Raw genomic sequence first — 288,358 nt, 5'->3', positions numbered from 1 at the left:
AGGGTGGGGCTAATTGACCTCATAAGAGCCGCCAGCTAAGAACAAGACAGAGTCAAAGGCCTGCACAAACTAGCATATGCTTTTGCTGATTTGCATGCTAACAAAACAATTTGAAAAGAGCATGGTCAAATAACTGCAGCCAGCAAAGACATAAAGAATATAAATCTACTTTTTAAATTGTTAAATGCAGTAATGCATCCCAAGAAATTAGTTGTCTACTGCAAAAAACATCTACCCATGGATAAGAAGGCTGAGATGATGGAAAAAAAACAAAAACAAAAAGAAAAAAACAAACAAAAAAAACTAGCAAATAGATTGGCAGTCAAGCCCAAAGTCCTTTGAATCTCCAAGTATTTGCTTGTGTTTGTGGACACTTTCACTAGATAGGCAAAAGCTTTTTCCTTGTTAGACTAAAAGCACAAGTTGTAAAATGGTTACTTCAAAAAATTCCTAAATTTGGACTTCTGCTTTCTGTTCAAAGCAGTAGACCAGCTTTCATAGCAAAATTGTTAAACGTGTTTCAAGACTTCAGCATCGACTCGTGCCTGCATTCTGCTTACTGACCACAGTCTACAGGAAAAACAGAATGCAGGAATTGGACTTTAAAAAACAGCCTCGCCAAAATCTGCTTGAGAAATGGGACAAAGCTCTACCTAACGCCCTTTTGAGAATGAGAGTAGCACCCTGAAGTGGGCTGGGTTTGAGCCCTTTAAAATAACATTTAAAAGGTCATTTCTAAAGGTTAAATGGGCAGGTAACATGCATCACAGTTCAAAATTAACTACAATTCAATATGTAAAGTTCTTAAGTACAACTTTAGCTAAAATTAATAATTATGCCTCTAATGCCTTAAATTCCCCACAGGTGTACCCCCTAACACCATTACCAGCCTAGAGATTAAGTCTGGATCTGCACTTAAAAGGACAAGTATCCCCAGGTTCAACGAAATCCTAAATGGGCTAAGCCTTAGTTAGTGTTACTTGTTGCTCATTCTTTTCTTAAGTCGCAGGGAATAAAGCCTTGGAATTCACCACACCAGAGTCAAGCTGCAACTGTTCCAGGGTAAAGACACACCTGTTAAATGAAAACGGTGGTAACAGTAAATGCTCCTAATAATCCAAAACATCCATGTACTTGTAAACCTCTAGATGGGCTAAAATATTTGTTTAAAAATCTTTTTAGTCAAATTAGTTATGAAGTTCTTTATCTATTTTTTCCATAACCTTAATATACCCTTTAGTAGCAACTTACCCAAGTAATCTCTCCTTGCAAAAGTTCTATTCATATTCTACTTTTAGAAACCAGTCTCAGCTGTTGTATTTGTATCCAGCTGCCTATCTCTGGTGTCAGAATGCTGTACCTATATTCCTAATAAATCTGATAACATTTCTTCTTTTTAAAAACACCTACATAATCAAGTTCTAACTATGAGTACACCAGTTAATAATTCTGTTTTTTTCCAATCTATTCAGTTAGCTAGCTTTAGAAATAGGGTCATGTTTATGGACTCTTCTTCAAACCATGCTTATAATGTTCCTGATTGTTATGTCTACTCTTGTCCTAGCCAAATACTTCTTGTCTCTATGTACTCAAATAATAACTCAAAATGTAAAAAACCCTTTTCATCTTCCAGAACTCTGGCTAAGAATGATTCATGGTGACTTAAATGTAAAGGGTATGAGGGGTGTTTTTATTAGAGGAGAAAAAAAGTGTTTTGTCCAAAATGACTGGTTGTTTCAGAATATGGGACAAAACCTGAATGGATGCAGAAAGTTGCAAAAAGTTTGTGGAAAGGGAAATTTATTTCTGTGGTCAAGGTTAAAAAATAGTAAAAACTAGCAATATCACTACTTAATGGTAAAACCTCACAACTTAAAGAGGTGGTTTTGCAAAACAAAATAGCATTATATATTCTGGCCACCACCCAAAGCAGTACTTGAGCTCTAATTAATGTTCAATGCTTTATGTATGTGCCTAATAATTCACAAAATGTAACCCTTTACATCTTCCAGAACTCTGACTGAGAATAATCTGTTCTCCCCTAAAGGAAATCAACAATATCTACAAGTTATGAGTCAGAAATTTCACCAGATGACCCCTTAATTACTTCACGCCATTTTCCAGCAGGAAGCAGCCAGAGCAAATGACAGCCCATTTCCCAAAATTAGAAATGAATATTATTTTAAGGGGAATTGTAACAGTAACTTTTAAAATATAACTGAAAACTGTAAACAAGCAAGAAATTATAAATTAACCTTGGAATGTAACCTAAAGCAGCTTTGAATGTAATCTTGAAATGGGAAGTGGGTGGGGGGGTGAGGACATTTGGCCTCACAGGAGAGCAAGATGTAAAGTCAAATGTAGAGTTTGCACCTTTCACAGGTGTCTCCAAGCTCCTGAAGAAAAGAGGAAAACAGGAAATAATTAAATTACTGAAGTTCTCCAAACCTGTTACATGTTAACATGTTAACTAAAATGATTAACTCCGTTTGTCTCTAATGGGTTTAGCCAATTAAAGAATCACTGGGAGATTGCCCCAAAACTTTTGTCTATCACTCCTGTTGCATGTTGATTGAATGATCATCTCTCTTTGTCTCTGAACATGGGTATAAAACCCAATTGGAGAAACACTTTGGGAAGGCAGATTTGGGAAAGCTTCTCCTGTCTTCCGCTGGCATAATAAATCATCTTTTTCTCTTCAGCCTGGTTCAGTGTGACTTCTATTGGCTGCACGGAGCAACGAACCCAGATTTGGGAAGTGCCCCTTCTTCAGACCACACCTTAACTAAAAATAACATCCTCAAAAAGTCCTATTTACAGTGGGCTCACAGCCACAGGAATGGACTATGATTAAGAACATGTTGTTTTAGGGTACACAATTCAACCTACCACATATATGTAGATGAAAAAAATATGCCATATTATTTTGTGGGGTCATACCATGCGTCTGATTCTGCATTTTGCTTTTACTGCCTATCAGTATTTTGGACTTCCCACCTCATTATGTATGGTCTATCTCATTCTTTTTAACTCTTGCATAGCAATCTGTAGAAACTAGGTAAGGGTAGGATCGGTTTAAATAAAAAAGGAACATATTGAAGGATTTTAGGCAGTTCACAGAATTTATGATAAGGCAGGGGAACTAGACCCTGAAGACATTCGGCAGGGACCATGTTCAACCATACCCTGTATGCATGTGTTGGGTGAAGTGGGTGGATAGTTGTGGTTTCTGTAGTGAAGACTCCATGGCCACCACTTCCAAGTTTGGAACTCAGGCCTGAACTTCTGGAACTTCTCCACTGCCACCCTAAGGGACCCAGATGTCTCCACTTCACACTTACTAGAAAATTGCTTCTCCTCCAGCAACCTCCTCTCGGGTTTTGGTGTCATCATCTGGTCATCTTTGCATCCTCAAGGGAACAAAGCAATAGAATGATCTTTGAGAGAAGAGCAAATCTTGGGTTGCCAAAAGGAGCCATGGACATGTAATGGTACATATTAGCAATAATCAGAAAACCATTAAGTAGTAGAGTGGATCCTACACACAATGGCAACCAAAACTATGAACTATGTAGGAACAAAACACCCAACTGAATTAGATTCCTGGCTTCTGGTATCCAGGTCCCACCTGGAGAACAGAGAAGGGGTAGAGTCAGTGGCTGCAGAGTTTATCCTCCTTTATTATTGTGCCAGGGAAGGAAAAATGTAATTTCCCATCAGCACCTCTCACAAGCACTAAACTTTATTGACAGAATCATAATTAAAATAACAGGCATGCTTTTGAATTAATTAAGTGCTCACTTTTATGGGGGATACACTGTAACCTAGAGCTCATTTTACTGCCCAGCTACTGAGGCTTAGGATCCCTTCACTAACCTCCACCCCATTTAAATACACACACAGACCCTGGCATATTGCTTCTCCAGAGTGACAGTATGGAAAAATCTCAGTTTTAACAAGCAATTTCTATGATTTCCTATTACCATGTTACATTTACCAGGATCATATTTTCTGCACCCAAACTCAAAATACACCCTTTGAGAAAAAATTTTAAAAGACTGAGGATATTTCTCTTGTTTCATTTGTTCTCTTCTCCCACAGTCTTGAGTTCAGCAACTTGTGAGGATTATTTGTTTTGCATGCATTTTGCTATGGTATACATACCTTTGAGTCATTTTCACTTAAAAAAAAGTCTGTTCTGTGCTGGATGCAGAAAAATCTGTTCTGTTCTGGGCATATCACTTGGGATCTCCTAGTCTCTTGGAGACCAAGAAAATGTGAAATCAGAGGTGGGTAAGGTTGGGTAGGGGTGGGGATTACACATACCTGGCAAAGGTGAGAGGGTTAAGTGAGATGATGTATGGAAGAACATTTTTTGGGGAATGGGAACTATGCTGTCTAAATGAAAATGGTTTTTCTCTAGGCTGAGCTCCTCAAGGTCCCTCTCTTTGCCCAGTGCAGTGCCTGGCACACATAGCACTAAGTTAGGTATATGCACTTTCTTATTTCAAACCTCAACATTTTTTCTGTGTAGGTATTACTATAATCTGTATAAGAAAATCAGGGATTTTTATTAAATTAAAATATTAAATCCATACAGAATCTCCCCCTACAAACTCCTCAAAAGGAGCCTCTGTTTCTACTGATGCCTGAAATTGCACAATTAGAGATTGCTTCATTTGACATGAAGCTTTGTGGCTTCGTAAGATGCAAACACTTTGGGAGGGGAGTGGCACGTAAACAGGCTTATCAGATCTTCTTCTGGGAGTTGGTTGGTTTGCAAAGAGTGAGACCAGAAATAATGAGAGACTAAAGAGTCCCTTGTAGTGGAAAGAGAGTTTGTCCCTGAGGGAATTTTGAGGTTGATGGGTAAAGAAATGAGATTTTTCTCAGAGCTCTCAGAACAAATGACCACAACACTGACGGAAATAAGATGAGAGAGAGAGAGAAAAGTGGGGGCTAGAAAGCAGGCTGGGCTAAGTAAGTCAGCTGTTGGGATGCCCTGTGGAATACAGACAAGAAGCCAAAGACACAACAAGGACACGCACACATACACAGCTGCACTACAAGCTTAATGACCCATTGAGCACACACAGATGCATACCCGTCTCTGAGGCACAGGCCCTGCAGAACCAACCCATCAGTCTATGATCAGAGGCCTTAGTCCTTCAAATTGTTAGGTACCCAGGCCCTCATTTCCTGCTGGCAGAAAAATATTTTCCTTTCCTCCTGTTGGGAATTGAAAAGCATACCCCACAAAAGACATGCTTAAATCTTAATCTGTGTTCCTGTGGGTGAGAACCCATTTGCACATAGGACCTTTGAAGATGTTATGATAAGTGAAGGTGTGCCCAAACTGAATGAAGGCAGGCCTTGATCCAGTGTCACTGAAGTCCTTAAAAGCAAAGGAAATGGGATGAGAAGTAGAAGCCAGAAGTCAGCAGAAACCAGAGGAGCAGACACAAGAGAGAGATTGCCTTGTGACAGAGGATTGCCAGAACACCACAGACTTCCAGAGAGAATATGCCAATAGCTTGATGTTGGACTTCTAGCCTCCCAAAGTGTGAGACAATAAATCCATTGTCTAAGCCAAGCCCCTGTGCGATATTTGTCATAGCAGCCCTGGCAATCTAACACACCTCCTTTTTCTACCTTCTAGTCACCTGTCACAGAGCCAGTATGAAAACAGGTTTGATGTGGTTTTATTTACTCCTGCACAAGGCCACCCTCAGGCAACTGAATTGCCTGGTTAGGGAAGCACAGTTAGAACAAGTTTCCGCATGAATTACAGTGAGGAGCAGGCTCCCCTCGCCCAGCGCATTACCTGGGGACCTGTCGGATGGGAGTTCCTCTTTGACCCAAGCTCCCCTTGGACAGGGCCTCTGTTTCCTATTATGCTCATATATTCAATCCAAAGGCTATGCTGTCAGCTGTAAAAGAATGGGATGCTCATCATATACCTTACACAGAGAGGACTATGCCACAGTTATGAATTTTAAAAAATAATAAAAATCTTCTTTTGAATAGCACAATTACACTGTCCCTTTTTCAAATGTTAAAAAACATTAATTTGTTAACTATAAACAATTACAATACACCACACTTCTGAGAACCTCTTTTGGCATTTTTTCATTTTTTTTTTATACAAGGAGTCTTTCTGAGAAGCCCAGAACATTCCTTGGCTAGCTTTATTTTCCATTTTAAAATTAAGAAAGCAGGGAGAATAGTGATTTGTTTGTTTACTACCCATCACTAATTTAAAAAACTCTTCTTTTAATTCCATGAATGTTGTTTTCCTTTTATTTTTCTTCTCTCACCAAGGGCTGTCCAGGTCATCTTCATGTCCCACATAGTCCAGCTGTGTTCCTAGTTGTTAACTAGAACATAGATATTTAGCTAACTTTTTAATACCTGCTGAAATCTTTCTGAGGTTTGAAGTCTTGCAGGTCCCTTTGGGCTTTCTCACCCTATCTCATCCCGTAAATGCTCTGGGGTTTTCCACCAACTTTCCTTTGTTTCGTAGTAATTTTTCTATGGTATGCATACCAAAAGAATTACATGACAGTTACATTTATTAAATAGAACCAATAGCTAGGTCAGAATAGTTAAGAATTTCATAGAAATAAACACAATGCAATATAATGTTGAAATGGTGAACTCCTTTGAGGTAGTAGTTTGCACAGTATCTATCAGATGCCAAGTATTGCTGTGTTACCCTGGAAATTTGGAAATATCGCATGACACTCCTGTGAGTTTGCCATGGCACTTCAGGTACTTCAGAACATAGTTTGGATATTGTGGCCCTCATCTGTTAATATTTATTACCTGAGGGCTTGAAAAGTAGAGCATAGTGAGAGGAGAGATAAGACCAAAAAAATACATTAAATATTATGTTCATGGTGAAAACTGTATGATATGGTCTTATTTGTAAAAAATCATGTTTGATTGTGTACACATAAATATATGCCCAAAAAGAATATCACCCAAAGATTAATAGTGATTATATTAGAATGTCAGGATTTCAGGTTACTTGATTTTCTTATTTAGTGTTTTACATTTTTGTGTGGATTTTCCATATTTGCATGGATTTTTCAAGGCAAAATGTAGCTATTTTCATTTGAAAAAAGAAGAAACTAAAGGAATAAGTCACAAGATCTCTAGAAAATAGTAATGAAGAAAATACTATGTGGAAATACTTATAATGATACAGCCAAATCTATATTAACAAGCAATTTAATGCCTTAATCATTTGTATTATCAATCAAAAAAGAATGAAAAAAATGAATTAAGCCTTCTACTCCAGAAATTAGAAAAATAATTTTAAAAATTTAAATTTATTAATAAATGGAAAAGATTTTGATACAATTCACATATACACATGTGTGTGTATATACTGTAGCAAGCCTATTTTTCTTTACTAGGGAGGTGGAGAATTCAAGAATACACAAAACATTAAGGGATAATGGGGAAATAACATGTACTAAGGCAATTCAAAGAATGTTAAGGGGATGCCTTGGAGAGTACAAAATTTGGATAAATGGATTAGTTCCCAGTTTCTGTTAAGAAGAGATAGGAACTAGACCAATAACCTCAAAGAAATTGACAAATGTTTCAGCTCCACCTCTAAAACAATCCTGTTTCTCAGGTGTATTGTTTCTATCCTCCACAGAACAGATGTCATTTTAATGTCTACATCATTTTAACTATTCCAGAATATAAAGAATACTATAAATGCTTCCAAATCTGTTTTTCATATATTTTAATGACAACTTCATGCAAAATATCTGAAGGATTCTTATTAAAGCTGGATCAAGAGAAGAGGGGCCACAATCACAGCTAAGTTTCATTATTCAGAAGCCCTAGTCAAGGCACTTGGGTCAATAAAGAAAAGGAGGGTGGAGTAAATATGGAAAGGGAAAATAAAGGAGTTGGGAAATTTTTCCATAAGTGTGAAGTTATATTTGTATAACTGAAAATTCCAAAATGTATTCAATTGAGATGATTAGAAAAAAATGAAAATTTAGTAGTGTTACAGTATTCAGAAATAATAGATTATGTAGTGAAATAAAATTAGCTGTGCAAAATGGCAATAAAAATTGAAAAAAAACCTTGAAATACACTTAAGGCAGAAATAGTTAAAGTCTACTGAAGGACTTTATAGAAAGCATGAGCAAATAGAAAGATATAACTTCATGGATCAGCATAGTGAACAGTGTAAAGTTGTCAGTTCTTGATAATATTATAAATTTAGAGACATCCCATTCGAAATTTTGACAGGGATTTGTTTTGTGTATATGTTTTGTTTTTACAATTGACAAAATGATTCTAAAGTTTATCTAGAAAAAATAATGGATGAATAAACAGGAAAATTATGTAAAAGAGAAATCAGGGAACCAGTTCCATTGGATATTAAACAAATATATATATGTGTGTGTATATATATGTATATCTGTATGTATGCATGCAAGTATGAGTGCATTATTACAGTATGGTACTATTGCAAGAAAATATAGACAGAGAATGTAACAGAAAAGATGGTATGGAGTAATTCCAAATACATATGTCACATTAATACGTGACAGTAGAGGAAAGAGGGGTAATTCAATAAACAGTGTCAATAAAATGAACCAGTCCTGGGCTAGTGTATCCAGCTGACTAGCTGAGGACACATGCCTATGACCTATCTGGCAGGAGTCAGGGGAAAGAACTATCCGGCTTCTTCATATCTCAGTCAATGGGAGGAGGAGCAAATAAATTATTTTGTATACCAGGCAGCTTTGGGGAAGAACTGAAGTAGATACGTAACTGTAGGGAAAGAGGTCCAAGATATGTTATAATATTAAGTGGAAAAAAAATCAAGTTGTAGAATAATATATGGAGTAATGTCATAAACATAAACAAAAAGTTTGTGTGTTTATCTGTCTGATTGTAATTTTTTTATCATTACAGTTTATGTATTTTAGATCCTGTAAGAAGTAAATAGTGGAGTTACAAGCCAAAAATACAGTAGTATTGGTATTTATATTTACCATGTGATCTTTACTGGAAATCTTTATTTCTTCATGTAGTTTCAGTCAGCTGTTTAGTGTCCCTTCCTTGCAGCCTGCTCGACTCCCTTTAGCATTTCTTATAGAACTGATCTACTGGTGGTGAAGTCCCTCAGCTTTTGATTATCTGGGAATGTTTTCATCTCCCCCTCATTTTTACCCTCCAGGTGTTTGTGAATTCTCCAAGTCTCTGATGGTTATTGACTTCTATTTGTATTCCACTGTGGTCAGAGAATGTGCTTTGAACAGATTTATTTATTTATTTATTTATTTATTTATTTATTTATTTAATTTATTGAGGCTTGTTTTTATGTCCCAGCATAAGGTCCATTCTGGAGAAAGATCCGTGATCACTAGAGAAGAATGTGTGTCCCGGTAACCTGGGATGTAAGGTTCTATATATGTCTGTTAAAATTCTCTATATCTCTCTCTCCTTTCTTAGTTTCCCTGTCTGTAGGGCTCCCTTTAGTATCTGAAATAGAGCAGGTCTTTTATTAGCAAAATCTCTCAGCATTTGTTTGTCTGTGAAAAATTTAAGCTCTCCCTCAAGTTTGAGGGAGAGTTTTACTGGATAAAGTATTCTTGGTTGGAAATTTTTCTCTCTCAGAATTTTAAATATGTCATGCCTCTGCCTTCTCGCCTCTTTTGTGGTGGCCACTGAGTAGTCACTACTTAGTCTTATGTTGTTTCCTTTGTATGTGGTGAATTGCTTTTCTCTTGCTGCTTTCAGAACTTGCTCCTTCTCTTCAGTATTTGACAGTCTGATCAGAAAATGTCTTGGAGTGGGTTTATTTGGATTTATTCTATTTGGAGTTCGCTGGGCATTTATGCTTTGTGTATTTATATTTAGAAAGTTTGGGAAGTTTTCCCAACAATTTCTTTGAATACTCTTTCTAGACCTTTACCCTTCTCTTCCCCTTCTGGGGCACCAATGATTCTTAAATTTGGACATTTTATTTTATCTATCATATCCCTGAGATCCATTTTGATTTTTTTTATTTTTTTCCCCATTCTTTCTTTTGTTCTTTCATTTTCCATTCTGTGGTCCTCAAGGAGGCTGGGTCATTGTTCAGCTTCCTCTAATCTTGTATCATGAGCATCCAGAGTCTTTTTAATTTGGCCTGCAGTTTCTTTTATTTCCATAAGTTCTTCTATTTTTGTATTTACTCTTGCAATTTCTTCTTTATGCTCTTCTAGGGTCTTCTTTGTGTCCTTTGTACCAGTGCCATGCTCTTCTTCATGTCCTTTATATCCTGAGCCATGCTCTTGTTGCCTGTCTGTAGTTCTTTGATTAATTGCGCCAAGTGCTGTGTGTCTTCTGATCTTTTGATTTGGTTGTTTGGGTTTGGGTTCTCCATATCGTCTGGTTTTATCATATGCTTTAAGATTTTCTGTTGTTTTTGGCCTCTTGGCATTTGCTTTACTTGATCTCTAATTTGTCAGAACTGCAGCTTGGTGGCGTACACTTTCTCTGACTAACCAGCAGATGGCGTCCGTGAGTCACCTATTCCCCTCAAGTCAGTTCTCCCCAACTTTGTCTTTGTAGTGTGTGGGGATCTGATTCTTGTGAGATTCAATTGGTGCACTAAGTTTGAGTGTGTTGTTGTTGCTGTCCTCCCTGAATGTGGGACATGTGTCTGGGTGGTTAGGGAGGCAGGGCCGCTTTAATAATCAAACCTCCCAGGTGTTCCTGGAGGTTTAAGGCTGTTGCAAGAGTCTAAGCCTTCATTTCAGTCTTGCCACAGACTATCTCTGCCACTGACCCACAAGTCCTTGGTATTCGCGTAGGGTCCCTGGGATTTCCGAATGGTTCCCCCTTCCCAGCTGTGTTCTTCCAGGACCTCTGCTGGGGAAGGGCCGTGCCATGTCACTAGTGTGCGCCGGCCTACCAGGGAAGCCCTGGGTCACTGGGTCGTGCAGGGGCGCTCCCAGCCTGCTTCAAAGATGGTTGAATGGGATGCGTTAACTTCCCCCTTTTCGCACAGCTCTGCCCTCCCAGCTCTGGGACAATCAGCCGTGGGTGTATTAAAGGCCACTGTCCATGGCTGATATTGTGGCATGTGCATGGTGCTGCAGGAAAGACTCCCCGTCACACTGGGTTTCCTGGAGTGGCTCTGGGTTGTGGATCCAGCCCTGGGCGGGAGTGTCCCCAGCCCACTGGGGAGATGGCTGCAAGAGGTGTGGTTTTTTCTCTTTTTGGCTTCCCTCTGCTCCTCTGGTCTCAAGACAATCAGCATCAAGTGTGGGAAGGGGTATCCTCCACGCCAGACACCGAGGCGTTAGCCCAACCTGTTCCTGCTGTGCTTCACTGTGTGGCTCTCCCTGTCATATCTGCAGTCACTCCCAGGCTTTTTATTTTTTTTAAAGAACTAGTCCATCTCCAAACACCAGCCCACCATTTCCCCACACTACAGCATGGCAGCTGAATTTCAGCTGGCTCACTCACTCGTTTCGGAATGCAGACTCCTGGTTTCACCAAATGCATGGTCCCTGTGGATTTAGCAGACCTTGTCTGGCTGGTGCATCGCTGGAACTGGTGTTCTGGGTCACTTTCTGGTTTTTATCTAGTATTTTTCATGGAGGTGTTTTATTGCCCTGTCTCACCTAGCTGCCATCTTAGGTTCTCTGATTGTAATTTGTACTAAAAATTTTTGTAAAGATGCACAGTAAACTAAGCATGGCAAGTGAGACTAGTGTGAAAGAGGAGAGACTTCTATTTTCCATTTATTGCCAGTACTATTTGGAATATTTTATAAAAGAATGTCTTACTTTTTTTAATAAAAAATTTCATTGACTAAATTCCAATTGAACTTTCACTTATGGAAAAGAAACTTTTTATTAATTAGATTCTGAAGTTCTTTGAGAAATTCCTTAGACAGTATTTGACTTATAAAAGTCATAAATATAAAAGTCTGTTCTCTTGGAGAAAAAAAACATTTGGCCAAGTGCACCTTTATTTTGCTCAATTTCATGAACTTAAACATGCTGAGTCTAATATAGCTCATGAACTAAAAAAAAATATTATATGCTGATTGATTTGTGAGTTTAGTGAGTCCCTATTAGATTCTAGAGTAAACAGGCCCTGGAAAAGCTAGGGAAAATGAAAACTCTTCCCAATGGAGAATTTCAGTCAAGAATGATTTTGTTCAGGAGAACTTCCAGAACCAGTCCTTTGTGTCTGTACAAGAAGTGTAAAAGCAGGTGTGAGCAGGAAGCACTTGGGCCAGAATTCTGTGTCATTTCCCACTGTGACTGGTCAGAACTTGTTGCATGGGATTTTATTGGAAATTTCAGCTATTGGTAAATTTAACAACTTAGGCAGGATTTTTAGATTATTTTGAACTGTTTACAAATATTTTATATTTGGTGTTTAAATAAATTTGGGTTTATGTTACTCTCTCAGCAGCATTTGGTCACAGTTGACCACTTCTGCCTTGAAACACTATTTTCTTGACCTCCATGACATTATGTTCTTCTGGCTTTCCTCCTAACTCATGACTGCTTCTTCTAAATCTCCTTTGCTGGCTCCTCCACTTCTACTTAACCTCCAAATGTAACCTTTGGGGTTGGTCTGGGGTTCTCATCTCTCTCTACACTCTGTCTAGGTAACCTCACTTATCCCATCAGCTTTAGGTACCATCTTCATACCGGTAGGCCCCCAAGTTTTACCTCCAGTCCAGATCTTTCCTTTAGAACTACAGAATTGTATTATGCACACTGCCTTTTCTACCTCCCTGCTTGAGTATCTCAAGTGAAATCTCAAATGGGAACTCACACTCACCCTCATCTAGTCCTACCTATTGCCTCCCCATAAAGGCATCACCATTAACTCGCCTGCTTCAGCCAGAAAATGAGATATTCTAAAATCTAGCTACTTTTTCCTCACCTGCTACATTCAATCTTTCAGCCAATCTAGACAGTTCTACCTGCTAAATGTATCTCAAATTTGCCCACTTCTGCCTAGTTCCATTACTGCTTCTCTACTTTAGGCAGTCACCTTCTTTCACATCTATGCTGCCATTGAGTCCTAAATGGTTTCACCACTCCAACTCTTGCCTGCTCCAACTAGTCTCCACACAGCACCAAGAGTAATCTACTTGAAAGCAAAACAAATATTGCCAGATGGTGCCTAAAATTCTTCAATGGCTTCTCATGGTATATAGAATATAATTCCTGTTCCTTAATGTGGCCAAACTGAAACTAAACACTCTAGCCTTTATCTAACTCCCCAGTCTCAGTTTTTGTCTGTATTCCCCTCTCTCTCCTTGTTCTCCTGCCTCACCTTTCCTTCATCAGTTCATCATTTATGATAAGCTAATTTCAGATTCTAGGCCTTTCTACAAGTTGTTCCTGCTTCCTGCCATACTGTTGCTTCACTGACCCTTCCTTGTTCTGAAGTTTATATTAAATGCTATTTCCTCAAAGAAGTCTTTCCTGACCATCTTATCTAGTTATTCTTGGTGTTTCCTGCCCAGGACATCAAAGAATTTTAAACCATTTTACTTACAAACCTATGTATTGTCTTTGTCTATTCTGCCGCCTTCATTCGGATATAAGCTCTATGAGGGCAGGACTCATGTCTATCTTGTTTACTGTGGAATCTACAGAACCTAGCACAGTATCTAACTCAAATTAGACTCAATAAATATTTGTTGAAAAATACAAACCATTACATGATGAAAGTAGAATTCTTGGTTGAATGACTGCATAATAGCCATGTCAGCATCTCTGTTCATCTTCTCTATCTTGTGAACTGTGCTCCCACAGCACTGCTTAACTACCCAATACCAGTGCAAATTGATATGGCACTATCGTTATTGACAGCTCTGCCTCCTTCTCTGGACTTGGAACTCCATGGATAGGGATGGAGTCATATTACTTGTAGCCTCTGAATCCAAGAGTTTCAAACTGACTGGAAGGCTTAACAAATGTGTTTTATTTGACCTACATGGTTTTGTTTTAAATTTTAATTTCTCTGCATTTCGTCACAGACTCCACCACTCTCTATTATATTGTATTATACCCAGTTTAAGTCATCCATTTATTGCTTTAACAGCCTTGCTGTTGTAGGAATTTTATTTTTCTACCACTGTGTGAATCTAGTGTATTTTTTCATATGTAATACATAGTAAGTATTCAATAAATGTTTTAAGAATTTTTAAGTAGTTAATTAATGATTAGAGCACCATTTTCAAATAGAATACCATTTACAAACTAATTCTGCTATTTAAATATGTTGATTATAGTTGGAGTTCTGAAAGAAATTGTTCTCAGATCAGATTTTCATTCATTATCAAAAACTAAGGAATTTCCACCTTTCTCTGTGCTCTTTTCCAAGTCACATTTGTGGAGACCAAACACCATACTACCTGGAATGTAATATACAGTGTTAGGCCTCTTCCCCCCTGTTTTTTGGAAACTCCATTTATCTATTACATTTATCTCAGTAGTTAATGTGGATAACTTTAACATAATCAAAATCTCATACAAATTTTCACAAGCATATCTGTTTTAGTCTGCCAGGCTGCTATGACAAATTTCACTCAATGAGTTGTCTTTGACAATGGGAATTTATTGGCTATGGTTTTGAGGCTAGCTGAAGTCCAAAATTGAGGCATCAGTAGGCAATGATTTCTCCTCAAAGTTTGTAGGATTCTGGTTCCCCCTGCCAGTGATCCTTGGGGTCCCTTGGTTTGTATGCCTGCCTCATGTCATGTGGTGATGTCCTCTCCTTTCTCTTCTGGGTTCCGTTGACTTCTGGCTTCTCTCTGTGACCTTCTCTGACTCTGGCTTCTGGTTTCTGCTCTTTATAAAGCCTCCAGTAATCTGGATTAAGGCTCACCCTGCATCAGTTGGCAACACCTTAACTAAAAATAACATCTTTGAGAGGTCGTATTTATTTACAATGGGTTCACACCCACAAGAATGCAGTTTAATATTAAGAACCTGTCTCAATTGGGGTACGTATTTCAATCTGGTAGAAATCCATTCATATAGTTGCCCTTTTGTAAAAATCTAATTGACGGGGTGGGGGGTGGGATGTGGAAGGTGGTTGGAGGAGTGGAAGGGGGAGTTGTTACTTAATGGAAGCCAAGTTTCTGTTTGAAGTAGTGAAAAAGTTGGGGTAATAGATGTTGGATGTAATTAATATCATGGAATTGTGCACTTGAAAGTGGCTAAAATGGGAAATTTTTAGTTGTATATATGTTACCGCAATGAAAATTTTTTAAAAACTAAAATTGATATGTAAAATTAATTGTTATATTGCTAAACTGACAGCAATTTAACAATTTCCTTTCTTTGGAAAACTTTCCAGGCTCCTCTGACCAAAGAAAACCACCCTCTCCTCTGAGTTCCCAAAGCAATCTGCACATATCTTTATATAGCTTATATTGTACACTATTACTATGATTAGTTTCTATGTCAATCTCCACCATAATTACCTTTTTTATTTTCTAGTATGTAGTACAGTGCTTGATGCATAATAAACACAAAATATCTGTTGAATTAATTGATTAATTAATTAATTAAATGGATGAATGAAAAGCATCTTTTAGGTATGAGAAAATATATGATGGTGTTTTTCCATTTTATGATATGGTCAAGGAGTATATCTGCAAGGACTGGGACTATCTAGATATTTATTACTGGGAAAAGTTTGTTAAACTGAAAAGATAATGAGGTCATAAACCCTTTGAATGAACACAGGATTTAAAAAGGCTGGTAGACCTAAGTCCCATTTGGATTAATAGTAGTCCAGTGGCAGGGACTCAGTTATTCTTTTAGAAATATGTTTCTGCCACATATATGCATTGAGGCAAATGTCTTCGTTAAACTGAATCATATGGGAATTCATCACAGTGAGAATTGCTTCAGGTGTTCCCTATGTTATTAATGAAAAAGGTCACTGCTAGCTTTGACAAGACCCACTTTACAAGGCTACAAGCACACCCTAGTAAGTGTGAGCCTCACTATTCTCGGTTGTTGCTGGAAAAACTATAGGTGGTTTTGCAAATGATGTGGGAATTGGGTTTCAATGTTGATGAGAAAGTGAAACCAAGCAGTATCAAAACTGCTTTTGAATTCCTTAAACCACCCATGCATGATTTTGTGCAAATATTCTTGGTCCATAAACGCATACATAAATGCATGCTATGTATAGTAACATCCATACTGGAATTTTAGGGAATGATTTCTTTTCCCTTCATGATTTCAGACCCAATTAAGCAGCAAACAAAAAGCCACTTCAATGGAGATTAAACATCACCTTTATTATTAGACGGATATTGGAAAATGCAGTTAGGGTGTGTGATTACGATGTACTTCCTAATACTTTCCCCTTAATTAGACAATGTACACATTCAGTCATAAGCAGGATAGACAACTACAGGCCCCCCTCATGAGGACAATCCCCTAAATACGTGGCAGAGAAAAGATTGGAATGCATGCCTTTCGTGGACAGGGTGGGTACAAATAAAGACACATGGCAGAATGTGCTGAGCTGAGTGTGTTCAGTTCCTTCTCATAAAATTCACCAATCTCATAAGTCAGTCTTCCTCCTAAGGGAAGGAATAAGTAAGGAGGGAGAAGAGAGGCCAGGAGTATTACTTTAGCTGAAGTTCTCCATGTGGAAAAATCAGGCCAGGAGAGTTGATTAGCCCCCTAATACAAGTATATAATTCCACAGAGGGGCTATTTTCAAAAATTAAATAATCAAAACATTTACTGTTTGGACCACTTCAGGAAATTTATGAATATTTTAACTTGCTGAGTCTATGTATTCATAGTCACCATTGTTATCTAAAGACAATCTACACGCCCTTGTCCTTAGTAAGTGTTCTTTTATGGCCTTCAATTAATTTTTAAAACATGTCTTACTCAAACATATATTACAGGAACATTGCCCAGGACTGAAGGAACTCAAGTTTCCAGGTTGAAAGGACCAGTGGATAGAATGAAAAAAGGAGGTAAAAATAGAAGGCAGCAGGAGAATATGTTAAAATTTCTGATTGAAAAACATTTCCAAGTTAGAATTCTACATTCAATCTGGTGTAAGAGCATAATAAAACATTTTCAGACAGCAAAGATTCAGTATTTACCTTCCATGCATCATTTTTCAGGAAGCTAATTAGAGCATGTGCTCCAGCAAAAAGAGGGAATAAACTAAGAAATAAGAAAAGTTGGTGTCCAGCAGCACAGGAATCACAAACTGAAGACTATAAACCACATGACATTAGCTCTGCACAGACCTGGAGAACAGGTAGTCCAGACTGGAGAAGGAGAGAGAATGTGCAGGTGAGAGGAGAATGGAACTGATATTTTCTGACACATTTGAGCATTTGGAAAATTATGCATTCAAGTACGTAACAGATGTTTGAACAAGTGGACAAAGGTAAGGTACAAAAAAACCCTAAGCAAATACGTTTACAAGGCATTTATTAACTTTCAGAAAAGCCAAAGTTTGTACCAAAACTAATATACTTATTTGACTCAGAAGCAAACAATATTTACATTTTTATAAGACGGGAGATACTAATTATTGACTTAATAAAAAACTATAATTATATTATGAGGATAGGAGGAGAAGATTTGAGGGATAAAAGAAAGGGAGTTCAATCTTCCATGATAGGAAGTTAGTAGATAACATACAATACCAACAAATCCAAAATGGCAGCAAAAACATAATATTTAGAAATATGTATGTAAATATCAAGTTAAACAGTTGGAAGAGTTAATTGGGATTATTTTGAAAATAAAACTGTTGGAAAAAAAATACACTGAAGGACAGCACTGTGCAGACCAGACAAAATACATTAACAGAATCACTTAATCTCGAGGTCCACCATGTGTGACTCTGTCCCCATGAGACCTTCACACCTGGGTTTCCACCAAGACCTTAGGGTGCCATTCCAAGCGAGGGAACAGGGGATGAGCGGCACTGAGCAGGCAAGGCTCCAGGCCCCATCTCTGAATCAACCAGAACAACAACCCTTTTATCTAGTTTACCCTTTGGGCTACCAAAGATTATATTTGAAGAGCGGCTCACACTACCTTAACAAATAAATGTTTGAAAATTATTGGCCCAGAAATGTGGCACTGGAGAACACTTCCAAAGAAGATATGCTAGCCAATAAACCACCCAGCTTTTATTTTTATTTATTTATTTTTATTGCTGCTTCCTGGAGTGTAGCTTTAGATTGGCTGGAGATACTAGTGAGGGAAAAACAATCAGATTCAGACAAGGCCCCTGGCACTTAGGTAGTAATAGTCACAGGACATGGGGTCTGCTGAAATAATCTTCTGGCTCTCACAGTTATCACCTAAGTGGTTTGGAACTTCGTCTTCAGCAACTTGAGAAAGCAACAGCCTTTTAAAGAACAGAGGAAGTCTACATAAAAAGAGATCAAGCATCCATTGAATCCAAGTGAAGAAACTCTGAATATAAAGAAGTTATGGGTAAAAAGAGTGATCTTTGAAACCCTAAATTCAAAGACACGGGAATATTTATAATCATGGCTTAAGAAAAATTTTTAAGGTAGTCAAAACTGTAAAAGGCCAATATACACATGGAGGTTAAACCAGAATTGACTGGAAAGAGCACATTTCAAACCTGAGGTAGAGGATTGGAAATTTCACATAATTTACTCTTTTTAACAAAGATGATTTACTAAAAGTGCAATAACAAATTTGGAAAAAATTATTTTACCAAACAAAGATTGGAGGTTGGTAAAAACGTGGTTCTTTGCATTGCTTCTTTGAGAGGCCATAGCAGCCAGAACCCAAATAAACAGGAAGAAATTTTAATATTCCTTGTATACAAGAAATGCTAATAATCCCTCTAATATTAATGCTTTCATAAGAAAGGGAGGCTGGCACTGGCAGTTTGTGTTGGAAAGTGGACAAAGTAAAACAGCAGGAAAACTGCCAAGGAGGAAAGTTCTGTGCAACAAGAGAAGGATTTATGACACACCTGGGACAAAGAGTAAACTTGTTGACGTACAGAGAGTGCAAGGCTCTGCTTCCAGAAAGCTCCTCTCCCAGAAAATTTTTGGGATAGCTTCATATTCACATGGGTGAATGACAGATTAGCTTCAGAGCACTGAAATCTCCCAGGTACTGAAAATTAAGCTGGTTTAAGGATCATATATTGTGAGAACTTATTATTTTTTAAAGTAGTGTAAGGAAATTTTTTGTGATAAGAATACTTTAAAAAAACCTTAATTTTGAAATTGGCATTTGGATTCCTAATGCCAAAGTAACATAATACTTCAATATTAAAAATTATATTGATATAGTTTACCTTATCAAATGGTTAAAGGAGAAATTATATGATTATCTTAATAGATTGTAAAAGCCAAGTCTTATACATATTCTAAATTAAAACCTTAACAATATGATTTCATATCTAAGTACATGTATATGTATTATATACACACACAGGCATATATATGTATGTACACACATACATATATATATTCTTCCTTAACATATTAAAAAATCCATCTTAAACCAACTGGCATTATATTTAATGGTGAAACTTTATAAGCATTCCTGTTATAAGCAGGGGCAGTTTACTACCATTACTATTATTTTATCATATTCTATATCTAGGAGCCACAGATATTAGTCAAGAGAAATAACAGTGAAGATAAACAGATATCAAGACCCTATTATGTGTCAAGTACTCAGTTATGCTCTTTTCCTGGAGTATTTATCTCATTTAATTTTTACAACTTCATGAGCTAGATACTGTTATACCAAATTACCGATGAAAAAGGAAACTGAGGCTAAGGAAATTTAACTCAGTGGTGTGGTAACACATCCAATAAGTGGTGGAGCCAGATTCAAACCCAGGCAATCTGACTCCAGAGCCCAGGCTCTTAGCTATTATCCTTTATTAATTTAATCAACAAATTCATATGCTATGCAATCATGTATCATGCAGTGAGAACTGGGGTATAGCAGTGCATAAAGAGACAAAAATCCCTGCCCTTATGGAGCTTACAATATAGGAATAAGAAAGATTGATTTTGGAAAGAAAGGCAAACTTATGATTAATATGATTGCTATAAATGAAAACCTATAAATTTCAAATGAATAATTATGAGAAGCAAAAAGTCTCTGTTATCGATTAGCTTCAAATTAATATACAAATCAATTTTTTCCTATATTCAAATAATGTAGGAAAATAACTTAAAAAATCAGAAAAATAATGGAATATTAATTTCTATTTATAATAGAAAAAATGATAAAATATTCATGAAAAATTTTCCAAGGTGTACATGAATTAAATAAACTGAACTTTAAACAAATGAGGTTTATCAAAGAAGATAAATGAAAAATCTCTCTAAATTTTCACTTATTTTTCTCTAAATTTAACCATTTGATAAAGTAAACTATATCAATATAATTTTTTATATTTGACACTTTTTGTTACATGTCAAAATTGAACGAAGCCTCCTTACCTGAAAAAGAATAGACATGCACAAATTGGCAGAAACATTCTGAAAAATAAGAGAGATAGCAAATAGCAAAACAGATCATTAAAACACAGTAGAAAATTAAGAAATAGGCCCACAAGAGGAGATTTAATATTTGATAAAGGTAACAATTAAATGGGTAGACAAAAGATGGCTTATTCAAAAATTGTGTTGGGGCAACTGGCTAGCCGTTCCAGTTGTCTAATGATTTGCAGCAAACTATCCTAAAACTTAGCAGCTTACACCACCATTTTATTGTATCTCATCAGGAATCAGGGTAAGATTTGGCCAGGTGATTATTTTGCCCCACATGGCAGTGACTGTCTCCCAGTGGTGTTCAGCTGGCAGCTGAGGTAGTCTATAGGGTTCCAGAGGCTTCACTCACACGCCCGGCACTTGGCAGCGACAGCTGGAAGGCTGGGCTCCTCTTGGCCCTCTCCTCCTCCAGGTAGTCTCAGGGCCTCTCCATACAACCTCCTCAGCAAGGTGGTCAGTATTCTATCACGGCGGGTTAGGGCTCCAAGAAACCACTAGTGCTATCAAATGCTAAACCCACAACCGGCAAGAATCTCTTCTACTGTACTCGACTGGCCAAAGCCATTACTAAGCAAGAGATTAAAGAGGAGGGGAAACAGAACTCGCTGCTCATTGGGAACACAATCAACAAATATGTGACCATCTTTACCTGCCACACTAGCTATCTGCAACAAAACGAACTGTAAACTACCTCACTCCTTACTCCAAAATAAATCCAGAGAAACAAGAGTTTTAATTGTAAAAAAGTAAACCAATTAAAAAGCATGGATGGTTTTTAAAAATACTTTATTGGGAAAGCTCTTTCATAGCATTAGAAGAAACCAAGATTGATAAATTGAACTTTTATAAAATTTTTAAACTCCTAGACAGGTGAAAAAAGAAAAACACCACAAAATTCAAAAGACAAAGGATAGACTTCTGTTTCTCTCCATGTCAGAGTAACTGGTACTGAACTAGCACTCCCAAAAGAAATCGTTTTTTCAGATATTTGACCACAGGTAGTACAGAACTGTGATCCTTGGGAGAAGGGAAACAGATGAGGTGAGCCCTATAATTGCCCTAGCTCTCTGCCTGGGCACACTTTCTGGACCACGGCAGAGGGTGAGGTAGCCAAATAGAGCATAGTCTTCCTACTGAGATGAAGAGGCAGAGATGGGAATTTGGGAAGCTAAAGCAGAAACTGTGGGACTGAGTACTAGAGAGGAAGAGCCACCTAGAGAAAGCACTCCAAAGATCTGCACTGGGGTATCATTGAGTCCTTGGCTGAACAATAAGCTATGCATATGTAGGGTGAGACTCCACGATACTGGGCAACACTAGATTTAGCAAATAATAATACAGGATGCCCAGTTAAATTTGAATCTCATATGTACAACAAATAACTTTTGAGTATAAATATATCTCAACTGTATTTTATCTGAGAATTCTAACTACTAGAGAATGATAAACTAAACAATTAACAAGCACTTGCACTTGCACAAGTTCCAACCAACCTAAGTGGGAACCAGAGTGGATACCTGGGAAATTCAACTGAGCTCCAGAATATCTACTCCTTAACAACTGTGAAAGGTAGCAGAGAAATGGGACTGTATCTGGAGGAGAGATTGGGATAAAACGTTTTGTTTCATTTTGTTTTTAATGGAAGAAAAAATATAATGGTTAGTGACTGGTGGAAATGATGCAGTAAAAAGGAAATAAATAATGCTGTAGGGGAAGGAGGAGAAATTTGCTGGAGTGATGTCTTTGCATATGTGTGAGAGGAACCATGATCAATACACGTATGGAGATGTTCGCATTAGATAGGTGCATGGATAGCCATCTCTAGTAAGAGGCAAGAAGGCAGTGTACATGGATGCAGATGCTGCTAGAGGGTAAATGTGCAGTGGGAGCCTGTGAAATACTCTTCTGAGTGCTTCACTTTTCCCAAGGAAGTAGGAAGGAAGGTCACTGCCTGTGAATGAGGATGGGGAAGGACGGGGGTTAAGGGTTTGAACAGAGAGGATTAAGTGGGAAATGGTTGTTTGGAATGTGGAATGGTGAGCAGACCAGGGAAATACAGTATTAAGGCCGATCAGTATTTGTGGTCATGAATTTAAGGTGGGACTAACCAGAGGGTAGTTTGTTTTCCTTCAGCTGGATGTTATGCAGGGCAGGCACACAGTTAGATTTAACCAGGGTTGTGTTTTGCCAAAATAATACAACAATGTGAGAGAGGGGTGAAGGAGTCGAGGGTATATGCATGGCATGGTGATAGCAGTTGTCATGGATTTTAAGCTGGGAAAGGAGGGAAGTGAATGGGATGAGGGACTGGAGGTACAGGATCAATGGACTGGAAATCTTGATGAGGTCAAAGGATTGTTGCAGTTGAACTTTAGACAGAGTGAACTGGAAAGAAGAGATGTAGGGGAATGAAACTGAGATCATGAAGGGGTGGCAATTATTAGTAATAAATCACAAGATACACAGTATGATCCCAGGAGTAAGTGGCTGAGGCAGAGCGGAGCACAAGATCCTAGGAGGAAAGGAATTCAGTAGAACTGAGAGATCAGGTGATTGGAAGAATCATTTATATGTAAACTACCTAGAATTAAGACAGGAGATGCATTGGAAAGAAGGACTCTGAGTCAGGAAATTAAGGTGTTTGATTCAATTTCCCAGCCAAATATATTTAGGCAAGATGTTCTAAATTCTAGTTGGTCCTCAGAGGGCTTCAGGTTTATGCTACTGTGAGAAGCGAAAGTTAATTTTTCTGGGGCTAACCCAGGGCAGGGGTTGGCTTCCTGCAGGGTGGGACTCTTTGGCAAGCACCCTGAGAGATTACTGAGGTGGAGAAACAGCTGCAGGCCAAGGTTCCATGTCACACACCTGAAACTGCAGGCTTGGACCTGAGTTCCTGATCACACCAGAGAGGACTCCCCCAACCATGAGCACTGAGGTGGCAGAATGGAAGCGATCCAACAAGGCTTGAGCCCCAGGCCCTCGTCACACCAGGGGAGACGGCGGTGCTTGTAGTCAGTTGGAAACACTAGCCCAGGATTGGGTGTGGTTCGTTTTATTGACACTAGTTATTGAATTACCCCTCTATCCTCCACTGCCATATATTAAAGTGACATAGGTACTTGGAATTACTCCACACTGTCCTTTCTGTTACATTCTCTGTCTATATTTTCTTGCAATAGTACTGTACTATAATAATACATTCATACATGCATGCATACATACAGATAAACATAAATATATATATATATATATTGCTTTCTATCTAATAGAACTGGTTCCCTGCAGTTCTTCCTTTATATAATTTTACATAATTTGTCTATCATTTTTGCCAGATAAACTTTAGAATCATTTTGTCAAGTTTAAAAACAAAACCTATATGGAGTTGGGACTGCAGCTGCTAGACGGCTTCTCACTGCAACAGTCAACGGAGGACCTGCACATTTCACCTATTCCTGCTCTGTATGTTTCTCTGAATAAATGTCCCAGGCCTATGTGTGTGTATCAGCCCATTCATTCTGTGTGCTCAGTCAGCAGATACTGGTGAACTCCCCACTTTTCTTCTTCCTAGCTTGATATATCAAGAACAAAAAGAAAAAAATAATGAAAGAGATAGAAAGAAAATAGTATGTTTTTCCTCCTAACTATACCTCTAGAATCATGCATTCTAATGGCCTGTTTTGTAAGGATTTGGGGTAGTGGTCTGGAAAAAAGACTAAAACTAGGCTTTCTTTTCTAACTAAGTGCTAGGAAAGAAAAGGAACTGGCCTAGAAAATCCAGGAGAAGAAGGAAATTCAAAGCAGTAAGGCATTTTCTGTACTAGCAATGGGTTGCTAAGTCAAGATGGCAAGTGTGAGGCTCTTCTGCATCCATCTGTACCCCAAAAGTCATGGCAGATGTCCCAGTACATTTTTCTGCTGATTCATACCCCAGCCCACAAGTTGTTTGTTTTGCACATTGCCAGTAAGTTGGAGCTGGCACCAAATATCTATCATATATGCCTTCTTGATAAAGAATGTGTTGATCATATAACTCAAAGAGGATGTATGTATCCTGGGCATCCAGCAGCTGTAGCTGGTGCAACACATCTCAAATTTTTATTTAAACAACAATGACAACAGCAACAAAAGTTTTTGGAGATCTATTAGCATTCCCAAGAAATACCTACACCAATAGGAAGCTGTTAGACCTCCTGCTACCAGATTGCCACCAGTCACATATTAACAGTCCTGGCTCAATTCCTGATGATAACTAAAGCTGAATATAATTCAAAGCATAGTTTGGCAATGCTTGATTCCACCTGAAACTGAGCTATTATGAGATAACTGACAAAAAGGAGATAGTGTAGTATGGTATCATGGATTTTAAAGTCAGACAGATGTGAATTTAAAAAAAAAATTGTGATAACATATCTAAAACATGAAAGCCATTTTAAATGTACACATCAGTGGAATTAAGTATAATTATAATATTGTGCTACCATCACCACCATCCATTACCAAAACTTGTTCATGCTCTAAACAGAAACTCTATCCAGTAAGCATTAACTCCCCATCCCTCCTTCTCCTCATAGATATATGTGAATTTGTATGAACTTACTATCTCTTTGACCTTAACTTAAGTAAGTTTCATAATATCCCCAAACCTCAGTTTTTCTTCTGTAGAATGGGAATAATAATACCAAGAACCCAGAAGGTCATTTTGACCTACCATGAAAATTTAATGATAATATACATAAAGTATTTAGTACAGAGGCTGGAACAGGATTAATACCCAATTAATGGTAACTATTACTGTAAATATATAAATAATGTAAATTCCAAATACACTCAGCTCACATTAGGTCACATGCAATTTTCTATGCCAAGGGTAGACTTCTCTACTCACTATTGTTAGACATAAAAATATAAACAAAAATTAAAAAAAAAAAAGGCAGCTGCTTCCATGTGGATTTCTGATCATGTGAGTCACTGTTATAAACCTTGACTGTCCTGACAAAACTTCGATAGGTCTGCAAGCAGTTCCAAAAATGGGTTACAGTGTTTTGTTGTTTTTGCTCTCTGTTAGTGAGAAAAAGAAGGATGGGGCTTTTGTATGTGAATGCTACATTTGTTACACTCTGTCTCATAAATTTATGACCTCCCAAGAGGAAGAAATTAGGTCAGTTTTAACTACAACCACACCCCAGTGATCTGAGTAGGAGCCATTAAACTGTAAGGGCTGTGTCCCCAGCCCATTATCCAAGGCCCAAAATAAAGGAGGGGGTGTTATCACCATGTTTCCTCTAAGGCCAAAATACTAAAGCCACAGAGGAGTCATCACTACTCCTAAACCAGAAATAAAAGGGAGGGAAGTTTCCTAAGATTCTCTCTTTTGCCCACGGTATTAGTCAGGATTCTCCAGGGAAACAGAATCAACACGGTATGTGTATATTACACACACACATAATATACATACACATATACATTTATATATGTATGTGTATAAATATTAAATATTATGAGATTTATTATAGGAATTGGCTCATGCAACCCTGGGAATTGGCAAGTCTGAATTCCACTGGGCAAGCCACAGGTTGGGAACTCCGATGAAAGTTTTGATGAATTCCCCAGGAGAAGCTGGCTGGCTGAAGTGGAGATAGAAATTCTTTCTGACTGCTGAAATCATCAGTTCTCCCTTTAAGGCCTTCAACTGATTGGTTGAGGAGACTCCTCTCATTACTAAGTGCAGTCTCCTTCATCGACTGTAGATCTAATCAGCCACAGATGCACTCAACTAATGATTTAAGTCCATGAAATACCCTTATGGTAACAATCAGGCCAGTACTTGCTTCACCAAACAACTGGACACCATAATCTAGCCTAATTGACATATGAACTTAACCCTCACAGCCATTTTCCAATCTCCTACTAACCCTTCCAACTGGCCTAACACAGCAGAGCCACCTAACAAGAAAGCTTGGAAAACACAACCTGTAGGAATCAGGCCGCTGTAATATAAGCAGACCAGATCTGAGGACCAACAGGAAAACAACTGATATACAGGCCACCTTTCAGTTCCTTGAAAAGGCCAAGCTATTTCCAATTTCATGATATTTACATATTTCATGGCCTCTGCTTTTAAGTCTTTCTACCACTGTTCACCTGGCTGCCTCTTTCTTATCATAGTTCATGTCACCAAAGAGGCCTTCCCTGACTACCTATTTAAAGTAGGCCTCCCCATTAGTCTTTCTTTAATACCCTTCTTTCTTACTAACCTTTATAATTATATATATATCTGTGCAATTATCTGTTCAATTTCTACCTCTCCAGGGGCAAGGCATAATTGTTTTTCTTCCTACTGCATTGCCAGAACTTAGCACAGTGCCTAACATATAGTCAGCACTCAGTAAATAGTAGCTGTAATTATTGCTGTCTATTATTTTTAACATTAATCAATTAGATGGAGATGTCAGCCCTTTCTGCAGCAGACATTAATTTCTTTCTGACACCGTTTTCTATTTTTTTCTTGCTAATATTCAGTAAACACAAGTTGTATGTTTCAACTCTACAAATACTTTTTAAATGCAATCTAGAATACCAAATTTCTACATCATGAGGCTTCTATGGTCATTAGGGGAAAATTGATACATTCCTTGAACTGTCAAAACAAAAGCTATGTTGGCAAACTTGGAATAAACAAATTCTTTCCATCAAATGCTCTGTAACTGAAAAGAGAAAAATGTATACAGCGGAGCAATTTATCATCTGCAAAATCCGTTTATGTTTCACACATTCTGGATCTTTCAATTTTTTTAAAACCCATTGAATGATACATTTTCCTTGACACTTCCTAGGAGATCTTGATTACTCTTCTTCTACAATCAACTCATTTTTTTCCTCAATAAATTCAGGTCCCTCTTTTTTCTTAGTATTTGCTTCTTTCTTCTTCCTTTGGACTAGAAGAATGTCCTGTCTTTTATAGATAAAATAAATCTGGACTCCACACAAAGAAGGGCTGTTTTGTCTTCAGAGACTTTGTCACTTAAGTTCCTAGGTTTATTTCCCTCAAGTTTTCTAACTCCAACTATCACCATCTCCAAACATTATCATTCAGAGACAAGTTCCTGCAAGCTCAGGAGGTGAGACCACCAACAATGCAGCAACAGGGTGACTAAGGTGCCCATTCTGGGGCAATGGGCGTGTGTGGAGCTGAAGGGTCCACTTCCAAGTTCATGTGTGTTAACCCTCTTACATTTATTCATCAAACATTCATTAATACCTATTGTTTGTTAGACACTGTGCTACAGATGGGAATTCACTTACAAATAAGACGTGGTTCCTGTTCCCAAAGAGCTCACTATATAGTACCGGAAGGCAGGCAAGTAGCAAATATTTATAATACATATTCCAAGTGCTACAAGAAAGGTAAGCAAAGAGCACTGTGGGAGAACATGGAAGGTCCCTAACCCAATCTTGGGCAGGTGTAGGGTTGTGAATAGTACAACAAAGGCTTTCTGGAAGAAGTGATGCTTGAGCTGAAAGATTAGTAGTACTTATCCAGACAAAGAGCAGAATAATGGTCCAGGAAGAACAAATAGTTCATAGATGAACGACAGCAATGCATGATTGGGTAACTGCAAGTAATTTAGGGCCAGGGCTGGGGAGGGGAGGGAGAGATGAGCTGAAGAGATAAGTAGGGGACAGGGCATTGGCAGTTTTTACATCTGGTGAGAACCAATTCTTTAGAATCATACCCTTCGGGACCAACTCAGATTAAAAGGAATTGATTACATACAATGGAAAGAAAGATTTTTGGAGTCAGGCAACTTGTGTTTGAAACTTAGCCCTGTTGATAGTTTGTGATTTGGGGCAAATTACTAAGAGTCTCTTGGCCTCAATTGCCTCAACAATAAAATAGAGATAATAATATCTATCCTAACAGGTTATCATTAGGATCAAATAATATAATATGTGTAGTATCCAGCAGATTGGGTGGTATCATGTTAAACACCAATAACTCAAAAGACAAATAAATTTCTATAATGAAGAATATCTACTGAAAACCTTGAGTAATTTAGTTAAGTGAACAAAACCTAGACACTGGTTTGTCTGTAGTTACCAGAAAAACGTTTATCCTGTCTGAACCTGTTTGGATCGTTTGGTCTCTCTTTTGGCTCTGTGCTCTTAATGGTAAAATACATTTCACAATTTGGTGCTATTTCACAGAAGTGAATGAATGAGTATGTCCTCATACTCAAACCCGCTGCATTTCCCTCGTGCCATTTTAAAGCTAAAAGAGGCAGTAGAACTCATCTATGGTGACTGAGAACAGAGCAGCATGTTGGAATAGAAACATAGGTTAAGTGAAAACCACCTGAATATCTATCAGTAGGGACATGGCTAAATGAACTTGTATCTCTATGATCTGAGATGCTATGCATCAGCTAGAAGAAATGAGGTAGCTCTCTATGGACAACATGGCTAGGTTTCCAAGACACATTGTTAAAAGAGAAAGAATGCTGCAGGAAGATGTTTGCAGAGTGATACCATCATTTTTATAGAAAACACACACATGCATATAAACAATATTCTCTTTCTTCTATGGCTACATGTCTATGTGTATAAACGCATAGAAAAAGTCAGAAAGACACACATTAGAATGATAAGAGAAGTTATTTAGGATGAGATGAGAAGGTTTGGGGTGGGGAACAGTCCAAGGAGATTTTAGCCTTCTCAGAGACATTTTAAATTTTTTACAAAGAGATGTTTTAATTGTATGTGTAATTGAGAATTTATTTTCAAAAAGAAACAAAGATAGAGTGAGGGCTTTGAGATTAGATGAAACTGGGCTCAAATCCTGGCTCAGCAACCTGTAAACTTTGTGACTGGGAAAGACTTGATTCCTTTGTCTCAGTTTCTTCGCCTACAAAATGGGAATACCACCACCTGTTTTGCAGTTTGTAGTAAAGTCTGAAAATAAAACTCCTTGTATATTATCAACACTGCAAGTGTTGGTTGTTACCTTCCCATATTCTGTGTTTTTGTTTCCTTGGTTGCTCAAGCAAATACCATGCAACGGGTTGGCTTGACTATAGTAATTTATTAGCTCACAGTTCTGAGGCTAAGAAAAATTCCAAATCATGACGTCTTCAAGGTGATGCTTTCTTCCTAAAGACTGATGTTCTGGGGCTGGCTGCCTTGGTCCTGGGCTCTTCCGTCACATGGCAATGCACATGGTGGTCTCTCCTGGCTTCTCTGTTCTCTTCCAGGTTCCAGTGACTTCAGCTTCTTGCTTCTGCAGCTTTCTCCCTGAGTTTCATTCCACTTATAAAAGACTCCAATAATAGGATTAAGATCCATCCTGACTGTATTGAGCCCCACCTAACCTGAAGTAACCTTATCAAAAAGTCCTACTTATAATGGGTTCACACCCACAGGAATGGATTAAGTTTAAGAAAGTGTTTCTCTAGGGTACATATAGCTCCAAACCACCACATCCTGAGTCTAATGGCCTTTTCTTTCTTTCTTCCTTTTTTTCACCACAAATTAGGAAGCCAAATACAAAGTGGTTAAGTCACTTACTCAAGGTGACATAGTTAAAATGAAAGCAAGTTAATAGTTAATATGAGAGCAAGGGCTATAATCCCAGCATAGCAGTAAAATCAGCATTACACTCTACCAGAGAGTCAGACTGCTATGTGTAAGGCCACTGTTTCCAGCAGTGGTCCCAGTTTTCAGATTCCCTGTGGTAGGTTTGTTTGCATATTTGTCCTGCAGAGAATTCATTTTCTCGGCTTCAGCAGCTGTTGTACAATCAAACCAAAGAAGGCCAGGCAGGGGTTGCTGGGTAAACCTACAAGATTAAATATACTTTGTATGACTGTTCTTTTGACCTTACTAACCATGAAGGAGATCTAGCTGTAGATATTAGAGACTTAGCTACAAAGGGAGCAATGGTCCTGGGCAAAGAATTAGTCAACAGGAAAGGGAGTGGGGGCAAACATGGAACTGAAGTGGACATCTGATGTTGTTTTTGGTCACCTAGAATCTGAAACCTCTTAGGTATAGAGAATCCTTCCACTTTATGAGGCAGAGATTGCCACACACCAGAGATAATTGAAAACGACTGACACACACTTTCCTGTCTGTCCTTGCAGTTACAGTGCAGTCAGATGACCTAGCTCTAACAATCAGAAGTACCTTCTTCAGCAGGGTTCACTTTCCTTAGAACTACAGGGAGTGATTCAGCCTTCTGGAGAGTTACCTACTAAGGGCTGTTGTTACTAATTTTAACTAAAGCCCTGCATTTTCATTTTAACTGAAACTAATTTTAACTGCTGCAGACACCAGTAGTTTGTGGGCTTATGGCTGATACTATCCTGTTGTTGAGTCTAAAACACAAAGGAGGTTTTGCTTTCCAGAGCCATTGCAAGTCATTTCACCAGACTTTAGCTTAGGGAGCTTTACTCTTCTGAAAAGAGATATGCAGTAGCATCCTTATGCAACTGAATGGTCTTAACCTAGATGGTTCAACCCAGATGAAACCACACTATAGCTGATTGGCCTACAGCTCCAGGAAAGAGGGTGTAATACCTGGGAAACTCCAGGAACTTTCTTGGAAGAATTACTAAGTGGACACTTTCAGATTCCTTTCCTATACTTTTGGTCCTTTTTTGTGCTTTAAAACTGCTGGTTGCCCAAGGCTCCTGAAGACTGCTTTCAGAACCCAGGGCATGAGAAATTGTTTTGATGCCTACCTGGGACTCCAAGATAGGTTTCTGTACCTTAGTCATTAATAGGCATCCCAACCACTTGTAACATTCTAGGACCAAGTTACTTCCTTCTATCCTGCAGAAAAGAACACGTGTTTTTCAGACCTGTCGGAGGCACCACTTCAGATCCTCTCAGCTTTACCTATCTCTTGTTTCAACACTGCTGAAGCCATCAGTTCTATATGGGCTCCCACTGACTTCATTCAGATATATCCTGATGGAACCCCACCTCAAGCTGCACCCGTACCTCTTGTCTCCCACCCCAGGGATTCCCTGTGATGCCAAGATACAGAACGCCACAGGATTCTGCTTGTGTCCCACTTATGTGTAACCTTGGAGTGCAAAAAGTTAATGTTCCACAAGGCAAACTTTTGACAAAAGGAGAAAGAGGTAATACATAAATCCCCCTACCCCCTTCCTCTTTCTAGATGGACTGTTTCAAGACACAGTTTATAAGACTTCTTGGAGGTCAGTCCCACGGATTTGAGAAATCAGTCTCAGCAGCTACCAACTTAATAATGTATTCCCATTTTGACTCCCTCTTCTTTGCTTCACTTCCCTTGTCATTGACATTTGTAACGATAGTCACTAATGAAGTAGAAATACCAAAAGCTCCTTGCCTCAGCATCTACTTTCTGAGGGGCCCAGGCTAAGACAACATCACAGAACCCCAGAGACAATATTATGCCAATTTCACCAACATTGTTAGCTTTCCACACTTGGTTTCCCATTCTGTTATATCATAAGTATGTGGCTTTAGGATAAGTTATTTCATCTCTCTGGGCTTAATATTCTTCATGTTAATATGGAGGTAATAATAATGCCTATTTCATGAAGATGCTGGGGGATTAAAAGAAATAATGATTGCATAGTGTGTGGTGCGGTGCCTGGTTCATAGTGAATGTTCAGCAAATGTTAATGTTTTTGTTGTTGTTATTCTTATCGTAATGAAAAATCAGTCTTATTTGCAACATGATGGAGCACTAGGAGAGATGGAAACAGGAAAGAGGGCTCATTTACAGATATCTTTAGGAGGTTGGAAAAGTATGTGTATACCTTTAAACACATCTGTATTAGTTAGGGTTCTCCAGAGAAGCAAAACCAGCAGGATAAATACATATATATATATATATATATATATATATGCATATATATATATATATATATATATATATATATATATAAAGGTTTATTACAGAAATTAGAAATTGGCTCACATGACTGTGGGATTCGCAAGTCTAAATTCTGTAGGGCAGGCCACAGGTTGGAAACTTGATAAATGTGACATTGATTTCCCCAGGAGAAGCCACAGGTTGGGAATTCTGATGAAGGTGATGATGCGTTCCTCAGGAGAAGCTGGATATCTGGAGTAGAGATAGAAATTATTCTTTCTGACTGCTGAAATAATCAGTTCTCCCTTTAAGGCTTTTAACAGATTGGATTAGGGGACTTGTGTTGACCATAGATATAATCAGCCATAGATGCACTCAACTGACTAATGATTTAAATGTATGAAATACCTTCACATTAACAACCAGGCCAGTGTTTGCTTGACCAAACAACTAGACACCATATCCTAGCCAAGTCGACACATAGAATTAACATCACAACATTTAATAATGTCATACAATAAATCCTCTAGATTCCATTCCATTATTCAAAGAAAATTGATTACAACTTCCTCCAGAGTTAGACTTTTGTGGTCATGGTGAAAGTGTTCATTTTGAGCAGAAAGAAGTGCTTGATAATATTAAAGTGAATTAGGACCACAGTGGTGCCAGGCTTTGCTAGGTTTTTTCATCTGTCACTGTCTCTCAAGGGGATAGCATAGCTGAGGGATGGTCCAGATAATGGTCTGGGTTTCTCTCATCTGAAGCTCTCTCTACCCATCAATTCTGAGCTGCGACTGGGGCTCTTGACAGTAGGCCACTTGCCACCTCATCTTCCCACCCTTGGATCTCAGTTTCAACTGTGTTGTTTTGGCTTTTACATGCTGATGAAGAGGTTTATGTGGATTTAATTTTCTTCTGTCTCTGGCTGCTACGGATTTGGGTGTTGGTAGTATTTGCAGGGAACTAGATTAACTATGACCAGTTCTTGCTGGATGGAGGTTTTCACAGTAGTGGGAAGTAAGGAGTGATCTACTAAATCAGGGACTTTGTTCAGCATTAATTTTTACAGCAAGTGAGAGTGAGTCATGTTCTAATATTGCAGAACTTCATAGAGGAAGTAAGCCAGAATGAAATATTACACTATCTACCAACCAAACCTAGCAAGTGCATAATGTATCTTAGAAAACATATTCCTGACCCCTCCTCCAACCTCATTTTTGTCCTCCAAGTCTGGAATTTTTTTAAATGAAATTTTGTTGCTTGTTTTTATTTTGTAATGTAGCAAGTATAAAATGTCCCTCAGACTACCACAAATGTGCAAAGCAGATGTAGTTTCTTTGAGTACATCTTGACTGATCTTCTCTCCCTGATATCTCTTAGCCTGCTAGATAATGGAAAATTAAAAACCAAGTTGTAGTCCAAGTATGTAACCTTAGTCTGGTCCAATCACTTAAAATCACTTTAGGCAAGTCAATCTTGGGTTAGTTGACTCAGTAAATGCTAAGTGCTTCAGAGTTCTGCCCCCATCTTCTGTTCCTCTCCAAGATATTGTCTGGATTGGGGGAGTACAGGAGGTATGGTTTCGGTGGCAGGATGGGGATCCTCAAATCTGTGCAGTTCTCTGAATCATCATGATCTTGGATGTACAGTGGCTGGAAGGGGCTGCTTTCTCAAATTGCATTCACCAAGGGGCCACTGGCCCTATTTGTCTGCAGTCTTGAAATCTTGTCCAGCAGACTCTGCATCCTAACCTCAGGCCTCTATAAGTGTTTTAGTTTTCTAGGGATTGCCATAACAAAATACCACAAACCAGGTGGCTTAAAGCAACTGAAATTTAGTCTCCCAGAGTTCTGGAAGCTAGAAGTCTGAAATCAACGTGTGACCAGGGTCATGCTCCCTCTGAAGGCTCTAGAGAAGAATAATTCCTTTCTCTTCCTAGGTTTTGGTGGCTCCCGGCTATTCTTAGCATTCCTTGGCTTGAAGTTCCATCACTCCAATCTCTGCCTCTCTTATCACACAGCCTTCTTCCCTATGTCTCTGTATCCAAATATCCCTCTCCTTTCTCTTATAAAGATACCAGTCATTGGATAGGACTCACCCTAATCCAGTGTGACCTCATCTCAACTTGATTACAACTGCAAATCTTATCTCTCCAGATAAGATTACATCACAAGTACTGGGGGTTAGGATTTGAAATATCTTTTGGGGAGGACACAATTCAACCCATTTCAATGGGCCGTCCACCCACCCTCTCAGCACACAGAGTCTGCCTCTTTGGGGTTTATAGGAACTTCAGAGCCCTTCACTTCAAGGGGACTCAGGAGCCTTGCTTCTGCTTATTGTGGTAGATATGCTGATACTCAGCCCAGGTCTCCTTCAAGGAAGAGCTTGTTGCCAGGCAGCTGGCAGAGTGGTGAGCAGACAGTCTGTAGCTGTCAGCTCCTTCAGGATCTGCTTCAGCTGTAGAAAGCCCCCTTACCTGAGGTCATGCCCTTCACGGAGCAGTCCTCACAGTCACAGGGACTGTGTGAGGTGGAGGTATAAAGGTCTGGCCAGTTTAGCAGATGGCAGTACAACGCTGACCTGACAGGCAATTGTCACTCCAGAGCGCACCTTCAGGTTGGCTGAGGCTTTGCCACATCACAGTTCAACTTCTCCCTTTGCCCAATCCTGCTTCCTCCCCCCTTTTTTCCACAGGTGTTGATCCCTAGTAAACATCTTACACCCCAAACTCTGTCTCAGATCAAATTCCAGAAAGGCCCACTTGTAACTTGCCTCTGTTCAAGTGCCTTCTGCCTCTAGCTGTGAGCCATCCACTATACATTGTGGGAAAGACCTTTGTGCAGGCCCCTTCCAAAGACCTCTGTGCAGGCCCCTTCCAAAGACCTCAGCCTCCCTATGTACGAAGGAAGATGGCATGGCACCAGCCCAATGTTCTAGCCTCCCATTCCTGTCCATATACTTCTAAAGAGAGCTCCTAACCTCTGCTGAAAGCCTGGTGTTGAAGGTGACAGGGGTCAGGACAAGAACCTTGACGTTATCACTTCCTTGATTTCTATTTCTCTCTCTCTTATTATTTGTAAAATCCCACCAGCCAGAAGGAGTGGTCTTTTGGCTCCTCTTTTTCTCTTTTCTCTCTCCTGGACATACTAAAACTCTATGATCTGGTTCACCAAGTCTGTCTCTTGACATGATAAAGGTAGGTGCTAAATAAATTCAGAAAATATTTTCTTTATCAATAAATATTCTTTATCAATTTGGCTTTCAAATCTATTGTCTTCTTTCATATTTAAAAATCCTTTTTTTTGCATGCCAGAAACTGCACACTAAACTCTTTCTCTCTGCATTTTTATATGACAACCTTACCTTCCTCACTCCTCTTTTTTCTCATAGACTCAAGGCCTTGCCCCCAAGACAACACTGCATTCTAATTTTATAAGAGTTCGTAAGCAATCTTTGGTATAACTATATACTATACATTGATTTATTTTATTTTTTTTTTTAGAGAAGTTATAGGTTTACAGAACAATCATGCATAAAATACAGGATTCCCATACACCACCCACCAACAGCTCGCATTAGTGTGGAACATTTGTTAAAACTGATATACATCAATTTTTAAGCATCCCTCACAGGCTCTTACATGTGGCAAGATGTTCAAAGAAACTACTTCATTATTTCCTAAATCTTATCTATTCTACCCCAGGAAATCCAACCTATCAGGTAGTATGAGAAAATAGACTATATTTTGGATTCAATCCAGTAATGTCAATTTGATCCATGGTTTGATCTCTGCAATCTCTGCCAGGACACCTCAGGTAGATGTTCAGTCTATTCAGAGTTCTGCTCCTTTTCCCTGCTCCTCTCTAAGCTGGTGCTAAGAGAAAAGGAAAGGGAGGTCTACAGGTTTACCTTCAGCCATGGGGAAGAGGATTGCCAGATCTTTCCTGATTTGGACTGCTTCCCGGCCTCGTGGTCACTGAGATGTAGCTTTAACTGCCAGTTCCTAAGGAGATATTCCAGTCTCCCCTATGGGAATCTCTGTTTTCCACTATAGGCCCCTAGGGTAGAAGCCTCTACTCTTTGCTTTAACCCCAGGCTCCTGCTGATTCTCTAGCCTCTCCAGTGCCTCTACTTGCTTTCCTGCTTGCATTCAGCTACCTCTGGGCTCAAGCGAACAAGTAGCATTGCAAAGGCTCATTGCCTGGCCTCCTGCTACCATCACCTCCATGCCTTTGCTCCCATGCCACATAGATGCAACAATTAGTCTCAAACTGGGCTTCTCCCAGAGGTCTGCAGCACCCCCACCCCACTCCACCATTATGCCCAGGCCAGGGAAGCTGATGACTAGCCTTGATGTTCTTGAATATTTCTTTCCTCTCTGGGTGTTTCTGAAAGTTCTGCCTTCCCCCTGTCTTCTTGAGGTGCTTCCTTGTACCCCTAACCTTGAGGAGGAAGGGTTGGTACAAGAACACTGTTACCTGACATCCTTACTCTCCTCTTGCTTTGCTTCTTCCCATAGCCCTACTTCCTCTGTTGTGTCCTCATTCTAGTCTAGACAGCAAGCCCAGACTTCAGAGGAATATCTTCCCTACTCAAAGAAAGAAATTAACATTTTAGACATTTAGGCCTAACTCTCTATATGCTAACAGAAGCGGAAGGAAAGTAAAAAGTCATTTCTTTCTAATCAGAACTTGGCTTTCAAGCCTATTGTCTTTTTTAACCTCAAACAAAAAGCTAAGCAATAAGCTCTATGTTCTAACAAGTAGGTATCCTTCTCCCGAAGCACTTGAACCCCCTTCTTTACAGGATGAAAAGCTGCCAGTTAACAAGATTTATGGGACATAGAAATGTATTTGAATATATTTAAAAAATAACTGTTATAAGAATAATACATTTAGTATCTATTTACTAGGCTCCAGGAACTATGCTTTGCTTATAATAGGTCAGGTTTTCATAATAACCCTGTGGGAAAATTGTTGTTATCCCAATTTTGCAGATCCTCTACATGAAGAAATAATGCTAATCAATTAAAAAGTCCAGAATAACCCTACAAATAGGCAAAAATATATAGGTAGAAAATTCCCAGAAGAGTACAAGAACAAATATAAATGACTAGAAGCTTATAAAAATATTCAATCTCAATAAAATATATATAATAACAAAGATAAAAGAAATTTTGCCTACACTATTAGAACACATTAAGAAAAGTTATTTTCAGTTCTAGGGAGGGACACGAACATGCAAAACACTGTAGATTTGATTGAATGAACAAATAATAAAATAAGTGAATAAATGTATACAAAATTTTCAAAAGCTTTTGACAATATGTGTCAATAGCCTTTAAAAAGTTTTAACCCTTGTCCTCATAATTGAACTTCTAGTAATCTATACCAAAGCAATCTATAATCAGATGCAAACGAAGATTTCTGAACAAGGATGCTCATCACAGTATTAGCTATAATGGTTTAAAGTAAAAAGTAAACTGGAAATTATGAAACAAAGAGTTAAATAAATTAAAGTGCACCCATAAAGTGGAATATTTCATAAGCAATATAACTGGCATTTAAAAGAAATTTTAATTTGAAAAGAATCTTATTTTACTTTTTAAAAATAATTTTTAACTTGTAGAAAAGCTATAACAGTAGGACAAAGAATGCACATCTACCACTTAATCAAATTCAAAAATTTTAACATTTTATCCAATGTGCTTTATTAGTTTGTGTGTGTGTGTGTGTGTGTGTGAGTGTGTGTGTGTCTACATGTATAGTATTTTGCCCCATAAGCATTTGAGAGTAGGCTGCATTCATCATGCCTCTTCACCCCTTAATATTTCAGAGTATCTTTCCTAAGACCAGGGTTATATAAGACCAGTGTTATATAACAACAGTATGGTTATCAAGTTCAGAAAATTGAACATTGATATAATTCTTTTATTTAAATTGCAATGTTGTCAATTGTCCCAATAATGTTCTATATAGCAATTTTTCCCACAGTCTAGGGCCCATTCATAATCACCTATTGCATTTAGCTGTCACATCTCTTTAGATTTTTTTAATCTGGAAGAGTTTTTCAGCCTCTCCTCATCTTTCATGACATTGCTATTTTTGAAGAATACAGACCAATTATTTTATTGATTGTCTCTCAATTTGGGTGTGTCCAATGTTTCCTATGATTAGATATAGATTATGCATTTTTGCTCCACTAGAAGCCACCCACTGTTTCCTGACACATGGCCTTCTCCACAAAATGACAGTTTGTCCCTTCAAAGGCAGTAGGAGAAGCCCCCAGCAAGCCAAGGTGGACTCATATAATGTAACATAATGACAAGAGTGACTATCCCATCGACTTGCTCACATAATCTAACAAGGGAGATACTGCTGCATTCTATGCATGGGTCCTGCCCATAGTCAAGGAGAGGGCATTGAGTGTTCATGATTTGTACACCAGGATGGAAATCTTGGGTACCATCTTAGAATTCTGCCTAACAGTGTATATTAAAATGTGTTATTCAAAAGCAACTTGGATTAGTTCTTTTTTCACTAATACCCCTTTCAGCATGGTTATGTTATTTATTTGAAATATAGTGGGTTCATTTGTTTCTGTTTTTATTTAATTCTAGAGATTTTCCCCATCTTTGTTGATTTAATTTTTTAAATATCCAAAACAATTAACATGCTTCCAAAGTAAAAATTTTACAAAACCGTACATTCAAAAAAATCATTACTCCCTACTCTATCTCTTCTACCCCATTTTCCACCACCTCTCAGGCAACAAATTTTATTTAGTTTCTGGTTAATCCTTCCCATTTCATTTTTTACAGAATTAATTTTATAAATAATAAATGCAGAATGTTTTCTTATTTCCCCAGGTTTCTTACAGATAAGGTAGCATACCACAGATACTTTTTTGTACTTAAAATATCCTGGAAATCCATTCCATGTCAGTTCACAGAAATCTCCCTTTAAAAAATTTAAATATATATGTATCTATACATATATATATTATAGCCTGTATGTTACTACATTATATGTTTGTATCATAGTTTATTTAACCAATTTTCTATATTTGGGCACATATGTAATTTCCAATATTTTGCAATTATAAATAATATTGCAAAGAATAACCTTGTGCATAAGTGTTTCATATTCCTGGAGACGCATCTTTAGGGTCAATTCCTAGAAGTGGGATTGCCGAGTAGAAGGATAAATGCATGTTTACTGATGTTAGAAATTGTCATATCCTTCTGCTCCATAGAGGTTGTACCAATTTGCACTGGTACATTCCCACCAACAATGTATGATAACATCTGTTTTCCCTTAGCCTTGCTTAATTTTTAAATTTGTGCCAATCTGATGGGTTCGATATGGCATCTCAGTGTCATTTCCATTTGTATTTCTCCTATTATGAATAAAATTGTATATCTCTTTCTATATTTAAGGCCCATTTTTTATATTCATTTTATTGAGATATATTCACATACCATACAGTCATACAAAACAAATCATACATCCGATTTTTCACAGTACCATTGCATAATTGTACATTCATCACCAAAATCAATCCCTGACACCTTCATTACCACACACACAAAAATAACAATAATAATAATTAAAGTGAAAAAGAGCAATTAAAGTAAAAAAGAACACTGGGTGCCTTTGTCTGTTTGTTTGTTTGTTTGTTTCCTTCCCCCATTTTTCTACTCATCCATCCATAAACTAGACCAAGGGGAGTGTGGTCCTTATGGCTTTCCCAATCCCATTGTCACCCCTCATAACTACATTTTTATACAATCTTCTTCAAGATTCATGGGTTCTGGGTTGTAGTTTGATAGTTTCAGGTATCTACCACCAGCTACCCCAATTCTTTAGAACCTAAAAAGGGTTGTCTAAATTGTGCATAACAGTGCCCACCAGGGTGACCTCTTGGCTCCTTTTGGAATCTCTCTGCCACTGAAGCTTATTTCATTTCCTTTCATTTCCCTCTTTTGGTCAAGAAGATGTTCTCCATCCCACGATGCCAGGTCTACATTCCTCCCCAGGAGTCATATTCCATGTTAAGGCCCATTTTTATATATTTTTAAATAAATTGCTTATATTTTATGTCCATTTTTCTACAGGCTCTTTAATATTTTTTCGAATCTTTAAAAGCTCTTTATCTACGATATGCTGCAATTTTTTAATAATTTATATTAATAATCATTTGTTCTTTGGTTTTGCTTATGGTGTTTTCTGTCATGCAAAAAAGATTTTATTTTTATGCAGTTAAGTTTATCCATCTGTTTTTATTGCATTTGAATTCTAAGTCATATTTGGAAAGTGTTCCCTCTACCCAGGCTGTAGAAAAATTCATTAATGTTTTCCTCTAGCATTGTATAGGTTCATTTGTTAACATTCAGATCTTTGATCCATTTGTAGTTCCTTTTTTGCATGTGGTATGATGACTTGATCAAATTTTATCTTTAAAAGAATTTTCAAATCTCTGTGCTAGTGTCATACCTCAGAAGTATATCATGTTAGCACCTATCTATATTTGTAGTGCTGATCTGTGGGATACATGCCTTTAAATAACCCCTTTCAGAGAGTTGACAACAGAATGGTATATGGAAAAAATCTACCTATTGCATACTAGGGAGTATAATTAATAGGAATATCATATTGGTACCACATAAATACTAGGGACAAATAATTAAGGGCTGAAAATAGCTACAAGGTGTTTTGGGTCATAAGGAAAAAACAAAGAATTTTCAATGATATGGAGACATGCAACCTAATAATAAGAGCTCAAAACCAGCAAGATTCAAAATTCAATATGACCCCCACATACATACATAGAAAACATATTGTAGAGAAATGTCCCAAAATGTTAATATATAGTTAATAGCATTATGGGGGATTTAAAGCTTTTCTTTAGTATGCTTCTCATATTTTCTATGATGAATATGTTTTACTTTGTAACTAGAGAAAGTAGTACATGTTCTTAAATTTTTTAAAAAAGATCAACACTTGGCCTTTTTGGTCAGCTGAAAAAGACACTTAAAAATATATATTTACTTGAAGTGAAAAAGAATAAAATCAAGATATACTTCTCCCTCTTCTCTTTGCACATCTTCTCTCTGCTTCTCCTCCTCATGTTTTTCTCTCTCATTTTCTCACTCCCCATGTCTAACATAGAAGTAAAATACATGCAGAAAATGAGCAAGCCTTCAACAGCATATTATTTTATTGATGCAAAAGCTGCTCAGGGTTAATTCTTTCATAAACCATCACCACAGGTTATGACAAGGACTCAAAGAGCCCAAAATGCTAATGGATAATGTAAAGCCTTTTGGCATACAAAATACACCTTCCCAATTAGCTAACAGTCTTTAAACCAGTTACAGTGTATTCTATTACAAGGCTTTCTGTGTGTTATCCTAGAGGGTGTAAAATTCCAAGTCCCTTCATTTTAGCAGTTGAGTGGTCAGAGTAGAATTATTGCTTCCTTTATTTTATGGCCCTAGTGAGTCTCCAGGATGTGCAGCTGAAAAATCAATGCCAGATGGCTCAGTAGGAGGCAGGCCTAATGGTTCTGTGTTGTTCTCAAGTCTCCCCAAGAGGAAAGCTTCGCAGTGGGGCATCTAGAATTGCCACATCCAGTGGTTAATAACATTTGTTGAGTGTTCACCAGGTGCTGAGGACTGTGTATTGTTTCATGAAATCCTGGCGACCGCCCTGCAAGGTAAACCCTATTACTGTCCACAGGTCACAGGCAGAGGACGTGTAAATTCCCCTAAGTCAGTTTGGCAGGGGCTGGGCCAGAATTTGAACCCATGCCTTGTTAGGCTGTGTGATGGTTAGGTTCATGTGTCAACTAGGGCAGGTGATGGTGCCTAGCTGTCTGGTCAGGCAAGCACTGGCCTAACCATTGCTGTGAGTACATTTGGGGCTGGTTGATAAACTAACAGGCTGATTTAATACATCATCAGTCAATTGGCTGCAGCTGTGACTGATGACTCACCTAAGGGTGTGTCTTCCACAATGAGAGAATGCAATTGGCTGGATTCAATCCAATCAATCAGTTGAAGACTTTTAAGCAAGACAGATAGAGGACCTTCACTTCTTCCTCTGATCAGTGAAGTTTCCTGAGGAGTTCATTGAAGTTGCCAGTTCATTTCCTGAGGAGTTCATCAAACATCTTCATTGGAGTTGCCAGTGTGCTGACTGCCCTATGGAATTTGGACTCGTGCATACCCACAGTTATGTGAGTCACTTTTTATAAATCTTATATTCATAGATATCTCAAATTGATTGTTTCCCTAGAGAACCCTAACTAATAGAGGCTGCAAAGTCAGTGCTTTAAAGGCTATTTTGATCCCATTAGGAGTAGTGTCAGTGCTAAGAAACAACAGCTTAACACATCTCAACACACCAACGAAACTTGTGACATATCCAGATGTGACAAGTCCTCCTGTGAAGAAGTGTTTTCTGGCAGCCTTTCTCAATGGGGGTTCCATAGGAACTTAAATTCTACCAGAAAATGAATTGAATGACTCTATTCTCATTTCCCAAGGATGGTACATAACCAGCACCATTCTAGGTGCAAAGAAGATAAGTTAATTCATTATATACAATGGATGCTTTAGGGCATTAGGGTCTCTCTCTCTCTCTCTCCTTAATTTTCAGATTGAGAAAGGCTGCAAGGTAGCAGCCTTGCTCTGCAATGATCAGTTTAATCACCTCCCCCGGTTCCATTAACAATGTCTAAAGTGGGTCTTGTACTTGGGACTTTATAGATGAAAGGATAAATGCTATATTGTATAGTGTTACTTGACTATCAATCTAAGCAGCCATTCTTAACACAACAGACCACAGATAATATACGGAATGCTTCTTAAGTTCATTCTAATCCTTCATTGTTAAGGGATAGATGGATCCTGAGCTAGGTGGACTAAAGGGGAAGTCCCTACCCTTACCCTGTCTAGATTCTCCTTGTTATTTGTTGTTTCTTCTTTGCTTGATGATCCTCTTTGGTGCACCCCACTTCCTACTGGAACGGGCTCTTCCTTGAGTCCAAACATATACAATTATCTATATTAATGCAGTTGTTCACAGTTCAAACTTTAAGCACATAATCTTTTTTTCTCTTGAATTGTTTTGCTTGACACCTTAAATTTCACTTAAAAGATTGAATACTTGTTATCCATCACATATTCATACAGATAAAGTCTAATGACCCACTATAGGTGTGACATGATTTATCACTTTTCTTATTTTATTTAGATGAGGAATGCTATGTAGAGAATAAGATTGCATCTTCATCAATGATATCTGCTTTATTTTGAGAGATACAAGGATAAAATGTCCCTACTAATATTTTCAGTGTCATTAAGTAGAAAAAACACACAGTTTATATTTAATAAGGCAATTCTAGGTTCTAATTTAAGTTTCCTTTAAAACTAAACCTTATATATAAGCACATAATCTTTGTCAGTGTTATTTTACATCTCTAATTAGAGTTGCTTCTAATTTGCTAGTCATAAAATGATGACACTTGGAGGAGGTTGTTTTGTCAATGCATGTTCTGCAAATACCAAATAACTAGATTTTTCTTTCTCTCTCTGTCCCTCAAACTTGCTTTTTTTTTTCCTTCAAAAGAGATTAACATTCATATTAGTACTCACTGAAAAAAATCTTCCCCTTTGATACCGATGTCCCCATAACTTAATGAATCTTGGCTGGATTGGACAATTTAGTAACTTCATGTCTGCTTTCATTTCAGCCATACCAGCATAGTTAGATATCAATAATTGCTTGATGTTCCAGAAAATATCCTCATGCTAGAGAGCTCAATGGCAAAGAATACCTCTTTTCAGATGGAAATGAAACGTTTCAGTAATGTTTGCCTTTAGTGGAAAAGAAAAAAAGCATGAAGTTCTTGAAGTGTTTTCAGGGAAGGTTGTAGAATGTTTTGTAGACCACAATGTGGATTGAAGGGTCTAAATATTTGCAACATTGGTGATAACATGAGAAATGTCACAAAGCTTTCCAATTTCTTTTTTTACTCTTGGATACCTGATATATTAAAATGATGTCAGTCTCCTTGAACTATTTATTTGGATTTCTATTAAACTTCAAATCACTGAGAGATGGTGATTAAGAGCATGGCTATAGAGTCCTCTTAATCCAAGCATGGCTCACTATTCCTAGGTAATAATGTCACCACCCAAGGGTGCTGGCAGGGTAGAGGAAACAAACATATCTTTGTACTTTGCACAAAGACATACTAATAATCATTCTAATTATAATCATGATTGGCATTTATTGAGTGCTCCATAAGTGCCAATAATATATATGGATTATCTCATTTACTCATCACAGTCATCCTATGAAGTATATATTGTGACTGTTTCCATTTTATAGGTGAGGAGACCAAGGTGAAGAGAAGATAAGTAATGCATCCAAGATCACACACTCTGTGTGATAGAGTCTGGATTCAAACTCGGGCAGTCTGACTAAACTGCACTACACAGCACTACATTTATTTAAATGATGACTGTTTGTAAAATATGATGGTACTTCTGTGATCCTTGCAAGCAGCTTAAAGCTCTGGACATTCAGGCAGAAATTCCTAACGTAAAGACCCAAATTCAGAAGACTTTCAATGGTGCTAATTTTCAAGGCTAGCCAGCTAGAGTAGCATCATCAGTAGTCAGTTGCTATTATCCTTGGGAAGGTAGGGTTTGATCAAAGATATTCTTCCACCAAGAGGAGCACTGAGTTCATTATCTATGGGATTTGGATGTGTGAATTGCTTAAGTCCCCATTTTAGAAGTCTAATCTTTCCCCTCCTTTCTTGGTCAGGTGGTGTCTGGATGCAAGGGAACTAATGCATTAGGCATGCATTCCTATCTTCTACACGTGAAGATGAGGTCCTCTGGTTGAAATGTCTCATCCCACTTGTCTTGCACATTGGCCTTGGTCCTTATCACTTCTACCCCTGAGGAGTCTGTAACTTATGGTGCCTTGTCTTGACAGAAGCAAGGAGGTTGCTTCAGGGAAGCTCAGCTTTCTCCCTGGCTGATTAGGCCCCAATCTCTTTTCTCCACTGAACTGAGGATTATTTAAATTTTTACTGCAACTCCTGTGCAAGCCCAAGCTTATGGGTTTAGGAAGTGGTTAAGAGAAACTGCAAAAAGAAAGCATCATGTGCTCTTTCAGAATCAGTAAGGAGGGCACTTTATAGAATGCCTTCATGCCAATAGCACTGAGTTACAGTAGAGTCAAAATGGTACCATGGTATGTTTAAGCAGAGAGTGGGCCCAAGCTAGCATCCCCAAGTTTTCATCAGCTCCTGTTTGACATGGAAGAGATTCAGAAGTTTACCAGTGCCCTCCACGAGTGTCTGAGGAAGTATCACTCGGGATAGAGGAAAAGTATGAAATGACTTTTTTGCCCACTTGAGATGCAGGTGCAAATTGTCAACTCCAGTATATAGAGAATATTTGACAATAATAATACAAAGAAAAATAACAAAATAGACAAACTTCTAGGAAGACTAATCAAAATAAAGAGACAATCAATAATAGAGATGATAAATACAGTAGTTAAATTTTTTAAAATAATTAAGCATCATAAGCAATTTTATGTCGATAAATTTGAAAATGTCAATGAAATGGAAAATTTTATAGAAAAAAATTACTAAATTATTCATCAAACATCAGAAATGTCTCTGCCTCAGGGTTGTTTAACTTCTGTTTCCTCTGCTTGGGATATTCTTCGCCCAGATAGCTGCATAGCTAGGTCCTCCCATTTCCTAAAGGCCTTTCCTCAAATTCACATATTTGTGAGGATTTTCCTGGCCATTCAATTTAAATTCCAACTCTTCCCACAGATTTACATCTTTTCTCTTTGTTCATAAGTATATTTTACTTATGAATCTTGCTTGTTGACTGCTTCCTTTAATGTAATCTATAAGGGCAGCTATTATTTTAAAAATTTGTTTTGTTCACTGCATACTTCTATTGCTTAAGCACTTGGCACACAGTAAGTACTCAATGGATATTTGTTAAATGAATGAATAAATGAATGAATTAGAAAATCTAAAATTTGCCCTGTTTAATTGAATATATATGAATATATATATAAACATTAACATATATGTGTATATGTGTGTGCATTTATGTGTGTATATATACATATATATTAACCAAATAGATCAATACTAGGAAGACAAGGATGATTTAGTATCAGAAAAATCTATCAACTTAGAACACCACATTCACCACATTAAGAAAGATACCATATGATCCTCTCAAAAAAAAAAAAAAAAAAACAGAAATAAAACAAAACTCTCAAAAAATTTTATGCAAAAGCAATTTCTCTAATCTAATCAAGTGAATCTGACAAAAATTGAGAGAAAATATTACTCTAGACTGGTGAAATTTAAGAAGCATTCCACTTCAATAAGAAGTAAAACAAGGCTGCCTGCAGTCATCCTACTACTCAACATTGAACCGAAGTTCTTAGCCAAAGGATTCAAACCAAAGAAAGGAGGTATAAGGATTGGAAAGGCAAGACAAAATTTTCATTTGTAGACAATATGATTGCTTTCCAAGAAAATTCAGAAGACCCTCCATATTTCTTGTAAAATTAAGAGAATTTAGAAGATTACCTGATCTCAGATCAATAGACAAAAAGCAATACCATATTTAAATACTAGCAATACAAGATTATAAAATATGATATAAATTTTAAACAAAATTTGGGCAAGACATTTATGGAGAATATCATGAAACTGTGTTAAAGAACATAAAGTAAATATAATACAAGTACAAAAACAATTAGGATACACATACCACATGATGCTGAGCTTTGGAAAGAGAAGAGAGTGGGCTGGGGGAAGAAAACAGAGAATTTAATGCTTTATTAGAAAAAAAAAATAACTGAAGGGAATAAAAGTTAACACTTGTTCATTTCAAGTGGTCAGTATTTATTATAGATATTCATTACAAATATAAATAAATGCAGGGAGGAATCTCATTAATCTGAACAAAGGATCTCTAGAAAAAATATATTTAGAAAGATACCTACCAGCTAGTGCTCATCACCATTTAGAAATATTTTTTAGAAATACTACAATAGCCTTAAAAACCTATCCTGGAGCTTTTAGGCATGACCCACTTCCTGGGCTTCAAAAGCATTTTAAACTAGATAATACAAACTGCTCCAATGATTCTTGGGATTTATTTTAGTAGATTTGAGCAGTATATTCTCAAGTGGCCTTTTTTTTGCAGAATCTGCACCCCAGTGTTTGAAACCACAGCAGATCATGAGTGTTCAATAGCTGAGTAGGACCTGGCATGCCTGAACATGTAGGCAGAGCCTCTGAAGCCTGCATTTCCTGCCTTCTGCTGACCTGTTTGGCAAGTGACACATGTCCAAATATTAAAGAAAGCCTTTTATTGGAAGTGACTCAAAATTTTGTGGCACAAGGAGGCAGTGTCACGTGTTTTTAGAATCTTGAATTCTTTCTCCATTTTGAATTGTGAGACATTTTAGCATGTAGAGAGAGACTTTATGAGCCTGGTTTTATTTTGTCAAATTGTACTAGAATTTATGCACTGTTCAGAACATGCTTTGTAAGCAAATTTATATGTTAATAACAACCAACTAAAGGGCAAAATTGATAGACAAATTATTAAATCAGTCTCTCTGCATACTGTCTTTCTTTGGCCAATTATTTTTTCCTAATAATACCAGCCAATCGGACAACTGTAATTCTTTTGTACCTTGCTAATACAGATGTGGTAGAGCAATATCAATCAAAGAAATCCTTATCTGTCACTACAAGGAAGACTGTTTCTTAGGATGTCTTATAGGCATTTTAAATTAATGAGAAAATTACAGGGCTTATTTATTAGAGCAATATAAATGCATTGACCTAAACTTCAGACGTTTTGTTCACTTTTTATTCACCGATCTACTTGGTAATAACTCTCAGCATGAAATTGCTCTGTACATACACGAAGCTGGCAAACTGGGATGGAACCACAAGGAAAACATATTCAAAACAGGCACCCAACTTGGGAGAGGAATATCTCTACCTTTCATTAAAGGGGCTAACTCTGAAATAGAGTCATTGTTTGGCCAAACTATGAGACAAACTGACCTGAATTCAGAGTCCTTCTACATCTTTCCTACCTCTTTTCTGTGTCTTTTCTCTCTCCTCTTCCTTGAAACTTGTATTTCCCCGGTGTCCAGACTGCCTATCACATACAGTGTTCCGTAGAGACTTAAGCAGTTCCCAGGGCTTCAAAAATGATACTTCCTACCTCTTTCTCATCAAAATCCTATTCCCTTAGTGCCAAGCTCTGGTGTGTTAGCTCTGGAATAAAGTACTTCCTTGCTAAGTTGCTAAAGTTTAGAGATGGTTCTCTGTGGGCTTGCCTACAGAGAGCAATTCTCTAAGAGTTTTCTAGAGTTCCTCTGCCTGTTTTGGGGACCCTCTGACACCTCTGGTGTCCCCTAGTTAGGCCAGCACCATTTAAGGGCATGAGAGACTGCCGAGTCACAGAGCCAAACTCAGAGTAGTGAGCTGGCTTTACCAAAACTGGGTGTGGGAACACCAATTATTGGGAAATGGGTAAATGTTACATTAAGAGTGACAAAGAACTATTTAAGCTTTAGGTGTCTGATGCCACCAATCTCTTTGGTGTCTCTCAGTGTAAATGGTACAAAATAGAAACTGTGTGTGCAGCATTATCCGCCTCTCAGATCTAAAAGTAGTCTTCCTGGAACAAAACAGAAAGTGCTTCAGAACAAGTCATGTTGACTGCCTTCCTGGGTATTTCAGAGGGCACGGCAGTAAAAAGATCACAGATAAATTATAATATGGGAAAAATACTTTCTGTGGCTCAAAGCCCTGAGAGCACTCAGAGTCATCGTAATTCTATAAAGTCAACTAGACTTTTAAAGGGGATTATCCTGGGATTTGGGGAGGGAGTCTCAGTATGATAACTGATCATCTGAAATGTCATTACTTCGCAAATAACACTATATACACCACTTCAATATTTTGCAAGCTGATTATAGTTAGAAAGAGTCAGGAAAAAAAATTTAAGTGAATATTGAGAGATGAGATGGTTATTGCTAAAATTAAAAGAAACATAATCAAGCATCTCCCTAGAATTCAAAATAAAACCTGGGCACCTAAAGCCTATTTGTTTTTTAAGCTTCAGTTAAAGACCTTTAGAGCCTATCTTTGAGACTTAAATCCAAAGTTAATCCAGCAGGAGGATTATATGGTAAATATACAATATTGGGAATGAGGCTTTTTTTTCCTTAGAAGTAATTCTGTACCTGAGAGAGGATTGACCAGTAAAAGGACATGAATTTGACCTTACTATTAAAACTCTCTATGGAAGATTTTAGTTTCCTTCGATTGTGTGTGTGTGTGTGCGTGTGTGCAATAAAAACTAATGTACCATGAAGTGAATAGGAATTTTTAAAAGTTTAGGTGACTTTATTTTCCTGTTAGATAATCATGATCACCCAATTCCCACTGCAACCTTTCATTTTGAAATGTAAGTAAACAGCTACCAGAAAATACTATTAGGGAGCAATGTTGCTTGTATTCTGCTGCCACTTTCAAGAACAGAGCATATAGACTGCAAATATGAGCTTTAGATGAGAGCTTCAAGTTATCTAAGGGAAATTTTCAAATTGGAAAAGGATTAATCTGTATTTCTACCTCCATGTTTTTCTTACCTTATTAGCTATTCCTGACCAGTGAAGAAAACTAAGACCAACTAGCTTTAGCAAATATAAAAAATAAATTTATTGTCACATAAATGAAAAGTACAGTTGGCTTTAGACATAACTAGATCAAGGGGCTTCAAAACTATTGTTGAGACTCAATCTCTCTCTCTCCATCTTTTGAACTCATGGCTCCACTTTTTGTCTTTGCTGACTTTGTGCTGAGGCAGACTCTTCCCTTATGATAGCAATATGATCACCAGCAGCTCCAAAATGACACTTCTCTTTTCCAGTTGCCCCCATAAAAACCTCAGGATTGGGTCTCCTTAAAGCATCATGTGACCATTAAACACATCACTATACCCATCATGGAATTAACCCTGTGACCATAGGGAAGGTATACACCAAGGGGCTAAATCTAGGACATTTGTCATTCCCTGTTGCTAAGGATGGGTCACCTCCTCACAAACCACATGGACTGTGAATAGAGGAAAAGTGGTTCTTCAAAGGAAAAGAAAGATGCTACTATCAAAGAGGGGGAAATAAATGCTGAACATACAAAAATAACAGTTGTCCACCACTTTCCCCCAACAGTCCACACAAACAAATCCTACCCAGCTTTTATGAACCAAATCAAATCTTTCTTCACTATTGAAAATCCCATTCAACACACATATTTGGTGATTACAATAATCAGTATTGCTTAAGGACATGAAATCTCCACCATTGTTTTATTGTACCATATTTTAAATTTATTAAGGTCATACAGTAACTACTCATATAATATATATATATATTTATATAACTAGAAAAATTGTGATTTTAGCCACAAACTATAGATACTCTGATTTAACCTAAATAAAACAAAGGGGAAATTTATTATATAACTTAACAGCAAATCTTATGCTGGGCTGCATGGTTAATGAATTCATCAGCTCAAGAATGTCAACAAGAACCCTAGTTCTTGCCATTTATTGGCTCTGTCATCTTCAACACTAACTTTATCCTCAGAATGAGCAAGATAGCCATCAATGTGACAATGGACAGAAGAAGTTGAGAGATTGTCTTCTCTCGTGTATTTGACTTTGGAGAAAGGAAACTTTTCCCAGAAGTATCCTCCACTCCCAATAATGTATAAATAAATATACTTCCTTTCAACTGTCATTCCCAGAATTGTATCACATGATTATGCTTGAACGAATCACTGACAAGGACAATGGTTGATATTATACCAATTAGGTCCCCAAGATCAGAGGGTAGTGTTTAATTTCTCATAATTCACGACTGCATGGGTGTGGGGGGTGCCTGCACAAAACTGAGGTTTCTGTTGGGAAGGAATAAGGGGAAAATGGATGCTGCATAGACAACTAACAGTGTCCACTACACCTTCTTCTTAGAGTCATGGAAATTTTTAACTAGAAATTATCTTTTATATCATCTTTACTCCATTCCTTTTACATCTGAGGTAACTGGGACCCAGAGAGATTAAATGCTTTGCCAAAATCGAAAAGTTCACGGGAGAGTTGCAGCTAGAACCAATGTGGTTGTCTCCCTTCCCAACCTAAATTGTAAGCTTTTTTGAAGGAAGAGATGACGTCTCTTGCATTTGTATTCCGAAAGGCATCAGCATGGTTGCTAGGCTAGAGTAGAGGCTCAATAATATTAACTCTTTAAAGATTGTTTAGATTTGATAAAATTGCATTTATAGACAGCAATGTTAAATTTTGTGAGCTTGATAACTGAACTTAGGGTGGTTACATAAGTGAATATCCTTGTTCTTAGGAAATGTACATGGCAGTATTAAGTGTTCAAGGAGCCTGATGTATAAACCTACACTCAGATCTTCAGAAAATGGATTGATAAATAGATAGATAAACAGATAAGTGGATAGACAGATGATAGATACAGCAAATGTGGCAAAATGTTAAAATTGGTGGATCTGGTTATCTAGGGGGATAGGGATGGGTATGTTGGAGTTCTCAGTGTGGGATTTGTATTACTTTTTAAACTGTACTGTAAGTTTGAAAGTATTTCAAAACAGAAAGTTTAAAAAGTATGGACAGAAATTTTATATAAGAAGGATCTGAGATCATAATCATAATAATGATCAAAGTCAAATACTTAGAAAGGGCAATATCTCTTCAAAGTTTCAGTATGTTTGAAAATTTTCTGGCCATTAAGCTCAAGGATGAGGATGACTTTGATGACAAACTTGTATGGCTCAATGGTTTAATTTCCTGTTGAACATCTAAGAAACAATCACAAAGATAAAAAGTTTGGCAATTAGCCATAATTTGATCTGTTTCCATTTGACAATAACAGCAAATCAAATGCTTTGCACTGTTTTAGCATCCTCTCTGCTTGGCGATTGGGAAAACAGTAGAGGGGTAAGATATTGTCAAATCATTAATCATCTTAATCAGCAATAGAATTTCAGATAAAGTTGATTATCCATTGTTAGCTTCCAAATATGAAACATTTTACTTTAAGGAAACAATTTATAAAAATCAGAAATGCTGAAAACATGCCCTACAAAAAAGAATCTTGTCTATAAAAAATCTTTCACTGCCAAATATACTTTAAAAATCTATCAATCCTCCCATATTTTAAAATATTTCATTCAGTTTAATTTAAAGAGACATATTGTTTCCTTTTGTTTTAAGGAAACTATTTAAAAGAATAAAAAAAGCAAATAATATTCATCTTGAATTATTTAACCCAGTTGTAATCACTGTTAACTTCTTGGCATATTTCTTTTCAGGGTTTATATGCATTTGGATACTTAAGGCCACTTTGGTGTTTTTCACGTAACATTATCTCATCAGCATTTTCCATTGAAAGTTATTATACACATTTTTAACTCCTGCACTATATATATATTATGAATGTCTGGTGATCGTTATCATCAAAATAATAGCTAACCTTTATTAAGTGTGTTCTTATGTACTTTATATTATTGTTTTATGTAATCTTCACAGCAACACTTTGATTGACTTGTTATCCTCATTTTGCATTTGAGGAAAATGTACTTTATAAAGAGTTCCCATAATTTATTTAAGCACTGTCATATTGTTGACTTTATTAGATTATTTCCATTTTTTGTGCCATAAAAAATATTTAATCAAAATTTAGAAATTCATTTGTTCTTTATATGCTGATTAAATGTCTTTTATAACATGAAAAATTAGAAATAACACTTTTGCATATAAATCTACTCTTGAATTATTTTCTTAGAATACATACCTAGAGGGAGAATTAGTATGCCCAAGAGTAAAAATATTTTAAAAACAAAATATATTGCTTGTTTTCTGTTTATATAAGTAACATAAGTTTGTTATAAAATAATATTTTTAAAATAAAAGCTCAGAAAATAAATTCCTCAATCCCATCAGAGTTAAAATTTTAAATATTTGGGCATATTTGGTTTCTGTTTTTTCTCCCTGTATACACACATGCACTTACTCTTTTTTAGAAAATTAAATTGGTATTACACTATTTAGAATATTTTACTAGTTATATATAAAATATAACCTGTATTTTCCACCTAAAATATACATTAATTTTTCATATAAGGTGGTCTTCATTAAAAATTTCTAATGGATGTATAGGTTGATTCTGAATTTTTGTGTGATTATAAATAATGATGCAACAAAAGTCTATCTATATATTTGCATATATATCTATAATAGACATTTGACTTTTTATCCATCCAGCAGCAACTACCTCTTTTTGCATACCACAGTTTTGCTTTGGCAGCAATCCTTCACCCATTCTCAGCCTATAAGCTTCACGTAAAGCTGCTACATTGGCTCAGGAAGTAGATCACATGTCTAGGCCAGTGCTTCACAAATTGTAAGGTACATATGAGTCACCTGGAGATGTTTTTAAAATGCAGATTCTGATTGCATTTGGGTGTGAGGTGGGACCCAAGATTCTGAAATTCTAAAAAACCTCCATACAAGGCAGGAAGCTGCAGGTCCAGAAAGAAACACACTTTAAAGAGCAAGGGTATAGGTTTTTGACACCTGTCAAAAACACCTGGCTTCTCAAACGGGTTGCTGGGCCCTATCCCCAGAATTTCTGATTCAATAGGTCTACAGAGAATTTGCATTTCAAACAGTTCACAGGTGATGCTGATGCTGCTGGTCTGGGAACCACACTTGGTACATTCTATCAAGGAATTAAGGAAGAAATAATGGCAATCCTATAGAAACACCTACAGAAAGTGAATAAGGAGGGAACATTTCACAACCCTTTAATGAAGTCAGAATTATTCTGATACCAAAATAAGACAAAAATTACAAGGAAAAAAAGTACAAACCAATATTCTTCATGAATATACACAAAAAATTTGGGGCAAATATTATGAAATTGAATCTAGCAACATATAAAAAGAAAATGCATCCTGAAATGTGGGGTTCATTCTAGGAATTGCAGGTTAGTTTAATAGTAAATATCAACCAATGAAATTAGCCGAATTAAAGTAGGGAAAGCATATGATCATCATAGTAGATGCAGAATAAGCATTTGACAAAATTCAACAGCTGGCATGATAAAGCCATCAAACTAATATCTATGAAAAACCTAAAACTAACATCATTAATAATGAAAGACTGAACAATTTTCCCCTATGATACAGAACAAAGCAAGGATATCCATTTCCACCACTTAGGCAGTTCAAAATAGGGCAAGAAAAAGAAATAATGGTGTACCAATTGAAAAGAAAAAACTTTTTTTCTCACAAAGAACATGATTGTATTTTTAGTAAATCCAACATACTCAATAAAAAAACTATTAAAATAAATGTGAATATAGCAAGGCCACAGGATATTAGGTCAATATACAAAAATTAATTGCATTTATGTGTGTTAGCAAAAACCGTTGAAAAAAAGAATTAAAAATTAACGTTTAAAATAGAATGAAAAACATGAAATATTTAAGAATAAACCTAGCAAAATGTGTACAAGACCTGTGTATTGAAAGCTAGAAAACATTGCCGAGAGAAATTAAAGTAGACCTAAATAAGACAGAGATAAAATGGATCAGAAGATTCAATGCTATGAAAATGTTACTTCTAAAATTGGTAAGAGTCAACATAATCTCATTCAACCTCCCAGTAGGCTTTCGATAGAAACTAATGCATGGATTATTAAATTTATGTAGAAATACAAAGCACCTGGAAGAACCAAAACAATTTTGAAAATGAAGAAAAAAGTGTTGCAGGACTTACACTACCATTTAGAAACATAAGCCTGCAGTAATCAAGACTATGATATTGGCATAAGGATAGACACAAATCAATGACCGAATAGAGTCCATAAATGGACCCATACATGTATAGTTATTTGAGTTTTGACAGAAGTGCCAAGGTAATTAAATGCAGAGAAATAGTGCTGGTGCTGAAACAATTAGTTATTCATATAGGAAAAAAATGAATTTAACCCTAAAAATAGACACAAAAAGTTAACTTGGATCAACAACGTAAATGTAAAAGTAAAAATATTAAATTTCTAAAAGAAATCATAGGAGAACTTGGGGTAGGTAAACATTTCATAAACAGGAGGAGAAAACCTCTAATCATCAAATAAAAATTACTAAATTGGACTTCATCAATATTAAAAACTTCAGCTCTTCAAGAAATTCTTTGAAAAGCTAAAAGGGCAAGCCACAAATTAGTAGAAAATGTTCACTATACATTCACTATATCAGATAAAATATTTGTGTCAAAAATTTAAAAAGAACTCTTATAGCCAACAAATAAAGAAGGAAAAAAACTAAATTTTAAAAATGGGCAGGATATTTAAACATACACTTTACAAAAAAGATATATTAATGGCCAATAGGCACATGAGAGGATGTTCAACATCATTAGTCATTAGGGAAATGAAAATTAAAACCACAAGGAGATGCCACTTCATGCCTACTAGAATGGCTAAATTAATACAAAGTGTTGATGAAGACATTTTGGAAAATAATTGGGCAGTTTCTTATAATGTTAAATACATATTAATCACACAACCCAGTAATCCCACTTTGAGTATTTACCCAAAAGAAATTGCAACATTCACACAATGACTTGTACATAAATGTTCATAGCTATTTTATTCATAAAAGCCTACAACTAAAAACAACCCAAATGTCCATCAACAGGTGACTACATAAATTGTTCTAAGCCCATGCACTGGAATACTATTCAGAAAATAAAAGAAATGAACTATAGATGCACGCAACGACGTGGATGAATCTTGCAAACATTACGCTGAGTAAAAGAAATCAGACTGAAAACACTGTTTGCTTCCACTTATATAAAATTCTGGAACAAGCAAAACTAGTCTTTAGTGACAGCAAGCAGATAACGGTTGCCTGGGGCCAGTTGTGGAGGGGATCCAATGGGAAGCAACATGAAGATTGATAGAAATGTTCTATATCTTGTTTGTGGTACTGGTTACACAGGTGTATTCTTTTGTCAAATCTTACTAAATGGTACACATACAATAGGTACATTTTATTGTAAATTATATCTCAAAATTTATTTTTAAATGTGGGAAAAACTGTTACTTTCATAAAATGAATTGTTACAGAGCTGTGTTTTGAAGGGCTGGGTTATAAAAAACAAAAAAGAATAAATAATACCACAGATGTGCTATACTAAACTAAGAAGCAGGTTCAACATCTTTTTTATGCTTTTTTTGAAACTTTTCTATAATCTGTTCCTTTCTCTCTCCTTTCCCAACCTCCAAAAATGCCTAGAACAGCATTTCCAAAGAGGAAAAGTAAAATAAAAAATACCTCACCTTTCATCAGTGATTATAGTCTACTTAGCCCATATGCTATCTGTTCTAGTTTGCTAATGCTGCAGAATGCAAAACACCAGAGATGGACTCGCTTTTATAAAAAGGGGGTTTATTTGGCTATACAGTTACAGTCTTAAGGCCATAAAGTGTCCAAGATAACACATCAGTAATCAGGTACCTTCACTGGAGGATGGCAAATGGCATCCGGAAAACCTCTGTTAGCTGGGAAGGCACGTGGCTGGCGTCTGCTCCAAAGTTCTGGTTTCAGAATGGCTTTCTCCCAGGACGTTCCTCTCTAGCAAGCTTGCTCCTCTTCAAAACGTCACTCACAGCTGCACTCCGTTCCATCTCCCTGAGTCAGCACATTTATATGGCTCCACTGATCAAGGCCCACCTTGAATGGGTGGGGCCACGCCTCCATGGAAATATCCCATCAGTTATCATCTACAGTTGGGTGGGGCGCATCTCCATGCAAACAACCTAATTCAAACATTCCAACTTAATCCCCACTATTATGTCTGCCCCACAACATTGCATCAAAGAATATGGCTTTTTCTGGGGGACATAATACATTCAAACTGGCACACTAGCTCATATTTTTAACTCTGCAAGGTAGACCCTATTAAAGTCCATTTTATAAATGAGAAAACTAAAGCTCAGAGAAGACAATATCTTTACTTCATTTAAGTCTCAGTTCAAATGACCTCCTCAGGGCAATCCTTCCTGACTACCCTTCCTAAATAATACTCGTTTATTCCCTTACAGGCTTTATTGTCCTTCAAACACTTACCATTAACTGACATGAGGACAGGAACTTTGTGATATTTACTATAGTGTACACCTAGATCAGTGGCCCCTAGTAAATAAATATGTGTTGAATGTTGAAGTAGCTTGCCTGAAGTTATAGAGCAGGGCCAAGTCGAAACTCAGATTTTCAGATTCAGAATTTATTTTGTTCTAGATTCTAAAGCAAATTCCTGCCTCCTGCCCAAACATACCCTAGGTTCTGTTTACCTCCTTCCCCTGATCCTACGTCCCTTTTCATTATTTCCTCTAAATTATCCAAGCAGAAATTGTAGTTTTGGATAGTGATATCAAGGAGGGATGAGCTGGTTCCAGTTCAGAACATTATTACCTCTCTAAATTCTTTACAATAAGTAAATAAATAAAAAACTACATTTTCTATAGGCTACAATTTAAAAAACCCAAGGGGAAAAACCTAAAATAACTAACTCAAACAAATTAAATAACAAAAATTAAAATCCTGGTACATGAAGCCTGTGTCTTATTTATCTTTGTACCTTGTTGCCTGCTATATTTCCTGACAATTAGAGGACTCAATAAATATTTGTTATTTAAGCAACTTAGACCACATCCCCTCTCCCAGTACCACACCATCACTACTGTTTCCTCAAGATATTGGTGTGCTTTTAATTTTATCACTCCCTGGTTTGAATCATCAGGTAAGGTAAGGCTTTGTTCGAGTTCAATTCTACCTAACCCATACCCTTCCTGCTTCAGAGACCTCCCCAGATAAATAAGGCAATATACCCACCATTATGTTGTACACATAAGAAGAGAGTAAAATTACATATATTCTGATGATATTCTCCTATAATTAAAAAAGATATACAAGCAGTAAGAATCTTAAATAATTGAAAGGTTAATTCTTCTAACAGTCGTAGAGCTTCCCCTTAGTTATATATCAGAGAAGGGAACTTACTATGGAAAATGTCTCCTTGGGTACGTACAGCGATAACCTCATTAAGAATATTACCAAAAAGTGCAGACAGAATCAGAGTAAACAAGATAACTGGAAATGGCCCTTCCCACTTGTTTTATTACCATTATTGTCTATAAATGCTGCACTTTTTTGATGAGCAATGTGGGATAGGGGAGGGGAATGTTTTACCATGTACAACTGACATTGTACAGGTTACACCAGGAGGTAAAACAAAATTCCCAAAATGCTCAGGAGCAAATGTGACAGATACAGCCAGGACTATGTAGTCAAATAGACCTGAATTTGAATGCTTATGCTTTTTGGTAGCTGTAAAATCTTGTGTATATTACTTAACCTCTCTGAGCCTCAATTTATCAATCCATAGATTATGGATATTAGCACTGTCAACAGAGTGTGGTTGAGAGAACTGAATGAGATAACATGTGCGAAGTGCTTATAGCACAATGCTAGGAAAAAATAGTTTGTCAACAATGGGTGGGTTAAGATACAGGCAACACTGCTGTAACAAAGACACCCCAAAATACAGTGGGTTAAATAGTGATTGTTATTCTTTCATTTAACAAACCCAAACTGGAGGGTGGGCTCTATTGCTGAGATCATCCAGGGACCAAGACTGTGCCTCTGCCATTCTCTGGGTCAAAGAAGCTGCTGAATTGTAGCCATTTTCTAGTCAGCAGAAAGAAGGAACTAGGGAGCCCTGAGCAAGTGGCTTTATCATAAGGAGTTGAAGCTGAAGTTACACACATCATTTCTACTCACATTGCAATGGCAAAACCTTAGTCTCCTGTGGGTCACATATAGCGGCAATGGATGCTGAAAAATAGTCTCTAGCCAGGAAACCATGTAACCAGCCCAAACTCAGATGTTCTCTTACTAAAAGGAAGGGGGTTAGCAGTCTCGGCCATAGTAAGTTGCCTTATTGCAGCAAACAGATCATAAAACATGCTCTAGTGAAGTTGTCAGAATCTGGGAAGTGTACCACAAAGCAGATGAATTTCTTGAAAGGTGATTAAACCCAGACATGATTAATTCCAAAGGCAAAAATATTCACAAATTCATGTATTTGGGCAACATGTATTAGTTGTGGATCCTGTTATCTTAAACCTGCAGCTGCTACCATACCTGGTTCCTGAGCTACCTCTGAACAATACAAACAAGCATCAGCAGCTGTTTGGTTCTGTTAACAGTCTTGGTGTTGTCTTGACCATGATTTGAGGAGAATCCGGGGGTATCAGCCTTCTCTTAAGGCCTTCCACAGTGTATCATGCATTGGCTTCCATATTAGATCTTCATTCACTGCTGAGCACCTGTATACTTGACTACTGTCAGAACCTCCTCCCTAGTTCCTTCCACAACTCTCCACTGTTAAGCTGGACCTCATCTCGTTATATTCCTAGCTGCTAGCTAGGTTCTTGCTACAAAATAAATCCAGGATCTGGAACCACAATGTGGCTGCCCACCTGAGTTGTACAAATCCTTGGTGCCTTGTACTCCCACTGCCTAATAGATAAAGCTTCCTCGGGTATTAATGCCAGCTGAAAGCAAACTTACTATGCCCTTTAGACTTCTGACTTTTAATCTATTGAGACTGTGTGCTTGGGAAGGGCCAAGGAATGAAACTTCCACCTAACAAGTTCCCTTAATTCCACCACTGGCTCTTTTTTTCCCTACTAGTCTCTGCCACTAGGGTCTCAGTATGCTTTTCAGTTACCTTTGCCTGAGTTATGACTAAAGCAGGCAGGAAGCTTCTGGGCTTCCTTAAGGGGTTTCTTAACTCTCGGACTGGGATAAACTTGGCTTGGTGCTAAGTTCTAGACTGAAGGAACTGTATTTGTCTTGTTTACTCACTTTTTCCAGTGGCTAGCACAGATTTTCGCACCTATTAGAAGCCAATATTTGCTGATTCGACGAATGAGGTACTAGGCAGAATGCGAGCACCAAGGAACAAGTGAGAAGCTTAGTTCTCAGAACCCAAGACTTTAAATATACCAAATATTCCCCATCTGCCAACATTTTGAGATCCTCTGTGCCCTTTTAATCAACTGCTTGTAACTTGAGCTAATTGGAATAGGTTGTTTTCCCTTTCTCTCTCTCTCTTTCTTTCTTTCTTCTTTCTTTCTTTCTTTCTTTCTTTCTTTCTTTCTTTCTTTCTTTCTTTCTCTCTCTCTTTCCTTCCTTCCTTCCTTCCTTCCTTCCTTCCTTCCTTCCTTCCTTCCTTCCTTCTTTCTCTTTCTTCCTTTTTTCCTTTCTTCCTTTCATGTATAACCTAAAAATCCCTGAAGTCAGAAGGACATAATAAACCTGTATGGTATCACAAAAGATTGGGTTGCAGCTTCTTAATCCTTTCTTCTTACAGTAGAAACTCTAGCAAGGCTGGGACCATGGGCAGCAGTCAAGTGGCCCAGGCCAAGGGGAAATGATAGCTGTAGGCCTAATAGAAGAATGGTTCAGTAGAATGGTTAGCTGTTGTAATGAGAACAAGCTTGCATTTTCATTTTCTTTCAAAGATCAAAAGCTATTAAATTTGATGAATTTCAGTTTATTTTTGTGTCCCATATAAGAAATTTTAGCTTAACTAGAAGTCTCAAAGACTGCCTCCTCTGTTTTCTTCTAGATGTTTTAAATTTTAGCTTGTTCATTTAGGTCTCTGATCCACTTGAGTTAGTTTTTGTCAACTTAGTTCTCACAAGACGATGCTCTTATTTGTGCACTCACATTTCTTTGATTTATGTAATATTCAAATTTATATCATTACAGTAACAAGTGCAACTATCATGAATGGATTTAGAGAAACACAACTGAATCCTGGTGTTCTGGTTTGCTAAAACTGCTGAAAATGCATTATACCAGAAATGGATTGGCTTTTACAATGGGGGTTTGTTAGTTCACAAATTTACAGTTCTAAGACCATGAAAATGTCCCAATTAAGGCATCAAGAAGTAGACACTTTCTCTGAGGAAGAGGTCGATGGCATCTGGAACACCTCTGTCAGCTGGGAAGGCATGTGGCTGGCGTCTGCTGGTCCTTTGCTCTCAGGTTGCATTGCTTTTAGCTTCTGATTCCAGTGGCTTTCTCCTTAAGTGTTTGTGGGTTCTTACTTAGCTTCTCCAGGGCAAATCTGGGCTTCATCTCTTAGCTTAGCATCTCCAAGTGTCTGGGTCTGAGTCACCTCTCAGCTCTCTAAGGACTCCAGTAAACTAATTAAAGACCCACCTTGAATGGGCAGGGCCACAGCTCCATGGAAATAATCTTATCAAAAGGCCCCAACCCACAAATGGATGGGTCACATCTCCATGGAAACGACATAATCAAAAGATCCCACCCACAACAAGTCTGTCCCCACAAGATTGGATTAAAAAACATGGCTTTCTGGGGGACATAATAGATTCAAACCAGCACAGCTGGTAAGTGCAAAAGTCAACTGGGAGAACAGACATGTGGTGTGTACTGGAGAATAGCCTCCCCTAGCCTTGAGTCTTCAGCACTGTGGGCTTCAGTGAGTAAATTTAACCAAGGGAATAGAGTGTTTGGGTTAATCTGCTGTATAGGTAATTGCAGCTGATTTAAAAGAACATCTACCAGATATAGAACAAGTGACTTGATAGATCAAATTTGTACTGGCCAACCCAGTCTCAAATTATGTCTACTTTTGGATGCCACAATTTAAGAAAAATTTCCCAACAACAACAGTGTTTTACAAACTGTTCTGCACTCTATGGTATCATGGCAGTACCTCTAGTAATGGTCAACTTGAGTAAGTTGTTAGGTTCTTTTTTTTTCTATTTTGCATAATATTTCTTTTTTTTAAGGGACTATGTAGCTTAAAAGAAAGGGAAAAAAGGATGGAAATCATGACCAAACAGGTACCCTGAGGAGATCAGTCAGATATGAGTATGCTGAATAATGTATGTGGGAAACAGTATTTGCTGCCTAACCCTCAGCCATCCTCCCTACCTTTCTTGCTAACAGAACCCTAATTTTGTTCTATAGCAGTGATTCCAACCTCCAGAGATGAATCAAGATTACTCTAAGCCAGTCACATAATCTTGCTCCCCTTTGTCAGATACTTATTTTTCCATCCTTCTTTGCTGTTAGGGGTGGTCATGTGACACTGGTAAGGTGGCATAGGGAGAAATCTGTGAGAAAGAGCCTGATTGGAGAGCCCTATTTCCTCCCTTCCTTGCTGTTTTGGATCCTTTTATAAGCACTTGAGGCTTGGGACCTAGACAACCATCTTGTGATGTTGAGGGAAAGACCAAAGAACCATGAAGAGATTGACCAGCACCTTGACATCATGTAACCTCTGAACCAGAATGGTGTTTCCTATCCCATACTTCTGGTTCAGTAAACAAATGCCCCTTGGTTTTAGCTACTGCTAGGCAATTTTTCCTTCACTTTTTGCTAAACACATCCTAATTATTACATGAGTATCATCTGAAGGAAAAGAGTAGCAGTAGATTGGCTCTACTTTCCTTTTGGGATTCCTAGTACCCTACACAGTGCCTCACACACCTCTGATGATGAGAAGTGTCTGTTGAATTAATCAACATCAAATGGTGAAAGGAAATAGAAATCTCCTAATAACCCCAAAGGGCAGACTAAGAATTGAGGCGTCAGGGCTGTCAGAGTTGTTCACGTACAGTAACTGAATGGTCTGTCTAAGGAGGAGAGAGTGAATTTCATGCCCAGGAGGCATTTGAGTCTACTCTTTAATCCTCGACAAGGAATCAAGGCCTTGTAGAGTAGATCTCAAACAACAAATGGAAGGTTAGACTAGATGACTCTAAGGTCATTTTATAACCATAGTCCAGTACAGATTAACCATATCCAAATTATTTTTTGCTAGATTTAGATTCTAGGCTTCTGAAGGCTGAAACAACTTCTGATCCTTTGGTTTATACAGTGGCAATTATTTTGCCCTTTTTAGGTTGGTCCTGATTCTCGATGAAGAGTGCTACTTTGTAAGCATCAACACACAAATATTATTTTGGAATAGTTTCTAATCCAATATCAGACATGTTCTTTCCATCAAAAGATGTTAAATTAGGTAGGTAGTCTTGGCTCTCAGTATTGAACAATTCCTTGTAAGTCCAAAAAGAGAAGATTGGGAATAGGCATTCTGGAGTGAGAAGGCCCAACACAATGCCATAATTGACACACAATATTTGTTTACCTTATGAGGAATATTCAAATCTCATTTTACCATAAAAATCCAGATAAAAATTAACTTTTAATTTCTCGGACAAATTGATAAAATTCTTAAGGAAAAGCAATTTAATGGAAGGATTAAAATAATGGAATAATGGTGTCTTGTATACATCAGTTGCTCTCAGTATCTGAGGTAAATACAGCTGCTATCCTTAATAAAGACCAAAACTTATTTTTTTACATTTATATAAATGAGCTGACATAGCAGAAGGAACTCAGTGCAGCTGTGAGTGACATTTTGAGAGGACCTACAGCCAAGAGGGACACTTTGAAGAAAGCACAGAAGCTGCAGATGAGAGACAGTTTGAAGACGACTGTTAAAAGCAGACTCTTGCTCCAGAGAAGCTAAGAAAGGATATCCCAAGTGCAACTAAGAGTGACATTTTGGAGGAACTGCAGCCTAGAGAGGAATGTCCTGGGAGAAAGCCATTTTGAAATCAGAACTTTGGAGCAGATGCCAGCCACGTGCCTTCCCAGCTAACAGAGGTTTTCCAGACACCATTGGCCATCCTCCAGTGAAGGTACCCAATTTCTGATGTGCTACCTTGGACACTTTATGGCCTTAAGACTGTACATAACTGTGTAACCAAATAAACCCCCTTTTATAAAAGCCAATCCATCTCTGGTGTTTTGCATTCCAGCAGCATTAGCAAACTAGAACACACTGCTTTTCCTAAAACTTCCTGAAAAATGCTGACAGTACCTTCTTTAATTGTGTTTGGGATAACCATGTATTTCTCACTAGCTTTAGGAAATAGGGAGAAAACATTATCTTTCAGGCTAACCTAGAATTGAACGCTTTCTCCTATGACTCAAAACCTATCTCCTCTGAAGTTGTTTCTTTTGTTGTTAGCTTTTCATTTTACAGTTTCCCTTCCCTCTCTATTTCTTTGCCTTTCTCCAGGTACACTCTGATAAAAATCTGACCACTTTTCTAGAATTTCAATGACTGCATTCTACAAACCATTTAAAAATGGAAGATAAGGAGTGTTGTTAAATGAAACTGTAAACTCAATCTGAAATAACCCCTCAGCCTCCAAATGAAAGACTTTGCTGAAAAATTTTAAAACGGTGAACTAATAAAACTTGTACCTAAATTTGTGCCTGAATTTTTGATTATCTCTTTATGATATTTTTTTCTACAAGTGGAATTACTGCTTCAAAGGCTATGAAATATGAAGTCAGACCCAGGTTCCTGTTGTCTTCAATTCTATCCCTTCCTAATTTTGTGACCTTAGTAATGAGGCCTTGGTTTTCTCATCTGTAATGTGGGCATAATATTATAGCATTGTTGAATAATATATGAAAAGACTTTAGGCTTGTTATATGACAAGGGCTCAATAAATGATAACACCCAAAAGCACCATCTTATATACCTATTATGTATTCCTGGGGCTGGCCCCATTCAAATGTCATCTTTTCAGAGAAGCCTTCCTTGCCTACCCCCTTTACCCAATGTATTTTCTACCAAAATCCTTTGTTTCTTTTGTTACACTTTCACAATTTGTAATTATTTATCTTGCCTGTTTTGACCATGAGCCTGGAAGCTCCAGGAAACAGAGATATTGCATGTCTGATTCACCACTGTGTAACAAGAACTCAGCCCAATATCTGTCATGTACTTTAGTAAATACTTGATAATGAATGAATCTAAGCCCACACATAGGACTTTATCACCCAACATCATAGAAATGTACCCCCACCCTTTTATCCCCTTAGCTTTGCCACTGTCAGGGAATTGAGAAGAGAATTTCTAGATACATAAGGACTATTTACTTTCTTTGTGTCTTATGCCAAAGGTATATTATAAGCACCTAGGATATTTCTGATATTGTGTAATTGGTGATATTAAAAAGTACAAATGTCCATTTTGTATTCCTATCTAAATATAAATGAAACTGAATTTATATAATTTATGAATATTCTTAAATGCAAGATAAAAAGGTGACCACTCCTTAATTATATATTATGCTTTCCTCCCAAAGTAATGATAGATTAGATTCTTAGATATGTAAATTGTATGTGAGTCACTCTCTTTTGTTATCCAACATTGAAATGTTTCTCAGCATTTAATTTAACATGGCCCAAGCCTTCAGCAAACTCAGAGTACATGCATCAACATAGAAAATTCATTTGTGCTTATTTAAAATGCACACTCTAGTAATGTCCTGGGTGTGGTCCTGACAGAGCTTAGTTTTGTAAAACATATACTTAGTCAAATGATTTCTACAGAATTATTTCATAAGTCCACAGATTTGAAAACATCTGCCTTTACTATCTATTCTTATGTAGTCTTCCGGGAATTCCAGTTTAATTTATCAGAATAAAACTAAATGGACTTTTTGTTCTCATCATTTCTCTCCTAATGAAAAATGTTCTTGTTATTTCTACAACCTAGTTTTTTTAAGTAGCCAAATGCAGAGACTCAAGATCAAAATTAAGGTCAAAACCAATGGGAAAGGCAAGTAGACTCTTAAAGGGGCATAAATACAAGGCCTTGAGATCTGGATTGAAGATAAGCGCTGGATCCATGATGGATCAATTCAGAATGAAGTCTTTCAAGGTAAGTATATTTGAAAGAAAGTCATAGGAATTCAAACAGATATGAATCTATTTGCATCAAATTAACCATTTATTTTCTAAAGTAATTGTTCTATTAAATTACTCGAAGGGACTGTGTTTTATACTATGGTTATGCTCTGTGTTTGACATATTTTTCCATTTTAAAAATTAAGACAAAGAGCCAAATAGAGAGAAAGAACACACATTGCAACATGAAATCATTTCAAGCATAACTTCTGCCTTAAGTGGTTCCGTGTAAATTACGACACCACAAAGAACAGATGGTACAGAAAAAGTCTCACATGGGGATTTTAAGACTTAGGGTTATGAATTGGTTGAATTCCATGTGATTCTGTTGATCAACTGTTGGGAAGATACAAAGCCTTGAAAGTAAACATTAGTCACCATGTGGCCTTGTCCTAAAAGGATTGAACCTAGAGAATCAACTAGCAGACCTAAAAGATACCCTCAAAAGCCCAAGTGTATTTGCTTCATCAGTTTCATCTACATCATGAAACAAAGAGGCTTTGTTGTGAACAGTAAGCTCTAGATTGAGAGATTCAAGAGATCTAGGTTCTAGGATATCTTATTGCCAAGAAATTATGTCCTTACCTCTCCAGACTCAGGGTTTTATTGGTAAATTGAAGGAATCAAATGAAATCATACTAAGGATCTTGCCAGGAGTAATTTCCTAGGAGTCAGTGTTCCCAAGGAATATGATAATGTTCAGTATATTCCACACACCTTAATATAGAAAGCCTTTATTGGATACTGTCCTTCTTAGCAAACACTAATTTCAAAATGGGATCCTACTGACTGGAAAGTGAGAGCATAAAACACAGATTTTTGGCTTCTTTGCAATTTTGTCTGTGCTTGGTTACTGCCTTTGCTTTGTCTTGATGTGCTACAGTGGCATAATGGATTTGGGGTCAGGCAGATCTGGGCTCACGTGTCAACTTTGCCAGTAACTAGTTTCTGACTATCTTGAACAAGACAATTTGAGATTAGTACTCTATTCAGTAAAATAAGCACATTAATAATATCTATTTCAGAAGGTTTTGTGGAGATTAAATGAGATGACATATAAAAGGTCTTTGGTGTGGTGACTGTCACATAGTAAGTATTCATGAATGCTATCATTATTGGCTTTCTCTTCCTATTTTGATGTGTGCTATGGATTTCTGTAATTGTTGGGGCTTTTGGCTTACACTTGAAGGTGTGAAGAGATTGGTAAAGTAGGGTGAGTCAGAGGGAATGGGGTTGGGGGGGCAAATGTAAAGTGCAAAATTTAAGCTTCAAAAAATCTACTCAACCATGATTCTTTTTAATGCAATTTTATTGTGATATATTCACATACTATACAATCATCCAAAATGTACAATCAGTTGTTCACAGTATCATCCTATAGTTGTGCATTCATCACCACAATCAATTTTTGAACACTTTCATTACTCCAAAAAAAAAAATAAAAATCAGAATAAAAATAAAAATATAAAAGAACACCTAAAATATCCCATATCCTGCCCCCCTCCATTATGCATTACTTTTTGTCCCCATTTTTCTACCAATTTGTCCATACACTGGATAAAGGGAGTGTGAGCCACAAGGTTTTTGCAATCACATGGTCACAACATATAAGCTATATAGTTATATGATCATCTTCAAGAATCAAGGCTACTGTTTTGCAGTTCAACAGTTTCAAGTTTTTCCTTCTAGCTGTTGTAATACACTAAAAAACTAAAAAGGAATATCTATATAATTGTATTAGTTAGGGTTCTCTAGGGAGACAGAATCAATGAGAGATGTAACAAACTGTCAACTCCAAGGAAGATGTCCGATGAACTCCTCGGGAAATGAACCGGCAACTTCGACGAACTCCTCAGGAAATGCTTCACTGGGCAGCCAAAGAAGAAGTGAAGGTTCTCTAACCGTCGGCTTGTAAGCCTTCAACTGATCACCCAGACCAAATCCAGCCAATTGCATTCTCTCATTGTGGAAGGCATGCCCCTTGATGAGTCATCAGTCAGCTGCAGTCAATTGACTGATGATCCAACAAACCAGCCCGTTGGTTTATTAACCAGTCTCAAATATCCTCACAGCAATCGTCAGGCCAGTGCCCGCTTGACCAGACAGCTGGGTCACCTAGCCAAGTTGACACATGAACCTAACCATCACAATAATGCATAAGAATAACCTCCAGAACGACCTCTTGACTCTATTTGAAGTCTCTCAGCCACTGAAACCTTATTTTGTTTCTTTTTGCCTCCCCCTTTTGGTCAAGAAGACTTTCTCAATTCCATGATGCCAGATCCAGACTCATCCCCAGGAGTCATGTCCCACATTTCCAGGGAGATTGGCATCCCTGGGAGTCGTTTCCTACATAGGGGGGAGGGCAGTGATGGACCATGGTTTTTAAAGTCTATTTACAAAGCTAAATTAAAAGCTGGTAGGGGAAGTCTACACTTGTTTCTATTTAGCAAACTGTTGACCAAAATCATGTTCACAATTGGAAGAATTCTTGAACTAGTTTTGGTAAATCCCAAGTTTGGATTATTTCATTAAAAATTATTTCTTTTTCAAATGAAAAGAAGTAGACCAAAATGTTAGCAGTGAGTATTTATGAGTGGTGAGAGTGTAGGAGAAAAAGAATACAGATCTTTCATAGATCTGTTTTTTAACTTCCCCAGCAGCTGTTTAGTACTTTCTTTTTTTTCCTATTAATAATGTAATTATTTAGCCCCCCTCTGAGTCTGCAGCATCTAAGTTGCTGCCTCAAAGAACGTGAAATTCTAAGATTATTTCAATACATCAAACACTCCCACACTCCCACTGGGGCACAGTAGAAAGATTCAAATTAGCAATGAGAGGATAAGCAGACAGATAAACAATAATTTTTTAAAACATTTACACATTTACTTTCAGACACACACACGTATATGTACAAATATACACATAAATGCACACATCAATACACATATACATCCATGCATACGCGTCAGTACATAATATACTGCCCCACCTCAATTCCTGTTGCTCTTTAGACTGGATAAGTTTTGATTGCTGTTAATAATACCCAGATGTGCCAATTCCTTGGACTCTGTACCCATTTTCCTTTCTCTCCAATCTAATTTCTCTTGCCATTTAAATAGTCTTTCGAATGAGGCCATTCTCACAGGTCCCAGTGTAGCATATGGTTGGCAAATATCCAAAAAGTACAGGTTGATTAGCCAGATAACTCAGGTACCACAGATGCAACCTCTGCTTAAATGACCTTAAGTGGACTCAAGTGCCTAGAAGCTGAGGGCATGCTAAGAGACTAAATTAGAAGTCCCAGATATTGGGAAAGTGTATCAGCCCCCAATCTATTAATCCAGGAATAGGCATATGTTCAGAATTATTAGAGATTTCTAAGGAGGGACAATCTTAATATTTTTATATCTTTTTAGAGTTAGAAGAGAAATTGGAAACCATGTAGTCTTACCATTTCCTTTTCACAAATGAAAAAATAGAACCGGAGATGCTCAGTATTTCACAGAGAGCCAGAGCCCACTTCTCCTGATAACTTGAGTGAGATGTGGGTCATTGGTTGTAAGCAACAGAAGTCTCCCTGGCTAACCAAAGCAGAAAGGGGCATGTTGGGAGACTAGGGGGAGATCAGAGACATAAAGCAAAGCCTGAAGTGCCAAGATCAGAAAGTACAAGAATCAGGCAGCTTCAGTGGTCTCAGGAATAGGAACTGTTCAGTTGTTTGGACACAGAGACACCATGGAACAAAAGGAGCCAAATGTTGTTATCCCTCATCCCTGTGTCATTCCATTAAAGAGTTAAAGACCAGGAAGCAAAAGTCAGATTGACCCAGCTTTGGTCATCTGCCTGTCCCATGGTCAGTAAAGGGCAGATGCCTTGATTTGTGCTCTCTTCAGGTGTGCACTTGATGAGGGAAAGAAAATTCCACAAAAGGAAATTGGAATACTATTACTCAAGAAACAATGGAGGAAAAACTCATCTATGTCCACTACACTTGCCCAGTGCTCATTTTCCCACATCAAACTAGAGAAAGCAATGTGTTCCTTCCTCATATTGCTTACAGATTTCTAAAATTCTAAAACTGGTGTCTTATTTATTCCTCTTTGTTCAGCATTTCCTGTTGACACAGCAAATACCCCTAAGGGAGGCAATACATTTATAATTTAGAGTTAATTAGTTTAAAGGACCCTCCCATAGAAGCAAGAGGGGAAAGTGCTGAGAGCCCCGGGTACCTGAGCTGATGGGGAAAGGACAGTGAAAGGAGAGGTCAAGAATACCAAAGATGAACATTGCCTGTGTCACACTTTTGTCTAGTCTTGACCCAACTCTAAGACTCATAAAACTTTGCAATTTTGTACTACCCTTTTAGCTAAATCCTGTAAATTGCAGGAATTTACTAAATAGCTGATGATTAGTTCTTTTAGTCAGATGAGCCAATTTTTCTGTCTTCATGAAGGTTATGGAAAGAACACAGAGGAAAATTCAGTCAGAGAAAAAGAAAATCCCTACAAATGGCCTCTCTTTCCCTCAGACAGGGACATTTATAAATTCTCCTTGGAAATAGAAGAAATGAACCTCGTTAATAGTTTTTAATTTACTAAGAATAGGCTTACTTTCCAAAAGTTTTTCACAGGACCAAAGCATGTAGCAATACTATTGCTCAGGATAAACAATGAGTTTTTCATCATCATATAATCCTAAAGTAATTGGAAACAGGCCCTCTATTTCCTTCTCCTGTTTTTAAAAATCCATGTTTAACACATGATTTTTGAAATGAGTGAAGAACTAACATTGAATGCCACACACTAATCCTATAAAATAGGTATTTTTATTGCCAATTTCTTTACAGATAAAGAAAAGATGGCTCAGATTGATTAAGTAACTCTCCAAGATTTAAATTGTAGAATAAGTCCTGCTCTGGAATTTAAATACAGAACTGTTTAATCACAAAGCTTATATTTTTCTCGTTATGCCATCCATCAAACTCACAAGAAAAATCTTCAGTGCGAGTTGAAAATTCACCATATAATACTGAAAACATATAGTATAGGAGTCCAGTTCAATCTGACAAAAATATTCAACTATAATGCAAAATCTGTGTTACATGTGTATTACCTAGTTAATCCACTATATTTTAGGGTTCTTGTTGTGGGAAGGGATGGTGACATGTCTGTTTTGTTTACCTCTGTACACCAGTACCTCGGATGGTAATTGGCACATGGTAAGTGTGCAATAAATACTGGTTGTGTGGATGTTGTTGGACATATACTTAGTTCTTTATCTCACAATCTCACGGGTTATTAAACCTTTATATTATTTCCTAATTTTCTTCTTTAATCACTTGGCTAGTATATTCAGTTCCAAAAAAATGAAGAAAGTGTAACAACTCATAATGTCATTGTAGAAGTTATTTTGCTGTTGTTCCTGTTGTGGTTGTGCTTATGCTGCTAGACTGGGGGACATACCTTGAGAACACTGGTATGGTGGCTCCTGTTGGTTCCCTGCTCAGACCCTCCTTACCAGGTGCCACTGGCTCACAGCTGCCCCTTCTCTTGAGAATTGTCCTCAGTGGGCCTGAGAGGTTATGCCACTCTCCCCCACACAACCCATCTCCTGCTACCCCTTCAAGGGACCTCACTGCTAATAACTGACTAACATGGAGTTATCAAAAGCCGGTCCCCTCACCTCAATGTAAGCTGAATGCTGTGGTGTAATTCATGTGTCAGAAGTTCCTTGTGGAATCAGGCTGAATCTAGTCTGCAGCTGAGACTACAATCTTTGCTGAGCTTTTCCCTCTGTACTACCATCCTTCCCTGTCCCCATTGTCACTCCTCTTCTCCAGGGAGCACTTTTCCATGAAGCATTTGAACAGAATTCCCCTCTCAGGCTCTACTTCTAGGGAGTCCAATCTAAGAAGATGGAAAGACACAGAGTAAAGAACATTAATATTTCTAATATAAATGTTTGATACAGGGATCAGAAACCTCATCCTTATTTTCAATGTTATATACCTACTTCCTCCACAATAACTTTTCAACACTAAGGGTAATTATAGAATGTATGTGGCTTCTTAAGGAGGAAAAATAAACTAAGAAAAAAAACTCAGATTACTAACAAAAATTCATTGAATAACTCTAAAACATGGTCTTTGAAGTTATACTGAACTGGGATTGCATCCTAGGTTTAACATTTACTAGCTATATGCCCAGTGATAATAAGCCATGTGTTCACTGAAAAAAAAAAACAAAACAGGAACTATAATACCTCCCTTTTTGGGATTTTTGAGAATTGAATTTATTTTAGGTAAAGTATCTAGATACAAAATATATTGATAGCCAGTGGGGTGCTGGAGCAAGCCAGCAGCAGCTCACAATAGCTGATTATATGCATTTCTTTCCAACTCCATGCTCAGTGATATCACTTTGATTGCTTGAAATTGGCCAGGGTGGGAGAATTTACACCACACAAGTTGGCAATGCTACAAATCAGGACTCCTTGCACCCACCCCAGAACTGGTTGCTAAACATTTGCTGACACACCCCTGACCCAATCTGTATTTCTAGTCCAGATGATCCCTTGAGCTTTAGACTCACATTGTCTTCTAATGGTCTCTTGAATGTCTCACAAAAATTTAAAACTCAACATTCCACACCTAAACTCATCTCCTCCTCCTTCCCTATGTTTTTCTTTTCTGTTTGTGGAATAACATCTACTCGGGCATGCAAATTAAAAACCTGGGAGTTATTCCTCTACACCTCCCTCATCTTCACTCCAACGACTAATTAATCTAGAAAAAAAATCATGGTAATTTTACTTCCTAACAATTTCTTCAACTATATTATTATTCCCCAATCCAGATTCTTGTCTTCTTTGGCCTGAAATATTCCAGCAGCTTCTTGGTCACTCCCCTTGAAATTCGACCTTCAGGCCATCTCCAGATTAAGCTCTCTAATATGCAAATATGATTCTGTCACTCCTCTGCCTAAAAGTATTCTAGGTTCTACACTGGCTAGGGTAAAAATCCAAGTTCCTTAACCTTGTTACACAAAGCACTTTGTCATCTTGCTTTAGTCCATTATATTCATCTTTACCACCTACCATACTCTGCCTTGGAGTTTACATTTCAGTCACTGACTACTCACAGTAGTATTTCCTGCTCTGGGATGATTTTCCTTCAGTATATAATAATAACCACATGTACTGAGCAACTGCATATCAAGCATCTTGTTAAACACTTTACATGGATTATTTCATTTTTTTTTGTTTGTTTGTTTTCAGGGATGACAGATTTCTACTCACAGATTAACTCTGACTCATAAGAAGCGGATTCCTAAAGAGCTGTGTTGAGAAGGTTTCTGGGGACTACATCTAGGAAATCTATGGATATGCATTCTTTATGCATATCCATAGATTTTTTTTTAATAAAAAAATCAGAAACTATAAAATTTATTCGAATCTGAAATATGTTTTAGTATCTTTAGAAATCTCTTCCACCATTCCAATAATGTCATTCTTATGAAGTGCTGTAGATTGCAAAAGTAACATCCTTATATGCATGCCCTTTTGCAATTGTCAGCATTTCCCATTAAGAGGTGGAGCCTCTCTCTCTACTCCTTAAAGTTGGGCTTGACCAGATCACTTATTCTGGTTGATGAGACATTAGCAAACAAGAAGGCTTGGAAGTATTCATGCATTAGGGCTTTCCCCTCTTGCTGCTGTTGGAAATCCTGTGACTCCTACTATATGAAAAGCCTAAATTAAAGCTAGATGATGAGAGATATGTGGCTAAGTCAGCCCTGTTGCCCTAGCTAACATCTAGCTAACCACCAGACATGTAGTGAGGACATTCTATATCCTTCAGTCCCAAACCACCAACTGACCCCAGATATCAGTTGGGCTGGCCTGGACCAGAAAAGATCCTAGTCAACTCATGAAATCATGACAGATAATAAATATTACTTTAAGCCACTAAATTTTGGTGGTCTGTTATGCAGTAAAAACTGATTCCTGAATAATGCTAGCTTTTCTCTAATTCTGTATCAGGGTTTCATCAAAATCTAAAGCAGCAGATTAGAATAGCTCCTTGAAAGTTAATAATGGAAGGTCATTTTTCAATAATAAATATGAACTTACTCAATGAGTAAAGTAATGTAAAATCCACTGATGAAATGTAAAAAGGAGATATGCACATATGACACATATGCAAAGAGTTTTAATCAACTAAATGCTGTATGATTAGTCATTTAATAAATATTTAAGTGCATATTATATACCAGGCACTAAACTAGGTCCCTTATATACAAAGATAAATACAATATATTACTTAATATAATGGAACCTACAATCCACTAGATGAAATAAACATCTAAACAGATAAATTATTTTATAAATAACTATGAATTCTCTCTGATTGTTAAAGAAATAATGATAATTATAGAAAAACACATAAACATTATCAGAAGTTCTACCATCCAGAGGTCAACACTATTATCCTTTCAGTCCTTTTTCTATGCATTTATACATTTTTAACTAAAATGGGATTATTTGTATCTATTTTATAGCCTGCTTTTTAAAATTGCAGCATATAATCAATATCTTTTTGCCATTCAATATTCTGCTGTAAAATCATTTCCAAGGATGCACAGTATCCCATTATATGGATGAATCATATTTTATTTAATTAATTACTTTATTGTTGGATGCTGCTTCCCCGCCACCCCCCACTACCCCCCAGTTTTCCATTATTATCTTGGATGCTACAATGAACCTGTGAGGCTAAATCCATGTGCACGTACGTGATCATCTACCTGGGATAGATTCATAGAAGTGCAATTGTTGGGTCAATTAAGTGAGCACTTTTAAGGTTTTGATACATATTGTCAAACTATCTTTTTTACCTTGCCCATTATCCCAAACCCCAACTAATAATGACTGTTATAAATGTGTATATAATTTGCCAATTTGGTTAGTGAAAATGGTATCTCATTTAAGTGGTGTTTCTTTGCTTACTAATGAAGCTGTACAGCTCATTTATTGGTTAGCCAGTTTTATTTCTTTGTGAATTGCCTGCTTATATCATTTTACCCACTTTTCCATGGACTTTCTGTCTTTTAGTTATTGATTTGTTAGGTTTCTTTGAAAGTTAAAGACATGAACCCTGTGTCACGTACATTACTAACATTTTCACAAATTACTTATTTTTAATTTTTAACAGATAATTTATAGTACAACTTACATAATAAGTTTTTAATGGAAATATTCATACTGACATGTTACAGGAGTATAAAATGTAAATATTGTTTCCATTATTAGCATTCCCACAAGGGTTAAAAAATGACATTACAATAGAAAAAAAATGACATGTACAAAAACACCAAACATACAGCTGGACCTAGACTTCATTATGTCATTTCCAGACTTTCTAGATTTCATTCCTGTCACTTCCTCAGATGATCTCTCCTACAGCATCCTTCCAAACTCAGCTGTAACATAAACTCCTCTGAGAAGTCTGATCTGATGGTTAAAGGCAGAAATAGGCCCTCCCTTCAGTGCTCTCATAACAACAGGCACACAATTAGGTTATTATACTTAACCCACTGGCAGTTATAGCCCGTAATAAACAGTCCTCCTTGAGAACAGGAATGGTGTTTGATTAATCCCTGTTTCCTCGGGGCCTACCACAGTTTCCACCATATACTTTGTAGATGATTATAAAAAATGAAAAAATTACCAGGCACTTGCCAAGCCTGTTTAAACTGAGCTAAGCACTGTTATTGCCTCGCATTTTATGAATGAAGAAACTAAGGCTTAAACAAGTTGAGTAATTAGCTCAAAGTAAAAAATGGCAATACTAACCCAAGCTATCTAAAATCACATTCTGAGTAGTTAATTTCTATCTTATATCCCTACTTTAAAACACAAACTTTCAGAATTAAAAGCCTGTTTCCTCATGCATAAACTGAGGCTAGATCAAAGAACCTACATACTTCATAGAGAGGTTGGGAAAATTGAAATAATGCTTTACTTTGAAAACTATTTTATTACTATTAGTATTTTCTAATACTAATTGGTATATCTTTCACAGGTCTCTAATGTGTTACAGCAATGGTACTAGACATAGGAAATGCAAAAATAAAAGAAATAGAGGCCTTAGAGAGTGAAGATACCAAAGTTCCAACATACTTAACATGTAAAAAGTGCTATTATGCAGATATTTATATCAACAATGTGTGTTAGGACACCAGGTCTACTTGTGTGAGAGAGAGAGAGAGCTTCTCAGCTCTCAGTATGTTAAAAAAAAAAAAGTAGTAAAAAGGGGAAAAGTGAATAGGAGCTTGCTAAGCATAGAAGGAGGAAAGTTCAGATGCAAAAGTCCTAAATCAAGAGCACATGGTATCTTCAGGGAATGGCAAGCAAAACGTTAAGAATTGAACATAGATTTCATGGGGAGAATAGTGGAGAAGTTGGTAGGTAGATAAAAAAGGGTATCATACTAAAAATTTATATTTTATTCTCTAGTTTATGGACAGCCTTTGAAAAATCCTGAATGTGAGGGAATACTATAAATATAGTATTTATACTATTTTATTTTATTTCCTCAGGGATATATTGATAATGATATTTTCTTTTAAAATAGTTGCTTTAAAGGATATGTTGCTTCCCTGAGAGTGATTTTACTATTCTTTGGGGCCAACATAATTCCTTTGGTATATCTGCCTGTTTATTAATGGAAGCCATGGAAGAATTTGAGACTTTTACATGCAGCCCCAGAATATCAGATGGTTGGAAATATACTCTGAAATGGTTCTTGAAAAAAAAGTTTTTATACTGCTTTTCCAATTTTCTGAAGTTTGGATTGCTTCAAAATAAAATCAAATAAATTTAAGTGGGAAAAATACATCTATTCCTCACATGGAATAATGTCTGTTTTCAGGTTCAGCCAGACTCAAACGGTATGGATTCAGTGGTGTTTGTGGGCATTTAGATTTATAGTACAAACAATAGGGTATCAAAAAAGAAGTGAGAAGTGATATCTAAATGGATAACCTATAAAAAATTAATATTTTAAAAGAAAGTTTTATATGGCCATATTTTTGTTCTGTATGGGTTAAATCCAAATGTGCAAAATATCTATAACACAACATATTGGAGTGACTAGCTACACAGTCAGTCTCACTGCATGCTCCATATCAGTCATGGAAGTAACCAGTGTGAACTCACTTCTCTGGCTGCTCACTAACATAGGCATGAGTATATGAATGAGTGGCATTCAAGCCTATGGAATATCATTGTGTTGTTTACGTACAACAGTAAACAGAAAGTAATAAAAGAAATACTAAATAACAATAGTTTAGCTTAAAATCAGCGCACAATGCTGAAAATCACTTTATTGCTGTACTGATTGTTCACTATTGAAAAAATTACAAGACCACCACATTATAGAATTCACCATTATCAAACCATTTTTTGATAATCGCCCTAACATCAAAATTTGGATACAAAGGTCAAAGGACAAGAAACTGCTGTCTTAACCTACACATCCATCCCAAATCTTACTGACCTTCCATCTCTGTTGTACATCATCATATTAAAATAAGTGCAGGGATAAATATTGTAGACATCGAGGTATGTTATTTTAATGCTGGGAGAAAGTTAAGGTTTTCTTGTGGATTTCATTTACTTTGTAAAGAAGATTGTGCTATTTGTAGGTCTCATTAATCTTCCTTTATAAATGCAAGGATTTAAAAAACAAAAAAAAAAAAGGTAGTCTCTTGCCTTAAAGAGATCTTGACCCCACCCCTAGATATTTCTGGCAATCATTCCCTCTGCGTTCTGCCATCACAGAGGATTGTACCCAATCTAATAGTCACGATCGCTCTTCTCTATAAGTTTGACAGGTTTGCATATGCAATTCCTTCCCCACCGTAATCCTCACTCTCATTTAACATAATTATTCACCTGGCAAACGGTCATTCTTCAAGAGCCAGCTCAAATCCCTCCTTTCCTATGACATTTAATGAGACCTCTACTTTTGTACTTACCACAGCATGTCATAAAATTTTTTTAAAATATCTATCTCTCTTACCAGGCTATGGACATTTATCTTTATAGCCTTAATACCTAATAAAATATCTGATATTATAGGTGCTTAATAAATATTTTTCTGTTATTTATGCTTTGCCTCCTTTCAAAAAGAATTGAGTATGGCTTACAAGTATACATGCAGTGCCATGGGATTTAAAACAATAAAAAGGGTGGAGGATGCCAGTTTAATTTAACAGATTGATGATTGGATCTAAAAGAAAATAATTTGTGTCCAGCAATTTGTGACTGATGTTATCCCAATTTTAGAATCAAGAAAAAATAAGAATTCCAAAAAAAATCTTCTTTGAAACTTTGTATATTTATGACGAATATACAAAGGCTCTTCAAACTTTGAATTACTGGGAGAAACAAAGTCAGTTCTCTGATTCTTTTCTTTTTTTTTTAATTTAATTTTTTTTAATTTTGAAATAAATTCAAAGTTATAGGAACAGTTGCAAAAACAATACTAACCTCATACACAGAATTCCACCATACCCTGACCCCCCTCCCCCGATAGCTCATTCCACCAACTTTAACATGCTGTCACATTGCTATTTCTTTCCCTCCCTATCTATCATCCATCATGTATTGCTCTGTCTTCTGAACATATGAGAGCTAGCTGCACACATCCTTGAACATACACTATAATTCACGTATACACTTCCCATGAACAAGAACATTCTTTTATGCAATCCCATTAAGCGCAGCTAAGAAGTACAAGAGATTCAACAATGATATGAAACTTACATTCTATATTTCCTTTTCCTTATGTCTCAACTCTGTCCCTTTGAGCCACCTGTCCTCTATCCTCCAATCCCATTCAAGTTCATCCTTGGCATTCAATTGTCATCTATTTAACCTGTCTTTTTTTTTTTTTTTTCAGTTGTGGAAACATATATACAGCCTAAATCTTCCCATTCCACCCCCTCCCTAGCCTTCCATTAGTGGGATTAATCACATTTAGAATGTTGTAATGCTCTTTCCCACCATCCATTACTAGAAATTTCCCTTCACCTCAAATAGCAACCCTACACTCATTTCTTAACTCACATTGCCCCTTCCCCCATTTCTCTTAACCCATACTCTACTTTTCATCTCTATGGTTATATTCTCTGATAATTTCTTTGTACTTACTGTGGGTTTAAAATTAACCTCTTAAATCCATAACAATCTTGTTTTTCTTTGATACCACCTTCATTTCAATAGGACACATGAACTATGTTCCTATACTCCTTCATTCCCCCACCTTTATATAGTTGTCTAAAATTACATATTTTACATTGAGTTCAAAACTACTGATTTGTCATTAGAGTTTGTGCATTTTATATCATGTGGGAAGTAAATAGTGGAGTTACAGTTCAAAAATTATTGACTTCTATTTGTATTCCATTGTGGTTGGAGAATGTGCTTTGAGTATATTCAATTTTTTTTTTTTTTAATTTCTTGAGGCTTGTTTTATGTCCCTGCTTATGGTCCCCTTCTGGAGAAAGATCTGTGATCACTAGAGAAAAATGAGTGTCCTGGTGATTTGGGATGTAAGGTAGTATATATGTCTGTTAAAATTCTCTATATCTCTTTCTCTTTTCTCTGTTTTTCTGTTGGTAGGGCTCCCTTTAGAATCTGAAGCAGGGCAGGTCTTTTATTGGCAAAGTCTCTTGGCATTTGTTTGTCTGTGAAAAATTTAAGCTCTGCCTCAGATTTGAAGGAGAGTTTTGCTGGACAAAGTATTCTTGGTTGGAAATTTTTCTCTCTGATAATTTTAAATATGTCATGCCACTGCCTTCTCGCCTCCATGGTGGCCACTGAGTAGTCACAACTTAGTCTTATGTTGTTTCCTTTGTATGTGGTGAATTGCTTTTCTCTTGCTGCTTTCAGAACTTGCTCCTTCTCTTCAGTATTTGAGAGTCTGATCAGAATATGTCTCGGAGTGGGTTTATTTGTATTTATTCTATTTGGAGTTCTCTGGGCATTTATGCTTTGTGTATTTATATTGTGTGTAAGGTTGGGGAAGTTTTCCCCAACAATTTCTTTGAATACTCTTTCTAGACCTTTACCCTTCTCTTCCCCTTCTGGGACACCAATGAGTCTTAAGTTTGGATGTTTTTTTTTTATCTATTGTATCCCTGAGATCCATTTCAATTTTTTCAATTTTTTTCTCCATTCTTTCTTTTGTTCTTTCATTTTCTGTTCTGTGGACTTCTAGGACACTGAGATGTTGTTCAGTTTCCTCTAATCTTGTATTGTGAATATCCAGAGTCTTTTTAATTTGGCCAACAGTTTCTTTTATTTCCATAAGATCTTCTATTTTTTTATTTACTCTTGCAATGTCTTCTTTATGCTCTTCTAGGGTCTTCTTTATGTCACTTATATCCTGGGCCATGGTCTTCTTGATGTCCTTTAAATCCTTTGCCATGTTTTCATTCCTCGATTGTAGTTCTTTGATTAATTGTGCGAGGTACTGTGTCTCTTCTAATATCTTGATTTGTGTGTTTGGAGTTGGATTCTCCATATCATCTGGTTTTATCATATGCATTAAGATTTTCTGTTGTTTTTGGCCTCTTGGAATTTGGTTTGCTTGATAGGGTTCTTTCAAGTTGTAAAAAAAAATACCTATCTAATTTTTCAGAAACACAGTTTGGTGGCGTACACTTTCTCTAACCAACCAGCTGATGGCGTCTGTGAGTCACTTATCCCCCTCAAGTCAGTTCTCCACCTTGTCCCCATGGTGTGTGGGGAAATGATTCTTGTGGGGTTCAGTTGGAGAACTCAGTTTGGGTGTGTTGCTGGAGCCTTCTGCCCTGAATGTGGGGCGTGTGTACAGGTGGCCAGGGAGGAAGGACAGCTTTAATATTCAAATCCCCCAGGTTCCCAGAAACTCAAGGCCACCACAAGAGTCTAAGCCTTCATTTCATTTCAGCCCCAGACCCTCTCTCTTGCTCCCACAAACCACCAGACTTGGCTTAGTGTCCCTGGGTTCTCCAAGCGGGTACCCCTGCCCAGCCATGATCCTTCAGGACCTCTGCCGAGGGAATGCCGTGCTATGTCACTAGTGTGCGCCATCCCTCAAGGGAAGCCCCGGGCCGCCAGGCCGTGCCGGGGCGCTTTCAGCCTGATGCAAAGATGGCCGAATGGAGCACCTCCACACCCCCCTCCTCACACAGTTCCTCCTTCCCAGCTCTGGGACAACTGGTGGGGCTCTGGGCTGTGGGCACGGCCCCGGGCAGGAGTTTATCCAGCCCTCTGGGGAGCCAGCTGCTAGCCGCGGGGTTTCTTTCTGCTTCCAGCTCTCCCCTCCATTCTCCCAGCCCCAAGGGTATCTGCAGTGGGCTATCTTCCAGGCCACACACCGAGAGGCTGGCCCAGCCCCCTCTTGCTGTGTTTTACTGTGTGGTTCCCACTATTGCAGCTGCAGCTGCTCCTGGGTTTTTCCCCCTTTTTTTTTTTTTTGTAAAAGAGCCAGTCAGTCTCCAAATGCCAAACCCGGCTTCCCCAGACTGCTGCATGGCTGCAGGTCTTACAGCCAGTTTACTCACTCATTTCAGAATGCAGACTCCTGGTTTCACCAAGTATACGGCCCCTGTGGAACTAGCAGAACTCGTCCAGCTGGCGCATCACTGTAACCGGTATTCTGGGTCACTTTCTGGTTTTTATCTAGTGTTTTTCACGGAGGTGTTTTTCACCCTGTCTCACCTAGCCGCCATCTTAGTTTCCTGAAGTGGGACATTCTTAAGGGCACTGACCTAGTTTCTGGGAGCCCAGTCCTGGAACACAAGCAGGCTCACTCGCCGCGTCGCTGATGGAGAAGCCCCTACCAAGCCTTCATGACTGAATATCTGCACTGATCCCCCTCTGATTCTTGTAAATGTTCCTTATGCTATGCCTGAGCTACCAGTCTCCATTTTTGCTATTCACATCTAGACTTCAACATTTGAATAAAGTGGGTATGCAGTTGAATCACATGTATACTAACACTGAAAAACTATTTCCTACATCCATGAAAAAAGTCACTGGGCAGTAAAGGGGCCTCACTGGGCATAAGTGGGAAGTAGGGAAATAGGAACAATTTGTGCTGGTGTTTCCCTCACTTCAATATCAGGGACTCTTCCACACCATTGGTAAATAAGCTTTTTAAAAGGACAATAGATTTTTTAAGAGACAAGTTAAAACAAGAGAAAAACAATTAAAGCAAATAACCAAGAAGAGAATGAAGACAACACAAATAACATAATTGTAACAGAAAACCCAGTCTAAGAGTCTAATTTTAACACAGTCAAAATTGAATTCAACACGAAGCCCAAAGCTTCCTTGGAGCCATGGCAAAAAAGAGAAATGTGGGGGGAAGAGGCATGTGAATCCGCCAAAATAATTCAAGAGAGCACAAGATCATCAACATAAACTTCCCTAGCTCCAAGAAGAATTTACCTCTTGAATCCTCATAATATTGGTGACAATTTCCTTAGAAGTAATAAAACTTCAGAAATGCTCTTCCTTTGGCCATTTTTTGTATCATCAGTCAATTCCCCCACTCAGTTTCACAAACCCACTGTGTTCTCTTAACCTTCCATGTCTTCTTATGTGCTATTTCCTCTGCCCTTTATCTTTGCCCGAATTCCTCCTTACTGATCCTGAGGTGTCAGTCTCTGCAGGAATCCTTTCCTCGCCTGTACTTCCTCCCTAGTTGTTCACAGGGGTGCTGGGGCCTCTCTTTCTCTTTCTCCCCCTCCCCACCCACACACTAGCCCAGGCTGTGTCTCCTCCTCAGACTGTCGTAGCACCCTGGGCATAGCACTTGCAGATGCTATCTGGAGAAGTAGTTTATGAATGAGCAGGGGAAATCTGACTGTTGCTTGTGGCATTTGGTCCTAGTCATGCTCCTAGAAGCTCTTAGTTTCTTTATCTCCTCAGTGAGGAATGGATTGTGCATGGGGGTTCTTAAAGATCCCTTCCAGTTCAATCATGACATGATGGCTAACAGTTTTATTTAAAAGATTCAAGATCAAGGAAATAGCAGTAAGGAAATCAACAGAGAAATAATAACAAAAGCAGAGAAAACCTCAACCATGACCTATTTCATCAATGGTCAGAGGAACCACAGGCAATCTGACCTATCTAACAACAAAATTTTTCCGTGCTCTAAAATTACATGAGATCATTACTTAAAATGCCTAGCACAGTGGCTTTTTAGTTCATTATCCTTTTCCTATTCTTTTCCTGGTAGGACTGGCCAAGAGACAAAGAAGTGGGTTAGGAAATACATGAAAGGCACAAAGAAGCTCTACTAAGTGAGAGGAAAGAGGAAAAGTAAAGATCAAAAATATATTATTGTTATTAGTAACATCTTAAATTTGCACAGCACTCTATAATCTTTCAAAGTACTTTCATATAAATTAGTGTGCTTTTGGTTTAATCATGAAATATGTATATCTTTTAAATGTTAATTCATTTAACTGTATTTCCTAAAGAATATTTTATTGACTCAATGTCAAAAGATAAATAGATAGATCATATTTCATAAGAATAATTTCTATTATAGCCTTGGCAATTAATTAATATGTTATGCTATGCAATTTTCAGGATAAGAGTTAGTAATAGAAAGCCAAAGGAAATAACAAGATATCATAATTTTTTAATTTGCTGAAAACATAAAAATAGTTGAACTACTTCTGAGCTTTAATTTAAACTTTTAATTACAGTAAATATAAAGTAAAGAAATTATATTTCTTTACTAATTGATTTTTATAGTAAGAAACTTTCTCATTGAGCTGCTATCTTCTTTTATCAAAATGGGCTTTCAGATGAAAAAAAATCACACTATCTTTTCAGCTTTGATACATTTTTTGTAAACAAATACACATTTGCAGCACCATGCATTTTTTATGTACACAAAAATGGCGCCAATAACTTAAATCATATCACCAAGTGTATTCCAGTTGATGAAAGCAGATGGCAAAATGGGAAATGGAAAGTCTTTCAAAACACAATTTAAAAAACTAAAATAAGATATTACCAGTTGGTTTCGATAACTTTGGTAGTGAAACTAGAAGCATATTTGTTTAGGTTTATCTAATGGTATAACAGTGATTAATTCATTTGCCATTTATAGTCTTGAAAAACATAACTTTCCAGAAATTTCTTCAAAGTACATGCACGTGTATTAGAGAAAACAGCAGTTTAATTGTGTTTCAGGTGTAGTTTATCAACTGAAGACACTGAACGGCAAGAATCTATAACTATCTAAAACTAGCAAAGAGAGGTTAAATGGAATCCAAATATAATTATCTTTAATGATAAACACTATACTTTGATTTAAAATATAAAAATATAGGACCATAAATCTTTTAAACCTTATAGCCAAGATTTCACATTCTTTTTTTAGTCTCCTAATCCTCTAAATCACAGCAGTAATCTTATCCACAGATGGAATAACATTTTCCAGAGTCAAACATTATGCATCTTCTCCCTCTCCTCATGGTTCTACCTCAGAACACAGGGAAGATGGAATTCTGCTCATGTTGAGGAGACCAGCAGTGAGTTGAGTTTTGAGAGAAAACACTTGAGTACCTCCATACACACACTGGTCACTGAGAGGTGGAGCTGCTCACCTGATGAGCTGGAATCTGACTTTTATGGAGTCATAAAGTCAGATTACTAGTAGACAGGGACGCCATGTTAAAGGTCAGTGGCCTCTTGGCCTCTTCCACTTTCTGGATTTGGGTTGCAAGCGTGGTAAGCAAACTAACCCTTGGTCCATTTTCCAACATATAGAATGAGGTTAGCCACTTCCTTTCTGTTCTCTTTTCTTTCACAATTGTGCAATATGTTTTAAAATCTTGTTTGTACCCAAGATTAAAATTTTATTTCTTTATTTCATTTTCTAAATTAGAGCAGTTATCTATTTATGGATGAAATAACACTTTAAAACAATAAACGTTAAATGTGTTAATACATTTTGCTTTATCATTTATACAGAATAAGTCTCTGTAATAATTGAATGTTATGGAACCATCATTTATCATATTAGAAGACACTGCGCTATCCACGATTGCAGAACACTGTGAATTAAATAACACCACTGAATTGTATATTTGAAAGGGCTTAAAACGGGAAATTTTAGGTTGAATATATATATTACCAGAATAAAAATTTTAAAAACCATAGACCTGGCTGCTGCTGCTGCCGGGGTAGGCTCTCACATCCTCATTTCTCCCTTCTGTGGCAGGCTCCTGGCCACGGGCCCGTGTGGACAAGACCTGGTAGGTACAGAATTCTGCCTGTGCAATTTGGAATAAGGAAGTAGCTACTGTTCCTTTCTCTGAAGTATGCCAGTATGAAATTGAGCATTTTGAAAATAAAGCAGAAGCCTCAGAATCAGCGGCAAGCCTGTTGAAAGAACCTACACGTTTATTTCAAAGCATTGTGGGTGGAAATTGGATGTGAAAATGAAGCCAGATCGAGACCAACATTGTAGGCAACAAAAGAATGGCTCCTGACTTAGAAATGAGGAATTTCAGAAAAGTGGGCAAGGTCACAAAGGCTGTTGAAGTTACTCCTCCAGGAAAGTAGGTAGAAAGCCAGGAACTGCGTGGACTGGACACCACAGAGCAATCTGACTTTGGGCATACTTCATACAACACTCATGAAAATGTGGAACTGCGGAGATCAGCGAAATCTGTAAGTTTTTGCGGCCAGGGGACCCGCGCCCCTCCCTGCCAGGCTCAGTCTCGTGGGAGGAGGGGCTGTCAGCTCCGGGAAGGAGAAGAGAGAACTGCAGTGGCAGCCCTTATCGGAAACTCATTCTACTGATCCAGACTCCAACCATAGATAGACTGAGACCAGACACCAGAGAATCTGAGAGCAGCCAGCCCAGCAGAGAAGAGACAGGCATAGAAAAAAAAAAAAAACAACACAAAAAACTCCAAAATAAAAGCAGAGGATTTTTGGAGTTCTGGTGAACACAGAAAGGGGAAGGGCGGAGCTCAGGCCCTGAGATGCATATGCAAATCCCGAAGAAAAGCTGATCTCTCTGCCCTGTGGACCTTTCCTTAATGGCCCTGGTTACTTTGTCTCTTAGCATTTCAATAACCCATTAGATCTCTGAGGAGGGCCCTTTTTTTTTTTTTTTTTTTTTAATCCTTTTTTCTTTTTCTAAAACAATTACTCTAAGAAGCCCAATACAGAAAGCTTCAAAGACTTTCAATTTGGGCACGTCAAGTCAAGAGCAGAACTAAGAGAGCTGTGAGACAAAAGGCAATAATTCAGTGGCTGAGAAAATTCACTAAACACCACAACTTCCCAAGAAAAGGGGGGTGTCCGCTCATAGCCATCATCCTGGTGGACAGGAAACACTCCTGCCCATCGCCAGCCCCATAGCCCAGAGCTGCCCCAGACAACCCAGTGTGACGGAAGTGCTTCAAATAACAGGCACACACCACAAAACTGGGCGTGGACATTAGCCTTCCCTGCAACCTCAGCTGATTGTCCCAGAGTTGGGAAGGTGGAGCAGTGTGAATTAACAAAGCCCCATTCAGCCATCATTTGAGCAGACTGGGAGCCTCCCTACACAGCCCAGCAGCCCAGAACTGCCCTGGGGGGACAGCACTCACCTGTGACATAGCACAGTCATCCCTCAACAGAGGACCCGGGCCTGGAAGAGGGGCCCACTTGCAAGTCTCAGGAGCCATACGCCAATACCAAGGACTTGTGGGTCAGTGGCAGAGACAAACTGTGGCAGGACTGAACTGAAGGATTAGACTATTGCAGCAGCTTTAAAACTCTAGGATCACCAGGGAGATTTGATTGTTAGGGCCACCCCCCCTCCCCGACTGCCCAGAAACATGCCCCACATACAGGGCAGGCAACACCAACTACACACGCAAGCTTGGTACACCAATTGGGCCCCACAAGACTCACTCCCCCACTCACCAAAAAGGCTAAGCAGGGGAGAACTGGCTCGTGGAGAACAGATGGCTCGTGGACGCCACCTGCTGGTTAGTTAGAGAAAGTGTACTCCACGAAGCTGTAGATCTGATAAATTAGAGATAAGGACTTCAATAGGTCTACAAACCCTAAAAGAACCCTATCAAGTTCAGCAAATGCCACGAGGCCAAAAACAACAGAAAATTATAAAGCATATGAAAAAACCAGACGATATGGATAACCCAAGCCCAAGCACCCAAATCAAAAGATCAGAAGAGACACAGCACCTAGAGCAGCTACTCAAAGAACTAAAGATGAACAATGAGACCATAGTACGGGATATGAAGGAAATCAAGAAGACTCTAGAAGAGCATAAAGAAGACATTGCAAGACTAAATAAAAAAATGGATGATCTTATGGAAATTAAAGAAACTGTTGACCAAATTAAAAAGATTCTGGACACTCATAGTACAAGACTAGAGGAAGTTGAACAACGAATCAGTGACCTGGAAGATGACAGAATGGAAAATGAAAGCATAAAAGAAAGAATGGGGAAAAAAATTGAAAAAATCGAAACGGACCTCAGGGATATGATAGATAACATGAAACCTCCAAATATAAGACTCATTGGTGTCCCAGAAGGGGAAGAAAAGGGTAAAGGTCTAGGAAGAGTATTCAAAGAAATTGTTGGGGAAAACTTCCCAAATCTTCTAAACAACATAAATACACAAATCATAAATGCTCAGCGAACTCCAAATAGAATAAATCCAAATAAACCCACTCCGAGACATATACTAATCACACTGTCAAACACAGAAGAGAAGGAGCAAGTTCTGAAAGCAGCAAGAGAAAAGCAATTCACCACATACAAAGGAAACAGCATAAGACTAAGTAGTGACTACTTAGCAGCCACCATGGAGGCGAGAAGGCAGTGGCACGATATATTTAAAATTCTGAGTGAGAAAAATTTCCAGCCAAGAATACTTTATCCAGCAAAGCTCTCCTTCAAATTTGAGGGAGAGCTTAAATTTTTCACAGACAAACAAATGCTGAGAGAATTTGCTAACAAGAGACCTGCCCTACTGGAGATACTAAAGGGAGCCCTACAGACAGAGAAACAAAGACAGGACAGAGAGACTTGGAGAAAGGTTCAGTACTAAAGAGATTCGGTATGGGTACAATAAAGGATATTAATAGAGAGAGGGGGAAAATATGGCAAACATAAACCAAAGGATAAGATGGCCGATTCAAGAAATGCCTTCACGGTTATAACGTTGAATGTAAATGGATTAAACTCCCCAATTAAAAGATATAGGTTTGCAGAATGGATCAAAAAAAATGAACCATCAATATGTTGCATACAAGAGACTCATCTTAGACACAGGGACACAAAGAAACTGAAAGTGAAAGGATGGAAAAAAATATTTCATGCAAGCTACAGCCAAAAGAAAGCAGGTGTAGCAATATTAATCTCAGATAAAATAGACTTCAAATGCAGGGATGTTTTGAGAGACAAAGAAGGCCACTACATACTAATAAAAGGGGCAATTCAGCAAGAAGAAATAACAATCGTAAATGTCTATGCACCCAATCAAGGTGCCACAAAATACGTGAGAGAAACACTGGCAAAACTAAAGGAAGCAATTGATGTTTCCACAATAATTGTGGGAGACTTCAACACATCACTCTCTCCTATAGATAGATCAACCAGACAGAAGACCAATAAGGAAACTGAAAACCTAAACAATCTGATAAATGAATTAGATTTAACAGACATATACAGGACATTACATCCCAAATCACCAGGATACACATACTTTTCTAGTGCTCACGGAACTTTCTCCAGAATAGATCATATGCTGGGACATAAAACAAGCCTCAATAAATTTAAAAAGATTGAAATTACTCAAAGCACATTCTCTGACCACAATGGAATACAATTAGAAGTCAATAACCATCAGAGACTTAGAAAATTCACAAATACCTGGAGGTTAAACAACACACTCCTAAACAATCAGTGGGTTAAAGAAGAAATAGCAAGAGAAATTGCTAAATATATAGAGACGAATGAAAATGAGAACACAACATACCAAAACCTATGGGATGCAGTAAAAGCAGTGCTAAGGGGGAAATTTATAGCACTAAACGCATATATTAAAAAGGAAGAAAGAGCCAAAATCAAAGAACTAATGGATCAACTGAAGAAGCTAGAAAATGAACAGCAAACCAATCCTAAACCAAGTAAAAGAAAAGAAATAACAAGGATTAAAGCAGAAATAAATGACATAGAGAACAAAAAAACAATAGAGAGGATAAATATCACCAAAAGTTGGTTCTTTGAGAAGATCAACAAGATTGACAAGCCCCTAGCTAGACTGACAAAATCAAAAAGAGAGAAGACCCATATAAACAAAATAATGAATGAAAAAGGTGACATAACTGCAGATCCTGAAGAAATTAAAAAAATTATAAGAGGATATTATGAACAACTGTATGGCAACAAACTGGACAATGTAGAAGAAATGGACAATTTCCTGGAAACATATGAACAACCTAGACTGACCACAGGAGAAATAGAAGACCTCAACCAACCCATCACAAGCAAAGAGATCCAATCAGTCATCAAAAATCTTCCCACAAATAAATGCCCAGGGCCAGATGGCTTCACAGGGGAATTCTACCAAACTTTCCAAAGAGAACTGACACCAATCTTACTCAAACTCTTTCAAAACATTGAAGAAAATGGAACACTATCTAACTCATTTTATGAAGCTAACATCAATCTAATACCAAAACCAGGCAAAGATGTTACAAAAAAGGAAAACTACCAGCCAATCTCCCTAATGAATATAGATGCAAAAATCCTCAACAAAATACTTGCAAATCGAATCCAAAGACACATTAAAAAAATCATACACCATGACCAAGTGGGGTTCATTCCAGGCATGCAAAGATGGTTCAACATAAGAAAAACAATCAATGTATTACAACACATTAAAAACTCGAAAGGGAAAAATCAATTGATCATCTCAGTAGATGCTGAAAAAGCATTTGACAAAATCCAACATCCCTTTTTGATAAAAACACTTCAAAAGGTAGGAATTGAAGGAAACTTCCTCAACATGATAAAGAGCATATATGAAAAACCCACAGCCAGCATAGTACTCAATGGTGAGAGACTGAAAGCCTTCCCTCTAAGATCAGGAACAAGACAAGGATGCCCGCTGTCACCACTGTTATTCAACATTGTGCTGGAAGTGCTAGCCAGGGCAATCCGGCAAGACAAAGAAATAAAAGGCATCCAAATTGGAAAAGAAGAAGTAAAACTGTCATTGTTTGCAGACGATATGATCTTATATCTAGAAAACCCTGAGAAATCGACGATACACCTACTAGAGCTAATAAACAAATTTAGCAAAGTAGCGGGATACAAGATTAATGCACATAAGTCAGTAATGTTTCTATATGCTAGAAATGAACAAACTGAAGAGACACTCAAGAAAAAGATACCATTTTCAATAGCAACTAAAAAAATCAAGTACCTAGGAATAAACTTAACCAAAGATGTAAAAGACCTATACAAAGAAAACTACATAACTCTACTAAAAGAAATAGAAGGGGACCTTAAAAGATGGAAAAATATTCCATGTTCATGGATAGGAAGGCTAAATGTCATTAAGATGTCAATTCTACCCAAACTCATCTACAGATTCAATGCAATCCCAATCAAAATTCCAACAACCTACTTTGCAGACTTGGAAAAGCTAGTTATCAAATTTATTTGGAAAGGGAAGATGCCTCGAATTGCTAAAGACACTCTAAAAAAGAAAAACGAAGTGGGAGGACTTACACTCCCTGACTTTGAAGCTTATTATAAAGCCACAGTTGCCAAAACAGCATGGTACTGGCACAAAGATAGACATATAGATCAATGGAATCGAATTGAGAATTCAGAGATAGACCCTCAGATCTATGGCTGACTGATCTTTGATAACGCCCCCAAAGTCACTGAACTGAGTCAGAATGGTCAACAAATGGGGCTGGGAGTGTTGGATATCCATATCCAAAAGAATGAAAGAGGACCCCTACCTCACCCCCTACACAAAAATTAACTCAAAATGGACCAAAGATCTCAATATAAAAGAAAGTACCATAAAACTCCTAGAAGATAATGTAGGAAAACATCTTCAAGACCTTGTATTAGGCGGCCACTTCCTAGACTTTACACCCAAAGCACAAGCAACAAAAGAGAAAATAGATAAATGGGAACTCCTCAAGCTTAGAAGTTTCTGCACCTCAAAGGAATTTCTCAAAAAGGTAAAGAGGCAGCCAACTCAATGGGAAAAAATTTTTGGAAACCATGTATCTGACAAAAGACTGATATCTTGCATATACAAAGAAATCCTACAACTCAATGACAATAGTACAGACAGCCCAATTATAAAATGGGCAAAAGATATGAAAAGACAGTTCTCTGAAGAGGAAATACAAATGGCCAAGAAACACATGAAAAAATGTTCAGCTTCACTAGCTATTAGAGAGATGCAAATTAAGACCACAATGAGATACCATCTAACTCCGGTTAGAATGGCTGCCATTAAACAAACAGGAAACTACAAATGCTGGAGGGGATGTGGAGAAATTGGAACTCTTATTCATTGTTGGTGGGACTGTATAATGGTTCAGCCACTCTGGAAGTCAGTCTGGCAGTTCCTTAGAAAACTAGATATAGAGCTACCATTCGATCCAGCGATTGTACTTCTCGGTATATACCCGGAAGATCGGAAAGCAGTGACACGAACAGATATCTGCACGCCAGTGTTCATAGCTGCATTATTCACAATTGCCAAGAGATGGAAACAACCCAAATGTCCTTCAACAGATGAGTGGATAAATAAAATGTGGTATATACACATGATGGAATACTACGCGGCAGTAAGAAGGAACAATCTCGTGAAACATATGACAACATGGATGAACCTTGAAGACATAATGCTGAGCGAAATAAGCCAGGCACAAAAAGAGAAATAGTATATGCTACCACTAATGTGAACTTTGAAAAATGTAAAACAAATGGTTTATAATGTAGAATGTAGGGGAACTAGCAGTAGAGAGCAATTAAGGAAGGGGGAACAATAATCCAAGAAGAACAGATAAGCTATTTAACGTTGTGGGGATGCCCAGAAATGACTATGGTCTGTTAATTTCTGATGGATATAGTAGGAACAAGTTCACAGAAAGGTTGCTATATTATGTAACTTTCTTGGGGTAAAGTAGGAACATGTTGGAAGTTAAGCAGTTATCTTAGGTTAGTTGTCTTTTTCTTACTCCCTTGTTATGGTCTCTTTGAAATGTTCTTTTATTGTATGTTTGTTTTCTTTTTAACTTTTTTTTCATACAGTTGATTTAAAAAAGAAGGGAAAGTTAAAAAAAAAAAAAAGAAAGAAAGAAAAACAAGGAAAAAAAATGATGTAGTGCCCCCTTGAGGAGCCTGTGGAGAATGCAGGGGTATTCGCCTACCCCACCTCCATGGTTGCTAACATGACCACAGACATAGGGGACTGGTGGTTTGATGGGTTGAGCCCTCTACCATAAGTTTTACCCTTGGGAAGACGGTTGCTGCAAAGGAGAGGCTAGGCCTCCCTATATTTGTGCCTAAGAGTCTCCTCCTGAATGCCTCTTTGTTGCTCAGATGTGGCCCTCTCTCTCTGGCTAAGCCAACTTGAAAGGTGAAATCACTGCCCTCCCCCCTACGTGGGATCAGACACCCAGGGGAGTGAATCTCCCTGGCAACGTGGAATATGACTCCCGGGGAGGAATGTAGACCCGGCATCGTGGGACGGAGAACATCTTCTTGACCAAAAGGGGGATGTGAAAGGAAATGAAATAAGCTTCAGTGGCAGAGAGTTTCCAAAACGAGCCGAGAGGTCACTCTGGTGGGCACTCTTACGAACACTTTAGACAACCCTTTTTAGGTTCTAAAGAATTGGGGTAGCTGGTGGTGGATACCTGAAACTATCAAACTGCAACCCAGAACCCATGAATCTCGAAGACAGTTGTATAAAAATGTAGCTTATGAGGGGTGACAATGGGATTGGGAAAGCCATAAGGACCACACTCCACTTTGTCTAGTTTATGGATGGATGAGTAGAAAAATAGGGGAAGGAAACAAACAGACAAAGGTACCCAGTGTTCTTTTTTACTTCAATTGCTCTTTTTCACTCTAATTATTATTCTTGTTATTTTTGTGTGTGTGCTAATGAAGGTGTCAGGGATTGATTTAGGTGATGAATGTACAACTATGTAATGGTACTGTAAACAATCGAAAGTACGATTTGTTTTGTATGACTGCGTGGTATGTGAATATATCTCAATAAAATGATGATTAAAAAAAAAAACAAAAAAAAAAACCATAGACCCATACAACACAAACAGAGAACTATAATGTAAACTATGGGCTACAGTTAATAATATAATTATTATATGAATTATAATTATTTCATCAATCATAACAAAAGTAGCACACTAAGGTAAAGTGTTAATAGGGAAAACTTGTGTATGTGGAGGGGGAGGCATAAAGGGAGTTAATATGGGAATTCTGACTTTCTACATGATTTTTCTGTAAACCTACAACTTCCTTAATAAAAAAATAAAACTGAAAAAAAGTCTGCTAGTCCAATGAAAAAAATCAGATCCATAATTTTTTCCAGAACCTTAATGTTATCTCTTGTGCCATAAAAATTGCTATGTGATACTAAATTCCAGAAAAAAGTGAAATTCCACTTCATTTGTTAGCAAATATTATTATATTTTTGAAAAATGAAAAAACACAGTTAACTAAAAACAATGCTATGATACCTTAACTTTTTACTCTGATCACTACAAAAAAAATAGAAAAATGATTTATATTTTTAACTTGTGCCACTTCCTTTTTATGAGTTCCTTAAGATCAAAATTTATATCTTATTCACTTTGTATCTCTAGTACCAATCCAAGTGTCTGTCGCATATTAAGTGTTTCATGGGTAGATGGATGACTGTGATAGAGGGAATGGGTGGATGGGATGTTTCAGTTTCCTTGGCTGCTCAAGGAAATTAAGCCAACCCACTGCAAATACAATGCAATGGGTTGGCTTAGTCAATGGGAATTTATTAGCTCATGGTTTTGAGGCTAAGAAAAAGTCCAAATTAAGGTATCATCATGGCAATGCTTTCTTCCTGAAAATAGGCATTATGGGGTTGGCTGCTAGTAATCCTTAGTCCTAGGCTCCTCTGTCACATGGCAATGCACATGGTGGCCTCTTCTGGCCTCTCCCTTCTTTTCCAGGTTCCACTTGTTTCAGCTTCCCATAGCTTTCTCCTTATCTGTCTGAATTTCATTCTGCTAATAAAGGACTTCAGTAATAGGATTAACACCCATCCCAATTGAAGTAGGCCAAATCTTAACTGAAGAATCTCATCAAAACGTCCTACTTACAATGGGTTCACACCCACAGGAATGGATTAAGTTTAAGAACGTGTTGTTCTGGGGTACATACAGCTCCAGACCACCACAGGATGGATGAATAGACTGTGTGGATGAATGGGATGGATGGATAGGATTATGAAATGGATGGACAGATGGATGGAATAGATGGATTTACAAGGGATGGGTGAATGGATGGAATAAATGGGATGAATGGGGGCTGAACAGTTCAGAAGCCAGGAGTTAGATGATTAAAGTTAATGGATACTGCAATATAAGTGTCAGGTAATTTAACACACATTAACAACTGACCTCTGGATGTCAAATATGTGAAGGGTGGTGAGGCACACAATGATGTGGGGAACACTGGCAGATAAGTAAAGTAATAATATAATGTGATAAGTACTAGAACAGAGGTAAGTATCAAGTCCCATGGGAGCATAGAAGACTAGAACAAGCTTTACAAAAGATACAGTAACTGATCTGGATCTTGAAGAATAAGGATGATTTTAATGTGCCCTGAAATACTGCATGAGGAAAGCACACATACAATGTATTAGCCCTCTTGGAAGAGTACAGTAGGTGGAAAAAAAGTGGTAAAGAAAAAGGGAATTCCAAGAAGATGAAACAGAATGCACCAAAGTACAGAGCTAGATAACTGCATGATATGCAAGTAATTTGGTATGGCCTGAATTTATAGCAAGAGAACCCACTGAGTCATTTATTGTGATGCCACAAATTCATTTATCTCTTAGGGCTTAAAACAATGTATTTCTAATTCCTACCTGTTCTGGTTTGCTAATGCTGCTGGAATGCAAAACACCAGAAATGGATTGGCTTTTATAAAAGCAGGTTTATCTTGTTATACAGTTACAGTCTTAAGGCCATAAGTGTCCAAGGTAATGCATCAATAATTGGGTACCTTCACTGGAGGATGGCCAATGGTGTCCAGAAAACCTCTGTTAGCTAGGAAGGCACGTGGCTGGCGTCTGCTCCAAGTTCTGGTTTCAAAATGACTTTCTCCCAGGACATTCCTCTCTAGGCTGCAGTTCCTCAAAAATGTCACTCTTAATTGCACTTGGGATATTTGTCCTCTCTCAGCTTCTCTGGAGCAAGAGTCTGCTTTTAATGGCCATCTTCAAACTGTCTCTCATCTGCAGCTCCTGTGCTTTCTTCAACGTGTCCCTCTTGGCTGTAGCTCCTCTTCAAAACATCTCTCACAGCTGCACTGAGTTCCCTCTGCCCCTCAGCTCATTTATATGGCTCCACTGATCAAGGCCCACCCTAAATGGGTGGGGCCACGCCTCCATGGAAATATCCAATCAGAGTCATCGCCCACAGCTGGGTGGGGCGCATCTCCAAAGAAACACTCAAAGAAATCTAATCAAAACTGTTAACATCTGCCCGCACAAGACTACATCAAAGATAATGGCGTTTGGGGGACACAATACATTCAAACTGGCGCAGTACCTTACAAAGCTTGGCTCATTTTTTATCTTTTATTCCTCAGCTCTATATTTTGAAAGGAATGTTCTCTTGTGACCGATGTTGAAAAATAGAAATTACTTGACTTGTTAATGTGTGGACTCCTACTTATATCAATAACCATACCTTACTTACAATTATGGATTAAAAGCCTTAATGAAACAGCTTGGAACCAATAGATTCTCATTAGAATACTAAAAGGAAGTAGATAGTGCTGTAGAATCAACCTCAGAGTTCAATATTGTCCTAAGATTTTATATTTTGTTGGATCAGCTCAAATTAAAATATCTACTGTAAAAAATAGGATATCAAATAATGCCTAGGAAAATAAGAAGGAGCTGTGGTAATAGAAATAATAGTGCTTACTCATTGCTAAACAATAACTGATTTTGTTTTCACAGACCTATAATGTAGATACTGTTACTATTAGCATTTTTTTAGGAGAAAATTAAACCTCAGATAGGTAGAATATTTTTCACACACTCATATATCTAGGACTCAAATCCAGGTCTGTCTGATTTCAAACCTATTGATGACAATGTTCTACTACTACTTAAATTCAGAAACTCAGGTAATCGTGTAGAAAGATTTATTTGAAAAGGGTGGGGTAAGCAAATCGATTTGGATTAGGGCAAGTACTAAAAAAAAGAGGTCATGTTATTGGCACAATTTATATTTGAATTTTGCAACAGCATAACAATTGCATTATAGAGTATATAGTTTATTAATACAAAATCAATATTAAGGGCATTTTACATAGGCTATTTTACTTATTTTTGATATCCATAAAATTAGTTTTGAAGATCAGTCCCTTAAATATCAGTTTGAGTGTAAAGAGATGTGTTGATACATGGGAAGAAATGTTCTTTATTAAAGAAATGTTTATCATTTGTGTAGAAGTAATAGTGCTATTGCAGAAATCCTGCTTTTTTATGAATCTAGCTTTTGATTGTTGTTGTTTCTAGCATTTCCTTCAGTGTCTATTAGTATTTACTATTTTTTTTTTAAATTCTAGCCATATTTGAGCAAAAATGTATATATGGGACAAGTGCGTTGTGGTGGTAGAGGAAATTAGATTGGGAGAAACCGAGGGATAAGTAAAATCTAGTTAAAACAGAGTCAGAAAAACAAACTGAAGTCTTCTCTTTAATCTCCAGGAATAAGGGAAGGAGAAGGGAGCAATCAAATTGCATCTCCTACTACTTATAAGAGAGGTTCAAAGAGGGGGTGAGTTGTTAATGTGAGGGATTAAAAATTTGCCCATCAATAACCAATTAGCAAAGTGGTTGGATACATAATCAACCAGCAGAGATGAATAGCTTTCTTATATACATTTCAATAGCATGTTAAAAAATAGTATAAATAAAATATCTCATTTACAATAGTAACAAGAACTACAAAATATCAAGGAGTAAATGAAATAATAAATGTACAAAATCTATGTAAAAAAATATGGAACTTTATGAACACATTTTAAAACCAACTAAATAGAGGCATACCATGTTCCTGCAGGGAAGACTCAATATTGTAGAGGAAAGCAATTCTGACCCAAATCCCTTCAGGATTTTTAAAGGGATCTTCTTTAGCCTATTCTAAAAATGATATGGAAGAAAAATTTATAAAATTATTTAATTTTTTATGCACAATTCTGTTTTATTGCACAGCTCACAATATATAACATGTGATTACATAACCAACTGTAAGTTGAATATTGACTACTGAGACAAAAACACTAACTTTGTCCCACCCATAAACGAGACAAGTAAGACACACAAATTTGTTACCATATAAAGGTTGTGTTTAGTCTGCGGTGCAGTCCTGAGAGCTCATACCACCTCTAATTGTGTTAAATACAGAATCCATTCATATTTCTGGTAGCATCAGACATGAAGTATAGGAAGCAAAACCCAGTGTGTCCTGTGCTCATGAGCCGTCTGTGCAACGTAAGTAGCAGTAAGGCCCCTTTTAAAGCGTTTCAGATGAAATTATTCAATCAAGTTTGCCTTTTCAAAATTATTACACTAGTTTATATTGAAGGTAAACACAATTGCTAGAATCTCTTACGTATTTATAATACATTATAACATATTTTAAAGTTCAGACAAAGCATTTCGCTACCATAAATTCTGTTCTGTCTTTTATCAAATTTAAGGAGTCTGCAGAATACACAAAAACCATTCCTGGTAGTGTATTTGCAGTTAGATCTTCAAAGATGTAAAAAGTGACAAGGCAATTAAAAAAAAAAAAATTACAGGAGTTAAAAAACAATAAAAATATTGCTTTTAAATGCCATATATTTGAGACAGCGGAAACCAAAGCATTCTCTTTAGAATTCTATTGTATTTCACAAAAATGCTGTAGAAACTTAGACTTACTATAACCTGCATGGAGTGTAAAGTGTAGAGAAAAAAGGAAGTAATGTAGAGTGACGAAAGTTTTGGTAATGGATGGTGGTGATGGCAGCACAACGTTGTGAATATAATACCACTCACAGAATTGTACACATAAAAAATGGCTAAAATGAGAACTTTTGTGTTTTATGTATTTACTACAATGAAATTAAAAAAAAGTGATGGCCAACAATAATTAAAAAACAAAAAAAGGAAGCTCATAAAACCAAGGCTCAGTGGATTTCATTCCCAAGGCCAGGATAACAATAAATAACAAAGAATAACAATAGGGATGGGAATTTGCCTTACTAGAAGTCAAAACATACTATGCAGCTAGCATAGAACAGTAAAGTATTGATTAGTCCAGGACTAAACAAATAGATCAAGGAAAAGAAAAGAGTATAGAAAAATACATAGATATATATATGTAAATTAAGTTAGTTTCCAAATCACACCATTTAAAAAAAAGAAGTTTCTGATGGAATTGAGTTAAACATTAAAAAAAAAAAAAAAAACCTACACAACTGTTAAAAGAAAATATAGGAAAATACATTAAAGATCTTGGAGTAAGGAATGGCTTCCTCAATACCAGATAAAACTCAAAACACAAAAAGAACAAGACTGACCAAATGGAGTTCAAAAAAAATTTTTAATTTCTATTTTATAAAAGATACAATAAACAAAGTTGAAAATCAAGTAACAGACTTGGAGAAAATATTTGCATTTTATGTAAAAGACTAAAGTATACATACCCATATATGTATATAATATCCATAGTATACAAAGGGCTTCTACTAATAAGAAAAATATAAATAGTCCAAAAAAAATTTTAAAAAAAGGATATAGGAAAGAAATTCACAGAAGAGAAAACATAAATAGCTAATCAACAAGTGAAAATATGTTTTAACCTTGCCAAAACAAGTTAAAATAATGAGATGCATTTGTCACAGTACATTGCAAACATTTCAAACATTGATAATATCCAGTGATAGTGAGAATGTGTGGAAATAGGTATTCTTATATATTGATCTTAGGAGGATAGTTGGTAAAAACCTGTTTGAAAGGTTTTTGATATGTGGCCATACGTCTTAGGGTTTTTGATATGTGGCTGTATCTCTTAGGGTCAGCCATATGAAATGATGAATTGTCAACCATTTGGGGCCTACAAAAAATGGCAATTTCATTTGATTTAACCTAATGTAAAATTAGATTTTACATATGTTTTGAGCCAGAGATTCTTCTTAAAGGAATTTATCATACAGAAATACTAGCATGCATGCAAAGATGCATATATAAGGATGTACATTACAGCATCATAGCCAAAAGTTGGAGACAACAACAATGCTCTTCAAGAAGAATGAGAAAATAAATTATAGTGCACCAATTCTATGGAATCCTACATAGCAGTAAAAAATGGGGAGATCTACATTAAAAAAATCTATAAAAATATTATTTATTGAAAAAAGCCAGTTTCAGAATAACACAATAAGGTGATTCCATTTGTATAGGAAAACACCGTAATTACACCTTCTACATATATTTGTATGGCCATATGTGAATGTATGTAAAGTTTCTGAATTATATACATGAAACTGAAAAGTGGAATGAAGAGATAAGGGAGTTGACAGGATGTAGCAGATGCTGTTGCTTCAACCCATAAACCCTCAGCCCAGCTCTGAGTTCACTGACGCTGCAGTGCACAGTTCCTACGTATGATGACAACTTTCTATCTAAAGCACCCGCATCCTCTGCTTCTTTGCCTGAAAGCTCTGGGAGCTTGGTAGCCCACATGCAGAGCAGCCTGTAAGTGCCAGGAAGGAAATGCCACAAGAGGCAGCCCCCGGCTGAAAAGTAGAGTAGTTGGTGTATAAATTCCCCAGCTTTATGATACCTCAGAAGGACAATTCTGAGGAGCTATTCTAAAATTCCACAAAGTCTCTCAGAGTTTTCCCAGCAGGATTGAGCCTCAGTTGTCTGTAGTAACAGCCTGTTTATAAGCACAGACTTCACTGATTTTCCTCCCTTTCTTATCTCATTTTCTCTATTCTTTCACTTGTGCTTCCTAGGATCATTTCTGAATTAAAATAACTGCCCCAACTTTATTTTCTCAAAGTCTGCTTTGGGAAGAACCCAGAGCAAGATAAGGGGTAGTTAAGTTTTTACTCGACATGCTTCTATGTAATATTAATATTTCACAATGACACATATTCACATAGGACTTGTGTGAGTAAAAAAATATAATTAAAAGTATTAGCTCAATCAAATCAGACCTATGAATTTGAAGTATTGTTTTAGGGTTTTATGTTTTGAACAGCTAAGGGAAGGCCTCATAAATGGTGACCAATTCATACCTTGCCAAATCTCTCAAAATATAGATCTAAAGTTCTACAAACATTTCCAGCTCATTCTGCTCTTAGCCCTTCACATTTAGAGAATGGACCATTTCACTGAATTCATATCTAATAAGACAATAGTTTTCTAAGTTTCTCAACTGTTCTAAAGTTCATTTTTTTCTTCTTTATTGTATCCCTGTGAGGAAGTAACTAATGAACAATTAGGTTCAGTTATGCCACTTAGCTGACATAAATAGATAGTGGCAGATTTTATGACATAAGCCAGGTCTTCTTGATTCCCCACACATGGCTCTCAACCAACTACTCTCAGAAAAAGATATAGGCCCTTGTTGGCTGTATAAAGGGAAAAGCACCATTAACCTGAGAAGAATAGGGTATAGCAGTTACCACAGTAAATTCTGATTTTTTTTTCTCTTGATAACGAAGATTAGTAAATCTGACATAGGGATTTTTAGGAATACATAATGATAGTGTCTATACAATATCACAGATTACATTAAAACATTCAAGAAACTATGTGGCTTTGGGGGCTTAAGGAAGAACATGGTCTGCTTTGAAAACTTGTGGTGTTTTATAGGTGATGACGTTTATATGAAAGGGTTTTAAAAACTCAAGTATAAAAAGTCAGTTAACATTAATCCTTCTCTGTCTTTTATCTCTGAAGTTAAATAATTGTTAGAAAACCTTTAAAGAAAGTATGCCCAAGAAAGCTACAAAATATTAGGCATTTATTCAGCGCATGAATGGATAATTTTATCACTCACATCTGAAACCTCAACAGACTCGGGCAATCCTTTTACTTGTCCTTGGTGAATTTCTATTTCCACTCTCTTAAGGCTTTTTCCAAATCATTGCTGCCTTCAGCTCCTTACCTTCCACCCTCACATATGGCAGATGACTTAGCTTCCCATTAATTAAGAAACTTGAAGCCATCAAGAAGCTTCCCTATACTTTTTGCTTACCCCAGAAAATATGCCTGCATCTACACAGATCTAGTTTTATCTCAGAGGATGAGATGGCTGTCCTTATATACATGGCTAGTCTCTCTTGTTGCTCCCTTGATCCTAGTCCCTCTTATCCCTTCCAGAGCTTTCTACCATCTCTCTTTCCACCATGTTCAAGCTTTCCTACTCTACTAGCAAAATGTTCTCAGATGATAAGCAAGCCCGAGTCTTTCCAATCCTAAAAAATAAACCTCCCATGTTCTTCCTAATACACTGTCTTTCCCTTCTCATATGAACTTCTTGTAAATATAGTCTATATTTTCTGTCTTAGCTTTCGCACCTCACACATTCTTAATTCAATTCAACAAATAGTTCTTCAGCAATTATGGGTAGGCACTGTGCTGTGTGAAGCCAATGCAAATTTGCTTCTGTCCATGCTGTTCCACTGAAACTGTACTAGGAAATTACTATGGATTTCCTAATTGTCCAGTCTAATGGATGTGTTTTGATCTTTATGTTTCTTGACCTCTCTGCAGTGTCTGATGATTTTGTTTACGATCAACTTTTTAAAATCTTTACTCTCTTGTAATCCTTGACAGCTCCTTCTCTTTTATTTATTTATTTATTTATTTTTGATAGTTTCCAGTTTATATTTTCTTAGTGGAAAAGGCTTCAGAGAAGGTCATTGAGGATATGAGGAAAATTATTCTGCCCAATTTCCCCTTGGCAAAAACTGGTAGTTCCCTAATTTATCAGGGATACAAGCTTTGATTCAGCAGATACATCATTACTATATTGTAAAACTTTTGAAAGGAGGGTCTCCAGTCTTCACTACACCATTTATGCATTTATGACACTTAGAAGAGTACCCAGCACAGAATGGGCAGTTAATTAAGATGTTTTATAATAGCTTTATTGAGAAATAATTTACATACTATAAAATTCACCTTTTTAAAGTGTACAATTCAGTCATTTTTAGTATATTCACAGAGTTGTGCAACCATCAGCACTATCTAATTTTCTAACATTTTTATTACCTCAAAAAAGAACAATAGAAATGTTCCTTTACTAGTTTCAATAACTGGTGAAGTGATTGAATCAGAGCTCAAAAACCTCCCAACAAAGAAAAGCCCTGGACCAGATGGCTTCACAGGGGAATTTTACCAAATATTCCAAGAAGAATTAACACCAATACTGCTCAAACTCTTACCAGAAATTGAAAGGAGAGAACACTCCCTAACTCATTCTATGAGGCCAATATCACCTTCGTACCAAAGCCAGATGAAGATATCACAAGAAAAGAAAACTACAACCAAAATCCCTTATAGATAGTAGATAGATAGATAGATAGATAGATAGATAGATAGATAGATAGATGCAACAATACTCAACAAAATTCTAGCAAACCGAATACAATAGCACATACAAAGAACTATGCAGCAGGTATGAAATAGTGATTCAACATAAGAAAATCAATACAAATATAATACACCACATAAAAGAACAAAGGAAAAGTCACATGGTCATCTCAATTGATGCAGAAAAGGCACTGAAAAATTCCAGCACCCATGCTTAATAAAAGCACTTAGAAAACTAGGAATAGTAGGAAACTTCCTCAACATGATAAAGGGCATATAGGAAAAATCTACAGCTAAGCTTTCCCTCCAAGATAAGGAATAAGACAAGGATGCCAACTGTAACCACTGTTATTCAACATTGTACCAGAAGTTCTTTCCAGAGCAATTAGGCAAGAAAAAGAAATAAAAAGCATCAAATTTGGAAAGAAGTGAAACTTTCCCTATTTGTGGATGGCATGATCCTATGTACAGCAACATCCTGAAACATCCACAACAAAGCTACCAGAACAAATAAATAAATTCAGCAAAGTGGAAGAGTACAAAATCAGTTGTGTTTCTATAAACTAATAATTAACAATCTGAAAAATAAATTTTTAAAAAAATCTACTTACAATAGCAACTGAAAGAATCAAATATCTAGGAATAAATCTAACCACGGATAAAGGAACTGTACACATAAAACTACAAAACATTGCTGAAAGAAATAAAAAAGCATGTAAATAAATGAAAAGATATTCTATATTCATGGATTGGAAAACTAAATATTATTAAGAACTCAATTCTACCCAAAGTGATTTACAGATTCAATGCAATCCCAATCAAAATTCCAACAACCTTCTTTGCACAAATGGAAAAGCCAATCATCAAATTTATACAAAATGGTAAGGGTCCCTGAATAGCCAAAGCCATCTTGAAAAAGAATTAAGTTGGAGGATTCACTCTTTCTAATCTTAAAACTTATTATAAAGCCACAGTAATTTAAACAACATGGTACTGACACAAGGACAGACATACAGACCAATGGAATCAAATTGAGAGTTCATAAACCAATCCTCATATTTCTGGCCAACTGATTTTTGACAAGAGTGCCAAGTCCACTCAATTGGTGCTGGGAAAATTGGATGTCCTTATGCAAAAGAATGAAGGTGGCCCCGTACGTCACACCATATACAAAAATCACTAAAATGGACCAGAGACATAAATATAAGAGCCAGAACTATATGTCTAGAAGAAAATGAAGGGAAACAGCTTCAGGACCATGTGTCAGGCAATGGTTTATCAGACTTTACACCCCAAGTACGAGCAACAAAAGAAGAAATAGATAAATTGGATCTCATCAAAATTAAAACTTTTGTGTATCAGGTCTTTATCATGAACGTAAAAAGACAACATATTCAATATAAAGGTTTAATATTTAATATTTAATTCAAAATAAAGGTTTAATACCCAGAATACATAAAGAAATCCTACAACTCAACAATAAAAAGACAAACAACCCATTTGAAAAATGGGCAAAAGACTTGAATAGACTTTTCTCCAAAGATAGTATACAAAAGGCCAAAAGCACATGAAAAGGATGCTCAATATCACTAGCTACTAGGGAAATGCAAATAAAAACCATGGTGAGATACCATTTCACATCCATTTGAATGGCTACTATTAAAAAATGGAAAATTACAAGCATTGGAGAGAATGTGGAGAAATAGGAACACTCTTTCATTGCTGGTGGGAATGTAAAATTATGCTGCCCCTGTGAAGACTGTTTGGTAGTTCCTCTGCCAAAGAATTACCATATAACATGGCAATCCCACTTCTAGGTATATACCTAAGAGTATTGAAAGCAGAGACTCAAACAAATATTTACACACTGATGTTCATAGTGGCATTATTCATTATTTCCATAAGATAGACATAACCCAAGGTGTCCATCAACAGATGAATGGCTAAATAAATAAAATGTGGTATATACATGTAACGGAATGTTATTCAGCTGTATAATTTTTATTTTTACTATTTGTCAAAGGCTGGGTTTTTGTAGGCTACTAGGTATGTGGGACAGCACTCCCGAGTACATCTGGCTCCTTCTGCAGAGGCAGATGAACAACAGCAGGGTGCTGGCAAGCAGCAGGCCACAGGAGGTGCCCAGCCCTGCCACAACCAGCCAGATGCTGGGCTTGGTGGTGAACACGGTACACATGCTCTTCCAGCCCGTGCACAGCTGGCTCAGGCCGCCCTCCCGCCCCCTGCCCCTGTTGGCAGCTAGTACGTGGTGGCCCAGGACAGCCAGTACGGGGGTGCTGCTGGGCCGTGGTGCAGATCCCCCTCCCCCACCCCACCCCCACCCTTGCCCACAGACTGGTTCCCCGGCGGCCCTCTGCATGGTAGTGGATCTGGTACCTGTGCACCACCAAGTTGGGGGCACACCAGTGGAGGAGCATGGATGTGTCCACCATCTCTGACAGCCCCTGGAGCTTGGATTAAAGAACGAAGTTCTGATATATGCAACAACATGGATGAGCCTTGAAGACATCATGTTGAGTAAAATAAGCCAGACGCAAAAGATCAAATATTGTATGATCTCATTGATGCAAATAATTAGAATAAGCAAATTCACAGAGTCAGAAACTAGAATCTAGGTTATTACTGGGGTTGGAATGGGGTAGGGAATGGGGAGTTAATGCTTAAATTGTACATAGTTTCTATTTGGTTTGATGAAAACATTTTGGTAATGGATGTTGGTGATGGTAACACAACATTGTGAATGTATTTCACAGTACTGAGTTATAAATTTAATGTGGCTAAAAGGGGAAATTTTAGGTTTTGTGTATATATATATATATATATATATATATATATATATATATATATTACTAGAATGAAATCTTTAAAGAACCTAGGGCTGTATAACACAAACAGTGAACCCTATTGTAAATGATGGACTATAGTTAATTGTACAATTATAAAAATGTTATTTTATGAATTGTAACAAATATACCACACAAATGCAAATTGTTAATAATAGGTTGGTATATGAGAACTCTGTATTTTATGAATGATTTTTCTGTAAGCCTACAATTCTTTAATAAAAAAAAACAAAAAAAAAACTGACCAGGAGGATTTTAAAACTGAACTTCTGTTAAAATCAAAATGTAACAAATGGAATTTAAAACTCAATTAAAGGGTTATAAAGCAGATTATATACAGCTGATTAAAATCAGATAAAAGAACTGAAAAATATTCAAATTGCATCTCAGAGAGACATAGAGGTAGAAAATATTAGACAGTTTAGAGACATAAAGTACAGAGAGTTAAGGGCCAATACATTTAATTAGAGTTCCATAAATAGGCAATTCAAATAGAAAGAAGAAATATTTGAGGAAATAATGGCTAAGAATTTTCTTAAATTGATGAAAGAGATCAGCTGTCACATTTAGGAAGCCCAGCAAATCCCAAAGAGTATAAATAAAAAGAAATTCACACATGGATACACAGAATGAAGATGCAAAAAATCAAAGACAAGAAGAAGATCTTAAAAGCATCTGGAAACAAAAGACAGATCACCCACAAGGGAGACGTAATTAAGCTGACAGCTAATTTCTTACTAACAACAATGGGGGCCAGAAAATAGTGGGATAATAAACAGTTGCATATCCAATGAAATGATTTTCTGAGAATGGAAATGAAATAAAGCTATTATCAGACAAACAAAACTGAGACAATTTACCACCAAAAGACCCACATTGAGAGAATACCTAAAGAATGTACTTCAAGAAGAAGGTAAAAATGATACTCATCAGAAGTACTGAGATGCAAGAAGGAATGTAGGAACATTACCGAAACAGGACATTAATGATCGCTAAGGGTACATTAAAGGGAAACTCTGTTTATTTCTTCCAAGCATGGTTTTACATTTATATAGATTTGATTCTGCCAGCAGGTTAAAAAGCTTCTGTTAGTTAGAACTTGGTATGCTTTCCAGGCAACATACCTTTTTGGTTTTTTTTTAAGTTTAAAATTTTTCAGAAAACCTTACTAGCGGGAGTAAATTTTCTATTTCTGTGGTCTAAAAGACTTGCTTCTGGCTAAAAAGCAGATTTCTGAGTCATTTTGCTCCATTGGAATAAAAAAGCAGAGAAAAGAACCAGTCAGATCAGCAGGAAGAGCAAATGTTGTAAATGGAAGAAAACACAGACAGATGGTTGATCTGTTTTAGATCATACTGAACTATTGTGAAGGCAAGTAAGGACATTAATTGTTCAGAGCATGAACGTGGTGAAAAGGAAAATTATTCAAGATTTGCAGATGGCTTACCTGTTACTCTATACAGAAGGACCACTGATGTACATGCATGATGTTGCCCTGGAGAAAATGAAAAGATTTGGTATTTTCCCTCAAACCTATCTTAGTTTCATATTTTCAGAGAAATGGTCCACATTGGACTATTTATCCTTATGGTTATTTTTGCTTTACTACTTTTCCATTGGTCCAAAGCTGAGAGTTATCAGAAAAATTTGGAGAGATTTGCTTACTAAGAAGTCAAGCTCTCATTATTTCAGTTGGTGCCAGATGTCCTTCAATAATTGTCATCAAAAAAATGTGACAATTTTGCCTTCAATGCCAAAATTATGAAAGAGACAATAGTTTCTTCCACCCATACCCTAAATTAAAAATTAACTTTTCTTTCACATCTTCCTTAACCTCCAGAGCAACAGAACAAAGTAACTGTTCGTGGCTACATTTATCTTAGCTGGGTATTAGGCAAACCCAACAGTATCTAACTAATGTACACTATAGTACCACTGAATGATAGCCTTTCCAGAGTTGCACTTTTAAAAGAGTTCCACTAAACAAGAATGAAAAACTAACAGGTAGAATGCCCAGAAATGTGGCAAATTTATGAATATATACTATACCAAGGTAGCTTGTCATCTTTAGGAGTGGACATAGTTTTGGGGACAATTGTGAAATTAGAGGAAAAGTGAAATTAGATCCATACCTCAGACCATAAACACATACAATAAAAAATTCAAGATTGATTAACATAAAGTGTAAAATAAAAGAATAAAAAGTTAGAAGAAATTATAGCAGGATTATACCTTTATTATCCTTGGTATAGGAAAGGCTATCTTAATTTGAAATAAAACTGAGTAAAATTAAGAAAAATATTGAAAAATTGCTAAGTGAATATTTATCTGTACAGGGAAAGACACCATAGACAAAGTTAAAAAGATAAATGAAAAACAGAGAAAATATTTGCAACATATATAATGGATAAGTAAAGCCGGTATAGACGGTGTTAAAGGGCACAGGCTGTGGAATGGGATTGCAGAGGTTCAACTCATACCTATACCACATGTTAGTCTTTTGACTTCAGGCAAGTTACTTAACCTCTTTGGGTCTCACGTTTCCTCATCTGTAAGATGGAGATAATAATAGAATCTACTGTCTTTGGCTAGCTGAGAGCTATTATTATTGCCCCTCACATATAAAGGGTTATACAAATCAATAAGAAAAAAGCAAACAATCCACTAGGTGCACAACATCAAAAAACAAAACAAAACAAAACACCCTGATTTACCCTTTTCATCTTATTTTCAGCAACTCCCTTGTACAAACTCAATATATCAGTCAAACTGTCCTAGTCCACATTCTCTTTAAATTGGCTGTTTATTTCCTTGTTCCCATACCTTTGCTGTCACTGCTATCTCATTCTGAAAATTCTCCATTCTGAAAAGTCTCTTCAAGTGAAAATATTATGAATGGTTTAAACCCGTACTTAAACCTTCCCTTCTCGATAAAGTGTTGCTTTGTGGAGAAAAGGCTGAATTGGGGCATGGGTGGAAGAGTTAAAGAGGCTATTTCAGTCATCCAGGTGAGAGATGATGGAGGCTTGAACAGGATGGTAGGAAAGGAGGTAGCAGAAGGGATCTGGATTCATTTTGAAGGTAGGGGTAGCAGATTTGCCAGCAAACTGGATGAAATGTGAGAGAAAGGGTCAAGTACCATGCCAAGTCACAGGATGCCAGCTGTATATAGACTCAAAGAAATCTGGTTAGTTCAGTCAGAGCAGGAGGATGGAGGGCTGAGAAGTGTAGGGACAGAATATCTCAGAATTGGACATTTAAAAATTATATTAGCAGGAATATAACAGATCTAGTGGAGCAGGTTAAAAAAATTAAAATAGAGAAATGAACCAATTGGACAAACTAGGCAATTGTAAATCTCAGGAAAAACAATATGTAGGTAAGTAAAGGTGTATATACAAAGATTTATTTTAGCTTTGCAGGGAACAATATTTTTATGGTATTAATGTAAAAACAGACTACGGATTTAACAAAAAAAATTGTGATATAACTATTGGAAGGATATGCGGAAAGAAAAAAGTACAGAGAACCAAATAAATGCTCATTTACTATATCAAGAAGTCAATAGATGAAGTATAAAATTGTCAAATGAAGTAATAGGATTATAAACATATTATTTAGACATAGGTAAACACAGAGGTAAATATAGAGAAAACAGCTAAAAATAGTTGGAAAATGTAGCATACAAGACAGTGGTTCTCAAACTTTAACATGAATTAGAATCAGTTTACCGGGCCCTATTTCCAGAAATAATTCAGCAGGTTGGGGTGGAGCCCATGAATGTGCATTTCTAGCAAATCTATGGGTGATGTCAGTGCTATTGATCCTGGGTTCAAACTTTGAGAACAACTGCTGTTGGAAGTAGAAGTGGGGCAGAAGACCCTTGTTCTTCATTATAATTATTTTATTACAGTGATTCTCAATCTTGGCTGCTCATTGTAATTATTGTAATCACCTGGGGAACTTTAAAAACTCAATTCCGTTCCTAGAAATTGAGATGTAATCAATCTGGATTCAGCTCAGGTGTGATTTTAATGTGCAGCTAAGGTGGAGAACCACTGTTTTAATTTTTAACTATATGCGTAAATTATTTTAATTTTTAATAAACAGTAATTACTTTACAGTCAGCATGGGAGTGGGATGAATGCAAGACTAAGGGTCAGAAGACATAGGATAACGTCTGGGATGATCCTCTGCCATGAGCCAGATGTGTGTCCTTGGGAAAGTCACCTAATCCTTCTGGGCCTCAGTTTCTTCATATGTAAAATTAGAATGTCAGACTAGTTATTCTCAAATGTTCTTTGCAACTCCACATTTTTATCAGTTATAGTTGTCATGCCCTATGCATGACAAATATGGAATTCCTAAAAGTATGCAGCAACAAAAGTACTCCATATGAGGTAGAGGGTTATTATCACTATTTGAGAAACAATATCTTAAATGTTTTTATTATTTCTTTTTAATTAATATTACTCCCCATGTATATATACCATTTTTCCCATTATCTATTTATTGCATCAGTGCAATAATCAGTTCACTATTTTCATAAGGATGAAAACAGTTGAGATGCATTTCTACTTGACTGCACTGTAAGTACATCACTGTAGTTTCTCCGATCATCATTTGCTAAATTTTCATCCAAGAATATGATAAAATGGCTCACCCTTGCATTATTTTGACTTGTTTTCCCAATCACGATGATAGGGAGATCCTGATCTTTTACTGGCTCCACACCTCATTTGCAAAATGTCTGCCTCTGGCTAATTTAAAAGGGACAGTGTGTTCATAAACTCGAGCAAAACAAAGAAATTGGTTAGAACAGTGGCTAAACATCATGGTGAATCCTCTTACTGAAAGGTCTTACCCTGATTATCCTGGAGTCTAAGAATAATTGTGGCATCAACTCTCAATCATGAAACTAAAAAACAGAGAGATTTAGGAGATGAGGATTGATATAAATAATCCAAGGGATTTTATATTGACTTTAGGATGCACTGTAAGAGAGAACTTCCAATTTGCCTTCTTAATTATGTTTTCTTTAAAATAATATGAAAATTAGGCTTCATTTCTTGAGGCAGTAGAGACAATGGGTATTATGTAGGAGGAGAAGGGAAACTGGTATGAAACTTAAAAATCAGTTGCCATAATTACAAATGGATTATCAAGACTAAACTGTTTAAAAGTCAATGTATTCATGCACACATGTGTTTGCCCATGCCTTTGACTTCCACCTTTTAAGGAACTTTTTTTTGCCCAGATGGGAAGCAGAACCCATACTAAGCTAGTGCAAAAACAAAAGGTGAATTTCAAAGTGAAATGAGTTGGTAGCCATGTGGCATGATTTTGCAGGTAGTTAAGAATGAGCTGAGAATTCACCATCTGGTGGGAGGCATCTTAGGGAAGCAGCCAACTTCTCTTGGACATAAATAGAATGAAAGCTTGTTGAGCTACTTATTCTTAGGTGGTTGTGGTCATGTTTTGCTTCTGCCCATTTTACAATCTCACACTTTTAGAATGGAGGTCCTTAAGCAACACTGAGCTAATCTAATCAATTAATTTGTGCTAATTGAGAAGTTGTAGGGTACAATCTCTTCTCTCAACCCCTAAATTTTCCCTACCTTTTCAGGTAAAATACAAATGGGTTATCAGAAGTTAGACTCTTCTTATCTTCCCTATTACAAACCTTCACTGAGAAAGTTCAGGTAAGGTAGGAGAGAAGATGAGCACCAAAGAGAAGAAAGAATGGTGACTAGTGGAACCTTACAACTGCCCTAAAATCACAGCATCTTTGTATAAGGGCTAGATAACACATGCCTACTTTTAGAAAGCAGTTGATATGTGAATGGGGTCAAAGGCTTTGTTGTCTTGCAGAAAAACATCGACTGTCATTCAAAATCATTTCGAAGGAGATTTATAAATGATATAAAAAGGAAGTAACTTAATGAACAACAATAACACTAGTTCATATTTGTACAGTGTTTTACAAGGGGTTTCACAAAGAAGTATCTTATTCCGTCCTCAAAACAACCCTATGAGGAGGTAAAACAAGAGCTCTATTTCACAGATGAAGAAACTGAGACTCAAAAGAGATTAAATCAACTACCTGCAGTCAGGAGAATGAAAGGGGGTTATCTGCTCTCTCAGAGTATGTTGGGATAAGAACACATGAGTGTTTATACTGTAGACCAGATAACCTTTGTATCATTTATCTATTATAATAACAAATTACCCCAAAATATAGGAGCTTAAAACAACAGCAACCATTTGTTCACAATTCTGCAATTTGGGCAAGGCTCAAGGCTAGCTTGTCTCTGCTCTGTATTGACTGGGGTGGCGTAGCTGGTACTGGAGGATCTAAAATGACTTCACTCCCATGTTTGGTGCCTCAGTTGGTATGGTTAGAATGGCTGGAGTCTGGTGGAGCTTCTCTCTTCAGCAGAATAGTTGGATTTATGTACATAATGATTCAGGGCTCCTAAAGGGTGAAAAGAGAAGTTACAAGATCTCCTAAGGCCTAAGTCCAGAAGTTACATAGCATCACTTTTGCAGATTTTATTGGGACCATCCCATTTCAGTTTCAAAGGAGAGGAAAATAGACTCCATCTCTTCATAGGAGGCATGGAAAAGCCACATTGCCAAAGGCAATAGGGTGAGGGGGATTATTACAGCTAGCTTTAGAGACAATCTGCCACAGCCAGCATTGCATTTATAGTAGAGTGTGTTTAATAGTGCTCCTTTAAAAGGGTGATGAGAGCTTGGAGAAAGGAAGGGGTGGGGTGGGGGGTGCCTCAGGTTTCTAGGCACTAGGAGAGAGTAATTCACAGCCAGAATAAACTCCATTCACCCAGATCAAGCAAACTGAAATTGAGAGACTCTCAAAAGGTCTGGAGATTTCCAAAGGGCCAATAAAAATGTCCCATGGGAAAGAGTGTCAAAGTTATACCTTTTTCAGTCCCAGAGAACACAAAGCCACTTTATAACAATAGCAGTTATGTAAGAACTTTCTCATTCTTCTTACTTCTTTTCTGTTACCCATCACAAGTTCATCTTTGGTAGAAATAAGAAGCCAGATAATGAGGAACCATAGTAAACTAGAAGAAAAGCAGGGAAAGAAAGGAGCACTTGCCTTGCATGCATCCAGCCTGAAGCAGGCCCTCATTGGGGAAAGTGGGAAGATTTTTTCTTTTAATGTTCCTTTTATTTTTAATTTAATTTTTTAAATTAAATTCAGTTTTATTGAGATATATCATACTGTGCATAGTACCATCATATATAAAAGTAAAAAAGAACATCCAAATCATCCCCCCCATCCCACCCTATCTTTTCATTTAGTTTTTGTCCCCGTTTTTCTACTCATCCATCCATATACTGGATAAAGGGAGTGTGATCCACAAGGTTTTCACAATCACACTGTCGCCCCTTGTAAGCTACATTGTTATACAATCATCTTCAAGAGTCCAAGCTACTGGGTTGGAGTTTGATAGTTTCAGGTATTTACTTCTAGCTATTCCAACACATTAAAACCTAAAAGTGTTATATATGTAGTGCATAAGAATGTCCACCAGTGACCCCTCGAATCCATTTGGAATCTCTCAGCCAGTGAAATTTTATTTTGTTTCATTTCGCATCCCCCTTTTGGTCTAGAAGATGTTCTCAATCCCATGATGCTGAGTCCAGATTCATCCCCGGGAGTCATATCCTGCATTGCCAGGGAGATTCACACCCTTGGGAGTCAGGTCAGGTGGGAAGATTTTTAACAATAAAATAACTTTGGTGTTTTGATGATCTGTTTTTGGACATTTATAATTACTGTGGTCAGACTGAATTTGTGACCTAAAGTGATTATAGGACATTATCTAATGGTTGCCAGAAAAAATATGGAGCCTGCCTCAGTTTTAATCCAAGAGTGGGAGAAAAACAACCCACATTGAAAAGATTAAAACGAGCAGAAGGAAACAAAAATAAATTGTTTAAAATACTAGTTACATAGTTATGTATATGATAGATGAATTTTGATGACAGGTAAAAAATCAATTAAAGTGAAAAATTCAATGCAATTAGATACTTGACATCATATGGCATTTACTAGAATGTTCCATCACTTACTTAACCACTGTGTAGTTTTGGGCAAGTCAATTGATCTTTTGGTGCCTCATTTTTTTTTTTTTTTTCAAGTTTAAAATGAGGTTAATAGAACCCACCTTGTGAGAATTAGATAAAATGTAAAGTTCTTTGCACAATGTCTAGCACACAGTAGCTATTCAACAAATGATAGTCATCATCATAATCATCTGCCCTAAATCTTGTTTCGCCAAATTAACTATTTTTTTTACAAGAAATTGTTCTGTTTTTCATTCCCCTTTGTTATAGAGGCTCAGATTTTGGACTTCCAGAAACAACAGTATTTTTATTGATTCATAACATCCTTAGAAATGCTTAACATAATGACTGAAACATGGTAAGCATTGAATAAACAAGGCAAAAATACCTGTCTACTCTCCTCCTTCTGTCTATTCTCCTCTCGGTGCCTCTCAGTGTCTGAATTCAACAAATACAGCTGGCAAGGAAGCACGGGAAATAGAGACCCCAGGTGTCAGTCTCCTGGAGGGAAACAAAGTAGGACAGAAAAGGGCGGGGGAATTTGGCAAACTTGGAATAACCAGCACATTTGCCTAAGATAGGGTTGCCAGCTTTAACAAATAAAAATACTGGTTGCCCTGCTATATTTGGGCATACTTATACTAAAAATATATTTAGTGTTTACCTGAAATTCAAATTTAATGGGTGTCCTGTATTTTATCTGGCAACCTAGCCTAGACCAGTAAGGGAAGTTTATTTTAAATCCAAGTCTAAGATCCAATCCCAGTAGTTTCTTTCTACCATCCCACAGCTTTTATATATATATATTTTCCATGTTTTCTTTGCACACCTTTATCTCCTTCACCAGACCAGACGTTCCTTCAGGAGAAACACCATAACTTATTCATTTATATATCCTATTATTTCTCATCTCCCTTACTCCCACTCCCAGAATTTTGCAGTCTTGCCTATAATACATTTTTGTTGAGCATGTTGAATGCTTTATGAATATTTCATTGCATCTAGTTTTCATTCCATTTGTTTCTTTAATGTACATCTCCTCTAAACTCACATATCAACTTAAGTGAAAGCATGGTGCCAGGCTACTTGTTATAAGTATGCAGACTCCATTTTCTGCTTTTACTTTTCTTTTCTCTTATAATTCCATAGCAAACATACACCTATTATCCAGGCATTGCTACTCAGATATCATGAAGCTTCCCTGAATCAAGTGGCCTAAACTTGGGGCATGGGAGAAGGGAGGATATGACAAACCATAAAACCTTTTAAATATTTTTAGATCTTCATCAAATCTTTAGGGGGGAAAATTTCTGCCCTACTATAACAGACTGAAAAAGGTTCCCAAATCTTAGTGAGATAAAACTACATTCTTGAGAATAAAAGCTAACATTCTCATTGATTTTTTTAAAGTTCTGTTGTTTATTCTCTAATTCTGGAGCAAGTTATCAATAGATCAGCTCTTTCAGGATGATTTGTAGGACTCCAGTATTTATTATTAATGAACTTTTTCTATTTACATATATGTGTGTATCCATACAAATATAAATATGCATATACATTTAATTCACAATAATTTTTGAATAGGTAATGGTTGTCAGTTATTTTGTTTTAGCTCTTTACAAAAATAAAAATTCTCTTTAATGTGATGAGTTTTGCAGTAATTTTCAAAAAACAACAAACCTCATATCTGAAAAATAAGCAGCAGATCCTGTTGCCTTCAGGGCTCCTAGAATTGTGTACCTAGGCATCTAGTTTCTATTTTCATTGGGTGAGTAAATATTTTTTTAATGGGGCTAAAATGAGCACTACGTACAACTCAGACCATCATATGCTAGTTCACTGGTCTTGGGAAAACGGTTTTGTGGTCTATGTTCTTTAAAATATGAAAGATTTATCTTAATATGTATAATTGAGGTTTCTCAGACCATAATAAAAATCTAATGTATCTTTCAATGAAAGAAAATTTTGAGTTTAGGCTGTATTATTCCAAAGTCTTCCATCTGACCCTTTGGAATCATAAAGTCATAAAAGTACCTAACATTCATTGTATGTAAAGGAAATACTAAGTACTTTATATTCATTATTCAGTCTACTCTTTAAGAAACCTATGAGTTAGGTATTATACAACTGTTACCATTTTACTGATGAGGACACTGAAGCATAGAGGTTCTGTAACTTGCCTAAGATCACAAAGGAAATTAACAATTATTTCCTTTGTTAAGAGATAAGAAACAAATCTATCAGACTGTTAAGTAAGTGTTCTTAACATCTGATTTCCTGACTTCTTTGACCTTACATCCCAGTAGTAAAAGATGTTTGATTGGTATACACATGTTCTACTAGACTAACATATGATGAACATATTATATAAATTATAAAATATGCAAAACTTGAAATATAAGGAGGGTAAGGAAACTTAAATAGTATTAGAGTATATTTTCTTCATATACCCTATGAATCATGCACATGCCCTAGGTGTTGAATATCCACTCTAGAGAGCATTGCTCTAGTAAACTAGATTCTCCAGAAATTGTTGATTTTTTTTAATCAAAATATTATCCACATATGACTCCTAGGGATGAATCTGGACCCAGTATTGTGGGATTGAGAACATCTCCCTGTCCAAAAGGGGGATGTGAAATGAAATGAAATAAAGCTTCAGTGGCTGAGAGATTTCAAATGGAGTCGAGAGGTTACTCTGGTGGACATTCTTATGCACTATATAGATGACACTTTTTAGGTTTCAATATATTGGAATAGCTAGAAGTAAATACCTGAATCTACCAAACTCAAACCCAGTAGCCTTGACTCTTGAAGATGATTGTATAACAATGTAGCTTACAAGGGTGACAGTGTGATTGTGGAAACCCTGTGGATTGCACTCCCTTTATCCAGTATATGGATGGATGAGTAGAAAAATGGAGACAAAACCCAAATAAAAAATAGGATGGGGTGGAGGGGGTGATTTGGATGTTCTTTTTTTATTTTTATTTTTTATTCTGATTCTGATTCTTTCTGGTTTATGGAAAATGTTCCAAAATAGATTGGGATGATGAATGCACAACTATAAGATGTTACTGTGAAGAGTTGATTGTACACCATGGATGATTGTATGGTATGTGAATATATCTCAATAAAACCGAATTAAAAAAAAGATTATCCACAACTTTTGCCAAATCTAGATATACTATGTTTGAACTCAAGATTACCTAAGCAAGTTCATAAGAAATGATTATATATATCTGAATGAAATATGTTGAGTTCCCTCTCCTTCCTAACACTATTTTGCAATTTTTTCAAATCCCAATTATATTCTCCATAGTCCTCTTTGGATTGTGTATGTTCTGGGAATGGGCAGAAGTGTGGGAAAATGCTACCTCTAACATCTCAGGGTCTTAAAATTCTCTTTAGCCTTTCTAGTTAGATATTTCCTTTTTATTCACCCTTAAACTCCAGATTTACAACTTTTGATGTTCCTTTTCAATTTGAAACCAGAAAATTCAGACCAAAGAAGGGCTTGACATCTCTCTCTAGGGTGGAGATAGGGTCTCACAAAATGTTACATTAGGCATCCAAAACAGCATTATGAGAATTTCTTAGGTACCAGCTAATATAATCATCTATCCCATTAATAAAAACCTCAATTTCAGTGTCTAAATCCTAATTTTTCATGACAAACAATGAAATATGGTATACTTCTCAAAATATACTTCCTATTTTTTATTGTTTTTCTTCTTAATAAATAAGAATGCTTTTTTAAAGCACCCTCTTTGAGGGCCTATGAGATTCAATTTACCATTTCTGCTCTAAATCTGCAAAGACTCTGTTAATATGAATTGCCCTTTCTTTGACATTCTTTTAAAGAAAACAGCTTTTGGAGAAAATAATTGTTACTATTTTAAAAAAAAAAATTCTTTTTAACTTAACATCATCTCTTGTGTTAAAGCAGCAGGTCATGTAATGACCACTACTCAGAACATCACAATGAACATTGTTTTGATCATGACAACTGGACATTTAATCTACCTTGATTTCATTACCTTTCGTGTTAATCACACACATTGCAAGGATTCCAGGCAAACCAGTCTTCAGAGCTGTATTGGGAGTGGGCATATATACTAAACATATTGCCTTTGCTTTTTCTAAAGGTTATAGTTAACTCCATTTCAAGCCAGATTTTTTAATGCCTAAATTACCTCCAGGAAGAAAACTCTGCACCAAAGAAACTAACTGCTTTAATTTTCAAATCAATGAAGCATGATGTATTAGATTACTGTCAACTGATACATACACACAGCATATTGCATGGTTCTAATTTTTTAAAAATTTGTTCTGTGTTTCTTAATACTCCTTGATGTTCATGTAACATTAAACTGGCAACACAAACACCATAGTATGCCATTTATAAATAAGAATGAATTAGATACATTATTTATTTTATTTGGAATAAATACAATGCTGCATATACTTATTTATTAATTTTTATTTATACTCTGACTTCTTCCACAAAGAATTTTGGTATTTATGTAAAAATGTTAACATCTGCAGTATAATGACTGAGAGTCAACAGTGGTAGAAACTAAGCAAAGTTGTTTTGCTAAAAGTGATTGTATTTTGAAAGTTCTACCACATTGTTTAAAAAAAGCAACCTCAAAAGAACAGAGTGCTAACAGGTAGTTTAATCAACAATATAAATTAGGCTATTAATACATGAAGATGTGGCTTAGCACAATTTAGCTGCAGTAAGCATTTTTTTTAAGGTTCACACATTGTTATAGCGTTAATTTTTCATAACTCTAAGAGATATTTCAGCTGGAAATATTAGTTATATGAAATAACAGTGGGGGCAGGGGCAAGTGGAGGCTCCATGGAGGATTTAGTTCATCACCTCAATGTACAATTTTTCTCAACCCCCAATCTCTCTTAAGAAACATACAGTTTTAGTAAAAACATTTCCAATGTAAACCTTATCTTAGCACCTTCCTCCAACCAAATTGCCTTCCCAAGTCTTCCCTATGTAGAAATTCTGGAGCCATCACTAGCAATCTGCAAAATCATAGGTTTGAATATGGCAGCCTCAGTTCAAATCTCTATTTGCTGTCAAATATCTCTGTTTTCAAAGCATAACTAAAAGAAGGAAATCACTTTGAAGTTAAAAAATAATAATACGCTAGTAATTTAATTGGAGCGGGGGTGGAGAATGACTGCTAAAATACTTGACATAGACCAATGTAAAGTCTAAGTCAGGAGAGAGACGATCCAAAATCATCACTGAAATAGGTCTAAAATTGTGCTATTGGTGTTTATGGCTTGAATTGACTCAAGGTTTTGAGGTTGTTATGTATGTAAAAACTTTTTGTTGGAATTTCCCCATCTTCTATCCTTGGCCCACATTTCTTGCAACTCTATTCACTCTTCCTGGGTGATTTTAAATGTTGTCATTATTTTAACTACACCTATATGCCGTTGACTACCATTGCACACAAGCTTTGCACTAATATCCAGTTATCTCCTAGAATCTCTGATGGATATTCCATAGATCTCCTTAATCTAAATTTGTCTAAAATTAAACACAGAGTATTGCATCTAAACCCACTCCTCTTATAATTTCTTAATGCCAATTTCTTTTTAGCATCCCATCTGATTGCCAGTTAAAAAATGGACCTTTCCTATCCCTCACCCCTCCTAATTCTGTTTTTTAATCCTTGCCCTCCTTCTGCTACCTAAGTTAGGCCCTCATTTTTGCTTCTCTGCAACAATGTTCTCCTAACAGTTTCCCCTGCCATTAATCTTGCCCCCCTACAATTGTCTCCCAGACTGCTGCCAGAGAGTTCTGAATGCTACCAGGGTGTTCCAAAATGCAAATCTGTCCATGTCAGTGACCTTTTAAAATCCTTAATGGTTCCCCAAAGATTTGTACATTACTTCCCAAAATATGCTTCTCAGTTCTCTAGACCCAAAAGATGATCTTCGATAAAAATTTCATGGTCAGAAACTGTAGTGTATAAACCTATTTTGGAGATTCACAATGCGCATTAGCATACTTGAGTTTCCAAGAGCCCCTACTTTAAAGAAGTCCATTTAATCCAATCTTTTCCAAACATTCTTCTTCCTACCAGAAAAGTCTGTTAACATTCCATTAAGTATAAGCTAGGATAATTCCTTAACACGTCATATGCAGCCCTCTATGATCTGTTCTCTGCCTGACTCTTCATTCCCAAATTCTTACTCTGTCCTCTAGTACCACTGAAGCACTGTTTTTCAGTCCTGAGACCAGGCTCAAGTCGCTTTCTTCCTCCTATTCTTCCTTATTGAATTCTCTTTCATTCTTCATTCTTCACGATTGCTCAAAAGTTACTTCCTCCAGAAAACCTTGTCTTGCCACTCTTATGTGCTTCCATAGCCCTCCATGTTTGCCTCTTTCATTACACTTACCATATTATTACTGAATAGAATTATCTATAAATTCTCACTTCTCCACCAGACTATAAGCCTCTTGACGGCAGTGATTATGTCTTATCTGTCTTTGTATCCTCAGCATAAGCACAATACTTGGCATTTAGTTAGGAACTGAAATAAAGTAATAGTGCCTGGTCCATGTAGCAGATACCCATAAATGTTAGTTGAATCAGAAGCAGACTTCCCTCAGTCATAAAGTACTTATTTGAAGGTTTTTGAATATAAAATCAATCCTTCCAATAGTAGCTATAACTGACAAATTCAATGAATTGTTTATAATCATCACAGTGCCTTCACAAATATTGGTGTCCCTTTTACTGCTCTGACAGCACATGCAATACTGTTTTTATGTAATTCTGACCTTCAGTTGAGTTTCTTTTTAAGCTAAATCTTTCAGATGCACAGAACTGAGTGCACAAAGGAAAAAGACTGTGGTTAAGGATTCTCTGGATTGGTTCATAAAAGGATATAGTGAGGTAAATTAATGCTGACACAGTGCCGTCTGTCAAAACAGCTTGCTGGTCTAAGAAAAAGATCACAAGCATCATATGTGCTGGTTGAAGAGGAGCAGAGCATTCCAGATGGCTATGTTATGTCTGATTTTCAAACAGCCAGACTTTCAGAAGAGAGAAGGGGGAAATCTTGTATCCAGGTCATTCCCAACTCCTCTCCTGGGAGATCATCTAATGTTGTTGCTTTTAAGCACCCAGGAATCTTGACATAAATACTGAGTAGTTCACTCATAAGGCTGATCATTCCCTTAAAATTGGAGACTGGATGGATGTTTACTAAAATCATGCTAAAGTATCTTTTTTTCTCCTTTCAATTCTATTCCCTTTTATTTATCATACATCACTCATTATTTCTATTATACTTTTGCAGAACAATTAAACCCCTTCTTATCTGCAGTTTTAGTGAGAGTTTGTATATTTGGAATCTTTAATATTTCTGAGTAAGTCAGCCTTTAATTTAAATGTCTCATCAATCTTTAATGGATTCCTTCTACCATGAAGTAGAGGCATCTGCCGTAAAGGGCAGCTCAATTACTTCATCCAGCTGTTCAGGGAAGGTCCGTCTCTGGTCCAATGGCATATGACTTCTGAAAGAATCTCTTAGATCATGGCAACCACATGTACTGAATTTCATCATGACATTACTTCAACAGTGGGGAACAGACTACTATGTGCTTTGATGAAGACACTTTGAGAGAATTTTGACTCCCCAAATTCCAAACTTGTGGGAGGATGAGAAAATTGAACAGCATTTGCTTTAGTTTGCTGGGACATCAAGAATGCTCATAGGATTATAGAGGGAGTCTTTGCTTAATCACCCAGCCACGGGTTGTATCTGCAGCTTGGCTGCTCTTTTCTAGGTCTATAAATTGGCAAGGATGTATTAAGAAAGAAATTCTACTTTTCTTTTCTCAATGAAGCAGCAGAGAGAAAAGCATAGTAGACACCACAGGGCAGAGACAGCAATTTCCTTCTTTTCCTCTTTCTCCCCCTTTCCAATTCCTCCTCTTTTGTTAATTTAAATGGGATCCTGAGGATGCTACCAATAACCTTCACATTTTCTTTTACATGCAACTCATCCTTTTACTTGGTTACTTTGATACAACCTCAAATCCCACCCCAAATGTTTATTTCTCCGTTATAACAGAAATCTTTCCATTCATAGATTTTGAGACAGAAGATTCATGTAAATGTATATAAGTGTATAGTTGCACCTTTCTGTTTGGCCCCCCCTCCATTTCATATTGTAAACTTGTATCACTTTGTAAACTGTCATAAATTCCTTTTACCTTTTTAATCATTATCATTTTCTCTGACTTTCCTATCCCTAGAATTTTTGGAACCCATTTCCGATCCCAGGTATTAAGTTTCATTCCAAGTGAAATCCAATGGCTCTTCCTGGCATACATGTCAAAATTTGTATTTATTTTACTTCTATGCCCTCATTTGCAGTGACAATGTCTCCCAATTTAGGTCACCAAAGGACTTCATTATCATGCTCTTTGCCTTCTTTGAGTCTAGATAAGGAATAACATGACCAGTGGAATAAACATAACCTTATTCTTACCCCTATGCCAATCAACTAGGCATCTTGATACAAACGGCTCATTCTCACTCTTTGCTATGGCTAAAAAATACTGCCCAAATCAGCTGAAACCAGATTTCAAATGATACACATCATTTCATAAAAAAAAAAAAAAAAGTCCCAGAGCCCAAATAAGTAGTATCCCACAACCCTTCTTTTGTTTAGCACATTTAGGAGGAAAAATTATTTAGTATAGTTGACATAATCCACTTTTTATAAAAAGCAACATAGTTTGAAGTTTCATTTCCATGTAATGTTTACCCATTTTCTACCAGTGTTTGATGTCAGACTTGCAGAATCTTGCTTTTGCCTTTTGGCCTTGCTCTGTTTGGTGTTTTTATGGGTTTTGAACAACTTGGGCTTGGAACAACTGATATTGTGGGAAAACCATAAGGTTAGTAGCTAAGAGACCTGGGTTTTAATCTTGGCTCTGCCATTAATTAGTTAAAATCTTAGTAAGTCAATGAAGTTGTCAAAATTTGAGTTTTTTAACCTGTACAATATATTGGATTTGGATTTATTACTTCGCTATGCACTCTGAATCTCTGACTTTTTGTGTGTATATTTTTTAAAGACTTGCTTCGTTAGGCCTGGTCCTATGGGAAGACTGAACAGGTTGCTGCCAATGCAGCTTAATTCAGGACTCTGAAAGTCAATCTACCACAACTTATTTACCAGATCTCTGCCTTCTTTTTCATTTGACTTTAAATTCCATCTTAAAGTGTTGTCGGAATGTGTGACTGTCAAGGGAGAAGAGGTGCACTCTCCAGAAGGCCCTGGTTAACTACTATATATTTCCCCAGGTATGGCTTACTCACCATGTCCTTTTATTGGGGATTTATTTCTTCAATTACCGACATGACTCTTTAGAATTTGAAGGTATAAAGGACAAAATAATAAATATCTTTTATAAAGGACTGTAAACTTCACAGTTTGACTTCTACCTCAATGCAGGAACAAGCATCAAAGAACCATGGGAGTAAATGACCACTGACAAATGCCACTTACAGAGGAATATAGGCTTAATAGTTGCTGAATATATAGGTCTGCTGAATGAATGAATTTACAGTTATTCTTACATCCCCATTTGGTAGTCTGTCTTCTTTTTCTTCTTTTTCCCTCCCTTCTACCTACCAATTAACCCCACAAAGGGCCCTCTACCCTCACCCTGCCAGTGACCTTTCCAGGATCCTGCCCAATAGAATTCTACCTAGAATTGCCCTCACCACAGTCAGATTTATAGCTGTACACCTTTATTAAAACTGCCAAAATATTGTTCTTAAGAATGTCCAGAGTCTGATACAGTAAACCACAGTTAGGTATCAATACATGCTATCTACATAGATAAAATAATGTAAGTTTTATAGAAGAGAGACAAAAGTGCTTTAAACAAAGGGAATTGCCTTATAGGAATTTTAAGGACTGATGGAATCAGTGGGGGAGATACTTTGAGGCAATTAGGAGCCTGTAGCAATCTTCTAAAATAACATTGAGAAAGTCTACCAATAGACTAGGCTTAATATATTGATTAATACATAAGCTTATATACTCTCATCACAATTTGCCTTCTTAAATTCTGTGTTCCAAAACATGTCAAACTGAAGTCATATATCATCATACATTCAGGTTGATAAATATTTTTATGGCAATGATTTCTTCTTAATACAATGATTAACTAGTTTCAAAGATCCTAACCGGAGCTTTTATAACATGATCTCCCTAATCTTGAATTCTTTCTCATTACATGTTTCTTGAGATTATAAGAGAACATATGTTTGTTCTAGAAAATTTAGAAAATACAGAAATGTATAAATAAGCAACAGGCAGTTGCCAGTAATTCAACTAGCCTGAGATAACCACTATTAACATCTAGTTGTATTTCTTTTCAGTATTTTTTCTAAAAAATATGACTACATATATAAAAACAATATATTTGTCTGTTAACCAAGATGCTAAAAACAAATAGCCTACCCATCTTATGTATGTACCATAGCTTATATAATGATTTTCTTACCCTTAGACATTTAAATTATTTCAAAATTTTAATTAAGTCAATAAAACATGATTATAAAAAGAAATTTACATCCATCTCTAATAATTGCCATAAAAATCTCTGTAGTGCAGTTATTGTAAAATAATGAAAACATTTTAAGATTCTTGATAGTATTGTGAAATTATACTCAAATAATAGAAATAGTAAACATGTCAGTAAGTATAATCAATTATTTTTCTTTTCTTTCCTCATTTAAAAACCTATGACTGTTAAAAGCAAAAAAAGTATACCACTGTACTGATGGGTTTATAACAAACATAGATACATACAAGAGACAAAAATAGCACTGAAGGCAAGGGGTAAATGGAATTATACTATTTCATGGTTCCTATATATCTGGAGTAATTCAATATAATAGCCAATTGGGATAAGTTAAAAATGTATTTTGTAAACCCTAGAAATACTAAAATTTGATGATAAGAAATGTAGTACAAAGTCAATTGAAAAATTCAAATGGAATATTTAAAAATATTTAACACAAAAGCAGGAAGGAAATAAGGAACAGAGACACAGAAAATATAGATGTTACAAAAAGCAAATAAATAACAAAATGACAGACCTAAATATACCCATATCAATAATCACATTAAATATAAATGAACTGAACATTCCACTCAGAAAACAGAGATTGCAAAACTGAATAAAAGAGCAAGAATCAACTGTATGATGTCTACATGAGATGCACTTTAAATACAAAGACACAAATGGATTGAAAATAAAAAGATGGGGAAAAGAATATCTCATGCAAACAGTAAGCACAAGAGTAGGAGTGTATACATTAATATCAGACAAAAGAGACCTCAAAACAAGAAATATTACTAGAGACAAAGAAGGATACTTCATAATGATAAAGTGTCAATTTTTAGGAAGAGTTAACAATTATAAATGTATAGGTAGCCTGTTATGGATGGTCACCTCCCAGAGAAGACTCCATCCTAGAGGAGGAGAAACACGGATTTTGGGTGGACTGCATACTTTTTCTGCCACAAGCAGATTACTGACTTCATAAAACAGAATGATAATGCTTTATAGGGTTGCTGTGACGATTAAATGACCTTCCATCGTAAGAACTTAATCGTGCCGGATGTTATAGTTGCTATTGTTACTATCATCTTGTGGCAGACTACAGACTGTACTTATTAACAAAAGCTCAGCTAAAATAAAATTGTCCTCCTGTACAAGCAAAAGAATCCCTGAAGAAAGGGCTAAAGCAAGTAGACTGTCCATCCAAGTGTCATATGAAGATCAGAGCCATGAAGTCAGCTCTGACTCCAAAGATGGAAAAAACTGTTACAGAGAGTTGGGGGGAGGGTCTACAAGGTATCTGGATCTGGGAAGATACTAGAGGGAGGACCTGTCTAATGAAAGGATTAAGTTTGCTGTGTGGTAGGAAATGTTGCCTTCTCCTCCATCTGTCATGAAAACTTTAGCAAAGCTGCTCACCAGATTGGTTTAAGGTTCAGCAGAGAGTAACAAAAACTCCAAAGAGCAATGTCATAAACAAGACAGATGCTTATTTCTTTCTCATGTAAAAGGAGTCAAGAGATAGTCCAGGGCTGGTAAGGTGGCTCTACAGTCACCAGAGAACCCAGATCTTTCAGTTTTCTACTCTGTCATGCTTTAGGTATGGGCCTCATCCTTGTGGTCCAATATGAGTTCTGACTGGAGTACCAGTAACCACATGTATACTCCAAGCAGCAAGATAGAAGGAGGAAAAACCACTCCTTCTTTTTCAAGGAAAATTTCCAGAAATATCACAAGATAATTCCATTTAAATCTCACTGGCAAGCACTTATCACATGGCTACTTCTAGCTGAGCTACAGGCTAGGAAATGTAATCTTTCAGCTGGCCAACAATATCCCCAACTAAAAATCAGAGTTCTCCTATTAAAGAAGGGTAGAGTGGATACAGAAAACCCATAGCCTCTACCATGCTTATCAATACTTATAGAATGTATTTAGTTGTGTTATTTGTATATGTTTGCGTGTGAAAAAGATGTGTATGACAGGTGGTATACAAAGTGAAAGGTTGTCAGAGGGAGCCCATTTTATCATGAGTTATCTAGGTTTCAACTAAAGGTGGTTCCTTTCTTTCTCATTAAATTCTTATTACAGTTATAATACAGCACTTAATTATTCCATATATGTTAGCATCTTACACTTAGCTCTCCAATTAAATTTAGCTTCACTGAAGGTTTGATAGGACTACAGGTCTAGTGTAGTCAGATAATACAGCAAGAAATGGACTGCATAAAGATACTACTTTGATACAACAATTTTTTAAATACATTTTATTTTTAGAGCAGTTTTATGTTTACAGAAAAATTGCACAGAAAGTACACAGTTCCCATATGTACCCTCCCACCCCACACAAACACACATAGTTTCCTCTATTATTTACATCTTGCATTAGTGTGATACATTTGTTGTAAGTGATGGACCAATATTGATACACTATTAGTAAAGTTCATAGCTATACATTAAGGTTCACTGTGTATCTATTTCTACAGGATTTTGACAAATGCATAATGTCATGTATTCATTATTATGATAACATACAGAATGGGTATTACTGTCCTAAAAATGTCCTGTGCTTTACTTATTCATCCCTTCCTTCCACCTTCCTCCTCCTCCATCTAACCTGGGGCAATCACTGATTTTTAAAATTTTTTACTGTCTCTAGTTTTGCCTCTTTTATAATTTCATATAGTTGGAATCATACAGTATGTAGCCTTTTAAGACTGGTTTCTTTCACTTAGCTGTACGTATTTGAAGTATTTAAAATTCTTTTAGAAATCTGTTCGTCATTTTATTTCTTTTTTAGTATCAACTTTAAGTTCCATGAGGGCAGAGAGGTTCTCTGTTCTTTTCACCACTCTATCCCCAGTGCCTAGCACAATGTGGTAAAGGAACACTCAAACATCTGACTAATTAATTAACACAATAGAGCCACAATACATACCTGTGGTTTTTCTGACTGGAGTTCAGAATTTGGAATACATTTTCAAAAAAATAAAAAAGCTTTGAGAAAATTTCTTAACTGAAAAATTGAGCTAGTAAATAAATCACAATTTTAAACTATGATGCTCATAAATAGCATGCACTTTATATAAAGCAGGTTATTTGTTCTAATCACCTAATAAAATTCTTAGTTGCCAAAAATTATTTGATTTAATTTACCAGCAGGTGGCACTCCAAAGTAAAGTAAGGCATATTACTCCTTACTCTCTCCACACCCCCAAAACTTATTTTCATTGGTTATTGATTAAAAATTAATTGGTTATCAATGAGAAAATTATCTCAGGTTTTCTTTCTAGCAAATTATTCACGCTCTTCCTTGTTATTTGGATAATTGTTGTTATAGGAGAATCCCTAGATCAGCTTGTGAGTGCCATGCAAGAAATTCTAAGGGAGGGGTTAAAAGCAAAAAATTGTGTTGGATTTCACAAAAACTTAGAACTAAGGAAAGGTGGAAGGCAAAAACAAGATAAAAGTACTAATGGTAAAACAATTATGCTTTTATGTCCTACCAAATCCACTCACTTAGAGGACTGACAAGCTTGAGCTGTGTGACTGGGCAGTCTAGGTTATTCAATTAGCAGGAGTTCTTCAAAACAACTTCACTAAGACATCCTATTGCATCAAGTGGTTGGAATACACATATATATCCATGACTGTATTAGCTGTTTCATGAAAGTGTGGTTTTAAAAGAATGATACACACAGACACACACACACACACACAGATATACCAGGTTTCATATATGAGACTTTATGAATAACTTTAAGATACATTAATTTATTTCATATTTACTAGATCACACCAACTCTGTCAGGAATGGCAATTGTTATTATATTTATATTAAAGTTAACTCAGAAAAATTAGGTGATTTATGTGAGGTAATTAGCTAATCAGATACAGAGTAGGGAACAGAATTCAAAACTTTTGACAATTTCAATACTCAATTTTTAACATTACATTAACCTTTCTTTTTATGCAGCTAAGATTTCTACAGTTCTTCAATTACTCTCATAAATATAGCACTTACAGTTTAGAAAAAAAGTTTAAAAGTACACAGTTAGTGTAGCAGCAAAAAGAGTATGTGTCCAGATTTAAGAGAAAACAAAACTTTATTCTCTCCTCCCAAAACAGTCTTTCAGGTTCCTCTTGGAATTCCCATAATAGTCATTCGTCTAGGATAAAGGCCCGTGATAATACTAATAGGTTATCTGAAAAAAAAACTAACTAGCCATTTTTGTCTACTAAGATTTTATCCAGAATTAGCTTATTACATCAATATTGGTTACTTAGCAAAACCCTAGGGAAACAGGGCTGAGGATCTGGAACTTTTATTGGAGGAAGTATACCATGGTCATTAAAAGTGAGGACACTGGAAAGAAGACTCCAAAGAGTATATACTATATGGGTCCACTTTTATGAAGTTCAAGAACAGGCAAAGCTAATCCAAGGTGAGAGATATCAGAGTAGTGTTTATTTATCTTAGGAGGATTATTAATTGGGAGGGAACATAAGGGAGCCTTTCAAGCTGGGACACGTTCTGAATAGTGATTGTTATACAGGTATAAAATACATCAAGATTCATCAAACAATATCCTTGAGATTTGTCACTGTACTATATGTAAGTTATACCTTGGTTTAAAAAAAGTAAATTTTTTTAAAAACGAGGGCGCTGGATTCAGACAGATCTGACCAATACAGGGCCTGCCCCATATTAGTCATGTGATCCTACGCATGTTACTTAACTTCTCTAAGCCATAGAAACCTCATCTGAAAAACAGGAATAATAATAATATTGGCCTTGTGGGGTTTTACTTGGATAGAGCTGGAGCACTTAGTGCTCAATAAATTTAGCAATTATGATGATTTACTATTCTAAATAGGAAGAAAAGCAGGAGACAAAAGAGAGAAGCTACGTTTCACAGATAAGACAGTATTAAGAGAAATATTACAAAAGGGGCACACTGGTAGCCTGTGGGCAGAATTAAAGCATGGTGCCTGAAGCTTGGGAATTGTGCCAGTTTTACCTACTGGTTAAAAGTGCAGGCCCCAGTCGCCGGGTAGCTTCTGTGCTGTCAGCAACGACAGACCTGCCGCGGCGCGACATCGGAGCTACCCGTTGCGGTGCGCACCCCGCCGACCCATCGAGCTCTCTCCTGTCTGATCTCCTGTCTGATTTGGGAGTCTGGGGCCGAACTGGGCCCGACTGACTCCGCGCCTCAAGCGAAGAGGGACTACTTCAGCCGTTGCCGGGAGGTGCGGGGCTTCAGTCGCAGCTTTAAGTAGCTGGGCATTCCCACTGCTAGCTTTCCTGAACAACTGGTAGATAACCTTCAGGTTGACATATCCACTGGCATTTATTATGGTTGGGACAGTGTTGCAAGTAGAGATGTCTATAAGATGGTGGCGCGCATGGGATGGTACCCATACTACAAGAATACGAAAAAGTCCTGGAAACTCACATTATACATACCTTCAAAGAGGACTTCCATGGGGAAAACTTCAATGTGGGCCATGCTTGGATACCTCAGACCAGAAAAGAATTTTGATTCTTTAGAGTCACTTCCTTCAGCAATTTAGGGTGATATTAAGTAAGCTAAGAAACGACTAGAATCACCAGAACAATTTGAAACTCAAAGAAGACAATTTCTTCCAGGTTCTTAAAAGCAAAATAATGAATGGCCACTGCTGAAAAGTAATCTTATTTGTTCATTCACTGTTTCTTACTATTTCACTGCTCATAAATACCCAGTTTCATGTTGGCTATATTTTAAAAGTCTATCATTTTTCTATAGCTGTGAATTAGTTTAAACAGTACAATGTAATTACTGCATTATACTACAATTGTTAAATTAAGCCCATCATGCCACAGTATAAAAAAATTATTTAAAAATCAAGATTATTTAATATGTTGATTAAAAACTCTTTCAAAGCTTTCTAAACAGAACCACTAGAAAGGTCTTAAATTTCTTATGATGGAAATAAAATGTATGTAAGTATGGGTGAAAAGGCATATCACTAGTTTGAGATAAGACCTATAATTCTCATGGTAAAACCTCTATATGTATGCACTTGTATATATAACATGCACTGCTAAACAGAGGTGGCTTGTAGAAGTAAATGCATTAAACAGAGGTTTAATTATACACCTAAGAGGAAAAACCCAGACTTTTTATTTTTAATAATTGTGCACTAATTTTTTAAATTAATATATTTTATTATAGACATGAAGACTTCAGAAATTTCATTTCAGTCATTTCCTTCATGAGGTGAAATCATTCTACTCTGATCCATTCTTGTATAGACTTGCCTCAATTCTAAATGGTCTTAATTCCCTCCTTCCACCATTTTTTTGTTTGTATTTTAAGACAAAGAAAAAGGAGTGTTTTTCAGATCTGTAGTTCTCATTTTTGCATCGGATAATGCCTTTCTCCTTCTTAAAAGAAGATATCTTTGATCTTCAACATTTTCCTTGATTGATTATTTTTTCTTTTAAATGATTGCCCCAAGTTCTGTTTTTGTTCTTTTTCCATTTAGAATAGCTTACATCTGTACACTTACAGGAGACTGATCTGTCCTTACCTTTCCATCCTTTCACTATATGAACAGTGATTGTCATGCATTACACTTTTAGGGGGAAAAAAAAAAACTTCTTTAGGTTTCTCCAAGATTTAATTGAACATATTGCAGTTCATTTATGTATACCAGTTTGTTAAAGAACACAAAATGCTTGGGATACCCCTCCCCTGAAAACATTTAAGAGCCAATTAAACTATGAAAGAGATAGATAGTTATTTATTTTTCATGTAATTATGTTCCTGAGAAAATCTAAATGCTGTAAGTTGTGTATGTTTAATGCCAGTCTAAAGAATGCGTGTAGCTTGGGGGAAAAGCATAAATAATAAAGTCCTAGTTAAATAATCCTCATCTCAGGCAGTTTCCTTCCTGCTAACTATATGATTTTTGGCCATTTGAGGCTTCTTGTTTATATTGACAGAAATTTGAAATTGATATTTGAGAAATTAAGGTTACAGATTGCTTTGTGCTCCTTTCAAGTACATTGCATCACTATAGCACCAGATTTGCCGGAAAGGAGGGGCAATATACAGAAGGTAATTTTAAAGATGAAAACAACTCATCGTAAGTCAGTTTTCCCTACTTGGCATAAATGAATTAATAAAGTGTATAAAAAAACATCTAAAAGTCACATTGGATTGGGGGAAACATGGATAAATTCAGTTGATTGTATTTTACTTTATAGTGTATGACTTTATGGCAAACAAAGCAGTTTGTGGTAATTTTCATTTCTTTATAAAAATATTTAGAAAATTTAACGTTAGAATAAAATAAAAGATGTCTCAATTATCAGTGCTTTTATGAAGCAAAATTAAACATGCAAAAATAAAAACGTGTGTTTGCTTTGACTAATTTGCTGCTAATTATGTCCTCATAAGTATATGAAAGTTCTTTGATATTTTACTGGTGCCTTGTGTTTTTTAAATATCTATTGCTTTTGAAAATCTGATTGTGAGCTGTTTAGAGGTTAGGTAATAGCATCGACATTTTCAAAAGCATTATATGAAGTATTTATGTATTTTAACAAATTACAATAGTACCATTTTGTTAGTCTGAATGTTTCCAGGCATTGAAATAAATCTTGATTTAAGTGATTTAAACAAACAAACAAACAAACAAAAAACGCAGGCCCTTTAACCAGGTTGCCTTAGTTTGAATCTAGGCTTTGTTACTTACTAGATGTGTGACCTTGTCCAAGTTTCTCAACTCTATATAAAAAATAGAGATATTAATTTCTACTTCATATAGTTTTTGCAAAGGAGAAGTTTGGAGTATGGGGGAAATAATGACTTTTTTAATTAGCAGTAGTAATTTAAAATACTGTAGAATATTTACTATTGAGATGAAGTAACACCAGTGAGTTTGATTTTCATCATAGTTGGCTTGCTCTCGTTACTTAAATTAAAAGTCACATACTTAAAGAAGCCTTCCTAATATTTTATGTAAAGTAGCTTCCACCAAAAGACAAAATTAAGTAGTCCTCCAAAGTATCATAACCATTCTTTATCAAAAACATATATTTTACTTTCTTTATAGCACAAATTGATTTTTTTAATTTATTTTGTTTCCCCTAAGTAGAATCTAAGCTTCCTGAAACAAGGAACCAGTACAGTGCCTGACATTCAGTTGAAGCTCAAAATACATACAATGGCTGAATTAATTAATTGATTCTGATTGGGAGAAATGGGGAAAGATAATTCAGAATAAGAGAAAAAGTTATGAGTCATGCCCCAGGAACTGTTACCCCACTTTCAAATCACATTTTTATTGTGATCAGGAAATGTCAAAAATAAATCAAATGAGTATTGAAAAAGTTGAGCTGATCAACCAAGTTTTCCAGCTGCAACATGGGTTTTTAAATGACACTGAGTCCCGGGGTTTGTAAGTAAGTATTCCCTCAGAGATTTTATGGGGAATTGGGTAGGGAATGAGGCAGGGAGCAAGCAGAGCTACAACCCCACCCACCCTCTCACCTGTTTCATTTATTTTATGTAGTTTTGTTTGGGGGAAAGCTCTTTTTTAAAAAACGTGAAAACCACTAATCTACAAACAAGAAGCAAATAGCTCAACAAATTTTTTTCACTTAACAATTTTGTCCAAGAAAGTATTCTTTTACAGTAAAAACAATTAATTACTGTTTGGTATTGCTTTCCTGGTAATGAGACCAAAGTTACTTCTGCACATTTATCTTGGAATGTTTAGTTGAGTTTTAAGAGTAAACCAATCATTTGGTTGGTCAATTAAAAAATTTTTAAGTTCCACAAAACACTTTCAATCTACATCACAGATTTATAAATTTGCCCTCATCTTTGGACCCCAACCACTTACCATAGTGTGATCAAGTTAAAAGAGCTTGGGCTTTGGAGTCAGATAGAACTGGGCTTAAAATTTATCTTGGTCAATTCCTGTAGGTGACCCTAGATAAATCATTTAACTTCTCTTAGTTTCCTTATCTTCAAAGTGGGGATAATAATATCTATTTCACAGATTATGAGAATTATATACATAAATTATGCAAAAGCACCTGGCACATAGCAGGTGTCAAATGTTAGTTTCCTCTCAAATAGTTTATTGAAAAATTTTTTCTAAGATATTTTACAGCACTTTTCCTGATTTCAATTTTTTCATCCTGAAGACTACTTTCTATTTACTATTTGTTAATGTTAAAATTTTTAAATTTTGCTTTCTATATATGCCTAACTGAAAGTTATCTTGAATCAGTAAATGGATAAAGGTCTTCCTAAAGATGTAATTCAAAGAGATTAATAATAGATGACTATCTCAACTAATATACATTGGCCATCTTGATAAACATATGACACTTTGAAACTGGCATAAAATTCATGAGTGGGCAAAACGCCCTATTAACTGACGAATGTGAAAGCTCCGGTACTAGAAACTCAACATAGCCACAGTTCATGTAGAACACTAAAATAGTGTTTCTTGCAATTGGTCATCTATTTCTGGTAATAACTAAGTCTATCAGAAATAGGAAACAAATACTAAAAACATGAATTCAAATATTTTTGGCACCCTTTACAGTTTATCAATATGTAGATGATATAAATAACCTCTTCTTTCTGTGATGGTGGCTGGGAAAAAAACTAAATTGTCAGTTTATAGTAAAAGTTCTGCCTTCCAAGTTTCTGTGTTCTAGTTCAAACTCAGCAGTAATACCTATAATCAATAGGTAGAGACTCCTAAATAATGTTTTAGTTAGCGATCTGCAAACATACAGCAATGAAGATGTTCATTTTAGTGGTATTTTTAATAAGAAAACCTGGGAAATGCTTAGATGACCAACAATAGGGGAGGATTGATTAAATAAATTTTTCTTTCTATACAATGGCTAAATTATGCTATATCCAAACCATGCTATGCAGTCACTAAAATTATGTAGACAATAATTAAAGAAATGGGAAATGATCACAAGATATAAGTAAAGATAGTGGGTAAAAAAATGTTTGGTATGAAACCATTTGAATATATGTGTATGTTATATAGAAGGAATGAATGTCTGTATATCGTATGTTAAGAGTGAGGTTCTGAGTGATTTTTACTTTGATTTTTTTCACTTACCTCTACTTTTCAAACATTTTACCATGAAAGCATATAACACAAATAAATTACAAAAATATTTCAATCAATGATAAACTAAATAGATTTGGGGACTCTTGGTTCTATGATCAAAATCTGTCCACTTCTTACCATCTCCTCTGCTACTACTCTGGTCCAAGTCACCATCTCCTTTTACCTAATAATACCTAAAAATGCTATAGCATTTTAATTGGCATCCCTACTTCTGCTTCTTGTCCCACTTCAGTCAGATCTTCCTAAAAAAATAAAACATCATGCCATGCCTCTGCTCCAAACCCTCCAATGAATGTTTTTTTTTTACCTCATGTGGAGTCAAAGTTACCAAAACAGCTTACAGTGACTTACAAGATTGAGATTCTGTACCCTTCTCCACAGGGCTCTCTCCAATCTCACCTTATTAACTCTTTCATCCGGTCTCCTATTGCGCTCCTGCTTGCTTAATCCTTTTTGTCCTTACTGGCCTTCATGCTGGACCCCCAACACATTAGAGCTTTGCATTTGTGGTTCCCTCTGCCTGGAATGCTCTTCCTCCAGATATTCATTGGCTCATACTCTTTCCTTCTCCAGGTTTCCACTTAATTACTTTTCAGAGAGTACTTCCCTTTCAACCTTTTCATTATTGCAATCTCGGTATCCTCGCCCCACAGACTCTATATATTCCTTTTCTGCTTCAACTTCGTCCTTAGTACTTAACTACATCTAACACAACAAAGTTTTACTTATGTATTCTTTGCCTATTGCCTGCCTTACTCTCACTAGAATTTAAGCTTCAGGAGGCAGGAATTTTGGTCTGTTTTGTTAACTGAGGTATCTCCATCTGACACCTAGGAATTTGCTAGAGAGTGGGTAGTGAGAGAAGAGATTTCATTCCGTGATCCAATTACTTAAGGCCAAGAGTAAATTGTAAAATCCAAGGGAACAATTTAGAAGTGTTGATAAATACTGTTATTTATATAGCCATTAATTTGTTTTACAAAGAACTGTCACAGTGAGAACTATAATGCCTATTTATCAGTTCCATCTACTAGTTAATCAAGTAGCCAACCTAAATACTAAAATTAGAAGTTAAAAAAAATTAAATTAGTTTGCCTTTCACAACCATTGGAAAGTTTTTAAGGAGAGAAAAGTTGTTTAGTTTTTTTGTTGTATTAGATTAAGTTGAAAGGTTGTAGATCAAAGTCCACTTTCCACATTATAAGAATATGTAAATGAAACAAGCACACTGCAATTTAACCTCTGTCATGTTTTAGGTTTAAAGTCATAAGCTTCTCTGGTAAATGAGAAATGCAGATATTTACTTGTCTAATAATTATTAATGAACAGGCCAGTGAAGCAGTTATTTTTCATAACAATTGGGTTCCTTCACTATCACATAATTTTTTATAGAGACCAAAGGAGTGTTCTACTGAAACTATGACTAATTCAAGCCAATGGCCTTTACTTATTAAAAATAAGACCTAAGACAGCTTTTACTATTTCATCCTTTTGTCAGAACTGAAAAGTAACATTTTTTTCTGTAGTATGAATTTGTATCTATTGTTTAGAAAAGTAACAATTTGATTCAACTAATACTGATCTCTGAAATTTTAACATAGCTATACATTTTAATTTACACTAGGATAAAATATCATGCTAACAAAAATGCTTTACAATTACAATATCAAATAATTTCCCAAGTAAAACCTTAATAAACATAGGTACTCTTAAGAGCTCTTGCAGGATACAAGACTAGAAGTTGATTTTTTTGGAAGTGGAGTACTCCTCCAAGAATGAAAACAATAAAGATAAGGACCTAATGTGAGCAGAGTATAGGTGTCAAAAATGAACCTGTGAGTTTTTCCAAAGGTCATCTTAGACATAACCAAATCTGGGGCATGACCTACTTTAGGGTCAGTGGTTGGGGATGTGTAGGACCAGGGAACATGCCACTTTAGTTACTCAAAGACTAAGTATACCAGAGAGCAGGCTGGGGTTTTATTTTACCCCAAATTTTATTGTAGTAACATATTATACAATATAACATTTCCTATTTTAACCACTTTCAAATTCACAATTCAGTTGTATTAATAACATTCAGAATGTTGTGCCATCACCATCATTATCCATTACCAAAACTTTTTATATCACACCAAACAGAAACTCGATACCCATTAAGCATTAACTCCCCAGTGCCCACCCACATCCCACCCCCTGGTAGCTCATGACTGGTTTTAACATACAACGGCTCATGTTTTAGTAGCTAGAATGGTCACACAGCTTTATTTCACATTTTGTGCAGTTGAGAGAGGATGAAATTAGAAAGCTACCCTTTCTTTTGCCTATCTTTTGAATCTTTGGGCTGTACTGATATAAAAGCAAAACATTTTAGTGTCAATATAAAACAAAAACATTTTGGGCTTAAATTTGATCTCTCCCTAATACTTCCTGTGATCCACACTTTGGATGTAAAAGCTGGTGAGTAACAATTTGGCTGCACATTTTTTCAGGTAATAGAACCTTAACCACCACAGAGAAAGGAGGAATAGTAGAAAGCTTGACTCTGATATTCCTTAACTTAGGGAGGCATACTAAACACTTTCAAATTCAAAGGACTCCAATTTAATGTATAACTTGTATCATTCAGGCAATAAATGTTAACGAAACAGTTACTTTGTGGAAATAATTATGCCAACTGATAAGGACTGGATCTTTGTCCTTGGAACTTTTACGGTCTATTTTGGAAGATAAAATGTACACAAGAAAGCATATATTAAGTGTTTCTCAGAAGAGGGGGTGCATTATAGTGCGGGCCAAAAAGGTAGGATTTTGGGGGGAAAAACTCAACTGTTGTGTTTGTTTTTAAATTGTGTGTGAGTGTGTGGGGGATGGAGGTGGGGGGAGGGGAATGTTAGCAAATCAAACATTACTTTCATGATTTTGTGGGAAAAAAAACAAACTGCCATGTTTGTTTTAATCTTTTTTTTTTTTTTTGGCAAATCAAACATTACTTTCATGTTAGTAAGAGAAGTATACAATGTGTTTAAGTCTATGAAGCATTTACCATCTTTTCCATAAAAGATACTGTATCTAAGTTATGTTATCTAATCACATTCAAAAGCACAGAACCAAAGAGGTGAAATATAATTTTGCCCTTAAAAAAATTAAAACAGAAAGCAGTTTGGAAATGGAAATGGTTACTGTATCTAAATGGCTAGCTGTAACTGTCTATTCACTTTTTAAAAAATGCCATTTGAAGATTTCCCTTAACTGCAGAATAACCAACATTACATGTAGATTGATTAGGGGTGACTTTAAATAAATTTACAATAAAGTCAGTGATAACTGGAAGACAGATGACGCAGAAGATAAGATGAAAAATCTAAATTATTCTAATTTTATTGAATGAACTCATAAAAATCAATTTTTCTAACTACTTATACCAAGAAACCATCAGTCTTTTTATACCTGCTCTCAAAATTTGGCACAAAATGTGTAATCTACCATAGATCATTATTTTGTTTTTCTAACATAACTTTGAAAACAGTATTACCTACAAACAAAAAAGAAAGGTTTAAGACATTTGCTGTTAACCTACACATGCCAGTATGTGTGTGTGTATAACAGTTATTTCAGTGCCTTTAAAAATTTTAGTTCTTCATAATCTCAAATAAAACTTTTAAAGCCATATATAATGACTATCTTTTAAGTAAATAAAAGATAACAGATTCACATTACTATATAGCAATGGTGTATCATATCCACTCTTTTTTTATAAACTAAAAAATAAGAGACTTGAAAAAGATAGTAATTTGCCAGCAAAAGCGTATGTATGTATGTAGGTATGTATATATATATATATGCATGTATGTGTCACTGAGAGCTGTTTCCTCAGGTAGGCACTTGGCTAACTCCTTCGCTTCCTTGAGGTGTTTGCTCAGGTCTAATCTCATGAAACCTACTGTGACTAGCCGATCAATATTAAAACCTACCCTTCTCTTAGTACTTTCTCTCCTTCTGTGATCTACTTTTTCCCCAAAGCACAAATCACCTTCTAAGAGGGTATATGTAATTTATATATATGTAATTTGTTTATTATTTATTGTCTGTCTTCTGATAGAATGTACTCTCTACATGGCCAGGGATCTTTATCTGTTTCATTCACTGGCATATGGCAAGAGCCTAGAAGAAAGCCTGGCACTTAGCAATCATTCAATAAAAATTTGAGTTAAAATGAAATAAAATGAATGAGACCAGTAGCAAAAGAACATCAATCAAACATTTTCTATGAAGATATAACTGTACAAAGCAATGTACTACTTTGTGAAAAGGGAAGTTAATTGTGTTCCTTGGATGATGCTGAGAATAAATAAAAGGTATTCTGCCTTTAAAGGATATTAAATTCATAGACTGACATCTAAATTACATATATATCAACATACATTGGTGCAACCTCGTTTCCTTCACATCTCTTGTTCAAATGTTACCTCCTCAGAGAACTATTCACTGACCACTTTATCTAAAAGAGCAACCCATCCGCTTGTCACTCTAGTCCTTATCCTGCTCCATTTTCCTTCATAGTTCCTATCACTACATAATATTATGCTGAATATTTATTGTCTCTTTCCCTCCATGAAAACAGGGATCTTATCTTCCTTCCTTACTATCCCTGTGCTTGATCAAGTGCCCGGCATGTAGTAAATATTTGTCAACATCATTGCATTGCGAATTTGCACGCACTCATGTTCTTCACATAAGATAAAATTGACTTTCAGCCACTGTTAGTTATTAGGACTGTCACAATCCAGGATTAAAGTATCAGTCTCATCAACTGTAAAACACCATCTTAAGCTCGATTCAAAGTTCTTCTCACTTTCTCTCCCCATCTTTACCCACCTCCAGTGCAGGAAGAGCTCTAGTGACTTGGAGGGGGTAGGAGAAAATCTGGCTTTGACACCTGCTTCTCTTCCCTCTTGTAGGCCTAGTGTCCCTGGTTTGTGTCAGAGAAGAGAAAAAAGAGCAAGTATTTTTTTACTTGACTGGGTGAGAATGCAATCCTCACGGACTAGATATTGATATCCTTTGGTCCCAAAAGATGAACTTCCAGTAGGGATATATTCTTTGCAGGCCACTCAGGGGTTTACCATTACATTTCCTGATGGTTCTGATGTACTGAACCTCTTTCATCCCTCTTGCTGCAGAGGTCCCCTGTTCTTGTGGTCAGCCCTCATACTGACATAATGGCTGTAGTCCTTTGCCTTCCTCAGTGTTCACACCACCTATGGGAAATTCTATTATTCTTGCCATGCTACATGGTAGGCAAGGTGGCTACTTTCCTGCTGTTCTTACCTCTCTCAGGTAATTATCTCAGTTTCTCTTTTTCCCTACTTAGATAGCTCCAGGAGATCAGCAAGTCCCCAGGCCAAGTAAACATCCAACAGAGAAAAGAAAATAAGTCTCATCTTCTTTTAGGAATCCCAATCTTTAGAAGTTATTCTCTTACAGCACCCCCCACCCCCACCCCAACTATATATTAGGAATGGTCATTCTCCACAAACACTGCTTTCTCCAAAAGTTCTCCTTTTTATTGAGGTCTACCCTTTTTATGACTAAGGGTGGGCAAGAGTGGTAGTGGTAATGATAGGACTGGTTTTGACACCACTCAGTAAATACTACAAGGTTATTCAAAGTTATTTAATTTAGAATGTGGAGCATTTGAGGCATTTTATTGTCAGTTATGGACATACTCACAATTAATAGGGTAATAAGAAAACTCCCATTCACTATTGTACTAACAATGTATCTACAAAAATATTCAGCTATAATTATAGTATTGTGATATCAAGGGTCAGCTCGTCCTTGCTTAAAAGTACTGGTGAAACCTTAGCTGTTAAGTCGTTCAGAGAAATATCTTGTTTAGTCCCGTTCCAAACATCTTACATGACTTATCCAACTCACAATCCATGTAAATTCCTGATAACAAAGTTGAGGGTAGAGAATTCTCAATCTCTGAGATTACCAATCTCAATCTCAGCCTTTCAAGTATAGTGTCTTCATCAAATGTAGTTAGCCTGTGGTTTTGTGAGTTAATTGGAGAGTTCAATAAAAAAGATCTAAGGGACTTGATACTCATACTAGCGTATTAAAAATTCTAGCAAACATTGCAACAACAAAAGCTCTTCTACTTGGTTTACCTCAGCATTTCCTACATTTAATTTATCATGGAATCCTTTTTTTCCCACAAAATATTTACTATATCTCCTGGAACCAGTTCGCTGAGGAATCCAGTTTTGGAAATGCTCCCTCCCTTACATTTTTGCTTCTAGAAGCAACTACACATGTCCATTACTTCTGCCAATTTAAAGAAGTGTAATAAATATGTCTGCCGCTGGTTCACTTAAAATAGAGGCTTTCTCTTCTCTCTATTACTATAGTTAAGAGAGACTTTTTACAAGGGTCCTTGGCTTTTAGCAGGAAAAAAAAAATCCCTTTCAGAATGAGGTGACCAGGAAAGGGTTTCCTTACTATTCAGAAGTCCTACCTTTTATGGTTTCTTCTTATGCTACACTATCAAACATCTCCCCTGTGGCTGCTGCTGAACTTGTAAGGGACCAACTGGCTATCTCTGGGTTCTGCCATTCATCTGTTATTATGTCCACCTGTGTGGAGCATATTTCTGAAGAGTTGTTCCCTAATATAGTAGGCTGTGTCATTCAAAGGAAAACAGAAGATTTTGCAATAAAATCCCTCCAGTACCACCTTCACCAGTCAAAGGAAATGGCAGATATAACAGCTTTCATAATCAAGAAACAAGTAGGGACCAACCTTATTCTAATTGATGAAATACAATAAGTATTTTATGAAATATGATGTTTACTTCTGCTCTAGGCAGTCTTTTAAAAAACCTTAATTGATTGTAACTACAGGTTCTAACTACTTCATACAGAGTTAAAAATGTAAAGTTGTTTGAGAATTATTGTAAATATTTAGTATCTTCTTTGAGGCACTTAAGAAGTGACAGGCCTTAAAAAACCCTGTTCATAATTGTGGAAGGGATGCCCATGACATAAACAGAAAAAGATTAGCTAACATGTCTATTTTACACTTTAAAAATAACAGTCAAAGAACATTATTTTTATAGCAGCAAAAATAAGACATGATCACTAGTTGATGCTATGAAACGTAATATTTAAGAATGTTTTACTTTCCTACCTTACATGATTAATTTTTATTTCTCAACAGAAAATATTTAACTCAGCAAGCTAGCAAATTTACGTTTGTGGTGGTATTTTTTTAAATGGCCAGTTAAAGATTGTATCATCTCCTTGCATCTTCCCTTTCAGACACCCCATTAGTAATTACTATTCTTCTCTCTTTATTTAAAATCTTTGATTACATGAAGTATTCCACATAAAAATATTACCATAGCAACTACCATTGTTTGACTCATTCCATACATTGTATTAAGTATTTCCACATGCAATTTCATATTTTTTTTACAGCAACATTGGAAATGCACACTAATATTTCTACACACAATTTTCAGAGAACAAAACAGATGTGGGGAAGTGAAGCATCTTGCTTAGTGCACTCAGCTTCCATGTGTTTCGGTTGGATGAAATTCCAGGCCTGAGATATTCCAATATCCCAAGCTCTTAACCATTGCTTCTCAAATTCCTTGTGATTCACTGACATATTCTTGAATATCTGTGATTTGTCATAAAAAATATTTAATTTTGTCCTTTCATTTTTAAAATAATGTAAAAAGTAATACATTTTGAATCACATGGAAGCACTTTATAAATAAATACTTTCACTTGACTTTAGTGCCCATGTTTTTGTTGTGTTTATAACCGAGTTGTAGCCAAGCTATACCATGTAAATTGTCCTGGGTAAAGTAAAGAACAGAAACAAATAAAAGATGCATACATATGAGATAAAAGGCCAAACATTGTCACTACTTGTTTCTGGAACAAAGGTTTCAAACAAATTATAATACAGAAAATTGAATCACTTAGTAAGACAGGCATTCAAATTCAAACAAACCTGTAGTGTATTAGTTTTCAGTGATGATGTAGGTTCAACAAAATAGTAGTCATTGCTACTTTGAAATGAATGTTACTACTTTAACTTTTAAAGTTTTATTTTCTCATTTTTTTCACTTGCTAGTTGGAAAAAAGATATAAACATAAGTTTATAACTAGTTTTTCATTTGCACATATTAGGGTAACTTTACCATAGAACTAATCACTCACACCGAGTATCCACAATTTTTAAAAGGTGTTCCTATTATTCAAGATTGACTAGAATGCTCTATCATCTGTATGGCCGATGCATAATGGGAGCTCAAAGAATGTTAGTTGAGTTTGAATTTTAATCATCTACTTAGAGTCTCCATATTTATTCAATTTACTTATAATTAAAAAAATTTAAAAACAAATTTTAAAATCTGTTAGACATATTCTATGGTAGAACTATCTCAGTTACTTTGTTCCCCATAATGAATACACTGAACTCCCAGTAAGGAGTTTTAGTGGTTCTTAGACTTTTTTTTTCTTTGCATTAGGGACACCTTTGAGAATCTTATGATATATATATATGGATCCTCTACCCAGAAAAATGAATATATAAAACTATTACATACACTTTTGAAAAGTAAATGAAAAAAAGTTTCTGCAATTAGAAGACACAGATTCCAATACTACCTCTTCATAAATCTGTGTACTTTAAAGCAATTTCTCTTTAAGCCTCCATTTCCTCATCTGTAAAATGGGGATACCACCTATCTCATAGAAATGTTATGCAGACTGAGTGAAACCATATAATTATATGGTGCCTGTAACTTAGTACATGCCCAATTAAGTGGTAGTTATAATTATCATCAGGCCAATACTGATGTCCCATTTTCCCAGCGATTACTGTTGTTACCGGTTTTCTTGTGCTAATTGGTTCATTGCTTGCAGCCACTTTCTAGTTTCTAAGGTACTTAAACATATTTTTCCCACTGGTTTCTTCATTTATTTGGCTGCTCTTTTTAGGCTACCTATTTTTACAGATGATAGCTATCTCTGAAAGCACTGGAGAGGAACAGCATCTTTAAAGTTAGGTTCAGAATATTAAGTGGCTTTAATATTGTCATGACCAAAGGTGATGAGTAATAAATAGGGAGAAATTCAATTTAAGGACAAAGAACTTGAAAGGCAAAATAAGCCTTGCATGTTTAAACTGGAAAATATCTGCTACACATGGGAATTGAGGAAAATTAAACTGTCACACCTACATCACATAATTTTAAGAACTAAATGACAGTAAAACAATGGCAAATAATTGAGATTAAATTCACATTTGTTGCTTTTGAAAAATGAACAAATGGATGCTGAGTCAGAAGACAACATCATATTAAGGCAAGGAAACATTTATTCTATTATCCTTGGCTGGTCATATTAGAAACATACTTTTATCTTCCCATCTGGAATACAATTCTAAAAGGAGGCTGAAAATTTACAAACAGTTCAAGAGTAACATGAAAATACTGACAAGCTTTGGAAACACAATTACTAGAGAAATCCTTACACAACAAACTCTAAGGGACTGTCCAAATTCTTTTATTTTCATTGTCATTTTGTTATTTTAAGCATCAAATACTGCTTGAAATGTACTGGCAACAAGTTGAGCAAAAAAATATTTTGGTTATGTTTTTGATATAGTGTCACTGTAGTTATCATAATGGAATTTCATCGAAGTCTGAAAAAACATTTTAATAAAGCTCTTCAAGCATTACAAAAGGCCTTTTTAAGTAAACAGTAACCTTGATCTGTATGGAAGATTGAGATCCACAAAGTGATCTTAAAAAGAATGTGTACAATGGAACATGTCCCACTTCTGTTCCAGTTTGCTAATGCTGCCGTTATGCAAGATACCAGAAATGGATTGGCTTTTACAAAGGGGGTTTATTTGGTTACAAAGTTACAGTCTTAAGGTCATAAAATGTGCAAGGTAAGTCATCAGCAATCAGGTACCTTCACTGGAGGATGGCCAATGGTGTCCAGAAAACCTCTGTTAGCTGGGAAGGCATGTGGCTGGTGTTTGCTTTCAATGGCCATCTTCAAAATGTCTCTGTAAGTTGCAGCTCCTCTTTCAGCTACTGTGCGTTCATCAAAGTGTTCCTCTTGGCTGTAGTAATCTTGCTCCTTCTGTCTGAGCTTATACAGTGCTCTTGTAAACTAATCAAGGCCCACACTGAATGGGCAGGGCCACACCTCCATGGAAATTATCCAATCAGAATTATCACCTACAGTTGGGTGGGTCGCATCTCCATGGAAACACTCAATCAAAGAATTACAATCTAATAAACACTAATACATCTGCCCACACAAGACTGCATCAAAGATAATGGCGTTTTGGGAAACATAATACTTTCAAACTGGCACACCATCATAAGGACTCTCTTCTTAAAATGGTGAATGCTTAGTAAAGTAACAAATGTTCTAGTTTTTTTTTTTTTTGATTTAGGGCTTATGCTTTCACAATTCTAGGCAATTTCTAAAGATATGCATAGAAGCTAAGCCTGTGATCTAGTAAGTTTTTATTACTCCTATTGAATTAATACAGATTGGAAAGTCATGTTACAGGCTTTAAATGTAGATGCGCTTTATATATATTTATTTTTTGATGTGACTGTAGCAGTCTTATATTTGAAACTCAAAAATAAACTGTGTTCCAAAACAGCTAAATATGCAGGTCCAAAAAAAGAAGGTGTTTTCTTTTTTTTTTAACTGCCACATTCACTCCGAAGCCCATTCATCTCCTTCAGATTAAGCACATGTTCTGCTTAGCTATATAATGAAGTGGCAAACACACTGCACCACTGACGTCACAGGACAGTTGCCTATAAAACTAGACTTCAGACGCTGGGTTCCAGCTTCACTTTTTCACAGGTTGTCATCCTCATCCGGCAGAGCAGTTGTCTGAGCAACCTCCAACTCTTGTTCATACTGTGCTGCCAAACATGACAACCTATGGTGGGGCAAGAGCAAGCATGGCCACAAACTCCAAGTTAGGGTCTCCAATCAGTTTTCTAGCAAGCCAAAGGAAGGGCTTTTCAAAGTTGTAGTTACTTTTGGTAGAAATGTCATAGTACTGAAGATTCTTCTTTTGGTGGAAGACGACGGATTTTGCCTTAACTTTCCTGTCCTTAATATCCACTTTGTCACCACACAACATGATACCAGATCTCTATGCCAGTTAGGCACATTCTTGTAAGTAACTCTTGATGTTACATCAAATATTATAATGGCACACTGGGCTTGCATGTAATAGCCATCTCTCAGGTCACCGAATTTCTCCTGACCAGCCACGTCCCACACGTTGAATTTAATAGGCCCTCTGTTAGTATGGAACGCAAGGGGATGGACCTCCATGCCCAAGGTGGCTACATGCTTCTTCTCGAATTTGCCAGTCCAATGACGTTTCACAAATGTAGTTTTTCCAATACCACCATAGCCAACCAATACAAGTTTAAACTGAACTTGGGGTTCTTCTTGGGTGGCCATCATGATGGTTCTTCCAGAAGCGTCTCCGTCCCCCATCTGACTCACCCTTCATATTTTGAATGATTTATATTTTGAGTGATGTTCAGAGTTGAAACTAATACATTTAACTCACTGCTTTTTTCCTTAAACCTCGACAACTAAAGGTATCCTCATATATGAACTGATTAGTGAAATATTTGTCACTCTTACTGCACACTTATTTATGATCATAATTGCTTTGTCTAAAATAAACTGGCATAACCCATGTCCTCCCAGATAATTTCCAATGTAATTTTTGAGAACTAAACTAACTATTCATGTTAGACCAGACAATCCAAAGGGGGCTCCTTTCTGAAACAAATGCTCTTCAATTATTAACCAAGTTACTTACTTTTGATTTCAAAAGCAGCTATTTCTGATCTGTACTGAACAAATTTAACTTTTCTTTGCCTGACTTTTAACTGTTTTCAAGCACTGTACTGTGGGAAAGATGGTTAGAAACAATATGTTATGGTTTGTATTTAACCCTTCCAAGATGGAATCTTTATTTTTTCCTCCGTGACAAATATTGGTCCAGATGTAGGTATATATGCCTATTTTTAGCTTATTTCCTGTACCTTACTGCATGCTACATGCTGTCAGTTCTTAAATTTAGTTTACAACTGTTTGCCTGTATGGTTTATTAGCAATAAGATAGAAAATTGAGCAAGTTTATATCATAGTTTTGTAGGAAAAAAAAGAAAAACTGCTTGGTTCTATATTTCATCCCTAAAAAATATGTAATACTGGAGGTTTTAAGGAATAAAAAAATGGCAATGTGAAACTTTAGGTTTATCATAGACAGTTACTGAGGGTAAGAATTTTTGAACACTAGAATGGAATCAGTCCTAAGTAGGGGTTTCTCAATTGTCTCTTCCCGGCACAAGATTTTTTTGGGGATCTGCATACTTTGCAATCTTCTGTGCATTTCATTTTTATTTATCATGAACATATTTTCACTTTAAGCTCCTTATTTAAAAAAACAGGTAAACAGTCAGCATTTGAATGACCATTGCTAAGGCCATCATTAGAAGCAGAAATAATTCTTTCACTGACATATTGTGTGCACATAACACATAATTAGTTATTTTAATTTTTGCTATCATTTTAGTATTTAATCCATGTCTCCCTTTATAACAGATGTCAGTTAATTTTTACTGCCAACAAAAATATATTAGCTGATTATCTGTGTCCTACTAATAAGAGTTTCTATTGATTTACTGCTATATACTCATTTAATGTGATAACTTTGGGGGGAATTTTTTTTTTTAAGTAGAAGATACATTACAATTTATTCTCACACCTAGGATAGAACAATGGGCATTCTGATTAAGAATGCAACTTAACCATGTATTTTAACACTCAACAAAGTTGGTGCAGTTGCAAAAGCAAAGTAACAAGTATTTTGTTGCTTCTTTTACATGTGAGGAAAATAACAATTTCTCTTATTGTATGAAATTGACTTGAAAGGGTAAAAACTTACCTAACATTACTTTTGAAATGATTAATAAATGAATAATTTAAAATAATTATCCTGGTAGATTGAGATTGGAGCTTCAGATGATAAATATGAATGTGATAAAACATGTACTAGTTAAATCGTACTTTGAAAGTTATCGTTACGTACATATGTTAAAGTTCATAATAAAAATGCATAAAAAAACAATGCAAACCAAAAAAAAATATGTACTAAACAAATTCTATTTAACTTGTTGATTTTCTTTTCTTTTTTGATGCAATCTAAACCTCAAGAAGGGATTGATTAGCAATTACTTACCAAAAGCCATCTGAATCAACACCTCTGCTTGGCTTCTGAAACACTCCAAAATGCTGCCACCCTATTCTACATAAATCCCACTAGCCCCTCTGCTTAGCTTAAAACCAAGTCTGAGTTATTAGCCCATGCACATTTCTACCTCCATTTGCCTTTGCTTATGTTATTTCCCTCACTGAAAACACCCCTTCCTCTCATCTACATCTATCCAAACTACTTCAGTCAACATGCAACTTAATTAGCCACTTAGTGAAAACTATCCCTGACCACCGCCCTCTTACATCCCTCTTTTCAGCTAGCAGAGAATTTATAGTCTGTATCACAAATTTTAGCAATTTGTACTCCATGAGGTAGATGGTAAGCATTTCATGAAATACTAAAAGTAAAATGCTTAAAACTGCCTGGCATGTAGTGAGCCTTAAACAAGTGTTTGCTACTTCTGTTCCTGCTATTACTACTTGCTAATTGTATTTGTAATTGACTCATATGTTACTATGGATTCTCTTTTTAGTATAATCCTAGGCATATAATAAGTGGTAAAAATACATGCTGATTAATAAACACACAAGTCTAATCTCATTCACTGCACAGGTGTCTTTGGAGCATCAGCTTATCTTTTTCCAGACACTGGACTGAGGAGGATAAACTGATGAATAAAAACATATGGTCTCAACCCTCAAGTTGCTTACAATCAATCAAGAATCTTTCATTCTTCCAGCAAAATATTTTTTGAGGACTTATCATCTGTTGGTACTGTGTTAGAAATTGGACAAAGAAGGTAAATCAGACATAGTTCTTACCCTAAAGAACCTCACTGCCTAGTATGGCAAAACCCAATTCTAAAGGAAGGTTAAGTAAAGGAAAAGGTGGGTTCAGAAAAACTTCACAAACGATGAATACTGAAGAAAGATGTAGTATTTGTCTATTGCTATATAATCAAGTACCACAAATCTTAGCAGTTTAAGACAAATATATATTATCTTAGAATCCAGGAGGGACTTAGCTGGGTGCTTCTGTCTCAGGGTCTCTCATGAGGTTGCAGTTAAGATGTCAGCAGGAGCTGGAGTCATCTCATGGAGGCTGAAGGATTTGCTTTCAAGCTCACTTACGTGGCTGCTGGCAGGTGTCAGTTCCTCATTGGCTGTTAGCCAGAGATTTAAGTTCATTGCCATACAGGCTTCTCCACAGGCTGCCCGAGTGTCCTCATGACATGACAGCTGGCTTTTCCCAGACTGACCTGAGAATGTGTGCTGAGGAAGAAGTCCCAATGCCTTTTATGACCTAAACTCAGAGTCAAACACTGTCATTTCTGGTTTATTCTATTCATCAGAAGCAAGTCACGAAGTCCAAACCACACTCAAGAGAGGTGAATTAAAACTCCACTTCTTGGAGAGAGGAGTATCACAGAATTTGTAGATATTTTTAAAGCCATCACAGAAGACTACAAAAAAAATCTGTTAACATATTTTTTTGGGGGGGGGGGAAGGGAGGGAAGAGGTCATTCAAGGCAGAGGGAAGAACACTGCAAAGACATCAAATATGAAACAACATGGAGTATTGGGATATAACCCGAGTAGTATCTCTGGTTCCAAGTATATGAAGGTGCTAGACTATAAAGGGCTTTATACCTTACGGAAAGGAGTTTGGACTGTTATACTGCAGGTGAGGAGATATCATTAAAGTTTTTATGCAGGGGAGTCTCTTAAGATGCGCACTGTAGAAAGATAAATCTGTCGGTAGTTTGGAAAACTCGTAAGAGGCAAAACAATAAAGTCCAGTTCAAAAATCGCTTTCAAAAGTCCAAATAAGAGATTATGAGGGTCTGATTAATTAAGAGAACAGCTATAAGAATACAGAAGAGAGGAGGGATTCTAGACATATTTAAAAGGTAGAGTGGGGATTAGATATGAGGTGTAGGGAAGAAAAGATGAAAGGTTTCAGGTTTGGGCAAATGGGTATGTGGTGGTATTTCCCAAAATTAGCTACCTGTTTCTTCAGAGATAAAGATAAACTTTTAATTAGTAATTATAAAACATTTTATTCTATGAAAATTAAAAAAACATGAATAAAAATGAAATAAAAAATAACTGTAAGCCACTTCTGCAAGGCTGAATTAGCACCTTGTGCATATTCTAGACCTTTTTTGAGACTTACAAATTTTTACAAAATTAGAAATAAATTTTAAAACTTCCTTGTTACACTATATCAATAAAAATTCTTCCACATAATTTTTAATGGAAAAGTATGGTTTCATTGTATGGATGTAGCTTACTTTAACCAATCTCATAATAAACAATGCAGTAATAAACACTCTTACAATCAAATGGTTACACATATCATTATTTCCTTATGATACATTTCCAGGAGAGGAACTGCTGGGTCAAATGCATATTCTCAAGACTTTTGACATATGTCAAAATGTCAAACTGCCCTCTAAAAATGTGTAAATTTATACTCTCAGCAGTATAGGAAGCCCTGTTTCTCTGAACCCCTGTCGGTATTATAAAGAAATAACCACTAGTTAAAATAACACCTGAAGACTTATTTAATGTGTAAGCCACTCTATGCCACTCATAAAGCTTGCCATTAATTTGTATATTACCATTCAAAGTCTAAGACTCTTATATATATATTTTAGATGAAGAAACTGAGGTCCAGCAAATTACATAACAAATCAGCTCATTATTTAGTGGGAGTTTCTGCCCTGGATATTATATTGCAATGCTCTTTCTAATCTAATTTGCCAGTCTGTTTCACCAATTAAGTCTTTTTTTTTTCTTCTCTTTTTCTTTTTTTGTAATAATGTTACAGGTGTCCCAGAAAAAGGCACAGGTTTTCATTATCAAGGGCCAGAGGCTAGGGATAGCCCATTAGTTTGCACTGTTCTCCTTAGCTGCTTCCTAGCTAGATTTTACAAATTTTGTCTTGAAGGAAACCTTTCAAGACATTTATAAAAAACAATCTACCTAATCTTAGAAAAGGATACATTATATTCATTCAGTGGTTCATTCATTCAACAGCACTTAATATCTATTATGTGGGGAGGGATAAAGCAGTAAACAGATGCAGTCCCTGCTCTCATGGAGTTTACATTTTAGTAGGGTTAAGAGTAGCAGATAATCAGCAATAAATTAATAGGATAATTATAAATTACACTTATTATTAAGAAAATAGAAGATCATGTCATAGAGCATAAATGGAGAGCCAACTACTTTAGATAGGATGGTCAGGGAAATCTTTTCAGGGATGATTTAAGATCAGAAAGATGAGAGTTAGCCATACAAAGACAGAGAAGCACATGCCAGGTAGAAAAAAAATTGCATGTGCAAAAGCCCTGAGATGGAGTACTGGTTAAGATTAGGTTCAACTGAGAACAAGAGAACCAAAATACTGGCTATGGTATGGTGACTTGGAGCTCTGTACCCCAGAAAAGCATACTCTTAAACCTAATCTATTCTCATGGGTGTGAACCCTTGTAAACAGAACCTTTTGATGAGGTTACTTCAGTTAAGGTGTGACCCAACTGAATCAGGATGGGTCTTAATCAGGAAGGCTGTAATAGGGGAGGCCACTGAGAAAGTCACAGGGAGCAGAAAGTGGGAGGTTACAAGAGCCAGAAGCCAGGAGAGGATGCCATGTGTACTACCATGTGACAGAAAAGCCCCAGAATGCGCCAGTCTTCTAGGAGAAAACACTGCCTTGATGACTTGGTTTTGGACTTATAGCCTTAAAACTGTAAGCCAATAAATTCCTATTTAAGCCAACCCATTACATGTTATTTGCTTTAGCATCCAGGAAACTAAAACGCTGGCTTGGACAGAAGTCTATTTTTTTTCACATCAAAATCAGGAGGTAAGGCCTGCAGAGCTAGTATTGTGCTCTGATCCATCAAGTCCCGAAGGTCCCAGGCCAGTTTAAGGTTCTACCATCCCAAGGATGGAAGAACTTGCATGTGGTCACACTTGGAAACTAGAATTCCAGGCAATCACATCTTCATTTAAGGTGCAAGATATAGGAAGAGGAAAGGAAGACAAGTGTTAGGGTTGTTTCGCCAGCTTTCTTTCAAGGACGGTTCTGAAAGGGTGCCACATGACACTTCTGCTTGTATTCCATTGGCCAGAGCTATCACACGGCTATAAGGAAAGATGGAAAACACTGTCTTTACTCTGGACTTTATCCATGTATCCATGTCCATTACCATGAAAAAAATGAAGCAATTTCAGGGGACAACTAAAAGTCTCTGCTACAGATTGGAAAGAGCTTGGTACACGACAGAAACAGAAGGGATGAGATGGGAAGGGGGAGAAGAAGATGGAAGTTGGAGAGGAAGGCAGGAGCCATACTATGCAGACTTGAAAGCCATGGTAAGGAATTTGGATTTTATTCTACGTGCACAGGAAAGTCATTAGAGGGTTTTAAACAAATGAGTGACATAATCTAATGAAACTGATCGTTCCGGCTATGCAGAGGACAGCTTGAAGGGGTGAGGGGCAAAGTGGAAGCAGAAAGATAGTGTGGATATTGCAGTGGTCCAGCAAGAAATGACAGTGGCTCAGACAGAGTGATGAGAAGTGGCTAAATTCAGAATATATTTGTAATAAAGAGTTGATACTGGCTGATCAGGTGGACAATGAACATGAGGGAGATTTCTAGCTTTATACCAGAGTAAGTGGGTGAATAGTGAACTGTTTATGGAAAGCAGGAAGACTAGGAAAGAAATAGGTTTAGGAAATGGACAAGGCAGATTCAAACGTTTTGCTTTAGACATATTAAATTTTGAGGTATCTGTCCTTTCTGTCCCTTGTCACAGTAAAATTTTCAGTATTGTCCACACCTTTTAAAACATGGAGAACTCCCTCTTCTATAATAGTTACATAAGGTAGAGAAGGTATTTTCTTTTCCTTAATCTTAGATCAGTTTTTCTACAAAATTCAGAAGAATTTACCTTACAGGTATTTTGAAAACATACTAAACATATATCCAGAAGTACAGACTGCTATTTGTCAAAGTAAGAAAAATCTATCGAAGTGAATAGTTAAAAAACCTATCTACTAAATAGGCAACTTTGTTCAATATTAGCAATAAAGGTAAACTTGTTAATGCAATATGAAAGTTTATAAAATGCACCATTTATTGAGTGCTTACTAGAAAACCATAAATATACTTAGCCCTTAACAAATGTTGACACATTTAATAATTAGAACCACCCTGTAAGGTATGTATTAAAGACATTTTACAAATTTGTAATCGATTTGGACACAAGCAATAGGACAATTAAAAAATTGTTCTTCAACAAGGTTTAAAGTGAATTCTCCCTAACTAAATAGCATTCTTAAGTATACAAGAGTAACAGTATTAATATTTTTTCCTAACACTGCTAACCTACACATTGAACATCATGAAAATGTTTGTTATTTTGTCTATCTCTTCCAGTCAAGTACCCAAGTAAATAAAATCCTCAAATCAGAGCTGTCCTCACTGGAAGTGATTTCTCCAATTTTACTAGCTGTTTATGCTACTTAAGACTTGTGTTCTTTTGAATAAATATAGGACTGGTGAGAATAAGGTCCATCATTTAGCCTTAATAGAGTCCTATATATAAGTCAAATTAATAAATTAAAATGGCAAGTAATGCTTTGTGTTACTATATAGATAGAAGCAGGGCAAATTTTTATCAGTCTATCTTATGGTTCCAAATTACTAATAATTTCACTTTCAAATTGTTAATAGCAAAATTAAAATGCTCAGTAATGTTACATACTACTATACACATACACATAGAGGCATATCCAGTCAGCTTATGGTAGTAGATGCCAACATCAGAGGAAGAGAAAGCAGGAGAGGCAGGAACTGTTGGGGAAAATGGGAGGAAAATAAAGACATAAGGAAATGAGTGTTATTCCTCCTTGAATTTTTCTGCAGGAAAAAATACAGTGAGCAGAATGTTTAATGAAATGAATAACTGGGTAAACACTCTACTGGCTACGACAGCACCATTTGGAATTTAAATAAATTCACACAGTGTCTACTGATATATCAAAACACCTTGCATTAGAAAGCATGACAAAGTTACTTTTATTTTATGGTGCTTCTTTTTCTTGTTATTTTTGACTGACATATATCTTTTGCCCTTCAAAGGCAAATTTTAAATTGCATTATAGAGATTTTTTTTGAAGGGAAAGGTGATTTTATAAAAGAAACATAACTGAAGTAGAAATTTCGTTTACTCAAACTAATTGCACTTTAATTAATACGTCCTATTACATAGAAAGAAATAACAATTTCCACATTATGAAACTGCAAAATTCCAAAACATACATGTGGAGGTTCTTTTTCTTTTAAAAATGTCAAGTAATTACAAAATGAGAGAACTTATCTACATACAAAGGAATAAAGAGAGATTTACTATTGCAAAGAAAAACTTAATCTCATTTTGAGCTACGGTTATTTTTCTGGAAAGCAGAGATTAATCTCCTGCAGTTTCCACCAAAGGCACTGTAATTTCAAATGGTCTTGCTGCTGAGCCGGCCAATCACTCAAGTTTACGTGGGAAGTGGAAGCTAGATAAGCGCTATAAACCAAAAGCTCAGCCGCCGCAAGCTCACAAAACAGTGCTTTAAAAATTTTGCTTCCCAACAAACTCCCTCCCTCCCTCTAGGTTTAAAAAAAAAAAGAAAAAAGAAAGAAAAGAGAAAAAAAGGAAGGGTAGTAAGTAGAAAATAGCAATGGTTTCGGCAGAGGGAAACTCACTTCTTAGGAGGTGATGATGACGTCCTGCAGGTCCCTGGAAGTGCGTGCAAAAGCACCGGAGGTTGCGGGGGCTCAAGGAGGAAAATGGAAGCGGTCAGGTTTGCTTTAGGTGGTGGGAAAGAGGAAGGGCATCGCTGGAGGCGGACGTGGGAGGGAAGGGAATCCGACACAAACACAAACACAAACACGCTCAGCAGCCCCAGGGACGGCTGACTGACGCCACCTCACCATTCCTCGAACCTAGGACCACAGCCCAGTGCGAACCAACCAGGCCCCGGGGGAGGAGGGGGGCAGTAGCGGCCGCAGAGGCCTTGGCTCGTAGTAACGGCCACGGACGAGTGACTAGCCACCCAGGGAGTCGGGGGTAGAAACCGGGAAGGCTGCAGAGAGAGAGGTGGAGAAACGAAGCGCCTTTTCTCAACCCCTCTCAAGCCTACAGGTAGCTGCCAACCCACCGCCTAAACCCGATCCAGTCAGCAATCGCAGCTCCCACCTTCCGCCGCCGCCTGAGTGAAGTCGGAGCACGAGGGTCACGAAGGGGGTCAGAGGGTAAAGGTCTCGTTCCCAGCAGCCTCTGCGGTGGATACGTCGCCATCTTGGATCCGCGGGACAAGAAAATTCATGCGGTGAGTTTTTGGCAAATTTTCGGAAGTCTGGTAGCGGGGCGCGCGGCAGGGGCGGCGGATTCGGGGCCCTCGCAAGGCGGGGGAATGCCTCGGGGCCGGTCCGGTCGCGTCCGGGGTCCGCGGGCAGCGTCCCGGCCTGCCGCTCCTTTTGCTTTTGTCTCGGCTCCAATCGAGAAAGGGAGAGCGGAGCGGGCGGGGAGGGGGGGTGGCGGCGGTGGAGGGAGGGAGGGGGTGTGTAAAAAGAGGGGGTGGATGGGACGTAAAGCGTCGCTCTACTTGGGCCGCTGCAGCGGCCGCTCGGGAGCCGAGGGCTCGGTCCCGCCCGCGGATGGTGGGGCTTTCCCTAGACTCTGCTCCCCCGGGCTCCCGCCGCCGTCACCGCCGCGCTGCTTCCTGGGGAAGAAGGGACGGCGGTAGCGACGGCGGCCGAGGATTCCGGCCGGCTTACAGCGCTGTCACCTTCCCAGCAGCTGCCGCTGTCTCCGGATCTTCACATTCTGTTGCTACATGCACATCACCCGCAACTTGTGTGTGTTTCTCTCTCTCTCTCTCTCTCTCTCTGTGTGGTGTAAGATGGGGGGCACTGGATTGGCTAACGGGCCTCAGGCGTCTCCAGATCCTGGGATACCGAAGGCTATAGCTGGTGGAGGGGGAAGGAATGCAACTGTGATGCTGCGTCTCCCACCGCACCCGGAGGGAGAATCTTCCCTAGTGTTGTGGGGACTGAGTCCGATTGGTCCTCGGGCGGCGGAGGAACCCAAGACGTTTCGGTCTGTGAAGTTGCTAGCCCTAGGTTTCCACTTCCGCCGGGGCCTCTTCACCTCTTGCTGCCTTGGCTCTAACTTAAAAGTTTCGCGGAAGAAATGAGTGGGCTAGCAGAGGCCCTCGTAGTTAGTTGAGACTTCTGCGATCCATCCAGGAGACAGCCTCTAAACTCTTGGTAACTATGGTCCTTAGCGAACGCGAATCGTAGTTGTTCTTTCATGAAAGCGTTTCCTAGATTTTAGAATTTGCATTTATTTCAGGACCTGTGGGTACGGTTTTCCCACCACAACAGTCTTACATACGGGTACCACTCTCTCAGAAGGAATCTAAATGTCAACTTCCTTCGAATTCTAGGAGATATCTTCACTTTTTAACATCCAGAAGACCAGTGCAAACAAACAAACAAAAAATCTGTTTCATTTTCGTAAGGCTCTTGATCAAAAGATCCTACTCCATTTTTAGTCATCTGGAAGGTTCCTAATAATTAGATTCTCTGATACCAACCCTTAAGATTTTTGGTTACATGATAAAAAGTACCGAATTAGAAGCTGTTCATGAGGGAGGCCAGACTTCAATTTAGAGTTCAAAGTTGAACACGTTTTCTGTCATGCTTGATATTGGAATATCTAGAGTTCTCCTCATAAGTGCAGCTCATAATTTGCCTTTGAAACAACATAAACTGAAATACTGAAGTATGAGGTGAGGGGGCGGGATAGAAATTTGAGAATATCTATTTATATACAATTTTATGTTGATTGGAAATGCTTAATATAGTCTACAACACTTATCTCCCAAACGTCACTGAACACTTCTCTTGCAATTTTGGAAAGTAATCTTATCCCAGATACATAAAGGATTGATTAAGAATCACAGTGGACTGAAGTAGTTAACATTTCAAAATCTTCATTCAGATGCCTTTCATTGCAGTTTCTTAATGGACCAAAATCATTAGTAAACTATGTATGTTAAACTCTTCTTTAGTTTGTGATTCATTTGTGATATGAAATACTAAAGGAAAAGGAAGGCAGAATACACTTTAAAAGACAAAACTCCTTCCACTCCATCCACTTCTTACTTGACTTTGTGAGATCCTCACTTAATTTTAAAAAGGTACATTCCCCACATTTTTTTCCTGAGAGCTTCCATTGCAGTGATTTCTGTGAATACTTTGCTATTTTAGACAAGAAGTGAGAATCTGTTTTTAACATTTTTGCATCCTAATTAATGCTGCATTAATACAAATAAGTTAATAAAAACATTATTTGTTGGCAGAACTTTTGTTCTAAGCATACAGTGTAGAGATTTCTGTGACCTAATCTGATACTCTTGGGGAATGAGAGTTAATCTGTATGTTTAGACAACCAATGATCGAAATTTTTTTAATTTTAAGTTTTTATAACACTTCAGTTGGAAAGTGAATTAATAAGGTGGAAAAATGAAGGCCTAATGTATTAATGTAACTTTATACCCCCTCTATTTGAGGAGTATCTAATCTTGAAGATAAAATAAAGCTCAGAATGATATGCCTCCCTGAGAGAATGAGAAACTTGTTTTTTTTACTTTGGGTGTTTGATTTACTCTCTTTATTTTTCAGAGATGCTTTACAGTTCGTTATAACCTGCAAATTGTCTTTGTTCAAAAGTAAATAAATTCTTTAGATTTATGATTACATTTCATTAGAAGTGCTTCTAATCCATTTATTTTGGTTTTTACCTCTTCAGTAAATATTATTCCAAGTAATTGTATTTTGAAAGACAATTATAAAATGTTTGAAAACCTGTGGAAAGTTAGTTTTACCCTTTTTAGTGACATGTTTGCTTCATAAGTTTTTTGATAATATAGAAAAATTTAAAAATGCATGTTTCCCCTGTATATATGAAATAATTAGTAGACATTAGTAGACAGTAAAAATAACTTAGTTTACTTTGTTCTTTATGATAATAGTATTTTTTTATGTCTTAAAGATTTTTAACTGTAGAAAACTTATTCAGTTATGATTACATATTTAAAAGCAAGCTTTATCACATATACCTGTCTGAATAGGCGTTTGAGGACAACTTATGCAAACAGTGATACAGTCTTAGGAAAAAGATACTACTAAATATTTATGATTTTATTTGTCACCTGGAACTCTAGTGGGTTTTGTAACACAAAGAAGCAAGGGCAACTGACATACCAGGTAGGGAAGTTTTAGGGGCAGAGTTAATCTGGGTTGCACTGTAATATTTGAATAGAATTACATACAATAATAATTGCATATCAAGGGATTTGCATATCAAGGGGCCTATTGCTATGATAGGAGTCATTCAGATTGCTGATACAGGTGACCTTTCTTACTAAGGATAATTTCTACCTGTGATGCTTAAAGGAATTGAATTCTTAATATTTTGAAAAGAGCTGTACTAAAGTTGATGTTCATTGAAGAAAGTCTGCTGAAAAAACAAAAAATGGAAATTAAGGTTTTACATTTGAAAAATTATTTTTTAATTTTTATCTCGGTTTAGTTCACTGAAACATTCCTCAATATAAATGTTTTCTTTCTCTTGTTTTAGTTTTTCTGTTTGAAATCCTTTGATTTCTCTTTGAAAAACTCCTCTCGTCACAGAACATGGTGATGATTTATTGTTGATTTATTTACTTTTGTCTATCTTATTAGGCATGACCTGGAAATAGAATTCTTCGATGTTTTTCTGACATCTTGTTCTCTGAAATACAGATGCAAATATCTTGGTATATCTCTTGGGGGTGTTTTGCATTATGAAAATAATAAAATGGTTTACAATGTTTATTTTTGTTAAGATCTTGTTGTTATGTAATATAGATGTACCAAAAAGTAATTTTTCTGGGAAAAAACTGACATTTTTCTCTTTCTTGTCACTTTAACATTTTGTATATGCTTAAATTCAGGATCTAAGTCTATTTAGATAAATAGATATTTTGGGCATGTTTGCCACTTAACCTTGGAAGTTTCCCTTTTCTTTTTCTTTGCGTTCTTTGTTACGTTTTGTTTTTTGTGTGTATTTTAACTGTCTTTTCTCCGATGCTTGACAAATTTCTTACTCTTCAAAACTCTACTGGGGTGCCACATTCTTCATGAAACCTTTCCTGACTCCTACAGTCCTTTGGCTATACTGATTTTATTCTCAAAACTCTCTTATTGCATGTCACACTGTAATTAACTGTCTATTCTGACCTCCCACTTTATCCTTCTCTGTAATGTGAGTACCTCTGAGAAGTAGGGCTCTGTCTTATTTATGTTTACATTTGTAGTTACTTTGTATATTGCATAGTACATAGTAGGTGCTCAATAATATGCATTAAATTCAATCAGCGTCAGATTGTCATTTTACACTTACTGCTTACAGAGTGGGTAGTAAATTGGAAAAGGGGATGAGGAGAAAGGCATTCTGTATTCCTTTACTTTGAATCCTTTCTTACAGTTTTCTTGCTTCCAATTTGAGTAATTTTTTCTTTATGGTGTGAGGTAGGCCAGTTTTGCTTCTTAACTTTGGGAAACTATGGAACCAGCTACTTAGAGAAGTGTGTGTAGAGAGAGGAACTGAGGGAAGGATGTTATGAATAAAGTGATTATTACCCTGTTTCACTTCTCACAGTGTTTAGGTCTGTATTTCTTACTGTATTTTCGATAGCTAAGGTCATTGGTTGAAGGAGATATTTTGTATTTGTATATGGTAATATATATTTGCTGGTTCTTAACCATGAGTTCCTTTTAGATTTGGGCTTTTTAAAGAAAATTTTTTTTATTGTGAAATATAACAACCATACAGAAAAGTGGTAACTTTCAAAGTACGGTTTAGCAAGTAGTTATAGAACAAATTTCAAAGTATGGTATGGGTTGCAGTTCAGTTTCAGTTATTTCTTTCTAGCCATTCTAATACACTAGAAACTAAAAAGAAATATCTGTATAATAATTCAGTAGTCATAATCCTTTGTTAAATCTTATCTTTTGTCTGTTGCTACTCCTCCCTCTGATTTGATCTCTTTCTCAATCTTCAGGAATGTCTAGGCAATGACCACCCTAATTTGTTCATATTGAAAATGGATGTCCACATTATGGAAAAGGGGGATGGAGCTGGTTGATGTTCTTGAAGAGGCTGGGCCTCTAGGGGGTTTTGGGGCTTATCTGGCATAGGAACATTCTGGAGGTTTTAAGTTTCTGAAAAATAAGCTTAGTGAGTGAAACTTTTTTAATAGAGTCTCATATAGAGACCTGGTATATTCTTTAGGGTTTTCGGGAATACTGTTGATTGGGGGTTGGCATACTGCGGTAATTTGCCATATCTAGCTGAAACTTGCATAAGAGCAATCCCCAGAACAGCCTCTTGACTGTATTTGAGATGTCGTGCTAATGAAAGCTTCTTTTTATACATTTCTTTTCAGATTTGGGATTTTTGAAGTTAGATTTTATGACATTTTCCCCCCATCTTTTTACTCCTAATACCTGGCCCAGTGCCTAGTACAAAGTAGGAGTTCTCTATTTTGAATAGTATTGTGAAAATTAGGTAAGATTATTTAATGTCTATTAATTGGCAGTTCAAAATCCAAAAAGTTCTGAAAAGTGAAATTTTTTCTTTAAAATAAGCATAGTGACATCTTTGGACTATTTGTAGACTTTAATTATCCTTATTAACCTAATTTTCCAATGTTTTGATGTAGAAATATTAATGTGTTTGATTTTGAATGCTGCCTGAGAGTTGTTAAGTCATCTATGATATATATATTATTTTACCTTTCTGAAATTTGAAAAATTCTAAAACTGAAAATGCTGGCCTTCAATGCAGATTCAGAAATCTTTTCTTATGTTTTATTTGCTCGTGTTTTCTAGAGACTTACAATGATTAAGAACTACTAAAGATTCAGAGAGGGGTGTATATATATATTTAAGAGAATTTGATCCAGTAATCAGGACACCAGTCCTTTCTCTGCTTTTAGTGAATGGAAATGTCTTTTCTTATGTGGAAGTGGATGAGAACACACCGACTTTGCAAACTTGTACTATGCCAAATAAGGATAAAATATGCAAGAGAAAATTATATGTCCTGGCAATTTGGGTAACATTGAGTAGACTTACTTTTTTTCCAAACTTATGTTGATATGCCATTTTTTCATTTCTATATTTTGTTGTAGAAATATAAGTCCATTTTGTATCAGCATCTGGACAAAATGAAATGACTGATTATGTAATACAGTTTGGGAGAGGAACATTTGGTTTTGTGTCATACCTGGCAGAAATGTGTTTTTGTGTTATTTTTTTAAATGGTGAATTACGGTTATTATCTTGCGTACAAGTTTCGTGTTTAGTTGTCTGTAAAAGAGTCTTTCATTGATCACTAAAATGATAATATTTAGTAAGTTTACCATGGTACTCAAAGGAATAGATTCGTTTTGGCTTTATGTTATGACTACCTGATATTTAAAAAATGCTTTAGAGCTTGCAAATCACTTTGCTATATATTTTCTCAATTTTGCATGGTTGTCATTTTGATGTTAAACTTTTAAATAAGTTTAAGTTTTAACATTAGCATTTATAAAGATGGTGAGAACAATCAAGTTATTTTTATCAGTATGAACATGAGAAATTTGGTAATAATAGAGGCCATTTCTCTCCTTGAATTGGACTCAGCATCTAATTTGTTACTTACGTTGGTGCCACAGTATAGAGAAAATCTTGGTTTATCAAATTAAATAGATGTAAGTAGAACTTTTTAATATAAACTGATCATCTTGTACATTCAGGATATTTAATTAAATTAATATAGAAGTTTGAAAGAGAAGTAGGAAAATTTGTTTCAAGCTTGGCTTTCGGGCAATATCCAACAACTGTTCATATTTTAAAAAATCATAAAAATATCAAGAAACACCAAAAGCTTTTAAGATAAATAAGAATATTATATTAAAATGAAAATAGGTAATAATACTCTATCATTTTGATGCCAAATTTTACAAACTTACTGCACAATTACTAGTCTGTGAGATCATGAAGTGAGCAGATAGACCTTGAACTTTACCTTGATTTAGTAGTGCACAAGATAGTACTTTAGGGGTGTAGTTTTTATAATTTTATGTGAGCATATCTGGCCCAAGTTAAAAAAACAAAAATTAGAGTGATGGTCTTTCTAATACATGTACTTCTTTGAGAATTCTAGGTATATTCGTAGACAGGTCAGACCAAACTTTGAGGTTTATTTCAAAACTAGTTAACCTGGCTACTGAGATAGTAGTCTCTAAAGTTTTTAAATTTAGTGTATAAAGTATATGTGTTTGTGTAATTTTTGCCTTTGTATGATCACATGTCCTAAAAGGTATTTATATGTGTGGAACAGTTATAGCTAAATGCTTCAGGGACTTTGTGAAACACCCCTGATTAGTCCTAGGATGTTAAATAATGGTTTGAAAGCCACTGGATTGGATGATTTCTAAGATCATTTCCAACCTTAAAATTATGTTTTTAGAAAATCAGACTTTTTTTTCTCTCCAGGTATGCAGTATTCATAGAATTTACATGTTTTTGAGTAATATTTGGATAAATATTATTTAAATTAAATTTTAGGCCCCACAGATTGGATGTTTAACTCCTTTAGTGATTTGAGTAATTTAGTTATTTGAGTAATATTTGGATAAATATTATTTGTCTTAAATTTTAGGCTCCACAGATTGGATGTTCAGCTAAATCCCTTAGTGATTTGAGTATTTATTCTCTGCTAGATGATGTTACTGGTGCAGGGGTATTATGAACAAGATGTGTCTCCACCTTCATGGAGTTAAGGGAGACAGAAAATAAAGAGGGATAAGGGGACTGCGGTTGATTAGAGGTGGGAAAAGGTGACTGTTTTAAATAGGATAATGAGGGTACCTTTCTATGGAGGTGCCTTTTGAACAGAAACCAAAAAAGAAGCAAGCCATGCATAAACCTGGATGAATGTTTTTCTAGGCAGAAGGAATAGAAGGCTCTGAGATGAGATCAAATTTAGTGTGTTTGAAGATGACAAGAAATTTCATAAACAGTTACTTAGTGCTTTCTACGTAAGACTGGGGTAAACTCTGTAAAGAGGAAAAAAGATGATTAAGATATAATCCTTGCCTTTATGAAAGAGCTATAGGAAAGGACTATTTTTCGTTGAGGCCATGCAAAGGTTTACTGGGTCAGGTGGAAACGGGTCTGTCTGTATTAATGGAAAATTAGAAAAGAGAACAAACTGTTTAATTCCTGTATTGACACAGAATAAAACATCTAAGAATTTTTAGTTTTGCAGGGTTTTATAGTGGGCTTAGAAATTAGTACTGTTTAGTCAGATTTCCTGGTACAATTCAATAAACACTGTGTGCCATGCAGTTTAATAGGTGCACTGAATAATTCCTCAAGTTCAGTTTTTTTTTGTGGTGCATGCATATGAAAACAAGCTAGGTTAGAGCACCTTGTTTTGGGAAGTTAATGGGTTGGTTTCAGGGAGGGTGGTATTTGAACTGGATTCTGAGCAGTGATTTGGAGTTTACTGTGGTAGGGTATGGAAGCAGCCTCAAATGCACCAACGCATGGGAGAATATGCTGGATTTGGTGATTGGCACTACCATGCTTTTTGATGGAGTTCTGAGACCTTATAGAAGTTTACTGAAAGAATAAACTGTTCACTATATGAGAGGCCTTTATATTATATGTGATGAGGAGCCGTTAACCAGTTTTTTCCTATGTGGGAGTAATAATTAGATTTGTGCTTCGATGGAAAATTTTAGACTCCATAATGAATTTATAATTAAAATTACAAGCTTAATGGTGTAGTATATTTTTCATAATTTTGAAGGATTATTTTTCTGCCCATTAAACAAGTTAAGTATTTCGCAATCATATTAGCAGGAATTTTGTTCATTATATGACTTTAAACTCAGTAGTTTGTTTCTTCCAGAGAACTTGCTTGTTGCAATACATATAAATCAGTGCCTGTAGTTAAAAATTTTACTTTAGGGGTTGGAATTTATTAGATAAGTTTTGGAGCAGGCCAAGTTTAAATGTTATTATTTGACATTATTTGCAGGCATGGGATTGAACATTACTTGGATAAATTAGATTCTACCCCCAAAATTTAAATTAGCAATATAATCACTCATAGTAGTCATTAGAAGTGTTTATTTTACAAAACTAAAATTTGCATGTATGTATATGTTACTTAAAATGCTATGTATAACAGTTATGCATTTATTTTCGGTTGCTAGCATTATTTGTTTGTTAATTCTAACATAAAAGAAACCAAAATGAGTGTTTTAATTTAAAAGAATTGATAGTATTTTGATTCTTTGTTCTTTTATTCCCGAGGACTGCAGTTTGAGCAAATTATTACTTTGATAACATGCATTATGTGCCATTTTATCATGGCAAAAGTCAGTACTTCCACCATGACAATTTGGAACTACTCAAGGTGTGTAACTGTTCATTTAGTCCATTTTGGACTGAATAAAATGGAGCTGATTAGTTTAACTATCTTCTATTAGAGATTTATATTGTGCTGGGAATTTTACACAATGTCATTAGTCTCTGAAACTAGACAGCCTGAATTGGAATCACCAGTTCCATCACTAGCTGTATGACTTATCCTTCCTAAACTTGGGGTGATGTAAGCAATGAAGGTTCTTGTGGGTTTTTTGGATGGGCCTTCCTTTAATAGGTATGAGAGTCAGGCATGTGAGAATTTGCCACAATTTATTCCATTATCTGCACTATGCTCTTTTTCATATCAAATTTGTGAATGAAAGCAAGAAGAATGCAGCCTCGCCTTTGGAGTCTAGACATGCTTTCTTTTTTTTTTTTTTACCAGGAATTTTGTTTAGATGACATTCTGCTTAGTATTATGCATAGAATTTTGAGTAACATATAAATAAATCTTAATATTGCTTTTTTTCCAGCATTTGGCGCAGTGCATGGCACATAATAAGCATTAATGATTCTTTGCTAAATGGGGTAAATCTAATGAGAATAGCACTGGCTTAGAAGTCAGACAGACCTTTGTCTACCACTCACACCTTGTCTTATTTTGAGTTGTCTATAGGATGCTTTTTCTCTATGCCTTAGCCTCTTTTTCCTTAAAAATGAATAAAATATCTTCTCCTAGGCATATTTAGAAGGTTGAATATCATTGTGTAAAGCACCTGACAATAGGTTCTTAACAATGTTGGTTCCCATACTTTGCCCCTGTGAAGAATAAATATTCCAAAGTTTTGGAGGAAATTTCAGAGGAAATACTTAATCTGACACCTATCATTTATGTTTTGAAAGTTGAGAAAGTTGGGCCATTTATTTACCTTTGAGTATATGTTTGTCTTTAATGGAGTGATAATATATTATTTTGGAGGAAGTACTACATTTGGATTCTGGTCTCAGCTCCATAAACTTAATTAGCTGTGTGCCTGTGCAAATCAATCACTATCCGAGAGCTTCAGCTTTTTAGCTGTTTATACTTCCTAATGTTGCTGATAGCAAATGAGATTTAAATAAAATCCCAAATACAGTGTTTGGTTAATTGTAGAATAAAGAACTATGATAGTGAATCCTGTTTGTTAGGGGTAGTAATGAAACTAGTAGATTTCTAAGTTGTGTTATTCTTTCATTCATTCATTTATTTTACCTTGTTGTGGTGCTGCTGCATTCATGTGGTTTGCCATTTGTGTATTTTTGTTTAATTAACTGGCTTAATAAACTTCTGGGAGGGGGGAGTTTGGAGAGATTGTTGGGTGGGAAAAAAATGATTCTACTCTATCATAGCAAGCTAGTTAATACTTAGGTGTTTTTGTATGTTGAAACCCTGATAATTCCTGTGTGTAATTATATAGTGGGAAATCTACCTCTTCTTTATTCACTTTCCATTAGTGATAAAAGATCATAAATTTTCTTTGGGTTATTCCCATTTTTTTGTAACTGTATTTGTGGTTGTACTTTCATTGTTAGCCGGATATATTTTTGTGTTCATTGAGCTTATTTTCCCCTACAAATGAAATTAATTTATTATGTAATTAGAACACTGAAGATACTAAGGCAGTGATTTGAAACTGTTGTGTATTCTTTGTGTATGTGTTGTGTATGAACAAAGTGTTTTTGTTTTTGTTTTCTTCCTTCAGTCTGTAAGATCTCTCTTGGGTACTGAGCCTTGTGAAGCATTAAAATAAATACCAAGTAAGGAAAGCAGAATAGTCTAGCTGCAGTAGCAAAGTAAGGAAAGTGAATAACAGAGTAATGAATTTGGAATATGAGTGTTGTGCATTGAAGGGAAAGGCATGCTTTTACTGTCATCCTTGTAAAATCTGGTCACTGATATTATGTACTTGTTAGGTCTGCTAATTATTTAATCTTGTACTGTTATGAAAAAGCTGTTTTCATTTAAAATTCTTTTTCTTTTAAAAACATATACCGAAACCTCTAGAAACGGCAATTCAGCTACCAGAAACACTCAGTTGGGTTGCTCCTCCACTTTTCCGTATTAACCAAGGTAAATAATTTTAAAATTGAACAGACAGCTTACTCATATCAAAATTTATTTTTAAAAATAAACATGTAGAAGAGATACAGATCCTGATCAAGATAAGTCCCCTTATAATTTTTGATGGTTTTGATGATTTATCAGGCATAGCAATATCCTCAGGCACCAAATATTCAGTTATGTCTATAATGTTTACTTTTCTAAGGAAAAGGTAATTTCATTAGCACATTTTAGAAAAGTTTAGAATATTGAAGGCTTTTTAGTACACTGCAATTAACCAGAAGTAACTAGAGAATTCATTCTCTAGAATGGTCTACATCCTAAGCTATATGATTAATAAGGGCTTTATTTTTAATTGTATATGCTAGCCTCAGACAAATATGTACATGTTAAAATGTCAGTACATGACAAAGATACGTATTTTTGCTTTTATAAAATGGAAGACTGTCAGTTTTAACACTGTTTCAGTAATGGCTTATCTGTATTTCTTACTAATTTTCATTTGGCACAGAAAAAGTTAATTTCTCTTATTTCTAACATCTTATTCAATTTAATGCTGTCAGAAGTTTAGATGTGCTTGGAGAACTTCAACTCTGAGATGAATTTTTTTAAAGGGAAGACTCTTCTGGAATGGAAACAATTTCCCTATAATTTATCTATTTTGTAACTTTGGATTCTTGTATATACATAAATATTATTGCAGCATACCAGGGGGGTAATACTGTTATTTATTCGTTTTTAAGCTTTTATATGAAGCAAGTGAAATGTGAGGTCATGTGCTGAAGGAAATCTATGGTAAAAAGTAATAGTAAGCAGCATATGTTTAATCATAGAAAAAGTAGAAAATAAAGATGAAGAAAAAAAGAAAATGAAAAAACGCTTGCAGTCCTGTAACCTAGAGAACTATTAACCAGGGTAAACATTGTTTGTCCTTTTGCATGTGCACACGTGTGTGTGCGTGTATGTTTGAAAGCACTACGTCTCTTTTGTTTTCCCCCCCAGTTATTAAATTAATACAATTTTGATGTATCCACAGATGCAGGAAAATACAAAAAGAAGGGAGAATAAATGCCCAGAGAAAACATCTTGATAACATTTGTGTGATAGAGACATTGGGGAATGCTCACTTATTTGTAACTTGTGTTAAAAAAGAAAACACATATCATGAGCATTTTCCAGTGTAATTTAATATTTATCAACAACATGATTCTTAATGGCTGGAACATAACTTATTTAATGATTCCTTACTACTGAACATTTCATTTTGAATTTTCACTTTTATAAATAGCACTGTTAACGTTCTTGTACCTGAACATTTGTTTGTACAGCTGATTATTTTAAAACATTTCTATAAGTCTGTATTTATTATTTCAGTATAGGAATTTTGGAGTTAGGTAGCTCCAGCACTTAACTAATTACTGTGTCCTTAGGAAAATTACTTTGCCAGTTTTAGTGCCCTCTTGTAAAATAGAGTAACGATGCTTAGCTCAAAGGACTGTAAGGGGTAAATGACAACATCTGTATAACACATAGCATAGTCTGTAGTATACAGGATACCTCACAGAGGCTTTCCCCAGCTACCCTTTCTAAAATAGGCCCCTTCTCCCATAGAACCTGTTGTACTTTAGCCCTAATTTTAAAAATTTTGTCCACCATTCCACTGCTGGATCATCAATAGGGACCAGGTCAGTCTTGTTCTCTAATGTATATTTGAAATTCCATACAAGAGCTGGCAAGTAAATATTTGTTGTATGTATGAAAGGTTATTTTTGAAAGCTTTTTGTATTTACTTTCTTGTTTTCCTGCAGGAAGCCTGTGCCAATGTACATTCTCACCAGCTAGGTGTGAGGCTGTATTTTTGCTTTACTGTCAGTGATACTGAGTTTAAAAAAAGTAAGTTCTAAATTTTGAAGTGTAAACTGATCATTTTTGAAATACACATTTCTTTGATTTCTCCTAAAATTGAAAAGTCATTTATTTATTTGTATTTTACAAGTTTTCTGTTCATATCTTTCATTCTCAATAATAATAATAAGAGAAGTAATCGAGTAAAAGGTTATTATAATCCTGTCTTTGATTCCTACCAAGCATGATTCCATGCTTTCCTGGAAAAGGTAAATAATATTTAACATCACACAAATGTGAGATGGCGTTAACATGCAGAGATACTATAACAAAATTGTCCACAAAGTGGTTTAAACTGGATAAACTAACAACATAGAAGTTTCAGAGAAGTTTTGCCTGATTGAATTGATTGTATCAACACTAAAATGTAACTAAGATAGATTAAATGTTAAAATCAGATTGTGTTTTCACTATTTTCTTATGGATATTCTTTCTGGGGGCTTCAAAATAATTTTGATGTCCACAGATTTATTTGAAAATAATGAGTACTTTACTAGTGGGGCATAGGTAAAGGCAAAAGTAACATTTAATTACTGTATTAGATAATTTCTGTATGCTGTCATTTATTCATTTATTCTCCAAATATTTATTTAACACCTATTATGTGCCAGGCACATAATTCTCTGTTTTGAGGGAATATAAGCAGTGTACAAAACAAATAAAACATATGGTATGGCAGATGGTAGTAAGGGTATGGAGAAAAATAAATCAAGGGAGTATGGAGTATGCATGGGATGCAGATTTAAATAAGTTGGTCAGGGAAGTCCTCCCATAGACGGTGATGTTTGAATGAGTCTGTGGTGAGGGAGCAAATATGAACATATCCAGCAGAAAGGGTTCCAGGTAGGAACAACAAAGAGTCAAAGCTCTGTTAGAGTATTCTTGATTTCTTGTGATTAAAAGATTGCAAGGAAGTCTTGTGGCTAGAGTGGAATAGGTGAGGCAATGATTGGTGGATGAGTGCAGAAATTGTAGGGAACTAGAGGCAGATCAGGAAGGACTTCGTAAACCCTTCTAAGGACTTTGGCTCTGAGTAAAATGATCTCAGAAATACTCTTCATAATTTTCTTTAATAAAGTTAGTGGATTTCATCCCATTTGACAGTTGAATGAACTTCTCTGAGGTCACATAGTAATGGAAGAACTAATTTCTGAAATTATGTCTTTGCCTCTAAAGTCCATGTTTGTTTGTTTGTTACCTTGTTTCTTGCTGTGGTATACTTGTAGAGTCTTTCACTTTTTTTTTTTTTTTTTTTTTTTTAATACCAGGATCCACAGTGTGGATCCAGGGTGAGTGTCCACAAGTGAGTGTGATTTAAAAAAAAGGAAACACAGAAGGCAACACCCTTACTATGCAGTGTGTTTGGGTGTCTTCTATTGTATTCTGTATCATACTTTTTTTTTTTATTGTTGAATATAACATATACATAAAAGTGATAACTTTCCAAGTACAATTTAACAAGTAGTTAGAGAGCAAATTTCAAAGAATATTACAGGTTACAATTCCACAGTTTCAGTTATTTCCTTATATGAAATATATATACACAAAAAGGTAATATCTTTCAAAGTATGATTTAACAAGTAGATATATAGTTCATTTCCAAAGTTATTATGAGTTATGATACCATAATTTCAGTTATTTCCTTATTGTGAAATATAACATATATTTATAAAAAGGTATAGCTTTCAAATTACGATTTAATAAGAGCTATAGAACAAATTTGAAAGGATGCTATGGGTTATAGTTCCACCATTTCAGTTCTTTCCTTCTAACTATGCTAAGACCCTAGCAATTAAGAAAAGGAAAATTATATAAAGATTCAGTATTCATAATCCTTTGTTAAATTCCATCTTATCTGTTGCTACCCCTTTCTCTAGTTTAATCACTTTCCTGATCTTCAGGGATATCTAGGCAGTGACCACCCTAACCTGTTCATGTTGAAAAGGGGTGTCAACTTTGTGAGCAAAGGGGACACATCTAGTTGATGTTCTTGAAGAGAGGCTATTGCCTCTGGGTTTCGGGACTTAAGTGGCATAGGAGCACTCTGAAGGATTTACGTTTCTGATGAATAAACTTAGTGAGTGAAACTTCTGTTGAATCTCAGATAGGAATCTGGGTATTTGTTAAGGTTTTTGGGACTACTGTTGACTTGGGCTTATCATATTATGGTCATTTGGCATTACGTCATACTTTTAAACATAATGGTTTTGACCCACTAAATTGATTTCACAACTCACTGTTGGGATGCAGTCCACAGTTTGTAAAACACTACACTGTACCGTGTTGCAAGTAAAGTAGTTGCATTTTTAATTATATTTCATTTGGAATGCCAGGAGTCCCAAGTTATCTATGGCTCTGAATTAGAATGCTAAGTGTGGCTCTTTTGTTTACTTAAAAAAAAAATCGTATCTATAGAAATAGCTAAGTTTGGAAGCTAAATGTAATGCAATTAGATTATAAAAATGTTTCTGTATATAACACTTGAAATTCTATATGTGATTTAAATCTTTTGCAGATACAACTTAGTAAACAAACTTTAAATGGCTGAATTATATCTTGTAGTAAGAGGACAATTAAGGGCAATTAAGGCTGAGCAAGGTAGCTCTTCTGTTAGTGAGAGAAGTGAAACATTTATTGTAGTAAGACTTTATTTTAAGCAAGTTATTTACTGCTTAAGGCCTTTAGGAAGATTTTTTTATTAACATATATCTCCTATTAAAACCTTGTCTTTTCTCTGGGAAAAGCCCATCATTCTTCATTTTCTTATCCATAGGAACTAATTGATTTTTAAGTCAATTTGTCAAGGAAGTTTACTTATAATACAATGTAAGTATTATATACATTATATAATACTTTTTGATAAGTTTTGATAAATTTTAATAAATGTTTTACAGAACATTCCCATTACCCCCAAAGGTCTCTTGTGCCTCATTCCAGGCATTCTCCCATTTCTGGTACCAGGCAAATCGTAATTTGCTTTCTGTCACCATAGATTAGATTGGTGTTTTTTTCCTAGAGTTTCAAATAACTGGAATAGTACAATATGCATTCTTTTGTGTTTGGCTTCTTTTCTTCAGTGTAATATTTTTGAGATACATCAGTGTTGTTTCATGTGTCAGTAATTAATTTCTTTTAGATGATACTCCATTGTCTAGTGCTACTCTAATTGGTGCCTGAAAAGTGTTTGTTGAATGAATGCATGTGTGGTACGATAAATATCCACCCTGCCACAGTTGTGCTGCATTTCTTTCTCTCCCACGAGGATGCTAAAACCTCTTGTGGATTTTGTGTGTTGCCAGAATTAAATTTGTGTGTAAACTCTGTGAAGAGAAGAGGTATAAAAGCCAGCCAGGTGTAGTGAAAAGTTCAAATATTAGAGTTCAGTGGCCTTGGCATGATTCCTTGTTCTACCATCCAGTACTTTTGAGCAAGTTACTTAACCTTTCTGAACCTTAGTTTTCCTTCTCCAGAAAATGGAGGTAACTGTACTTACTTTGAATGTTTGAAGTATTAGGCAAGGTACTTAACCTTTCTGAAACTTAGTTTCCTCTTCCCTAAAATAAAGGTAACTGAATTCCTTGAATGTTTGAAGTATTGTCAACATTATATATAAAGCTCTCACATTAGGCTCTTGTAAAAATGGTAGTTTAATTTCACAGTGATGGGGGGTGCAGTATCTAGTGTCTGCTTTTATGTACTGACAATATTGGACCTACCCATAGAGCTGCAGTTTATCTTAAATTAATACTCATTGGTGACTTGAAGAAACACGTTTATATTTATTAAAAGTTTCATCTACTGAACTGAATTACCTCTTGGTTAGATTACTTTTAGGTTGTAAAATTATAGGTCTCTGCTAAATAAAATTATAATTCATAAAACTTTTCTTTTTCTAAAAGGGCCCTCATCCCTTATCCCTGTCATTATAAAAGTACTTTTAAAAGTTTGGAAGGCATAGTACAATATAAAGAAGAAAAATGCAGTATTAATCCCACTGCTTCATTATTGGTACATAACTATTTCATACAGTAATGTGCTAGTGGGGAAAAGAGCAACCAGGAAACTGACATTTGAGTCAGGTTCTATAGTAGGTGCTTTTCATATGCCATTATTCATTCATTGATTCGGCAAATTTTAATTCAATGCCTGGTAGGTACTAGATGCTCTTCTAGTTCCTGAGGGTATATCTTAAATTTGTAGGCTTTTGAGATCATTATTATGTTTAATCCCTATCTGGCTTTAGTGCCTGGTACTTAAGTAGTATATATATGTTGAGTACATTAATAATTTCTTTTAGACCTTGGGGCTGAGGAAAGTTAATGTAGTTTTTAGCAATTTAAATTGATAGTGAATGCTTGTGAACAGCAGATAGTTTTAAACTTTAACAAATAACCTTAGTTTTAAACTTAAATAACTTAAAGGTTGTTAAAGATTATGCTTTGACCTTAAACAGATGCGGTTTTAAATGACCTAATTATGCTTTTATCAAATTAGACTTTACCATTGGGGGAATTTTTTTTTAAATGTTTGGGGAACAATAGGTTTCACTGCTTGTATATGATAAATTTAGAATAATATACAAAATTTTTAAAGGGTATCTTTTGGCGTTTTTTTTTTTTTCCCCCAGTACCAAAACTTTGTTTGCCTTTTTGTCACATTTTTTTCCTTGAAATTTACAGGGTAAAAATAATTGATTTATTGGCTTATTGATTACTGGTTAAACCAAACATGCTATGACCAGACATTGAGTAGGAAAAGTTACTAGAAGAAAACAAAAAAAGATAACTCAGTCTAAAAATGTATTATGTAGAACAAATACAAACATGAGATTACTTGGGGTTATAGGTTAAAATGAAAGTGGGACGGATAGTAGAGTAATTTGTGCTTTGAAGTTATAAAAAATGAGTTAACATGAAACTTTGAAAAGATAGTGTTCAGATTTTAATAATTATGGTTGAGTAGAAGCATTTTCATTTGAGCTTAGTTGTTCTTAGTTTTGAGTGTCTTAGATGCTAAAGGAAGGGTGAAGGTAGAAGTCCATGAGTTATTTCACTATTTAAAATAAATCAAATCTAAAGAAAATTGTGTATTTAGTTGGGGTAAGACTGAACAGGCAAATTAAAAGTAATGTTCTTGACTTTTCATAAAAACATGTCACCTTATGGTAATAGGCATCATTGTTAGATTAGAATTCCTTGTTGGTAGCTACATGTATTTAATAAAAAATATAAAAAAATATATTTTTTAATGAAGAGATAAGAGGAAAATATTTTTAAAGAGTTCTCATTGAACAGGTGAGCCTTTAGCCTTTTTTTCCACCTTTATTGGTATAGTTGGTACCATATGCTTCTGGTGACATATCAGTTATAACCTCAGAAGGGTCATCTATGTTTGCTTTTATCTAATTTATCTCTTGCCAGTCCTCCCCTCAATATCATAATGTCTTCCATATGGCATAGCATTTGTCACTATCATAAATCATTTCTGTTAATTACTTGTAACTAGAATGAAATTCCATGGGAGCAACTACCTTGTCTCCCTTATTTTTATTTAGTACCTTGCTTGTAACTCTAGCACCTAAAACAGTTACATACTCCCCCCCCCCCCCCCCCCCCCCCAGTGTATGAAGGATCCACTTTTCCCATGTCTTCACCATCACTTGTTATTGTTGTTTGGATTATGGCCATTTTAGCAGGTTTGAGGTGATATTTCACTGCAGTTTTAATTTGGCTTTCTGTAATGACGAATGGGAATCTGCTTATCATTCATTATCTAATAACAAAATCCCACAGGGATTTTGAATGAAATTATGCAAAATCTATAAATCAACTTTGTCCCCATTTTTCTACTCTTCCATCCATATACTGGATAAAGGGAGTGCAGTCCACAGGGTTTTCACAATTAGAAGGTCACCCCATGTAAGCTACATAGTTATACAATTGTCTTCAAAAGTTAAGGCTGCTTGGTTGCAGTTTGATAGTTTCAGGTATTTACTTCTAGCTATTCCAATACACTAAAACCTAAAAAGGGATATCTATATAGTGCATAGGAATGCCCTCCAGAGAGACCTCTAGGCTCCATTTGAAATCTCTCAGTTACTGAAACTTTAATTTATTTCATTTCACTTCCCCTTTTTGGTCAAGAAGGTTTTCTCAATCCCATGATGCTGGTCCATATTCAACCCCAGGAGTCAAATCCTGTGTTGCCAGGGAGATTTACACCCCTGGGAGTCAGGTCCCATGTAGAGGGGAGGGCAGTGAATTCACCTGCCAAGTTGGCTTAGGTAGAGAGAGAGGGCTACATCTGAGCAACAAAGAAGTACTCTTGGGGAGACTCTTAGTCACAATTATAAATAGTCTTAGCCTTTCCTTTGCAGTAACAAGCTTCATAAGGGCAGCCCCAATATCGAGGGCTCTTCATACTAAATTGTCAGTCCTCAATGTTTGTGAGAATATCAGTAATAACCCAGGTGGGGATGTCCAACATTTCCACATTTTCCCCCAGCTCCTCAGGGTGGACCCTGCATATGTGTTTTTTTTTTTTTTTTTTTGTTAAATATGTCACTCATGTAATCTTCACAAGGACCTTGTAAGGTAGGTATTAGACAGCAAGTTGTATTAGATTGATCCTGTTTCATCTTTTTTTTTTAATCTTCATTTTATTGAGATATATTCACATACCACGCAGTCATACAAAACAAATCGTACATTCAGTTGTTCACAGTACCTTTACATAGTTGTACATTCATCACCTAAATCAATCCCTGACACCTTCATTAGCACACACACAAAAATAATAAGAATAATAATTAAAGTGAAAAAGAGCAATTGAAGTAAAAAACAACACTCGGTACCTTTGTCTGTTTGTTTGTTTGTTTCCTTCCCCTATTTTTCTACTCATCCATCCATAAACTAGACAAAGTGGAGTGTGGTCCTTATGGTTTTCCCAATCCCATTGTCACCCCTCATAAGCTACATTTTTATACAACTGTCTTCGAGATTCATGGGTTCTGGGTTGTAGTTTGATAGTTTCAGGTATCCACCACCAGCTACCCCAATTCTTTAGAACCTAAAAAGGGTTGTCTAAATTGTGCGTAAGAGTGCCCACCAGAGTGAACTCTCGGCTCCTTTTGGAATCTCTCTGCCACTGAAGCTTATTTCATTTCCTTTCACATCCCCCTTTTGGTCAAGAAGATGTTCTCCGTCCCACGATGCCGGGTCTACATTCCTCCCTGGGAGTCATATTCCACGTTGCCAGGGAGATTCACTCCCCTGGGTGTCTGATCCCACGTAGTGGGGAGGGCAGTGATTTCACCTTTCAAGTTGGCTTAGCTAGAGAGAGAGGGCCACATTTGAGCAACAAAGAGGCATTCGGGAGGAGGCTGTTAGGCACAATTATAGGGAGGCCTAGCCTCTCCTTTGCAGCAACCAACTTCCCAAGGGTAAAACCTACGGTAGAGGGCTCAACCCATCAAACCACCAGTTCCCTATGTCTGTGGTCATGTTAGCAGCCATTGAGGTGGGGTAGGCCAATACCCCTGCATTCTCCACAGGCTACTCAAGGGGGCAGTACATATTTTTTTCCCTTTTTTTTTTTTAACCTTTTTTTCCTTTTTAAATCAACTGTATGGAAAAAAAAAATAAAAGGAAAACATACAATAAAAGAACATTTCAAAGAGACCATAACAAGGGAGTAAGAAAAAGACAACTAACCTAAGATAACTGCTTTACTTCCAACCTGTTCCTACTTTACCCCAAGAAAGTTGCCTAATATAGCAACATTTCTGTGAACTTGCTCCTACTATATCCATCAGAAATTAACACACCATAGTCATTCCTGGGCATCCCCAGAACGTTAAATAGCATATCTGTTCTTCTTGGATTACTGTTCCCCCTTCCTTAATTGCTCTCTATTGCTAGTTCCCCTACATTCTGCATTATAAACCATTCGTTTTACATTTTTCAAAGTTCACATTAGTGGTAGCATATAATATTTCTCTTTCTGTGCCTGGCTTATTTCACTCAGCATTATGTCTTCAAGGTTTATCCATGTTGTCATATGTTTCACGAGGTCGTTCCTTCTTACTGCTGTTTAGTATTCCATCGCGTGTATATACCACATTTTATTTATCCACTCATCTGTTGAAGGACATTTGGGTTGTTTCCATCTCTTGGCAATTGTGAATAATGCTGCTATGAACATTGGCGTGCAGATATCTGTTCGTGTCACTGCTTTGCGATCTTCCGGGTATATACCGAGAAGTGCAATCACTGGATCGAATGGTAACTCTATATCTAGTTTTCTAAGGAACTGCCCGACTGACTTCCAGAGTGGCTGAACCATTATACAGTCCCACCAACAATGAATAAGAGTTCCAATTTCTCCATATCCCCTCCAGCATTTGTAGTTTCCTGTTTGTTTAATGGCAGCCACTCTGATAGGTGTGAGATGGTATCTCATTATGGTCTTAATTTGCATCTCTCTAATAGCTAGTGAAGCTGAGCATTTTTTCATGTGTTTCTTGGCCATTTGTATTTCCTCTTCAGAGAACTGTCTTTTCATATCTTTTGCCCATTTTATAATTGGGCTGTCTGTACTATTGTCATTGAGTTGTAGGATTTCTTTATATATGCAAGATATCAGTCTTTTGTCAGATACATGGTTTCCCAAAATTTTTTCCCATTGAGTTGGCTGCCTCTTTACCTTTTTGAGAAATTCCTTTGAGGTGCAGAAACTTCTAAGCTTGAGGAGTTCCCATTTATCTATTTTCTCTTTTGTTGCTTGTGCTTTGGGTGTAAAGTCTAGGAAGTGGCCGCCTAATACAAGGTCTTGAAGATGTTTTCCTACATTATCTTCTAGGAGTTTTATGGTACTTTCTTTTATATTGAGATCTTTCGTCCATTTTGAGTTAATTTTTGTGTAGGGGGTGAGGTAGGGGTCCTCTTTCTTTCTTTTGGATATGGATATCCAACTCTCCCAGCCCCATTTGTTGAATAGACCATTATGACTCAGTTCAGTGACTTTGGGGGCCTTATCAAAGATCAGTCGGCCATACATCTGAGGGTCTATCTCTGAATTCTCAATTCGATTCCATTGATCTATATGTCTGTCTTTGTGCCAGTACCATGCTGTTTTGACAACTGTGGCTTTATAATAAGCTTCAAAGTCAGGGAGTGTAAGTCCTCCCACTTGGTTTTTCTTTTTTAGAGTGTCTTTAGCAATTCGAGGCATCTTCTCTTTCCAAATAAATTTGATAACTAGTTTTTCCAAGTCTGCAAAGTAGGTTGTTGGAATTTTGATTGGGATTGCATTGAATGTGTAGATGAGTTTGGGTAGAATTGACATCTTAATGACATTTAGCCTTCCTATCCATGAACATGGAATATTTTTCGATCTTTTAAGGTCTCCTATTTCTTTTAGTAGAGTTACGTAGTTTTCTTTGTATAGGTCTTTTACATCTTTGGTTAAGTTTATTCCTAGGTACTTGATTTTTTTAGTTGCTATTGAAAATGGTATCTTTTTCTTGAGTGTCTCTTCAGTTTGTTCATTTCTTTAGTTCTTTGAGTAGCTGCTCTAGGTGCTGTGTCTCTTCTGATCTTTTGATTCGGGTGCTTGGGCTTGGGTTATCCATATCGTCTGGTTTTTTCATATGCTTTATAATTTTCTGTTGTTTTTGGCCTCGTGGCATTTGCTGAACTTGATAGGGTTCTTTTAGGATTGGTAGACCAACTGAATTCCTTATCTCTAATTTATCAGAGCTACAGCTTCGTGGGGTTCACTTTCTCTAAGTAACCAGCAGGTGGCGTCCACGAGCCACCTGTTCTCCACAAGCCAGTTCTCCCCTGCTTAGCCTTTGTGGTGAGTGGGGGAGTGAGTCTTGTGGGGTCCAACTGGTGTACCAAGCTTGCATGTGTAGTTGGTGTTGCCCGCCCTGTATATGGGGCGTTTCTGCGCAGTCAGGGAGGGGGGGGGTGGCTCTAACAATCAAATCTCCCTGGTGATCCTGGAGTTTTAAAGCTGCTGCAATAGTCTAATCCTTCAGTTCAGTCCTGCCACAGTTTGTCTCTGCCACTGACCCACAAGTCCTTGGTATTGGCGTATGGCTCCTGAGACTTGCAAGTGGGTCCCTCTTCCAGGCCGTGCACCCCCTGGTCCTCTGTTGAGGGATGACTGTGCTATGTCACAGGTGAGTGCCGTCCCCCCAGGGCGGTTCTTGGCTGCTAGGCTGTGTAGGGAGGCTCCCAGTCTGCTGAAATGATGGCTATATGGGGCTTTGTTAATTCACACTGCTCCACCCTCCGAACTCTGGGACAATCAGCTGAGGTTGCAGGGAAGGCTAATGTCCATGCCCAGTTTTGTGGAGTGTGCCTGTTATTTGAAGCACTTCTGTCACACTGGGTTGTGTGGGGCAGCTCTGGGCTATGGGGCTGGCGATGGGCAGGAGTGTTTCCTGTCCACCAGGATGATGGCTGTGAGCGGACACCCCCCTTTTCTTGGGAAGTTGTGGTGTTTAGTGAAATTTCTCAGCCACTGGATTATTGCCTTTGTCTCAGAGCTCTCTTAGTTCTGCTCTTGTCTTGACCTGCCCAAATTGCAAGTCTTTGAAGCTTTCTGTATTGGGCTTCCTAGAGTAATTGTTTTAGAAAAAGAAAAAAGGATTAAAAAAAGAAAAAAAAGGGCCCTCCTCACAGATCTAATGGGTTATTGAAATGCTAAGAGACAAAGCAATTAGGGCCATTAAGGAAAGTTCCACAGGGCAGAGAGATCAGCTTTTCTTCGGGATTTGCATATGAGCCTGAGGGCCTGAGCTCTGCCCTTCCCCTTTCTGTGTTCACCAGAACTCCAAAAATCCTCCGCTTTTATTTTGGAGTTTTTCGTGCTGTTTTTTTCTATGTGTGTCTGCTCTCTGCTGTGCTGGCTGCTCTCAGATTCTCTGGTGTCTGGTCTCAGTCTGTCTATGGTTGGAGTTTGGATCAGTAGAATGAGTTTCCGATAAGGGCTGCCACTGCAGTTCTCCCTTCTCCTTCCCGGAACTGACAGCCCCTCCTCCCATGGGACTGAGCCTGGCAGGGAGGGGCGCGGGTCCCCTGGCCGCAAAAACTTACAGATTTCGCTGATCTCAGCAGTTCCACATTTTCATGAGTGTTGTACGAAGTATGCCCAAAGTCAGATTGCTCTGTGGTGTCCAGTCCACGCAGTTCCTGGCTTTCTGCCTACTTTCCTGGAGGAGTAACTAAAACATACAGCTCACCAGTCTGCCATCTTGCCCCGCCTCCCTGCATATGTGTTTTTAATATCTGCCCAGATTACTTTGGAATGTATTGCTATTTCACACTAACCTGTACACATCTACCAGATCTCACTTCCTTTTCAAAGTTTTGTGTAATTATGGTGGTTGAATAAACTGACTGTACAACTTAAATTATTTGGTGTGCTGTAGAAGATATATATCCTGCACCAAATAAACATCTCTTCCATTGGTCTCACACAGAAGTTGAAGTTTTAAAACACAAGCAGTATCATCCTTTGCCCTTTGGCCTGATTTGCCTTACTCCTAACCAGATCTGATTCATTCCTATCTCTGATTGAAGACTGGAATTTTTTTCAGCTTTATTAACAGTTGCTGTATGTGCTAATACTGACATTCATATCTGTGGAGCTCTAGCTCTTAGTTTCAGGTGTCACACAGATACCCAAAGTTCCAGAGACTGATCAGGTTATACACAAAGGGGTCAGCATCTCAGACTTTGGAGCTGGCCATTACAATTCAGGAATAGATGTGACTGCTGTAAGAGCTTACAATCCAGGGACCATTACAGTAAGCATTCCCCTGATAAGCTGTGCTGTAAGATTCAATTCTGAGTTTATGCATTGTAGTTAGTCCATATTGGTGTGGTGTTACAATGTTTGTCCTCTCCTTTCTGGCCTACTTCACTCAAAATGCTGTCTACAGGATCCATTCACCTCATTGAGTGTCTCACAGCTTCACTCCTTCTCACAGTTGCTCAGTATTCCATTGTTTGCATACACCACGGTTCACCATTCTGTTCATCAGCTGATGTACCCTTAGGCCACCTCCACCCATTGCAAATCTTGAATACTGCCTCCATAAACACCAGTGTGCAAATGTCCATTCATGTCCCTTCTCTCACGTCTTCCTACTACATACCCTGTAATGAGGTTGCAGGACCTTATGGCACCCACATACTTAGCTTCTTGTGGCACACCACACTGTCCTCCAGATAGGCTACACCATTCTACCTCCTCAGCAACATGAGTGCGTGTTGAATTTTGTCAAATTTTTCTGTATCACTTGATAAGATCACTTGGTTTTTCTTTAATTTAATATGGTGGGTTACTTGATTGACATGTTGTTTTGTGACAGCTTTATAGAATTATAATTCACATGTCATGAAATTTGTCCATTAAAAATGTACAAAATTGAATTGGTCTTTAATATGTCACAGAACTGTGCAGCCATCCCCACAATCAATTTGAGAACATTTTCATCACCCCAAATAAAACCCCTAACCATTAGTAATCCCTCCACATTTCCTCCCAGGCCCTCACCCCAGCTGTAGGCAACCATGAATCTACCTTCTGTCTCTATATGTTTGTCTGTCCGGCAGATTTCATATAAATGCAATACGTGGGCTTTTGTGGCTGTTTTCTTTCACTCAGCATAGTGTTTTCAAAAATCATCCATGTTGAAGCATGTAACACATCTCATTCCTTTATATGGTAGATAATTCCATTGTGGATGTATCACATTTTATTTACCCATTTATTAGTGTATGGACATTTGGATTACTTCCATTTTTTGGCTGTTATTAATATTTGTGTCCAGGTTTTTGTGTATACACATTTTCATTTCTGTAGGGTATATACTTAGGAGTGAAACTGGGCGATAGTGTTGGAATTCTGTTTAAACTTTTGAAGAACTGCCGGACTGTTTTCTGCAACATTTTATATTCCCATCAGCAGTGTGAGAGGGTTCCAATTTTTTCACATCCTGACCATAACTTATATTGTTTTTCTTTTTTATTTTAGCCGTCCTAGTAGGTGTGAAATGGTATGTCATTATGAGTAATGATTTTAAGTACAGTTTCATGTGCTTATTGGTCATTTGTATATATCTTCTTTGGAGAAATGTCTGTTTAGAGCCTTTTGCTATTTTTAAATTGGTTTGTCTTTTTATTGTTGAATTGTAGACATTGTATATTCTAGATAAAAATCCCTAATCAGATATATGATTTTCAAATATTTTCTTTCATTTTATGGGTTGTCTTTCCACTCTTTTGACAGTATCATTTGCAGCACGGAAGTTTTAAATTCTGATGAAGGCTTATGTATTTTTAGTTGCTTGTGCTCTTGCAATCATGTTTAAGATGGCTTTGCCTAACCCAAGGTCACAAAGTTTATGCCTAGGGTTTTCCTCCAAGAGTGTTACAGCTTTAGCTCTTATATTTGTGTTTATGGCCATTTGTTAACTTTTTGTATATGGTGTAAGTAAGTGGTCTAGCTTTAATCTTTTGCATGTGGATATCCAACTGTCCAAGCACCATTTATATTGAAAAGGCTATTCTTTCCCCATTGAATTTTTTGGCATCCTTGTTGAAAAAAAAAATTGACTATAAATGTGCGGGCTTATTTCTGGACTTTGAATTCTATTCCATTGGTCTCTATGCCTAGCTCCATGCCAGGAACACACTCTTGATTACATTGTGAAGTTTTGAAATTGGGAAGTGTGAGTCTTTCAGCTCATTCTTTTCCAAGATTGAATTGGGTTTTCGGAATACCTTTGGATTTCCATATGAATTTTAAGATTAATTTGTGGATTCCTACAAAGATGCCAGGTGGAATTTTGGTAGGGATTTTGTTGAATTTGTAGATCAATTTGGAAAGTATTGCTATCTTTAAAGATTTCTTCTGATCTATGAATACAGGATGTCTTTCTATTTATTTAGTTTTTTAATTTCTTTCAACAGTTTTTTTGTAGATTTAAGAGTATAATTTTTGCACTTCTTTTACTAAACTTTAATAAACACCTCTAAGTGTTTTATTGTCTTTGGTGCTATTATAAATTAAGTTGTTCTCTTAATTTTTGTTTATAGAAGTAATAATTTTTTTGTATATTCATACCCTGCAAACTTGCTGAATTAATTTATTAGTTTTAATAATTTTTTAGTGGCTTCCCCTGGATTTTCTATGTATGAGATCACGTCACCTGCAAATAGAGATAGTTTTACTTCCATGTTTCCAGTCTGGATGCTTGTTATTTTGTTGTCTGTGCTAATTGTCCTGGCTAGAATGTTCAGTATAATGTTGAGTAAAAGCAGTGAAAGTAGACAACCTTTTCTTATTCCTCATCTTGGGGGAAAACATTGTGTTTCACCATTATATACGATGTTACCTGTGTATTTCCATAGATGATCTTTTTTTAGGTTGAGGAATTTCCCTTGTATTGCTAATTTGTTGAGTCTTATGAAAGGCTTTGGATTTTTAAAAAATTTTTTAAATGCAATTTTATTGAGATATATTCACACACCATGCAATCCAACCACAGTATACAATCAGTGGCATTTACACAATTCTACATAGATTTAAAAAACAAAAATTTCACTCCCCACTTCCAGCACTCGGTCTCACAAGCAAACAAAAATCCATGAAGCCTTAAAACAAAATTTTCTTGCCATAGAAAATAATGAAGTAAGTAGAAATTTTATTTCCAAACTCTTCAGAGATAATTACAAATGTAAGTAAAGTATCCTTTAAAAAAGTGTCCCAAATCAAACTGGAGGCACATCATCAAAATAAAACATTGCGACTTTACGAATTCTTTGAGGGTATATTTTCACATTGCTTTGTTTTTAACCATTTGAATATAGGTTACATTTTAAACATTTATTAAATACATGAAATATTGTAGTATTTGTTAAAGCACAATCATAAAATAGAGGAACTTAAGACAAAGATCAGATCTGCTTCATACACAGGATGAGGCAACTTCATGCATAATACCACATTAATCTTTCTCAAAAAAGTTTGCTAGAAACAGTTCCCATGTTAAGTGTTTAAAAATAAAACGTTCTCGTTTAGAAAAATCAAGACATCATTTGATTGGTAAAGCTTTTCTTCCCCTCAGTTTTATAGTTGGTTATCTTCATGTAGAAACTAAATTTATGAGATAAGAACAAAATTTGTTACAGTATAAAAATCTTAGGAACAACAAATTGCAAGTATTCAATTTTTAAGAAACAAAAATGTTTTCCTTCCTAAAATGTAAACATCCAGTAAATAGAATACACGTGGTATTCCAGGTACAGAAACACTGGTAATTCACTTATGAAAGAGATGTATTTTGGTATATTTGGTGATAGGATTTGTGTTTAAGTATAAAGCACTTCACCAAAAGAACCAGGTCATTATTATTTAAAAGATCTACTCTTCCCTTATTTGAGCAGAAACGCATCCATTTCTGTAGAATTTTGGCTATAGGACCAGGCCACGGGAAAGGTTTCAAATATCTAAAAATTGTTTGGCTAGAGAAAAGAGTTTTCTTGAAACTTGGAGACAGATGTTCAGTTTGTACTTGAAGGCATAACTCAATGAACTTCTTCCCTACGGTCTTCAGAGTAAAGTGCATAATCTGGGCTCCCAGAAGAGGTTGCTCTTGGCTGGCATCCTGTCCAGCAGGCCATCCTTGCAGGCTTTCTTCTGCACGCAGTACTGTTGAAGCTCTGCAGCTGCCTGACAAACCCTTGATCCTCTCCATCCTGCCCTCCAGGTTGAGCTGCTCCATCAGGAGCTGCAGAGTGTTCATGCTGGCCCCAGAAGACATGGCAGTGGCTGCACTGGGCTCCCGGGCTGTAGGATTTCGTTTTTTTTTTTTTTTCCCTGTATCAATATTGAGATCATGTGGTTTTTGTCCATTATTCTAGTAATACAGTTTATTACATTGTTGGATTTTTCTATGTTGAACCTATCTTTCATTTCTGGGATAAATTTCACTTGGTCCTGGTATATAATCCTTTTTTACAGTTTGTTAAGGACTTTTGTGTCTGTTTTCATAAAATATATTAGTCTGTGGTGTTTTTTTTTTCCTGTTGTATCTATTTCTGGTTTTATTATCAGGGCAATACTGGATTTATAGAATGAGTTGAGGAGTGTTCCATCTACTTTATTTTGGAAGAGTATGTGAAGAATTGATGTTAATTCTTAGTTCAATGTTTGGGAAAATTCAGTGAAGACACCATCTGGGCCTGGGCTTTTTTATATGGGAAATTACTAATTTAGTAGTTATAATTTAAATTACTGATTCGGTCTCTTTGCTTATTGTAGGTCTATTCAGATTTTCTTTTATCTTGAGTCAGTTCTGGCAATTTGTATATTTCTAAGAATTTGTGCATTTCATCTAAGTTATTTAATTTGTCAGCATGTGATTATTCATAGTATTCCTTTATACTCCTTTCTACATTTGCAAAGTTGATAGTAATGTGTACTGTTTTATTCCCGACTTTAGTAATTTGATTCTTCTCCTTTTTTCTTGGCAATTTTGGCAAAGGGTTTGTCATTTTTATTGATCTTTTCAAATAACCAAGTTTGGATTTTGTTGCCTTCTTTGTTGTTTTTCTATTTTCTGTTTCTTAATATTGAAGATGTATTCTGCTATTTTGGGGTAGAATATATTATAGCTGTCTGTTAGCTCTACTTCGCTTATAGTGTTGTTCAAGTCCGTATTTCCTTATTGACCACCTGCATAGTTCTACTCAGTACTGAAAGTAGAGTATTGAAATTTCCAGCTGTTATTTTTGAATTGCCTATTTGCGTTTTCACATCTCTCAGCTTTTCCTTCCTATAGTTTGGGACTTTGTGATTAGGTGTATAAATGTTTGTAGTTATTATATTTTCCTTATGGATGAACCCATTTTTCATAATAAAATGTATATCTAGTAATATTTTTGTCTTCAAGTCTTATTTTGTCTGTTAGTAAAACCACTTTGTTTTCATGATGTATATTTTTCCATTCTTTTACTTTCAACCTATTCACCTCTTTAAAGTGTAACTCCTCTAGGCAGCATATAGGTGGAACTTTTCTCCTTTTAGTCAGTCTGACATTATCTGCCTTTTGATTGGAATCTTTAATCCATTTATGTTTATCTTTGTTACTGATACAGCTGTGTTTATGTCTGCCATTTTACTTTTTGGTTTCTGTCTCATTTCTTTTTTGTTCTTCTAGTCCCTTTAATTACTTTCTTCTGTTTTCAATGATTTTTTTTCCTTGTGTAATGTTTTGATTCTTTTAATGCTATACTTCTATATTACTTTGGATTATTTTCTTAGTTGTTGTCATAGGGCCTGCTATGTATGTATCTTAACTTATCAGAATCTACTCCAGGCTTAATCTTAATATTTATTCCAGTGAGATAAACACTACTCCTAGATATCTCTATTCCCCCTTTCCCTTTATGTTGCTACTCTTGTTATACATATTATATCTATATATTTCACAAACCCAACAGTGCACTCATAGTATTACTTCATATTACTGTATGTCATTTAAGGAAACTGAGAGAAGAAAGAAGAGAAAATGTGTATTAACAGTTTGTTGAATTAAACTTAGTTGACATTTGTAATTCTCCCATTTGTTCCTGTGGAGGATAGTTACCATGGTATGTACGGTAAGTTGAGTCATGTACTTCTACAAACACATGTTCTCAGTCTTAATCTGCATCCCTGTGGGCATGAACCATTGTAAATAGTACCTAGCAGTTTAGTGTGGCCAGTGAAATGAGAATGGATCTTAATCCAGATTACTGAAGGCTTTATAAGGAGAGCCTGGAAATCACAGAAGCCAGAAAGGAGAGGACGTTGCCATTTTTACGGGAAAGCAAGGAACCTGAAAGAGTGTGGGGAGCCGATACCAGAAGGCTGAGGTCTTTGGGAAGAAAGCAAGCCTTGCTGATATCTTGATTTTGCACTTGTCCTAGCCTCAAAACCATGGGCCAGTAAATTCCTATTGTTAGAGCCAACCCGTTGTGTAATAGTCGAGATAGCAGCTCAGGCAAACTAAGACACTGTCTTATTTCTTTTCTCTAGTGCAACTTTGCTCTCATCCACTTCCTTTGTCTTGTCAAATATTTTACCTTTCTGTTTGTTAAAGGCATAATAATATAAGTATTTATGTATTGTTTTGTATGGCTTCTTTTTACATCAGTAAAGAGGAAAAAGGAGAAAAAACATGTACTTATATTGTCTTTTTTAAGTACATAATTATTTTTGCTAGTATTGTTTTTCATGTGGATTTGAATTACTTTCTGGCATTACTTTACTTTCAGCCTGGAGAACTTCCTTTATTATATCTTATGTGGTAGGACTGCTAGCAAAACATTCTCTCAGTTTTTGTTTACCTGTGAGTTTCTTTATTTTGCCTTTATTTCCATTAACAGGTTTTTTTCTTTTAGTGCTTCGAATATGTCATCCCATTATTTTCTGGCCTCCATTGTTTGTGACCAGAGGTCTGCTGTAATTCTTACTGGAGGGTTGCTTGTACGTGACAGTGTTTTTCTTTTGCTGCTTTCAATAATTTCTGTTTGTCTTTGTTTTTTCATCATTTTTTACTATGCTGTGTCTTGACATGAATCTGTGGGTTTACTAACTACTTGGAGTTCATTGAGCTTCTTGTGTGTGTCAATTAATGATTTTCATCAAATTTGGGACATTTTCAGGCATTATTTCCTCAAATATTCCTCTCTTCCTATCTCCCCCCCTCCTTTTCATATATCCATTACACATATATAAGTGTGCTTAATCACGTGCCACAGTTCTTTCATTTTTCTTCATTTATTTTTCTCTGTTCTTCAGATTGTGTAATCTCTATTAGTCATCTTAAAGTTTGTTGACTCTTTTCACATTTCATATCTAATATTGAGCCTCTGTAGTGAATTTCTCATTTGTTTCTTGTTGGCCAACTCTCTGATATGCATTTGGTTCTTATAGCTGTTATAAATATTCTTGGTTTGATGAGAATTGTCATTTTATCCTTCTTTAAGCATGATTTCCTTAAATTCTTAAACATATTCATCAAGGCTGTTTTGAAGTCTGTAAATGTGTCATCATTGCCCTATTACATGCAGCTTCTTTTGCCTGCTCTTTGTCTTACATATGGTATGGATCACTGCTTTGTGTTTTTGCATGTCTCGTAATTTTTTTCCAGAAAACTGGACATTTTAGATAATACATCGTAGCAACTCTGGTCATTGAGCCCTTCTATTCTGGGTCTTGTTTTATTTATTTAATGAGATGGCATGGCTGTTTTAGTGACTTCTATTTCCTCTGCAAATGTGAAGCATTCTCAGAGGGTGCAGTTTGGGGCATGTGCACAGTCACTCTGACTTAACAGTGGTTTAGCAGGGCTGTCTCTGTCTCTTTCCCTGATCTCTCTGCTAAGCTGACAGCTTCTATTGGCGGCATATCCAAGTGTTAGTCTCTACTAATTGCTGGTGACTGCTGTTATTTACAGTAATTCCCTGGGGGCTTAAATCACACTACAGTCTGATCCAATTAAATTTGGATCCCTTTGCAGGGCATTAATTTATTTTTATTGTTGATCTGTATCATAAAGTTTGCATTTTAACCATTCAGTGGCATTGATTGCATTTACATTGTTGTGCTACCATGACCATGCATTACCAAAACTTTTTCATCACCCAAAATAGAAATTCTGTACCTGTTAAGCAGTGACTCTCCCTTCCTCCTTCCTGGATCCTTATAAGCTTCAGTTTACTTTCTGTCTATGAGCTTGCTTATTCTAGAAATTTCATATAAGTAGAATCGTACAATATTTGTCCTTTTTTTTTTGGCTGATTTCACTGTAGGTTCATCTTTGTTGTAGTATATATCAGAACATCATTCCTTTTTTATGGCTGAATAAATCTCATTGTATGTATGTACCATATTTTGTTTATCTGTTTATCTGTTAATGGATCCTTGGGTTGTTTACATCTTTTGGCTATTGTGAATAGTGCTTCCATGAACATTGGTGTACGAGTATCTGAGTCCATGCTTTCATTTCTTTGGGGTATATACCTAAGATTGGAATTGCCAGGTCATATGATAATTCTAGGTTTAACTTTTCTAGGAACTGCCAGTTTGTTTTCCACAGGGGCTTCACCATTTTATATTCCCACTGGCACTGCACAGGAGTTCGAATTTTTCCATCCTCACCAACACTTACTTTTTTTTTTTTCCTTAGTAGTCACTCTAGTGGGTGTGACTTGGTATCTCATTGTGGATTTGATTTGCATTTTCCTAATGACTAAATATGTTGACCATCTTTTCATGTGCTTATTGGTTATTTGTATATCTACATTACACTGGGTTCTGTAGAGTTGGAAGCCTCTGGTCCTTTTGCCTTGCCTCGCTGTATGAGTGGAACTATCACCCTATGAGTTAGTTGGGTTTAGGGTGAATAGGACCCCAATATTCTAGGCCTGTTTCACCTCAGGCAGAGACTTTGCCCTGTGATTTGAGGGTTGGTGGAGAAAGTTTTTGGCTTTTTGGCATTACTTACCTGGAATTTAGTCTCTGCAGCACTGAACTGGGGTTTAAAGGAAATGTTGGTAGCCCTCCCATCCCAGGGAGATGACGTAGTCTTTTTCTGGGTGCTGGGGAGGAGAGGGAGCGCTAACGTCTTGACCCCATCTCCTGGGAGTTGAGCTTCCATTATACTGAGCTGCCACAGGTAGGGAAGGAGCAGTTGTGGCTCAAGTGCAATAGACTCTTGCTTTTCTTACTGCGATTTAGTAGATTTTCTTAAAAATAATTTTTTAATTTGTTTTATTTAGAGCAGTTCCCAGAGAATTAAATTTCTTTAAGTAACTTTCTTCAATAATGGTTGTTTCATTCGTTGGATTTTGAACATTGAGTCATCCTTGTATTCCCAGGATAAAACTCACTTGTTCATCGTGTATTAATCTTTGGGCATTTTGTTGAACTTGATTTGCTAATATTTTTTGAGGATTTGCATGTATATTCATGAGGAATGTAGATCTTTAGGCTTTTTTTCTTTTTTTAACATTGATTCGATTTTGCTATCAGAGTAATGTTTTCTTCATTGAAATGACATGGCTATTATTCCCTTATGTTCTATTTTCTGGAAGACACTGTTCTATTTTTAAATACAAAAGTAAGTATTTAATGAAAATAATAATAAATATCATGGTGTAACTATCCGGGCCTGGATGTTTTCTTAACTGTGAATTCATTTTTTTCTATAGATATAAGACTGTTTGTGTTGTCTGTTTATTATTCCTGGGTGAGTTTTGGTAGTCTGGAGTTTTTAAGGAATAGGTTCTTCATTCCATATAAGTTGTCAAATTTGAGTGCATGGAGTTGTTCAGATATTACTTTAATGTCTCTGGATTCTGTATTGGTAGTACCCCCTTTTATTTCCGATATTGGCAATTCATGACATCTCCTTTTTTTTCTCAGTCTGCCTAGAGGTGTATCATTTTTATCATTGTTTTTTAAAGAACCAGATTTTTTCACCATTTTTTTTCCTTTACAGTTTTTGTTTTGTTTCATTGCTTTTTTCCTCTTCATTATTTCCGTCTTGCTTGCGTTAGATTTCTTTTGCCCTTATTTTATAGAGTTTGTAGATCTAAGCTTAGATGTTTTGACTTGAGATCTTTCTTCTTTTTAAATAGAAGTACTTAAAGCTATAAATTTCCCCTTGCATACTGCCTTAGCTGCATCTCACAAATTATGTTTCACTTTCATTTCCAATGAGTTAAAAATATTTTCTAATTTCCCTTGATACCACCTCTTTGACCCATGGTTAATTTAGAAGTGTGGTTTAATTTTCACGTATTTGGTGATTTTCCAGTTAACTGTCTCACATCAGTTTTTGGTGTGATTCCATTTAAGTCAGTGGACATATTTTGTATGAGTTCTTTTCTTTCAAATTTGATTTTTTTATGACCTTTCACGTGGTTTATTTTGATAAATGCTTCATCCTCATTTGAAAAGTATTTTTAATGTATTGTTGTTTGGGGATGGTATTCTATAAATGTCAGCTGGACCCAGTTGGTTGATGTTCTTCTGTATCCTTGTTGCCTTTTTGTCCACTTGTTCTATTGTTATTCAGCAAGGAGTATTGAAGTCTCCAAATGAAATTGGGGATTTGTTTTTTTTTTTTTTTCAGGTCCTGTCAGATTTTTATTTACTTTGAAGTTCTGTTTGGTTTTTTATCTTGAGGCTCTATTTTGAGTGCATGCAGGTTTAGTAGTGTTATGTCTTCTTGGTGAATTGGGCCCTTTTATCACATAACATTTCTCTTTGTCTGTGGTGATTTTTAAGTTTTTTGCTCTGAAGTCTACTTTTTCTGATTTTAAGTAACCATTCCAGCTTTCTTTCATTTATATCTTTTTGCATCTTTTGCCTACTTACCTCATTATATTTAAAGTGTTTCATGTAGCTAGCATATAGTATTTTCTAAACTATTTTCATAATATCCACCTTTTATTTGGTGTTTGACCCATTTACATTTAATGTAATTGTTAATATATTTGGGTTTAGGTCAGTCATTTGATTTTTTTATTTCCTTTTCCTCCTGATTCTTCCTGTCTTTTGAATTATCTGACTGCTTTTTACTGAATTGTTTTAACTTACCTGTTGTTTTCAGTATATTACATTGTATAGTTTTTTACTGATTGCTGCTGTTCTGGTTTGCTAATGCTGCCGTTATGCAAAATACCAGAAATGGATTGGATTTTATAAAGGGGGTTTATTTGGTTACAAATTTACATCCTAAGGCCATAAAAATGTCCAAGTCCAAACTAAGACATCAACAGGATGATACCTTCACTGAAGGATGGCCACTGGTGTCCAGAACACCTCTGTCAGCTGGGAAGGCATGTGACTGGTGTCTGCTGTCCTTTGCTCCCGGGTTGCTTTTCAAAATTGCTTTCTCTAAAATGTCTCTGGGTTTGTCTTAGCTTAGTATCTCCAGGCGTTCTTCTTTCCACATCTCCAAGCATCTCTGAACGTCAGACAGAATCTGGGCCTGGAGCTCTTTTTAAAGTACTTCAGTAAACTAATCAAGACCCATCCTGAACGGGAGGGGCCAAATCTCCATGGAAACATTCAATCAAGAGGTCATACCCTAATCAAAAAGATTAATCAGTCTGCCCCCACAAGATTTCATTGAAGAATATGGCTTTTTCTGGGGAACATAATATATACGAACTGGCCCAGGTGTACAGATTACTTTTCATAATTTGCTCTTCTTTAAATTTACCTCTTCAAGTGGAATGTGGAAACTTTCACACCATATAGTTTTTACTTCCTCCCCTTTATGTTGTAGTAGTCATGTGTATTATAGTTACAGTATTTCAAATGCCCCTTCAGAAAGCGGTGTATTTTTTTTCTTTAACCTGTCATGCATGTTTTAAAGAACACTAAGACAGTGGGCCCAAACTGGTCTGCTGCCTGCTTTTGTGAATAAAGTTTTGTTGGAACACAGCCACATGCTTTAGTTTGTATACTGTCTACGATGGTTTTGTGCTACAGCACAGAGTTGATTATTTACTATTTTTTAAATAGTTTTGCCCACTCCTGGTCTATCATACTGTGCTGGTTTGGATGTATTATGTCCCCCCAAACGCAGTCTTGTGGGGGCAGATGTATTAATGTTGATTAGGTTGGAATCTTTGGATTAGGTTGTTTCCATGGAGGCGTGGCCCCATCCATTCAGCATGGTTCTTTTTTTTTTTTTTAATCTTCATTTTATTGAGATATATTCACATACCACGCAGTCATACAAAACAAATCGTGCTTTCGATTGTTCACAGTACCATTACATAGTGGTACATTCATCACCCAAATCAATCCCGGACACCTTCATTAGCACACACACAAAAATGACAAGAATAATAATTAGAGTGAAAAAGAGCAATTGAAGTAAAAAACAACACTGGGTACCTTTGTCTGTTTGTTTCCTTCCCCTATTTTTCTACTCATCCATCCATAAACTAGACAAAGTGGAGTGTGGTCCTTATGGCTTTCCCAATCCCATTGTCACCCCTCATAAGCTACATTTTTATACAACTGTCTTCGAGATTCATGGGTTCTGGGTTGTAGTTTGATAGTTTCAGGTATCCACCACCAGCTACCCCAATTCTTTAGAACCTAAAAAGGGTTGTCTAAAGTGTGCATAAGATTGCCCACCAGAGTGACCTCTCGGCTCCTTTTGGATTCTCTCTGCCACTGAAGCTTATTTCATTTCCTTTCACATCCCCCTTTTGGTCAAGAAGATGTTCTCCGTCCCACGATGCCAGGTCTACATTCCTCCCCGGGAGTCATATTCCACGTTGCCAGGGAGATTCACTCCCCTGGGTGTCTGATCCCACGTAGGGGGGAGGGCAGTGATTTCACCTTTCAAGTTGGCTTAGCTAGAGAGACAGGGCCACATCTGAGCAACAAAGAGGCATTCGGGAGGAGGCTCTTAGGCACAACCATAGGGAGGCCTAGCCTCTCCTTTGCAGCAACCGTCTTCCCAAGGGTAAAACCTGTGGTAGAGGGCTCAACCCATCAAACCACCAGTCCCCCTATGTCTGTGGTCAAGTTAGCAACCATGGAGGTGGGGTAGGCGAATACCCCTGCATTCTCCACAGGCTCCTCAAGGGGGCACTACATCTTTTCTTTTTCCTTGTTTTTCTTTCTTTTTTTTTTTTTTTAACTTTCCCTTCTTTTTTAAATCAACTGTATGAAAAAAAAGTTAAAAAGAAAACAAACATACAATAAAAGAACATTTCAAAGAGACCATAACAAGGGAGTAAGAAAAAGACAACTAACCTAAGATAACTGCTTAACTTCCAACATGTTCCTACTTTACCCCAAGAAAGTTACCTAATATAGCAACATTTCTGTGAACTTGCTCCTACTATATCCATCAGAAATTAACAGACCATAGTCATTCCTGGGCATCCCCAGAACGTTAAATAGCTTATCTGTTCTTCTTGGATTATTGTTCCCCCTTCCTTAATTGCTCTCTATTGCTAGTTCCCCTACATTCTACATTATAAGCCATTTGTTTTACATTTTTCAAAGTTCACATTAGTGGTAGCATATACTATTTCTCTTTTTGTGCCTGGCTTATTTCGCTCAGCATTATGTCTTCAAGGTTCATCCATGTTGTCATGTGTTTCACGAGATCGTTCCTTCTTACTGCCGCGTAGTATTCCATCGCGTGTATATACCACATTTTATTTATCCACTCATCTGTTGAAGGACATTTGGGTTGTTTCCATCTCTTGGCAATTGTGAATAATGCTGTTATGAACATTGGCGTGCAGATATCTGTTCGTGTCACTGCTTTCTGATCTTCCGGGTATATACCGAGAAGTGCAATCGCTGGATCGAATGGTAACTCTATATCTAGTTTTCTAAGGAACTGCCAGACTGACTTCCAGAGTGGCTGAACCATTATACAGTCCCACCAACAGTGAATAAGAGTTCCAAATTCTCCACATCCCCTCCAGCATTTGTAGTTTCCTGTTTGTTTAATGGCAGCCATTCTGACCAGTGTTAGATGGTATCTCATTGTGGTCTTAATTTGCATCTCTCTAATAGCTAGTGAAGCTGAACATTTTTTCATGTGTTTCTTGGCCGTTTGTATTTCCTCTTTAGCGAACTGTCTTTTCATATCTTTTGCCCATTTTATAATTGGGCCGACTGTACTACTGTCATTGAGTTGTAGGATTTCTTTATATATGCAAGATATCAGTCTTTTGTCAGATACATGGTTTCCCAAAATTTTTTCCCATTGAGTTGGCTGCCTCTTTACCTTTTTGAGAAATTCCTTTGAGGTGCAGAAACTTCTAAGCTTGAGGAGTTCCCATTTATCTATTTTCTCTTTTGTTGCTTGTGCTTTGGGTGTAAAGTCTAGGAAGTGGCCGCCTAATACAAGGTCTTGAAGATGTTTTCCTACATTATCTTCTAGGAGTTTTATGGTACTTTCTTTTATATTGAGATCTTTTGTCCATTTTGAGTTAATTTTTGTGTAGGGGGTGAGGTAGGGGTCCTCTTTCATTCTTTTGGATATGGATATCCAACTCTCCAAGCCCATTTGTTGAAAAGACCATTATGACTCAGTTCAGTGACTTTGGGGGCCTTATCAAAGATCAGTCGGCCATAGATCTTGGGGTCTATCTCTGAATTCTCAATTCGATTCCATTGATCTATATATCTATCTTTGTGCCAGTACCATGCTGTTTTGGCAACTGTGGCTTTATAATAAGCTTCAAAGTCAGGAAGTGTAAGTCCTCCCACTTCGTTTTTCTTTTTTAGAGTGTCTTTAGCAATTCGAGGCATCTTCCCTTTCCAAATAAATTTGATAACTAGCTTTTCCAAGTCTGCAAAGTAGGTTGTTGGAATTTTGATTGGGATTGCATTGAATCTGTAGATGAGTTTGGGTAGAATTGAAATCTTAATGACATTTAGTCTTCCTATCCATGAACATGGAATATTTTTCCATCTTTTAAGGTCCCCTTCTATTTCTTTTAGTAGAGTTATGTAGTTTTCTTTGTATAGGTCTTTTACATCTTTGGTTAAGTTTATTCCTAGGTACTTGATTTTTTTAGTTGCTATTGAAAATGGTATCTTTTTCTTGAGTGTCTCTTCAGTTTGTTCATTTCTAGCATATAGAAACATTACTGACTTATGTGCATTAACCTTGTATCCCGCTACTTTGCTAAATTTGTTTATTAGCTCTAGTAGGTGTATCGTCGATTTCTCAGGGTTTTCTGTATATAAGATCATATCATCTGCAAACAATGACAGTTTTACTTCTTCTTTTCCAATTTGGATGCCTTTTATTTCTTTGTCTTGCCGGTTTGCCCTGGCTAGCACTTCCAGCACAATGTTGAATAACAGTGGTGACAGCGGGCATCCTTGTCTTGTTCCTGATCTTAGAGGGAAGGCTTTCAGTCTCTCACCATTGAGTACTATGCTGGCTGTGGGTTTTTCATATATGCTCTTTATCATGTGGAGGAAGTTTCCTTCAATTCCTACCTTTTGAAGTGTTTTTATCAAAAAGGGATGTTGGATTTTGTCAAATGCTTTTTCAGCATCTATTGAGATGATCAACTGATTTTTCCCTTTTGACTTGTTAATGTGTTGTAACACATTGATTGATTTTCTTATGTTGAACCATCCTTGCATGCCTGGAATAAACCCCACTTGGTCATGGTGTATGATTTTTTTAATGTGTCTTTGGATTCGATTTGCAAGTATTTTGTTGAGGATTTTTGCATCTATATTCATTAGGGAGATTGGCCGGTAGTTTTCCTTTTTTGTAGCATCTTTGCCTGGTTTTGGTATTAGATTGATGTTAGCTTCATAAAATGAGTTAGGTAGTGTTCCATTTTCTTCAATGTTTTGAAAGAGTTTGAGTAAGATTGGTGACAGTTCTTTCTGGAAAGTTTGGTAGAATTCCCCTGTGAAGCCATCTGGCCCTGGGCATTTATTTGTGGGAAGATTTTTGATGACTGATTGGATCTCTTTGCTTGTGTTGGATTGGTTGAGGTCTTCTATTTCTTCTCTGGTCAGTCTAGGTTGTTCATATGTTTCCAGGAAATTGTCCATTTCCTCTACATTATCCAGTTTGTTGCCATACAGTTGTTCATAGTATCCTCTTATAATTTTTTTAATTTCTTCAGGATCTGCAGTTGTCACCTTTTTCATTCATTATTTTGTTTATATGGGTCTTCTCTCTTTTTGATTTTGTCTGTCTTTGTCAATCTTGTTGATCTTCTCAAAGAACCAACTTTTGGTGATATTTATCCTCTCTATTGTTTTTTTGTTCTCTATGTCATTTATTTCTGCTTTAATCCTTGTTATTTCTTTTCTTCTACTTGGTTTAGGATTGGTTTGCTGTTCATTTTTTAGCTTCTTCAGTTGATCCATTAGTTCTTTGATTTTGGCTCTTTCTTCCTTCTTAATATATACGTTTAGTGCTATAAATTTCCCCCTTAGCACTGCTTTTGCTGCATCCCATAGGTTTTGGTATGTTGTGTTCTCATTTTCATTCTTCTCTATATATTTAGCAATTTCTCTTGCTATTTCTTCTTTAACCCACTGATTGTTTAGGAGTGTGTTGTTTAACCTCCAGGTATTTGTGAATTTTCTAAGTCTCTGATGGTTATTGACTTCTAATTGTATTCCATTGTGGTCAGAGAATGTGCTTTGAATAATTTCAATCTTTTTAAATTTATTGAGGCTTGTTTTATGTCCCAGCATATGATCTATTCTGGAGAAAGTTCCATGAGCACTAGAAAAGTATGTGTATCCTGGTGATTTGGGATGTAATGTCCTGTATATGTCTGTTAAATCTAATTCATTTATCAGATTGTTTAGGTTTTCAATTTCCTTATTGGTCTTCTGTCTGGTTGATCTATCTATAGGAGAGAGTGATGTGTTGAAGTCTCCCACAATTATTGTGGAAACATCAATTGCTTCCTTTAGTTTTGCCAGTGTTTCTCTCATGTATTTTGTGGCACCTTGATTGGGTGCATAGACCTTTACGATTGTTGTTTCTTCTTGCTGAATTTCCCCTTTTATTAGTATGTAGTGGCCTTCTTTGTCTCTCAAAACATCCCTGCATTTGAAGTCTATTTTATCTGAGATTAATATTGCTACACCTGCTTTCTTTTGGCTGTAGCTTGCATGAAATATTTTTTTCCATCCTTTCACTTTCAGTTTCTTTGTGTCCCTGTGTCTAAGATGAGTCTCTTGTATGCAACATATTGATGGTTCATTTTTTTTGATCCATTCTGCAAACCTATATCTTTTAATTGGGGAGTTTAATCCATTTACATTCAACGTTATAACCGTGAAGGCATTTCTTGAATCAGCCATCTTATCCTTTGGTTTATGTTTGTCATATTTTTCCCCTGTCTATTAATATCCTTTATTGTACCCATACCGAATCTCTTTAGTACTGAACCTTTCTCCAAGTCTCTCTGTCCTGTCTTTGTTTCTCTGTCTGTAGGGCTCCCTTTAGTATCTCCAGTAGGGCAGGTCTCTTGTTAGCAAATTCTCTCAGCATTTGTTTGTCTGTGAAAAATTTAAGCTCTCCCTCAAATTTGAAGGAGAGCTTTGGTGGATAAAGTATTCTTGGCTGGAAATTTTTCTCACTCAGAATTTTAAATATATCGTGCCACTGCCTTCTCGCCTCCATGGTGGCTGCTGAGTAGTCACTACTTAGTCTTATGCTGTTTCCTTTGTATGTGGTGAATTGCTTTTCTCTTGCTGCTTTCAGAACTTGCTCCTTCTCTTCCATGTTTGACAGTGTGATCAGTATATGTCTCGGAGTGGGTTTATTTGGATTTATTCTATTTGGGGTTCGCGGAGCATTTATGATTTGTGTATTTATGTTGTTTAGAAGATTTGGGAAGTTTTCCCCAACAATTTCTTTGAATACTCTTCCTAGACCTTTACCCTTTTCTTCCCCTTCTGGGACACCAATGAGTCTTATATTTGGACGTTTCATATAATCTATCATATCCCTGAGGTCCATTTCGATTTTTTTCAATTTTTTTCCCATTCTTTCTTTTATGCTTTCATTTTCCATTCTGTCATCTTCGAGGTCACTGATTCGTTGTTCAACTTCCTCTAGTCTTGTACTATGAGTGTCCAGAATCTTTTTAATTTGGTCAACAGTTTCTTTAATTTCCATAAAGTCATCCATGTTTTTATTGAGTCTTGCAATGTCTTGTTTATGCTCTTCTAGGGTCTTCTTGATTTCCTTTGTCTCCCGTACTATGGTCTCATTGTTCATCTTTAGTTCTTTGAGTAGCTGCTCTAGGTGCTGTGTCTCTTCTGATCTTTTGATTTGGGTGCTTGGGCTTGGGTTATCCATATCGTCTGGTTTTTTCATATGCTGTATAATTTTCTGTTGTTTTTGGCCTCGTGGCATTTGCTGAACTTGATAGGGTTCTTTTAGGATTTGTAGACCAACTGAATTCCTTATCTCTAATTTATCAGATCTACAGCTTCGTGGAGTACACTTTCTCTAACTAACCAGCAGGTGGCGTCCACGAGCCACCTGTTCTCCACAAGCCAGTTCTCCCCTGCTTAGCCTTTTTGGTGAGTGGGGGAGTGAGTCTTGTGGGGTCCAATTGGTGTACCAAGCTTGCGTGTGTAGTTGGTGTTGCCTGCCCTGTATATGGGGCGTGTTTCTGGGCAGTCGGGGGGGGGGTGGCTCTAACAATCAAATCTCCCTGGTGATCCTAGAGTTTTAAAGCTGCTGCAATAGTCTAATCCTTCAGTTCAGTCCTGCCACAGATTGTCTCTGCCACTGACCCACAAGTCCTTGGCATTGGCGTATGGCTCCTGAGACTTGCAAGTGGGCCCCTCTTCCAGGCCGTGCACCCCGGGTCCTCTGTTGAGGGATGACTGTGCTATGTCACAGGTGAGTGCCGTCCCCCCAGGGCAGTTCTGGGCTGCTGGGCTGTGTAGGGAGGCTCCCAGTCTGCTGAAATGATGGCTGAATGGGGCTTTGTTAATTCACACTGCTCCACCTTCCCAGCTCTGGGACAATCAGCTGAGGTTGCAGGGAAGGCTAATGTCCACGCCCAGTTTTGTGGAGTGTGCCTGTTATTTGAAGCACTTCGTCACACTGGGTTGTCTGGGGCAGTTCTGGGCTATGGGGCTGGCGATGGGCAGGAGTGTTTCCTGTCCACCAGGATGATGGCTGTGAGCGGACACCCCCCTTTTCTTGGGAAGTTGTGGTGTTTAGTGAATTTTCTCAGCCACTGGATTATTGCGTTTTGTCTAAGAGCTCTCCTAGTTCTGCTCTTGACTTGAGCTGCCCAAATTGCAAGTCTTTGAAGCTTTCTGTATTGGGCTTCTTAGAGTAATTGTTTTAGAAAAAGAAAAAAGGATTAAAAAAAAAAAAAAAAAAAAAAGTGCCCTCCTCAGAGATCTAATGGGTTATTGAAATGCTAAGAGACAAAGCAACCAGGGCCATTAAGGAAAGGTCCACAGGGCAGAGAGATCAGCTTTTCTTCAGGATTTGCATATGCGCCTCAGGGCCCTTCCCCTTTCTATGTTCACCAGAACTCCAAATATCCTCCACTTTTATTTTGGAGTTTTTCGTGTTGTTTTTTTTCTCTGTGCCTGTCTCCTCTCTGCTGGGCTGGCTGCTCTCAGATTCTCTGGTGTCTGGTCTCAGTCTATCTATGGTTGGAGTTTGGATCAGTAGAATGAGATTCCGATAAGAGCTGCCACTGCAGTTCTCCCTTCTCCTTCCTGGAGCTGACAGCCCCTCCTCCCACGGGACTGAGCCTGGCAGGGAGGGGCGCGGGTCCCCTGGCTGCAAAAACTTACAGATTTCGCTGATCTCAGCAGTTCCACGTTTTCATGAGTGTTGTATGAAGTATGCCCAAAGTCAGATTGCTCTGTGGTGTCCAGTCCACGCAGTTCCTGGCTTTCTACCTACTTTCCTGGAGGAGTAACTAAAACATACGGCTCACCAGTCTGCCATCTTGCCCCTCAGCATGGTTCTTGATTAGTTTACTGGAGCCCTGTAAAAGCTCAGACAGAAGGAGCTGAGAGCAGCTGCAGCTAAGAGAGACATTTTGGAGAATGCTGTTTTGAAACACAGACTGGGAACAAAGGAAGAAGATGCCAGCTATTTGTCTTCCCAGACAGCAGAGGTGTTCCAGAGGCCATTGGTCTTTCTCCAGTAAAGGTACCCTATTGTTGATGCCTTAGCTTGGATACTTTTATGGCCTTAAAACTGTAACTTTGTAACAAAATAAACCCCCTTTATAAAAGCCAATCCATTTCTGGTATTTTGCATAATGTCAGCATTAGCAAACTGAAACACATACCTACCTACATATTTGCCATTCGTTTTCTCTCATTATATGAAATGCTCAATTTCCCAGAAGTATCCATTCCCTTTTTTTTTCCCAAGGAAACTTCCTTTCATTTGGAGCAAGTCTGTTCATGAGTTACTGTAGTTCTCCTTTATATGAGAATGTCTTTATTTCATCGTTATTTTTGAAGGGTATTTTTGCACCATATAGAATTCTTGGATGACAGTTCTTTTCTTGGCAGCAGTGAGCTATGGTTGTATATTAGCAGCTACCTTTTCTAGGTGGTTCATGGACTGTCCAGTTGCTACAGTCTCTGCCACTTTCTTTTGTCTCCTTCAGATTGATACCAGCAGTCATTTGATGTTTATTATTGTACTTAAGCTGTTGTATTTCTTATGTGGAGTCAGGAGGGAAATAAAATATTCAGTTTACCCGTTTCTTCATATAAAATGGAAAACAGAAATGCATATTTCAGGAAAGTGAGTGAGGATATATTTGAATGGCATTTGGAATATTTCTGTATGTTGAGGATACAAAGAGAGTCTCACCTATATATTTTCTGACTGCTCTTTGTATTTGATTTTGAAACTCACAATGTAGTGCTCATTTTCAAAATGCTTCAGCACCTCAACCCAGCATTTTCTTTTCCAAACGAGCTTTTTTTTGTATATAATTTATTTCTTTCCTTAATATTTCTTTGACATGATTTTTCAGAGTTGTGTTTGCTCTGTCTTGCTTTCTTATAGCCAAACCACGTCAAATTTGATTTGGACCTGGATCTAGCGTTGGAAAACCTGGATTTTGTTTTCTCTGGCTTAGTAATTGTCTGCGTTTGTGACCTTGAATAAGTCCCTTACTCTTTATCAGGACTGAATTTCTTTATCTCTGAAACAAACGAGTTTCAACTAAATGTGCTCAGAGGCTTTTTATAGCTGTTAAAGTTAAAATACTGTCCCTTATGTATAACTCTACGCATATCCTTGCCTGTGTTCTGTTAATTGTAATCCAGAGGTTCTTAACTTTTTTTTTGTGCCAAGAAACTCTTTGACTCTTTGTTGAAGCATGTGGACCCCTTCACAAAATAACATTTTAAATGCACAAAATTAAATATGTAGTGTTAGGCCCCCAGTTATATTGGAATACTGCTTTCCAAATATTGAGTAAACAAATTTAGGAACGTGTGTATTAATGCAAAGTCTAGTGTTATATAGTAATTTTTAGACTTGTGATGAGAGTAAATGATGATTTGAGATTTGAAGAAAGTAGAGCGATATAAAAATGTCTGCGATTTCTCTTGGTCACAAAATCATAGGTACAGCTAATACCACTGTGGCTTGCTGCATATGTTTTTAATTAAGCTAATACTAAAATTCAGTTAGAGATCAGTAAGAATAATGATGTATTTCTTTTTTCCCTGTCCAAATTCATGAATCCCTTGCAGTTGATCAGCATAATCTTTGGGGATTTGTAGAACTCAGGTTAAGAACCCCAGCTCTTATCAGTCCAGTAAACATTTATTTCGTGTCTTCTCTGAGTTTACTGGTGTGGAATGGAGAGAAGATAAATAAACCATTTTTAATCCCTTCATGTGCTTTCAGTCTTGTTGGGGAGGGTGAAAAGACATGGCATGGAGACTCCTGATTACCCTAATTTTCTCTACTATCTTGTCAGTCGCCGTTGGTAGAAATGGGTTTTGAAAAATAGCTCTTTATTGGTGAATAAAGTTGAGATTCTTTAGGTTAGCTTTTCTAGCAAGATCACATTGGACTTTTAATGTTTTACTTCAACACAACAGTGACTGTGTTCTACCTAAAATTGTATCCACATTCTGCCATTAACCTTTCTTTGCAGTCTTAACATTTGGTTCTTTACCTACATACAGTACGTTTGTTACCTTCCCAGTGGTCCTTAATGCTGAGGGCATTTGAAAAAGTGTGGCTCTTCAAATCTTGAGTCTGCTACTGGCATAAATTAGGGATGGTAAATATTTTTCAGTGCATTTCCACCCAGAAAATAATAGTGCTATTCTTGATAAACTTTAAGCAGCCCAAATATACTATTTGCCATCTCCTAATCATACTTAGTATCTTTACATCTCAGTATCTCGGGTAGTGCCTGCAGTACCTACAGTGGCTCGTCTCTCAATCTTCATTTCTCCAAATTGAACCATTGCTTTAAAGATCAGCTTATATTCTTTTTGGCCACAAAATCGGAAATACTCTTTATGTTCTAAAGACAGAATACTGCTTTTCAGAGCAGTTGCTTTATAATGCCTGGATGTTGATGTGTTTTTACTGATAACAATCCCTTTTATTGAGGGTAAATGGGCTTATCTTATTAGTTACTGGGCTAGGTGGCATAGCACCTTCATGTTCCATTAGCTTCTTGAAGACAAAAATTTATCCTTACATTCATTCATTTGTTCATCTGCTGTGTGCTAAATCTTTAGTATACAGTGGTCAGCAAAACACACTTTGTCTATTTCCTGTCTCCTGGCTTAATGAGACACTAAACAAAGTTAAGTGTTTAATTTAAAATAGTGACACATACCATAAAGGAAAAAGTAGGAAAGAGTAGTGAGAGGGTAATTTAATTTTAGTTTGCATCTGTTGTTCCCCCATACTTATAAGTACTCCTTTTCATTCCCCAAAGCATCCCATTGGATTGATAACATCATGGCATTCTGGTATTGGGGGGTTGGGAAGCTTTATAGGGCTTTGAAGGAAAGAATATGGTATAAAGTCCTGAAAGGAAAGTTGAGGTGGGAATTGTGATAGATGAAGGGGCAAAGGTGAGATCTTTGAAGGCCTTGAAGGTCATATTTAGGATTTTGAATTTTAAGGACAGTGGGATACTATTGAAAAGTTTTAAGCAGAGGAGATGATTTTATGTTTTAAAGAGATCATAACAACTGTACTTGTAGAATAAATTATAAATAAATTATTAAAATCAAGAGGAAGGGAGAAAAAGACTAGTTATGTGGCTCTTGTGGTAGTCCAAGCAGGAGATGATGATGATGTTGGAAATTAGTGGCCTTAAATATAAATTGAGTTTAATAAACATTAAATATAGTCTGTAGTGAGTGGATATTGCTGTTGAAGGTTTGGATAATATTGTCATTTGTGACCTTGTGCTAGTTAGTGTTTTGAAGCTTCTTGGAGAACAATTCAGAAATGTGCTTCCTTACCCCAGGATTTTACAGGTGGAGGCTTTATTCCAGAAATAGTCTCCAGTTCTGTGCTTCTTACAGGCATTCTCATTTAGCCCTTTTTATTTACTGTGTAGCATAAAGTAGGTGTGCAGTAAATATTTTTGGAAGGAAGTTAGGAGGGAGTCTATGATTGTTGGTGTTAAGGATCTTTGGCTGTTTTAATATGAATATTTGTTTCAAAATCTTTGGTAAAGTTCTATTTGAAATAATTTGAATACTTAGTTACTTAGTATATCCTAACAGAGTACAAACATCCCTTATAAATGGCAGGCTGCCTCAGTTATCCTTTATATGGCATATAGTAAACGGAACTTGGCTATTAAGCAAATAAAACAAGCAGTAAATTTCATCTCCATTGCTTGAAAATTTTGAATTGCAGAGTTTTGTTAATATACTCAGTGCAGTAACAGTGAAATGGCACTTATTGGTGTGGGGTTTCTTTTTAGTTTATGTGCTTTCTGACCACTGTGCTCTTACTTGGAGTTGAGACAAAACAGACACCCAGACCTCTAGTTCTTTGTGTCTAGGTGTACTCTCATTTTCTTTCCTGGAAGCATGTAGCCTAAGTTTTTGTAGGATTTTTTTAGCTTCCCTTTCTTCCCCTAATAGCACAACTATTTGTTATATATAGAATCTATTTGTTGATTTCAGAAATTTATTTGTGACAGAAACTCTAATCAAACCTCCGTTAACTGACCTGCTTTTTCAAACCATTCCTTTCGATTCGTGTACCCCAGAGCATGCTGAACATTCACAGCTAGTGAACTACTCTACAGTTTACTTTTGTACACCCCCCCCCCCGCACACACCAGTTTAGTTACATGCCTAAGAAGAATCCATTGTTTTTATGCGTAGTGTTAATGTAAGTTTTAGTTTAAGTGTGACTAAAGCTAATGAAATAAGACCGAGGAAAGACAGAATGTTTAGGCAAGTTTTTACATTAAAGTATTTTTAAAAATTACTCAAGGACTAGCTATGGATAAGCCTAAAGGTTTAGGAATCTTTTGGTTCACTTGACTAAATGGTAAGGAAAGTTCATTTTCTCATGTATGTTTGGAGGAGTGGTGGCATTTGTATTGGTTAATGCAGCAGCTGAGTGACTAACATAAGGGCCAGATTCTTTCCATTTTTCTCTTCTGCCATTGCTAGGGTGTCAGCTTATCCTCAGGCTAACTGTCCTCATGGTTGCAAGATGGCTACAGTATTTCCAGATGGTGTATTCTGATAAACAACATACAGTAGAAATCAAGAGGCTGTCCCTTCCTTCCTCCCTTTCTTGCTTTCTTTTATTTCCTGTCATTTTCTTTTCCCTGTCTTCGATTTCTTAATTTCCTTCTTTTCTTTCTTCTTCCTGTCCTCCCTCCCTTCCTTCTGAAATATTTCCTAAAATCCTGCCATCAGATTTCTCCTCATCTCTCATTGGCCAGGTAGTTCAAATGCCGTTTCATAACTCAAGGGATGGAATTACCATATGTGCTTAGACAGATCTGCATTTGTTCTTGAATTACATGGGAAAGGCTAACTATCTGAAAAACCATGGTGGTTGCAAGGTACTAGGGCAGTTAGGAAATCAGCCAGCTTTGTCTGCCACAGTGAGATAACTAAAAAAAACTGGAAAACATTTGTAAAAATTTAGAGAGATTGTGCTGTTTAAGCACCTTTAACATCATGTTTAACTTGAAGCAAATTGAAGCAGGAAATCTTTTAAAAATGCATTGTAGGTACTGTTCATGCAAACAGACCATGTGAAAATCCAACTAGTAATCCTAAACTCAAAAAGCCTTTGTCGTGCATCAAAATATCAAGAATTATCAAGGGAGTAAATGTACATTTTTATGTTTTTAAGTATTTCTCTTTTGGTGATACTTGGCAGTAACCAACTTTTAAAATTAAAATTCGAATTGCTGGTCTTGATCTCCTCAGGCAAGATGCAGTCCTTTTAAGGAAAATGATGTTTTCGTAAAATTGAAATTAGTTAAGGATTTAGCATATTTTTAAAGGTTTGTCTGTTCAGTAAAGTGTACCTACTGTGTGTCACCATTTAGGTACTAAGTGTTAAACAATTCAAAAAGTTCCTCTGCTCAAGGAGCTTCCTTTCAAAGGAGGAAGGAAAAAAAAAACAAGAAAGAACACAATTCAGATTGTGGGTATTTAGGGAAAGCTTCCCTGAAGAGAGTTAAGCAGAAATGTTAATAGCAAGAAGAAGCCAGCCATTTGAAGATCTGGAGGAAGATGATTGAAAAGGAGCAGCAAATGTGAAGGTCCCAAGTTGAAAACTGACTTGATGTGCTTGAGAAGCACAAAGAAAGCCAGTATGGCTAGAACTTAGTAGGCAAATGGTGAGTGAGGCCCACATTTCTTTTTTTACCCAATATTATTATTATTACTTTGCTTATACCTTTAATCCCTTTGCTGCGCTCATATTTCATTATAATCACCTGGAAAAACTGCCAGCCTTGGTTAAATCTAACTGCCTACACTGTTCCTGTGTCCCAGCAAATGCTGCATATGTCTGGAGAACAACACAAAGATGAACACTAACCTCCAATAGGTTGTTAGTGGTACTTGGCAGTTTTCTCGTATTCTGTAATTTATTCACTCTCTCACTTTCTTAATAGACTATTTCATATCTTTCCCTCCCTCTTCACACCTCTGGTACCTCCTCCTTCCCATGTCATCCCTCTTCGCTGATGACCTCATTTCTTATTTTACTAAGAAAACAGAAACAATCAGATGAGAACTTCCATAACCTCTCATCCATATATCTCTCCATCCTGCCTGAATGTATACCATTTACTATCTTCTTTCTATTACTATTGATGATCTGGGCCAATCTTTGGTATAGATTCCAGTAATTCTCCCCCTCCCCCATCTTGCGTTATCAGTTTTTCCCTCTATTCCATAGTTTTTACTATCTTCTAAAAGATTTTTCTCAGTGTCTCATTTTCCTTCAGCTAATTCCAATTTCTCTGCTCACTTTCTTGAAAAAAATGTCTGTACTCTCTCTCCAATTCCTCTCATACTATTCTTTTGTGAATCCAATCTTTTATTTCTTTTTTTTTCTTTTCTTTCTACCATTCCACAGAAACTATTCTTGTCAAGATTACCAAGTAACCTCCTTCTTTGGATTTAACTTGTTAAATCCAAAGACTAATTCTCATCCTATTTTTTATCAACAGTATTTGAAACAGTTGATTACTCTCTTGCTTGAGACAGTTGATTACTCTCTTGCTTGAACCATTTATCTAAGTTAACTTCTAGCATTATCTACCACACTCTAGTTTTCATCTCCCTCACTGCTGCTTCTCTCTTTGCTTGTATCTCCTCTCTTGAGGAGATTTTGACCTAGATGTCAAAATGCCGTGGTGCCTATGCCAAACTAGCTGTTACAGGTTCTTATATGCAAGAATAGAGAGAGGGAGACCAGTTTGGAGTGTCTTGCAGCAGGCAAGGATTGAATGAAATTATATAGCTGAAGTATTTAGGGTGTAGTGCCTGACTCTTGACAAATGGTAGTTCACATTAAATTTCTAGGAAGAAATTGTAAGATTGTGGGTATATTTTTAAAACCTGAATATTGAATATATTAGAGGAACTGTTTAATTAGAAACTTCTTAAGTTTTACTGTAATATTTGTGTCTTTTTTTCATATTACCAGCTTCAGAATTTACAATGTGTTAATTGCAATAAAACAAATCTTATGCTTAAAAAGCATTCTTAAAAATTAATGTTTAAAGCCTGGCATTATTTGTCAGGGACAGAATGATAAGAGACTAGAAAAGAGCACATTGACATCTATAGGAAATGTATAATGCTATCCACTACCTTCAATTTACGTAAGTTCTTTTTTGCCAGATGCTTACTCTGACATGACAAATTTTTATTTTCAATTTCCTGTACAGTCTTTAACCCTTACACTCTTAACCTTGGCTGCACATTGGAATCATCTGGAGCATTTTTAAAAGAATCTGAATGACCGAGTCCCACTGATGACCAGTTAGATTAGCGTAGAGGGGGAGGGCATCAGTATTTTTTAAAAACTCCCTAGGTGTTAGTAAAATGCTTTCTGGGATAAAAACAGCATAACTCTTTTAATCTTTCTCTGTCTTCTATAAACTTGCTATTGTCTCTTCCTCCCTGTGCATCAGTGCCCTAGACAGTCATGGACTAGTGTCCCTGAGATGCATCTGAGGACATCCTTGTCCATCATTGGGAAAAGTTGCACCAGTGTCTCCTTTGTCTTTGACAAGAACTAAACTTTTAGGGATTTGGAAAATACCCATTTAGTGTTCATAGCCTCTTATGTTATCTCCTTTAAATGGATAGTTGTATAATTATTTTCTGCTTTTTACATAAGCTTTCCTTATTTTAATACTCTTAATAAACCTGGAAAAATTATTTTAGAGATTAAAAAATGCATTTTAATATATAATTGGTTTGATAGATTTACAATATGTATTACCTCTAAAAATAGTTGGTATTAGAATTGCAGTTTTCGTATTTCTGATTCACATGTGTATGGTTCTATTCCTCTTGTAGCATGTAGTATTCAATGACCTTAAAACCATTATACTGGAGTAGGAAGGGAGCTGTTACATATGATTTTAAGGGGTTTTACTTATAGATTATTACTTAAATATATTCCTTTGTTGAAGTAATAGGCCCACTCTGCATATGATACATGCATCACTTGAATACTTTGCATTCTTAAAATTTCAGTTGTTGCCAGTCTGTTAAATAGATTAGAGGTAAAACTTATTTAACTCATCTGTTCGCAAACATTTAATAAAATTTGGAGCCTTTTAAAAATTGGCTTTATAGTATTAAAGGTATTTTGAATATCTTTATTTCAAGCTTGTCTTTTATTATAATTTTCAGCATACTTGTTAAGCATCCAGCATTTTATCATACCAGTGGAATGATCTATTCTGTTACAGTCTGAATGGTATGATGTGTTTAAAGTATTTTGTAACTGAGAACAAACCCAATACCGATAGTACTTATTTTGCTCAAGCAAATTGTATTTTAGAATTTGTACTTGGAGATCATATTCCTGGTGATTTCAAAGTAGTATTCGCCAACTTCTTTTGTTTCCTTGGCTTTGTAGATCATTGAAAAGCTTTTATTATAAAAAAATTTCTTAGGTGCAAAACTCTGCCTATGGGATTTTTATTAAAAGATGCACTAGTTATATTCAAGCTTTCAGTTAGCAACGTTTTTGTTTGTACATTCACTATGGTAGGACATTATTACAATGTTATTTGCAATAAAAATTCCAGATACTCGATAAATTCTGAATCTCAGGCTTGAAAATTACATCCTGCACATGAAATAAAGAGTATAGAATTAAGAGAAAACAAACAAAATGCATGTGTGTGTGTATTCAGCAGTTTACTAATTGCAAAATATCATCATTAATGGCTAACTGGATATCACTTGGAATGAAGTTTTGATGGAGTCATTACATTTTGGAGAAAATTTAGCTTTGAGTTGTTTGAAGATGTTAAGGGAAATGGACTGGAAAGGGAAAGATATTACTAGGAAGTTTTATGGCACATGTAAAGATACCTGCATGAGGTGCACCAGGAGCTGTATAGCATATAAATGTGTATGGAGCAGAAGATAGGTATGACTAGAGTGAATAATCCAGCCATTTGGTGTGAGGTCTTGGAATTCTAGATTTTTAAATTTGATAACTTTGTATACCTATAGTGCATATGTTTATTTTTGTGATTACTCAAGTGAAGATATCCATTTGACTGCAAGAAATACAGAGGCCTCTGGAGAGAGGGAATATGAGGGAGGATATATGAGAATTTTATGTGAAGGATTAGATATCCACCACATAAAATGGGATTGTAATTAGACTGCAGTATAAAACAAGATTGTAAATCTTCATCTTTAAGTTTAAGCAATTTCTGATCAGTTTGTCATTGTGGGGGAGTTATCTTTTTCAAATTTTGCACGTAAAATGAGGAGTTCTTAATTTTATATTTTTCCACATTTATGTTTACGTAATTGAATTTCCCATAAAATTAATGGTATTGTGTTTGGTTGAGCTGATTTTCATTTATGCTTTCAGATACTCAGAGGATCATTGTGCTTTGATAATTAAAATGAGATAATAAATAGGAAGGTGCTCTTCTCATATTAATCAGTGTTTACTAAATGGAAGGATTATGAATGGGGATTGAGATTCTTACTGTGAATTTTTAAATCTTTACTCTTGGTTAATTTTATAATAAAATTTTTAAGATTAATTTATAGTATCATAACATTTTTCTACATTGTATAAACTATGTGTCAGCTGCATCACATATACTTATGCTGTCACTATCATGTTAATATTTATTTTCTAGTCCTCTAAGTTGACTATAAAACTGCTCTGTTATCCAGGTATTGCCTTATTAAGTTTGCTTGGTCATTAAGATCCTTTAATTAAAGAAGTTGTAAAAGTTTCTTAGTTTCTAACCTGTATGATGCATTGTAAATATTTGAATATTTGAATGAATATTGAAAAAGGATTCTGCTAAATTATAGTCTAATGAAAAAGGAAATTTTCAGAATTTTAAAATCTTGTTAAGTATTCATTTCATGAATTAAACACCCTACAATATATGAGCAGACTAGATAGTGATCTTGATTAATTCATAAGACCAACTTTTTGCCAAATTTATTTTTCTTCATGGGAGTGAAGTTGCTAACAATGGGTCCTATGATTCTCAAAAAACATTTTTTCTTTTAAAATTATTGTTTTTCTCATTTGGGGGATGGGGTCAGCTTTGTAAGAGTATGATTTATATACATCACAATGCCCAATTTGATGAATTTTCTCAAATGTAAATACACATGCAGCCCACCACCATCACAATCAAGTTATAGAACATTTCTATCATACTAAGATGTTAACTTGTGCCACTGTTTAGTCAGTACCGTTTTCCCATTGCCAGGTACCTGGCAACCACCGATCTGTTTTCTGTTTTGTGTGCATTTGAAAAAAAAATGAGGGTTTCCTGTTCTAGGTAGTTGGAGGGGTCTATAAATAGCCATTAGCTCAAGTTGAATGATGGTGTCTTTCAAGTTTCTGTGTCCTTACCTTTTTTTTGTCCATTTATTCTATCAATTTTTGAGGAAGGGTTATTGAAATCACCAGCTATAATTCTGGATTTCTCTGGAGTCTCGAAGTATTTCAGCCATAAGATCGTCAAAATTAAGCAAAAATATAATACCCACTAACTTTGTGATGAAACATACCTCGGGAACTAGATTACAGGTTTTCATCACATGGATTCTTTTGAAAATTTACATCTAATAATATTAGTTTTTAATGACTTTAAAAACTTTCTCTGCCCCTCTTAATAGATTACTTTTTAGAGGTAATCCATTTGTAACTTTATGTATGTGTTGTTCTTAGTGATACTGATTCACACTCCTTGAGAATTGTATATTATGAACTATCTCCTCCCAAAGTAAATTTCATCTGATATTAAAGACTCACTCTAAGTTTGAATGTAACTTTTAATGGTTAGGTACTACTGTTCATTTCAAGAGTAAATGTTTTACTGAAAAGTAGATGAGAAACATTTGTCTTGAAAATGCAGATTTACAAATTCTTTGCAAATACTTCGAATTCTCTTATTTTCAATTTAAGTTTTTGAGTTAGCATTTCTGGCAGCTGTCTTCATTGATATTTGAACCTGAAGTGCACAGTGCTTAGTCACTTTGGATTTATTTATCTCTATTCAGATTAAGAAAGAGCATGGTTATTTTTCTGCCCTAATGTGAAAAAGTGAATTCTTGTAGAGTCTCCATGAAATTGGAGGATTGAAGAACAAAGGCATCAAGAAAGTTGACATTTGTTCCTACTCTTCATGGGATTAAATTTTTAATAGAATGTTGAGTTAGGTTGTGTCTGTTAATCATTTTAAGAATATATGGTGTATTCCCATATTATGTCATAGGAATAAACCTTGTAAACTGAATGAATCAGCAGCTATTTAAATAGCTTGTATCACCTATGTTCATAGCATTTAGAGGACAGGGATCTGAAGTTGAATAACTAAATCTGAACTAATTAGATATTTCTTAGACTAACAGTATGTCACTTGAAGATGGAGCATTTTTTTTTGTCCTAACTTTTATTCACTACATTTTTTTCCTTGTGTGTGATGACTGGAGACAGTTTTAATTGGAGAGACTAAAGTGGAAGAGAAGAGTTTTACATATTTAATAATTTCTATTTCAAATAAATTATGTCTGCCAGTCTAGCCCTTCCTAAATTGATTAGGTGTACGAGTTAAGGTATAAAATAAGTACTTTTTAGTTTTTTTTTTTCTTATCTTCTTTATGTATCATGTTGAATATTTTTGCTACTGTTCGTATATTTACATGTTAGTAATTTTGACGGCTTTTGGATAATTCCACTCTAGAGGGAGAACTGGTGGGCGGTCCTTCCTGTGACACGACCCTTGAGTGACAGTTCTATTTGATTGCCTCCAGTACTGTGAGGAAAGGACACGACTCTATGGTGAGGACTGATGGACATACATTATCTGAGAAAAGAAACTACCAGGTAAGATAAATTTTTTCCCCTTTTTTCTGTTGGTTATATAGCTGCATTGAACTGTTTAATGTGTTATATTTAACTAGAATCATCATATTGGGTACACCTCAATTTGAAAATTTTGTGCTATAATTTAAAATATATGTCTTGGGTTTGACAATTGAAATAGGAAGACTTTTAAAATAAAGAACATTTATAGTAAGTGTATGTTCTGTTAGTGTCAAAACGAATTTTCTGACATATGTCAAAAGTTAGATTATCTGATATAGAATTTATGATATGGCTGTGTTAAGAGCTAGAATTTCATAAAACAAAGTGTTAATTGCTTTTATACATTTTATTCCCATAAGACTAAACCCAGAGTTTTGGGCTGTGTTCTGTGCACTAGAGTATCACTGAAATGTAGACAGCATAGGATAGCATATAGAAAAAACAGAAATGAGAAACCCAGGGTGCTCAGAGACCCAAATTCAATTTTGTCATTAACTTGCTGTCCTTAAACTGCTAGATTATTGTTTTCTTCTTATAATAATATTCATCCCTTATGCATCACTTAGGGATGCTGAAAGAATGGTTGAAAGTGTAATATTTCTGTTACTCTCTGAGCTTTTTAAAGATAATGCTATAAAGCAGAGATTTAAAAATTAGAAGCAAAAAGAAACCATTTGAATTTAGGTTTTTCAAGGAAAATCTGCTTTATTCATTTCATAATGGTGCAGAACACAGAATAGTTCAAAGTTCAGGTTAGGAAAAAGCTTTTAGACTTTTTGCACATATATATCCAACCTCACACTCCCACTTCCACCCACCAGTTTCATTTCCTCTAGGCTATGAAGGCAGCTACTAAGATAGCAGCAGCTTTGGTTGACTAATCATTTTCCTGTTAATCATTTATTTTAGCTCAATTAATCTTTTCTTCCCTCAGTTGGAAAAGTGAACAATGGAGAAAGTTGTAAATGGGTCTTCATGATGTATAATAGCAAAGAGTCTTTGATTATAAGAGTTGGGTTTTGGTTCAGGCACTGTCATTAAGAAAGTGTCACATTATAACTTTCTAGAGTTTCACAAGTTGGTATCTGAAGTTTCTCGCCAGTTCTTTATAATTTCAGTAAGCCAAAGTAAACCGTAGCTGTGCAATTCATGAATCAGTTCTCTAACCTTTTCTTTTTTGAGTCGTCTTCATAGACTTGACCAACATGGTCTTACTAATTATTTGTACTTGCTATAGTTCTTCCTGCCTCACAACCACTTCCAACTACCTTGACTCATAAGATTTTCATTGGTCACACTTCTTGGGCTGTTGTTTCTTTTACTAGGTCTGCTAGATTATTTTAAAAATATAGTGATTCCAGTTTATGTGGCTTTTCCGTACTCATAATCCTGTTTATAAAGTGTGAGTATAGACGTTTTGTATGATTACACAGTATAGTTAATTTGCCTCAGGGAATCATATTAACATACAATTCCAAAATTTACACTTAAGGAAAAAAACCCAGTATTATATTTTACACATAAAAAGATTTAGTACCCCTTTTCATTTTTTACTAAAAATATCCCATCGTTCCAGTCACATTATTTGCAAATAATTCAGGTTTTTGAGCTCTCCTGAAAAATGCATTCCTAGTTAGGTTTTTGCTGGCTGAAAATATTTTCCCTTGTTAAATAGTTTATTGTTGAAGGCTTTCATGAAAAGTACCTGTGTAGAAATGTAATTCCCTATCTGGTATTGTGATGAATATGTTAAGAGCCTGTGGAAAATTCATAGGAATATTAAGTAAATTGCTAAAATAAGATTTGTATTTCTATTGGTCACTCTAAGATGAAAATGATTTGGATTTTTAAAAATCTATTTTGAAGTAATTTTATTCATTTCTTTTCATGGATAAAGTAGGATTTCTTTGTATCCATTTTTACACTTATTTTCATTTATCTTTGGGGCTATTTGTTTTTGGAGGGCATCTGATATCTTACAGTGATATTTAAGTATCCCGATAATAGGCACATAGTCCAGAATTAAGAAGGAAAATTCCCCATTATATCTTCATTCCTGATAAAACCTTAGGAATTTAGTTTAGGAAGGTACATTTACTCAGCTTTGTGCTAAAAGCCAGTGACTTTCAAATGGGTGTTGGTTGAAGTACTGAGTTTTGTAGCAATATCTACTTTGTGTGTTTTGTTTCCTATAAATTCAAGTTTAGTTAGGAGTTTGGAGTTTGAATAGAATGGTTGAAGTTTATTTCCATAGATAGACTGGTATATTAGTTCAGGTAAGATTATTTAATTATTTAACTTCAAATCATTCATTGTTTCTTCTTTTTTGGAAGGATTGTCAATCTTTTTTCCAAGGGATGCTAAAAAATGCTAAAAGTTTCTTTGCTTCTTATGATTAACACTAATTTACCCTAGCTATGAGCATGGTACATATATCTACCCATGTTAATTACCACCTTCACTCCTCAGAGGCTTTTCCTCTCTTCTGTAATAAAGTCAAGTTCCTAAACATTATGCACAAGTCTTTCCGCATTCTGGCTCCTACATGTACTACCTTCTTATTTGTCTTTCCTACAGTGGAGTTTCCTCAGTTAGTAATTCAAAACTGCTTCTACTCTCTGTACCATGTTCTTTTATGTTTTCAAGCCTTTACTTATACTAATTCCTCTTCTTGGAATGCCTCACTTCTCATATATTTCAAGAATTATTCATAATTCTTGAACTTCTCTTAGAAGCAGTTCTCTGATGGGCTCAGTGCCCCTTTCCCTTGCTTCCACAGCAATTGTGCATACTTCTAGCATAATACATTGCTGTTATCTGTTTATTTCTCCTTACCTTCCTGTAGACCTGTACAATACTGTAGACACTAGCCATAAGTGGCTTTTTAAATTTAAATTCACTTAAATTAAATAAAATAAAAAATTGAGTTTGTCAGTCATAGTAGCAGCATTTCAAATGTATGGTATAGAATATTTCTGTTGTTGCAGAGAACTGCATTAGACAGTACTGCTCTGTGTGTCATAAGCTTCTTGAAAACTGGAGCCATATCTTTTTATTTGGGTACTGCTAGTAGCTTGCGCAGTGCTTGACACATAATGGGTGTTAAGTGGTTGTTGCAATAAAATTATTTAAAACAGTTAAAGAAGGGAAAAGAAGAAAGTAGACAGTATGCTGGGTAACGTACTGCTGATACTTCCAAGATTTTCAGATGTTATTCTGAATGAAACTTTTTAATATGAGGTCATTGATCACATCTTAGGCTGGCTGGTTAAATACATATTCTCTAACTGGATCTAATGCATTCCAGCCCATATATTTCAGGAAAATACCTCATTATCCTAAAGGCTTCATTTACTTTGTGGAATATAACATGGCAGAGAACTGTTGGCTTGCCATTTCCTTCCCTGCCTGCCACTCAGGCTATTAAGTGTTTTATTTCCTTTTAAGTTATAGAAGTAATACATGCTTGTTGCAGAATATATCAAGAAAAATACAGAAATATATAGAATACAATGTGAAAGTTAACTTTAACCACTTTACCGTTAAATAGTTTGGTATGTATCTTTCTGTTTCTTTTCTAGTTATTAGGTGCAAATGTGATTCATTGTCTTTGTTGTCAATAAATGCAGGTTATACTATATATTTTTTATGCAGCATGCTTATTATACTCAATGAGGATATTTTTACGTCTCATTTTTTATCCTTTCCCCTGCCTCTTTTCCTAGAAGTAACCACTCGTTTGAATTTTTTTGTATTTCATTCTTTTATCTATTTTTTTAAACGTGTGTTTCAGTATATATAGGCATCCCTCTTTAGATGTTGTGTGGCACTTTTTGGGAAAGTGTGCCCTATATTCTGTTACTTCAAATGGGGGAAAATTAATTTCCAGCCCACCTGTTCTGGTTTGCTAATGCTGCCGGAATGCAAAACACCAGAAATGGATTGGCTTTTATAAAAGGGGGTTTATTTGGTTACACACTTACAGTCTTAAGGCCATAATGTGTCTAAGGTAATGCATCAACAGTCAGGTGCCTTCACCTGGAGGATGGCAAATGGCATCTGGAAGACCTCTGTTAGCTGGGAAGGCACATGGCTGGTGCCGCCTCCAGAGTTCTCGTATCAAAATGGCTTTCTCCCAGGATGTTCCTCTCTAGGCTGCAGCTTCTCTTCAGAATGTGGCTCTCAGTTGTTTTTGGGGCATTTGTCCTCTCTTAGATTCTCAGGAGCAAAGACTGCTTTCAAAGGCTGTCTTCAAAATGTCTCTGTAAGCTGAAGCTCCTCTCAGCTCCTGTGTGTCATTCAAAGTGCCCCTCTTGGCTGTAGCAAGCTTGCTCCTTCTGTCTGAGCTTACTAATCAAGGCATGCTGACTGGGCGGGGCCACACCTCCATGGAAATTATCTAATCAGAATCATCACGGACAGTTGGGTGGGTCCCATCTCCATAGAAACACTCAAAGAATTACAGTCTTAATCAACACTAATATGTCTGCCCACACAAGATTGCATCAAAGATAATGGCTTTTTGGGGGACATAATACATTAAAACTGGCATACCATCTAAAAACCTAAACAATTTCTTAGATACCTCTAAGGCAACACTTACCTGATAATTCACCAAGGATTTCTGCATAATATCAAGTATTTAAAACACGACTTAGGTGATTATTTAACATATACAAGCTCGTCAGTAGGTATATTTGTACTTAGTATGCAAGAGTTTTGTATAGTACTGTATACAAATTACATGTTTTCTTACTGCAATGAAGATGTCATGTAAATAAACAAAAAAGTACCCTGTTTATTTGGTTCTAAGTTGCACATTACAGAAAATTTTTCTCTCTGAAGTCAGGATGCAGTTTACACCTGATGGTGTCTTTGAGTCATAGTTGTGACATAGTAGTTTGATAACCTGTTGACACCTACTAGTAGAATTTATAAAACACCAGCATGAACACATCTTAGAATTTATGATATGTAGTATGTGAAAAGATACATAATGAACATAAAGAACATTTAATAAATCAAAATCAACAAGGATTTTTAAAGTGGATTCTTAGCAATTGAAAAAGTTGTCAGAGTAGATCTGGTATTCAGAGCAAAATGATGGAGGCTTTAGCGATTTGGTGTTAATGAGAGTGAGTTGTTGAAGGAATGAGTTTAAAAGTAAATGCCTGATTTCAAGGAACTGGTTCACAATTTTCTCTTCTTTGCTTCTGAAACTCTGGAAACAAATGGCTGTAACCTATTGTCTGTAGCCAGATTTGAAGCAGAGGAGTAGAAAAAAACTCAGAATTAATGTTCCATTTATTTGCAATTATATAACTCTTGCTAAAATGAGGTTGCTCTTATAAATACAATTTTACTTAAAATTTTATATTTACATATATATTGTGTGCACATATATTGAATGTGGTGCTTCTGTTCATATCATGATCATGCTGTCAGCAAAAGAAGTCATTTTGGCTTTATGACCTTAATATTTCGTAAAATTTGGCATTTTATTTGGCATTCATGACTCCTCTTTTACCTCTTACTCTGGCCAACCAAGAACATCAAGTTAAATTAATTCCCAAGTTCCTCAGCAGTTGGTTCTTTGCTGTGTGATATAACAGTGTTAGTTTCTCTTTGAATGCATTATGGTCTGATACTTTTTTCCCTTGTCTTCTGAAATAAACAAACAAGGTACCATCTGTTTTCCAGAAAGCTGTTTCACCAAGACCTCAAACTTTTCTTAGTTTATGGTACTCTTAGTCTCTTAGTAATTTTTTTGTAGCACCCATAGGCCAAAAGAATTATTAACAGCTTTGTTACAGAAGTTGATGGGTCCAAACCAATTATAGTAGTACTTTATATGGTATCTGTCATCTTTTGCAGTGTTTCCCTATAAAATTTAAACTATCCCTTGATACTCCTGTGCTCACTGTGGTACTCCTTTTGCAAACTTAGCCCTAGATTTTATACACATGAAATAATATTATCTGTTCTCAGAAAAATATTTTACATTTTAAGTGATTTGCCTCAGTCATAAATATGGAACTGAAGCATTGTATTCATCATTAAATCGAAAGGTATAACATTAATGCAGATGTTTCTGTGCATCAGAGAAGATATAGAAGCAAGCAAAGTTATCTTTTAAAATGTAACTTTAGGCCTTGCTTGGATTCAAGGATGATAGCAGTGATAGTAGCAGCTTAGTTTTTAAAATCTTTTCTTAAATCCCACATAAAAATAGAACTAGATAGCAAATCAACGCCCCCCCCCCCCCGCCATGAAAACATTGATAATAAAACTTGGTGATGAGATACTCCTAAGAACCCCAAAATACAAGCAGTTGAAGTTGAGAACTAATGAAAAGACCTGTGTTATTGGTATCAATGCAGAAGAATGTAGAGAGAAGCATTGGGATGTCTGTTGGACCTGAGAATAGGAGCACCCCAAAGTATTTAAGAGTAGACACTGGAAAGTGTGGTGAAGCAATTTGAAAACAGCAGCTGGAATTTGGAGAAGTTTGCCCACTCCATTAGATGAGTGTAAGGGACCTGTGGTAAAGCTTAAAGTAACTGGATCAGCCTAGCTTTGTGAACTCACAAAACTGACTCATCAGTGCTCCCTTCACGGCTCCCCTGAGGAGAAACTTCTGGGAATAGAATCAAAATTGAGAAGGTTAGGGATACAGGAAAGAGAAGGTACAGATAAAAATGAGAGAGAGGAATAGAGTCAGGAAATCTCTAAAAAGCAAGCAACCTTATTTTTATATACTACATGAAAGCAACAGAAGAGGGAGTTTTATGAAGTAAGAAAAGTTTATCTGAACCAAGCCACTGACTAAAAATTCAGGAAAATTAAATTTGCAAGAGATCTTCTAGGAATATGTTAAGGAGTGTTTTAATTTTTTTCCCCCAGGCCCTTGGGATTGTCTTAAAGACCTCTTTCCCTTTGTAAATGAAGATATTCTCATATTATCTTTTAAGTTTTTCATTTTGTCTTTCATATTTATATTTAAATCAACCCAAAATTGATTTTTGTATATGATATGTGAGTGAGAGGTCCATTTACCTTTCCTCTGAATGTAATTAGTTATCCTAGCATCACATATTGATCTGTTCTGCCTTACTCAACTGATCAACCATGCCAGCTCTGTTGTAAATCAAGTTTCTTTACATGCATGTATGTTTTTTTTTTAAATCTTCATTTTATTGAGATATATTCACATACCACGCAGTCATACAAAACAAATCGTACATTCGATTGTTCACAGTACAATTACATAGTTGTACATTCATCACCTCAATCAATCCCTGACACCTTCATTAGCACACACAGAAAAATAACAAGAATAATAATTAAAGTGAAAAAGAGCAATTAAAGTAAAAAAGAACACTGGGTACCTTTGTCTGTTTGTTTGTTTCTTTCCCCTATTTTTCTACTCATCCATCCATAAACTAGACATGGGAGTGTGGTCCTTATGGCTTTCCCAATCCCATTGTCACCCCTCATAAGCTACATTTTTATACAATTGTCTTTGAGATTCATGGGTTCTGGGTTGTAGTTTGATAGTTTTAGGTATCTACCACCAGCTACCCCAATTCTTTAGAACCTAAAAAGGGTTGTCTAAATTGTGCGTTAAGAGTGCCCACCAGAGTGACCTCTCGGCTTCTTTTGGAATCTCTCTGCCACTGAAGCTTATTTCATTTCCTTTCACATCCCCCTTTTGGTCAAGAAGATGTTCTCCATCCCATGATGCCGGGTCTAGATTCCTCCCCGGGAGTCATATTCCATGTTGCCAGGGAGATTCACTCCCTTGGGTGTCTGATCCCACGTAGTGGGGAGGGCAGTGATTTCACCTTTCAAGTTGGCTTAGGTAGAGAGAGGGGGCCACATCTGAGCAACAAAGAGGCATTCGGGAGGAGCTAGTTGTCAAATTTATTTGGAAAGGGGAGATGCCTTGAATTGCTAAAGACACTCTAAAAAAGAAAAACAAAGTTGGAGGACTTACACTCCCTAACTTTGAAGCTTATTATAAAGCCACAGTTGTCAAAACAGCATGGTACTGGCACAAAGATAGACATATAGATCAATGGAATCGAATTGAGAATTCGGAGATAGACCCCCAGATCTATGGCCAACTGATCTTTGATAAGGCCCCCAAAGTCACTGAACTGGGTCATAATGGTCTTTTCAACAAATGGGGCTGGAGAGTTGGATATCCATATCCAAAAAAATGAAAGAGGACCCCTACCTCACACGCTACATGTATGTTTTCTTGTTTCTCTCTTCTGTTCCTTTGATGTGTTTGTCTATGCCTACACCAGTATTACATTTTCTTAACTGCTATAGCTTTGTGTTAAATTTTCATGTCTGTCTGTCCACCTGGGTCTTCATGAATGTGTTGACTTTTCTTGGCCTTTTGGTCTATGACAAATTTAGAATATTCTTGAAAAGACATTCCTCTTCCTCAAAATAAGTGTTGGGTTTGTAAGTGGAATTGCAATAACTTTATATTTATTTGCATAAGAATTTATATGCTTAAGATGTTCTTCTTATCCATGAATTCATTTATCGAGGGCTTTTATATTATCTCTTAATAAAGTTTTTTTATAATGGACTTTTAAATCTTTAGTTGACTTTTTCTTAATTAAATTCAGTTTTATTGAGATACATTCACATACCACACAGTCATCCACAATGTACAAATCAGCTGTTCACAGTACCATCACAGTTATGCATTCATCACCCCAGTCTATTTTTGAACATTTTCCTTGCAGTAGAAAGAATATAAATAAGAATAAAAAATAAAAGTAAAAAAGAACACCCATATCATCCCCCCCCATCTTACCCTATTTTTCATTTAGTCCTTGTCCCCATTTTTCCACTCTTCCATCCATACACTGGATAAAGAGGTGTTATCCACAAGGTTTTCATAATTGCGCTGTCACCCATTGTAAGCTACATTGTTATACAATCGTTTTCAAGAGTCAAGGCTACTGGGTTGGAGTTTGAAAGTTTCAGGTATTTACTTCTAGCTATTCCAGTACATTAAAATCTAAAGAGGGTTATCTATATAGTGTGTAAGAATGTCCACCAGAGTGACCTCTCGACTCCATTTGAAATCTCTTAGCCACCGAAGCTTCACTTGGTTTCATCTCATATCCCCCTTTTGGTCAAGAAGGTGTTCTCCCCATGATGCCAGGCCCAGACTCTTCCCTGGGAGTCATATCCTGCGTTGCCAGGGAGATTTACACCCCTGGGAGTCAGGTCTCACGTAGAGGGAGGGCAGTGAGTTCACCTGCTGAGGTGTCTTAGCTAGAAAGAGAGGGCCACATCTGAGCAACAAAGAGGCATTCAGAGGGAGACTCTTAGGCACAGTCACAAGCAGGTTTATCCTCTCCTTTGCAGTAACGAGCTTCATAAGAGTAGGCCCCAAGCCGTTAGTACTCAGTGTTCGTGAGAACATCAGCAACAATCCAGGTGAGGAAGTCCAACACTTCTGCATTTTCCCCCAGCTCCACGGGGGGGGGGGGGGGGCTGCATATATATTTTTATTCTCCGCCCAAATTACTTTGGAATGTGTTGCTATTTCACTGTAACCTATACAAACCTACCATATCTCACTTCCTATTCAAAGTTCCATGTAATTCTGTTGTTTGAACAAACTGACTGTAGAAGTTATATTGTTTAGAAAATACACATCCTGCACCAAATAAGCATCTCTTCCCTTGGTCTCACATGGAAGTTGACGTTTTAACACACGGTCAGTTTCAGCCTTTACTCTTTGGCCCTGTTTGCTCTAGTCTTTACCAGGTCTACTTCATTCATATCTCTAATTGAAGTCTGGGCTCTTTTTTCAGTTTTCTTTTTTTTTTTTTTTTCCTTTTAACAGTTGTTGCATGCGTTAATGCTGACAATTCATGTCTGCTGAGTTCTAGCTCCGACTTTCAGGTGTCACACAGATGCCCAATGTTCCAGAGACTAATCAGATTATACACAAAGGGATCAGCATCTCAGAGTTTGGAGATAGCCATTACAGTTCAGGAATAGATTTGTAAGAGCTTACAATCTAGGGACCATTACCATAATCATTTCCCTGTTAGGCTGTGCTCTAAGATTCAATTCTGAGTTTATACATTGTAGTCAGACCGTATTGGTGAAGCATTATAGTATTTGCCTTTGTTTCTGGCGTACTTCACTCAAAATGCTGTCTACATTTAGTTGACTTTTTAAAATTGATTTTCATATCCATGATGTAGCTAAACTTTTTTACTCTTATAATTTATCTGGAGGTTCTTTTGGTGTTCATATAAATAAATATTATCTGGAAATTACAGTTATGAGTCTTTAATAATTTTTATAACTTGCATTTCTTTTTTGAGCTTATATCTCTTAATACAGTATCAAATAGAAGTGTTAATAGTGGAAATTTTTGTCTTTCTACTTGTCTTACAAAGAACATTAAAAATGATGTTTAATATAGGACTTTCTTAAGATATATACTTTATCAGGATAAAGAAAGTATTCATAACACTACCTTCTTATATATATTTTTCTCTTTGGCATTTGTGTTTTCTTTAATTAGTATTGAGATAATTTTTTTTAAATATATTTTTTACCTTCTATTCTTTGTTTTCTTTAGTTCTTCTTTCTTTGTCTTTGTGTTTGTTGTACTGTTCTTCACCTAACCTTTAAATTGGCGCCCTTAGCTCATTAATTTTCCAGCCTTTCATTTTTCTATAAACATATAAAGCTGTAATTTTCCTCTGAATACTGCTTTGATTGTGTCTCATAAATTTTGAATTGTAGTGGTTGTCTTCCTCCTTTCCCTCCTTACCTCCCCTTCACACCCCTCATGGGTTTTTTGTTTTTTTGTTTTTTTTTTGCCTCAGAGTAAGTGTTCTTAAATTTCCACATTAATGAAGTTTTTCTAAAAAGTTCTATTTCTGTTGATGATTCCTCATGTAATTCCACTGTGGTGATAATTTCTCATATAATTCCTTTGTGGTTTGAAAACATGGACAATATGATACCAATTGTTTATGAGCTTGATCTGTGCATTTTGATCAATTAGTGGGTGTAGTTTTCTCTTTCCATTGTACCATAATTTGTTTGTTAATTGTGTTTAGATCTTATGCATCTACATATCTCTCATTTTCAACATTTATTTATTCCTTTGTTTAGGTCCAGATTCCAACATATTCTCTTTTATTTCATTCATTTTTGAGACATTCTTTTGTTCTGTGTGTGATATTTCCAACAGTTAGAAGTTGCCACTGTTTATTCTAATATCTTTTGTTTCTGCTGCTTCTCTCTTATGATGCCTTGTTTCCTTGTATGTGTTAAACTGTCATTTGGTGTTTCTTAAAACTCTATGGGAATTCTTTGATGACTAGGTAGGAGGACATTTGTCCCAAGGGGATTTGCATTTGCTTTTGCCAGCTGCCTAGGGCCCTACCAGTTCAGGACCAGATAAAAATAAAATGTGAACTTGACTATGCAGTCTACACAGGTTATGTAAATTTGGGCTGACTTGCGGCCATAGATTCTTGGAAGAGAGTCCCTTCACCTTCTGCTTAGCATTACTTCACCACCTTCATTTTTTGGAGATTGTTGGTCTCTCCCTGGTTTCTGTTTCCCTGCATTGCAACCTAGGAATTCCCTCTAGTTTGTAAGATTAGGACAGTTGTAGGGCTCAAATTTTTTCTCTTCTCTCAAGGATAATTGTCCTGTACTGTCTGATGTCCCATTTCTGAAAGTCATTGTTTAATATATTTTGTCCACTTTTTAAAAAATTATTTCTGATTGTGGGGAGCCCTTCTGCACCATCTTGGCTGGAAGTGGAAGTCCTAAGACTTCATTTTAAAAATTATATTTTGGTTGAGAAGATAGAAGAAAAATCATACCTGATAAATAGAATATTTTTTTTGTGTCAATATTCATTCAAGGTTTCAATGCTTTATATAGTATAAGACACTATATAAAGGGTGCAGTTCAAACAAATATCAGACCTGATCTCAGCACTTAAGTTCATTTGGGAGCAAACATAAAACAATACAGATCAGTAAATAAATTCGAATTTGCATATGGAGTCACCATAACTGTGATTCTGTTTAACCTAAAGCAAAAATTTAGACTCTACCCCTGAACTCTCTTGAATTTTCTCCCTCTGGATTTCCCTTGAATCTAATAGGTCCATAAATACAGTAGCCAGTCATCTTAGCTGAGGTAATAATTTTTCTTATTAGTGCTCCTTACTCAAAGAGTTTATATTCTAAAAAAAATCTGTATTATATAAAGCTCCATGCATAAAGATGTATATGCCAGTATGATTTATAATAGCAATGAAAACAGGCTAGATTTAAACTAAAGATTACTTAAGTCAATAATGCTGAACCTATATAATGAAATAGTATGTATCCATTAAGATAATGAGTAGTTTTCAATAATAGGAAATGCTTATGTTATCATGTTAAGTAAAAACTGTAATGTATATATAATATGTTCTTGACTATACTTTTAAATAACCAAAGAGAATAATTATATAAAGATATTTATAGCAGCCCCTTTAAAAATGTTTATATTATAAAGCATAGGATAGTATATTATCTCTTTATTGTTTAATCTGGCTCAGTGTATTAAAGACATGATTATAAGTGTGCTGATGATTAAAATAGGAAATTATTTTTCCCAGGACAAAGAAAAATAAAAGCCTTTTTTTATGTAGGGTCAGAAATGCTAAAAGAGACTGTTTGGGTCATATGAAATATTAAACCTGTTTTTTTTTTTCTATTGTGATGAAAGCGCTGTAATAAAGATGAAAGAATGTGGTTTTAGAGTAAAGGACCCTGGGTTTGAGCCATTATTCTTCATTTTCTACCTTATATCACTTTGGGCCAGTTTATAAATATTTTTGTCTGTTTATATTTAACAGTGAGACATTTAGAAGCTGATTGCCTTACTTATAGAAACATTGCAATTAACAAATATAGAAGGAATGAGGAAAACAGAAAATCACCATTAAAGTGCCACATTATTAAATGTGTGCTACAGGTAGTATCCATGGATGAATGCTAGAATTAGTGGGTGAGGTTTTTGAGAGAAACAGGTATTACATACTCTCAAAGTACTTCCTCCCAAACATTTATTATTTACAAAGGAAAAAATGATAATTTATAGTGAAGAAATCTGGCAGTTAAGGAATTAACTAAGATTGAAGTTAACATCACCTGTAATAAGATATAGCATATTCTTCATATATTCACATATATGCATTCATGTATGATGCACTTGAGAATGGCATATTGCCTTTGTAGTATTCTTCCTAAAAAATGCCTATCCTCTGTCTAGTCATGAGAAAACATCAGACAAATCCAAATTAAGGGACATTTTAAAAGTGTAGTTGTCCAGTAGTCTGAAAGTGTCAATGTTGTAAAAGACAAGGAAAGACTGAGAAATAGTCCCCATTTGGAGAAGACTAAAGGAACATGACAACTAAATATAATGGGGGGTCCCATTAGTGGTAAAACTGGTGAAATCCACACGAAGTAATTTAGTTAGTAGTTAATTAATTCTGATGCTTGTACTGTGGTTATATAAGAAGCTACCATTAGAAGACAGTGGTATATGGAAACTCTATACTATTTAGCAGCTCTTCTGTAAATCTAAAATTCTTTCCAAATACTAATTGTTTAAAAAGCTAAATGGCACCTGCATTTTTGGGCAGAGCTTGTTAAACTTGTGGTTGAGTCACACTTTTCATTAAGGGACTACATTATGATAGCCGGGGGCATTTCTTTCTTTGGAGCCTTTAGGTTTTTCCATAGAAAATCTACACATTTTTCAGGATGGTGGGAGAGAGGGACATTTTTTGCAACTGATTGGCAGTGTTCTGTGAGCTAGGTAAGGAAAAAAGCCTGAAGATCCCACCATTCAAAATGTATATCTTGACTTCATCCCTCAGTTTTCAAGCCCATGCCTCATCCCTCCCTCCCACTTTGGTGAAGTTCTTAAGTTTGGAGCCTATCCACTTGAATTTTTATAGAGAATAAACCTTTGGTTTCTTATTGAAATTGTAGAGATTGGGTATTCTCCATGATGAGTGTAATAGGGAAACATCTTGGATCCAACTCCTTTAGAGACTCTGCCTCTCTGTGCCTCAGTTTCTTTATCTGGAAAATAATGAGGTAAAAGTAACTGTCTTATAGGTTTGTTATGATTAAGTGAGGTAATACTACATAAAATATTTAGAGCAGTACTTCTCATTTGGTTATACATGTTAGTTCTCATTTGGTTATACATTTGGTTATACATGTTAGTTCTTATTTTTATCAGGCCCACTATATTAGGTTATTTATTCAAACATTGCACTTACTGTACAGCTAATACCAAAGAATGCCATTCCCATGAACTACGATGCAGCCTAGTGGCCCTAATTAGGAATTCTTTTAGGGGGATTTTGTGACAGAAAAAGAGATGTGTGTTGTGACAGCACATTAAACTCTAAGTCTGAAATATTCTCAAAACAGCTTTTAAAAAAAATAAAAGTCATTTACTTGAGAAAAAATTTGGTAAATGAAGAAAAATTACTCAAAATCTCCAAATCTTTATCTGGTACTCCTCATAGTGTGGCTTTCTAACCACTGAAGATTTGTGGTAGTCTATTAGGTATTTTGGAAGTGGTTGTCAATTTCGGTGTGAAAAGGTATAAAACAATTTTATTCATGTATGTTTCGGAAATATAATATTTAACATTAGTTTTTTTACATAGTTGTATTTTTTAAAAATATAATTGTGCTCAGAAAGTTTTTGCATGTACTATAAGTACTGATTTGGTCATTTAGCATTCATGGAGTAAGATGAGGATATAGTGATTTGAGTTATGAAGAAAAATAAAGCAGGAAAGTGGCAGAAAGAATGCCAGGGGATTGGGGGAGAAGGTTGAATTTTAAATAGAATAGACAAGAAGTTCTTACTAAGATGACTCCATACCTGAAGTATATGAAGTAGAAAGCCATGTGGATATCTAGGGGAAGAGCATTCCTGGAGGGTACAACAAGTACACAGATACCTGGAGAAGGAGTGTATACATGATGTGTTTGAGGAACAGCAAGGAGGCCAGTGTGGCAGGAACACAATGACGGAAAGGAGTAATGGTAGATTAGAGATAATGAAGACACTAAGGCCTTATTGGCGATATAAATGGTGCACGAAGCCATTGTAAATGTTTTTGCCTTTTCTCCCTTTGATTTGTGATGGTCCTTTATCCTGACCATCAAATGGATAAAGTACATGAGAGTATAAATTATAACATCTAACAGTTAGCACTTTGTATAGTAGCTGCTCACTGAATGTTTACTGAATTAATTTATATGGCAAAATGTTTAAAAGTGTTTTAAAGGTCCTGTGTTCGCTTGCTGAAGGAGTACATTTCATTTTTAACTGCTTCATATACCATAATCAGTATTCAGATGCTTCTGTGTATTTAGTTGAAGGTTTTCAAATATTTTTCACTTCCAACAGTATCTGCTATTGAATAAAACAGTTATCTTGAAATAACCTAAATAGACATCTGTTTTTATTAGTTTTGGTATTCTGTTTTACATAGTCAAGTCTGAATCCCTTTTTTTATATTTTAATACTATTAAACAAGGATTCACGTTGTTATAAAAGTGAATAAATCACATATTTTGTTTAAATCCTACATTAGATTGATTTAAAAAAAAACATAATTTTTTTCTCTGTCGTCTAGTTTGATAAAAGTGCCGAATTATTTTAATTGGGGCCCTTATTTGTTGTAATTAGATTTGAACACGTTTTCAGAAATGCATTTCCTCCTAATATGTGTACATATACCAGAAAATCATTCCTGGTTTTAAAAAGTTTCACTGGTCCAATTTTAGAGATTTACTTACACCCATATAGTCTAGTTTTCAATTCTTAAGATTGATGGGCTTAACATGTACTAGAGCCTTAGATTTAATGTTGAATACTCAGGAGAGTAAAAGAAGTATACCTAAGGAGCAGATAGCCAGAGTGCTTGAACACACTGCCTTAGGCTTTTTCATGATGGTCAGGTAAGCGCTATCCCTGTATTTTTCCAGAAAAGTGTGTTAAGTTATAGACAGCTTTGCCTTTTAAATATTTTATTTGGATTAGTACTTTGAATCAGTCTGAGATGATTCTGGGGTTGGGGAATAGTGGAGAGGTGAACAGGGAGTCATAATGTTGAAACTGGACATTCAGATCTTTATAGCATGATTTCCTTATTTTTCAAAGAGCAGAAGAATCCCATCGTTTATCATGTTCTGGTTGGACTCCTTTCTTATCGTTTGCTGGAGTTTGAACTTCAGAGCTATGGTGTCAACCCTGCTGTAGTATCTCAGGGGAGCTCCTAGTGTGGGGCTGGTGTCATGGCTCACCCTCCAACCTTTCCTTCTTCACTTCAGCCTCCAGCTCTGAGCTTTCCAATCCCCAGAGTAGCAAATGTTGAAAGAAGTTGCACAGGTAAGTATGTGATGGGAAAAGCTGGGGAAGAAAAATGGTACTGTTGTCAGTATTTTGAGGGTGGATGTTGGGCCATTTTACGAATGAGTCATTTTTTAGTTTAGAAATATAATGATGTTTCTCATAAATTATTTTTCTTATAAAACTGTCTCTTAAATTATTAAATAAAAAGTGTAGTGTTCTAAGAAATACTTTTAGTTCTTGTTAGATGTGAAACAGGAAAAATCTTAAACTGAATAAACCATTAATATTATAGTGCAAGGAACATTTATTACATTTAAAAAAAAACATCATTTTCTCTACATGTGCAGCAGGACCAGCAAACTCATTTTCAGGAAAAAAGCTAAGAAAATAAATTGGGAAAGGCATAGATCCACAGATTATAATTTTGCCAGGTATGACTTAGTCTCAGAAGGAGGCAAGTTCTTTTTTCCTTCCACTCACTAGTTTTAGGCATGCTGTTCTTCTCTGTCCCAAGGTTTAAGGCAGATAGCTAGGTTTTTATTCTTTACAGGAATAGAAACTTCTTCAAAGATCTTTTTCTTTGAGGTCTCCACTAGTCTCTAAGTGTGAAGTTAACAGAAAGGCGGTATAGAAGCAGTGAAGGCACAGTGTCTGATAACATAGTTCAGCAAGTATTTATTAATGAATGAATTTACCAAATCGTGTGTGTGTGTGTAAGTGTAAGATGCCAACATCCCTGGCATTTTCTCTTCTCTGCCTTGCACCAAAAGTCATGATCCACCAATTTTTTTTTTTTTTGTTAATGCATGATTTTTAGAAATAATTTCGGAGGAATGTAGCCCTGGTCTTTGCTATCTTGTTTACTACTTCTGAAGCTCTTGCTTTTCAGAAAGCCTTCAGAAATTGTTTCTTTAGTCCTCCTAGATATTTCACATGTAATATAGATTCATGTAGTCTGTAGATTCTTTTGCATACAGCAAGATGTTCAGAATATACCCAGGAAAAATAGACTTTTACTGTTGCCTGTTATTGCTGAAGTTTCTTCGGAGAAAGTGTCACACTTAAGGAGATTGGGATATCAAGTGTTTGGTATCTTACATCTCACAACAGGTCCTCAAAAGACAGAATTGTTTTTAGTTTTTTAGTTTGCTGGAAGCCGAGTAAGACTCAGCAAAGTAAATCATAGATCCAGTTTCTTCCACTGAAAGTTGTTTCTTCTCTGTATTATTACTGTTACCTTCCTCTCTCCGTTTTTGTTAGACCTATTCCTTTTTTCTTTAGGAGCGACTTCAAATATTCACCCTCATTAAAATATTCCCTTTGTGCTTAGATAATTTGTTGTGTATCCTAAATGTAGAGATTTTCTAGTGTTGTACCTTTCCATTTGTATTTTATTATTTTGCCTCCTAATATTTAAAGGTAAAGTTCTCAACTCTAACTTCTTATTGCTCCTAAGGTCTGCAAATTCTCACTTTAGTGGGTTGTTTTAAGTTGGTATATATGATCACGTATCTTTTGTTCCTGTGGATTGGTAATCTTTGAATGTGCTTTTTTTAAAATGCAATTCTATTGAAATATATTCACATACCATAACAGTCATCCAGAGTGTACAGTTATTCACAGAATCATCATATAGTTGTGCATTCATCACCATAATCAGTTTTTGAACATCTTCATTACTCCAAAAAATAAAAATAAGAATAAAAATAAAAGTAAAAAAGAACACCCAAAACATCCCATACCCCTCCTACCCCCTATTACTCATTTACTTTTTGTCCACATTTTTCTACTCATATGCTCATACACTGGGTAAAGGGAGTGTGAACCATAAGGTTTTCACAATCATGTGGTCACATCATATAAGCTATGTAGTTACACAATCATCTTCAAGATTCAGGGCCACTGGATTGCAGTTAAACAGTTTCAGATATTTCCTTCTAGTTATTCTAATAAAGTAAAAACTAAAAAGAGATATCTATAATATGCATAACAGTTATCTCCAGAAAGACTTCTTGACTCCATTTGAAATCTCTCAGCCACTGAAATTTTATTTTGTTTCATTTCTCTTCCCCCTTTTGTTCCAGAAGGCTTTCTCAATCCTACAATGCCAGGTCCAGGCTGATGCCTGGGAGTCACATCCCATGTTGCCAGGGAGATTTACACCCCTGGGAGTCATGTCCCATGTAGTGGGGAGAGTAGTGAGTCTGCCTGCTGAGTTGGCTTAGAGAGAGAGGCCGCATCTGAGTAACAAAAGAGTTTCTCTTGGGTGACTCTCAGGCACAATTATAAGTAAGCTTAGCCTCTCCTTTGCACTAACAAGCTTCATAAGGGCAAGCCCCAGGATCGAAGGCTTGGCCTACTGCAATTGTAGCCCCAGTGCTTGTGAGAGAATCAGGAATTCCCCATCTGAGGATGTTTAATGTTTCCATGTTTTTCCCCAGTCCCTCAAGGGGGCTTTGCAAATACTTTTTATTGTCTGCCCAAATTACTCTGGGATATATCAGGGCTTCACACTAACCTGTACAAACCAGCCATATCTCACTCCCTGTTCAAGGTTCCATGTAATTGTGGTGTTTGAATAAACTGATCACATAAGTTAAATTAGTTAGTGGACTACAGGAAAGAGAGATTTTTGCACCAAATAAGTATCTCTTCTGTTGGTCCCACACAGAAGCCAAAGTTTTAAAACACAGCTAATATCGTCATCTCTGTCCTTTAGTCTGATTTACCCCAGTCACAACCGAGTCTGTTTCGTTCATATCTCCAATCGAAGTCTGATCTCCTTTTCAGCCTCTTCAACAATTGCTACATGGGGCAGTGCCGGCACTCACAGCTGTGAAACTCTGACTCCGAGTCCCAGGCACCACACAGACACCCGTAGCTCCAGGAACTGACCAGGTCACACACAAACAGCTCAGCATCTCAGAATTTAGAAATAACTGTTCAACTCATGAATAGATGTGACTGCTATAAGAGCTTACAATCTTAAAAACCTTTACATAAGTCTTGCTGTGATAACTCATGCTCCCAGATTCAATTCTCAGAATTTGCACATTGTTAGTCCATACTAGTGAGGCATTATAATGTTTGTCTTTTCATTTCTGGCTTATTTCACTCAACCTACTGTCCTCAGGGTCCATTCACCTAGTTGCATATCTCACACCTTCATTCCTTCTTGCCGCCACTCAGTGTTCCATCATTTGATGTACCCTTAAGGCACCTCCATCCACTGCAAGTTGTGAATACTGCCGCCGCAAACACCAGTGTGCAAATGTCCACTTGTGTCCCCACTCTCAGTTCCTCCAAGTATACAACCAGTAACAGGGTTGCAGGACCATATGGCAGTTCTATGCTTAACTTCCTGTAGAACTATCACATTGCCCTTCATAGGGGCTGCACCATTCTACTTACCCACCAACAGGGAATAGGTACATCCCTCTCTCCACATTTTCTCCAGCACTTGTATCCCTCTTTATTTTTTTTTTAAACAGTTTTATTCACCCACCATACAGTCCATCCTAAGTAAACAATCAGTGATTCCCAGTATAATCACAGAGTTATGCATTTACCACCACAATCTATATAAGGACATCTCCATTTATTCTGCATTGGAAGAGAAAGAGGGGGAAAAAAATGAAGAATTAAAAAAGAAGAAACAAAAAATAACAAAATAAAATGAAAAGGTCACACAACAACAATACCAAGAATTCCAAATGCCTCCCTTATATCCCCCTCTTATAGACATTTAGCTTTGGTATATTGCCTTTGTTACAATTAATGGAAGCATATTACAGTGCTACTGTTAACTATAGACTCTAGTTTGCATTGATTGTATTTTTCCCCTATACCATCCAGTTTTCAACACCTTGCAGTTTTGACATTCATTCGTTCTTCCTCATGTAAAAACATTCTTATATTAGTACACTTAATCACCAGCATTGACCACTCTAGGTTCACTAAGTTGTAATACAGTCCCAGTCTTTATCCCCTTTCTTTTCCTTTCACCCATACTCAGACACATCTTTATTCAGAGTACAGTACTGTGCTACCATCACACAGCATTGTGCTATCTAGTGCTGGATCTATACAATCAATCCTGTTGAACATTCTGTACTCCTTCAGCATCAGATACCTGTTCTCTACCCTCTTTCTATCTCCTGATAACCTGTGTTCTCAGCTTTAACTTTCAGAGTTCACTCATTAATGTTAGTTCATATTAGTGAGACCATACAGTATTTGTCCTTTTGTTTCTGGCTAATTTCACTCAACATAATGTCTACTGTCTACCATTTTGTCTTTTGAATTTTATATGTCACGTCTTATTTTATTTTTATTTTTTCACTCTTTTTACCCTTACTGATAGTCTTCATTTCTACACTCTTCTCCGAACCTGTCTCTCCTGTGTTTTCCTATCTGCCTGTAGTGCTTTTGTAGTATTTCTTGTAGAGCAGGTATCTTGTTCACAACCTCTCTCAGACTGTTTGTCTGAAAATATTTTAAACTCTCCCTCATTTTTGAAGGACAGTTTTGCTGGATATATAATTCTTGGTTGGCAGCTTTACTCTTCAAGTGTCTTAAATACATCATACCACTGCCTTCTTGCCTCCATGGTTTCTACTGAGAAATCCACACATAGTCTTATCAAACTTCCCCTGTATGTAATGGATTGTTTTTCTCTTGCTGCTTTCAGGATTCTCTCTTTGTCTTTGACATTTGATAATCTGATTATTAAGTATCTTGGAGTAGGTCTTTTTGGATCTATTCTCTTTGAGGTATGCTACACTTCTTGATTCTGTAATTTTATGTCTTTCATAAGAGATGGGAAATTTTCAGTGATTATTTCCTCCATTATTGCTTCTGCCCCTTTTCCCTTCTCTTCTCCTTCTGGGACATGCATGACACATACATTCATGTGCTTCGTGCTGTCATTCAATTCCCTGAGCCCCTGCTCATATTTTTCCATGCTTTTCCCTATCTGTTCTTTTGTGTGTAGGATTTCAGATGTCTGTCCTCCAGTTCATGAATCCTTTCTTCTGCCTCTTCAAATCTGCTGTCGTATGTTCTCCATTGTGTTTTTCATCTCTTCTGTTGTGCCTTTCATTTCCGTAAGTTCTGCTGTTTATACTTTTAAGCTTATGAATTCTTTATGGTCACCCAATGTCTTCTTTATATCATTCATCTCTTTTGCCACATTTTCCTTCAGCTTGTTGATTTGATTTAGAAGATTTGTTTGAACATCTTTAATTAGTTGTTTCAACTCCTGTATCTCAGTTAAGGTGTATAAGTTTGTTCATTTGACTGGGCCATATCTTCGTTTTTCCTGGTATGACTCATAATATTTTGTTATCTAGGCATCTTCTTTCCTTGATTACCCCAGTCAGATTTTCCCAGACCAGATGGTCCTAGGTCTCAGGAGGAGAGTGTAATCAATATCAAGTTTCCCTGAGGATGAGACCCAGAAGGTTGTCAGACTTTCTTGTGAGACTCTAGACTCTGTTTTTTTCCTATCCTGCCCAGCAGGTGGTGCTTGTCAGCCCATAGCTCCCCACTGATACAAATAGGTGTGGTGCCTTTAATTCTTAGCTGACTCTGTTTTGGCCAGGGGCTGAGGGTGTCAGAAGCCCAGCTTAAGTTGTTTCTGTTTTCTGTTTGTTTGTTCCCCCCATCCCCACCTCCCAGGCCCTTGCGTCTGAATTCTCTGATCGAGGGCTGCCACTTGAGCTGGGCCCTGCCCACCCCCCCTTTGTCTTAGGGAAAATATGACCTTTAGGGAATTATCCCCTACATTTGACTTCTTCCTTTGTCTCTATTAATTCTACCCTTGCCTTGGGCAGTACTGACAATTGAAAATGCCTGAGGATTTCTCTAATGAGCTACTTAGAATGAGAAAAAAAAAACAGAAAGAAGTCCCCTTTTCAGAGCCAATCCCCAGCCCCCCAGTTTCACCAATCAGCAAAGTTGGTACCTGGTTCTATGTGCCCCTTTTCTTGGGACTCAGCGATTTTCCAGTATTCTTAGCTCAGCCTTCTCTAAAAGCCTCTGTTTTTATTTAGTTAATTTTTTTCTTCATTCCCATCTTCTCTTTGCAGATAGAGACCTCAGCGTTCCTTTCCTGCTTGCTCCTGGTTTATCTGTGCTCCTAGGTTGTATTCAGTAGTCCAAATTTGTTAATTAAAACTGCAATTAGAGCTTTATTGAGTTACTTTCCCTTGTACCTAGTAGACTGCTGTTAATTAAAACCGCAGTTGGAGCTTTATTAAGTTACTTTCTCTTGCACCCAGTAGACTGCTGCTGTTTTCCACAGGGAAGTTCCAACTCAATCTGCAGTGCCAGTGGGGGAGGTGTGCCAGCTCTGTAGTTTGGGGAGGTTTACTTCCCATTCTGTGCTGCGGTGTCAGCCATTCCACCAATTCCAGACTGGTGTATGATGTGTGTCCAGTCACAGATGTCCCCCAACAGTTGTTCCAGACTATTTACTGGTTGTTCCTGGCTATTTACTAGTTGCTCTAGAGGGCTAATTAAAGTCCTCACCTCCCTATGCCACCATCTTGCCCCACCTCCCATGCTTATTTTTCAAAGTTTGTGTGTTGATAATTCAAGTCTGGACCTATAAAGAAATTGGTACAGGATATTTTAAGATTTTAGAATAACAGAATTTGTTTATGTTGAAGTATGTTTGACATACTCTTTGTAGATCAGAGTTGAACTAGTAGGAACAATTATAGGTAAGATCTATATGGAACATGTAGTCTTTTGGTAATGGTCTTTAGAGTGTTATGGATTTGGGACACATATTAAGGGATAGTATTGCTCTTATTAGATCTATTTTAAGCAGATTCATAGTCTATTCATTCTGTTTTTATCATATGAGAAATATCACATAGGCACAGTATTACAGAACTAGGAAGACTTCAGGAGTCATACATTTCTTATATGAAGATAGATCATTTGTTCTTTTCCTGAAGGTTTCCAGGGATTAAAATCCTTGTTCTTTGAGATGCTAGAATTTTCGTGTGTGTGTCCTTTTCTCCTTTAAGCCCCTTTTTATTGTTTTTTTCATGAATGTAATAAAACTAGTATCATTTATAGCAGATGTGAAGCAGGAAAGCTAACTCAAAATCCTGTTATAAAAAATAATGCTACAACAAAAATTCCTTGGTAACAATATGATATTTGATAGAGGAATATTCTAGTTCCATAGAATTTGGACAGCCCCTCAGGTGAGATTTGACCTATCATGTTTTTTCTCTAAAGGGTAATAAAATACCAGATTCTTTTCAGCAGATGTCAAGTCTCCTCATGATTGGTTTCTAATGTTGAGTGACTGCATCTTGATAAAGGCAGATAAGCCTTTTAATGGTAATTGGCTCTGATTTTTATCCATTTGTTTCAGCCTACTTTACTGACAGGAGGGAACTTGTACATGTATGTATATGGAGTGTTTGCTAATATTGAATATGGAATTGGGAGGAAACAGAAGTCAAATATAGTGTTTAGCAGTCAGAGTGAATTACTAGAATCTCTACTAAGAAAATGGAGTTAAAAAGGAACAGTTTTTCTTCAGGCACTGTAATAACCCACAGTTATCACTAATGTGAGTGGGTACAAATTCTGTAACTAGAAGGGAAAAATTGGTGTCTCTGAAACAGTGAAAACTCCTTATAATTTTTAACATCGTGAAATAGTTTTATGATAGGACACCTATATCTACATGTTAACGGTAAAAACTCCTCGTTACATTACAGAGATAATCCATAAGACACGGTTGCTGTTAGGGATTTGTTCTTGTTTTAACCCATTTTCTAGATGCATCATACTATTTAATGCAACAATGCTGTAACAGTAGCTTTGTAATGATATTTGGAGTTTTGTTATAATCATCCTAATTTCTTGAAGGAGTAAATTATGTTCACTATATTTAGAGATAACTTTAAAAATGTTAGTTCATTTGAAATATGGAAACAAGGGTGTATATAGTTTTTTTTAACATACATTTCTACTCACTTGAAGTCCTCCTTGGATAATAATTACTTTTTTTTTTTCTTTTGAAATAAATTCACAGTTATAGGAACAGTTGCAAAAACCAATACTAACCCCATACACAGAATTCAGTCATACCCTGACCCCCTTCCCCGATAGCTCAATCCACCAACTTCAGCATGCTGTCACATCGCTATTTCTTTCCCTCCCTCCCTCCCTATCTGTCATCCATCATCTATTGCTCTGTCTTCTGAACATATGAGAGCTAGCTGCACACATCCTTGAACATACACTATAATTCACGTATACACTTCCCATGAACAAGAACATTCTTTTGTGCAATCCTATTAAGTGCAGCTAAGAAGTACAAGAGATTCAACAATGATACAAAGCTTACATTCTATATTTCCTTTACCTTATGTCTCAACTGTGTCCCTTTGAGCCACCTGTCCTCCATCCTCCAATCCCATCCAAGTTCATCCTTGGCATTCAATTGTCATCTATTTAGACTGTCTTTGTTGTTGTTGTCGTTCAGTTGTGGAAGCATATATACAGCCTAAATCTTCCCATTCCACCCCCTCCCTAGCCTTCCATTAGTGGGATTAATCACATTTAGAATATTGTAATGCTCTTTCCCACCATCCATTCATAGAAATTTCCCCTCACCTCAAACAGCAACCCTACACTCATTTCTCAACTCCCCATTGCCCCTTCCTCCACCTCTCTCAACCCATACTCTGCTTTTCATCTCTATGGTTATATTCTCTGATAATTTCTTTGTGTTTACTGTGGGACTCAAAATTAACCTCTTAAATCCATAAAAATCTTGCTCCTCCTTGATACCACCTTCACTTACAGGACACGTAAACTATGCTCCTATACAATGGCACTCCCCCACCTTTATATAGTTGTCTAAAATTGCATATTTTACATTGAGTTCAAAACCACTGATTTGTCATTAGAGTTTGTGTATTTTATATCACGGAGGAAGTAAATAGTGGAGTTACAGTTCAAAAATTATTGACTTCTATTTGTATTCCATTGTGATTGGAGAATGTGTTTTGAATATATTCAATTTTTTTTTTTTTTAAATTTCTTGAGGCTTGTTTTATGTCCCAGCTTATGATCCCTTCTGGAGAAAGATCCATGATCACTAGAGAAAAATGAGTGTCCTGGTGATTTGGGATGTAAGGTACTATCTATGTCTGGTAAAATTCTCTATATCTCTTTCTCCTTTCCTTGTTTCTCTGTCGGTAGGGCTCCCTTTAGTATCTGAAGCAGGGCAGGTCTTTTATTTGGCAAAGTCTCTCAGCATTTGTTTGTCTGTGAAAAATTTAAGCTCTCCCTCAAATTTGAAGGAGAGTTTTGCTGGATAAAGCATTCTTGGTTGGAAATTTTTCTCTCTCAGAATTTTAAATATGTTATGCCACTGCTTCTTGCCTCCATGGTGTACGCTGAGTAGTCACAACTTAGTCTTATGTTGTTTCCTTTGTATTTGGTGAATTGCTTTTCTCTTGCTGCTTTCAGAACTTGCTCCTTTTCTTCGGTATTTGAGAGTCTGATCAGAATATGTCTCGAAGTGGGTTTATTTGGATTTATTCTATTTGGAGTTCGCTGGGCATTTATGCTTTGTGTATTTATATTGTGTGTAAGGTTGGGGAAGTTTTCCCCAACAATTTCCTTAATACTCTTTCTAGACCTTTACCCTTCTCTTCCCCTTCTGGGACACCAATGAGTCTTAAGTTTGGACGTTTTATTTTATCTGTCATATCCCTGAGATCCATTTCAATTTTTTCGATTGTTTTCTCTGTTCTTTCTTTGTTCTTTCATTTTCGGTTCTGTGGACTTCTAGGACATTGAGACGTTGTTCAGCTTCCTCTAGTCTTGTATTGTGAATATCCAGAGTCTTTTTAATTTGGCCAACAGCTTCCTCTGTTTCCATAAGATCTTCTATTTTTTTTTATTTACTCTCGCAATGTCTTCTTTATTCTCTTCTAGGGTCTTCTTTATGTCGCTTATATCCTGGGTCATGGTCTTCTTGATGCCCTTTAAATCCTTTGCCATGTTTTCATTCCTCGATTGTAGTTCTTTGATTAATTGTGCCAGGTACTGTGTCTCCTCAGATATCTTGATTTGTGTGTTTGGAGTTGGATTCTCCATATCTTCTGATTTTATCATATGCATGAAGATTTTCTGTTGTTTTTGGTCTCTTGGCATTTGCTTTGCTTGATAGGGTTCTTTCAAGTTGTAAAAAAAAAATACCAATCTAATTTTTCAGAAACAGTTTGGTGGCCTACACTTTCTCCAACCAACCAGCGGATGGCGTCTGTGAGTCACCTATACCCCTCAAGTCAGTTCTCCACCTTGTCCCCACAGTGTGTAGGGAAATGATTCTTGCAGGGTTCAGTTGGAGAACTCAGTTTGGGTGTGTTGCTGGAGCCGTCCGCCCTGAATATGGGGCGTGTGTACGGATGGCCAGGGAGGAAGGACAGTTTTAATATTCAAATCCCCTAGGTTCCAGGAGATTCAAGGCCGCTGCAAGAGTCTAAGCCTTCGTTTCATTTCGGCCCCAGACTCTCTCTCTCACTGTCCCACAAACCACCGGACTTGGTGTAGTGTCCCTGGGTTCTCCGAGCAGGTCCCCCCTCCCAGCCACGATCCTCCAGGGCCTCTGCCGAGAGAATGCCGTGCTACGTCACCAGTGCACGCTGTCCCTCAAGGAAGCCCCGGGCCGCTGGGCCGTGCAGGGGTGCCTTCAGCCTGATGCAAAGATGGCCAAACGAGGCGTCTCAACACCCCCCTCCTTGCACAGTTCCTCCTTCCCAGCTCTGGGACTACTGGCGGGGCTCTGGGCTGTGGGCACGGCCCCAGGCAGGAGTTTATCCAGCCCTCCGGGGAGTCAGCTGCTAGGTGCAGGGTTTCTTGCTGGTTCCGGCTCCCCTCTCCGTTTCCCCAGCCCTGAGGGTATCTGCAGCAGGTTATCTTCCAGGCCAGACACCGAGAGGCTGGTCCAGCCCCCTCCTCCCATGTTTCACTGTGTGGTTCCCACTATAGCAACTGCAGCCACTCCTGGGTTTTTCCCCTTTTTTTGTTTTTTTTTTTTAGTTCTTTTAAAAGAGCCCGTTGGTCTCTAAACACCAAACCCTGACTTCCCCAGACTGCCGCGTGGCTGTGGGTCTTCCAGCCAGCTTACTCACTTGTTTCAGAATGCAGACTCCTGGTTTCACCAAGTATACAACCCCTCTGGAACTAGGAGATCTCATCCAGCTGGCGCATCGCTGTAACCGGTATTCTGGGTCACTTTCTGGTTTTTATCTAGTGTTTTTCACGGAGGTGTTTTTTTGCTGTTTCACCTAGCCGCCATCTTAGTTTCTCCTCAATAATTACTTTTTAATTGGTGCATTAGTGTTCTTTTTTATGCATAATCTTATTCTAAAATTAGTGTAACTTTCTCTAATAGAGATATGATCAGTTTGTAGAGAATGATTTTTGTCTCACATACAGTCATTCCATTCTCATTCTTCTGCTAATATGATTGTTTTGACACATGCAAATATTTGATTGTAGCATCTCCTGCTTAGCATTGTTCACCACGAAATAAGGCCCTTCATTCTCTTTTGCCCCTAACTGCTTCTCCCTTCTTGATGCTTACAGTTTGGGAAGACAGACAATAGGTGTTAGGTCGTGTTTTAAGAATCAGTTTTCTGTAATGGTGAAACAAAAACAAAAAAACTGAGCTCCTGTAGCACATTGTCTGGGTTCACATCCCATCTCTGCCATTTTATCAGATGTATAATCTTGGGCAAGTTACCTGACTTCTCCAGTTGTTAGTTTTTTTCATCTACAAAATAGGGATAGTGATCATTTCTACCTCATGGAGTTATCATGAGGATTACATAAATAAATACATTTTAAAGTTTTGGAACATTGACTAGCATTTAGTTAGTGCTCAGTAAAAGTTACTTTATAATTACGTTTAGGATAAAGTAATGACTGTGAAACAGGGGTCCTAAGTTAGTGTGAAAGTTTCAAAGAAGGAAGAATGGGAGAAAGGACATTCTAAGTAGGGGGATGAACGTTTTCAAAAGCCCCAGGGTAGGAAAGAGCTTGTTGCGTTTGAGTAACAGAAAGCTTGGCAAGAGTTTAGTGGTGGTTGGAAACCTGAGGAGAAGGATGAGGTCAGAGAGGTTACATGGGGTCTTTTAAGCCTTATTATTAATTTGGGAGAGCTGTTGAAGAGTTTCAGTCAGCAGAGCCATGAAAATAAGAAATTTTTGATTAAAAAAAATCACTTTTGTTGATGTGGAAGAATAGATTCGAGGGGAATAAAAATGGATTACTAGAGACTGTAGACTATTGGCATGGCTTTTGCTAGGAGGTGGCAATAAAGATGAAAAGACATGGATGATTTCAAATAAATAGGTAGTTTGATAAGCTTGGGTTTTCATTGTTGAAAAATACAGAAGTTGGATGACATTTTTCAGAGATTAACATGTACAGGAATAAATGTGAATAAACAAAATCTGGGGTTTAATAAGTTTTGTGTTGGGTTTTAAGATAATTACTGCTGCAAATTCATATTAAGGTCATAATCTCAGGAATTTTGTTATGTATCCTCTAGGTAGGAGAAGTTAACAAGAAGTGTGAGAGGAGTGTCAAGATCAGTGTAGCAGTTACTGATGTGGCACCACAATAAAGAAGAAAGTCTGGCATAGTTTATCACCTAGATTTTCTTACCTGGTTTCCCTGCCTATTACTCTTGCCCTTTGATTAACCTTGCTTTGAAGCCCTGCCTACTTTTCCTCACTACATTCCTTCTTGACACCTTCTGTAGAAGCCATTTTGAAAGTTTTGTTTCCTGGGCTTTCTCTTACTGTGAACATTTTACACATGCTGTCTCTTATGCCAAAATTTGCTTCCCTCTCTTACTTGACACACTTCTCTCTTTTCTGAAGACTTTGTTCAAGCATTACTTCTTTTTTTTTTCCCAAGAATTACTTCTTTTATCTGAAAGCCCTTCCTTCTTTTTCCTCAGACTAAGATAAATATTCCCTTGTGTCCCCAAAACAAAGAGATGTGAAAGCCACTGTGAAGGAAGAATAAATAGGATTTGTTGGGTGTGCAGAACAAAGAAGGAGAAAGTAGCTCAGGAAGTCAGTTTTAAATTACTGCCTTTGTTTATGAAATTGTACTTCCAAGATAGGAATGTCTAGTAACACTTTAAAATACACTGCTAGTAAAATAATAACAACAACAATAAGACTAGCGATAGATTTTGAAATCATCCTGTATTTGTTTGCTATCAGGAAAAAACTGCTCTGCCTCAGAATCGTTACAATTTCCTTTGAAACAAGATTCCATGCTAGGCCCAGCATTTGTCAGCATTATAGTCAAAAAAAAAGATTTCAGAGTAATTTCCTTTCCATAGGCCTCACTGAAGGAAATTTGTGTAAGATGTATTACATTATTTTCCTGATATGTGTGTGTGTGTATGTGTGTGAAGATTTATTTATTTTCAAGTCTCATTTATAACATGTCCTAGTTTTCTTGCTCTGACCATTTGAAAAAAACTGGGTGTTTGCCTTGCCTCTTATTCCCTCTATTCTCTAATTGCCGTTCATCTCACCTGGATTAGGAGCCACTTTACCAGTCCCCTCAGAAATTGTTGGTTAGATTATCTCAAGTTTGGGGTTTTGTATATTCTCTTTCTGTAATTATTCTGATTTCCTGCATTTGGCTTTGAAATATTGTATTTAAATATTGAGACTATCGTATCCTAGGAATTAGCTAGTCCAAAGTAAATAATGAAAGAGAAGTATACTGGGAAAATTCAGCTTAATTCTCCTCTCACTACTACTTCATTCTGAAGCCACCTCTTTTTTTTGTAGGGGGTGGGGGTGAGGATCAGGCCAATGTAGACCTTTAATGTAAGCTAACTTGTCTCTCTATATATATGTTTTTAAATGCTGATTACTTCTTGTGGAATCAAAAGATAAAATGTCCTGATTAAATGTTTTACATGAGTTCAGAAGAAATTTACTTTTGGTACATGCATAAAACGTCATTTTTCTTTCTTGGTAAATCTCAATTTCTAACTTTTCTTGTCCTTTATTACAACATCTGATATGAGGTTGAGAGAAAAGGTATTTCCAAATACTAAATTGACTTTAATTTGCATGGTATAACCAGTAATTTCATTGTAGTATTACAATATAGTATTGGTATATCTTCTTTGAAATTAATTGAAACATTGAATTCTAGGTATCCTAAATCTACTGTCTTCCAGAAGGAATTCTGTCAGCTCTCCCTCAAAATATATCCTTTATCCAACAACTTCTTACCACCTCTACCGCTTACCACCATACTCCAAGCCACCATCTCTCACCTAAATTACTGTACCAGCCTCTTAACACTTTTCCCTGCTTCCAGTCTTGTCTCCTCAGTAGTCTCTATTCTTCATAGAGTGCTTAGAAATCATATTTTTAAAATATATGTCATCATGTCACTCTTACATCATCTCAAACCCTTCATAGACTTTCCATCCCCTGCAGAGTAAAATACAGTGTCCTTTTCAGGCCTGCAAAAAACTCTGTCATTTGACCCCCATGGTGTCTGACTTCAGTTCCTACCATTCTTTGCTTAACTCATGCTTTTGCCTAGTTAATTTAATTCCCTTACTTCCAGCTAAATTATTATCCTCCTGGTTTCACCCTCCTTGGCTATTCTAAAATATCTTCCTAACCCATTCCATCATTCTGTAAGAAATAAAGGACAGCATTTTAAAATGTAGAAGAAAAAATCAGCTTTATGAGAAACTTACTGTACTGTCAGGTTTTTGTTTTGTTTTGTTTTGTTTTTAATTTTGTAATGGAGCAAAGAATTCTTTTTGTTATCCTGGCACCCATCCCTAACTGGTATTTGAATTTGGGGAGCAGAATATTACACTCTTACCACTCTTCTTTGCTTTAATCATTTAATATACTCAGTGATGTGTAAATTAATAATTTCAGTGTTGAAGCGCCCAAAATAAAAATGAAGTTTTCTGTATATTCTCTCTTCCTCTCTCACATTCACACACATATGCAAATACATGCACATAAACACACAGAGTACACATTAGGAATGGTATTGATGGAAGAAGAATGTTTTGTGTTTTCCTTGTTTCAGACATTTCATAGGTTAATTTTGCTTTCAAAACAGGGAAACCTCTGTGTGGTATTATATATGAAGTTTTTTATTCTATACAATTACTTTCAGTTGTAAAATTTTAGGAATCTATAATTGATTTTAGTGATAATATGATACAAACATTGTCATATGAAGTGTTTATTTTGTATCTACTCAGTTCACTTGTGTATGTAAATTTGATGTGTTCCCCTAGTTTTCACCAGGAATTTTATAAATTATTTTAAGTTTCATATCATTTTTTCCATGTTTATTTTTGGTTAGAATTGAAGCACAATAGAAAAGGATTATTAAGAGAAATGTAAATGTATCCTTAACTTTTATAAAACAAACTTAAAATCTCATTTTGTAATGAATCTTAATTTGTAAACTATAAAATGGTTTTTTTTGCCTCTATTTCTTTTCTGAAATTTAACTCAGTAAAAACACTCTTCTTCTATTAGGGACAAGGGGGTTGGCACATAGGCATGTGGGATCCTGGTTGCTAAAATTACATTCAAAATTATAAAATAGCTTTCAGGAGATTTACCAGGGACTCCACTGCCCAAGGGAGATTAAGTGCCTATGATTCAGTCAATTAAATAGTGTCTTTTAAAAATGTCTTTCTTTATTTCACACCTCAAGGGATTAATAACCAAAAACATAGCAAAGCACTGGTTAAGCTGTTCTCAGACTGTTGTTCATATCTAAGTAGATTTTTCTCGCACTTTTAGGAGGGATAGTTAAATATTTGCGTTTCCTACAAATTTAACAGGAAATTTTAAGATACAAAGCAATTATTAAATAGCGTGGTGCTTTCAACAAAGTTGCACCTAAAATTTGTCCTTTAAAATCTGTATTAGCTCACCATGGGTACTGCTAAACTGTAGTGACTACATTATTTCATTTTGAAATGAAATGTAAAGGAAATTGTTCGTTACTTATTTAAAATAGAAGAAAATGCCTTTAGTCATGATGAGTCTACAAGACAGATGTCTAATATGAAGCTTTTCCCCAAAATTGTTCCTATCGGTAGAGGTAATCACCTTGTAATCACATCCTTACAAATCTGTCATATCATGGGCATTTCAGTTTACTTTGAACTACAAAAGTGCTATTAGGAGGAGGACACATGTATTGTAAATAAGCTACATCAATTAGAAAAGGAAGAATGGCAAATAAAAATTAACACAGATCTGATAATTATTTATCTTGATGTGGCCTCAAACTATTACTCTTGATAAAAATAATATTTTTGTTTAGGTGACAAACAGCATGTTTGGTGCTTCAAGAAAGAAGTTTGTAGAAGGGGTCGACAGTGACTACCATGATGAAAACATGTACTACAGCCAGTCTTCTATGTTTCCACATCGATCAGAAAAAGATGTAAGTTAATCAGTTCTGTTGTGTTTACTTGGCAGTGTCTATCAGTTTCAGGTTTCTGAAAAGCAGCGTTTTAACTGCAGAGTACTGTCTTTGGTTTAGTGGGTGTTTTAGGCAAAGTGCTAGACCCTAGGAATACAAAAATTAGGAGCTTGTATTCTAAGAGGAGAGACATAAATATACCTGTGGTTCTCAAATATGGTAATATTGGAGTACAAAGTATTCACAGACATGGGGTTAAACATGGTACAACTCTGAAGCATTGATTTTTTTTTTTTTTTTTTAATTTGGTGAGTAACTTTTATTTTAAAACGAACATACATACAGAATAGAAAGCGGTCCTGCACAAATTTAAAGAGATAATGAAAACTTCAATAAATCTTTATCCTTGTGTGATCTTCTAGCTGAAACCTTAGACTCAAGTAGAACATCTCCCCTCTTTCAGCTATTAGGGATTCTGCAGTAGAAAAAGTTTTTAAGAACTGTATTCAAAACATAGAAAATGATATAGGGGAGTAGATAGACGTGCTTTTGAAAGCTGGTATTTAAATATTGCATTTGGAATAAAAGAACTTAGGACACAGCCAAGTCTTAAGTTGTAATTTATAAAATATTTTTTTAAAAAATTTAGTTGTTATTATTTTCAAATTCCGGTAAGCTACTTTAAATTTTACCCTATATACCATAGTCACACCAGGTGCATGTTTATACTTTGTACCTGCCCAACTTTTTCCCCGTGTCAAACCTAATTCTTTTGCTGTTCCTAATTCTTCTCTATATACTACAGTCTACTCTAGCTATTAACTTTCTGAGATTCTTACTGGTGTTTAAAGCACTTAAAATGTTCTAAGAGATAACAAAGCTCTTATTTTCTTTAAAATTCATTATTAGTAAATCAATTTCTGTGTCTTTAGAATTTCACAAATTAGGGTAATCTTGGTTTAGTTAGGATTTGTGGTTTTGCTGTGGTCCTCCCCCCCTTTTATTTCTATTTGAAAATTATATCATTTTGGCAAAAAATTATCAAATACATTATTAGGGCTCTTTTCAAATTATGTGTCGAGGTTTTCTATATAATTGGTGTTCAGTCAGGTAGCTCATGGAAAAATGTCATCTAGTTATTTGCTGTTATCTTATTGCCCTTATAGCATTCAACATCAATTATAATTGAATTATTTCTTACATAGGTTTCTGTATGTAAGTGTTGGTCTTGTAGGTAAAGAATTTTGGGATGTTTTTCTGACAGCACCATTGCAAAAATATGAAAGTACGTATAATGAAAATTAATTAAGTTTAATGGAAAAATGGTGATGAATATTATTGATTGATGAAAAGCATTTATTCTAATTAGGCAAGTAAGAAACTTTCAAAATGAAATTTAGAATAAAGTATATGCAGAGAATAAATGACAGTTGTAGTCTGTCTTCTAGAAAGCAGAAAGAAATATATGTTTGAGGTTTCTTTTTTAAGATCAGAATTATATATACTCACATGTGTTGGTTACTATTCCAGTCTAGTTATTTGTCACAGAAATAAGTAGAAATGTGTTTTCTCCACAACCTCCCTTCCCTTAAATAAACTAAGAAGATAATATGGCACAGGAATTAAGAATTTGGACTCTAAAGAAATACAGTTATGTTTTGAGTCCTGGCTTTGCAGGAACTTCTGCAAGCCTTAGTATCCTCATCTATAAAAGAAGATTAATAATATAGTGGCTACCTCATAAGTTATGCTGCTGCTGCTAATAACTTTTTTTTTCCTTGTAAAATAATACAATGGAAAAACACAAATTTTAGTAAGTATAGATTGGGGAGAAAAAAATTAATATTTAAGTCATCTGATCTATATTGACATATTTTCCTTTAGAAAATTTGAACCAGTATCAATTTTTACTCTCATCAGCACTTTCCATCCTATTGAGAATATTGACCTCTAAGTCTTTGCCAATAGACAAAATAAGTTTATTGTTTTAGTGTGGGGTGTGTGTGTATATAAACCACTAATTTTAAACACACAGTGATAGTCTTTTACATATGTATCTTGGCCATTTGTATTGCCTCCTTTGGGGATAACCTATTTTTGTACCATTTTCTGTTTCTCTATTGAGATGATGAGTCTTGTTTGTTAGTGAAGTTGTCATTTGTTAAAAATATTTTCCCAGTTTTTCACCTTCAATTTGGTTTATGGTATTTGCAATATACATATATTTATAATTTGTACTGAATGGGATCCAGTGGATTTATGGTTTCTATTTTTGAGATCATGCTTAGAAAGACCTTTTCCAACTATGGATTATTTAATGTTTTACCTGTGTTTTCTTCTAGTACTTTGATGTTGTTATGTTGTTATGTTCCATAACTTACATCCATTATAATATATTTTGGTTTAAGGTGAGAATCATATGGTGCCAGAATTTTCCCCCCTCTGAGGTTATCCAGTTGTCCCTCTAACACTTATAAGCTGGACCAGGGATCAGACAACTTTCCCCTAAAAGGCCAGATAGTAAATATTTTAGGCTTTGTGGGCCAAGAGGCAAAATCAAGGGTATTAACCATTTAAAGTGTGAAAAACATTCTTGGTCACACTCCCTACAAAATGAAGTGGTGGGCTGGATTTGGTTTGAGGGCCATAGTTTGTCCACCCTTGAGTTACATCCTTTATTCATGACTAATTATCTCCCTTAATATATACTAGTTGCTGATCTATTTTTGGGCCTGTTTCTAAAAGGTTTTGTACCATATGTACTGATTTTATGTCAAAACAACAATATAGTTCAAATTACAGTAGCTTTATAGACCATTAAAATCTTGGATAAGATCTTCCACATTATTCTTTAAAAATGTTTTCGACTGTTGCACATTTATATCAATGTTGACTTCCTTTCGGAAGAATGTCTTTTATTCCTTTTGTGCTTTATGCCTTTTAATAAGTAGAGTTTTAGTTGCCATTTGTATTGATTTTTCAGATTGGTTTTTGACTGATATATAAAATAGTTTCTGGGGAGGGGTTATTTTATAGCTAAGTTTTTTGCCTAATTCTTTTATTAGTTCTTAATAAAAGAAAATCTTAGTATCTGAGTTCATATTCCAGCAGTGTGAAATACTATCTGTATGTCCATGGCAAGGATACTCGGTCTCTGTTTTCAGTTTTTTCTCTTCCTCAGATAAGGATAATAGTATGACTCATAGGTGATTGTAAGGATTGAATGGATAAATGATTAACTATGTGTAAAACTTTTAGACGGACAGATAGTAAATATTCAATAAATGTAAGCTATTAATGTGAATAATAGCAACATTATTTTCCATTTGATTCTCTTGGGTTTTTTAGGTAATAAAGTATGTCTTCTGCAAATAATGACTATTTTTGTCCTTTATAAAACCTTTAAAAGGAAAAATTTTTAAACATTGCCTAAAATAAAAGTAACTTTTCCCCCTCTGAGAAAAGTGAGAAAATAGTTTTAAATTGTAATTTGCTGTAAAGGAGAACTGACCAGTGGTTGAGTGAATCTTGAAGACAACTATCAATGAGGCCTTAATAATAGCTATTATGTGTTAATATTTATTCTGAGAGAAAGCAGTAAACTTTTGAATTAATATCCCTTCCTACTATAATTCATTTAATATGTTTTATGATGTTTAGATAATAGATTAAACTAGTTTCTTTAAAACCAGTATCCTGATTTACCCAGATTTACCATACAGCATAAAAATGTACCTGTTTCTTTATCATATACATGGCTGTAGAAAAAAATTGAGAAACTGTTCTTTATAGGGTTCTGTGTTAGTTAAATTGCTAGGTAGAAGTTTGTTAGAGCTACTCCTTATTTTCAAATGCCTTTTATTTCAAGATGTGCGCGTACATTTATGTGTCTTTGTGTAGCAAGCCGTATTTGGTATTTTGGAGTATAAAAGTTTTATAAATATCACAGATATGTTACTTAAATGTTTTCACAAGATTAAATAAATCATAGGCAGGGATGGACTGGTTTTCTTTTTTAATGTAATTACTTCCATTTTGGAAGCCTTAATCCAGTGTTAAATTTGTGAAAACGTCCAGAAAATGGGAAGCATTTATATAAACGTGTAATAGACAATCTTTGGAGGTAGCATATTCTGACCAACTTTCAGAGGTTGTTTTAGGTATTTGCATTTTAATTACTAACATAATTTACTAGTCTTGTAATTTGAATATGCACTTGTTTGTTGATTTTTAATCATAATTTCAGAAGCACAAAGGTTTTCTGGGAACCTCTTAATATACGCTGAAAAGATACATAATAAAATGTGACATCTTTTCTTTATTTTTTAAAAGTAAAAAAAAAAAGTCTTCCTTATTCTAACAAACAACAAACATTTTGAACCCATGTCTGGCTTTTGTACTTCATTATGTTAGACCACAGGAGTTATGGCAACAAGGTTTCCTCTCAGGCCAACAATAATGAAGTTGAAATCTGATATATAATCAGGAACCTTTTATCACCATCATTTTTAGTATTTAACTATATAGCAGAGTCATGCGTGCTAATTCTCCAAATCCTCAAATTCATTTTTATCTCAGGACCACACCACTTTATTTCTTAAGATCTTCAAATGTTTCTCTCTCACACTGCATCCAGGTCTCTGCTAAAATAGCTTTGTCAGTGAAGCCTTCCCTATGGCCACTCTTCCTAAATAGCCATGTATATACTATCAGCACTATACTCTATCCTCTAAATTCTTCCTCTGCTTTTAAAAAATCATAGCATCTATCTCTATCTGAAAATGCATATGTATTAAGTTGTTTATTGTCCTGTGTACTCCACTAAAATTTAAGCTTAACAGGGGTAGTGTCTTTGCTTATTTAGTTTACTGCTATATTCTTAGAACCTATAACAATGCTTAGGAGCTATTAGACTCTTCTGAGTGTTTATTAAAGGGAAGGAGAGAATGGAGTTGATAATGAAAAATAACAAAATTATCATTATTTACAGATAATAGGATCACCTCAAAACTCTTCTTTTAAAAGCTTTAAATAGAAAACATTAATGTATTAAGTATCAATTTTTGAATGATGGCGATAACTTGAGTTAAATTTAAATGCACTGAAGAAATTGGAATTAAATAAATAATTACAAAATGTTAATCTCAATAATAATAATCCAAACATCAAGAAAGTACCATTTAATCCTATCAAATTAGCAAGGATTTTTTTTTTTTTAAGTGAATGCGACTAGCTAGCGTCTGTGAGAGAGCATTGACTGACTGCTATGAAAATGTAAATTAATAATACACAGTTTGTAGAAAACAGTTTAGCGGTGCATATTAAAATTCTTTAAAATGTGAACATTACTTGGACCAAGTATATACCTTTTTACAAGTTAGTATTTTGACTCATCTGAATTTCAGGCAATATAATATAAAAGAGTCGGTTGCCATTTTTAGTAAAAAATTTGAAAGAATATTGAGTTCAGTACTAAGGAAATAATTACATTGAACATTTCAACATTTATTACACTATTTTTTAAAATGTTCTTTTTGACAACTGAAGAATATTTTAATCATAATTTCTTAAAATACCTAGTAAACTCATTTCTTAATTAACTAATGTATTAGCTACCAGGTCCAGTGACTTATTCTTCTGCCTGTCCTTTCCCCTGCCCCTCTCCTCTTTTGGTCTTTTTAATGCATTTATTATTTTCTCATAGTCTTTTTGTGCTTGTTTTTAGGTTTCATTCTGATTTCACTTTTTAAAACCATTCTGCTTTTAATTTTGAAAAGTTTTTCAAGTTTTGTCTAGATCTAGAACAGTCTGTGCATGTGCATGTATGTACAGGTACACCACATACTTTTTTCCTTTTCCTTTGTTGCTTTTTCTTTGTACCTAAGGTAAAGTCGAAAGTCATATTTCATTTGTTGTGTTTGTCCTGTAATTAATAACATGCTAGGAATTATGTCATCACCTTACCTTTAAGTATATTATACATTGACTTTTTAAAGAATGTTTTAAAACTTAAATATTTATTTCTTTTTAAAATAGCTTTTGTGGTTAGGGAAGTTTATTTAATAAAATTTTGTTGCATTTTGAAGCTGCTTATTCTTATATGGAAAGTGATTTCTTGACAAAACTGATTATCGTGCTTTGTGATTGAATGTACATTCATTAGAGATGTTGATTGTGAGAAGTGGTCAGCGTTAGGAATTATGAGAGAGGTAGAAGACTTAAAACTTCTCTGTGGTTAAGGAGAGATAGCAGGAACCAGATTTGCATATTAAATTTTCAAATATGATGTTTTTAAGCAAAAGTCTTTGGGGTTTTTTGGTCGTGATTTTGAGTTGATTCTAGTAGCTATGAAAATAATTTTAAATATACATTTATTCCTAATTTGTTGATTTCTTTCACAATCTGTATATTAAATTGAGGATAAAGAGCTCTTTGGTGGATCAGGGTAATAACTAGAATCATATTACTAATTCTTCTAGTTGTTTCCTGGTATGTATTTATTTACTTACTAACTACAGTGTGTATTATAGACTTCAAATGATAAGGAGAAGATAATATTGTTAATGAAAGTTTTAGATTGGGAACAACTGTAATCTAGTTATTGTTCTCAGAATTCTGATTATGTAACATGTAATCTTTTTCTGTTTTCCCCCACTAAGAATACAAGTTGTACTCCTTATTTTACCTGGAATTTAAGAAAAACATCTTTCTTTAGATGTTTGGGGAAAAAGATATAACTTTAGGGTATTATTTAATAAATTCCCCAAAGGTGGAATACCCCTCTTCTGACTTTATGCTGTTAATGAGTCCTGCATTGAGAGGAAGATTAGATTATTAGCAGCTGCTGCTACCATTTATTGAGCATCTACTATGTGCCAGTCTTATCTCATTTAATCTTCACTTCAACTCTATGAGGTAGGTAGTATTACTTCCGTCTTACAGGAAGGAAACTGAGGCTCGGCGGTCCCACTGGTAAGTGGTAGAACCGGGATTCAAACCCAGATTTTTCCTGACTCCAAAGCTGGGCTCATTCCCTACTGCACTCTGTCTTTGGATTTAAAGTTCTATATTTTCTAAGAAATGTACTTCTATATTATTAACTTTCAACATTTAAAAATATAAATTTTCTGACGTTTGTTGAGTATAGACATTGCCCTGCCAGGGTACATTTCTTGTGCTTTTTCTTTGCCTGCATTAATAGCATTTCTGTCCCTGTTACATTCCTTCATTGTATTAAGTCCAGTTTTAGCATTCATTTATTTCATGAAGCATGTTTTCAGAGTTTAACAACATGTATCATTAGAAAGATTTTATAACAAATTATCTGTTTGTATTTTTTGTATTCTGAGCCTGTCACTTAACATCTGTCTGTATTGTTGGTTATCGATGCTTATTTCACATGGATATCTTAAAAGTTATAAATTGTTAAATTAAGATTACACTACTTTCATATTCCTGTGTAAAGCAATGTTTACTAAAGTTTTTCATGTAATGGCACATATAGAAATGACATAATTTGCATGGCACTGGTAAATGGATCACTCTGTTTTGTCTTGGTTCCAAGTAATTAGCCTAAGGTGACATGCCGTCTGGGAAAGTAGACAAAAATATCTGTTCTTTGGAACTAAGTATTCAATGAATATGTAAATTTTTGAGGAAAGTAAAGTTTTAAGTGGTTGGTTCTAGAATGTTCCCAGTATGGATTATTCAAAGTCATGCATTCATGTAAACTGACATTTGAAATCTTTAGAGACAAATATACTCTTGTACTCTTCATTTTATAGTTTATGATGATAGAATACTATGATTCTTAAACATTTTATATAAACTTTTACCATTTGTTGCCAACTAAAGTTTCATTATATATTGTATACCTCCTTTGATCTTGTTCTCGCAATTTGGAAATGAACTTTTAATATGTTTTGGAATTTTGACGGTTTTGTCATAGCAGTAATGACCATAGTACCTAACAAAAGAACTTGATCAGATGTGCCTTGTCTTCCCATTTATTGGATTATGCTTGATAAAGAATATATAGCTTGAGTATTAGTTTTCTAGATTCTGTACTTTATGATTTGAAAAGGAATATTTATAAGATCTAGATATTTTTAAAGAAAATTCTTTACTGTATTATAAATGCTGTTTTTAGAGTGACGTATAACTCACCTGCCTCAGGAGGCCTGAGGTGCATCGTTAGTTTAAAAACTACCATTTAAAAAAAAAAATTTAGTCAACTTCAGAATAATTTAAAACAAGTTGAAATTTTGACATGGAAATAGCATGAAATGTGTATTGTGTTCCTCTCACTTTCTCTAGTGGCCAGTGTCATGATTCCCCCCATCCCCTTTTCCCTATAACCCAGCCAGTTCAACTGGACATTAAATTCTAGTGTTCCAGAATGCCTCTCTTGTCTAGTTCCACTTCTGTTCTAGTTTAATCTCTCACTGGTTTCCATTTCCATCCATTTATTCTATTGGATCATGTCATTTCCTTGCTTTAATAATATTATTTCTTCTTTTCATTGCCATAGTTGGTAGCCGTCTATTTTAGTTTCCTACCTGTTAAAACAAATGCTATGCAATGAATCGACTTAACAAGAATTTATTGGCTCATGGTTTCAGAGACTGGAAGGCTTGCTTCTTCATGGTGTCAGTATCTTTGGCTGGCAGGCAGTCTTTGGGGTTCCTTGGCTTTTCTGTCACATGGCAATGCAAATGGCAGTGTTTTCTCCTTTCTCCTCTAAGTGGGCTTCTTGTTTCTCCCTGTTGTTTCTCTTTCCGAGTCTGGTTTCCTTTGCTTTTAAGGACTTAAACCATACTGGATTAAGGTCTACCCTCATTCAGTTTGGGCACACCTTAACTAATATCTTCAGAGGTCCTATTTGCAAATGGTTTCAAACCCACAAGACCAGGGGTTGGGACCTGAACATGCCTTTTGTTCAATTCTCAACACCATCTTTGTATGGCATTCAAGAAAACCCTTTACAATTTGGCCCCAGCATATTCTTTTATGTCCTAATGTACACAGAAGTGACGCATATCCACTTCCCCCAATTTATTATGCAAGCTCCACTCTTTCTACTTTTGTTTGATTCCTAATCATGTCATTAATCTTTATTACACTTAACACTTACTACGTATTCTCAGCCTGAAATACCCTCATCTGTACCTATACCACATGTTACTGCTATGTGAAGTGTTTCTGATACCTCACCCTTGTTCGGAGTTATCTTCCTCCAGTGATAATTTAAATTTCCTTTATAGCATCTCTAACACTGTGGCATAGGTTATAATTAATTATGTATGATTCATTTTCTTTTTTCTCTAGGTTATGAACCTCTTGATGATCTGGCCCATGTCTTTTAAATTGAGGTTGTCTAATGTAGGACAGAGAATGCATACACATGCACACACATGTGCACACATACAAACATACATACATCTGTCTGCACACTTTCATTTACTTAGCTTAAGTATCTGCCCGGTATATAGCACTACCACAGTGCTAGACTCTTAGGAGGATAACGTGTTCTATGAGTATAATAGGCTTTTAAGTAATTTATACTCTATTACAAAAAAAAAAAAAAAAAAAAAGACATTGATGCAAAAAAATTCAAAGACATTATGCTGCAAGTACCATGAAATTCACATTTCACTAACAAATAGTATGCATTATAGAACATCTATATTTTTAAAGTATTTTTGATTTGTCTTTTGTTATTATGTCATCTCTCAATTTATTATGTAGTTGTGTGTGTGATTGATAGGTTTTTCTGTCTATTTGCACATCAATTATTTGTGTATAACAACCAAGAAATATTTTTACCAAGTACAGTACCTTTCTTCTTAGGTACTCTTCTTTTTAACTTTAATAAACTGAATTTAGAATTTAGTTTTATGTATTATTTTAAGAATCAAGCAATTTTATGTATAAATTTATAGAGGTTGACTTTTTGAGATAGAGCTTTCGTGGTTTTTCTAGCTTAGTTTTTTGTTTGTTTTTTTAGCAAAGTAATGATGCCGCTATAGTTTTCATTTAGTGAAACTTAGCATCCTTTGTAGTAATCAAGAATGAATTACATTTGCACAGTTTGATTTCATCCCATTGTGCTATTCTCTTTAAAAACATGGAATTTTTGAATGTAATGTTTGTTTTATGGCTTCTGAATAAGATATGTAGGTTTGAATCTCTTATTATTTTATAATGTATAGATTTATAAAGTATAAATACAGTGCTCTATGTACTTTCTTTATGCTCTAATATAATTAATTTGTTTCTAGATGCTGGCATCACCATCTACATCAGGTCAGCTGTCTCAATTTGGGGCAAGTTTATACGGGCAACAAAGTAAGAATTTTGCATTTTTTATGAGATGCTTTATTTAAAGAGAAAAATAATTATCAAAGAACAACCAGTGCTGCCCTTATGGTTCATTCTAAGGCGTAAAAGGAAAGATATTTAATTTTCAGAGTTTTCCTTATTTCTGTTATATAGCAAAACCTCATAATTTCAGACTTTACTGATTCAGAATTTTTTGTTATTTGGATGTAGGATAGATTGAAATTTAGTTCCGCATCTTTTGTATTTTTATGTTCTTTTGCAGTATTTTTGAAGAAGATTTGCAAACAAATTAAAAATTGACATACTTCATGATTTCTTTTAGAGGAAGTTAAAGGTGTTTTGTTTGGCTGGTTAGGTTGTTTTTTGTTTATTTGTGGTGTTTGGCTTATTTATTAATGTATCTCCATTGCGTAACAACAGTTCATGAAATGCTCTTTTTGTTTAGCAATTTTTCTTTTGCTTTTGCTTAGTCTAGGTGTAGAATCTAGATTTTTGGACTCACAGTTCAATGCTTTTTCCATGACACAAGATTATATTTCTTTTAAATATCCTAATACTTTTCAAGCGCTTAAAGCACAGTGCCTGACACATAGTAAGCGCTCAATAAATGTTAGCTATTATTATTACATAAAATTTTCATAAATCTCTAAATTAGAAAATATCTTTGTTTTTTTCAAATTATATTTTCCAAATTGTTACATATTAATAAGATTTAATCCTCTCTCTTAATGTCATTTGTATGGTGGGGGTATAAAAGTGTTACAAGATTCTTCAAAGATTATAGACTAATTGAGTATCTGGAAGAGACAGTCGGATGACTATGTTAACCAACTTTAAGTAAAAATCAGTTATTTGATTTGGAGCTCTTTGCCGGGGTAATGGAAAGAAAAGCTTTCCAAATAGTTTGTCATAACACTTTACCCTTCAAATTGATTCTGAAGTTTAGTAGGGGAAGAATCCTATTTTATAGGTAAGCATATTTTCCGTCTTCTTTCTATCTTTTGTGGTTTTCCTCTTTTGCTATGGGATTCAATTTTGTTAATACAGAATTAGTAAATAAAATTTACTAATTTGCTTATAGATACTAGCAGTTTTCCTTTAGGCAGAAAATATTTTAAAAGTTTTCTATTATATTTTAAAAGTTGCTCACTTACCCTCAAATATTCATCCTAGTTGTTGAGGTGATAGTATCAGCTAGTAGCTTGTCCCATTTAACCTGTGTTCTAATGTGACTTTCACCCTTCTGGAAGCCTTACCATGGAAGTATCTAATTATTTTAAAGCTGTAGTTTATTTCTGTAGAGAACTGCGAAGAACCTTTTTTTTTTAACATTATCTTTTTAAGGCACACAGTTTATCAGAGTAGAAATTAGATATGAAGTGGAGAAAAATTATATTTGGGAAACTTCAGGTTATTTTGTAAGGGAGAATGACAATGATATCACAATATAATCAGCTATTTGCATTTTAAGAAAAATATCTGATCTAATATTTGTAACCTGCAAATGTAATTGGGCTAAGATACACAATGGGTTAGGTTTGAAACAGTTACCTCATTTGTATGATGGACATTTATTGGCTTCTTAATTTGTGTAAATTATTGTACTTTTTGTTACAAATATAAAAAGATTAATAAATGAGCAGAGCTGTTTTCATTAGAGAAAGTATTTTTAAGGTGCTTGTTAATTTTTTTAAAAGTCATGTGACAAAAATGCTTTCTTTTGGATTCAGTATTAAATGTCTTAAATGGCTGTATGACGAGAGCATTAATGAAGCAGTGTTTTGAACAGATGGCTCACTCTGTAGATTAGAGATGTTATTCTTATGATAGGTTGCCTTTATCACAGTATTGTAGTTGGCCATTGGTATCGATAAAATGGTTTGTTTTTCCTCCCAAGGTCATTGAGTACCACCATTAACTCTGTATTTAGATTGGCAAAGTTCAGTAGGATTTGTGTCATTAAAATGTGAGGTCTACTATTGTGCGTTTTTGATGTTGGAAAGCTTGTTAAAGGTAGAGAAGAAGAAGAAAGAGTGCACTCTCCAAAACTGAGATTGAAGTTAAACAAGAGAGAGCATTCCCTTTGTTGCAGATACATAACTGCTTAAGACTACGTTTTTCCAGATCTGGGTGGAAGTGATTGTGCAGTGTATGAGGGTACCCCCAAAATGCAGGACTAAGAGCTTGTATGATCTCAGATTCTAGTATTGTATGATTATATCCAGATAAGTAGCTTCTCATCTAGGAGTTCATGTGAATTCTGGTCATCAGTTGTATCTAGAGAAGCCAATGAATGTGAGCTTGTTTCAAGTTGCATGATGTTCTCTACTTGTTATCTTTGAGTGTCTCTTTATTTTCGTCACACCTTATAGATTAAGGACCTCTGGGCTCCCTGAAACTGTATGCTAAATTGGAATGAATGGGGAGCCAGGAAATAATGTCTTTTGGATATTCAGTGCATTGAAATTGAGTGATCATAAACTTGGAGCAGCCTTTTCCTACTTACCAACAGGATTTAGAGCCTTGGAGGATAGGAGAAAAAGGAAACTACCATTTATTTATTGCGTGCTTCCTGCGTGCATATTATCTTATAGGCACATAGATTAAGTAGCTGCCTGGATGAATACAATTTACACATTTGTATTTTAATCCTCAGAGGATCTGGACCTCTAGCTTGGAGAAGAAATAAATCTGTTTCCGGGGTCCAAACTCCTGGCTTGCAGGCAGTGGCATAGTCTCATGCTTCCAATAGACGTCCCTTTGGCCCTCTGCTTTGAGAACGCTTAAAAGAAGGCCACTTACTCTTTGAGGAACCAAAGCATGGGTGGGGTGGATCAAAATTGATGCTGTTGACATTGGAGATAGGCAAATGACACATTTTGGTAGCTTCAGAAAATTGTTAGACAATTTATGCACTAAATGCTCTGGCGGTTCATGCTCTCAAGAAGCACATGATATAGTTGGGGAAGACAAGGCATATTTATGCTACAGTGCTAATGCATATGTTAAAAGATACCATATGTCAAGTAGACAGACTTAGTATTTTGGGAGAAAAGCACAGTAGGCTACAATGACAAAGGAAAGCTTCAGAAAGGAGGTAGCAGTTGAATTTAACAGCTACTTCTTGAGTGCCTGCCATACATATTGTCATACCAGATACTGCAGATGTGTGTTAGAAGAGATCAGTCTGTCTTTTTTTTTCTCCCACTTTTTTTTTTTTTTTAAATTTGAGAAGTTATGGGTTTACAGAACAATAGTGCATAAAAGAAAATACACAATTCCCATGTAGCATCCCACCACCAACACCTTGCCCTGATGTGGAATGTTTGTTACAATTGATGATAGCACATTTTTATAATTGTACTATTAATTAAAGTCCATGGTTTAACTTAGGGTTCACTGTGTAGTGTCATGTAGTTCTGTGGACTTTTAAAATTTTTTTATTTTATTACTATATATACAATCTAACATTTCACCTTTGATTCATATTCAGATATATATTTCAGTGCTGTTAATTGCATTCACAATGTTGTGTTATGACCACCACTGAAATCATTCTCTTTTATGCCATTTCTGTGCAATGTACATACTTTTGCTTGAGCAGCTATGGTGTTACTGCATGTATTTATTGCACATCTTCATTGTCTTCGTATCCTTAGTATCCTGCTCATGGAAGAGTGAGGAAGGACAGTGTAGTGAACAAAGAAGAGAGTGCAGTAGATTAATGGAGGAGCAGGTATCAGATTCTGTAGAGTCTTGTAAAGATTTGGTAGAGAATTTGGATTTTATTCTAAGTTTAATGGGAAGAATTTTAAGATCCACCTCATTTTTAAAAGATAATTTTGCTATGTAGAGAATGGACTAGGTGGGGGAAGGATGGTGGACAAGAAAGAAAGAGAGACAAGGCTACTGCTGCAGAAGTCCAGGCAAGAAAATAATAGTGGCTTGAACTAGTGGTTAAAGTGTTGAAAAGTGGTCAGATTTGGGATATTTTGGAGATAGAGCTACTATGACTGATGATTTGGTATTTGAAAGAAAGACAAAGACCAAGGATGATTTCTAAGGTTTGAGACCTGCAGCACTTTGTGAATGGGATGCCATTAATCTCTGTTGGAAACTTAAATTGAGGAGTAGTGCAAAGTATTCTTACGAGATTCACACAGCTGTTCTACAGAGTGCCATTGTCCCTAAGGGCTCAGTCAGATGTTGCCTGGGACTCTCAGCTGGTTCTAGTATGGTAGAAACTTCACATACTTGGGGGTATGAAGCCGGTTAGCTTCATCTATGCTTAGCATCCAGAAGGCAAGCCTACTCCTCCAGTTGTTATCGCTTGTCTTCATTTTCATACATCTTTCTATTCTCTCAGATGTTTTAACATCTGTACCCTCTGACTCCCCACCACCTGACTGACCAAATACCTGGCTAAATCTGTCTTTCATTATTTAATTCATATTCTTTTTCCTTCAAAAAATCTGTTCTACACCTGAGTCTGAGTCAGGGGTCTCTCCTGTGTGCACCCTAAGAACACTATATATACAGCATGTAAACACCTCAATTATAAAACAATTTTTTTGCTTGCTTTTTTTTTTTTTTTAAAGTGAAGCTGTGGGTTTAGAAAACAATCATGCATAATATACAGGATTCCTGTACATCACCCCACCCCCAACAGCTTGCATTGGTTTGGAACATTTTTTACAATTGATGTCAGCATTTTTTAAATAATTGTACTTTTTTTTAACAGTTATCTTTGTTACCATTGATGAGAGATTATTAAAATTGTACTATTGTCTATCAACTATAATTTACATTAGGTACTTTTGTACCTTTAGAACAAGAGAAGGGAAAGTATACTAGGTGGGAGAATAATTTGAATAAAGAGGTAGAAGGAAATGGGGAAAGAAGGGAGAAAATTTTAAGTTGAAAATGTAGTATGTAACAAAAATTAGATTGAGGTAGGTAAAATGTTAATTAGAGTTAGAAAATTCTTTTGGGTCCCAAGAAAAAATTTTAAAGAGTAAACTGTGATTTGAATTTAATACTATAGAATAGTCCTCCTCAACCCTGGGTAGAAACATCTGGAGAGTTTTAAAAATCTGTTGTCCACCAATTGCCGTGACCCAGACTAAATCAGAATTTCTGGAGATGGGACCCAGATACCAATATTTCTTTAAAGTTCCCCCAGTGATACAAAAGTTAACAACTACTATTAAGAAATGGAAAGTAATTTATTGAAAGAAGGTATTGAAATCGGAATCAAGAAATTGGATCATTATCATTATTCTTCATTACCTCTGTGATCTTGGATAAGTCACTTAATATCTGGCTTTAGTTCTTTGTCTGCATTATAGTTGGGATGATCTCTGGAGTCTTTTCTATCTAAAATCCATTGATTTTAATGAAAGAAATTAGTATAAATTTTTTTAGGGACGATTAGTCAGCTAAAGTATAGAAAAGTTTGGAGGTAGGGTGTTTTTTTTAATCCTTTGTTTTGTTTGAAATGCTATGTTTTTGTGTTGATTGTTTTCTAATTTTTTGTTAATTAAAAAAACTCAAAAAATTAAAATAAAATTAAGTATGCATCAAAAAAAGAAAAAAGTTTTGGAGGTAAGATAAAGCACCACTTAGGACTGTTGTCCATTGTTAGTGTGAGCAGTGAATTTCTAGAGGAAGCTAAGCTAGTTGCTTTGGGAATGCAAAAGGGAGTACTTGGTAGTTGTCTTGCATCAAGGGATTTTTTTCCTCTTTCCTTAATAAAAATTCCAGGGAGCTTCATTTAATTATGAGTATTCAGGGGTTTGGTTGCTGTAATTCATTTTTTTCCCCTTATAATTTGTATTATTGTTTATCTCTAGCAAAAGATACAATGAGAAATTACACATCTTGCCATGAGGTGTTAATTTGTGCAGTGGAAATAATTTATGGAGTCATTTCTTAGATCATGTTTTTTTTGGTTTGGGGAAAATGATCAATAAGAAATATTTAGCATATGTTCAGATACTCCTAATATTATATTATCATCAGTTTGTCAAATTGAAGGAAAATTTTGATTCAGAATTATAACCTTGTAAACTTTTTGTTGTTGTTGTCATTCATTCCTTTCTTTTTTCCTTGTCTGTAAAAAGGGGATAAATACCTTCTGTATAGTATTACTGTAGGAGAAAGTGAGTTGAGTAGCATAGTGCTTAATATATCACTGTTAGGTACTCAATAAATTTTAATTCTGCTTACCTCCCAGTCAGCTTACCCATATACAAGCTCATACATACATATTTACATTTTTACCTATTTTGGTTTTTCTATGCCAAAAATCTTTGAGCTTTTTTTTTCCTTCTTTTTTGTTTGTTTGCTTGCTTGCATGTCCTGTTCTTGGTACAGTATTTTGGAAACTATTCTGTGATTGTTTCTAGTTATGCTAGTAAAGGTTAAATATTTCCTCCCCTGTCCCCACCCAATTGTAATAGTTTGACTCAAGTAACTCAAATTTAATATTTTACTTCCCCAAAATAAATCTTTGAATCCTCATATTTAGTGCTTTTTTTTAATGTTTTAAATTAAATTTAAAATATATTGATTAGTAAGTATTCGGTGGTTGATAATCCAGTTTGAAGTAATACACTTGTCTCTTTTGATCTTCTCACAAGTAATTCAACCAGGTGAAATTCAGACCTTTTGGATTAGCTGTTTTTATGAAATCAAGAGAGTGAATTTTGAAGGTTAAAATAAAAGTAAAGTATTATCTTTGATTTTCTTTATTCCTATGCTGTCTTTCTCCATTCTTAGCATTATGCATTAACTCAAGTATGCTGATTCCTAATTGACTAAATAGCCTTACCCATTATTATTTCCTTCTCCAAAAGTTTTTTTGTTAGTGTTCAGATTATCTCCAATCTCTAAAATATTTCTGAAGCTGTATATTTTAATCATGATGTATAGAATAATATATACATGGAGGGGTGAAGAGGACAAATCTCAGTGAGTCTTTTATCGGGCTTGTAGATTATTACAAAAGGACCAATGGGTATACTAGAGTTTTTTTGAGAGTATATGTCTGTAGTGATGAAGGTGGTATAGAGAGGGTGGAGCAGAAAGGAAAAGTAAAACTAGAGGAAAGAATGTTAGTAGGGATAGAGAAGAGAGGGAGAAAGAAAATGAAAGAAAAGAGAGAGATTTATAAAGGAGGTTTGAAGAGAAGGAAAAGTAGGCAATGAGAAAAAGAAAGCAGGAGAAAAACAGATAAGAGGTGTTCCAGTTCAGTAGTCACAACACGGGTGTGAATCTAGAGTTGTATTAGGCACCCATAGTGCTTCCATTAAGAACACTAGTAGTTAAGAGATCTAAATTCTAGTCCTGGTTCTTTATGTCACCTTGGAGAAGTCCAGTTAACTTATCTGGGGCTCAGATTCCTCATCTATAAAATGTGAACATTGGACTAGGTGATCTTTAAGGTCCCTTCTGGCTCTAAAACCGTATAATTTTTCTTAGTGGTCAGTGACTGTGAGAAGCACATTTCTGTGAGAAATTTGCATCTGTAGGAAATGACAGCATGTTTGGGGAGTAGGTTTTAAGCTTCATGAGGGTAGGAGCCTTTTCTGTCTTGTTCACCACTGTATTCCCAGTAGCTAAGATAATGCTTGGCACATAGTAGACATTTAATAAATGTTTGTTGATAAGTGAAATGAAAGATACCACTTTGGAGGTCCTTCATGGAAGCACCTAGAGATAGAAGAAAAACTGGTGTGCTCAAGGGAAAGAAAACACTGATTTCTTCTGGAAAAACCATGTATAGGCTGATTTTCAATCTCTTATTTGTCCTTATTTTGTCCCAGATTCAGAGAAAATGGCTGCATCTAGTTGCATTCTCCTGGTCACAAACCCTATCGTGACTAGACATACAGTGACTAAACCAATTTATAATTTTGGCCAGTTCCCTTCAAGCAATTAAAGAATTGCAGAACCAAGATTGGGTCTTCATGGTACATGAGTGAAGAGAGTGCACATATGATATAGTAGCTGTATTGAATTGGGATGTTGCCTTCACTCAGTTGAAAAGCAAAATTGAGTTCTGGGGCTGCCAAATTCTGGATTCCTGTCAGTGAAATCTTCTTGATCCACTGGTGTCCCTAGGTTAGAAAGTGGTGGTACATTGTTATGCCAAATGATAAACTTTGCAGAGATATTTGAAGGAAAACATTTGTCTCATATATCATTTTTCATAAATTGGAGGTCATAGTTTCAGTCTTTGAAATTCTTAGACCCAATATTAGATCAAAAAGAAAAAAAAAGTCACTTCAAATCCTCATGAACTTTCATGCCATCTTATCACTTATACTTAACCTCTAGTTCACAATAAGCTTGGTTGACTGATAGGCCATTCCAAGCAGATTAAGATAGGGAGCACTAGCACTAAAAGGTATGGGTCAGGAAGGTGGAAGAAAAGCAAAGAGGTGTCCATAAATGGATATGATGACAACAGAAATGACAGCTGAACATCTTTTCTTTGAAGGATAAACAGGAAAAAGTAAATATATAGAACATTAGCTGTCCATTATTATTTTGGATCTTTAAGAAAATAATTGATTTTTCTTATTATCTGAATAAAAAGGCAAGGATTGTAATACCTTTTTGAAATAAATTTATCCAAATTGGTTAATTTTTTGTTTTGAATCTGAATGGTAAACTTCATAATACACCTACTGGAATACATCCATCCCCCAGGAATACTAGATAAATAGAGGATCATTATACTTTGACATTTTTTAATGTTTAAAATTTTTATCTTATAAGTATATTAGGTTGAGTTTTTTAGTTGGTAGCATTTTATGTTGGATTTATAAAAATTGTTATGTTGAAATGTATAAATAGCAGTAAAGAGACTTGTACATCAGTTGTGAATTAAAACAAAAACACAAGATTGTGGAATTTCATGAAAGCATATTTATACATAATGATAATGTATTTTTGTTAAAACAAGCCATCTAAATTTGTTAACAATCATTGACATACATAGTTTATTTTACAATAGAAGTATGAAAAAGATATGTGAAGGCATTATCCACTCATAATATTAAATTTCAGAATAGAACATACTCTTGTTACAAATTAGAGTCTTTTTGGAATAAATTGAATATATCCATTTAAAATTTGCCTATTACTACATGTTAGGTCATTTTAAAATGTTTTAAATTGCCAACTCCAGAAGATGGATAACAATTTCATTCCTGATGGCAATGAATTTCCTTCTTCTGAATTTTTTTATTAGGTGCACTAGGCCTTCCAATGAGGGGAATGAGCAACAATACCCCTCAGTTAAATCGCAGCTTATCACAAGGCACTCAGTTAACGAGCCACGTCACGCCAACAACAGGGGTACCAACAATGTCACTTCACACGCCTCCATCTCCAAGCAGGTATTTATTGATGGGCCAGAATGTTTCTCAAATGTGTCATTGTAGAGTGAGCAAACTTTTTAGTCTTAAAAAAAGGTAAATTATTTGATTTTCTGATTCAGTGCCTTTCACTGAGGAAAAGTAAGTTGATTGCCCTATGCTCATTTTATTTCATTGCAAATTGATAAGTAGAGCAAGATGTTTTTATCCTATAGCTAGTACAGTGGTTGTTATCTGGGTGGATATCAAGGGTTAATCACCACTTGGGGATCTTTTTCAAAAGGCAGCTCCTTCCTCAAAGGAGGATTGTGCAGTTTAAAATTGCTCCCCAGACAATTCTGATTATTGCACCCTTACCACACATCCATTTCTCTAGTGAGAGTAATATAAAACATGACATAAACTTGCATAATAGTTTGGAAAAAATGACATACAGTTGGAATGAAATTATTCAAAATACATGTTTGAAATAAATTTTTATTTTGTCATAATCACACCAATGAGTTTTTTACCTTAGATCTCACCCTATATTATTTGCTATAATTTGCCTCTTTGTTGGTTTGATTACTTTGATTTTTCTTTCCAACGAGCTAGAATGAGCAGACAGAAGAATTGAATTAATAAAAATTAGCAATGCAGTTTGAAAGTATATTTGAGATTCTAGGGTTGGGCAGATTGATTTTATAGACATTAATAAGTAATTATAGAGAGCTTATTTAGTGTAATGGACTTCTTTTTCAGGGGTATTTTGCCTATGAATCCTAGGAATATGATGAACCACTCCCAGGTTGGTCAGGGCATTGGAATTCCTAGCAGGACAAATAGCATGAGCAGTTCAGGGTTAGGTAGCCCCAACAGAAGCTCGCCAAGCATAATATGTATGCCAAAGCAGCAGCCTTCTCGACAGCCTTTTACTGTGAACAGGTAAGATGTTTATTGATACTGTGTATAATTGTCTTTCTGGGTATCCTCAGATTTGCCCTTACATTGTCCACCACTCTGTTCTTGAGTCTTGGCTTACATCTCATACATATGTTTTCATCATATACTTAATGACCAAAAATTTTCTTTCTGTTACACATCACAACTTTAAATCTCTCCAAACTAAAGGTATGTTCTTTTGAAAATAAGTTTAATTTTAGAAAGTAAACTAAAGCATTATTATTGTTTGTGAGAAAAGGATTGATTTTTTCACTTGTCACCAGGCAAATTTTTTTTGATAGGTATTCCCTGTATTAAATGAGGTTGGTCATCTGTGTTATAAGAGTTCCAGGCTGAGAATAGGACTGGAGACATGTTAAGACTATTACTGCCTTGCTTCAGTTATGCTTTGGTTAAATATTGAACTGAGATTTAGTTTTGTGCTTTGGAGAATTACTGACCAAAGATTTTTTTTTTAAGACTATGTCTACACTATTTGAAAATAATATCCTGTCTATGGATTCAAAACAAAAAGATGACCTGTTGGGCTTTTCCCCTCCTTTTTTGCACTAACCATTGTATATTCTATGCAAATAGTAACAACATGAAAACAGTTATCTTTTTTTTTTTTTTGTTACAATTTTTAAGCTGTTTGGGTAATTTAAATGAGGGTTATGTTTTTACAACCTGAGGCTTTCTTGAAAAAATAGCCTTTAAGGTTTTTAATAACATTTTTTTTAATGGGACCTAAAGGGGCCAAAAAAAAGGACCTTAATTGGTTATCATCATGCCCATTTAAATCACTTTTTTAAATTAATACTTGTAAAACCTAAATCAAATTTAGTGTATTTCCTGTTTATTCTTCATCCCATAAGCTCCAATTCTTACTTTTCTTTATGCTTTATGAGCATTTCTTCTATAATTTTACTGCTCTTCTAGTTTTTTTGTTTTGTTTTGTTTTTTGTTTTAGTTTATTTGTGAAGAGTTATTAAAAATTTCATCTCCTTGATAGTTTCCTAACCACATAATACTTATTGGGCTTTATCACATTTTTCCTCATTCTTGTAGTATTGTTCATTGAATGTATACTTAAATTGTTGCCTTTCTGTACTACTTCACATTTTAATTGTTTTTAAAGATTACTTTGCTTATAAATTTTCAGTGTAACAAGGGTCTCTAGAACCCTGCTTATGTCTGCTGTTAATAAGTTGTATTTATTATAAAATGTTTTTATCTCGGAACATTTACTCAAATGTTTGAGAGTATCTATACCATCAGCAGTTCTAACCCGTTATTACACAAAAGTTTCCAGTGGCTTCCTTATTCTACTCCAGAGTGTTGTTGTTTTACCAGTGATACATTTTACAAAAATACTGGTTGACCGTAGTTAGTGCTACAGATTTAGACAGAACAAAACAAAACAAAACAAAAAAACCTTGTCGTCTTCAAAGTTTAACCCTACTTATAGCACTGACACTCTTCTGTCAGAAAATTATTTGATATTAAAGATGCATAGTTTCTGTCTAGAATTTGCTTTAATAATTCTTAATGATACTCTTAGTTACTTATGGCCTTATTTAATTTCAGGCTTGTTTCGTTTCTTAAAACCATGCTTAGGCCTGCATAAAAGAAGGGAGGCATTTGTAACTGTTTACCAAGTACTAATTATGCATTCAGAATCAGGGGCACGATGGAGAGATTATTTTTCTTTTAAGTAGCTCAGAAGGTAAACTATATTTAGGTAAGAATGTGTTTTAAGACATTGAATTCATTTTTTTAGAAAAACATCATTTAATTCAGTTCAACTAAACATTTATTGAATGCCTCTTGTGTCCTCTTGAGCTAATAGAGTGGAGGGTGCGAAGATGAATATGACATGTACTCTCTCCACGAGGATTCATAGACTAGTTGGGAAACATAGACCTGGTATGAGAGAAAATCTTTTATGAAAATAATAACAGTCTTCACCAGTAGGGGAAGAAAAGCAAATATTCAGGAAGAATAGTCTGACACTAAACTACATATTTTTGAGGCTACTTAATTCTTCCAGAATAAACCAGTACGAAGTTGGCTCTCTAAATACACATAATGGTACCTTTAATCACTGTTTTCCTCGTGGTTTGTAGTTTATATTCTCTGTTTTTTTGTTTTTTAATTAATCTGTTTAAGATGTTTTGGTTCCCAGTTGTTCATGAAAAGACTTTAGGGAAGTTTTTTAATTAAAAAAAAAAAAAAAGATTAAACTCAGAAAAATAAAATTAGTTACGGTTTTTAAACATATTGTTGATGTATATGAGGAGATCAAAAGTGTACACTTTTGTTTTTCTTCATCTGAAAGCTAGTATTCTTACTGTATATCTAAAATTATTTTCTGTGTACCCAGTATGTCTGGATTTGGAATGAACAGGAATCAGGCATTTGGAATGAATAACTCCTTATCAAGTAACATTTTTAATGGAACAGGTAAGCTTATTCTGGAGCTAGTAACCTATAAAAAACGTGGTAGATTTTTGAAATATAAAGCAATTCAACATACTGGTGTTAAAATATTGTAGGATTTTTTATTGTGTTAAGTAGTAGAATTTAATTTAGTAAGAAATTGACAAGAATAGGATTTAATTTATTAAACGAATGAGAGATGTCCCTATTTTAGATGTATCTTTTCCCTTGACATGGTAATGGTGTTACCATGTTGTAACATCAGAATGTTATTGTTACAACATCAGAATTACTTTCTAATACCTAAATGAGAGCCTAAACATTAACATAGTCTGTATTTATGCTTCAGTCTTTTTTGCTTCAACAGCTTTTTCTGTCCTCAGCCCTGTCACTATGAAGAAGTATCACAGTCTAGACTGGGTTGGGTGGTATGACATTCTGGCCATAGTGACCTGGATTGAGGAAAACTTTTAAAATTAAATGGAGCACTTAAAATTTTTGGCGTCTAAATTATTATGAATTTTTGGTCCAGTTTTATATTTAAAATTCAAATTTTGGTTACATGGAATACCAGTTCTAATTCTGACAGTAAAGAATTCATGCAGTTTGTTGGTTTATTTATTTTTTTTTTATCAACTGTTTCAGACAGAAGAAAGTAGGAAGCTTTGTTGATATTCTACTTCAGGTTTCACCCCTTCCACTACTATCTCCAAATACTTCCCTGGGGAAAAAGAAATAAAGGATGTTGTTATGATCATAGGAGAAAAAATGAATAGGATTGTTGAAAGAGAAATATATTTAAAGGAAATGGAAGGTGAAAGAACAATCAGTGAAATGGAGCACCTGTAGAACAAAAGACGGTTTAGTGAGGAAAAAGTCATTTGTCACTATAGGCTTTTAATTTTTAAATGATAATATACTTTTAGCAGTATAGATTGATAAAATAAGATTAAAAACTTTGAAAAAATTCCAGATTTTAGTACTCATAAATTATAGTTTTGTGTTTTAAGATGTTAAGATAATATGAAGTACATTATTTCATTGTTTCCAATATGTACAGCTTTTCATACTTGAACATCTCTGAATTCAGGCTGCATATCATAGTTGAATTTGCTTTTTTCCTAAATGGGATAGTAAAGTAACAGTGTGTCTGACAGCGTCATCTTAGATTCTTAATTACGTTTTTATGCAGTGGTATAAAATCTTAGAATTACTTTTAAAGTTTTAACTAAGTATATTTTATACTAGGAAAATTTGTTTGCAAGTCTTTTCCTTAAAAATAGTTAATTTGTAATTAAATAATTCAAGAAAGTTTACTTGATAAATTGAAACACTATACAGATCGTTAATTTCTATTGTTATTGTCTCATTTATTTGCTAGTGTCTTTTAGAAATTCAAAAATACATAGACCTCAATATTATTTAAACAATGAGTATGAATGATATTATCTGTTAACCCTTTGTAATTTTAAATTGTCACCTGTTTTGAATTGTTATTGTAATCTGTTGTTTATCAACAAAGTATTCTTGAAATTATAGGTCCTTTCTGAGGTTCTTTTAATTATGAAATTTGGATACAAATAAAAATTAACTGGGAAAAGGACAAAAGAAATTGATAATTGTTATAAAACACTAGATTAAAAAAAGGACCAAGATTAAAGAAAAGCTGTAGTTCAGGCTGAAACTGATAGAGGTAGAAAAATTTTTTTTTCAACAATTAAAAATAACAAGGTTGTTAGGATTATAAAAGTTGAGAAGAAAGCAAGGAAATGTTTAAAATAGGCAAAGTAAGGAAGACAGGTCAAATTTTAACTTAAAAAAAGCAAGCTGATTTTTTTAAAAATTTAAAAAGAAAATAATTTTATTAATTTAATATATGTATTTATTGAGCGCCTACTGTGTAATAGGTAATACTATATTTCTGGGCTTTGTATCATATACCCATATTTCCCATCTGCCGGCCAGCGCATAAGGGCCCTCTCCCATCCCTATTGATACCTCTACCCAAACGTAAGTACACACACATGAATAATACATACTCATTTGTGTATGGGATTAGTTGGTTACAGAGCAAAAGTTCTCAAGGCTTCTCCTGCCACTGCCTGCACTTCACATACCTTTTTGACCATTTGCAGGATGCAGTGTCATTGTCCCACCTACGTATAACTGAAATTCCAGGCATTCCAGACAGTAATTCCACCTGGATACATGGAAAACAGCAGTTGTATCACAATAACCTTCTTGTTAGCTAACAAATTATAATATTAGATTGCCATTTCCCAAAGGGGAAATAATGTACCATCTTAATCCTTATTCTCTAAAGTCTCTAGGACTTGGGATGATTATTATGCTAGTTCTGTATTGCTTTGCTTAATTGAATTGTTCATGAAATGCTTTCACCTGAAATCAGTGCACAAGTATTTATTGAGCTCCTACTATGTACCCAGTACAATACTGTGCATTATTTAAGAAGAAGGCACTGTCATTTCAAATTATGTTATGGTTGGTCCTTATAATCTCTTTAAAATGTTTATAGACTGAATTACTAGTGTTCTTTCTTATTATTTAGATGGAAGCGAAAATGTGACAGGATTGGACCTTTCTGATTTTCCAGCATTAGCAGACCGAAACAGAAGGGAAGGAAGTGGTAACCCAACTCCATTAATAAACCCCTTGGCTGGAAGAGCCCCTTATGGTAATTAAGTTTTTAAATGTTGGCAAATGCACACTTTCCATTGCCAACACACATATACATATATATGTGTGTGGGTACATACACATATAGGTTTGTGTTTTCTAATCACAAATACAGGTTAGTGTAATTTTGATAGAGCTCACATGCTTGTTTTCCTCCAAGAATACTATGATAGCCTAAGTTAAAGAGAAAAACTTAGTTTATTCAGAAACACAAAAGGAAGGCCTCATTGGTATTCAGAAGTTGTTTTCTTCTGGCATCTCTGCTTTATACAGACCTTAAGTGATTATTTTGTGGTCTACCTTTTTTGTCACAGATTTTCCAAAGGAATACATTTCTAGTGATTAATGATGACTGACCACTACACATTGAAGATGTTTCTCTAAACCAGGGTTTCTCGACCTCCACACTATCGACATTTTGGGCCAGATAATTCTTTGTTATAACAGGTGGTGAGGGGTGGGTTGCTGTCCTGTGCATTTTATACTGTTTAGCAACATCCCTGGCCTGTGCCCAGTAGATGCCATTAGCAGCCCGTCCTTCTCCATTGTGACAACCACAGGTATCTCCAGACACTGGCACATGTCCCTGGGGTTGGTGGTAAAGAGGGTGTTGTCAGCAGTAGTTGAGAACTACTGTTCATGGGTCATGTGTAGTTAATAAATAGCTTCTTGGTCACCAATAAAATATCCTTCATCACCCTTGTTCACTTTCTCTTAATAGATAAGAGTTTTCAGTTAGGGGCTGAAAAGAAAGGGGGACATCTATGCAATAACAATTCAGACTTGAAAATTATGTAACAGCAATATAGGTAGACACTTTTTTATTCTTTGTACCTAGTAGTTTCCTTTGGGGAAAATCTGATAGAGAACAATAGCAGAAACAATAAACAGAGAGAGATCATTTATTCTAAGATAGGTTTTGTGTTTTTTTTCCATTTTCAACCAAGAAGAATTTCTATACCTTTCAGAATATGAATATAAATAACAGTATGTGAAGAAGTGAAAAATTTATTTTTCATATTTTAAGGTTTCCAAATCAGTCTTTCAAAAAAATGATCTGCCCTGGAAGTTGAGTACCTGGCTACTTGATTCTCAGTTCAGACTCTAATGTTTTTAACCTTTCCTCATAGGTCCATTTTTTCATCCCTTTAATCATTCCCGTTGCTCTCCTTGGACCATCTCTAGTTACTCCATATCATTCTTGAATTGTGGAGCCCCAAACTGGGTATTGTTCTCTAATAAGGGCCTGACTAATGCCAAGTATAGTGGGAGGATTACTTCCCAGTTCTTGCATGTTTTCCATTTATAACATGGAGTCCAAGAAAACCTGAAATAATATGGAGTTGTTTTATAATTGATTGCAATTTACTCACTCTGTAAGTCACTTTCAAGTAGAATACTGACATGTTCTTTTAAATTTTATTGTTTATATTATCTAGTCAAATATTTAAATAAAGCAAGCTTTTAAACCAAATTTTTAAATTATTATAACCAGTATCAAGTCATATTTTTAAGCATCTATGTATGACATTAGATTAGAATTACAAGATTACCACTTACTTCCCTTATATTTTGTATGTAGAGTTATTAATCAGTATATCGAAATTTAGCTCTTCATCATTGCTCTGAATACTGATTTTCTGAAGTACACTTTACTAGCATTTAAAAAAAATTATTTTGGTATAATGAGGAAAGTTAAACTTTTATATTCTATAGCGAAATATCAAATACCGATTGCAATTCTTCAAATTATTTTCATTACCTAGTTGGAATGGTAACAAAACCAGCAAATGAGCAATCCCAGGACTTCTCAATACACAATGAAGATTTTCCAGCATTACCTGGTTCCAGCTATAAAGATCCAACATCAAGTAATGATGACAGTAAATCTGTAAGTAACTGAAAATTGTGTATGTGAATGTGTAGTTTTTTTCCCCTCAGATTTTTCTTATATTAACAGTCTGTAGACTATATTAAAAGGACTTACTAAATACTGTTACAAAACTACTTATTTTTGAAGATCTGTAATAATCTAACTTCTGAAGAATGTGGAAAAGCTTTATAACTTAGAAGATAGCCTATTTTTTTCCTATTTCATATAGGTTTGCAAATTTCTGTTGAACTTCTCAGAGTTAATTTAGACTTTTATTGTAGTCCCTGTCAGCTGGATCCCATGAAGTTTGATATTATAGCCTTCTAAGGAGCTGTGTTTTTCTTGAGTAAGTTTTCTCCTTGAAGAATCTTTATACACGTATTTATTCCTGTGTTGATTCAACCAACTCAGCTTCTTCTTTCTGACTTAACAAATGTGTTTATTTCTGCCACATTTCACTGCAAATAGCAATATTTTTGGGTGTGATGGGAGTTTGTGTATAATTAAAATAATTGATAAAGAAGATTGTTGGGTAAGAATTAAAATAAGTACAAATTAAGAAAGTTCATATAGTATAATTTGGAGGTGGTTATGGTAATATTTTATTAAATAATGTACTATATTTAGTTTCTTTTCTAATTGAAAGCATTGAGTTTGACTTCAAATGTATCCCAAAGCATAAAGCCCTGTTCTATAGATACACCTATATAACATGTTTTTACATATATATCTGTATAGGTGTATGTATATGGATAGAAAGATTTTTTTTCCGTGATTAAAGATCTGAGATAAATAAGAATATTTTCCCTCGATTTCTTGTTCTTTAAATATTCAAGTGTAGATTATATAAGATTTATTTCTGCATCAGAGGACAATTATAGAAACAAAAATTTCATGTAGAACTTGAAAAACAGGTAATAATTTACAACAAATTTAAATATAATGAAGAATGAATGGCAGGCTGTTAATATGTGAGCTTGAGTTTTTTGCACTTAACAAATTTTAATCACCATTAATTTTTTTCATGTTAGAATTTGAATACATCTGGCAAGACAACATCAAGTACAGATGGGCCCAAATTCCCTGGAGATAAAAGTTCAACGACACAAAATAATAACCAGCAGAAAAAAGGGATCCAGGTGTTACCTGATGGTGGGACTCTATAACATGTCAAAGATATTATAGAATTAGTTTCTTTGACTTTTCTTCAAAGATAAAGATGACTGTGTTCTTCTTTTCCAGGGCGGGTTACTAACATTCCTCAAGGGATGGTGACGGACCAATTTGGAATGATTGGCCTGTTAACATTTATCAGGGCAGCAGAGACAGACCCAGGAATGGTACATCTTGCATTAGGAAGTGACTTAACAACGTTAGGCCTCAATCTGAACTCTCCTGAGTAAGTTTTTTCTTTTCTTCCCCATTTGCACATAATTTTTCCCTGTAAACTTCCAGTATTATTTCTGTCATAATTTGGTAGATTCAGTGTAAACATGTATGATTTTTCTAAAATGCTAAACTTTCAGCATCTTGAATCTCCCTCCTCCAATAATCTTGTTCTCTATCATACCTCAACCACTTACTTCTTTAGTCATACCTTTGACCTTGTTGTTAACCAGTAACTACAGTCTCTCCGTAATTTTAAGCCTGCACTGCCCATGTTCTCTGACGACTACTTCCTGTTTTTTTCATCTTTCTCTCTCTAGTACTGTGATTCCAGTAAACCTTTGGCCCATCGAGAACCTCTTTATCCTTCACTGTTCCTCAACATTTTCCCTTCTCACTTGCTCCCCGTTACCTAGTTAAATTTACATTCAATCATAATTGGTCTTTTAAGTATATACCCTTGATACCTTTACCGCTCTTTCACTTTGTCGTACTTGCCTGACAGAATCCACAACCCTGATTAAATATCGTTTTATTCCATTCCTGACCTGTGCTACTGAATCTGGCTAGAGAAAATCGCACAACTTCACTGCCCGATCCCATTTCAAATTTATAACTAGGATCCTCAAGTAGACCCTTAATTCAACCACGTAATCATACATGACATGCCTAGTCCATAGTGTTTTGCTCTCCTATGCATCTGTTTTACACTTATGTCTTCGAACTCCTAATACCTTCTCCCCTCCATCCTTACTATCAGATTATGACCTAGCTTTTTATTTCTACTTAAAGAAAAATTCAGGCAATCAGAAGAGAATGTTGACACAGTCCTGCTACCACATCTGCTTATTGCCATCTGTACTCACCTTAATTTAGTTTCCTACCTTATTATCATAGTTGATCCATGTTTCCAATTAAAGCTTCTCTTGGAGGTTCAAGAACATGACTCTAACAATACTGTCTGTTTCCTACAGCATCAATTTTTTCTACTGTATTGGACATTTCCATCAGTGTGTACAAATACGCTTTTACTACTACCTTCTCTTGATCCAACTTCCTCCTCTGGTTGGTGCCCATTCCTTTAAAGCATCCTTTTGAAGCAAAACTTCTCAAAAGAGTCATCTCTGTATCTCCAATTTATATTCTCCCATTCTCTATTAAGTCCATTTAAGTCAGGATTTTGTTCCCACCATTCCACTAAAACTCTCAACAAGGTCAACAGCGACCTCCATATTTTTAAATTCAGTGGTCACTACTAGGAAGTCATCTTTCTTGAATTAGCAGCAATTGACATAGTGGAACCATTGCTTCCTCCCCTGATACACATTTTTCACTTGGCTTTGAGAACACCATTCTTACTATTTTTCTGTTCCTAATGAGTTTCCTTTGCTGATACTTCCTACTCTTCTTCCTGACCTCTTTGTTTTAGTCCTCTTCTCTAGATTTACTCCCTTGATGATGTTTTCCAGTCTCATAGCCTTAAATACCAACTATATAATTAGGAACCCCAAACCTGTATTTCCAACCCAGACTTCTCTCTTGAACTTAAGATTTCTAGATCCACTTGACAACTAGACATCTCTTGGTTGATCTTCCTGCCTGAACCTGCTCTATCTACAGCCTTTCCCATCTCAGTTACTTTTAGTTCTATCCTTCTAGAAGCCTGGTATCATCCTTAACTCCTCTTTTGTTTTATACATCATATACAGTCTTTTTCTAAAATACAGGCAGAATTTGACCACATTTTACTACTTTTAACTGTCACCACCCATGTTTGAATCACCATCCTCCATTGCCTGGATTTACTCTTATCAGCCAGTCATCAAGTGTTGCTGATTCTTCCTTTGCCCCTTCCCAGCAATCTCTTCGTATGGCAGCCAGGGCGATCCTTTTCAAATAAGTTACTCCTCTGCCAGTACTCATTCTGATTAAAAATCCAGAATCTTTCCAGTGGCCCACAGGGTATTATTGATCACCCTCCCCTATCTTTGCCTCAAAATCTTCTTGTTCATTCAGCTCTCTGTTCACTGGCCTTCTTGCTGTTCCTCAGACATGTCAGTCATGTCTCTGCTTTAGTTGTCCTAGTAGTTTTCTGACTAGAATGTTCTTCTGCTAGATAACCAATATAGTTGTCTGTTATCCTCACATCCTTAAATCTTTGTTCAAATCTGACCTCAACGAGACCAATCTTGACTACCTTATTTAATTAGACTAAGAATCTTTCCTCCCTATTCCACCGAAAAAGAATTTTTCTCTCCCCTCCCCTCCCCTCCCCTCCCCTCCCCTCTCTTCACCCCTCCCCACCTCCTTCCCCTTCCCCTTCTCCTTCCTTCTTTCTGGCATGGTGTTAATGAATTTGAACCATCCTGATTTGTAGTAAATTAGAAGTAAAAAATTTGAAATCATGCATTTTATATATTGTTGTATGCTGTGTATTTATACTGTATTGCAAGTGAAGCAGTCCTGTTCCATTTATATATATATATATATACATAAATATATATATAAAACTTTGTTTCAGTTTCCTGCTGTATAAGTCATAGTAAAACTAGGAAAGGTAATTAGAAGTAAAGATGCTCATCTTACATTTGAAGTTTCTGTCTTGCTTGCTTTTCCTAAAATACGATTAGAAATCTTTTTTTCTACTTTGGATTTCAGAGTGTTTTTTTTTTCCTCCTTATTCAGAAATCTCTATCCCAAATTTGCATCACCTTGGGCATCCTCACCTTGTCGACCTCAAGACATAGGTAGGAGAATCTATTTGTGTTCAGACCTTTTAAAAATATATTTGTAAGTGAGAATCAGTTAATAAGGCTTTTTTCATTTTATTATCCAGACTTCCATGTTCCATCTGAGTACTTAACGAACATTCACATTAGGGATAAGGTGAGTGTAGTTTATTATTCTACTCAGTCAGCATGAATTTATCTATTTTCAGGTTTTTTGTTTTTTTTTTTTTCCTTCAGTTCAGACAACATATTTTTATAATTAGTAGCAGTGGTCTCAGGAGTATGCTTTCTGAAGTCTATTCAATTATATATAATAATTTTATTTCTATTCTTGTTTGTAATTTAATCATTTTGATGTCTGTGGGTATATTTTCTAAAAGTAATGGCAAGACTGGTGAATATTTCTGATGTCTAATAACGGTACACCAACAACCAAAGTTGATGGGAATAGACTAACTTGGCAAATTTCATAAATTTCCTTCTGATATTCTCATTTTATGCCCTTATCAATAAGAACAATTTTCCTTTACAAAAATTACAGAAACAGTATTTTTAATTGAACAATAAATGTATATATTTAGAAACTAAGACCTTTGACTTTTGGATTTTTCAGTGTTTTTTCTTTTCCATTTTTTTTATTGCCTACAATTCTCTTTATAAAGTAACTATTAATATTAGGTTTAATCTGTTATTTTATCTAAAAAGAAAATGGTAAATACTTTTGCTGTAGGGAAGAACTTAGAGAATTCATTTCTTTTAGGAAAATAAATGTATATGGAATCTACATTTTATCCTTGTGAAGGAGTATAATTTAGTGAAAAATATATTTATGTTATATATATGTATATAAATATGTATGGTAAAATATATAAATTTTATCAGTGTTCTGAGTCTAGGCCATACAGTTGTGTGGTGAAAAGGATATTGATGTGGATGAGGGAGTAAAGGGATTTATTTCTCAATATGTCTTTTAATACTTAAGTATATGGAGGGCAAGAAGTATGAGATGGAAAGGGCTAGTTTTTTCTATTTGTGATTTGCTGCCATCTCCACTGTAGAGGTGTTTTGCTCCAATTACTTAAGTGTTCCAGAACCTTTCCTCATGCCAATTTGAGAAATATTAATTTATGAGAATTTGTCACCTTGGAATCTGCTGCCTGAATGAGGATAACATGAATGGAGAGAAAAATTACATTCAAAGGATATGTAACAGCCAAATAAATATTTAGATATAGAATCAGGTAAAGAGATAAAAGTGGTTGTTTGGGGGAGTCTTTAAGTTTTATCTTAATGTGAGAACAGGAGACTATTGACCTCACCCATGTTTTTGTTTGGTAGGCAGTTATGTTTCTACACTCTGCCTCATGGAAGGAAATATAATGCAGTCATCTTTCAGTCATCCATGTAAACAAAATAACAACCATCCCTTTGTGATTTGTATATTTACTATCTGTTAGTTACTACAAACATATAACCAAATGATTTGTGAGTCACTATCTGATAGAATCAATTAACATTTCTTATACGCCTTCCATATATCTGACACTGTTAAAAGGTGCTTTAACATATATTCACTCAATTTCATTTAGTTTCATAGTAACGCTCATAGATCCCATTGTCCATATTTACAGTTAAAGTTCATAGACGTTAAATAACTTGGACATGGTCATATTAGTAGGTAGTAGAAGTAGGATTTGAGTATAAGTCCTGGATCTCTGAGCACAGTATTCTAGTATTGTTGTCACGTATTGGTAAATCCTTGGAGTGGGAAAGACAATATTTGGTCTTTGCTTTGGAAGTTTTTAATTTTTTTTTTCCTATTAGTACATCAAACAGATGTATCAGTAATAATTGCCAAATAATTTTAGAAGATGAAGAAATTCCCTTTTAGAATTATAACTACTTGGTGCAATCCTATAACAATAGTTAACCTGCCACAAAGGGAAGAGTTTCTGATTTCTCTTTCCAATTTTACTTAAGTGGTAGCAATTTCATATTAGGATTTTCAAACTTGTTTTACATTTTAGAATAATTTATTTTTCTTTTCCAGCTTGCTGCAATAAAGCTTGGCCGATATGGAGAAGACCTTCTCTTCTATCTCTATTACATGAATGGAGGAGACGTATTACAACTTTTAGCTGCAGTGGAGCTGTAGGTTCATATGTTTTAATCACTTTTGCATTATAATGGATCTTGATTTTTCAGAACACATCTTTTTTTACATGAAAACGGCTATAGTTATGGGACTTTTAAAGTCATAATATTTCTCTGAGAAATTGTTTATGTTTACATTTAATAAAATTAATTTCTATTGAAACTGTTAGTATGGCTTCATAATCACTGTAAACATAAAAAAGAAAGAATTTCAAACTTAAATACTCCTCAGTTCTTAAGACAGTTGATTTGGATTTGATGGATCTAATTTTTGTAAATATATGAAGTATAAGATACAGTTCATGATGGTGGTTTTTCTTATTCTTTGTGGAACCATATAAGTTAATGAATTTCATCATTTAGTAAATATTTATTGAGTATTATATAGGAAAGGCACTGCATATTTATGTTCTTCAAAGTGTTAATATAGTCTGCATTCATTATCAGGAGTCTATTATTGGCCAGTTTAGAAGTTGTAAAGAAGTTGGTTCATTGGATAAATTTTTTCTCAGCATTTCTGTTTTTACCCAGTTCTCTTAAGGATAAAAGTTTTGTGTCATATTTCTCATATGTCCAATTGGTGACATATTTTGTTACCAACCAATAAGCTATTTTATTTATCATTTTTACTATACAGTCAATTATTACTAAAAGTATATGACATTTCAGTTGGGAGACCTTTTTCATATTTAAGTATTTTATAATATACCTTGTAACATTTGTAAAAAGCCTTGGATCAGATATTTAAAAATATAAAATTACTGCGTTGCTAATTAATTAGTTTATTTTCTTAATTGAGGGGATTTGTTTTCTCCCATATTTTCCCTTCATTTTTGTATGAGAGGGATTGTTATCTACTCCGTTTTAATTAATTCATAAGTAAATAAATTAATTCACTTATCCATCCATCTGTCACTGCAGTTCTGTCTCATTTATTTCAGAATCCTCTCTTGTGTTGGTAGAAAGGTATTTACATGGAGATTCATTTTATCAGAGATATTTGTATGGCACATTTATGTTCAAGGGGCTGTCCTTTGGATGTTACTTCTATTTTACATGTGGTGTATATCCTAATTGATTCTTAATTCTAATGGGTAGCCTTTAGGATTAGTGAGACTTGAATAAAAAGTGAAAGGCATACATTAAACATTTTCATGGATATTTTGTTTTTGATAGTTATTAAATTGTATGAATTTTTTTAAAAAGTTAATTCAGATAGACTTTGTATTTAGCTCCTTATAAAATAATATAAATAGCTGGAGTTTTTGTTTGTTTTAATAGATATCTCAATTTCTTTAGTGTTAAGAAGAGCAAGAATGCAACAAAGTTCCTGGAACTCAATATATGTTTATTTCGACTGCCTAAGTTATCATCTCATTGCTTATAGAGCTTTTAAAAGTTCTTATTTGATTTGCATAAAAAGTCTTTCAGTTAAATAAAGGCATGTGTATTGAAGACTTTCTGGGCAAATTAAGAAATTATTTTATTCTATTCATTTCATTAGAGTTATATTTAATAACAGTAAGAGTCAGGATTAAGAAGCATCCATATTAATATATTGTATGTGTAATCCATTTTGGAGAAGAGTTTTACAAAGCATAGAAATTGTTTAATATGAGCCAAGGAAAAATTAATTGCCTTTTTCCTTTAAAAATTGAAGTTTTAACCGTGATTGGAGATACCACAAAGAAGAACGAGTTTGGATTACCAGGGCACCAGGCATGGAGCCAACAATGAAAACCAATACATACGAGAGGGGAACATATTACTTCTTTGACTGTCTTAACTGGAGGAAAGTAGCTAAGGTATACTTTTTTCCTTGTGCAAATGTGTAAATATATATCTAGACTTTTTTTTAAAAGTCTCCTTTAACTATTTATATGTACCAAGATTTCCATTCCAATAATGTGCCAGATACTTGCTAAATCTTTTCTATCTAATTAGCTTGATTTAAGCTCTAGGATGATATCCGGAAACAGTTCATTTTCTCAGTAGTTGGGAAAATGAACTTGGTAAAGAGATGTTGTAATTTTGCCCAACTCTTACTAAGATTTGAAATATTTTTGTGTCTACTGAATTGTAAAATAAAGATACCTCTTGCAGTCCCAACCATGCATTGTTATTAATTTAAATTAAACAACTCTGAAATTTTCCTAAAAGCAGTAAATAAAGAGATACACTTTTTTTTTTTTTTTACATTTGTACATTATACTCATTGCAGGAAAGATGCCCGAATTTTTATTTGCATACTCTTAAAGAAATAGAATTGAACCATGACCATTCCTATAACTAGTATGGTAAATATTGAGAAGTGGGCTGTAGAAAAAAAGTTGTGTTGTTTTGTTTTGTTTATGCAACTTTTCCTCAAAGGAAAAAGAAGCCCTATACAAAGGCAGGATCTTTTTCTGACTCCTGTGTATGGAATTTTCATGAGTGTTATATTTTAAATAAATTTAATCTGAAGAAAAATATTTGGCGGTTCTTTGGACAAATTTTTAGTTTTAGTTTTAGTTTTAGTTTTGGCTTTTTAATCACCTTTACTAAACTGATAAAAAGATGAAGCATTTTAAGAAGACAATATAAAATGCTTACCAGATATTTATCACAAAAACTTTACATCCTAGGAATATTTCATGTAAAACTTGAAAAAAGAAATAGGAAGAAATAAACCCAACAAAAAAAGATAAAAATAAGACACATACAAGAGGTTAAATCTTTTATCATCATCATTATAATTAATTTTAGGTGTTTCTCAGTGGTAAATTTCATTACTTTTCAGACCAAGTCTATATGCTATATACTATATTTAACTAATTTTAACAATTCTAATTAAAGTGAGTATCTTGGTTTCAGTTACATAGAAATGATTGCGTTTAATTATAAATAAAACACAAAACATTGTGTGTATTACCTGTTCTTTAAGAAATTTAGTAGCGTGGAAAGCTATAGCTTTTGTATCATGGCTTTGAAATTAACTACTAGTTCTGCTATTTATCCTTTGACCTTGGTCAAGTTACCTTTCCATCCCTGTTTCCTTATCTGTAAATCAAGATATTTACCTTTACGTTATCATTATGATTAAATGAGATTACGTGTACACACACACATAAATATACACTAAATATAGCACTTAACAAATACTAGCTATTCAGTACATGGAAGTCATTTGGGTAGTTTGTTGGTGTTGTTTTTATCATAATTGCTATTACAGCTTTTTTCCTACTATTCTTCCAAAAATGGAAAAATTGTAACTGATTGTTAGGTAAAGTCAGGGGTTCTCAAACTTTAGCTTGCATTAGAACTATCTAGTGGACTTAAAATACAGATTGCTGGACTCTATCTCCATTGTTTTTGCTTTAGTAAGTCTGCAGGTAGGGCCTGAGAATTTGAATTTTTAACAAGTTCCTGGGTGATGCCAATGCTGAGGCTGAGGCTGGTCCTCTTCCTGGTCATGGGCTATACTCTCAAAACCACTGGGTCAGTTGGTGCTCCAGGTGAGAAAAGCTCTATAGGAGGAAAAAAGAAAAAACAAACTTTGAAGGGAACAGACATCTATTAGGAAGTAACTGAAGTATTCGCCTTTGTATTTGAAGTTTTTTGCTGAGTATCACTGTAAGTTATTCCTCTATATATGCAAAAAGGAATGGATATTTGCAGTAGAAACCTATATAATTTTAGTTAAGCTTTAGTTAGGCATACCAGACTTACGTGAGAAAATTTTTTTCCACAACTAAACCTAGGTATTCAGAAACAACCTAAACCTTAATATAGGATCCCTTCACTTTCTCCTATAGAAGAGGTAAATGTCATTTTAAAGAAAATCATTTACCAGTCAGGTAAATGTCATTTTAAAGAAAACATTACCATCTATTTGTTTTTTATTTCACCCAATTTTATCTTCTCTCTCCTGTACAGCTGAGCTTTTGTCTTCACCTTTACTTGAAATGTTTTAGCTGTGAAGTTGGAAAATAAAGTTTGAGAAATAATATTATTCCCTAAGAAATCTTCATCGAATTAAGGAAACAATTTGCTGGCCACTTGAACTGACACTGCAACAAAATCATTTTCATCATGATAAAAACAAGCAGAATTTTTTACTTCTTTCAGTCTTTTGGTTATGTTAAAATACAAATTCATGAACTTACAACTTTTAAGTTGCCTTATATTCACAGAATAGATTTTTCAAAATGGCTCCTATTTTCTTGCTGTTGTGTTCTGTGCTTTCCTAGAAATTGAGTGAGGAATTAAGAAATTAAAAAATTTAGGTTCTATTCATTAAGACTTCATCAAACTACAGAAAATCCATTAATATTCCATATCCCAAGTTAACTTCAAAATCCCCATCTTTAAAGAGGATGTGGTTTACTATTAACAGGTGAAGAACATGCACCTATAAAGTGGGTGTCCTTTATTATTCCCAGGTAAAAAACATGCATTATATAGTTTGAACGCATTATAAGAAGTCTGCAGTATGAATAAGTGTTAGAACTAATAGTTTGATGTTATAATGGTGTAGTTGAAACAAATTAATTTAGACCCTAATCTTGGGCTCCATTTACAATACCTTGTCAGAGCTTTTTTGTTAATCATTTCATAGCCTTAGAGAATTTTAATTAATATTAAGTTAAGAGGTTAGATGATTTTAAATCAGAAGTATTTCATACCCCTTAAAATTTCTGCAACCTTGAGTTCTAGGACCCAGGCCTTTATTTAAAGGTGTTCTGTAAATCAATAATATATGTACATAAAGTGTTTGTCATTGTATTTGTCTATTCTTCTTCCCTTTTAGATAACTTGACTTTCAGCAGGCTATGTTGCCCTATGTAATAAAACTAGAATTATTCATATCCCACTAATTTTAAATTTGTGTTACTATCATTATATATATATATATATTTCATTCATGTATAGATCCATAATGAATAAAAACTTTTAAAATAATTTTTCCACAACGAATGTTCAGATAGTGGAAATTGTCCTATTAACAATAGCTTTTTCAACCTGAAGACTTAAAAATTTAAGAATTCTTTGAGCCTTACTTCACCTTGTGGGTCCAACACTGAATAGGGTATTTATCATATGATACTCGAAATAAATTGAGATTTTTTTCACTACTTTTACTGGTACATATTAGCACATCTTTATACTTTAGTAATGTGTTCTTTAAAACAATGCAAATTAATTCTAATTATGTGTATTTAAGATATTTTGCTACTTCCTGAAATTTAAATTAGTATTTATTTTAGGTGAAAGAAAGCTGGTATTTTTGAGGATTTGAGAAAACATTCCTGCAGTATATGTTTTCCTGTGTAAATAGTTCAGTGATGACATTAATGCTTTTGCAATAATTTCATTTGATCCGCTGAATGCAGTGCATAAATTTCAGTTCTTCTTTATAGTAACCTGTTGCAAATATGAAGCCTAATTTTATTAATAGAAAAACTGAGGCAGTAAAAACTTGTTTAATTGAAAAGCATTTAAACTTTTTCTCCCCTTCCTTTTAGTCATTAAACTGTAATCTAAGAATCCCCCTTTTTCAACCAACAGTAAATACATACATAGCCCTTGTAATACATAATTACGGAATAGTATCTCAACAGTTAAGTGTTCTGTTCCTAAAACAAGTGATGAAAACTTTTGTTTATCCATTCATCACCTGTTAATTACACACCTGAGCAGGCCTGGCACTATTCCAGTCAGGTGGTAGTGGTATAAAAAAGACACACTTCTTGCCCCTACAGAATACAGAAGGGTGTACATGTGTATGTTTGTTGTGTGTGTACAAATAAGATGTAAAAGAGATGTAACCAGTAGATACCAGTTTGTTGTAAGCTTTATATATTTAAGAATAAAAATACATGGATGACAAAATTTAACAGATAATTTCTGAATTTCTGATAAAGAAGGGTTTCTGAATTTCTTAATGGTCATTTAGACTTAAACTGATCTTTTTTAATATGTAGGAAAAATACATGCATTAATGAAGTTAATCTGGTTTAAATTCTAATGATACATGTAGTTCACCAGTGTACAATGAAGTGGGCAGAATAAACAAAATTATATCATATTATTAATATTATTATTTACTAGCTTATGTGGTTATTTTAAAACATAATTTATATAAAATATATTTAATATATATATATAACAGATAGTGGAATTTATTATTTGTGTCACAGTTACAGTCTTTTTACCCTATGGCTATATATATTTGTGGTAATCAAGATGTCAATTTTAATTTCAAAAGAATAATGTAATAAAAAGATATTTTCTGCACTAATTTGGCTATTCACTATTAGCTAAGCAATAAAGTTTTTCTAATTTCTGGGCAGGGGTAGGGAGTAGAAAATGATGGCTACACAAGCAGGCTAGAGCTTGCAGATGTGGTGATTCTGCTCTTTGTCAATTTTTGCTAATAAGAAAATAACATTTTTCTGTACCTTAGTTACTCTGTCATTTGAAGGGAACATTTTTCAGATTAAAGTCACCAAGTATACCTTCTTTATAAACATTTTGTCAGGGGACTGAATTTTTGCAAAATTATTTCTGTATGTTAAAGTAATTCTTTTTGGATCTCAGGCTAAATATACTAAAAATGTGTTATACTAGAAAAGATACAAATTTTGGTGTCACATGGGTCCAGGTCCTAATCGTAGGTCTGCCACTTATGATATGACTTGGGCAAGTTACTTCTGTGTCTCATTTCCTCAGGTGCAAAATTAGGATAATGATACATATTTTACAGGGTTATTGTAAAGATGAGAATAAAAGTGTGTCTCTAGTTTAGTACATAGTAAGTTTTCAATAAATTATACCTGCTGTTTCTGTAACTGTTAATGTAATATCCTTAAATTTTCAGTATTCAATTATGTATCTCAAAGTTTAATCATTATGGCCTAAGTTTTCATTTTCATTTAATTTAACAATGGAAACATCACATCCATTATGGAATCAATTTGAAACCAAACAGGTAAGGTAAAATATGTTAATCCATGATGCTAAAGTCATTTGTTGGCTTAATCTTTAAAACATATTAAGGTTCATATTTCTTTAAATGGGTTTATACAGTGGTAGCATGTGCTAATTAATTAAATTCCGTTTGTAGAATTAATTTTAGAACTTGCTTTTTGTAGTTCCAAAGGTGTGTTTTTGTAAACAGGCAAAGTATATTGTGTTTGTCTAGTCTTGATCTTTGGGGAAGTATCATGAAAACGTTGCTTTACCATTCTTAAATTTTTAAAGTCATTAAGTTAATACAGTATTTATGAATATTTGATGAAAATGAGCTATATAAGGGGGTCTTCAAACATGCCTACTGCGAAACTACTATCTAATTTTAGGTGGCAGTTGCATTATCTTTATGTCAGGATTTTGGGAAGTTGAGATGTGTGAGTTTATGTTCATTATTTTCCCCGTATTTTAATGGGGATAAAATAACTATTTAAGTATGATAAAACAAATAGGAAATTTTACTTATTCCTAAACTCTTTTCATGGGGAAAAAGTAAACTTTTAGGTTTTACACTTCATTGAAGGGGGCCCTACTTTAAAATATCCCGTAATTTTCAGTGCTTTTTATTAGAGACATAGTAATTGTCCCATTCAAAATTTTATTTTTAAGCAAAGAATTATTTAGAATTTATTTTTTAAAATAGATTTTCATGACTAGCCTCTGACTTTTACACAGAAAGTCTGTATTTAGTTTTGTACTTATCAGATAAAAAGTACAGCATAATTTTCTTCAAGGTACATTTTACTTAGAGGGAAAACTAGTTGTTAAATCTGTTTATATTTGTTCTTATTTGTATAGGTATTTTATCTGCTCATAAAATGATTTTGACAAAAAACAGATCAGAGGGAGAGGTCACAATGAAATCATCTAAATTCTTGAATTTGTTTTTGTAGGAGTTCCATCTGGAATATGACAAATTAGAAGAACGGCCTCACCTGCCATCCACCTTCAACTACAACCCTGCTCAGCAAGCCTTCTAAAAAGACTTCCCTTTTCTTGGGGTATGGCTGTCTCAGCACAATACTCAACATAACTGCAGAACTGATGTGGCTCAGGCACCCTGGTTTTAATTCCTTGAGGATCTGGCAATTGGCTTATGCAAAGGGTCACCATTTGAGGTCCTGCCTTACTAATTATGTGCTGCCCAACAACTAAATTTGTAATTTGTTTTTCTCTAGTTTGAGCAGGGTCTGAATTTTTTCATTTCTTTTTTTTTTTTTTTTTTTTTTTGCCATCAGACAGACTTGGGTCTGTAAAGACAAGTACACTGACAGAAGTTTACCATTTAGTATCTAAAGTGTAAAAAAGAAAACCCACAAAAAGACTCAACAAAATTAGACCACAAAATTTACATTGTTCATTGTAGCACTATTGGTAATAAAATAACAAATGTTTGTGCATTTTTATGTGAAGATCCTTCTCGTATTTCATTTGGAAAGATGAGCAAGGTCTGCTTCCTTCATTTTACTTCCCCTTCTGTTTTTGAAAGGCAGTTTCGCCAAGCTTAATGCAAGAATATCTGACTGTTTAGAAGAAAGATATTGCCACAATCTCTGGAGGTTTCCAGGGTTGTGTTATTACTGAGCTTCATCTTTCCAGAATGAGCAAAACACTGTCCAGTCTTTGTTACGATTTTGTAATAAATGTGTACATTTTTTTTAAATTTTTGGACATCACATGAATAAAGGTATGTATGTACGA

General features: G+C 35.8%; 1 protein-coding gene and 1 pseudogene across 10 annotated transcripts; one reads left to right on the top strand and one right to left on the bottom strand.

Moving 5' to 3' along the window:
- The first annotated feature begins 155,683 nt into the window (after positions 1 to 155,683).
- CNOT2 (CCR4-NOT transcription complex subunit 2) lies at positions 155,684 to 287,834 on the top strand. Of its 10 annotated transcripts, none has more exons than XM_037846912.1 (18): positions 167,158 to 167,209; positions 169,009 to 169,093; positions 212,629 to 212,771; positions 229,190 to 229,247; positions 245,619 to 245,741; positions 256,001 to 256,067; positions 265,321 to 265,468; positions 266,189 to 266,371; positions 268,752 to 268,831; positions 271,377 to 271,502; positions 273,271 to 273,395; positions 274,409 to 274,529; positions 274,620 to 274,776; positions 277,449 to 277,510; positions 277,600 to 277,649; positions 279,543 to 279,643; positions 281,307 to 281,451; positions 287,551 to 287,834. In XM_037846912.1, exons 4-18 carry the CDS (start codon positions 229,227 to 229,229, stop codon positions 287,635 to 287,637), a joined length of 1,596 nt encoding a protein of 531 aa, XP_037702840.1. In that variant the 5' UTR covers positions 167,158 to 167,209; positions 169,009 to 169,093; positions 212,629 to 212,771; positions 229,190 to 229,226; the 3' UTR covers positions 287,638 to 287,834. The 10 variants fall into 10 exon arrangements, with proteins under 10 accessions (XP_037702842.1, XP_037702834.1, XP_037702837.1 ...); XM_037846911.1 differs by having other exon boundaries at positions 229,025 to 229,247; XM_037846910.1 differs by having other exon boundaries at positions 229,020 to 229,247.
- LOC119542289 lies at positions 184,736 to 184,946 on the bottom strand (annotated as a pseudogene).
- Positions 287,835 to 288,358: the final 524 nt, after the last annotated feature.

The sequence above is a fragment of the Choloepus didactylus genome, chromosome 8, assembly GCF_015220235.1.
Source record: "Choloepus didactylus isolate mChoDid1 chromosome 8, mChoDid1.pri, whole genome shotgun sequence".
Classification (NCBI taxonomy): domain Eukaryota; kingdom Metazoa; phylum Chordata; class Mammalia; order Pilosa; family Megalonychidae; genus Choloepus; species Choloepus didactylus.
This window is presented reverse-complemented; position numbering and strand designations above follow the sequence as displayed.

Excerpts from the sequence above, each read along its gene's own strand:
- CNOT2 (XM_037846905.1), top strand. Across the intron at positions 256,068-265,320 it reads AAGTTTATACGGGCAACAAA|GTGCACTAGGCCTTCCAATG; the intron begins GTAAGAATTTTG and ends TTTTTTTATTAG. Across the intron at positions 277,650-279,542 it reads ACATTCACATTAGGGATAAG|CTTGCTGCAATAAAGCTTGG; the intron begins GTGAGTGTAGTT and ends TTTCTTTTCCAG.